The sequence below is a fragment of the Homo sapiens genome, chromosome 4 (genome assembly GCF_000001405.40).
Source record: "Homo sapiens chromosome 4, GRCh38.p14 Primary Assembly".
Lineage (NCBI taxonomy): Eukaryota > Metazoa > Chordata > Mammalia > Primates > Hominidae > Homo > Homo sapiens.
In genome coordinates, this window is record NC_000004.12 from 127,624,387 (window position 1) to 127,905,392 (window position 281,006).

The following is a 281,006-nucleotide window of genomic DNA, read 5'->3' on the forward strand; positions in this document are numbered from 1 at the left end:
GTACAAAACCATATGAGCTGTAGAAATCCTGTTCTATTGGAAGTGTGAGTAAAAAAGAAAGTGTGCAAGGGAGAAATTGGGTGTCTGCGATTTCAGAGCTGTCTTCTGAAACCTGCAATTTTCTGCAGTTGGTTTCCCCCAACCCCCAAAGAGCCCCTGCCATATAAAAGAAAATATTATTAAACGAGCTGTGAAAAGGATATTCTGCTAAATTCCCAAAGAAAATTCCCCCTGCATTTGATAAAATTATAGTCCAGGAATAAATCCCAAGAAGCATTAACTAAAAACTCATTCACAGCATGACTTTGTTGTAAAGCCGGGAGGGGTGCTAATTTTAAAAGCTTAAGACCTTGCTGCAACAGAATTTCTTTATATTTCTCATGTTTTAAATGTCAAGTGCCAAAAAATTTCAAACTGATGAACACTTTAGGGTTTCAGATCCAAGGCACAAACCTGTCCGAATAAACCAGGCAAAAGAATATGTTTAAGCTATAGTCATCAAGACTGAGATGATTATTTCGGAAGTAGTGGAATATTTTTAGAATAACCTGCTCAGTATTACAATGAAAAACTACTTTATCTGAATTACAAATAACTGCTCCCATATGCTGGAGGAACCAATGGAATCTGGAACTATAAATATGTTTGTCAGTATCATGGCTAACAGTGCTTTCTTTTTAACATTATACGAAAATCTTTTTGCTACTGCAATGCATTACTCTTATTAGTGGTTATTTATTATTTAATGTTTTCAAACACGCACTTAAAAAACTTAGACATCTGTAGAGGTTTCTCTTTCATTTAATGCATCTGTGTTTCACACAAGTTCACATCTAATCAAATGTCTTTTGCTTGTATATATACAGATTTGTTTAGGCATAATATTATAGAAATTAGGGAGATTTGATAACCCTTAAATCATACTTGTACTTATCATAGTTCTCATGAAGTATATCAATGCATGGCCTATTTTAAAAGTATTACTGTTACAAAACTTTTATGTTTTTCCTTTAAAACATCCATCGTAAATTATATACAAAATTTTGGCAATTGCATTAAAGAGACTAGTAGCCATGTTATTAAGAGAAAATAACAGACTGTTTTATTTTAACGTGTTACTTTAAAGGGTAAGTCTTGTGAGTGTGTCCTTTTTTAAATTACTTGTATATTTTCCATTGCAAATATGGTTTTTAAAATGTAAAGCATTAAATTGCTGTGCTTTTGAAAAAGATACTTCAGCCAAACCAAAATTAAAGCAAAGCTGCAAACTTTTCTCTGCATGAGGTGCTAACTTCAAAATGTCAATTGTAAAATAACAATAGCTCAGCAAAATAAATTTAACTATTCTGCTTTTTGAAAAAAGTTACACATAAGTTGTCTGAGTCAAGGAAAAGCATCAGTATTGTATTTCTCAGTTACTTAAGTTATTTTTCTGTCATCTTGATTATAAGAAATAACCAAACAATACTATTAATACTCAGTATTTTGCAAATTTTTTTAAAAAAACATATGCACAATACTATTGCAAATTAATCATTTCCTTGGAGTCCTAATTCCTCTGTTGCACAGTAGTTGTGTGACTTGGCAAGACTTTTAACTTATTTATATTTTCCCCTGTTCTTTCTGTAATATAAAGGGATAATACCCACCTCACAAGGTGTTGGTGTGAATTTCTGATGATATGGAAGTGCTTTATAAAACTAAAGTTCTGTCAAATATAAGGGATTATGGTAACAACTGTTCTATAGTAAAAAACTAAAACAAAACACAAAATGATAGTTCCTAAAGATTCTGAGAAGATTCAGCCTGGTGACTTTGCCCAAGGCCTAATAGCTAATGAATGGTGCTGGTCCAGGCTGGAGTGCTGGTTTTTTGACCCCTAAGCCAATGGAGAGAGTGAACTAGAGGTGATTCTCAAAATTTTTGACGACCCAAATTTCATACTCTTACCAAAGGTGAAAATATGCAAATTCAAAATACCGCAACTATCCAGAATTCTCAGGGGGTATGCCCAATTAAGTAATATTCCTGTTAGTAAAAGAGTATGTAATATCTTTTTAAGATCTAAAAATAAAAACTAAAATGAATAATTAAAAAAAACAGCTTTTGAAAATATAATATAAAGTACACACTGCTCTGTTTCTTAAGGTATAAGGCATTAGATTTCAAGGGTTATCTCATTTGATTTTCAGCAACCCTATAGAGTAGGCAGAGATTATTATTGCTGCCTTCAGATGAGGAAACTGACTTTGTCCACTTCCACTTGGTTATTGGTGCCAAAATCAGGATGAGAACTTGGATCCCCTGACTGGAGAATGCATGGCACTTACAGATTATCAAGTGTTTTTTACAGTCGATGTCAAATTATTGTAGGATTCAACAATGCTGTGAATTTTTTTGTTTTAGGTGCTACTTAGGTCATTTGGCAGTTATTTATAAACTATGGTTTTTTGTTAATTCTCATGTCTGCCTTTTGTTTTCTACTTTCCTCTTCATCAGCAGATTGTCAGCCATCAACAATTTCCAGGGTTGTTGTATTCCTGTTTTAAGGGAGCCTTCTTTCCTTCTGATTGGCAGCTATTGATCTATAGTGGTAGAACAGCTTGCCAAACTTGTTATAATTTGTAAATGAAGATCTAAAATGAAAAGAAATAGGAGTAAATGAATTGGGTTTTGGGCTTGAGCTTTGTGCCATCTATTTTAGTCTCACTTGTGCTTCTGGATTCTCATCTGTATTCCATTACTATTCAAATGTGGAATATATGGTCTTATTGCAGGTAAGTTGTATGCATTTTAACAAGTAATTCAACTTTTATAGAGGGAAATGAGAATTTTAGACCATAATGCAATTCTGTACCTTTAGGATTGCTGAAATGTTATTTTGATATATAAACTCTGAAATCTGAAATCTTCTACATAATAAAGTCTCACTTTCTAAAATGCTATTTTGTTGGTCTACCAAGTTATTTATTCATATTTTAAAAATAATTATGGCTGTCATTATTACCACATAGTTCATAAAGTATTATTATTTCTGTGTTCACAATTAAGGCAATATTAGTTTCTAACAAAACTCTTACATAATTTTTACCTTGTAGTTTAAATTTTTAATGAATATGACCTCATGTGGCCCTATTTTCATTTACTTCTCATTGCCAGCTTCTATTACTACTAGAGAAAGAGCTCCTGAACCTGCTAACGATACTAAATATTTAATTATGTCCTTTTCTGGTGTATTTTATGTCAGAATTGTAGTTCGCCTAATCAAGATGGTAATCTATGGAAATAAGGATGTCAAGTCTCATATGCATTAAATTAAACATATTTGGGCTTCAGAAGATGGCTGGTCATTTTGTAGTGGAAAAGAGAAAATGAAAATATACCCCAGTCTAAATCTCTTAAATCTTCTTGCAATTGCTAATTATGAAACACACAGAATATTCTTATAAAGGCCCTGAAAATGGCATCCTATTCCTTTCCTTTCTTCATCCTTTCAAAAATATCTAAGCTTATTAAATATTAGCAAGGTTAGTAGAAATATGATATGTAAATTTAGAAATATGACTAATTGATACTACAACCTGAAAATTAAAATAAGGATAAAAATGATTGCTATTATTTCTTCTTTGATGAAAGATAAAGCGAGGTGGTAAATTTTGTTGTTGCTCACTTTTATCCATTTAACTAACACATGGAAGTAAATTAGCCAAGGGAGTTAACGTAACTCAGGAATATAGCTAACGTCCTAGCAGGTATACTTTCATGTGGCATTTTTTGCTCCAGTTCAACCTTGTGACAAGTGAAAGACTGAAGAGAAAAAAAAAAAAAAGACCCAGTCAGGTTCTCCAGGAGATTGTCATTTGGTGGCAATGATAGATGTATTCCTATTTAATTTAGATATAAGACAGACTGATATTAGTTATAACCTAATTTTATGGGATAGATTATGAGGAAAGAGTAGAAAAAGGAATTCTTACTGAGGTAGGAGATGTGTCTAGGAGGGCTTTTGGGAAAAGGTGCTGTTTGAATTGGATCTTGAAGAAAGGTGTAGTATTTCAACAAATGAATTTTGGGTAAGTATCATTCCACAGTAAGAGAACTGTGTGAGTAAATGAGATAAAATAGCTGTTTTATTGATGCTTTATGTGCTAGGTACTTTACATGCATTAACTCATTAGATTCCAAACAGTCCTGTGAAGTAAGTACCATTTTCTGAATTTACAGATAAGGAAAGTGAAGCTTGTGGAGGTCATTTGCTCAAGGTTACGTGGATGATGGATTCTAGAACAGGGAGAGAGGTCTGTCTGCCAGGCTTAAATTCAGGAGGTGGAAGTGGGTTCCGGCCTATTCAGGGAATGACTAGTGGGCCCGTATGCATGAAGCACAGAACTGAGGGAAAGTTTAGGGCAGTTTCTCAAGTTTGCTGAATCACTGGGGGCACTTGTTTAAAATAGAGATTTCCAGGCCCCTCTCCTGGAGATTCTGATCCTGTTGATGTGGAGCAGGGCCTCAAAATCTGTATAACAAGCTCCAGTTGATTCTTTTGAATAGACAAGTTGATCAGCTTGATTAACTTACGATGTAACATGGAATAAACCATTTAATTCTGAATTGGTGTTCAATTGTTTGTAGAATTGGAGAAAAAAATTTAAAAGAAGCTACACAGTTTGGACTTTGTTCTCTATTTAAGGAGGTGCCATGCAAGGTTTATGAGGCAGGGTATGAAACTACTAGATGCTTACAAAAAAAAATTGATGAAAAATTTGTAGGAAGAAAATGTGATATTTTCCTAAAATTTGTAAATGTCCTTTTTTAATTTCTTATTTTATTTTTTACTTCCAATAAGTTGCTTTTAAAACAAGGAAAGGTTAACTTATTAAAGAGGTAACTAAAGCACTTTTTATTTTGAAATGGAATCTTAAATCATTTCTAATGTTTAAGATTGTGGTGAAAGTAAGCATATATATTTTACCATGAAACTCAAAATAATGAGTATAGGGACTCCAGCTTTTTAAAATAATATTGTTTCTCTGATTTTAAAAGTAATACATTTTTTGTTGGATCTCAATGCTAATGGAAATATTTGTTTCCCTTCCTTCCTGTCTCCACTTTCTTCAAACTTCCGACCCCATTACTTCCTCCATCACGTTCAGCTGGCAAGGTTGCAGCCTACTTACCAGACGATAAACACTGTCACATGGAGACTGCCTCAGCTTCCTGCCTGAAACTGGCAAGTCACCATCCACACCAGCACCCTTCTTTGGCTCTTTCTTCTAGTTTTAGGGAAGAGGTGTCCAGGGAGGTCATATCCCTCCTTCTGTGCCTTGGATGCTATCCCCTCCTACCACCTCAAGGACCTCCTGTTACCAGAAAGGGGTCCCAATCCAGACCCCAAGAGAGTTCTTGGACCTTACCCAAGAAAGAATTCGGGGCAAGTTCATAGAGTAAATTGAACGCAAGTTTATTAAGAAAGTAAAGGAAAAAAGAAGGGCTACTCCATAGGCAAAGCAGCGGCATGGGCTGCTTGACTGAGTATACTTATAGTTATTTCTTGATTATATGCTAAACAAGGGGTGGATTATTCATGAGTTTTCTGGGAAAGGGGGAGTAGTACCCAGAACTGAGGGGTCTTCCCTTTTTTAGAATATATTAGATAACTTCCTGACATTGCCATGGCGTTTGTAAACTGTCATGATGCTGATGGGAGTGTCTTTTAGCAACTAATGCTCATTATCCTCACTGCTCACTGTACTCTAATTATGATTCGCGTATAGTGAGCAGTGAGGATGACCAGAGGTCACTTTTGTAGCCATCTTGGTTTTGGTAAGTTTTGGCTGGCTTCTTTACCGCAGCCTGTTTTATCAGCAAGGTCTTTGTGACCTGTATCTTGTGCCGACCTCCTATCTTGTCCTGTGACTAAGAATGCCTAACCTCCTGAGTAGCAGCCCAGTAGGTCTCAGCCTTATTTTACCCAGCCCCTATTCAAGATGGAGTCGCTCTGGTTCAAATGCCTCTGACACTCCTTTTGCCCATTACCCCTTTACAAACTCCTCCTCCTGTTCTTCAACTTTAGTAACATATAGACCTCTTTTAAGGAAAAACTATTGTGGATTTCCATGGATGACTTAAGTTTTTTAATTATAATTTTAAATAAATGAGGTATAATCTGTGCTTTATAGCTCCTATATAAGATGAAAACAATTTTATGAATTAATACAAATAAATTACAAAATGTAATCGCTGTTATAACACTATAAAAACACATTTAGAAATTAAAACAAAACCATAAAACCTAGGAAATTCAAATGTATATAGTTTAATGTACATTTGTACATGTAATATACAAATTCAAATGTACATAGTTTAATGTATATTTGTACATGTAATGTACAGTTAATGTAAATACAACTAAACTTCAGCTTAAAAGTATAAGCTGCATACTGCAGCTTGTTTGGCTGTGAGGAAGGTAAAATATACTATCCTGGCCATTTAAGTTTAATACACTTGAAAAACAGCAAGTGCCTTTGTGCTGCTTCTTAAAAGCAACAGATGAAGCTCCCATGTGAAAGACACCCTCCCTATACTAGAAAAATGTAACATTCTTATTCTCAAGGGCATAGAAGTGAAACCAAGAGAATTCTGTACAGACCTTGTTAAAATAACTTATCTTTTAAGCTTCCCAATTTAGTTTAGTTGCTTCTTCACAACTAACTATTCTTTGTCCAATCCAGTATATAAGTTAACTGACTCTAACTGCTTCTTTGGGTCTTCATTTCTTTATGAGGGCTCCCCTGCCATGTAAAACTTGGATTCTAGAGCAAGGAGAGAGGTCTGTCTGCCAGGCTCAAATTTGCGAGGTGGGAGTGGGTTCCAGCCTATTCAGGGAATGGCCAGTTGGCCTGTATAGATGAAGCACAGAACTGAGAGAAAATTTAGGGCAGTTCCCCAAGTTTGCTGAATCACAGGGGGCACTTGTTTGAAATAGAGATTTCCAGGCCCCTCCACTGGAGATTCTGATCCTGTTGATGTGGAGCAGGGCCTCAACATCTGTATAACAAGTTCCAGTTGCTTTTCTTTTGTTAATCTATTTTAGGTAAGTTTAATTCTCAGGCCCAGCTGGGACCCTAAGAAGATGGAGGTAGAGTTTTTCTGCCCCTGCAACAGCTACAATTCAGGTTCCTTTGAGTTCTCCATGCATATACCCATACCGGCCATGTGATGACTCATCTCCCATTACTCTTTCTCTGTTGGAACCATGCCATAATAACAATATAAATTAATACTTCCTCTAAGAAATTTGTCATGGCCCCACGTATACTACTTTGGTTTTTTCTGGATATTCCATTAGAACCTTGTATTTATTGTAATACTTATCACTATGTTATAATTGCCCATTAGAGAATCCCCAGCACCCAGCCTTTTAGATCATAAAATAACATTATATCCTTTTTTTACACGCTGCAACATGAACATTTCCCCCATGCTTTACTCTTTGAACACATTCTAGTTAAAATCATAATCATCATATTTTATATATATTTAACTTTTCCCCCATTATTTGACATTTTAAGATTGCTTTCAGCTTTTCACTTTTACAAATTTTATAAATTTGCATCCTTTCTCAGAGTAGATATCTAATAGTTGAATTACTGGGTTCTGAGGGAGGAAATTTCATGTAATGGTTATTGACTTAGGTTCATTTCTTGGTTGACTTTGTTGACTGCTAGCCATGTAACCATTAGTAAGATGCATAACTTCTCTAAAGCTTAGTTTCCTTATTTAATATAGAGAAAATATTTACTTCATAGTATGTGAATGCTCAGCATTGTATATGAATAAAGTGAGCAGAGCCAAGGCTGACTCTCAATCAATGCTAGCTGTTATTTTTGTACTTAAAAAATACTTGATATAGGTATTCATAAATAACAGGTAGATTTTACCTGTTTACACTTCCAACTTTAATAATGAGAACACTTAATTAGATTATAAAATTTTGAGTTAGAAAATGAACATGAAGTTGATTCCACAGGATTGCCACTCATTTGTGGCACTCTACAATACCCACTTGGGATAACCGTGAAAATGTTTGCAATTGCGAAACAATATGAAACCCATAAAACAATGGAGCGTATTTACATTAACACCTAGATCGCGTTGCTTAAAAGCGTCCATTACTTGCACGGATGAGGTCCTAAGGAAAGGTAAAGTGCGGTTTCCTTCACCTCGAAGGAAATCCAGGCTGACCGACAGCTGTTAGGCATTAGAAACACAGGACAAAGAGCAAACTGGATATCCAGCACTGGAAGAAAAAGGTGAGAAGCCCAGTGCATCTCCGCCTGTTTTAACAGGTTATGCTGCTCTAAGGAATTGCGTTCCGGAGAGCGTAAGCGGTGAAGTTTTAGCTATTTCTATCCTTCCAACTGAGAAGCCCTCCTGGAAGTTTCAGCCCATTGGCTGCTTTCTGTTCTCCCTGTTTCTTCTGGGAAGCTTCTCCGTCTCCCTGGCAACGCGACCTGCCACCAATTGCAGCTAAGGATTGGTGGTCACATGGCCTCTGCCCCTTCCCAAGCAGAGGCAACATGGCGGCCTTAGCAAGCTATAGCTGCGAGATTTGAATTACTCCACTCGTAGCTATTGCATTCCTGACGATGGCCTCTGTGGCTTCGTGCGATTCGCGTCCGAGCTCAGACGAGCTCCCTGGAGACCCCTCTTCACAAGAAGAAGATGAGGACTATGATTTTGAAGATCGGGTCAGCGACTCGGGTTCATATTCCTCAGCGAGTAGCGATTATGAGTAAGGTTTTCAAAGAGGGACAATTAATCCCATCCCATCAATCCAGAGAATATACACGTGGGCTGGGGGAACTGCAAGGGTGTTGGCGTGGTTGGAATCGAGTATTTGGGGTTCTATAATAAGTGGGATTTAATTGCACCACGTTCCATTGTATGGTGGTGTGAGCAGAAATGACGATGCCATTCTTTGCTACTGTAGGTTGTTTTTTGTTTGTTTTGTTTTGTTTTTTCAATGATTCTTAGATGAGGAGAATCTCCTCTTTTTGGTCATGGGCTCTGTCTAGGCCATAGGAGGATATATCTGTAACAGCGTTCAAAAAACTCTGTTTCGATCGCAGTGTCTTGATTCTTTGGTGTGACCTTTGTGGCTTAATCTCTTTAGTATTTGGAGTGGAGAGACACCCTACGCGTTTTATAAGGCAGTTGTTAAATTTATGTAGATTTTTTCTGTTATGGAAATGAATAGCTATATAACAGAAGGAACGCCCACCCATAGTCTCACCATCAAGGACAACCTCTCAGCACTTCTGGATATTTCTGCTGTATTTTCCTATGCATCTCCATGATTTTCTTGTTTTCCATTTTACGTCATAATTTAATTTTTAAAAATACAGATACCTAAAGGTTTCACTTTCTTAATAATGCCATGAAAAGGTTATTTTGATTCACAGTATTCAGTGCTACTTCATTTTTAAGAAAAATCTACCCCTTACTGCTATGGATTAAGAACTTTAGAAAAGTCAACTAGCAGTAGCTTGAAGAGAATGACTAATCGTGAAAAAGTTTTGGTGCCAAAATGTCAACTAACCCAGTAATGGACAACCATACCTGGTCAGTTTTAGGATGACATTTTATGTGTATTTAGGAACAACAGTTACAAATCATTTATATGTATGTAGGAGCAACTGTTATTTGGCAATTGTTTTTACCTATCAGTATGTAAAAGATTTTTATCATTGCCTTTAAAAGTATGGTGGGGAAACCTGTTTAATACATTCTTGAAGACTTAAACAAATTTTAAAATATCGTATTTTTTTGTAATCTGCTGTAGGCATTAAAAAAATAATTTTAAAATTCATGATTATTACACAAGGCTGCTGGAAGGAAATATGAATTACATAGAACCTTATTTGGTCTTGGTATGTGAAGCCATAGACAGTGTAAGACTCAAACTCTTGGCTTCTCCACATTTTAGAGTCGCATACTTTTAGCCCAGAAAGAATCTATGATTCATGTATAGTTGCACAGCTGAGTGTTGTCAGTGTGAGAATTCAAGACGCCTGATACCTAATGGGCCACCATGACTTTGATGGGATTAAAATAGTGAACTTTGTTTCCTAGGAAATGACCAATCTGAGGACCTTGTGATAGGAGAACTTGTCACTTAAAAGAATAAAAGTATTTCATGATTCAAAATACATGTATGTATGTTATATTTTAGCTTTTAAAAAATGATCATTAAGCTTTTCACATGTCACTAATCACGCCACATGTTCTAGTGTCTTTATCCTCCTAATAATAAAAGTATAGAAAATCCCTATCATAAGATGTTTTGCTGGTCTGTATTTCAAGTCCTACCAAGTTTCAAATTTTAAGTCTGTCCCTTCTTGATTTGTAGGACATGAGGGTTAATTTGCTGAACTTACCAGGAAGGCTTATGTTCGGTTCTTCCCTTATGGTAGATGTTTACTTCCCTAAGCTGCAGTCATCATTACAAACAGTGGCCTTCCCAACTTGTACAGAACCACTCTTTAATCAAAGGCACAGGAATGCCAACCTTAGTCTTTCTCATTAAAGCAAAGACATGAATTTCCTATTGTATTTCATGGACTACGTGAAGCTTACTAAGGAAGTTGTACTGCATATTGACTCACATAAAGTATCCTGAATTTTCAAGGTTTTAGTTAACTGCGTGTTCTTTTTAGAAGTTACTGTTTCATACATGCTTTGTACCTGAGCTGTATGTGATTGTCAATATAGAATTTAAAAGTTTATCATCTTGGAGATAAAATTACATTATGGTAAATTCTGGTAGAGTTCTTTTAATAGGTTTGTTTTAGGTTTGTTAGAGAATAAGAGTTTATATTGCTGCAGTATGTCTTAAGTTGACACATGGGCACATACCCTGGGAGGCTTCCGAGATAATACTGGTGGGTTGGTTGGGTTGAGGGAGCCATTAGCTAGTTTTAGCATTAAGATAACAGAAATCACACATTCACCTGCAACAATGCCAAGTTACCAGCTAATATGCCTAGTTCATGTTACAGAGAGTTTGTCAATGTTGTGACTTGGATTTTTAATTTTTCAAAGTGAATTTTTTGTTGTTGTTACATCAGTTTTAAAACTGGCTGATGGAGAGAAACAGGAATCATTTTAAATGAGATATTAGCTGTTAAAGCTAAGGAACTTCCACCTAAAACACAAGGATTGGCTGGAGAAGGGAGGTATGTCCTTTAAATTTTTTTCTGGGACTTTAAAAATAGCTTCATTGAAGGATAATTTATATACAAAAAACTGCACATATTTTTAATGTACAATTTGATGTTTTAACATGTATACGTCTGTCAAGAAAATGAACATATCCATCTCGCCTAAGAGTCTCCCCATGTACCTACTTAAGTCCATTTATGCCTCTCCTGATAACCATTTATCTGCTTTTTGTCACTCTATAGGAGTTTGTAGTTTCTAAAGTTTCATAAAGATGGAATTGTGCAGTATGAATGTTCTTTTTTGTCTGCCTTCTTTTATTCAGCATAATTACTTTGAGATTCATCCATGTTGTTGCCCCCATTAATAGTTCATCTCTCGGCTAGGTATGGTGGCTCATACCTGTAATCCTGCTTTTGGGAGCCAACGCAGGAGCATTGCTTGACACCAGGAGTCAGAAACCAGCCTCGGAAACATAGTGAGACCCCCATCTCTAAAATAAAAAATAAAAAAATTAGCCAGGCATGATGGTATGTGCCTATAGTCCTGCAACTTGGGAGGCTGAGGCGGGAGGATCACTTAAGCTCAGGGTTTCAAGGTTGCAGTGAGCTGTGATCACACCATTGCACCCCAGTCTGGGTGACAGCAAAATTTTGTCTGAAGAAAAAAAAAGTTCTTTTTTTTGGTACAGTGAAGCCCTATCACCATTGTACACTAAAGACCTATTCTGAGCTGGGCTCACACCTGTAATCCCAGCACTTTGGAAGGCCGAGGCGGGCAGATCACCTGAGGTCACGAGTTCGAGACCAGCCTGGCCAATATGGTGAAACCCCATCTCTACTAAAGATACAAAAAATTAGCCGGGCATGGTGGTGTCCACCTGTAATTCCAGCTACTCGGGAGGCTGAGCCAAGAGAATCACTTGAACACAGAAGGCGGAGGTTGCAGTGAGCCGAGATCGCACCATTGCATTGCAGCCTGGGTGACAAAGTGAGACACACCATCTCAAAAAAAAAAAAAAAAAAATCTGTACAGCAAAGCCCTAACACAAAATATTTTGCTGGTCTGTGATTTTTGTTCTGCCAGAGTTACATCATATCCCCAACTCAATGATGTGTAGAAATGCTGACTTTCCTCTCTTTCTTGAATTTTTAACATGGGAACATACTAGTTGTGAAGAATCAAAATATTTCATTTAGACTCATGATGCCATACTGTTAACATCCAATTTAGGATAATATTTCCTACTTTTTCTTCTGCTCTGAACCCTGACTCCTTTTTACTTTTAATTTAATACAGATTAAAAAGGCACATGGTATATAACTAGGTTTATGATGAAAAATGGTATTACCCTGCTGTCATCTCTACTTCCAGCTCAGTGTGTGAAGATAATTCATTGTCTTCCATTTCTCCTCTAAGGCTACCCATCTCATTTACTGACATCATTATCTCCTTACTCTTGTCTTCAGATCTGATGTCTCCAGTACTATTGACTTCCTTCTCTGGTTTTCTCTTCTCCATTCTCACAGGCACTGCCTTACTTAAAAGGTTGCCTCTTGCCTCTTGCCTGTTTCCCATGCACCAGTGGAGTTGCCTCCTAACTAATCTGCATGCTTCTGATTTCTCCTGTCTGTGGTCTTTCTTCCATACCACTGCCAGTTTGCTTTCTAAAACACAGTTCTAAATCATTTTTCTACTCTACTCAAAAGTTTGGTGGCCTTCCAAATAAATTCTAGGTTCCTTAGGATGATTTTTAAATTTTAGATCTGTCCCAAGTCTTTCTTGTCTCATTTCTATTGATCTCCCTGTTCATTATTGAAAATGATTATCCACTTATTCTCAAATTGACCACTTGCTTTCACACCTACACCTTTATGTACTTTGTTGTCTCTGTTTGAAATACCCTTTCTTCCTATCTCTACTTGTCAAAATCATTCAAGGTCCCACTTAAGTTCTACCTTCTCCTAGAATCTTTTCTGGTCTCTCTTAGACTATCTCTCCATCCTGTACTCTAGTCCTATAGCAGTCTTTATTCCTGAGTGTTGGCACTTGCATTTCAGCCATTTGATTCTCTGTCCCATCTGACATCTTTAAAAGTACAGTAAAGTCCTATCAGAAAATGTTTTGTTGATGTATGACTTTTGTCCTGCCAGGGTTAGATTGTATCACTAATTTAGTGATGCATAGGAATGCCCTGTTTAGCTGAGGGGGCAGGTGGTAGGAAATGTGACCCGGGGAATGAAGTCACTATTAGATGTGTTCCTGATGTAGAAATGTATTACCTGCAGTGAATGAACAGTTATGCATTTATTGACTGATCCCTTTGCCTTCTTTGACATGCTTAACAGTTATTCTAATGTTGCTTAGCAAGAAGAGCTTCAGCTCATCTGAGACTCCCTACCCCTAAGCTGCTATATCATCCAGCATACATGTTAATGATTGAAATTCATGGTGTTCCTTTAGTAAATGATCAGAAGACCATCAAGAGTGAAAATCAGATATTGTTGGTAGACAGAACACAGAAAAGAAAACACAGAAAAGCATAGGCAGGCAAGTGCTTACTGAATAAGTGCCGGATAGAATCCATATTAATTTGTCACAGTGTTTTTATTGTGTGTGGTTTTTCTCTGTTCCTAGAATTGTCCTGTTATACCTATTAGCACCACATAACTATATGTGTTGACCACTTCGGTAAAGTGCATTGTGCTTTGCCCACTAAGAAAAAAAGAAAAAAGTATACTATAACAGATTTGGAATAGTAGCAAGTGTTTATTTTCCTTAACTAAGGAAATGTGCCAGTGGGGCTGGCTGTTTTATAACTCCTTTCTTGTGGTAGTTAAGGAAATTGCTGTACTATTGCAAATGATGAAAAATGCTGGCATTAATGCAAATAAAGACCTGAGAGATTCAAATAACTATTAGAGGGGTATTAAAAGATGTAGTGTTGACCTAGATATTTTTGAATACGTCAGGAATGAGACAATTATTAGCATTATCTGAAGTTCATTTTCTTTAATATATTTATGTTACAGCTTATGCAAGTGAACTTGCTTATTTGCAAATTAACAAGTCTTTCTTTGGGAAGAAGGGCTCTACTCCTGTTTACCACATCATTTAGGGCCTTGAATACCAATTAAAATGCCCTAAAACGTTGCTGGCAGGCTATAAACATACACTTATTCTGCTTAAAGCAAAGCAGAATAAACAAAATAAGACTCATTGAAAGAAAATTGAAAAACATTTACACAATAATTATGCAGCTTGTACTATAAGGTCTTAGAAAATTTTGAAGGCGTATTTATATTAGTGCTGAAATATGACCCATGTACTACAAAGATCTGAATTAAAACTGCTAGATTTAATTCCTTCCATTAATTTTCTTTTTATTTTTGAGTAAGTTTAGATTTACACAAGAGTTCCAAAGATAGTACAGACTTCCCATAAATCCTTCACCCACTTTCCCCTGATGTTAACATCTTACACAACTATTATGCATTTGTCAAAACAAGACATGAATATTGGTCATTTCTGTTAACTAAACTCCAAACTTTATTTGGCTTTCACCACTCTTCCATTAATGTTCTTTTTCTATTCCAGGATTCAATCCAGAATATTGTATTGTCTGCTTAGTCTCCTCTGGTCTGTAACAATATCTTAGTCCTTTCCTGTTTTTCATTACCTTGATCACTTGGTTATGTAAGGTAGTGTCTGCCAGGTCTCTTCCCTGGAAAGTTACTATCTTTCTCTTTCCATACTCTGTTCTCTGGAAGAGTATAGTCACTAAGTCTATACTCAAGGGGAGGAGGGATTAAACTTCATCTCCTGGAGTGGGGATTATCTATATGTATTGATTTCTTTAATTTAGGGAAGTTGTAGTGAAAGGTTAGGTTTTTGTGGGTTTTTTGTTGTTGTTGTTGTTAACACATCCCCTTTCTTCTAATAGGGCTAGAAGAACTAGTTTGGGACAACAGTCATTAGAATTCTATTAAAATTTCTTAATACACTAATCATTTATCCTCTTTTTAAAAAATTGACACATAATAATTACACATATTTGTGGAGTATAATGTGATGTTTCAATAGACATATACATTGTATAGTGATTAAATCAGGGCATTTGGCCTATTTATCACCTCATATGTTTATCATTTCTTTGTGATGAGAACATTCAAAAATCCTCTGTTCTAGTAATTTTGAAATATACACTATAATATTGTTAACTATAGTCTCCCTACTGTGTAATAGAACACCAGAATTTATTTCTCCTATCTAACTGTAACTTTGTACCCGTCGACCAATCTCTTGATGCTTACTTAACTCGGAACTATTCCTCTGGAGTAGAAATAAAGAACCTTCCAGGAATATTGACCTGTAGGGTCCTTAAAGGCAGTGCCTCGCTTTGCTTCTTGTGTCACTATCACCTACCCTGAAACCTGGCAAACTGAGATCATTAGAGACACCTTCATTTAATGCCAGTTAGAAAAATACAGAAACACAAGAGTTATATCTAGTAAAAGCAAGAGGAAGGGAACTGATATTTATTTGGAACTTAACCATGTCAGGAACAACATTATTGTATTTTCTATTGACAAGAGTCCTGTGAGGTAGCTATAATCTATTTTCAAGAAGAGGAAAACTAAAGCAATCAGTCAATCTTAGAAAGGTTAAAATCATAATAGAACAAAATTTGAACTCAGCTCTTCATGATTTCTCAGTTCATTTGCTTTTCAGTATAAGTTGCCCTTCTGTGTGGGGGTCTCTTATTTACACTTCCCTGTCTCTACCTCTTTATCTTCCTTTTAGTTTCTTCCTCTTTTTAAAAAGTGTCTTTCTCTTCTTAAAATGATGTATATTTAGAAATCTAGACATTAAGAGAGTGGATCCCACACATCGCTAGTGAAAATATAAATTGGTATAGTCTTTTGGGTAAAGATACATATATATATATATATATATATATATATATATATATATATATATATATACATATACATAAACACACATGTGTATATTGATGGTTCCTATAACTTTGTGGTGGAAAAACAAGAACTGAACACAAAGCTTATCAGTAGGTGAATGACCAAATGTCCTACATCCTTGATATTGAATATTATGCAGCCACTAGTGATTTCTAAGCTGTATTGTTAAGTGAGAAATTATATATGTACTTTATATAGGTACATATATAATGATTCCACTTTTTCAAAACAGTGACAGAATAACCCTATATGTGTTTTTATATGATTATAAAGCATGGATTTTTTAACAGTGTTCATGTGAGAGAGAGGTAGTAAGAGAAGTATTAAGATTGTGTTCCCATGTATTACAATGAGTCTGCACATGGGTACTCACAAAAGGATGCATGAAAGTATAGTCACCAGCTAGAAATCTAGTCAACATGAATCCCTCTCTCTCTCTCTCTCCCCACCTAATCAGTCTCAAAGTTCTGGTGATTTTCAAGAGTTTCTCACATATTTTTCCTACTTTCCATGTCTTCTACTATTGCTTTATTTGTCATTTTTGCTTCAGCTACTGAAACAGCCCCCTGACTAGCCCTCCTGCCTTGAGTCTTGTCCACCTCAAATCCACCAACGATTTACTTGCCAAAGTAGACCTATCCAGGGATATCTAACACGTAAACTCTCTACTTAAAACTCTTTGTTGATGCCTTCTTACCTGCACTACAAAAGCCAAACCCCTTAGGGTGATCTAAAAAGCCTGGCAAAACTAGGGCTTGACCACTTCTGTCATTCCCCACCTTCCGCATTTACTCTGACAACTGCAGACTGCCAGTGGTTGTCCGTCTAGGCCATGGGGACTATCCTCAGGTCTTTGCTTATGCTGTTACTCCTGTTTGAAATCCTCTTCACATCTTTCCCTTCAGCTCCCCACCTCTCTCCCTCCTTCATTTATCCTTTCAAACTGGTTTCTGGGGTCTCCCTGATCTCCCCTCAACCTCCAGCTAGGCTAAGCTGGGTGACTCTCCCGTATGGCTAAGCTGGGTGACTTTCCTGTATGGCTAAGCTGGGTGACTCTCCTGTATGCCTCTATCTTGTACTTACCCTGTGTACTGTCATGAATTCTTTCTCACTTTCTCTTCTTTACTAAGCAAGGGCGGGAACTGACATTCTCGTCATTATAATTCTGGTACTTACCATAGTTCCTGGCACTGTTTAGTTGCTCCACAATTGAATGCCAAGATGCTATCCCCTTGGCCACCACGTGCATGGATCTTTGAATCATAACCAAAAGTGATTTCACATTCAAACTTTAGAGATTGAAATGAATCATCTTCATATTTAGTAAGTGGAAAAGATGTTTCTTTTATATATCTCTAATACAAATAACTTACCAGGTTAAAAGGGTGAGATAATAAGGCTGATACACTTTATTCATTGTTTAAATTGATATATATATATATTTTTTAAATTGATACATATGTTTTTAAGTAATTAATGTGCAATCATGGTATTTACACTGTAGCAATTAAAATTAAGGTAGCTTTGTTACTAAATGATTATGGTGGGGATATAGTTATTTAGACTCTCAAGAGTAGAACTGCATAGTTATTTAAATATTGATTCTGTGGGTACAGATAGGTATTGTTGAAATAAGTGATATTTGGTTGATAATCTGCAATAAGTGAGGCTTAGTGCCTATGATGATGCCACACACTGGGAACCAACAAGTCCCAAAGAAATGTTAGTTTTGATATTTTCAGCTTGTTAGGCATTTTTAAAAATGACTCATATGTAGCTGAAAATTCTGTATTAATGACCAGCCACAGACCAGGGCAGTGGTTAGTTTGAGTTGAGTAATAGAATAGTATATTTTGGGGGCTAATTTTCAAAGTGTTTAGAAAGAGACATTTGACTTTTAAGTTAAGAGAACTGGAGTTGCTAATAAACACTGCAGAAAACAGAAATGTCTTCTATCTGATTTAATGATTACAACACAAATTATACTCTTTCAGGCCGGGATATTACAGCTCATGTTTCTGAAAAGACTCTCTACATGTTAATTTTTCCACTATTACTAGTTTCACTTTAAAGAATAGCAGTTTGAAAGGTAAACTGTTCATAACATTGAACAGGGTAGAGTTTAGGTTTGTTACCATGAGTATTTTTGCTCCTTAATGCTATTTCAATCATTTTAATAGCAGTAATTTTGTTTTTTTTTTCAGTGGCATACTTCCCAGTTAAAAATATTTTTTATAATCACGATGAATTATGTAATATGTGCTTTTTTTTTTCTACTACAATTTTTCATAAAAAGGAGTTTTATGGAAATTATAGACAGTAAAGTGATCATTACTATATTAACTGTGATTATAAATGGGTTGTTTTCAGGACAGATTTTAGTTCATGGTGAAGTGAATGTTTCTTTTTTGAAAACTTATGTAAAAGTCTGTTAAAGCTGGCTTTAGCTTTCATTTTAACCTGACAGCCATCCTAAATAATTTCTATGCAAATAATAGATTTTCATGTACAATTTCCAAATGGCATGCTTGTGTGGATATAATTGCATAATCAACTGCTAATGCAAATTATCATTCAGTGAAATTGTTTAAAGTGAGCAGTAACCACACAGTGGTTGATTTAATTTTTTTCAACTCATAGATTCTATAAGGGGACCATCTCTTTTTTCATTGGTTTTCCTTTCTATTGCTATGCCTTTTTGATTCCTTCTCCCCCAACTCCTATTCAAAGCTCTACAAAAAAAGCATCCTATATGAAATAATGTTGAGGATCACAATAAATTAGAAATAGTAAGGATAATTTGAAATAATAAAGAAGTTTCACCCTTTCCCATCTTCCTGCTCCCCAGCCCCAACCCTCACCCCCATGCCAGGATGACATACCTTTCTTTTATATATTGGGCTGCTATTAAGATTATCTTTTCTCTCTTTCATAGTGATCTTGAGCCTGAATGGCTGGACAGTGTGCAGAAAAATGGAGAGCTGTTTTATTTGGAATTGAGTGAGGATGAAGAAGAAAGCCTCCTTCCTGAGACACCAACTGTGAACCATGTCAGGTTCAGTGAAAATGAGATTATCATTGAAGATGACTACAAAGAAAGAAAAAAGTATGAACCCAAACTCAAGCAGTTTACCAAAATTTTAAGAAGGAAAAGACTTTTACCCAAGCGCTGCAATAAAAAAAATAGCAATGACAATGGACCAGTATCCATTCTAAAGCATCAGTCCAATCAGAAGACAGGAGTCATTGTCCAACAGCGATACAAAGATGTGAATGTTTATGTAAACCCCAAAAAGCTAACTGTTATCAAAGCCAAAGAGCAGCTCAAGCTTCTGGAAGTGCTGGTTGGAATTATTCATCAGACCAAGTGGAGCTGGAGAAGAACCGGAAAGCAGGGTGATGGAGAGAGGCTTGTGGTTCATGGCCTGCTGCCAGGGGGATCTGCTATGAAGAGCGGTCAGGTACTCATTGGTAAGTGTTGCTGGTACACATCCATCCCTGTTTACAGAGATCTTGATTAATGATGACACCTTGCGGGAAATGTGATAAAAACAATTATATACAGTCTCCACAGATAAAGAACTGATTAATGACATTTGGTACAGTAGAGAAATGGTTACACATGGTGCACTACAAGGCACAGTGTTCTTAAAATGACCAGTTCAGTGTGTTGAGTATGTGTGTGCCTTGTTCAGGCCAAGAAATAGCTTACCTAATTTTCAAGTTTTGAATTATATAATTTTATTTCATCTTGGTTATATTTGCTGACAAGAAAAAAAACGTTGATCATAGAGTGATAATTTAGGTTTGAATGGCTATATCCAGTAACAGGATACAAAAATATATAATTTATGAATAAAAATACTTTTAAATTGTATGTTTGCACTTGAGTACACTAAGTTCTTGGAGTGGTTTTCAACTGTTTCATTTGGCATATTTTGCAACAGTGGTGTTATATATAAATTTCCTTTTAAGGGCGTGTGTCATAAAATATATCTGTCATAAAATAGCCCACCAATTTTCAAGAAAAATAAACCCACAAATTATTCTGAATATATATTAAGATGAACATTTTGTGTTGCTGATAAATTTTAAGCTGTTAGATACAATGTTTGAGTTAGTAGCAATCTAATTACTTAAAGATAAATGAGTAAAATTTGAGGATATATTATTACTAAAATTTAAAAGTAATAACAGTTCTAAAAGCTGACAGTCTTTTAAGTTTATCTAGCATAAGAGGTTTAAATGAAGAACATTTACAGATAAATTTACAAATATTTCCAACTTTAAATCTGAATTTCATTTGTTTGTTCACTGATTTGACAGTTTGTTTTTTTAGCATCTGCTAAGTGCCAGGAATACAAAGATTACTTTACTGATCCAATTATTTCTTGAAAGGAGCTATGTTTTAGTGGAAGAGACGGGTTACAGATAGGCAGGCAGCTCCTCACTGTCTGATAAGTGTCATCATAGGGGTTTACAAGGAGGATCATATGGAATCTTGTAAGAAGGGCATCTGTGGCAAAGTATGTGTTCCAGAATGATCTCAACAGGATCTGCACACTTTCTTAAAATGTAGTGTTGATACTCCTCCCATGGAGAGTTGTGCTCTGTGTCATTGAATCTGGGTGGGCCGGTGACTACAGCTTAATTGGTGCCATGTGACTTAAGAGGTTGGATCATAAAAGGTGATGCAGCTTCTGCCTGGTTATTTTGGGGATACTTGCCCTTAGAACCCAGTCACCATTGTGTGAAGAGGTCAAGACACCAGTGATCCAGCTGATAGCCCCAACTGAAGCCCTCGCCACCAGATGTGAGTGAGAAGCCTTTAAGATGACTCCAGCCCCAACCACCATCTGCCTGTAACTGCATGAGGAATCCCAAGTGAGAACCACAGCTGACCCCAGTTAACCCCAGAACCAGGAGAGATGATAAATTATTGTTGTTGTTATTTTTTTATTTTTTATTTTATTTATTTATTTATTTATTTTTGAGATGGAGTTTTGCTGTTGTCACTCAGGCTAGAGTGCAATGGCACCATCTTGGCTCACTTCAACCTCTACCTCCCGGGTTCAAGCGATTCTTCTGCCTCAGCCTCCTGAGTAGTTGGGATTACTGGCACCCACCACCATGCCTGACTAATTTTTTTGTATTTTTTAGTAGAGATGGAGTTTCACCATGTTGGTCAGGCTGGTCTTGAACTCCTGACCTCAGGTGATCCACCCGCCTCAGCCTCACAAAGTGCTGGGATTACAGGCGTGAGCCACCGTGCCTGGCCAACTGTTGTTGTTTTAAGCCTCAGAATTATTTGGATAGGCCTGGCGTGGTGGCTAACACTTGTAATCCCAGCACTTTGGGAGGCCAAGGTGGGCAGATCACTTGAGGCCAGGAGTTTGAGACCAGCCTGGCCAACATGGCAAGACCCCGTGTCTACTAAAAAATACAAAACTTAGCTGGGCCTTGTGGTGCATGCCTGTAATCTCAGCTGCTGGGGAGGCTGGGGCACGAGAATCACTTGAACCTGGGAGGCAGAGGTTGCAATGAGCCAAGATTGTACCACCGCACTCCAGCCTGGGGGAACACAGTGAGACTCTGTCTCAAAAAAAAAAAAAAAAATTGTTTGGATGACTTATTATGCAACAATAGATGACTGGAACAGGGGCTAATACATACTTACATTCTCTTGGGTCCTCTACTTTCCTTCTTGTGAAATGATAGGATAGAACTAAATATCTCTATGGTTTGTTCTTTTAGTTCTGTAAAAGGAGCCAGAATTCATTTAACGTGCCCCCCTTTCAGTGGTGTTTCCTGTGAGTTGGTAGTTAGATCTTGAGGCCTATCAAACATATTTTATAGGTGGTCTGTGTGCTTCCATCAGGAACAACATATTATCTGCTGTTTTTCTTTTTGTGATATTAACAGTTATTGATGATCATTGCCTAAATCCATTAATTCATTAAGGGACTGCAAAATGGTGATATTCCAATTCTGTCAGTCTTTCTCAATATTTCAGTTAGACTACTTTCATAAAAAGAAGCTCCCCCTCACCTCTGGTAACCTTGACATATGGTTTAGACAGGAAAGGCAGGATAAATGTCTGATTTTTCTTCATTTAACAGTTTTCACAAAAGCAAGTTGGTACCATTATTCAAGGACTTCAGAATGGTAGGTTGGGAGGGGCCTTAATTCTCTCTAGTTTGGTGCCCACATATTATAGACGAGGGGTTGAGATTGAAACTCAAAAAAAAATAACAAAATTTATTGTTAGTAAATGCATTGGCAGAAAACATTGAGTTTTGAATGTATAAAATGGCAGTATAGTAACTGCTTTTCAAAAACCAGATTCCCTTTCCCTGAAGTCAAATTTGGCTTAATTAAAAGGATCAATTTCAATTCACAATTTGATCTCATTTTTCTGTCCCATACATATGTGCCACTCCTTCTATCCATAAATCCCCACCTCTAACAAGCAAGCCTGATTTATTTTTTTCCTAACTGACCTCCAGATACACCTTGTGTGTCCATCTTTGCTTTTTAGCATTCGTGATTCCTTTTTTGGTGCATCACAAAGATTGCTTTGTATTACTAGGCTAGTGCATTCATCTTCTATTGCTGCCGTGACAAATTACCACAAACTTAGTGGTTTAAAACAATACAGATTTATCATCTTGCAATAATGTAAGCCAGAAATCTAAAATGGGTCTTCTTGTATGAAAATCAAGGTGTCCACAGGGCTACATTCCTTTTGGAGGCTCCAGGGAAGAATCCCATTCCTTGGCCAGCTTTCAGAGGCTACCTGCATTCTTTGGCTTGTGGTCCTGTCCTCCATCATCAAAGCCAGCAGCATAGCATCTTCCAGTCTCTCTCATGCTGACCCTGACACTTTTGCCTTCCTCCTATAAAGACCTTTATCTTTACCTGACGATCATTCGGATAATCCAGGACAGTCTTCCAATCTTTTAAGTTAATTACAACTGCAAAGTCCTTCTTGCTGTGTAAGGTAGCATATTCAGAGATTTCAGGGATTGAAACATAGACATCTTTGGGGGGCAATTATGCTGCCTACCTCAGTGGGGGGTTTTTTGGTAAAATATGAGTTTTTTTTCTTTTTGTGATAGTAATAATATACGTTCATTGTAGACAATTTAGAAAATACAATTAAGCAAAAAAGAAAAATTCCATATACCCAAAGACAACATTTTGTTATATATCCTCCCTTTTCCTACATTTATATACAATAATCTTTTGTCAAAAATAATTTAAGTTGTATATTCATTTTATATATAGTATAAACACAGCAGTAAACAAACTTTTGCATATATATTTTCATAGCCCTTGGTGCCTTATGTAGTAGCCCTTTAGTACACATGTTGTTTGATGTTAAGTATATACTGAGAAATTGATGGCTTTTCTCACATAATTTAACTTTACATTGAGGAACTGTGATAAACTGATCTCTTTTTAAAATATTTTATTTGGTTCTTAAATATATCTCTTAATAAAAATTTTCTCATATTTCTACCCAGGCCATTTCTTATTTAACAATGCAAATCAATCATATAATTCATTCCCTTTTAGCCTTTGAAATGGGACAGATCATATTAATGACTCCCGTGTACTTATGGAGAAAGACCTTTCCTTGGGTTTAGGATGTCCACTGCAAAGGTGCGATGTCCGGGAAGCCAGCCATCTCTGAGTCACTTCACAGAAGTGTTCAGAAACACTAGAGGAAAACAAATGTCTGGGAGAATGAGAAGTGGATATAATATTTATTTCATAGAATGGGAAAATTTTCTACTAAACATTTAAAAATATTGGGTATACTACACTTGCTTTCAGAATTTATTTTCATATATTTTTATGATGAACCATCTCCTCTTTTTAGAGGTTTGTTAGACTTGATAATTTTAGATAATACTCCCTATAACACTCAGCTACAGGAATGTATTCATTAGGATTTGGAGAAAAAAGTCATTTGGCACATCATCCAATGGAGTTTTAGTTTAAAGTAACAAATTTAAAATGTTTTTACTATTTCTGTGCCCTGAGGATAACAAACTATAGACAACAGAACTAATCATTAGGATAGTCCAAAAGTGGTTTCATTTTACATTGACACAGCTATACTGTGTCCATCATTCCTTTATTTTCTTTTAATCACTACAGCTATAAGTAATTTGATATAGTACTTTTGTTTAATCTCTTATATAGGAGAAATTAAACAGGCATCTTGTTGTGTTTTTTTTTTTCCAAGTGGACTTCAAGTTGAAAGTTTATTTTGGTCTGCAAGTTCTTACTTTTAAGAAAAGTTTGTCCAAAGTGCTGTAATAGTTAACCATCATAATGACTTGGTGCCCATGCTTGCAAAACTCCCATCTGAGTTGTATCTCTTGAGCATCTAAACCTAGTTCAAGCCTTCACAGTTGGCCTAAGAAAGTACTCCTGCTTACTCTGCACTTAACCCCATTCTCATTCAATAGAGTATCAAGGAGAGGAAGGAAAAAAAGGAGGAATAGCAGTACCTACAGTGGCAACATTTTCATCTGTTTGCCAACCCTACAGATGGCCAAGTGATGCCTAATAATGGGTTGCCTTAAAGGAAAGGAACTCTGAACTTAGGGAACACCAATCTTTTATAAAGAACAGTTATTAATAATAAGATATTGAGCACAGCATTGACCTTATTATACCATTCAGTAAACAAGCTTGACCTTTGCTCAGGATGGAAACATATCTCTGTTGTCCAAGGCTGTTCATTACACGAACGTCTTTGAAAAGACAGTCTAGAACAAAGACTCTCAATGCCTCGGCTTGTAAGATGTACAGAAACATGAGACTCATGAAGAATTATCTACCAACACGATTCTACATATACAGGTTGAGTACTCCTTCTTCAAAATACCTGGGACCAGAAGTGCTTCCAATTTTTTTTTTTTTAATATTGCATTATACTTACCTGTTGAGCATCCCAAATCTGACAATCCTAAATCCAAAATGCTCCAATGAGCATTTCCTTTGAGGGTCACGTTGGTGCTCAAAAAGTTTTGGATTTTGGAGGATTTTGGATTTTCAATTTTTGGATTTGGGATACTTAGCCTGTATACATGTTTATTATCCATCTTCCCCAAAGAATATTAAGCTCCCTGAGAGTAGAGATTTTGTCTTTGTTCAATTCTTTGTCTCTAGTGCTTAGAAGAGTGCCTGGCACACATTAAGTGCTCAGTAAATATTTCTTAAATGAATGGATGAATATGAATTATTTCATCAATTTCCTAATAATATATTTAGGAATGATGAGAAAAATAACTTTGGTATGTCTATATTTCTATTAATATAGCTCACTGGTATTTTGATAGTATCTTTAATTATGTTCTGAAAGTGAATTTCCATTTTAACACTGATATTTATTTTATTATCAGATTTGGAAAACATACACATTTCTTTTAAAGTACACGGAAAAGGAAATTTTTACCAAACATGCAGTGTATTTTGATATGGTTGGGGCCTTTGAAGCAAAGAACTGTTTGTAGACATAGATCAATAACAGAAGTGAATACTATAGCATATTGTGTTATGATATGCCACATGGATTTAATTAGAATTTCAGGTGGGTTTTTGTTTTGTTTTGTTTTAATTTTTTAATTTTTTTTATTATACTTTAAGTTTTAGGGTACATGTGCACATTGTGCAGGTTAGTTACATATGTATACATGTGCCATGCTGGTGCGCTGCACCCACTAACTCATCATCTAGCATTAGGTATATCTCCCAATGCTATCCCTCCCCCCTCCCCCCACCCCACCACAGTCCCCAGAGTGTGATGTTCCCCTTCCTGTGTCCATGTGATCTCATTCTTCAATTCCCATCTATGAGTGAGAATATGCAGTGTTTGGTTTTTTGTTCTTGCGATAGTTTACTGAGAATGATTTCCAATTTCACCCATGTCCCTACAAAGCACATGAACTCATCATTTTTTATGGCTGCATAGTATTCCATGGTGTATATGTGCCACATTTTCTTAATCCAGTCTATCATTGTTGGACATTTGGGTTGGTTCCAAGTCTTTGCCATTGTGAATAATGCCGCAATAAACATACGTGTGCATGTGTCTTTATAGCAGCATGATTTATAGTCCTTTGGGTATATACCCAGTAATGGGATGGCTGGGTCAAATGGTATTTCTAGTTCTAGATCCCTGAGGAATCGCCACACTGACTTCCACAATGGTTGAACTAGTTTACAGTCCCACCAACAGTGTAAAAGTGTTCCTATTTCTCCACATCCTGTCCAGCACCTGTTGTTTCCCGGCTTTTTAATGATTGCCATTCTAACTGGTGTGAGATGGTATCTCATTGTGGTTTTGATTTGCATTTCTCTGATGGCCAGTGATGAGCATTTTTTCATGTGTTTTTTGGCTGCATAAATGTCATCTTTTGAGAAGTGTCTGTTCATGTCCTTCTCCCACTTTTTGATGGGGTTGTTTGTTTTTTTCTTGTAAATTTGTTTGAGTTCATTGTAGATTCTGGATATTAGCCCTTTGTCAGATGAGTAGGTTGCAAAAATTTTCTCCCATTTTGTAGGTTGCCTGTTCACTCTGATGGTAGTTTCTTTTGCTGTGCAGAAGCTCTTTAGTTTAATTAGATCCCATTTGTCAATTTTGTCTTTTGTTGCCATTGCTTTTGGTGTTTTAGTCATGAAGTCCTTACCCGTGCCTATGTCTTGAATGGTAATGCCTAGGTTTTCTTCTAGGGTTTTTATGGTTTTAGGTCTAAGGTTTAAGGCTTTAATCCATCTTGAATTGATTTTTGTATAAGGTGTAAGGAAGGGATCCAGTTTCAGCTTTCTACATATGGCTAGCCAGTTATCCCAGCACCATTTATTAAATAGGGAATCCTTTCCCCATTGCTTGTTTTTCTCAGGTTTGTCAAAGATCTGATAGTTGTAGATAAGCGGCGTTATTTCTGAGGGCTCTGTTCTGTTCCATTGATCTATATCTCTGTTTTGGTACCAGTACCATGCTGTTTTGGTTACTGTAGCCTTGTAGTATAGTTTGAAGTCAGGTAGGGTGATGCCTACAGCTTTGTTCTTTTGGCTTAGGATTGCCTTGGCGATGCGGGCTCTTTTTTGGTTCCATATGAACCTTAAAGTAGTTTTTTCCAATTCTGTGAAGAAAGTCATTGGTAGCTTTATGGGGATGGCATTGAATCTGTAAATTACCTTGGGCAGTATGGCCATTTTCACGATATTGATTCTTCCTACACATGAGCATGGAATGTTCTTCCATTTGTTTGTATCCTCTTTTATTTCCTTGAGCAGTGGTTTGTAGTTCTCCTTGAAGAGGTCCTTCACATCCCTTGTAAGTTGGATCCCTAGGTATTTTATTCTCTTTGAAGCAATTGTGAATGGGAGTTCACTCATGATTTGGCTCTCTGTTTGTCTGTTATTGGTGTATAAGAATGCTTGTGATTTTTGTACATTGATTTTGTATCCTGAGACTTTGCTGAAGTTGCTTATCAGCTTAAGGAGATTTTGGGCTGAGACAATGGGGTTTTCTAGATATACAATCATGTCGTCTGCAAACAGGGACAATTTGACTTCCTCTTTTCCTAATTGAATACCCTTTATTTCCTTCTCCTGCCTAATTGCCCTGGCCAGAACTTCCAACACTATGTTGAATAGGAGTGGTGAGAGACGGCATCCCTGTCTTGTGCCAGTTTTCAAAGGGAATGCTTCCAGTTTTTGCCCATTCAGTATGATATTGGCTGTGGGTTTTGTCATAGATAGCTCTTATTATTTTGAAATACGTCCCATCAATACCTAATTTATTGAGAGTTTTTAGCATGAAGGGTTGTTGAATTTTGTCAAAGGCTTTTTCTGCATCTATTGAGATAATCATGTGGTTTTTGTCTTTGGCTCTGTTTATATGCTGGATTACATTTATTGATTTGCATATATTGAACCAGCCTTGCATCCCAGGGATGAAGCCCACTTGATCATGGTGGATAAGCTTTTTGATGTGCTGCTGGATTCGTTTTGCCAGTATTTTATTGAGGATTTTTGCATCAATGTTCATCAAGGATATTGGTCTAAAATTCTCTTTTTTGGTTGTGTCTCTGCCCGGCTTTGGTATCAGAATGATGCTGGCCTCATAAAATGAGTTAGGAAGGATTCCCTCTTTTTCTATTGATTGGAATAGTTTCAGAAGGAATGGTACCAGTTCCTCCTTGTACCTCTGGTAGAATTCGGCTGTGAATCCATCTGGTCCTGGACTCTTTTTGGTTGGTAAACTATTGATTATTGCCACAATTTCAGCTCCTGTTATTGGTCTATTCAGAGATTCAACTTCTTCCTGGTTTAGTCTTGGGAGAGTGTATATGTCGAGGAATTTATCCATTTCTTCTAGATTTTCTAGTTTATTTGCGTAGAGGTGTTTGTAGTATTCTCTGATGGTAGTTTGTATTTCTGTGGAATCGGTGGTGATATCTCCTTTATCATTTTTTATTGTGTCTATTTGATTCTTCTCTCTTTTTTTCTTTATTAGTCTTGCTAGTGGTCTATCAATTTTGTTGATCCTTTCAAAAAACCAGCTCCTGGATTCATTAATTTTTTGAAGGGTTTTTTGTGTCTCTATTTCCTTCAGTTCTGCTCTGATTTTAGTTATTTCTTGACTTCTGCTAGCTTTTGAATGTGTTTGCTCTTGCTTTTCTAGTTCTTTTAATTGTGATGTTAGGGTGTCAATTTTGGATCTTTCCTGCTTTCTCTTGTGGGCATTTAGTGCTATAAATTTCCCTCTACACACTGCTTTGAATGCGTCCCAGAGATTCTGGTATGTTGTGTCTTTGTTCTCGTTGGTTTCAAAGAACATCTTTATTTCTGCCTTCATTTCGTTATGTATCCAGTAGTCATTCAGGAGCAGGTTGTTCAGTTTCCATGTAGTTGAGCAGTTTTGAGTGAGATTCTTAATCCTGAGTTGTAGTTTGATTGCACTGTGGTCTGAGAGATAGTTTGTTATAATTTCTGTCCTTTTACATTTGCTGAGGAGAGCTTTACTTCCAACTATGTGGTCAATTTTGGAATAGGTGTGGTGTGGTGCTGAAAAAAATGTATATTCTGTTGATTTGGGGTGGAGAGTTCTGTAGATGTCTATTAGGTCCACTTGGTGCAGAGCTGAGTTCAATTCCTGGGTATCCTTGTTGACGTTCTGTCTCGTTGATCTGTCTAATGTTGACAGTGGGGTGTTAAAGTCTCCCATTATTAATGTGTGGGAGTCTAAGTCTCTTTGTAGGTCACTCAGGACTTGCTTTATGAATCTGGGTGCTCCCGTGTTGGGTGCATATATATTTAGGATAGTTAGCTCTTCTTGTTGAATTGATCCCTTTACCATTATGTAATGGCCTTCTTTGTCTCTTTTGATCTTTGTTGGTTTAAAGTCTGTTTTATCAGAGACTAGGATTGAAACCCCTGCCTTTTTTTGTTTTCCATTTGCTTGGTAGATCTTCCTCCATCCTTTTATTTTGAGCCTATGTGTGTCTCTGCACGTGAGATGGGTTTCCTGAATACAGCACACTGATGGGTCTTGACTCTTTATCCAATTTGCCAGTCTGTGTCTTTTAACTGGAGCATTTAGTCCATTTACATTTAAAGTTAATATTGTTATGTGTGAATTTGATCCTGTCATTATGATGTTAGCTGGTGATTTTGCTCGTTAGTTGATGCAGTTTCTTCGTAGTCTCAATGGTCTTTACATTTTGGCATGATTTTGCAGCGGCCGGTACCGGTTGTTCCTTTCCATGTTTAGTGCTTCCTTCAGGAGCTCTTTTAGGGCAGGCCTGGTGGTGACAAAATCTCTCAGCATTTGCTTATCTGTAAAGTATTTTATTTCTCCTTTGCTTATGAAGCTTAGTTTGGCTGGATATGAAATTCTGGGTTGAAAATTCTTTTCTTTAAGAATGTTGAATATTGGCCCCCACTCTCTTCTGGCTCGTAGGGTTTCTGCCGAGAGACCCGCTGTTAGTCTGATGGGCTTCCCTTTGAGGGTAACCCGACCTTTCTCTCTGGCTGCCCTTAACATTTTTTCCTTCATTTCAACTTTGGTGAATCTGACAATTATGTGTCTTGGAGTTGCTCTTCTCGAGGAGTATCTTTGTGGCCTTCTCTGTATTTCCTGAATCTGAACGTTGGCCTGCCTTGCTAGATTGGGGAAGTTCTCCTGGATAATATCCTGCAGAGTGTTTTCCAACTTGGTTCCATTCTCCCCATCACTTTCAGGTACACCAATCAGACGTAGATTTGGTCTTTTCACATAGTCCCATATTTCTTGGAGGCTTTGCTCATTTCTTTTTATTCTTTTTTCTCTAAACTTCCCTTCTCGCTTCATTTCATTCATTTCATCTTCCATTGCTGATACCCTTTCTTCCAGTTGATTGCATCGGCTCCTGAGGCTTCTGCATTCTTCACGTAGTTCTCGAGCCTTGGTTTTTAGCTCCATCAACTCCTTTAAGCACTTCTCTATACTGGTTATTCTAGTTATACATTCATCTAAATTTTTTTCAAAGTTTTCAACTTCTTTGCCTTTGGTTTGAATGTCCTCTCGTAGCTCAGAGTAATTTCATCGTCTGAAGCCTTCTTCTCTCAGCTCGTCAAAGTCATTCTCCATCCAGCTTTGTTCCGTTGCTGGTGAGGAACTGCGTTCCGTTGGAGGAGGAGAGGTGCTCTGCGTTTTAGAGTTTCTAGTTTTTCTGTTCTGTTTTTTCCCCATCTTTGTGGTTTTATCTACTTTTGGTCTTTGATGATGGTGATGTACAGATGGGTTTTTGGTGTGGATGTCCTTTCTGTTTGTTAGTTTTCCTTCTAACAGACTGTACCCTCAGCTGCAGGTCTGTTGGAATACCCTGCCGTGTGAGGTGTCAGTGTTCCCCTGCTGGGGGGTGCCTCCCAGTTAGGCTGCTCGGGGGTCAGGGGTCAGGGACCCACTTGAGGAGGCAGTCTGCCCATTCTCAGATCTCCAGCTGCGTGCTGGGAGAACCACTGCTCTCTTCAAAGCTGTCAGACAGGGACATTTAAGTCTGCAGAGGTTACTGCTGTCTTTTTGTTTGTCTGTGCCCTGCCCCCAGAGGTGGAGCCTACAGAGGCAGGCAGGCCTCCTTGAGCTGTGGTGGGCTCCACCCAGTTGGAGCTTCCTGGCTGCTATGTTTACCTAAGCAAGCCTGGGCAATGGGGGGCGCCCCTCCCCCAGCCTCGCTGCCGCCTTGCAGTTTGATCTCAGACTGCTGTGCTAGCAATCAGCGAGACTCCGTGGGCGTAGGACCCTCCGAGCCAGGTGCGGGATATAATCTCGTGGTGCGCCGTTTTTTAAACCGGTCCGAAAAGCGCAATATTCGGGTGGGAGTGACCCGATTTTCCAGGTGCGTCCGTCACCCCTTTCTTTGACTCGGAAAGGGAACTCCCTGACCCCTTGCGCTTCCCAAGTGAGGCAATGCCTCGCCCTGCTTTGGCTTGCACACGGTGTGCGCACCCACTGACCTACGCCCACTGTCTGGTACTCCCTAGTGAGATGAACCCGGTACCTCAGATGGAAATGCAGAAATCACCTGTCTTCTGCGTCGCTCACACTGGGAGCTGTAGACGGGAGCTGTTCCTATTTGGCCATCTTGGCTCCTCTGTTTTGTTTTTACTGTGGGTCTAAGTGGTTAGATTCAGTTTTGTCAAGTACAGTATTTGGTTCATGCTAACAAATTTTCCATTTGTTCTTTGGGTTTACATAATTCTCCCAATTGTATCAAGAATAAAAATAGTTATTTTTTAAAATATTCATAGGTTGTATTATTTATGGTGCAATAATGGGCAGTATTATAGATTAAGAAGAGTAAAGTTAGGAGAGTAGCCCTGCCACCAATGAGCTGTATAAACCTGGACAAGTTCCTGCTTGTCTGCACCAGATTTCTCACTGTACTTTGAGGATGTCAGAGTAGCTGTTTAATGTTCCAATTCTAGACCTCTATGGTTTTTAGATATTCATAAAACTATCTTTTATTGTTATTCTGGTTTCAGGTGATGTCCTTGTTGCTGTGAATGATGTCGATGTTACTACTGAAAACATCGAGAGAGTTCTGTCTTGCATTCCTGGACCTATGCAGGTATGGACATTCTTTTTCTATATTTTATGATGTTACATAAAATAAATATATAAATATATCGTGCACTATTTTCCTTTTTAAGCGTCTGAAAAGTATCATGTATAATGGATGAGTTACACTGATACTTGCCTATTTAAGAAAATTTAGCTCTTGCTAATATTATTAGCTTCTGGAGATTATTCTAAAAAGAGAGAAAAATATCTACAAGTAAAATTCTACATAAAGCAGTAACAGCAACAGTAATGAAAACATACATAATTGCAAACTTGCCATTATAACTACCATATATGCTTGTGACAATCTGGTTCCTAGAAGAGTCATTTTAAATAGTCAGGGAGTTTTCTGTTCTCTGACTTACTAAGATCACTGTTGCTATAATGTTTTTTTTTCCAATGTGATTTTATTTTAAAAACAAATCATACAAGTTTCTTGATTTTTTTTGTTATTTAATTAAGCTTTTCTCCTGGACTTTTGTTTGGCTACTTAAGGAATTATTTTTCAATCCTTGTAGATAGAAATAAATTTATTTTATAAAAAGTAATTTTGATACCCTAAACATTGACATTGTGTATCGTAGATGATGTTTTTCAGTTATTAGGGGTATTTTGCAAGTGCTATACCTTTTGGTAACAGAGTATACCATGAATACTCTGTTCTAGATAGCATCAGGAATTAGCATTCTCTTTTTGGGGGGATAGGGAAGATTATATGCTTTATGTGGGTTAGAGCAGGGGTCCCCAAACCCTGGGCCACGGACTGGTAGTGGTTCGTGGCCTGTTAGGAACTGGACTCCACAGCAGGAAGTGAGCAGTGGGCAAGCGAGCAAAGCTTCATCTGTATTTACAGCTGCTCCCCATCGCTCACATTAGTGTCTGAGCTCCACCTCCTGTTAGATCAGGGGTGGCATTAGATTCTCCTAGGAGCACGAACCCTATTGTGATCTGTGCATGAAAGGAAGGGATCTAGGTTGTATGCTCCTTATGAGAATCTAATGCCTGATGATTTGTCACTGTCTCCCATCACCCCCAGATGGGACCATCTAGTTGCAGGAAAACAGATTCAGGGTTCCCACTGATTCTACATTATGGTGAGTTGTATAATTATTTCATTATATATTACAATGTATTATAATAATAATAGAAATAAAGTGCACAATAAATGTAATGTGCTTGAATCATCCTGAAACCGTCCCCCAACCCTGGTCTGTGGAAAAATCGTCTTGCATGAAACCAGGCCCTGGTGCCAAAAAGTCTGGAGACTGGTGGGACAGAGGACCCATCAGGCAGTGAGAGGATGAAGTCGTTTTTGGATTGGTCAGGTTGAAGAATAGAATCCCTGATAAATCAGAATCTCAGCTGCATCTGATTTGAGATTCTGAAATAATAAGGCACATGATGAAATTCCTTATTTTCTGGGAAACAAGGTTTCCCTAATGCCCATTTATTTGTTTTAAACATACTTTGTATGCACATGTATGTGTGCGCATGCACACACACACACAGATGCTCTGTAAATTTAGCTATCTTTGGAAATGTAAAATGAAAGTGCTGGAATAACTATGGTAGCTGAGACCAGCAATGCCTAGGAATGGATAGCGAGATGGAGATGGAGATGGGGTGGTGTTTGAAATAGTAACAATCAGGGGGACATCAGCCAGCCATGGTGCTAGAGTAGGTTGTACTGTTACCCACTTTAGTCACTAGATGTGGGGAGGTCCAACAGAGGGTACTAGGGTACTTCAGGGTGCTCAGACAGCAGCTACTTATTGATTAATAGTGAAGAATTGCAGTATTTTGACAAGTGAGTCAGCTTCCCCCAAGTGGAGTAGCTATGTATTATCCTGAGTGAGGGATCCCCTTTTCTTGCCTATGTTGGTTGCAGGTGTGCTTCCAGTATTGCCAGAGTTCAATCATGTCTATTCTTTCTTCAAAAATATGAAAAGTTATGTTTACAGCAGAATCACATTATACTTATATTTAATTAACCTTTGCAAATTCAACTGTGCACACTTAGCAGAAGAAAAAGGGAGAGAAAGAAATTAGGATTTAATATTTTGGACCAGTTCCATCCACAATTAATCCATCCTTGTTAAACATGCAAGAGGAGTCAAGTATACATTTATTGTATGCACGATTTCTATTAGTATGAAATAATTATACAACTCACCATAATGTAGAATCAGTGGGAGCCCTGAGCTTGTATTCCTGCAACTAGATGGTCCCATCTGGGGGTGACAGGAGACAGTGACAGATTATCATGCATTAGATTATCATAAGGAGTGCACAACCTAGATCCCCCACATGCACAGTTCACAACAGGTTTTGTGTTCCTGGGAGAATCTAATGTCACCACTGATCTGACAGGAGGTAGAGCTCAGGCAATAATGTGAGTGATGGGGAGTGGCTATAAATATGAATGAAGCTTCGCTCACTGGCCACTCACCTCCTGCTATGCCACCTGGTTCCTAATGGTTCTGGTACCTGTCCATGGCCTGTAAGAAGATGCCCTTATCCTTAGGAGATACCTGCTGAAGTACTTAGGGACAATGTGTTAAAATACCTGCAAATAATTTGCAGGTTCAGCCAAGAAACTTAAAAAATACATATAGAGAAGAGAGGAGTATGGAAGGAAAGGAAAGGAAGACCAGAGAGAAGAGACAAAATGAAGCAAATGTGACAAAATGTGAGCAATAGTGCCATTAGGTGTGGGATTATGGGCAATCATTGTTCTCTTCTTACAACTTTTCTGTAGTTTTAAAATTTCTAAAATAAAATGTTGATTTAAAGAAGAGGTTTTCGAAATTTTAAATAACAAGAACAAAGGTGCAAATACCCATCTAATTGTTGACTTTTGTGACCCTGATCCGTTTCTGCAGCTCTGTGCTCTCATTCATTTAACAGGTACATAATCATGCTTGTAGTACATCGTCTCTTCCCGTCTTTATCCGGGAGCTTGGGTCCAAATTTTGCAGATGACGAAGACTGATTTCATTTAGTACTGGGCCATAGCTGGCTTTTTTAGAGCTTTGGAGGAACCTAACTCCTTTTCTAGGAGAACAGCCTGAAGATTATTAGTCTTGGACTCTTCTTTCTCAGGTAGTTCTTAGGCCTAAAGGAGGGGGCAAAGGCTTCTTAAAGGAAATGATTCTTGAGTGGAGTGTTTTAACTTTTATTATTTCCTTGTTACACAGAAATGATACATATACTGTGGAAAAATTAGAAAACAAACTAGTAAAATTTTTTAAATATTTGTAAATCTATTCTCAGAACCCAGAAGTAACCATTTATATCAACATTTTAAAGTGCAGGACTTACATGCAAATCAAATTTGCATTTTAGGAATATATCACTCTGGATGGGGGAGGCATATGCAAGACAGGAGGTCAGGAAACCAGGTGGTTGGGTTTGCAGTAGTCCAGAAGAGAGATGATAAAGGCCTGAGCCTTTATTGACCGGGGATGGAGGAGGAGATTAGATTTAAGATAGAGAGGAAGGAAAGAGGACAATATTTTCTACAGGAGAGAGAGAAGTCCAAGAAGCCTTCCAAGTTTTGTCTTGAGTCACTCAGTGAGGTGGCCCAAGAAGAGAAGAGGATGGAGGAGAGATAATCTGCTGAGCCAGTCAGACTCGATTCCCTCAGAATTTTGACTAAGGAGTATTGAAATCATCTGCCAGCTGTTAGCCAACAGGGAAAGGACAACACATGCAGAGAGCAGTGTAGATGATGGGAGAGACGGTGCAGACTGAAGCAGAGGTGACAGACTGGTCAGCTTCCACAGCTGCTGCAGATTCTGACAGCCTCCCCAGGTCCCATCTGTGAAGAGGATGGTAGCTAAAGGGGAATCAGAGGATTTCTTTGTTTGGTAGATGATTTCTTTGTTTGGAAGAGACATTGCTTTTTAAATAGGATGGGCTAAAGACTGAAGTAGAAAGAAAAGACAAAGCAACAAGACTTTGGAAGTGATGAGTCATAGAGAGTGCGTCCTTGGGTCTGAGGAAAGGCTGGGCAAACCGCACAAAGAAGAGGGACATAGGACACGAAGGATCCTGAACCTTGTACCAGGTTAAAGTCTCACCGAGTAATAAGAGAAAACCCTTTATAAGAAGCTTCATGTAAACTAACTTATGTTAAGTATCATTTAATAAAAGTTTTTCCCTATAAAACATATAATATCCCTAATATTTATGTATATCAACCTATTTTTTAAAATAGCACTTAACTCTTAATTTGGTTATCTGTCTCACCCTTTACCATTTTATCAAGGCAACCAGATTTCCTGACATTTGTAGCTACTTAACATGTAAGCTTTTAAAAATGTCTTTTTAAAGTATAATTTTATTTGTATTATGGAGCCAACTTTACTTAAATCAGAAGAATAGTGGCTGAAATAGTTCCCTAAGGAATTTTAATGGATGGTTCGGTGGTGTGTGTTTTTGTTTGAGTTTTTGTTGTGGTGAGACAAAAAGGTCCTTGCACCACAGAAAATAAATGATGTTGTTTGCCAAGTATAACACTAGTTTTCAAGTATGTTGTTTTTCACCAAGCATAGCAAACCAATCTTAAATTTGAGGTTGTTGCTGCTGCCTGAAGAAAATTGGTGAATTTTTGAGTCTATTTTTGGTAGACTTAAAAATTTCCCTTTTTTTATTTTTGGTAGGTTGCACCCTACCTCTCCACCCATAAGAATCTCAGCTGGGAAAGATGCCTTCCTTGTTCTGAGATGCGTTTCTTTCTCTGAGGACCCGCTTTCTTGTCACCACTTCTTATGCACAACTCTCATAGACACTCCAGCTTCATCTCTGTGACACCTGCTTCCCTAGGATGTGACTCATCTCATGCTCCCTCTGATTTGATTTCTCCCCTTCTGTACCGCTCACACATCTCCACTCAGAGCTCCTTCCTAAAGCCCAATGCCAGGGGACAATCTTCAGAGCTCCCATCTATCTGTCACAAAGTCTATACTCAGGAATTCCCCAAAGAGTTCTCAAATTTCCAGGGAACACCACCAAAGTCTTCCATATACTTTCTTTTGGGTACTCCTAAATCCTCATTCTCAGATAAAGGAATTTGGGGTAGATACCCAGTAGAGGGGTTGCTGGATCTAATAATAGATCTGCTTTTAGTTCTTTTAGAAGTCTTCATACTGTTTTCCATAGAGGTTGTACTAATTTACATTTCCACCAGCAGGGCATAAGCGTTCCCTTTTCACCACGTCTGCTCCATCTATTGTTTTTTGACTTTTTAATAATGTCCATTCTGGTTGGAGTAAGGTGGTAGGTACCTCATTTTATTTTAACTTGCATTTCCCTGATGATTAGTCATGTTGAGCATTTTTTCATGTTTGTTGACCATTTGTATATCTTCTTTTGACAAATGTCTGTTCAAGTCATTTGCCCACTTTTTAATGGGATTACTTTTTTCTTGCTGATTTGAGTTCTTTAGAGATTCTGAATATTAGTTTTTTTGTCAGATGCGTAGTTTGCAACTATTTTCTCCCATCCTGTAGGTTGTTTACTCTGTTGATTATTTATTTTGCTGTGCAAAAGCTTTTTAGTTTAATTGGGTCCCATTTATTTATTTTCGTTTTTGTTGCATTTGCTTTTGGAGTCTTAGTCATAAATTCTTTGCCTATGCCAGTATCCAAAGAGTACATTTTCTTCTGGAATTGTTATGGTTTCAGGTCTTAGATTTAAGTCTTTAATCCATCTTAAGTTAATTTTTGTGTACGGTGAGAGACAGAGTTTCATTCTTCTATGTGTGGCTATCCAATTTTGGTACTTCTTTGAAATGAACGAGTTATCTTTGACCAATTGGTATCTAGACAAATATTTCCTTTTCCAAGGATAGGTAATTTTAATACTTCATCCCTAAGTACTTTGAAATGTATCTCCTAAGAATAAGGGCATCCTCTTACACCAGGGGTCCCCAACCCCCAGGCCACAGACCAGTACCAGAACCATTAGGTAATTGAGAAATGGAGGCTACCTTTCCATACCTGTGGAAAATGGCCACATTCTGGACTCTTACCAATCTTGACATCAGGCCATGAAATTAAAACTCTCTTGATAAAATTGATAATCTTCTTAGAGCCATGTTGGTCTAAGATCCAGCATGCTGATAGCGTTTACTTTCCTTGGCCTTTGTTTTAAAGAACCAGAAAGAATGTCTGAGAGAAGAATATTTGAAATACCACCTTATTTGAAAGGAGAGTTAACTTTGGTTGTGTGAAGTCACTCTTAATGCTGAATGTCTTCCTTCTATCTTCCCAGATAAGCCAGTGCTATCGGCATTGATATTGTGGTGTTATTCTTTTTGCACTATCAGATCATACTAATTTCTGGTTTTTGATGGCCTTTCTTATTTTTATAGTCAACAATTTAGACTGCAATGATTATGTTTAATTAAATGAATTTTATACAGAACATTATAATTCTTATTCAATAAATATTTGTGGTAATATGTATCAGACACTCTCCTAGGAGCCGAAGATACAAATATAAATAGAATACGTAGTCCCAGCCATCAGGAGCACTCACTCTAGGATGATTTATATATACTGTACATACCTGGGTGTATGTACATGCACAGATCCTTCATTGTGAAAACTGCAGCTGATTTTCCCTTGTCGAAAAGTCAACACATTGTTTTAATTTTTAAAGGTGAAACTGACATTTGAAAATGCATATGATGTGAAAAGGGAGACGTCCCATCCAAGACAGAAAAAGACACAGTCCAACACAAGTGATTTAGTCAAGCTTCTCTGGGGAGAAGAGGTTGAAGGTATCCAGCAGAGTGGCCTAAACACTCCTCATATCATTATGTATCTCACACTACAGCTCGACTCAGAAACCTCAAAGGAAGAGGTGAGTGTCCTCAAAAGTCCAAAGGAAATAAGTTTAGTCAAAAGCCCAAAGGAAAAAGTAAGGACCTTTTATCGTATTCCCAGTGAATAGTGAGTATATTTGATTTAAGCAAGAGACAAAAATGAATTAACTGTTTTTCTTTAAAATTGTGTATCTAATACTCTATTATAGATATGAATATTTCATACCACAAATGTTTTTAAAATGAAAACAAATTATTCAGTTATTTCTGTAGGAAAAGAAAAAAGAGGAAGGTATCGTTGCAATATCTTTTAACTTAGAAGCTAAGGTCTTTTTAGCTTTTTTTGATATGTTTCCTTGAATTATTACTTATACATAATAAAATTCAACAATTTTAAGTGTACAATCTGATGAGTTTTGACAAATATATTACACTTTTATAACCAGTATCACAATCATGATATGGGACATTTTTATCACCTCAAAAAATTTCCTCTGTGCTCTGTTACAATCAATCCCCTCCTGCTATTAATAGCTTTTAATGCAGGGGGATGTAGCATTAACTTTCTTCCATAGGTTGTAAATAGTTTTTATGTTTTACATATTATTTTTTAAATTCATTTTCAATGTTTACTGAATACGTACTTTTTGTCTAGCATAATATCAGATATTTGGTATTTTTATTTGCAGGTAAAGGACATAATCCTAGTAAAGATAAGTAAAATGTTTAAGTTCACATAGCTAGTAACTGACAATTTCTACTTAAGCTGAAGTGTTTCCAAATTCTATGCCCTTTCTTTGATACCAGGTTACCTTTCAACCTCAATGTTTTGAGGCTGTTAATTGTTTTGTTCAAGTTTTATCTTTTATTGGTTTCTTGTCTGCTTTGCCTATTCATAATTAAGAAAGATATAGAAATCTCCCCCTCTGATGAGGATTTGTCCATTTTTCCCTCCAGTTCTAAATATTTATGCTTTATATATTTTGAGACAATTTTGTTAGGTGCATTAATGTTTAGAATTATTAAATCTTCCTGGAGAAAACTAAACTTTTTGACATCATGATATGATCCTCTCCACCCTAGTTTGTTTCTGTCTTAAAGTCCTTTTTTAACATTAATGTTTTAAAAATAATATTTAATATCATAGAGCTTTATTTTATAAGTATTTGAATTTTTTTTCTTTCTTTTTCTCAGTCCGTGTCTTTATGTATTTGACATATCTTTTACACGCAGCCTGTTTCCAATCTGGCAGTCTCTGTCTTCTAACAGACAAACTCAGTGAGTCCATTTATAGAGATTACTGATATATTTGAATTCATGTCTGCTATCTTCTTTAAAAATTTCTACTGGAACTGCTTTTTCTGTGATATTTTTCTTACCTATTTTTCGTTGCTTGTATCATTATTCTTGCTATATACTCTTTCTTTTTTTTAAATGATTACACTTAAAATTTAACATGATATTTGTCTTAACAGATACTAAAGTGAAACACTATCTTAACCCCTTTTCAAATAATTCAAAGCCCTTAATACACCTTAGTTTCAGTTACCCTTCCTTTACTCATGTGCTATTGTCATCAATATTTTAGTGCTATCTCTTTTCTCCATCATCTATAATTATACTACTACTACTTATTATTATTACATTTTATACACCAAAAAATTTATAAATTAAGTATATATTATACAATATATAAATGATATAAATATAATTATATATTGCATATATTTATATGTTTGTTTTTAATATAAATATTATGTATTTCATACAGCTGTACCTAGTTTAAATTTACAATTGTGCCTCACTTTTTCTTTACTCATCATCCTCTTACATCGGAAACTGTCTTTATTGGATCATTCTTTTCTTCCTAAAACATATTTTAAATATTTCTTTTTAGTGAAAGTGTGTGGGTGATCAATTCTTTTTGTTGTTATTTATCTGATGATGTCTTCTTTTACCTCTTCCTGAAAGGTAGCTTGATAATTCTAGATTGTATTCATCTGGGTAGGCTACTTGCTATAACAAACAATCCTAATGTCTCAGTGGCTTAACATGATGAAAGTTTAGATCTCATTTCATTTAACTGTTCCTGGTCATGTGGCTCAGTGACTCCAGCCTTTCTTCTAGTGTTCCTATTATTCCCAAGGGCTTAGGAGTCCTCTGTTAGATCCTTTGCATCTAGCTGCCAATGAGAGAAGAGAGAAGGCAGGCAGTATCACATGGGACATTTTGGAGACCTGACTTGAAAGAAGTATCATCATTTCTGCTCATGTTCCACTGGGTAGAATTAGTCACATGGTCTATCCATATGCAAGGAAGTAAGAAATGTAGCCTTCCTGTGTGGCCAGGAAGAAGATCAAGTGAATACGTGGGATTGCTTGTGCCACCTAAGTAGATAGTTATTTTCTCTAATCTATTTGAAGATAGTATCCCTTTGTCTTTTGACCTCTATTATTGCTGTTAAGAAGTCTACTGTCAGTCTATCATTCCTTTGTAAGGAATATGCCTTTTCTAGTGTTTGTTCAGCTTTTAGTATTCTGTGCCCAAACTGTTGTTTAATCTCTCCATTGTGTTTTCTATTTAAACAATTATATATTTATTTTTAGAAGTTTCTGAATAGTGCTTAATCAACATTTCAAATCTGCCATGATATCCCCGATCGTCTCTTGTTGCTTGCTCATCTTTGTGACTCTATACTTGTAGACTCTATACTCTATTCTAGATCTACTAGATTCTACTAGCTCTAGTCCTAAGTGGATTCTCACTTGTAATGGTTTCCCTTCTTATGTCCTTGGGGATCTTTGACTAAACTTATTGCTTGATGTTATCTTTGGGAGTCTTGTCATTCTAATGAGGGGATGCTCTCCTCCAGAGATAATTTACTTCTTCTGCTTTTGCCACTGACCTAGGATATTTCAGCCTTACTTGAGGGTATGGGCTTAATACAGTGGTTCTAGGCTCAGCTCACCTACCTTGTTCCTAGCCCAGTACTCAGTGTCCTGATGGAAGCTGTCGTGGGAATCAGCCCTCAGGACAGCCCTGCTTCTGTCTTTCTGCCCACCACTCAACACTCCCAGCAGAGACCCTAACTTGCTCTGCAGTAATGGAGGAAGTTAGAAGGTTGTCCTTGGAAACCTCTCTGCTTCTTGCATGTCAGCAATTTGAAAAGTATGTTCTGGCCATGGATCTGGTTTTACAGCGCAAGGGTCTCTCAGAGCATCTAGTCAAACATAATGCTTTGAACAGAAGTGAGATTTAAAATGTTTTTAACTAATCTGTATCTCTTTCTTTTTGAAATCCTTCCAGTCTGTATTCTCAATGCTAAAGCTATTTTATCCAAAAGGATGCATTTCCTTGTGTTGCTTCATATATCAAAATTTAGTGAATAATCAAAATGGCAAAGAAGGAATTTACTTAGACACATTTTTTTTATTTTCTGTGTTCTGAAAAATACATACAGACCTAGAGTTAATAATTCTAATTTCTTGTGTGTAGTACTGATCCTTTATATTTTTAAAACAAATGAAATATTTAAGCATTTGTTATATAAAACATAAAACAAATTTCCGGGATGATAACATCCTGAATCTTTCTAAGTCGTTTTGGAGTAAGATACTGCTAAGACCTTTTGTCATCCTTGCCTTTCTTTCCATGGGAAAGTGTGTAGATGTTTCTCAAAAGAACAGGTTTCTGTCTGTTGCCAGCCCTGTATCAACATTGTAATTAAGAGAGGCTTTTATTCTTATTGAACAGAGTGGAAGCTGCTGCAAATGCATGCTACTAATAAGTGCTTAAAAATACAGCTAATTAAATTGGTTAGGAACCGTAGAGCTTGCCAGGTCTTTAATAGTGAGGCTTTTATGACTGGAATAGAGACCTTCTCAAAAGACCTTTTTTAACTGGTATGGCTTAATTTATAACAAAATGTCATAAGGTCATTTTGTTTTCTGTGAGTTACATATTTAATAAAAGCTTAGCTTCTTCAAGTCACAAGATTTCAAAATGTAAAGACCATAAGCTTGGAGATTTCGAAAAACTATTCAAAGAGTATATGGGTTTTTTTTGTTTAAAGTAGTGTATGGTATTTTGGCTAAATGCAATAAAATTATTTATTGGCCAAGATTTAAATCTATTAAGTAGACAACAGAAGATCTTAACTGATATTTAACTTAATTTCTAGATATAAAATAATGTTTTGTAACTTTTTTACACTAGAATTACTGCAATACAATTTTAGTTGTTAGGCAGAGTGTATTTGGCCAGCATATTCTATAGCAATTTGCATATATTGAATGTGCTTACTAAGTATAAAAAGCAGATGTCTCCACTTTATTTATATTTGTCATAATGTAAAAGTTGGCAAGACATGGAGACCATATCATGTAATTATTTATTGTATAGCGAGACCGCAGCAAGATATATAATACTCTTTAGAGAGCTGGAGAACCAGAGAAAATACATGATACTATTTAAGGAGTTTGGGTTTTCAATGGTGGCAATATTAATATTTATGGATACAGTCATTAAACAGGGCAACTGGAAGCTACTCTGAATTCTTCATGGTTCCTCTCTGAACATTTTCATTTTGCCTGCTTTTAATTTTCCTTGTGAGAGAAATAAATGTTGCTTTAAGTAACAACAAAAAATGAGGTACAGAATGGTTCATCTCTTTGTATGAAAGTATTAGCACAGCGCACATCCTGATTTTGAAGTTTGTCATTTTATTTTGTAAAAACTATCTGTTTCCCGGGACATGCTCTTCTTGAAAACAGAAAAATATAAAGCATTTTGTGAATTATCTTGTATGTCTAGTATTTTCCATGATTTAAAATAAAATATGCTCTTTTAAAGTTTGAATTCAGATTAGTTTGTGGTATACACAGTGTTTCTAATTTGACAAATAAGATTTTATAATATCGTGACACTTTTTTCTTATTATCTATATTATAATTTAGTTCTGTATTCTCACTTTGTAAGTTTAATTGCTGTCTTGGCTTGGATTTAATGATTTCACCAAAAATGTTGAATATTGTCTTTTAAAAAATAATGTAAAAGTAATTAAATTTAAAGACTCTTAATAGTTACTTGTGGTACCTGTGTAGCTATGTAACCACAGGGGACGAGAATAACTGTATAGTATTAACAAACTATAATAAAATATTAGTATTATAAATTATTATTAAAGAGATTAAAGTTTAAAACTGTTTTAAATGATTTGTAATGTAAATTAATCAGTATCCTACTTAGTATATTATTTGTTATTATGACTAATTTCGGCAGTCTCTAACTTATTTTCAAGTGTAGTCTTTTACATGCTAGTTAATGTGTTAAAATTCCAAGCATAGTTCTCCCCTTGTGTTTGAACAAAACTCCCACTGAAGCTGAAAGGATTCATTTTTTGTTCTTTTCTTAACACAAAGTTTGAACTTGCCCTGACAAAGATAATGGTTGGAAAATTGGGTGGTTTGATCATTTGTTTCATTTAACAGCAGGAAATTCTTTATCATTATCCAATGTCTGAAGCATCTCAGAAACTTAAAAGTGTGAGAGGGATTTTTCTCACACTCTGTGACATGCTGGAAAACGTAACTGGGACACAAGTTACTAGGTAATAATTTTTATTTAGCTTTAATTCTGTTTTTTTCAAGTTCTTTTATTTCACCCTGACAAAATGCTAAAACAAGTATCTGGTATACAAATATACTTGTATCTACAATGTATGTATTATATACATTATAGTCTATAATGTATGTATATACACGTATATATCTATACATTATAGATAACGAGCTCTGCAGAATGTCTGCAGATTTTTGCTTCATCTAAGTTATTTCTACCAGTCATCTATTTGAAGTGTAGATTCTCAACACAGCTGTAGATCTGGGTGTTTTGGCACATTTTAAAAAACACTCGGGCCTATATTTATTATTTCTTCATGAAGATGTATCTTTTAAGCATGGCATTATTATGAATCTCAGCTTTTTCATGTTTCTATCTTGATTGTTAACTTCCTAGGCAATACCTTTGTGGCAAACAGAATTGGCAAGAATGACTGAACACGAAAATTGGTCATATAGTTAGGACATATTCTGTTCTTACAACAATGATAGAAAAATACAAAATGTTCTTTAGGAGGGCTATTCATAATCTGTGAATTTTCCTGCCCTCCCACCCTTCAAAATCTCCAATGTCTGTTATTCCACATTCTATGTCCATGTGTACACATTATTTAGCTCCCATTTGTCCCTTTAATCTAACTTGATTTAGGTTAAAGGCTTAAAAGGAAGACTTGACACTATAGAAATGCTAGAGGAAAACCTAGGAAAAATGCTTCTGGACATTGGCCTAGGCAAATAATTCATGACTAAGACCTCAAAAGCAAATGCAGCAAAACCAAAAATAGACAAATAGGACAGATGCATTCGTCATCAGTGTAGTTAATGATGGATGAGCAACATTGATGTCAAATAATTTTATATTTAGAACTCTTAATATAGTCAATTATAGAGTCAAATACCCATTCCATTGATTTATTAAGCCCTGACATTGAAATGCCATAGTTAATTTATGGGAGGAAAAGGCTCAAAGCTTTTAGGTTTTGTGTTTTTTTTCATAAAATAAATCTAAGAATTATAAACAATTTTTCTTCCTTATTATTTCAACAATTTTAGACTTTACAAGGAAATTTTATCTCAAATTTCAACAGCCTCCGTAATACTGAAAAAATATCAAGTTGGATTTTCTAGGCTTTAACTTTTTTTCCCCCATATTCAGGTAGAAATGACATTTCTATGATTTTAAAAGAGGTAGAATCTACAAGGCAATAGACAGAAGAATTTTATGTTTTAACTAATTAAAAGTCATGTTTAACTATGTGACTTTAATATAGTGTATATACAAACTGTTAGTTTATTTTCAATACAGTAGTACTGGAGGCTCTATTTAGTTTATAAATTTGGGTTCATAAAAGCATATTGCAGGCCTCTTTTTATTTTTTAAAAATCTTTATTGAGATATAGTACATAAGTGATACAATTCACCCATTTGAAGTGCATGTGTAATCCTAAAATTGGTATGGAACCAAAAAAGAGCCTGAATAGCCAAAGCAGTCCTAAGCAAAAAGAACAAAACTTGGAGGCATCACATCACCTGACTTCAAATTATGCTACAAGGCTTTCTATAGTAACCCAAAACAGCATGGTACTGGTATAAAAATAGACATAGATCAATGGAACAGAACAGAGAACACAGAAATAAAGCCACATGCCTATAGCCAATTGACCTTTGACAAAGTTGACAAAAATATACACTGGGGAAAGCACACCCTATTCAATAAATGGTGCTGGGAAAGTTGGATAGCCATATGCAAAAGAATGAAACTGAACCCATCTCTCTCACCATATACAAAAATGAACTCAAGTTAGATTAAAGACTTAAGTGTAATGCCTGACACTATAAAAATGCTAGAAGAAAACCTAGGAAACACTCTTCTGGACTTTGACCTAGGCAAATAATTCATTAGTAAGACCTCAAAAGCAAATGCAACAAAACCAAAAAATAGATAAGTAGGTCTTAATTAAACTGAAAAGTTTCTACACAGCAAAAGAAATAGTCCAGAGTCAATAGATAGCCTGCGGAATGAGAGAAAATATTTGCAAATTGCACATCCACCAACTGACTAATATCCAGAATCTATATAAGGAACTCAGACAACTCAACAAGAAAACAACAAATAACCCCATTAAAAAGTGGGCAAAGGACATGAACAGACATTTTTTAAAAGAAGACATACAAATGGATAACGTGCATATGAAAAAATGCTCATCACTAATCATCAGAGAAATGCAAATTAAAAGCACAATGAGATAACATCTTACACCAGTCAGAATGGCTATTATTAAAAGGTCAAAAAATAACAGATGCTGGTGAGGATGCAGAGAAAAGGGAATGCTTATACAGTGCTGGTGGAATTGTAAATGAGTACAACCTCTACAGAAAACAGTATGGAGATTTCTCAAAAAACTAAAAATAGAACTACAATTTGATCCAGTAACCCCATGACTTGGTATATAACCAAAGGAAAAGAAATCATTATATCAAAAAGGTACCTGCACTCATATATTTATGAGTGCTATTCACAATAGCAAAGATAATGGAATCAATCTAAGCATCCATCAACAGATGACTGGATAAAGAAAATGTGGTGTATGTATATACTATGGAATAAAAAAGAACAAATAAATAAATGGAGTAAATTAAATAAATAAATGGAATAAATAACAGAGAATGAAATCATGTCATTTGCAGCAACGTAGATAGAACTGGAGGCCATTATCTTAAGTGAAACAACTCAAACAGAAAGTCAAATATCACATATTCTCACTTATAAATGGGGGCTAAATAATGTATACACATGGACATAGAGTGTAAAATAACAGACATTGGAGCTTTTGAAGGGCGGGAGGGGAGTCAGAAATGAAAAACTACTTAATGGATACAATGTACACTCCTTAGGTGATGGTTACACTAAAAGCCCAGACTTCACCACCATGCAACATCCATCTATTAAAACTGTACTTGTACTCCCTAAATATATACAAATAATAAATTTTAAAGTGTACAAGTAAATGCTTTTTGGTGTATTCACAGATATGCGCAACCCTCATCAAACTCAATTTTAAAACATTTTTCTCACCTCAGAAAGAAATCCTATACCCTTTAGCTCAGCCAGCCCAACCCCTGGGCAACTGCTAATCTACTTTCCATTCCTATAGATATCCCTGTTCTGGATATTACATATGAATGGAATCATATAATGTGTGGCTATTTGTGACTGGCTTCTTTCATTTAGCATAAGGAGGTGCATTCCTCCTTTTCAGTCTCATTAGAAAGAAAATTTAAGTTTCTCTGTGCGGTGTTGCTTTTTTTTTTTTTTTTGCCTTTATTTTTTCTACTGTAAAGAATAGATGTTATTTTACCTAATATTTAGATTTTGTTATTAACCATGAGATATGGGTTAATTGTGGAAAGCAGTAAATACAGCTAGAAAAACTTTTTTAAGAAGGTAATAAATATGAAAATTATTTTAGGGGTTCCTTAGCAATGTGTGTATCTTTTGTTGCATACACACTTTTTAAACTATAGTAATATTAGTATACTATAAGAGGCTAATATTTGTCTGAAAGTGTATGCATTTCTAAAAGTATTAAGACAAAAGCAATGTTCTGTGTGAAAAAATTTATTTTATAATTTATATTTTAAATTCCACACACTTAAGTTCTCTTTATTATCATAGTTCATTATTGTTTCTCTTTTTAGAACATAATTAAATTTTTAAAACTTCACTGAAGTATAATGAAGTAAACTGAACATATGTAAAATGTACAATTTGAATAGTTTCCACATAGGTGTATACCCTGAAACTATCGACACAGTGAATACATTCATCACCCCAAAAGTTTCCTTGAGAACACATTTAAATCTGACTTACATTTTGGTTACTTGTTTATATATTTGTGTCCCATACTGATTGTCATCTCAGCTGGGACTACATCTTCCTTTCTTTAGCAAATCATCTTCATAAATAGGCAGTCACAAAATATTTGTTAAATTAACCAACTGAGATGAAGCTTTTTTTTGTTTTGTTTTTGAGACAGGGCCTCGCTTTGTCACCCATGCTGGAGTGCATGGTGCAATCATGGCTAACCGCAGCCTTGACCTCCCAGCCTCAAGTGATCTTCCCATCTCACTCCCCACCCCAAGTAGCTAGGGACTACAGGACCACTCCACTACACCCAGCTAATTTTTTTTTTTTTTTTTTAAGAGATGCGGTCTTACTTTGTTCCCCAGGCTGGTCTCAAACTCCTGGGCTCAAGTGATCTTCCCACTTTAGCTTCCCTTAAGTGCTGGGATTATAGGTATGATCCACTGCACCCAGTTTTGAAGCTTTCTTTTGGAAAAAAAAATTATATTTAGTCACTTAATGTTAGCAAGAGAATTTCAACTTTTTTTTTTTTTCTATAATAGGTCTATTTTTGTTTGGCCTAGAGTTTTCTTTTTTCTTTTTTTGAGATAGAGTCTCACTGTGTCACCTAGGCTGGAGTGCAGTGGCACAATCTTGGCTCACTGCAACCTCCGCCTCCTGGGTTCAAGCACTTCTCATACCTCAGCCTCCCTAGTAGCCAGGATCACAGGCATGCACCACCCCACCAGGCTATCTTTTGTAATTTTAGTAGAGACAGAGTTTTGCCAAGTTGGCCAGGCTGTTCTCAAACTCCTGACCTCAAGAGATCCATCTGCCTTGGTCTCCCAAAGTGCTAGGATCATAGGTGTGAGCCACCACACCCAGCCTGGCCTAGAGTTTTCTGTTTTTTTGTTTTTTTTTTTTAATATGTTGGAGTATATTTTTGCTGTCATATAATTCCTTGCGTTTTTTATGTGACAGGAATATGAAAAGAAATCACTTATTAAGTATGTAGTTCTTAAATCATACCATATGCAATCTTTTATGAATTATACTTATAATTTTATGACATTTAAAGGTATTCTAACCTTATTTTGAATATATTGTTTCTTAGTTCATCCCTCCTTTTAAATGGAAAACAAATTCATGTGGCTTATTGGAAAGAATCTGACAAGTTGTTGCTAATTGGCCTGCCTGCTGAAGAGTAAGTTGAGGTTTTGCTTACCTTAAAATCATTTCCAAATAATGTTAACTTTTGTTTTGTTAAAATTATTACATTTTTGTCAAAAGACAAACTCCTTGAACAGTTTTACAGTTTAAAGATCTATTGCACTAGTAAAATAGTTACCTGTGTTCGTTTGGTATGAATAATGCAGAAAGGTGCCATGAAGCCTCAGCTGGGCCAGTTAGTAAGGGTGGGGCTGTCAATACACTTGCTTCTTTTGTGGTCAATAGAGAGGTGGCTGAGAGATGAGCTCTGCCTCTGCTTAAATTTTTGACAACATTGTGATTTGGATTTTGCACATTTACAGTTTTTTACTGTTGGAGGTTTTGGAGAATTAAGGGTCAGCAGAAGGGTATTTTGCCCTGATGTTGAGCATCTTTGACAAAATAAGGTATATGTAACTCTAAAGTGACTTCTCTAATGGTACATCTTATATTATCATGGTCTCCCTCTTAACTTTTTTGTGAGTATTTTGAAGTATACATTATTTTAATAGTTGGAGGTAAAAGCAGGATTGACATTATAATAAACTGACCTTGTGCTCCAGGGACTGCATTAGGTACTTTATATTTATTAAACTCATTTAATCTTCAAAATCACTTCCAGACGTACTTAGTGATTATTGGCTCCATTTTCCATGTGAGGAAAGTAAAATCAAAAGAGGGTTCAGTAACTTGCCAAAGCTCGCATAATCAGCAAGAGGCAGGATTGGAAATTGAATGTGGGTCTGTCTGAATTCTTTCTACAACATTGATTCCCTAACATCATAGGACATTGAAAACTAAGGGAGAAATAGACTACAAGTTTAGAGAATGGCCCTAAAGAGATAGACTTAACTACTATTATAATAGTGTTATGTTCCTGTTCAATGGTTTTTAAAACTTGTAATTTAGACTTTTGCCTACTTTAAAAAGGATTCAGACAACTTTTATTAAGTAATTAAACACACTTTAGTTTTCTCCTTTGGTCTGTAGAATCATAGCGTATGGTCTACAAAATAGGAATCAAATATCAAAATAAATACTATAATATGTGATGGATACAACTTCAGAGAATACCAGTTGAGATAAATTTTCTCTTGATGTTGCTTCAAGCTTCCCAAGAAAGAAAAAGATGTACCAGAAAGATGCATTATCTAGCCAATCTGAACGTGAATATGACTATTTTTTATTACTAATGAATTTGTTAACCAGATTTCCTTCATTATACAGCAGTGTATTCATTTTTTATTGCTGTGTAACAAATCATTCCCAAAAACATAGGGGTAATTTAAACTTAAATAGTAAACATTTATTAACACAAAGGTGTTTTCGTGGTTCAGGAATCCAGGAGTAATCTAGCAGGTAGTTCTGCCTCAAGGTCTTTTCTTGAGGTTACAGTCCAGTGTTGGCCAGGGATAGACTTATCTGAAGGCTTTAACTGGAGCTGGAGAATCTGCTTCCAAAGTGGCTTACACACATGGCCATTGTCAGGAGGCCTAGTTTCTTGCCACATGGACCTCTCCATGTAGCTGCTTGGGTATCCTCATAACATGTCAACTGGCTTCCTCCAAAGTGGCGAGCCAAAAGACAGAAAGAGGGGGATGCTACAAGACCTTTTATGGCTTAGTCTTAAAAGTGATACACTGCCATTTCCACAATATTTCTAATTTCCACCATTCTGTTTGTTAGAATTGAGTTACCAAGCTCAGCCCACACTCATGGGGAGAGGAATTAAGCCTCACTTCTTGAGGGGAAGAGTATCAAAGAATTTGTGGACCTATTTTACCATCACAAACAGGAATTCCAAAGATGGCTACAGTGAAAAATATCAAAATGATTATGTTTTGAAGGTAACTTTAATTTTGGACAGAAAGAAATATAATCCACCATAAATGTGGGGTTCAAATCTTTTTACATGGAGGGATAATGGCGCTGTGACATATACTAGATGAGGGCACTCTTTAACCAGCCACACAAGAGAAAAATATGTGTTTTTCTGTCTAAAATAGGATACTGAACCCTTCTCAGAGACTGTCCTTTGGGTTTGGATTATGAAGAACGAAGGAGTTGTTTAGAAAGTATGGCTCTACAGCCAGGCAGTGGCTCACACCTATAATCCTAGCACTTTGGGAGGCCAAGGCTGGCGGATTGCTTGAGCTCAGGAGTTCAAGACCAGCCTAGGTAACATGGTGAAACCCCGTCTCTTCAGCAAATACAAAAATTAGCCAGGCACAGTGGCATGCACCTGTAGTTCCAGCTACTTGGGAGGCTGAGGTGGGAGGATTGCTTGGGCCTTGGAGGCAGAGGTTGCAGTTAGCTGTGATGCTGCCACTGTACTCCAGCCTGGGTGACAGAGCAAGACAATGTCTCAAAAAAAAAAAAAAAGAGAGAGAGAGGTGGGAGCCAAGATGGCCGAATAGGAACAGGTCCAGTCTACAGCTCCCAGCGTGAGCGATGCAGAAGACGGGTGATTTCTGCATTTCCATCTGAGGTACCGGGTTCATCTCACTAGGGAGTGCCAGACAGTGGGCACAGGACAGTGGGTGCAGCGCACCATGCCTGAGCCGAAGCAGGGAGAGGCATTGCCTCACTCGGGAAGCGCAAGGGGTCAGGGAGTTCCCTTTCCTAGTCAAAGAAAGGGGTGACAGACAGCACCTGGAAAATCGGGTCACTCCCACCCCAATACTGCGCTTTCCCAACAGGCTTAAAAAAAGGCGCACCAGGAGATTATATCCCGCACATGGCTCGGAGGGTCCTACGCCCACGGAGTCTCGCTGATTGCTAGCACAGCAGTCTGAGATCAAACTGCAAGATGGCAGGGAGGCTGGGGGAGGGGAGCCCGCCATTGCCCAGGCTTGCTTAGGTAAAGAAAGCAGCCGGGAAGCTCGAACTGGGTGGAGCCCACCACAGCTCAAGGAGGCCTGCCTGCCTCTGTAGGCTCCACCTCTGGGGGCAGGGCACAGACGAAAAAAAAGACAGCAGTAACCTCTGCAGACTTAAATGTCCATGTCTGACAGCTTTGAAGAGAGCAGTGGTTCTCCCAGCATGCAGCTGGAGATCTGAGAATGGGCAGACTGCCTCCTCAAGTGGGTCCCTGACCCCTGACCCCCGAGCAGCCTAACTGGGAGGCACCCCCCAGTAGGGGCAGACTGACACCTCACACAGCAGGGTACTCCTCTGAGACAAAATTCCAGAGGAACGATCAGACAGCAGCATTCGCGGTTCACGAAAATCTGCTGTTCTGCAGCCACCGCTGCTGGTACCCAGGCAAACAGGGTCTGGAGTGGACCTCTAGCAAACTCCAACAGACCTGCAGCTGAGGGTCCTGTCTGTTAGAAGGAAAACTAACAAACAGAAAGGACATCCACACCAAAAACCCATCTGTACATCACCATCATCAAAGACCAAAAGTAGATAAAACCACAAAGACGGGGAAAAAACAGAGCAGAAAAACTGGAAACTCTAAAAAGCAGAGTGCCTCTCCTCCTCCAAAGGAACGCAGCTCCTCACCAGCAACGGAACACAGCTGGACGGAGAATGACTTTGACGAGATGAGAGAAGAAGGCTTCAGACGATCAAACTACTCCGAGCTACAGGAGGAAATTCAAACCAAAGGCAAAGAAGTTGAAAACTTTGAAAAAAATTTAGATGAATGTATAACTAGAATAACCAATACAGAGAAGTGCTTAAAGGAGCTGCTGGAGTGGAAAGCCAAGGCTCGAGAACTACGTGAAGAATGCAGAAGCTTCAGGAGCCGATGCAATCAACTGGAAGAAAGGGTATCAGTGATGGAAGATGAAATGAATGAAATGAAGCAAGAAGGGAAGTTTAGAGAAAAAAGAATAAAAAGAAACAAACAAAGCCTCCAAGAAATATGGGACTATGTGGAAAGACCAAATCTACGTCTGATTGGTGTACCTGAAAGTGATGGGGAGAATGGAACCAAGTTGGAAAACACTCTGCAGAATATTATCCAGGAGAACTTCCCCAATCTAGCAAGGCAGGCCAACATTCAGATTCAGGAAATACAGAGAACGCCACAAAGATACTCCTCGAGAAGAGCAACTCCAAGACACATAATTGTCAGATTCACCAAAGTTGAAATGAAGGAAAAAATGTTAAGGGCAGCCAGAGACAAAGTTCGGGTTACCCACAAAGGGAAGCCCATCAGACTAACAGTGGATCTCTCGGCAGAAACCCTACAAGCCAGAAGAGACTGGGGGCCAATATTCAACATTCTTAAAGAGAAGAATTTTCAACCCAGAATTTCATATCCAGCCAAACTAAGCTTCATAAGTGAAGGAGAAATAAAATACTTCACAGACAAGCAAATGCTGAGAGATTTTGTCACCACCAGGCCTGCCCTAAAAGAGCTCCTGAAGGAAGCACTAAACATGGAAAGGAACAACTGGTACCGGCCACTGCAAAATCATGCCAAATTGTAAAGACCATCGAGGCTAGGAAGAAACTGCATCAACTAACGAGCAAAATAACCAGCTAACATCATAATGACAGGATCAAATTCACACATAACAATATTGACTTTAAATGTAAATGCACTAAATGCTCCAGTTAAAAGACACAGACTGGCAAATTGGATAAAGAGTCAAGACCCATCAGTGTGCTGTATTCAGGAAACCCATCTCACGTGCAGAGACACACATAGGCTCAAAATAAAAGGATGGAGGAAGATCTACCAAGCAAATGGAAAACAAAAAAAAGGCAGGGGTTGCAATCCTAGTCTCTGATAAAACAGACTTTAAACCAACAAAGATCAAAAGAGACAAAGAAGGCCATTACATAATGGTAAAGGGATCAATTCAACAAGAAGAGCTAACTATCCTAAATATATATGCGCCCAATACAGGAGCACCCAGATTCATAAAGCAAGTCCTGAGTGACCTACAAAGAGACTTAGACTCCCACACAATAATAATGGGAGACTTTAACACCCCACTGTCAACATTAGACAGATCAATGAGACAGAAAGTTAACAAGGATACCCAGGAATTGAACTCAGCTCTGCACCAAGAGGACCTAACAGACATCTACAGAACTCTCGACCCCAAATCAACAGAATATACATTTTTTTCAGCACCACACCACACCTATTCCAAAATTGACCACATACTTGGAAGTAAAGCTCTCCTCAGCAAATGTAAAAGAACAGAAATTATAACAAACTGTCTCTCAGACCACAGTGCAATCAAACTACAACTCAGGATTAAGAAACTCACTCAAAACCGCTCAACTGCATGGAAACTGATCAACCTCCTCCTGAATGACTGCTGGGTACATAATGAAATGAAGGCAGAAATAAAGATGTTCTTTGAAACCAACGAGAACAAAGACACAACATACCAGAATCTCTGGGACACATTCAAAGCAGTGCATAGAGGGAAATTTATAGCACTAAATGCCCACAAGAGAAAGCAGGAAAGATCCAAAATTGACACCCTAACATCACAATTAAAAGAACTAGAAAAGCAAGAGCAAACACATTCAAAAGCTAGCAGAAGGCAAGAAATAACTAAAATCAGAGCAGAACTGAAGGAAATAGAGACACAAAAAACCCTTCAAAAAATTAATGAATCCAGGAGCTGGTTTTTTGAAAGGATCAACAAAATTGATAGACCACTAGCAAGACTAATAAAGAATAAAAGAGAGAAGAATCAAATAGACGCAATAAAAAATGATAAAGGAGATATCACCACCGATCCCACAGAATTACAAACTACCGTCAGAGAATACTACAAACACCTCTATGCAAATAAACTAGAAAATCTAGAAGAAATGGATAAATTCCTTGACACATACACCCTCCCAAGACTAAACCAGGAAGAAGTTGACTCTCTGAATAGAACAATAACAGAATCTGAAATGGTGGCAATAATCAATAGCTTACCAACCAAAAAGAGTCCAGGACCAGATGGATTCACAGCTGAATTCTACCAGAGGTACAAGGAGAAACTGGTACCATTCCTTCTGAAACTATTCCAATCAACAGAAAAAGAGGGAATCCTCCCTAACTCATTTTATGAGGCCAGCATCATCCTGATACCAAAACCTGGCAGAGACACAACCAAAAAAGAGAATTTTAGACCAATATCCTTGATGAACATTGATGCAAAAATCCTCAATAAAATACTGGCAAACCGAATCCAGCAGCACATCAAAAAGCTTATCCACCATGATCAAGTGGGCTTCATCCCTGGGATGCAAGGCTGGTTCAATATATGCAAATCAATAAATGTAATCCAGCATATAAACAGAGCCAAAGACAAAAACCACATGATTATCTCAATAGATGCAGAAAAAGCCTTTGACAAAATTCAACAACCCTTCATGCTAAAAACTCTCAATAAATTAGGTATTGATGGGACGTATCTCAAAATAAGAGCTATCTATGACAAACCCACAGCCAATATCATACTGAATGGGCAAAAACTGGAAGCATTCCCTTTGAAAACTGGCACAAGACAGGGATGCCGTCTCTCACCGCTCCTATTCAACATAGTGTTGGAAGTTCTGGCCAGGGCAATTAGGCAGGAGAAGGAAATAAAGGGTATTCAATTAGGAAAAGAGGAAGTCAAATTGTCCCTGTTTGCAGATGACATAATTGTATATCTAGAAAACCCCATTGTCTCAGCCTAAAATCTCCTTAAGCTGATAAGCAACTTCAGCAAAGTCTCAGGATACAAAATCAATGTACAAAAATCACAAGCATTCTTATATACCAATAACAGACAAACAGAGAGCCAAATCATGAGTGAACTCCCATTCACAATTGCTTCAAAGAGAATAAAATACCTAGGAATCCAACTTACAAGGGATGTGAAGGACCTCTTCAAGGAGAACTACAAACCACTGCTCAATGAAATAAAAGAGGATACAAACAAATGGAAGAACATTCCATGCTCATGGGTAGGAAAAATCAATATCATGAAAATGGCCATACTGCCCAAGGTAATTTATAGATTCAATGCCATCCCCATAAAGCTACCAATGACTTTCTTCACAGAATTGGAAAAAACTACTTTAAAGTTCAAATGGAACCAAAAAAGAGGCCGCATCGCCAAGTCAATCCTAAGCCAAAAGAACAAAGCTGGAGGCATCACCCTACCTGACTTCAAACTATACTACAAGGCTACAGTAACCACAACAGCATGGTACTGGTACCAAAACAGAGATATAGATCAATGGAACAGTACAGAGCCCTCAGAAATAATGCCTCATATCTACAACTATCTGATCTTTGACAAACCTGAGAAAAACAAGCAGTGGGGAAAGGATTCCCTATTTAATAAATGGTGCTGGGAAAACTGGCTAGCCATATGTAGAAAGCTGAAACTGGATCGCTTCCTTACACCTTATACAAAAATTAATTCAAGATGGATTAAAGACTTAAACGGTAGACCTAAAACCATAAAAACCCTAGAAGAAAACCTAGGCATTACCATTCAGGACATAGGCATGGGCAAGGACTTCATATCTAAAACACCAAAAGCAGTGGCAACAAAAGACAAAATTGACAAATGGGATCTAATTAAACTAAAGAGCTTCTACACAGCAAAAGAAACTACCATCAGAGTGAACAGGCAACCTACAAAATGGGAGAAAATTTTTGCAACCTACTCATCTGACAAAGGGCTAATATCCAGAATCTACAATGAACTCAAACAAATCTGCAAGAAAAAAACAAACAACCCCATCAAAAAGTGGGCGAAGGACATGAACAGATACTTCTCAAAAGAAGACATTTATGCAGCCAAAAAACACATGAAAAAATGCTCATCATCACTGGCCATCAGAGAAATGCAAATCAAAACCACAATGAGATACCGTCTCACACCAGTTAGAATGGCAATGATTAAAAAGTCAGGAAACAACAGGTGCTGGAGAGGATGTGAAGAAATAGAAACACTTTTACACTGTTGGTGGGACTGTAAACTAGTTCAGCCCTTGTGGAAGTCAGTGTGGCGATTGCTCAGGGATCTAGAACTAGAAATACGATTTGACCCAGCCATCCCATTACTGGGTATATGCCCAAAGGACTATAAATCATGCTGCTATAAAGACACATGCACACGTATGTTTATTGCAGCACTATTCACAATAGCAAAGACTTGGAACCAACCCAAATGTCCAACAATGATAGACTGGATTAAGAAAATGTGGCATATATATACCATGGAATACTATGCAGCCATAAAAAAGGATGAGTTCATGTCCTTTGTAGGAACATGGATGAAATTGGAAATCATCATTCTATCGCAAGAATAAAAAACCAAACACCGCATATTCTCACTCATAGGTGGGAATTGAACAATGAGAACACATGGACACAGGAAGGGGAACATCACACTCTGGGGACTTTTGTGGGGTGGGGGGAGGGGGGAGGGATAGCTTTAGGAGGTATACCTAATGCTAAATGACGAGTTAATGGGTGCAGCACACCAGCATGGCACATGTATACATATGTAACTAACCTGCACATTGTGCACATGTACCCTAAAACTTAAAAGTATAATAATAATAAAATAAAAAATAAAAATAAATAAAAGAAAAGAAATAAATTATGGGTTTACAAGGATTGGAGAACATCCAGAATGAGATGATTTAGGATGTAGCAGCAGAGTAAAACATGTCTCTTTAAGACTTTTGTAGCAGCCCAAAAGGCAAAAGAGAAGAAAGAGAATACAGTGGTGAGATAAAGGTAGCATAGGCAGTTAGAGAGAGGAAAGGCAGACCTGGATAAGGAACTGAGCAAAGGCTGTTCAACCACACTCTGATGACACCAGCCGAATCAGCTAGGCAGAGACAGTTTCCAGGTGAGTTTGTATCCTGAAGCCAACAAAGGACTGTCACTGCTGAGCTCTGGACCAAGGTTGTGCCACATGAGGGATGCTCTAGCTAATTTCTCAATCTTTATTAAACAGGGTGGGGGAAGGGAGGCCATCTTCCCTAAATATTTATGTCATTCCTCTCCTAAAGAACTTGGCTTGATAAGTTAGAATTAATTTGAAGATCCCCTTTATTCTCTTTCCTGAGCTTCCAGTGAAAAGTAAGCTTGAGCCATCTCTTTACCCTTCTCTTAAATGCTCACACCAACCCTTTGTTCCAGATTATTTTCCCTCTTCTATCTCATTTCACATAACTAAAAGATAGGTAGTAGTATTCTCATTTATTCAAACTTGGAAATAGAGTATGGAGAGATCATGCATAAGCACCTCTTCAGTGTCAACTTACACGTCTTCGTATCACCAACATTTTGCATGTGCTTTGTAATTGAACTCACAGCCCTGGGATTTTCTCCTCGTCCATCTCAGTGCCATAGACTGCGTGTTTCCCTCCTCACCTCTATGCCTTTTATAAGCAGGGTGAGAAAAGTGCTGTCCCACAGAATTTAGGGTGGGGCACATGATCGAGGGACATGTGTTTTCAGATGGGAAGATCACATTCCCGTGATGGCTGCAGTGAATAGCGGAAACCTAACCAGGAGGACAGTGTGGGGTAGTGGGAGAATAACTTTGGGTCTAAGAAGATAAGTGCTCACCGGCAGGCTCTACTCCCTTTCTACCCTTGCAGAAATTACGTAATTTCTTGGACTTCTGTTTACTTATTTGTATAATGGGAATAATAAGAGCTACCTTATAAAATTCTTAAAAGGCTTCAATGAGAAAATGTAAGTCCATTTCTTTATTTCCTTTCTCCTACTTTCTTCCCATCCTCCATTTCAATTAAGAGTGTGTTTTTGTCACAGGACTTGGAGGCCCAGTTGATATGTGGGTAATACTAAAAAGTGTCAAGAATTTAGAATTTCTTTTTATGGGCCCAGGTCTTGTAAAAACTAGTTTATTTGCATTAATTTCATTTAATTCTCAGAATCAATCTGAGAAGGGCTTGGTGACTACTGGCCTCATTTTACAGATGAAGAAACTGAACTTTAGAGACAGTTACATGATTTACAAATAAATGGTGTTATAAAATCCCTGTTAGATTCATGCTGGAACTAAATCTAGAATAAAGTGATCAATGGTCATTGAAAGCGACCATTTTGTACAGCTTTACTCAGAGTTGACACACATACTTTTCACATTCCGTATGTGTAAAATTCAAGGATGATCTACTTCTTTTAGATAAATGTCATTTGATTATGTTGTAAATTAATACGTGTAATTTTGCTTTTTTAGAGTTCCTCTTCCTCGTCTAAGGAACATGATAGAAAATGTCATCCAAACCTTAAAATTTATGTATGGTTCTTTAGATAGGTAAGTACTTCTTCAAATTGAATCTCAAGTTTTAATTATGTGATTCTAAGTCATCTTCTGCATTTAAGACCATTTCTTGCTTGACAGGTTAGTTATTTGTCTCTTTTCTCCTCCCTCCCCTCTTTCCTCCTCCTCTTCCTTCCTCTTCCTCCTCCTCCTTCTTCCTTCTCCTCCTCTTCCTTCCCCCTTTCTCTATCCTTATTCCTCCACCTCCTTCTTTTTCTCCTTCCTCTTCTTATTTTCTCATCTTTTATTACTGGCTTTTTTGTTATAACAGTAGACAGTTTTTCATTTGATTCATTTCCTTTTTTTTTTCCTTTTTGGTCTCATATATGACTTTAGTGAAATTTCTTAGTGAATTAGTGATATAACCACAACTGTGTTCTGATTTGATATATTTCTGTAGGGGCAAATGTAAGAGTATTTCTTCATAACAGATACAGAAAAGAGAAAGACTTAAAATACATTTTTGTGTTTTTCTTTGCTTATAAGACCATCAAATTCACTATCCTGAAATATGCTTCTTTCTCAAAAAAATTTCTTTAGTAAAAAATTTATGCACTATTATTTAAAAAGACATACAGTAGAGACGGTATTGACTGGTTTTGTTCGTGTCCTTCCATATATTTTCTATACAATAAAAATATACATACTCCCTTTTTAATAAAAGTATGCTGTTATGCATATTTTTCTGCTTCTTGCGTTTTTAACCTTCTTGATTGGAAGGCAGAAATTTGAGGTAACATTTAACATAAAATTGGGTATGGGAAATCGATTTTTCTCTTAGTGACTTTTGTTCTTGTATTTCTGAGGGCTAAAATGGTATCTTTATGTTTAAAGCCTTAGGAGTATATCAGTACAAAAATCCAAAGGCAGTTTATACATTTTTCCAAACCATAGTGATATCAGCTCTCTGTTTATCTATAGTGGATCTTTGTTCTCATTGTTCTTACAGTATCATGAAGGAATTTTCTGTGATTGTGTCATCTGGGAAAATTATCTAGTTTGCAGTGTTCTCTAGAGGAACTGCTGAGGAGGCACATCCCTGTCAAACCTGATTGCTTACCAACATTTTCCAGATAAGTGAGCTACAAAGAGCTGGGCATCCATAAATAGTGCTTTTACCTTTTACTAGTAAGGAAAGTTTTAACCAATGAAGAGTAAGAATGTGGTTATGAACTGCCTCTTTAAGTTTACTCAACAGAAGAAAACTTTGCCATATTTTGCCCTAATTGAAGCTTTCTGTTTTCATAAAACCAGAGATTATCAAAGATTAAATTTTTGCAATGATTTTCATACATATAAATAGTCCATTGGAGTTGTCCTACAAATTCCATTAGAGTAGACTGGGGACAGAGGGACTTAATTTCTCTTTCATCTTGAAATTTATCTTCCATTGATAGTGGAAGTATCTTTTTGATGGCAGCAAATTTAACTCTTTTCTACTTCAAGTGAGAATTTAAAGAGCAAACTACGATAATAAATGTGAAGATCCATTGAGTTCTTAAAACCAAGAAGCACAGTGAATCCAGGATGTTATTAATAGACATTTTGTAATAAATTTTTATAACAACTTTTTTTCTGATTATGAAAGATATTAAGGGCCAATTGTGAAAAATTACAAGAAGACCAAAAAGTGTAGAGACTTGATTATCTTTTTAAAGTTGTGAGCTGGTTAATTCTCTATGAGCCACAGAAAACTGACTATATACTAACAGTTTAACGTTGTGACCAAATTAAAGCTATAACAATTTCCTTCACCATTCCCCACTAATTCATCAGCAAGTCCTGATCAGTCTGTCTTCAAAATCTCCAATCTGTCCATTTCTCTTTATCTTTATTATTGCCCTGTCCAGCCACTGCTATCTCTCACACACTACAGTAGCCTCCTAACTGGTCTCCTTCCCTTCATTCTTGCCACTTGAACTAATTTTCATATAGCAGCGTGATCTTTCTACATTATTATCTGGTTCCTACCTACCCCTCTGACTTCAGATATCAAACCACACGTGCCTCCTTTGCACTGTATTGCAAACACCCTGGCAAAGCTTTTCCCCAGCCCAGGGCTTTTGTACTTTTTCTTCTTGCTGGATCTTTCTGACATTGGAATATCAGCTCAAATGCCCTTTCTCAGAGATTCTTCTCCAACCATTCAACCTAAAATAGCCAATCTGTCACACCACCCATTCATATTGTGCTATTTTCTGCATAGTCCTTTATATGAATTTGTGTTTTTTACTTTTTGTTCATTTGCTGTCTTTCTCCATTAGAACATAAGCTTCATGGGAGCTCATTGTCTTTTGTCTTGATATTTTTACTGCCATACCTCCAGCAATGAGAATAGTGCCTGGAATGTAGTAGTCACTCAAATATTTGTTAGATGAATCAGCAAATAATTATTTTGATATGCCGATAGCATATGTACCTGCTATTTTGTCATTCAGTGAGCTGTTCCAATAAATGCTTGCAGTCAATGCTGTGTTACTTTTATATGGCTAAAACCAAGTATTTCGGTTTTTTCTGTCATTTTGTTTTTTGAGTTCTTTAATGTTATACCTTCAGTAGTAAAGAGGGGAGGAAATAACTTATGCTTATTATGTACTTACTGTTTACCAGTAAATAATAAGCATAATAAGAACTTATGCTTGTTATGTTCTAGGCATTCTGCATGTGAGCTAGATTGTATTAACCCTGTTTTTACAGAGTTGGAAACCAAAGTTAGAGAAAGGTTAGGTGATTTGCCTGTGATAGCTACCTAGAAAGAGCTGTGATAAGCCAGATCTGTTCTATTACAAAGTTCAAAATCTCTTTATCATTCCACGTTGCCTGAAAGATTTCAGGAGTTGTAAATGGTTAAAAGACAGTCAGAGGTAAAAACAACCTACATTTTTTACAAAAAGGGTACTTCAGCCCTTTCTTTTATAAATATGTCACTTGTGTTAGCCCTGTGGTTCTTCCATAGAGCCATCTACTTGATACACTTGAGAGTAGGTTTTAGGGTAAAAAGTTTGGACAGGGTAAATTTCTTTACACAATCCGTCAGTAACATTCTAGCAGCAATTCTATTGAAGGAAGAGAGGAGTGAGGAAGATAGCCTATGTAGTTGGGAAAGATCCAGTTCCCTTAGGAGCACACAAAAAATGACCACCATTTCCATATGTCGTTCTAACTTACAGCTCTTATTTCTCCAGTGCCTTTTGCCAGATTGAGAATGTTCCTCGTTTGGATCATTTTTTTAACTTGTTCTTTCAAAGAGCACTTCAGCCTGCGAAACTGCATTCCAGCGCCAGTCCCAGTGCTCAGCAGTACGATGCTTCCAGTGCAGTACTTTTAGACAACCTCCCTGGAGTCCGGTGGCTCACACTTCCACTGGAAATCAAGGTAATCTTAGGTATTATAAAGCAGAAGCAGAACCAGGTGCCTTATTATAATCTTGTATCTTCTCTTTTTTTCGTAGACTTTTTGTTATTTTTGGAATTATGGTTAAAAATTAAAGAGGCAATTGGTTGACAAAGTAGGAGGTCCAGTGCAATAAACCCAGAAAGAGAAATTATCCTTTATAAGTAGAAATTAGCTCTCTCCTCTTACTTTTAAATTTAAGCTTTATCCAAGCTAGGACTACTTTTCAGAAATCGTAATTAAATGGTGTGTCTTACTTTGGAATTTTGTGACTTTGATTTTATAATGTAAGGTTATCAAGTTAGAATTATGTTTCTGTACAAAAAAAAAAAAAGTGGATGACATGGTTGACTAACAGTATTCTCAGTTAAAATACAAAGTCCACTAGTCTACCAAAATCTTTTTTTACATGAACATATGTGATTAGCTTTTGGCTTGTCCCATGGATCGCATACCAATAGTAAAACTGTATGACGGTTAAGAATTATCAATATGATTTTAGTTATATCTGTGAACCTAGAATAACTTTATTATTGAATGATTGACAAGATTATTTCAGACATTTTCATCAGTGTAGATCACCATATAATCTATTTAGTTACAGCATTTGTATTAGTATTAAATGAGGCATTATGCCATAGCCACTTCTCTGCTCTTGAAGAAACCTAGGCTATGTTACAGTAGAAACCTAATTCAAGTTCCTACTCTTCATAAGACTCTACAATGTATGATCAAATAAATGCCTTTTTGACAGCTTAATAGTTATTTAAATTGATGTATCAATCACTTTGCTCAGTTTCCTCATCTGTAAAATGGAGGAAATAATAGTCCCTACTTCATGGAAGATTTATGAGTTATTACACGTGAAGTATTTAGAATTGTGCCCGGCACATTGTAGTTGTAGTTATGGGAGCATTATTATACAATTACTATTTGAAAGGAGATGAGGTGTTAGAGCATGTTCAAAAGATGCTTTGCCTTCTGGTATTTTTTTTGTCCTTAGCTCTATCAACTGCCTGGTCTTTTGATATTTCAGGACAATAATTACCCTTTCCTTTCTTTCTTTCTTTTTCTTTTCTTTCTTTCTTTTTTTTTTTTTTTTTTTTTTTGAGACAGGGTCTTGCTTTGTCACCCCAGCTGGAGTGGGAGTGCAGTGGCATGATCATAGCTCACTGCAGCCTCCACATCCCAGGCTCGGGTGATCTTCTCACCTCAGCCTCTCAGGTAGCTGGGACTACACATGCACACCACCATGCCTGGCTAATTTTTGTATTTTTAAGTAGAGACCAGGTTTCTCCATGTTTCCCAGGCTGGTCTCGAACTCCTGAGCTCAAGCAATCTGCCCGCCTCAGTCTCCTAGAGTGCTGGATTACAGGCATGAGCCATGGCACCTGGCCTACCATTTTCTTAAATTGTATAAAAAACTAAGAAGTATGAGATATATAATTCTACCTAATATTTTCATAAGAATATATAAGCATTGGCTGGGCATGGTGGCTCATGCCTGTAATCCTCGTGCTTTGGGAGACTGAGGTGGGAGGATCACTTGAGGCCAAGAGTTCAAGACCAGCCTGGACAACATATGGAGACCCTATCTCCACAAAAACTTTAAACATTAGCAGAGCATGGTGGCACACACCTGTATTCCAGCTACTCAGTAGGCTGAGGTGGGAGGATTACTTGAACCCAGGAGTTGGGCTCCCCACTCAATCATAGTTGCAGTGAGCTATGATTGCACCACTGCACTACGGTGGGGCAACAGAATGAGACCCTATCTCAGGAAAGGAAAGGAAAAGGAAAAAGAAGAGGGAAAAGGGAAGAGAAAAGGAAAAAGGAAAGGAGAAAGAAAGGGGAAAGGAAAGGGGGAGGGAAGAGGCAAGGGAAGGGAAGGGAAGGATATAAGTGTTCGATATAGATAGAAACATAGAAAGTAACTAGATAACTTTACCTTTAAAAGAGAAAGACCCTGGTTCCAAAGACTGTCTCATGCCCATTCTGGGGTCTTTTATCCTCAGTCACAGGGCCCATGCCCACTTCATGAGTCAGAAGGTACCATCTCGTGAGGCTTGCCATTCTACCTGGCCATTACTTAGGTTCTTGCCCCTCTGTCAGAATTTCTTCATTAAAGAAACCTCTTCCCTCAAAATATATAGTCCCTTCTTTCTGTGATAGTAGAGGTACTTAATGTTTTAGGGGCAGTGTGTTTAGAATTTAGATACATTAAATATTATCTTCCCTCGAAGAAGTTTAAGATGTTCTAAAGTATTGTCTATTTGGGGCTTACAGATTCCATGTGAAGGCTACCTCTTTTTCATTGAGATTTTTGTTAATTTAGCATATATTTCTTTAAAAGATTTATATGCTTTTCTTTATTTCACCCTAAAAGAATATCAAATTAAGAAATCACTGTGTGAATTCTGGTATACATTTTTAATTCATTGCCTTAAACCATAGCTGTTGCTTATCTTGCCAGTGCTTTGGCTGCTTTTATCCTTGTTACGTCTAACACTGCTGTGTGGAGATCAGTGTTCATTGTGCCGGTTGCTCAAGTCTGTGCCATGCTTTGCAGAATCCAGAAAAACCTCTAGATGTTCACAGTCAGGTTGAGCAGGTGAAATTAATACACAGGAAACAGTGAGGATCTGGCTTAGATGTTTTCTACATTTTGTAGTCCAGTTAGGAGATTAAGAACAATACTTTTGGGAAGAGAGCTAGATACCTTTTGCTAAAGTAGTCTAAAGCTCTATTTGATTAATATAAAATTTGAACAACAATAACATTTGAAGTTTTTTTTATTCTATTTTTTACTGCAGTTTTAGGTTCACAGTAAAATTGAGAGAAAGGTACAGATTTCCCACGTACCCCCTTCCCCCATACATCATACATGCATAGCCTCTCCATTATCAACATTCCCCACCACAGGGGTACAGTTGTTATAATTGATGAACCTACATTGACACATCATAATAACCCAAAGTCCATCATTTACATTAGGGTTCATTCTTGGTGGTGTACATTCTATAGATTTAGACAGATTATAATGACATGGATCCATCCTTTTAGTATCATACAGAGTAGTTTCACAGCCCCAGAAATCCTCTGTGTTCTGCCTATCCCTCTCTTTCATCCCTCCCTTTCCATTAACCCCTGGAAACAAATGATCTTTTCACTGCCTCCATCATTTTGCATTTTCCAAAATGTTATATAGTTGTAATCATATGGTATGTAGTCTTTTCAGATTGGCTTCTTTCACTTAGTAATATACATTTTAAGTTCCTCTTTGTCTTTTTACAGCTTGATAGCTCATTTCTTTTTAATGCTGAATAGTATTTCATTGTTCAGGTATACCATAGTTTATTTATCCATTCGCTGAAAATCTCTGTTGCTCCCATGTTTGGGCAATTAATTCTTGGTCAAATAGCAAGAGAATGTTTAGTTTTGTAAGAAACTACCAAACTGTCTTCCAAAGTGGCTGTATTTTGTATTCCTACCAGCAATGAATGAGAGTTCCTGTTGTTCCATATCCTTGTCAGGACTTAGTTTTGTCAGTATTTTGGATTTGGGTCATTCTACTGTGTGTCTAGTTCTGTCTCATTGTTATTTTAATTTGCATTTCCCTGATGACCATATGATGTGGAATATCTTTTCATGTGCTTATTTGCCTTCTGAATATCTTGTTTGGTGAAGTGTTTGTTAAGGCCTTTGGCCCATTTTTTTTTAATTCGGTAGGTTTTTGGGGAACAGGTGGTGTTTGGTTACATGAATAAGTCCATTAGTGGCAATTTCTGCAATTTTGGTCCACCCATCACCCAAGGAGTATACACTGTACCTAATGTGTAGTCTTTTATCTCTTGCCACCCCCTGCTCTTTCCCCCAAGTTCCCAAAGTCCAATGTATCATTCTTATGCCTTTGCATCCTCATAGCTTAGCTCCCACCTATGAGTGAGAACATATGATGTTTGGTTTTCCATTTCTGAGTTACTTCACTTAGAATAATAGTCTCCAATTCCATCCAGGTTGCTGCAAATGCCATTATTTTGTTCCTTTTTATGGCGGAGTATAGTGTTCCATGGTATGTATATATATATATATATATGTCACATTTTCTTTATCCACTCGTTGATTAATGGGCATCTGGTTCCATATTTTTGTAATTGCGAATTGTGCTGCCATAAACATGTGTGCAAATATCTTATTTGTATAATGACTTCTTTTCCTCTGAGTAGATACCTACTAGTGGGATTGCTGTATCAATCAGTAGATCTACTTTTAGTTAAGGAATCTCCACAATGTTTTCCATAGTGGTTGTACTAGTTTACATTCCCACCAACAGTATAAAAGTGTTCCCTTTTTGCCCCATCCACACCAACATCTATTTTTTTTTATTATGGCCATTGTTGCAGGAGTGAGGTGGTATTGCATTGTGGTTTTGATTTGCATTTCTCTGATCATTAGTGATGTTGATCATTTTTGCATATGCTGGTTAGCCAGTTGTATATCTTCTTTTCAGAATTGTCCGTTCATCTCCTTAGCCCACTTTTTGATGGGATTGTTTGTTTTTTTCTTGCTGATTTGTTTGAGTTCCTTGTAGATTCTGGATATTAGTCCTTTGTCAGATGTATAGATTGTGAAGATTTTCTCCCACTCTGTGGGGTGTTAACTCTGATGATTATTTATTTTGCTATGCAGAAACTTTAGTTTAATTAAGTCCCATCTATTTATCTTTGTTTTTGTTGCATTTGCTTTTGGGTTCTTGGTCATGAAGTCTTTGCCTAAGCCAATGTCTAGAAGGGTTTTTCCAATGTTATCTTCTAGAATCTTTTTGGTTTCACATCTTAGATTTAAGTCTTTGATCCATCTTGAGTTGATTTTTGTATAAGGCTGAGAGATCAGGATCCAGTTTCATTCTTCCACCTGTGGCTTGCCAACCACCCCAGCACCATTTGTTGAATAGGATGTCCTTTCCCCACTTTATGTTTTTGTTTACTTTGTCAAAGATTAGTTGGCTCTAAGTATTTGGCTTTATTTCTGGGTTCTCTATTTTGTTCCATTGTTCTATGTGCCTAATTTTTATACCATGCCATTTTGGTGACTGTGGCTTTATATTAGAGTTTGAAGGTGGGTAATGAGATGCCTCCAGATTTTTTTTGCTTAGCAATGCTTTGGCTATGAGGGCTCTTTTTTGGTTCCAAATATTAATTTTAGGATTGGTTTTTCTAGTTATGTGAAGAATGATGGTGGTATTTTGATGGGAATTGCACTGAATTTGTAGATTGCTTTTGGCAGTATGGCCATTTTCACAATATTGATTCTACCCATCCATGGGCATGGGATGTGTTTCCATTTGTTGGTATTGTCTATGATTTCTTTCATCAGTGTTTTGTAGTTTTCTTTGTAGAGGTCTTTCACCTCCTTGCTTCAGTATATTCCTAAGTATTTTTTTGCAGCTATTGTGAAAGGGGTTGAGTTCTTGATTTGATTCTCAGTTGGTAACTTTTGGTGTACAGCAGAGCTACTGATTTGTGTACATTAATTTTGTATCCTGAAACTTTGCTGAATTCATTTAGCAGATCTAGATGCTTTTTGGATGAGTCTTTAGGGTTTTCTAGGTATATAGTCATATCATTAGCAAACAGTGACAGTTTGACTTCTTCTTTACTTATTTGGATGCCCTTTATTTTTTTATCTTGTCTGATTTCTCTGGCTAGGACTTTGAGTACTGTGTTGAATAGAAGTGGTGAAAGTGGGCATCCTTGTCTTGTTCCAGTTCTCAGGAGGAATGCTTTCAACTTTTCCCCATTCAGTATAATATTGGCTGTAGGTTTGTCATAGGTGGCTTTTATAACCTTAAGGTATGTCCCTTGTATGCTGATTTTGCTGAGGGTTTTAATCATATAAGGATGCCGGATTTTGTCAAATGCTTTTTCTGTGTCTATTGAGATGATCATGTGATTTTTGTTTTAAGTTCTGTTTATGTAGTGTATCATTTATTGACTTATGTATGTTAAACCATCCCTGCATTCCTGGTATGAAACCCACTTGATCATGGTGGATTATCTTTTTGATATGCTATTGGATTTGGTTCACTAGTATTTTGTTGAGGATTTTTGCCCCTATGTTCATCAGGGATATCAGTCTGTAGTTTTCTCTTTCTGTTATGTCCCTCCCTGGTTTGGGTGTTAGGGTGATACTGGCTTCATACAATGGTTTAGGAAGGATCCCTCTTTTTCTGTCTTTCAGAATAGTGTCAATAGGTTTGGTACCAATTCTTTTTTGAATGTCTGATAGAATTTATCTGTGAGTCTGTCTGGTCCTGGACTTTTTTTGTTGGCAGTTTTTCCATAACCATTTCAATCTCGCTACTTGTTATTTGTCTGTTCAGAGATCCTATATCTTCCTTGTTTCATCTAGGATGGTTGTATATTTCCAGGAATTTATCCATCTCTTTTAGGTTTTCTAGTTTATGCACATAAAGGTGTCTATAGTAGCCTTCAGTAATCTTTTGTATTGCTGTGTTATCAGTTGTAATATCTCCCATTTCATTTCTAATTGAACTTATTTGGATCTTCTCTCTTTTCTTGGTTAATCTTTCTAATGGTCTATCAATTTTATATATCTTTTCAAAGAACCGGATTAGTTTAATGAAGTCTAGCTTATCAGTTTCATGGATTGTGGTTTTGGTGTTGTCTCTAAAAAGTTAGTGTCATACCCAGTGTCATCTAAATTTTCTCCCATGTTCTAGGAATTTTATAGTTTAGCATTTTACATTTAGATATATGATCCACTTAGAGTTAATTTTTGTGAAGGGTGTATGGTGTGTGTCTAGATTGATATTTTTTATATGGGTGCCCAGTTGTTCTAGCACCATTTGTTGAAAAGACCATCTTTGCTCTTTACATTGTATTTGTTCCTTTGTCAAAGATCAGTTGACAGTATTTATGTGAGTATATTTGTGGACTCTCTGTTCCATTGACATATTTGTCTGTTCTTTCACCAATAATACAATGTCTTGATTACTGTAGGTTTATATTAAGTCTTAAAGTAGGATAGTATCAGTCCCCAGACTTTGTTCTCCTCATTCAACATTGTACTGGCTGTTCTTGGTCTTTTGCTTCTCCATATAAACTTTAGAATACCTTGTTGGAATTTTGATTGGGATTGCATTGAATATATAGATCAAGTTATGAAGAACTGACATCTTGACAATATTGAGTCTTCCTATCCATGAACATGGAATATCTCTCCATTTGTTTAGTTCTCCTTTGATTTCATTTATCAGAGTATGGTAGTTTTCCTCATACAGATATTGTATATACTTTGTTAAATTTATAACTAAGTATATTTTATTTTGGGGAGTGCTAAGGTACATGGTATTGTGTTTTTAATTTCAAATTCCACTTATTCATCGCTGGTATATAGGAAAGCAATTGACTTCTATGCTTGGGTGCAGTGGCTTATGCCTGTAATCCCAGCGCTTTGGGAGGCTGAGATGGGTGGATCACTTGAGGTCAGGAGTTCAAAACCAGCCTGGCCAACATTGTGAAACCCTACCTGTACCAAAAAATGCAAAATTAAGCCGGGTGTGGTGGCACATGTCTATAGTGTCAGCTACTCAGGAGGCTGAGGTGGGAGAATCACTTGAATCTGGGAGGCGGAGGCTCCTTATATACTGATGCAGCATACAGGGTTAATATAGAAAATTGTAATATATAAGATTGTGTCAATTCTTTCAGATTTTCTGTGTAAACAATCATGTCATCTATGAACAAAGACAGTTTATTTCTTCCTTCCCAATCACGTATTTCATGTTCTTGCCTTATTGCATTAGCTAGGCCTCCCACTGTGATGTTGAAAAGGAGTGGTGGTAGGGGACATCCTTGCCCCTTTCTGATCTTAGGAAATATCTCATTTCTCACCATTAAGTATGAAGTTAGCTGTAGGTTTTTTGTAGATATTCTTTATCAAGATAAAGAAGTTTCCCTCTATTCCTAGTATACTAAGAGTTTTTATCATGAAGGGGTATTGGATTTTATCAAATGCTTTTTCTGCATATATTGATAGAATCATGTGATTTTTTTAAAGCCCATTGATCTGATGGATTACATTAACTGGTTTTTGAATGTCAAACCTGCCTTGCATACCTGGGATAAATCTCCCTTGGCTGTGGTGTATATTTCTTTTTAGACATTGTTGGATTCCCTCTGCTAATATTTTATTGGAGGTTTTTGAATGTATGTTCTTGAAAGATACTGGCCTGTCATTTTTTTTGTTTTTTTCTTATAATGTCTTTGTCTGGTTTTAGTATTAGGGTAATGCTGACCTCATAGAATGAGTTAGGAAGTATTCCCTCTGTTTCTGTCTTCTGAAAGAAATTAGAGAGAATTGGTATAATTTCTTACTTAAATGTTTGGTAGAATTCACCAGTCTACCCATCTGGGCCTGGTGCATTCTGCTTTTGCAAGTTGATTAATTATTGATTCAATTTCTTTAATAAGTATAGACCAATTTATAGTATCTGTTTCTTCTTGTATCTTTCAAGGAATTTGTCCATTCCATCTAGGTTATCAAATTTGTGAGCATGGGGTTGTTTACAGTATTCTTCTCCTATCCTTTTAATGTCCATGGACCCTGTACTAATGCCCCCCCCCTTTCATTTCTGGTATTAGTAATTTGTGTCCTCTCTATTTTTATCTTAGTTAGGCTAGAAGCTTATACGTTTTATTGATTTTTTTCAAGGAAACAGCTTTTGGTTTCATCGATTTTTCTCTACGGCTTTCCTATTTTCAGTGTCGTTGATTTCTCCTCTAATTTTTATTATTTCTTTTCTTCTGCTTATTTTAGATTTAATTTGCTTTTTGTTCTAGTTTCTTAAAATAGAAACTTGGATTATTGATTTTAGATATTTCTTCTTTTTTAATATATGCATTTAATGCTATAAATTTCCCCCAAGCACCACTTTTGCTGCACCATATAAGTTTTGATAAGTTGTGATTTCATTTTTTTAGTTCAAAATATTTTAAGACCTTCACTTTATACTGAAACATTCTGAGACATGAGAATAAATTATTAAACCTCACTGTTTTAGACCAATAAAGCCCTATCCGTTTAAATTGCCAATTACTTCGTTTAAGGCAGTATAGCACAGCAGTTTAATAGTCAAGATTCTCTACTCAGTGTATTTTAAAATTTCAGCTTGAACAGTAGTTACGTGAACTTAATCAAGGTCTTTTCCTTAATGGCTTCATTGAGATATTTCACATATCATAGAATTTTCCCATTTAAAATGTGCAATCCAACATTTTTTAGTCTGTTCACAGAGCTGCCTAACCATCGCCGCAATCAATTTTAGAACATTTCACCATCTAATAAAGAAATTCCGTGACCATTCGTAGTTATTATTTACTTCTCTCTTTCCTCTCCCAATTTCTTCTTCTCCCTACCCCTCCATCCCCAGGCAATCATTTGCATAGTTTTCATTTCTGTAAGCTTACCTGTTCTAAATATTTTTTTAAATTTGACTCCTCTTATCTGTGATTGTATATCCTTTGACCAACATTTCCTCATTTACCCTCTCCCCTAACTACCCAAGCCTTTGGTAATCACCATTCCCATTCTACTCTCTCCTTCTGTGATATCAGCTTTTTTAGGTTCCACATATGAGTGAGATCATGTGGTAGTTGTCTTTCTGTGCCTGGCTTATTTCATTTAACATAATGCCCTCTAGGTTCATCTGTGTTGTCATAAATAACAGGATTTTGTTCTTTTTATGGCTAAATAGTATTCCATTATGTATATATGGCACATTTTCTTTATCCATTCATCTGTTGATGAACACTTAGGTTGATTCCATTTCTCTTGAGATTTCTCATTGTATTAAAAAGTAGGATTTATTGAGTATGTATCTTCTAATGGAAAATATTAAGGAATTTAATGCCTTAAGAAATCTAGTTAAAGGCCAGGCATGGTGGCTTATGCCTGTAATCCAAGCACTTTGGTAGGCTGAGGTGGACAGATCATCTGAGGTCGGGAGTTCAAGACCAGCCTGACCAACATGGAGAAACCCCGTCTCTACTAAAAATACAAAATAAGCTGGGTGTGATGGTGCATGCCTGTAATCCCAGCTATTTGGGAAGCTGAGGCAGGAGAATCACTTGAACCTGGGAGGCGGAGGTTGCGGTGAGCTGAGTTCATGCCATTTCACTCCAGCCTAGGCAACCAGAGTGAAACTATGTCCACAAAAGAAATCTAGTTAAAAACGTGTGTGAGGCCGGCCGCAGTGGCTCACACCTGTAATCCCAGCACTTTGGGAGTACACACCTGTAATCCCAGCACTTTGGGAGGCCGAGGTGGGAGGATCACAAGGTCAGGAGTTCGAGACCATCCTGGCTAACACGGTGAAACCCCATCTCTACTAAAAATACAAAAAATTAGGCAGGCGTGGTGGCGGGCGCCTGTAGTCCCAGCTACTCGGGAGGCAGAGGCAGGAGAATGGCATGAACCTAGGAGGCAGAGCTTGCCATGAGCCAAGATTGTGCCACTGGCACTCCAGCCTGAGCAACAGAGGGACACTCTGTCTCAAAAAAAAAAAAAAAGTCGTGTGTGAGGTAACATGCCTGGCAATTTTAGGTGGAAATAGTTATTTTTGCTTGTTTATTTTTAAAAACAAACTAAATAGTTATTTTTAACTTGGAAAAAACCTATTTGTTCCAGGTTTAGTATATAATGAGGTCTTACTTTAGTTTTTCTTCCCAGATATTTGAGAATTTTCCTCATTTTGATATTCTTTTTTCAATCATATTTTCCTAGGGTACAGTGAAATAATTAAGAGAAAAGATATTTGTATGTTTTCGTTTAAGGAATATAAACAAACATATATATTAATCTTGTATACTAATTAGCCTGTAGAGTTTAGTAGCAGGAATAGCAACTCATTGAACAGTTTCTGAGATCAAATACCACAAATTGGTAATTTTTTGTCCTGTGGTTTTTCACAAGACAGACTAATAGCCACAAAAAAAGGGAACCTGAAGTATTTGCTAGATGCAGAAAAATGTAGGTCACAAATGAGTAATAACTCATACTGTGTGAAAAGCATTGAAAGGCATGACTAATATTTCAAAAGCTTTTGTCATCTCAGTAAGACACAGTTAGTGTGTGAAACAGTCCTGCAGAGAGTGCCTTGGCCTTTAAAGAAAAAAAAAAGATTCTCTGGGAGGCGGATTGCAGTGAGCTGAGATTGCGCCACTGCACTCCAGCCTGGGCGACAAAGCGAGATTCCATCTCAAAAAAAAGGGATTCTTATTCACAAATAGCATGTATGCCACACAATTCAATTGCCGATAGTTTTCATTTGTATATATATTTGTATTACAGATTAAACTTCAGATTAAATTTATTCTGTTTTTAAATTTGGAATGCTTCAAAGAAGAACAAAGGTGATACATGAAAGAGTTCAGGCAATTTCCATAGAAACAAAACCCAAATCCTAAGTAAGAGATTTTTTTTTCTAATAACTCTGTGGGGTAGTTGAACTGTGCCAGATTCCAGAGGAACACTTGCCTTCGTGTTTTAATCTAGGAATAAAGATTGACAACCCTTGAATGCAAAACGTTGTGTCCAGGAGAAAGACAGGGAAGAATGTTGATATTTTTCAAGAATCCAACTATTGAGTAATATACAAGAAATGGAGAATCGAGAACAACTCAAAATAAGTTGGCTACTTTAAGACTGATTTTCATTTTCTTCTATGAAATCAAAAGGGTTAAATTAATTTCTAACTTAAAACTGGAAAGCAACTTTTGAAGCTCATAAATTTACTATGCATTGAATACATGTGAAGACCATTTTGCAGTTATTGAGATTTAGTTGAAATATGGTATGTTAAATGAGTAAGTTGTTTTATATTTGCAAAGCTTAAAAACAATATGTTAAATAAGTAAACTGTTTTACAGTGGCAAAGCTTAAAAACAATATGTTCCATTTTGAGACATTTCCTAAGTAACACAAAAGAGAAAGATACTCAATTTTTCAAGTAGTAATTAAGCACTTTTTATATGGCCATTACTAAAAAAGTAACTAATATGAGTCAAATGTTTATGTTACTCTTTTTTTTTTTTTAACATAGATGGAATTAGACATGGCATTAAGTGACTTGGAGGCTGCAGATTTTGCAGAACTGGTAAGGGAAGGAGTGGATTTTATAAAAGGCTCAATGTTGAATTATTTTGTATAACAGTCATTATTCTAAATATTTACCAAGTGGATATATAATAATCTTGAAATACACATTAGGCCTCTGTTTTGACAGTGACAAAATCTATTTTGCTTGCCTTAGGATTTTCTACTGAGTTTAAACAGTTGTTACATAATGTATATTATGGGATTAAAAATGATTAATTACACTGGTGTCACTGAGAACTAAGCTTTTGAGGAAAATAAATATAGATGTAATACTGATTAAGTTAAATAAGAACCCTGTAGAGCTGTACTTAAATTGGAAGTGTCAATATCGTTTTTAATCTTTTAATTATTGTATTTCCTAGCTATGGCCAATGAAAAGGCCTAGCAATAGTGACCATCGCAGTAGCGATAAGTACCACTAATACCCAGACCATGGTGTATAAATAACATTTCTCACCAAAAGGAACCAGGACTCCTCAAGAATTGGCTCATTCAAAATTGGGGCTGAAAATGCACAAGATAAGTCTGAGAACATCTTGTCATATCAGAAATTCAGAAAGCTTTCCAAAAATTAATAGGGTTATAGTAGAGCTCAAACTGTCATGAGACAACTTGAAGAGGCTCCCTGTTGAACATCTATAAGGAAATAACTACAACAGATTGAAACACATCAGATATGTATAAGCTCATGAGTGCATAATGATACTAAAAAAAAAAAAAAGGAAACTTACTAGTCAACTTTGGAGAATATGAGGGCACTAACTTGTTTTTGTGAAAACTGTTAAATGAAGAAAAATCAGACATTTATCCTGCCTTTCTTGTCTAAACCATATGTCAAGGTTACCAAACAGAGGTGAAGGAGAGCTTCTTTTTATGAAAGTAGTCTAACTGAAATGTCAAGAAAGACTGACAGAATTGGAATATCACCATTTTGCAGTCCCTCAATGAATTAATGGATCTAGGCAATGGTCATCAATAGCTATTAATATCACAAACAGAAAAACAGCAGATAATATGTTGTTCCTGATGGAAGCACACAGAACACCTATAAAATATGCTTGATGAAGCCTCAAGATTGAACTACCAACTTATAGGAAATACCACTGAAAAGGAGGCATGTTAAGTTACTCCATTTTTGGAAGAGGGGTTGCAGTCAGCAAAATCCAGACTGGCAAATACTGCAGGACACTTTCTTCTCCAAATAAATTAGAAAAGGCTGGCGTGAGGTGGGGGAGAAGGGAGAGAAGTTGAGAGAGATCTCAGTTACAAGAGACTGAATATTATCAACCAAGTGTATGTATGTCCTTTCTTAGATCCTAATTCAAACAAACTTTTAAAAACCTCTATGAGACAACGAATCTCATAGATGAGGCTGAATCTATTCATGAGTCTCATACATTCAAGGAAAGTAAACACTAATGACTGGGTATTAGATGAAAATAATTCTTTATATTGTGATAATGGTATGATTATATGTATTTTAAGATTCCTTCTGTTTTATACATACATTCTGAAGTGTTTACAGATGAAATTATATAATATCTGGGATTGGTTTTGAAATAATTCAGCAGGAGGAAGGGAAGATGATGATACAGATGAAACAAGATAAGCCATGGACTGGTCATAGTTAAACCTGGGTGATGATGGCTATACAGGAACTAATTATACAATTCCCTTTTTGTATATGCTAAAATTCTCAGTAATAAAAGTTCTTTTACAAAGTAAATGGGAAGTAAGGAGGTAAAAGCCATGAGGTGTGGATTATTCTCAAGAAGATCGCCAGTGAAAGTGGGAGGAGAATGTTAGCTTGAAAGGGTAACTGAGTCTTAACAAACACCCTAAACAAATGGAAGGGTGTTTTGTCTGTAAAAATAATAGAAATTTAGGGATGGTAAACTCTTATGGCTCATAATTTTTTGAGTAATGGAAAATGTTTAGATGGATATTAACTATTAGGAGCAGTTCAGATCTAAAGTATTAAAATATCTGGTTTTTGGAACTTACATCCAAAATGTTTAATTTAAAAATCTAATTCCTGCCTTTATAGAACACTATTTTAATGAGCAGTGGAGTTAACAATATTTTCTATGGTTAAAAAATAATCTATTTTGATTCCTTAGATACAGTAAAAAAAAAAGAAAGAAAACCATAATTCATAAAAGAAAAAATGGATAAATTGAGAATGTAAAATGGTACAACTACTTTGGAAGACAGTTTGGCAATTTCTTAATAACCTAAACATATACCTACCATGTAATTCAACCAGTCTGTTCCTATCTTTTTAAACCAAGAGAACTGAAAGCATATGTAATACAAAGACCTGTATACAAAGCAACTTTATTTGTAATAGCCAAAAAGTGGAAACAACTCAAATAACTTAACTGTCCATCAGCAGGTGTGAATACCAAAACAAATTCTGGTATATCCAGGAATGGACTACTACTCAGAAAAAAAGTTGGTGTAGGGAGGTGTTGAGGGAACTGTTCTACATCTCAATTTTGGTGGCACTTACATAGCTATATGCATTTGTCAAAACTCACAGAACACTTCACATTGAATTTTGCCTTTAAAAAAATATGAAAATAAGGATCTATTCTACACTTTTTGGTGAAATTAGATTAAAGATTTAATCTTATATCCTAATGCTGTGTTTTCCTTAGTTTTTAAAAAATATTATTAAGGTATAATTTATGTTCAGTAAATTCTTCTGTCCCCTTTGGAGTCGACCCCTCTCCATACCCCCAACCTCTGGCAATCACTGATCTGTGTTCTGTCCCCATGATTTTGCCTTTTCCAGGATGTAATATAAAGTGAATCATCCTGCTCAGCCTGGCCCTAATGCTGCTCTGGTTGCTCAGCATACCTCCTTTTACCTTCTCATACCTGGGCATCCCTGCCCTGTTCAGCCCCACAGTTCCCAACTATTTGGTTCCTGCTCCATGGTCAGGCCTCTGACAACCCCTTTGAATAAACCAGACACTCCACATGTGTCTTGAGAATTTAAATAAATAAATAATCATACAGTAGGTAATTTTTGTGTCTGGCTTTAACTTAGCATAAATGGATTTAAGATTCATTCCTGCTATTGTACAGGCAGTTCAGTCCTTAATATTGCTGAATAGTAGTATTCCATCATATGCATGTATCACAATTTGTTTATCCATTCCCCAATTGAGGAATGGCTGGGTTATTTCCAGTTTTTAGTTTTCTTTAGGTTTCATTGGGTTTTTTAAAAAGAAAAAAAACTTATAAAAGTAATAGCTGTGTACGGGGTGAAGCTCCAAGCATGGTTATTAAAAGCAAATACCTTCGCTTATCCCTTTCTCTCACTTCCATCCCCAGGTGTAACTGCTCTTATGGATTGGAATGTATCCTTCCAGACCTTTTTCCATATACATACATTCCCACACACAAACCAACACACATGTATATAGTTGGTGGGGATGCTATTTTTAACAAAAATCAGATGATAACATATATTTTGTTCTGCAGCTTGCCTTCTTTGCTGAGCAGTGTATCCTAAAACCTTTTATGCCTGCTCATATAGATCAATCATATTTTTTTAACATATGTGTGATATTCTGTGGTATATCTAGTTTTGCTGGCCATTCCTCCATTGTTGAATTTCATGTTATCTCTAATTTTTCCATATTACAAATAATCCAACTGTTAACTTTTTATATAAAAATCATGATTCCACTGCTTGAGTATTCCTGTAGATTTCTAGAAGTAGAATTACTCAGAGGGTATATATACTTAATTTTTTTTACATACCACTCAGTTGCTTGCAAATAGGTTGCATCAATTAGTGCTTTCAAAAATAGCTTATGGTAATATTGGATACTGTAGATGATGTAGAGTAAAAGTTTTTTGTCCTAAAAAGATGTGTTGTAAGAAATCCCTCATAGAGTGACAGATTTTATGTTCTTAATGTCTCTAATCAAACATCTTAAAAGAATGAAACATAAGGTTGTTCTCAGTGAAGTAAACGTATGCATATTGTATTTCATCCTAATATTCTGGTATATTGATTTCTAAAGATGGCACTATGAAAAGTTTAGTTACTAAAGAATATAATTTTCATTTTAACTATTATAGCTTAATTGGAATTTTTATCACAAAAAAATAAAAATATAAAATCCACTATGAATTTTTCCCCCAGTCCGAGGATTACTATGACATGAGGCGGCTGTATACAATTTTGGGGTCTTCTCTATTTTACAAGGTAAGTTGAAGCTTGAAGTCTAAATGTCCAGCTGCTGTATAAAGAGAACTAAATTTTCAAAACTTTTACAAACATGAAAAATACATTTATCTCTTTTCTTTCAAATGTAGGTACCATAAGATTAAGAGCTTTCTCATTTTAGAGACAGGGTCTTGCTCTGCCACCTAGGCTGGAGTACGGGGTACAATCATAGCTCACTGCAACCTCCAATTTCTGGGCTTAAGCAATTCCCAAGCTCAAACAATCCTCCTGCTTTGGCCTCCCAAAGTACTGGGATTACAGGCGTGAGCCACCATGCCTGACCAGATTAAGACCTTAAAACAAGATTTGCATCTACATACTTGTAAATATAATAAATATTTATGGTTTCATTGCATTCTAAAGCATGTATAAAGTATTTACAAATGTGCACAGGAGAAGCAATACTCAAAGAACCAAGTTTGTAAGAGAGAAGACTAATATTTTTCTGGATTTCCTTTTGAAAGAGTGTATTTTTTATCCTGTGTTGAAAAGTCAGCTGGGCATGGTGGCTCACACCTGTAATCCCATCACTTTGGGGGGCCGAGGCAGGCAGAACACCAGAGGTCAGGAGTTCGAGATCAGCCTGTCTAACATGGTGAAACCCCATCTCTACTAAAAATACAAAAAAAAATTATCTGGGTATGGTGGTGTGTGCCTGTAATCCCAGCTACTCAGGAGGCTGAGGCAGGAGAATGGTGTGAACCCGGGAAGCAGAAGCTGCAGTGAGCTGAGTTCGTGCCACTGCACTCCAGCCTGGGTGACAGAGACTCTGTCTCAAAAAAAAAAAAATAGTAACCTACATCTTTTAAATAAATCTTATATAACATTTAGTTCATGTCCATGTAAAGCAAAGCATCAAATGAATTTAAGTACTTTTATTTTTAAAAAAGGATTTTTAAACACAATATAAAACACATCTAACAAAGAAGCAATAGGGAAGGGTGCACAGTGAAAAGTCTCTGTCATGACCCCTGCTTCTTGACTTTCCATTCTCAGAATTCAGTTATTTTCTAATTTTGTCAAATACTGAAGCTATGCTGTGCAGAAGGGATCTTGCTTTGTGCTGAAGTCTACCTGTCGGTACACCTTAAGTTATCATTTGAGCTCTACTTTGACCTCAAGAAAAGAAACATTTACTTTTACTATATCTTCATTTACCCCATTTGAAACTAGAATATTCTAAACCAACGGAAGAAGTGTCTATGAAACTCTTAGAAATATTATGGGACTATTGCTTTATATCACTGGTAGACTTTTGCTCTTTGTGGTTAAATTCAAGGGTTATTTGATATGCAGTCATTTGCCCAAGGATGATCTTATTGATATTGCCGTATACTGTCGCCACTATTGCCTGCTGCCTTTAGCAGCAAAACAAAGAATTGGTCAGTTGATCATATGGAGAGAAGTGTTTCCTCAGCATCACCTCCGACCTTTGGCAGACTCAAGCACTGAAGTCTTTCCGGAACCTGAAGGAAGATATTTTTTGCTAGTTGTTGGCTTGGTAAGTTTACCTCAGCTTCTTTCTTAGGATTTTTCTTCTTTTCTTTTATTTTTTTCTTTTCGGCAGGGGTTGAGGGATGCAGCGGTAGGTAGGTATCTATTGACTGTCTAAATAAATACACAAACATGCTCATGTAAAATTATTAGTATGTCTAATATCAGTATTCAAGGAAATGTTACATGTCCCCTTATTCCTTTTCTTTTGCATCCATTTAATACTCATGGACAAATATTAATAAAGTCTAAGAAAATATTTTAGCAGGTTTTTAAAGTCTTTTGTTCCCCTTTCTATAGTGGTTTTATCCATTGGCTTGTTTTGGGAGATAGAGGGAGACATGAAAATAATATAGAATCAGAAACAGAATAAATATGCAATTGTAGATGAAAGGACTTCCAGTAACTGAGGCTCTTGACAGCTATCTTAGGGAATTCTGTGTCTCAAAAGAAGTGGTTTGATGGTATATCAAGATAAGGCAATGTAAGATTGTTTTCAACTGGGATCAAGAAGCATTAATAATAACCAAAAAGGAAAGATGACGGAGGAATTTTTAATAATCATCACATGATTATGCCATAGGCCTCTATGTCTTCGATATTTATAAGTTTATACATGCACATTTTATGTAAATATTTTCATGGTAGCTAAACCTACATTTGTAATTTTTTTCCCTATAGAAACATTATATGCTATGTGTACTATTAGAAGCTGGAGGTTGCGCATCCAAAGCTATTGGGAGTCCTGGACCAGACTGTGTATATGTGGATCAAGTCAAAACAACTCTTCACCAGCTGGATGGAGTAGATTCTCGCATAGATGAACGGCTAGCATCTTCTCCAGTCCCCTGTTTGTCTTGTGCTGACTGGTTCCTTACTGGATCACGTGAAAAAACAGATAGCTTGACCACTTCGCCTATTCTCAGTAGGCTACAAGGTACTTCCAAAGTAGCAACTTCTCCAACATGCAGAAGAACGCTTTTTGGTGACTATTCCTTAAAGACACGCAAGCCTAGTCCTTCCTGTAGTAGTGGAGGATCTGACAATGGTTGTGAAGGTGGAGAAGATGATGGCTTTAGCCCCCATACTACACCGGATGCAGTACGGAAGCAAAGAGAATCTCAGGGCTCTGATGGTTTAGAAGAAAGTGGGACCTTGCTTAAGGTGTGTGCTTATTCAAGTGTGTATGTTCTGGGAGCTAAGTTGTCTCTCCAGTCCTTGTTTTATAATTGCAAGACATTTTTTTAGTGGCATACCATTCTTCATTTGACATGGTGGTTATTTCAGTCACTGCTGGCAAACCAATGATTTTGAACCAAAAAGAAAAAGAAATATCAGGCCAGGTGTGGCAGATTGCTAGAGGCCAGGAGTTCAAGACCAGCCTGGCCAATGTGGCAAAACCCAGTCTCTAATAAAATTACAAAAAAATTGCCAGGCACGTTGGTGCACACCTGTGATCCCAGATGCATCGGGAGGCTGAGGCACAAGAATTGCTTAAACTCAGGAGGCAGAGGTTGCAATGAGCCGAGATTGTGCCACTGCATGATTTGTCACTCCAGCCTGGGTGACAGAGTGAGACTCTGTCTCAAAAAAAAAAAAAAAAAAAAAAAAAGAAATATCAAATAATAAGATAAGAACCCCTTGACATTCATATCTGTTTAACAGTACTTAGAAATAGGAAAACTTTAATCTCAATTTCCGTGTTCATCTCTTCCCTATTTGCAATGACAACAGAGAGCATCCAAGCTGTGGGGCCTGTTGGGGGCTGATCTGACTAAATAGCCAATGAAATATTCAGCAAAGAGAATCAGAACCCTAAATGTGTGTATTTGTGTGTCTGTGTGTGTGTGTGTGTATGTCTCTGTGTGTATTATCCTATTTTTATAGATTTTAAAATCTGAACCTTTGTAACACTTAAAGATTTAAAAGTTGACTCTAAAGAGGATGTTCATTTTTCAGATCATTTTTCCTAATTTTTTCCCATGAAAATACCATAAAATATCCAAATGATTATCAAAACATTCACCCTGGGAGGCTTTGTACTTATTCTAGTGATGCTGTCGTCTTTCAAAACATTTTTGAAACTTGTCATTTGGGTGGATGGAGGTGACACCAGATGAGGAGTCTGAGAAGGAGCACAAATAAACTATGAAATGCTAGTAGCATGGCATAAATAACCAGATGCAATCTCCTCATACCAAACAATAGAATACTTTTGGACCCCTAAGTGGGGTGTATTTGGAAGTACTTACATCAGTACCATACCTATTATCACAGTCGATGGAATTGGTAGGAAATAGTCTAAAAAGATTTGGACAGATTAAAGAATTACCAAGCCATGAATAGCTCCTAAGAGAAATTGAGTTAACCTTTAAGATTCAGCCATTCAACAAAGGTTGATTGAATACCTACTAAGTGCCAAGGGCCATACTACACAAAGGAGATACAGAGATGAATAAGACACAGCCCCTGACTTTGAGGAGTGCAGAGTCTAGGGAGGGGAGACAAGTATGCATACATACAAATTTGGTAATGGCTCTGGTAGGAGGTTTTCAGGGAACACCATCATGCCCTCCCAGGACATGACCCTGGGATCCCTGTCAGCCATGGATAAGCCAAGAGGTACAAGTTAGCATCAAAAATATTTAAAGGAAGCATTGCAAATGGTAAGTAGTTCCCTCAGAAGGATGTTTAATTTTTAAATTGTTTCTGCTATATGATTCCATTCTTAGATATAAACTGATCTACTTAACTATATTTTTCAGGTCACTAAAAAGAAGTCTACTCTTCCAAATCCATTTCATTTGGGAAACTTGAAAAAGGACCTTCCAGAAAAAGAATTAGAAATATATAACACAGTGAAGTAAGAAACTTTCTTATTCTTGTTCACTTAAACTCAGGAAGTTTTACAGTGAGAAAGTACAATTTTATAACATGTATTTTACTCAACAAATGTAATTCTGATATATCTTACATATTAAAGGTAATATCTGTGGTATTTCTTTAATATTTCATTACACATTTAGGAAAATGACCATATTAGTATTATGAAAGAGAAAAACACACAAAGTAATATTTCAAAATGTGAAAGTCTCCCTTTATCTCTCCACAGGTAACCTCCCTTTTGTATATTTAATATAATTTTTAAATTAGAGTTTACTATTTTTTAGAGTGTTTGGTGGATGCAGTGGTGTGCTGTCCAGTTACACCTTAGCTCAGGGTATTCCTTTCCAACACTTGAGAATGGTGGCTGCTAATGCCTCACAGCTCCCCTAGCCTTGTCACTCCCCTAGCCGTGTCCTACACGGAAACTTGTTGACTCAGCTAAGGTTACATTCCTCCCTGGGAGGAGCCCATTTCTAATGACTAATAAATAAGTGAGTACAAAGGCTTGGCCCCTTGCCTAAATTGAAGACAACTCTGAAAGGCCAGCCAAGCTTCAGAGTACACAGTGGTATCGGCTGAGACTTGTTGCCGCTGCAGCACAGTTCATCTTCTCCCTCTGCTCAATCCTGCTCAGTCACTACACCCCTACAGCTGTTTTTCCCAAGAGTACTTCCTAATAAGTTTCCTCCCGGCATATCTCACTCTCAGAGTTTGGGTCCCAAGGAACTTGTCCCATAACACTCTCTTTAGAAAATAGGTATAATTTCAAACGTTCATTGAGTAGGGAATTCTGAGGTAAAAGAAACTGAGTGAGGAGAGAATGTTTAGCAACTTAAACTGTCTGTAATTATTATAATATGAAATGTTATATATTCACTTCTTGTGCACTTATGTGGTGACACGCAGGTCTGCCTGTGCCTTGGCAGGTATTTAATTATGACATCATGTGTGGGATCAACTGGTGTAATAAACTCAATTGCCTACTTTTATTTGAACAACTAGACACGTACTAATAGAATTCACACACACACACACACACACACACACACACACAGTACAGAGCTACCACATTCTTAATCACTGAAACACTTTACAGTAAGTTCAAATATATGTGTTACAAAGTTGTTAGAAAATTCTTTTTTTCTCAAGTCAAGACAAAAACAAAGTAACTTGTCTGCATAAAATAATACATTAGAAATCTGATGTGTTAAATTTTAGTATTTAATGCCTCCAAATATGAATGTTTAATTTTTTGATAGTTAAACATGATTTTAAGACAAATAAATTGGAACCAAACCTTTTATGGAACCCAAAAGTACCTTCACAAAACTCTAGTCTTCCATTTAACAAAAACTATTGCTCTGAAATTTTATTAACTCCATATCAGAATTTTAAAAATATGTATGTTGTGTTGGCATTGTCTCTAGTAAAAGGAGACTCTTTTTTCAAGTTCAATGGTTTAAACATAAATTCACATGTGGTGTAAATCATAGGCTCTCCTATTTTAAAAGGTGCCAAAGATGTGTGTTTATTCTCATTATTGACATGCAAAGATGTTTTTATATGATGTAGTTCATTTTAAAAGCATGATATAAAACAGGATGTAATATATTATCCTAACCTTTTATGCACCTATCTTTGTAAAATACAATATATATAATATATTGAAAATAATATATAAAACATTTCATTCAGTAACTAAGTCCTACCCATTCTGCATTCCAGTAGTTCTTGAGGAACATCAGTTTGACTATCATGGTAAAATACTTTAATGCTACTAACTTAAATGTATTTAATTTGTTGGAAGGTATTTTTATATGTGGTCTACCCTAGACTGATATCTTGTTTATGGCTTATAGCTATCTGGGCCAGACACGAGCTGAATTATTTAATACCAACCATGGAAAAAGAGACAGTTAGCCAATTTGGGTTGTTTAGCAAAGGAATGATTAAGTTACTTGCAAATGAATTGAGGTTTACTTATCCTTGCATAACATGTAGTATTTGCCTCCATTAAGGGAATTAATAACCCTAGCTTGTACTTCAGTTACGGATGAAGAGGGAATTAAATGTTTAGCCCAGTTTCCCTTCCCTAATTATACTACTAATATTATATTGTAGATAAAAGCTTATAAGAAGTCTACTAAATTCAAAATGAACCAATATTTTAAAATTTACTAAAATTTCTTTTTTCTTCTCTTTGATTTTTTTTCTTTTTAAGACTGACATCTGGTCCTGAGAACACACTTTTCCACTACGTTGCCTTAGAAACAGTGCAAGGAATCTTTATTACTCCTACCCTTGAAGAGGTGGCACAGCTAAGTGGCTCTATCCACCCTCAGCTAATAAAGAATTTCCATCAGTGTTGTCTTTCCATTCGTGCAGTTTTCCAACAGACATTGGTGGAAGAGGTAGGGCACTGCTATAAATACAGTTTTCTGCCAGTTTAATTTCCAGATCTCTAAGCATTCTGTTATCTAATCAATATGCCCAGCATTGTTTTCATTTCATTAAGTTTTTTTAAATAGTCACTTAATCTAACGTGGGTGCCAAAACAATTATACTCACAGTACTTCAAGGTTTTATTTTATACTGAATCTGATGTCTTGGGTTACTTTTCAGGATATGGTAGACCTGTGTTTTCTACAGCAAAGCAAAATACAGTCGTTTGTAATGTAAATTAACCTTCCATATTTGATATCTGTGACTCAACCATTACTTGAGTAATAATATCTACCAATTGGTTCCTAAAATAACTCTGATAATTCTTTGAGTATTTAGCCAATAGTATAGGGATTTTGGAATATAATGGATTAAGGCAGGGGTCCCCAACCCCCCTGGGCCACATACCAGTAGCTCTCTGTGGCCTATTAGGAACCAGGCTGCACAGCAGGAGGTGAGTGGCGGGCCAGGGAGCCTTACTGCCTGAGCTCTGCTTCCTATCAAATCAGCAGCACATACGAGTGCAAACCCTATTATTGTGAACTGTGCATGTGAGGGATCTAGGCTGTGCACTTCTTATGAGAATCTAATGCCTGATGATCTGAGGTAGAACAGTTTCATCTTGAAACCATCCCTCCCCCAGAAATTGGTCTCCAATGCCAGAAAGGTTGGGGACTGCTGGGTTAAGGTACAGCTATAGACACAAGACTAATGCAAATTTTTTGGCATTTGGTTGGTTGATTGCTTGCTTGCTTTTCTATCCAGGATGAAGTTTCATTGAATGTTGTTATCTGTTGAATAAATAATAATGCTGTGTACAATTACAATATCAGATTATTTAAATGGCAGGAAAAGATAGGTGTTGATTTCTTGAAAAGGATAAAACTTACAGAGGTTTACTTGTGACGTTATACAGCCAAAAAACCTCTCTGAAAATGGTTGTAATGTATATAGCAATACATGTGTTAGGGATGCCAAATTTGTGAAGAACTTGGGTTTAAAAGTGGAAGAACATTGGACAAGGAATAAGGAATCCTGGACTGAGCCTCACCTCCTATTTCCTTAGCTATGAAGCAAGTGGGCTGAATTACATCATCTCTCCAGGTTCATTCAGCAGTAAAATTCTGTGTCTTGTAGGATTTTTTTTTGAGTCCTCAGAAATTGTTATTCTGTAAAAATACTGTGTTTGACCCTATATTCCTGTATGCTTTGGGTTCTTATGCTCCTATTTCCCTTTTTAACATTAACTGATAAATGTTATAAAGGAATATTTCATTTACTTATTTGATAATATTTAGTAATATAAATTAGTTTTCCCCATCTTATTTAAACATTGAGGTACCTACTCTGCACCAGACACTATTCTAGGAACGTGGGATACAACAGTGGACAAAACAAAGTCCCTTCCTTCACGAAGCCTATTTTCTAATTAGAAATTAGTATGCTGAGAAGAATTAGAAAATAGTATGCTGAGAAGAATCAGTGTCAAGCAAAATAATAAAACATGGTAAGGATTAGAGGTGGGAGTGACTATTTTGAAAGGTCTCTCTGATCATGTCAAGTGATACTTGAACAGAGACCTGAATGAAGTGAGGGAGCAAGCCATGTGGCTCTCTGGGGACAGAGCTTCCAGCAAGGGGAACAGCAAATGCAAAGCTGCAGAGCATTACCGCCTGAGGTCTGCCTCCTGTCAGGTCAGCTGCGGCATTAGGTTCTCATAGGAGTGCAAACCCTACTGTGAACTGTCCATGCAAGGGATCTAGGTTGCCCACTTCTTATGAGACTCTAATGCCTGATGATCTGAGGTGGAACAGTTTCATCCTGAAACCATCCCCTAGGGGCTGGGAGAGTACTGGAGCAAACTGAGTGAGAAGAAAGTGGAAGAAGAGATCACAAAGGTAGCAGGGCCAGCTTATGCATGGCCGGATAGACTATGATAAGGACTTTGGGCTTTGTTCTGAAAGAGATGATACATTCTTGAACAGTTCTGCCCAAATAAGGGACATGATCCGTAATTTTTTTAAAGGATCACTCAGGCTACTGTGGGTAGAACAGGAAACAGAATAGCAAGGGTGGAGGCAGGGACCAGTTAGGAGGCTTTCAAAATTCTCAAAGCAAGAAATGATTATGGCTTCTGGACTGTGGATATATTTTGGAGGGCAAACCAAAAAGATCTGTTGATGGATTAGATAAAAGCTATGAAGGAAAGAAAAGGATCAAGGATCACTCCACTGTTTGCCCTGAAACTTATAAGAAGCCTTTATAGTCCAAATGAGTCATTGTTTTGCTAATGCTTTAATCAGTATGAAATTTAGAGATTATGGGTCAAAGGAAGACAAAATACTGTTTTAAATATATATTTTTTCAATTTATTACAGAATTATCTGTTCATTTAGAACACATTTATTAAGCACCTACTATGAACCAGGCACTGCTGGTTTTAAAACACACAAAGAAGATTGCATATTGTCTCTTCCCTGGGGAAAAAAGCTTATAATTTTCTATCTTCCACTGTGGAAGACAGATCTATAAACTGCTAATATAATATAATATACATACTAATAATATAGGCCTGTGAACAAAGTGTTCCCTAGAAAAGTCAAGGGACACTTTATCCATGAAGTCTCCTTTAGGATATGGTATTTAAGTTTTGAGGAAGAGTAGAAATTTTCCTGCAGATAAGAAGAATGTCATTGCAGGCACTGAAGTATTTGGATCAGCCAATTCAGATTACTCTGTGAAAACATTTTAAAGTAACACTGGTAATACCAGTTAATACTAACAATACCTATTAATTTACAGAAAAAGAAAGGACTAAATAGTGGAGACCATTCAGATTCTGCAAAGTCAGTGTCTTCTCTTAACCCTGTTAAAGAACATGGTGTGTTGTTTGAATGTTCACCTGGAAACTGGACTGATCAGAAAAAAGCACCACCAGTTATGGCTTACTGGGTAGTAGGGTAAGTGAGAAAAAAAAGTATTTGAAAGTAAAGTGTTAGAAAAGTGAAAGAAAAGTGGTAAAGGAGATTAACATTTTAAAATGTAAGCATGGAATTTTTTATCTAGCTATACTATTTTAATATATTTCATTTTATTTGCTAAGTATCTCCTTTAAATCCCTCCCAAGTATTTTTCTATTGAAAATTATCTTACAAAATTAAATTTCAGTAATACACTGAAAGAATAATTCCAGTTTTTCTCTTCTTCCCTTTTTCCCCTGCTTCCTTCATTTTTCCCCCTCTCTCCTTTCTTTCCCTCTTACCATCCTCTCCCTTTTCTTCCCTTCCCCTCTCTCTGGCCCCTGCCACAGGACCATGCCCAGTCAGGACCCTGCCCACCTTTGTTTCCATCTCCTGTCTCCTTCCTCTTCCATCCACTGTGCACCAGCTGCACGAGCACCAATCAAATCTTGTTTCTGTTGTTCCTTCTGCATGGGATATTCTATCCCTTGACCTTTGCACTTCTGGATCCTTGATATTCAGACCAGTGCTAACAGGTCATCTTGTCAGAGACGATCCATTATCTCTTTCCCTCATCAAAGTGGCTACTCAGTTATTCTCTATATGACTCTTTTATTGTTTATTTTCTTGTCCTTCTCCACCCCCCACCCTCATTACAATATCAGCTTCATGAGGTCAGGAATTGTATCTGTCTTGTCCACCACTGGCACCTGCAACAGTACCTGGCACATAATATAGTCACTTGATAAACATGTGATGGCTGAGTAGGTGAGACTGTGCCTGGCAAAATGTGAAACTGGTGGTGGGTTGGGTGGGCAGTGGGCGGTATGGCAAACACAGAGACATAGTCATTGCCTCTAAGGGCCTTATATCTAGCAGAAGAATTATGAAATATGCTGAAATATCTATATATTTATATATCTATATTTATAGGTATAGAGAGAAATCTTATATATATGTGTGTGTATACATATATGTAAAATGAATCTGATGATACAACCAAATACTATAGGAATTCTGAGGAGGGGGCAAAATCTAATGAACAAAGATGCGAACAGTGGAAATTATACAGCACAGCAGTGAACAGACTGGTTTGCCAGGATGGTAGAGGAATGGCATATACAAAGATTAAGTGAAAGATCAAGTTGGGAACCTAAGTTAGGACCACTGCAGAAGGTTATTTGAGTTGGAGTAGAGGTTGGTGGAGGAAAGGGCACAGAATTAGTTGGGAGTAGGGGTAGTGGACACATACCATGTAGTATTAAGCTGTATGACAGACACTTTACAGACATTATCCAAAGCAGAAATTCCCATGTGCTAGTCCATGGGATTTAGAATCACCTAAGTCACTTGTTAAAATCTGAGATGCCTGGGCCCCAGACCTACTAAATCAAAATCTGTGAGAGTGGGAATCTGTATTTTTAGTAAGCTCCTTTGTGATTATCCTGTGAACCAGGCTTGGGAACATCAGTGTAAGCTTAATTCCATGTAGTGTAATCAGAGTTGTACTGCTGGAAGATTAAACAGGGAGCGCCAATGGAATGATGTGCACATGAGAGATACTAGAAATGAGAAGACCAGTTAGGCACACATGTAGCTGTTCAGTCGAGTGTTAACTACGTTCATGACAATTGGAATAGAAAGAATCAAAAGATGTTGAATTTTGATAATGCAGATTTATGCAGAAGAGAAATTTAAGAAAATCAGGCAGAACTATCTCCAGTTTAAATAGATCAATTTGTATACATTAGTATTGATTAAATGGATTTCAATTTTAACTCTTTAAGAAAACCAAACAAAATTTCAATGTTAATTCCAATTCAGTTCTATTTGCCAAAAAAAGCTACCATATATTTAATGTTTTAATAAAAATTAAACATTAGAAAGTAAAGAGCAATAAAATACTTAATAACTATTGTGCCTATAATGCTAGTGCTATTGCCTTTATTATAATAACTAGATTTGCTATTTAAAAACTGAGTGGTATCATAATACATATTGATAAAATAGGATTATTACACTCTAGAGCAATAAAAACTAATTGACCTAAGGCATATATTATTTATTTAGAAATAAATCTAGCTGCTTTCTCCCTAGTATAGATTTAGATTCATGGATTTTAAATTTACTACTGATGCTTTCAGAAACAAAAATTAAATTAATTGGATGGTTAGAGTTTTTGTTGTTTGTTGTTTTAATTTCTGAAATGAGTGTGTTCTTTTCTTCTGCAGGAGACTTTTTCTTCATCCAAAACCTCAAGAACTTTATGTCTGTTTTCATGACTCAGTCACAGAAATTGCCATTGAAATAGCTTTTAAATTGTTCTTTGGGTTAACCTTGTAGCTGTGCTTTCTTGATGCGTAGAAACACGTGCATGGAGGATCAAACACTGTCAGAATTGCTGAAATCAATACACAAAGAGATAAAGTTTAGCTTCTTTTTACTATTCAATATTGAACATAATATTGTTAAATATTGAGATGAAATGCTGTTGGATTTGATACATTAAATCTTAATGTAATATTGTAAGACTTTTGAGAATATACTTGATTAAAATGTGAAAGAAGGGATTGTTAACTTATTGCTATTTTGGTATATAATGTTAATTTATTGACTAGTTTGAAATAATGTGAAGTGTTTTTTATATCAGATTAATATAGGAAATGTTTATTCTTGAAAAATACTCAATTTGTTGTTGTTTATTTTTCTCAAAATTCATACTGATATCTGATGAAATGATTATGAAATTGGGAGCAGGTGACCAGGTGCTGTAACTAAGTAGTGCTATGACCATGAGCAAGTTTTTGTACCTCTCTAAGCTCAGAGTTTTCATGTAAAATGAGATGATTGCATTGAGGTTTCAAAAATACCTCTTAAGTAAAATGTGCTTTTATTTTATTTTAGTTTTAGTTTTAGTTCTGGGGTACATGTGCAGGATGTGCAGGTTCGTTACATAGGTAAACATGTGCCATGGCGGTTTGCTCCACCTATCAACCCATCACCTAGGTATTAAGCCTAGCATGCATTAGCTATTTTTCCTAATACTCTCCCTACCCCCACAACAGGCCCTGGTGTGCATTGTTCCCCTCCCTTTGTCCATGTGTTCTCATGGTCAGCTCCCACTTATAAGTGAGAACCTACAGTGTTTGGTTTTCTGTTCCTGCATTAGTTTGCTGAGGATAATGGCTTCCAGCTTCATCCATGTCCCTGCAGAGGACATGATCTCATACCTTTTTGTGGCTGCATAGTATTCCATGGTGTATGTGTACCACATTTTCTTTATCCAGTCTATTGCTGATGGGCATTTGGGTTGATTCCATGTCTTTGCTATTGTAAATAGTGCTTCAATGAACATATGTGTGCATATATATTTGTAATTGAATGATTTATATTACTTTGAGTATAAACCCAGTAATGGGATTGCTGGGTCAAATGGCATTTCTGGTTCTAGATCTTTGAAGAATCACCACACTGTCTTCCACAATGGTTGAACTAATTCACATTCCCACCAACAGTGTAAAAGCGTTCCTATTTCCTCACAGCCTCGCCAGCATCTGTTATTTCTTGACTTTTTAATAATAGCCACTCTGACTGGTGTGAGATGATATCTCATTGTGGTTTTGATTTGCATTTCTCTAACAATCAGTGATATTGAGCTTTTTTTTCATATGTTTGTTGGCTGCATGAATGTCTTCTTTTGAGAAGTGTCTGTTCATGTCCTTTGCCCAGTTTTTAATGCGGTTCTATTTTTTCTTGTAACTTGGTTTGAGTTCCTTGTAGATCCTGGATATCAGATCATTGTTGGATGAATAGATTGCCAAAATTTTCTCCCACTCTGTAGGTTGCCTGTTCACTCTGATGATAGTTTCTTTTGCTGTGCAGAAGGTCTTTAATTTAACTAGATCCCATTTGTCAAGTTTTGCTTTTGTTGCAGTTGCTTTTGTGATTTCATCATGAAATCTTTGCCCATGCTCATGTCTTAAATGGTATTGCCTAGATTTTCTTCTAGGGATTTTATAGTTTTGGGCTTTACATTTAAGCCTTTATTCTATCTTAATTTTTTGTATAAGGTATGAGGAATGGGTCCAGTTTCTATTTTCTGCATATGGATAGCTAGTTCTCCCAGCACCATTTATTAAATAAGGAATCCTTTCCCCATTGCTTGTTTTTCTCAGGTTTGTTGAAGATCAGATGGTTGTAGATGTGCAATCTTATTTCTGAGTTCTCTATTCTATTCCATTGGTCTATGTGTCAGTTTTTGTACCAGTACCATGATGTTTTGGTTATTGTACCCTTACAGTACAGTTTGAAGTTTGGTAGTGTGATGCCTCCAGCTTTGATCTTTTGGCTTAGGATTGCCTTGGCTATACAGGCTCTTTTTTTGGTTCCATATAAATTTTAAAATAGTTTTTTCTAATTCTATGAAGAATATCAATGGTAGTTTAATGGGAATAACATTGACTCTATAAATTACTTTGGGCAGTATGGCTATTTTCATGATATTGATTCTTACTGTCTGTGAGCATGGAATATTTTTCCATTTGTTTGTGTCCTCTCTGGTTTCCTTGAGCCGTGGTTTGTAGTTCTCCTTGAAGAGGTCCTTCACTTCCCTTGTTAGCTGTATTCCTAGGTATTTTATTCTCTTTGAAGCAATTGTGAGTAGGAGTTCATTCATGATTTGGATCTCTGCTTGCCTGTTGTTGGTGTATAGGAATGCTGGTGACTTCTGCACAATGATTTTGTATCTTGAGACTTTGCTGAAGTTGCTTATCAGCTTAAGAAGCTTTTGGGCTGAGACAATGGGGTTTTCTAGATATAGGATAATGTCCTCTGCAAACAAAGACATTTTGACTTCCTCTCTTCTTCTTTGAATACCCTTTATTTCTTTCTCTTGCCTGATTGCCCTGGCCAGGACTTCCAATACTATGTTGAATAGTGGTGAGAGAGGTCATCCTTGTCTTGTGCTGGTTTTCAAGGGGAGTGCTTCCAGCTTTTGCCCATTCGGTATGATATTGGCTGTGAGTCTGTCATAAATGGCTCTTATTATTTTGAAGTATGTTCCTTCAATACCTAGTTTATTGAGAGTTTTTAACATGAAAGGATGTTGAATTTTATTGAAGGTGTTTTCTGCATCTATTGAGTTAATCATGTGGTCTTTGTCTTTAGTTCTGTTTGTGTGATGAATTAAGTTTATTGATTTGCATATGTTGAACCAGCCTCACATCCCGGGAATGAAGCCAACTTGATCGTGGTGGATAAGCTTTTTGATGTGCTGCTGGATTCAGTTTGCCAGTGTTTTATTGAGAATTTTTACATTGATGTTCATCAGGGATATTGGTCTGAAGTTTTCTTTTTTTGTTGTATCTCTGCCAGGTTTTGATATCAGGATGATGCTGGCCTTATAGAATGAGTTAGGGAGGAGTCTCTCCTTTTCATTTGTTTGGAATAGTTTCAGAAGAAGTGGTATCAGCTTCTTTTTGTATTTCTGGCAGAATTCAGCTGTAGATCCATCTGGTCCTGGGCTTTTTTTGGTTGGTAGCCTATTAATTACTGCCTCAATTTCAGAACTTGTTATTGGTCTATTCAGTGATTCAACTTCTTCCTGGTTCAGTCTTGGGAGGGTGTATGTGTCCAGGAATTTATCCATTTCTTCTAGATTTTCGAGTTTATTTGCACCGAGCTGTTATAGTATTGTCTGATGGTTGTTTATATTTCCATGGGATCAGTGGTAATATCCCCTTTATCATTTTTTATTGTGTCTATTTGGTTCTTCTCTCTTTTCTTCTTTATTAGTCTAGCTAATAGTCTATTTTGTTAATATTTTCAAAAAAAAGCAGCCCCTGGATTCATTTATTTTTTGAAGGGTTTTTCATGTCTCTAGCTCCTTCATTTCCACTCTGATTTTGGTTACTTTTTGTCTTCTGCTGGCTTTTGGGTTTGTTTGCTCTTGGTTCACTAGTTCTTTTAGTTGTGATACTAGGGTGTCGATTTGAGATCTTTCTAGCTTTTTGATGTGGGCATTTAGTGCTATAAATTTCCCTCTTAACACTGCTTTAGCTATGCCCCAGAGATTCTGGTACATTGTCTCTTTGTTTTCATTGGTTTCAAAGAACTTCTTGATTTCTCTCTTAATTTCATTATTTACCCAGGAGTCATTCAGGAGCAGGTTGTTCAATTTCCACGTAGTTTTGTGGTTTTGAGTGACTTTCTTACTCTTGAGTTCCAATTTGATTGCGCTGTGATCTGAGAGACTGTTTGTTATTACTTCAGTTCTTTAGCATTTGCTGAGGAGTGCTTTACTTCTAATTGTGTGATCAATTTTAGAGTAAGTACCATGTGGCACTGAGAAGAATATATATTCTGTTGTTTGGGGGTGGAAAGATGTCTAGATATTTATCAGGTCCCACTTGATCCAGAGCTGAGGTCAAGTCCTGAATAACTTTGTTAATTTTCTGTCTCGATGATCTAATATTGACAGTGGGGTGTTAAAGTCTCCCACTATTATTGTGTGGAAATCTAAGTCTCTTTTTGGGTCTCTAAGAACTTGTTTTATGAATCTGAGTGCTCCTATATTAGGTGCATATATATTTAGGATAGTTAGCTCTTCTTGTTGAATTGACCCCTTTACCAGTATGTAATGCCTTTGTCTTTTTTTTAATCTTTATTCGTTTAAAGTCTTTGTCAGAAACTAGGATTGCAGCCTCTCCTTTTTCTGTTTTCCTTTTGCTTGGTAGATTTTCCTTCATCCTTTTATTTTGAGTCTATGTGTGTCCTTGCATGTGAGATGGGTCTCTTGAATACAGCACACTGATAGAGTTTGACTCTATCCAGCTTGCCACTCTGCGTCTTTTATTTGGGGCATTTAGTGCATTTACATTTAAGGTTAATATTGTTATGTGTGAATTTTATCCTGACATCATGATGCTAGTTGATTATTTTGCAGACTTGTTTATGTTTTTGCTTCATAGTGTTACTGATCTGTGTATTTCAATGTGTTTTTTGTAGCGGCTGGTAACAGTTTTTCCTTTCCATATTGAGTGCTTCCTTCAGGAGCACTTGCAAGGCAGGCCTGGTGGTGACGAATTCCCTCAGCATTTGCTTGTCTGAAAAAGATTTTATTTCTCCTTCACTTATGAAGCTTAGTTCAGCCAGATATGAAATTCTAGGTTGGAAATTCTTTCCTTTAAGAATGTTGAAAATTGGCCCCCAACCTCTTCCAGCTTATAAGGTTTCTGCTGAGAGGTCTGCTGTTAGTCTGATGGGCTTCCCTTTATAAGTGACCTGGCCTATCTCTCTGACTGCCCTTAACATTTTTTCCTTCATTTCAGTCTTGGAGAATCTGATGATTATGTGTCTTGGGGTTGATCTCATGGAGTATTGTATTGGGGTTCTCTGGATTTCCTGAATTTGAATGTTGGCCTGTCTTGCTAGGTTGGGGAAGTTTTCCTGGATGATATCCAGAAGTGTGTTTTCCAACTTGGTTCCATTCTTCTGTCTCTTTCAGGTATATCTACCAGTCGTAGGTTCAGTCTTTTAACATAATCCCATAGTTCTCAGAGGTTTCATTCATTCCTTTTCATTCTTTTTTCTCTAATCTTGTCTGCCTGCCTTATTTCAGCAAGATAGTCTTCAAACTCTGATATCCTTTCTTCCACTTAGTCTATTTGGCTATGGATACTTGTGTTTCCATTATAAAGTTCTCATGTTTTTCAGCTCCATCAGATCATTTACGTTCCTCTCCAAACTGGTTATTCTGTTTAACAGCTCCTATAATGTTTTATTATGGTTCTTAGCTTCTTTGCAGTGAGTTAGAACATATTCCCTTAGCTTGGTGAAGTTCGTTATTTCCCATCTTGGATGGATGATTGACATTCATCCATCTCAGCCTCAGCCCAGTTCTGTGCCCTTGCTAGAGACATGTTGCAATCTTTTGGAGGAGAAGAGGCACTCTGGCTTTCTGAGTTTTCCGTATCCTTGCATTCTTTCTCATCTTCATGGGTTTATCTACCTTTGATCTTTGAGTCTGCTGACTTTTGGATGAGGTTTTTGTGGTGTCTTTTTTGTTGATGTTGTTGCATTCTGTTTTTCTTTAGTAGTCAGGCCCCTCTTCTGCAGAGCTGCTGCAGTTTGCCTGGGGTCCACTCTAGACCCTATTCGCCTGGGTCTCTCGTCTTCCAGGAGATATCACCAGTGGAGGCTGCAGACCAGCAAAGATGGCAGCCTGCTCCTTCCTCTGGGAGCTCTGTCCCAGAGGGGCACTGGCCTGATGCTAGCCGGAATGCTCCTGTATGAAGTGTCTGGAGACTCCTGTTGGGAGGTCTCAGTCAGAAGGAGCGGGGTCAGAGAACCACTTAAATAAGCAGTCTGTCTGCCCCTTGACAGGGTGGGTGTGCTACACTGGGGGGAATCCCCCTCATCTGGACTGCCTTGACTCTCCAGAGCCAGCAGGCAGAGAAGACTAAGATCACTGATCCATGATACTTCAGCCATCCTTCCTCCTAGGGGCTCCTCTTGGGGTTATCAGCGTTTTGTCCATAAACCCCTGGCTGGGGATGCTGAGATTCCCACAGGGAGGCCCTGTCCAGTGAAGAGGAGTGAATCTGGGTTCCACCCCATCTCGCCGGCGCTAGCAGCAAGGGAAAGTGGCCAATTGAAGCCGCAGTGATGGCGGCCTCCCCTCCCTTCTCCCCCCTCTCCTTCCCCACTTCCAGAACTCAGTCGTCTTAGGCAGTTTCTAGCTGGTGGGGGAGGATTCCAAGCCAGTGGGTTTTAGCTTATAGAGTTCTGTGAGAGCAAGGCTGCTTGGCTCCCTGGCTTCAGCCCCCTCCCCATGAGAGTGGACAGATCTCCTGCCTCACGGGAGTTCCCAGAGCCGGAGTATGCAAATACTCCAGTGTCTCAGTGCCTGCTCAAAGCGGCTGCCCACCCAAGCAGAGATTTGTGCTTGGGACCCAAAGCTCTGGTAGCATTGGCTCAGGAGGGAACCTCCTGATCTACAAGTTGCAAGGATCTGTGGGAAAAGCCTGGTTTTCAGGGAGGGGAAGCAAAATCCTTCACCATCTCCCTTGGCTGGACGAGGGAGTTCACTTTGCTGCGTGCAGTTCCTGGATGGGATCTTGCTCCACCCTGTTTGCTTGCTCTCCGTGGGTCATGCCAGCCACCTAGCAGTCCCAATAAGAGAACTTCAGTATCTCAACTGAAGATGCAGAGTTGACTCACAGTTTTCTTCCTTCTTGGTGGGAGCTGCAGAGCAGAGCTGCCTCTCTTTGACCATCTGGGCTCTCTGTTCTACTTTTTTTTTTTTTTTTTTTGCCTCTTGCATGTTGGTCACCTCCTAAATTAGTAATGTCCAAGTACTTATTCCTTATCAGATACTTTTCGTTAATTTAACTATCCTAGTACATACCTCACTGTGGGGAAAGGGGGAAAGATGAAAATTAAACTTACTTTTTATTTATTTGATTCTCTTTAAGTTTCAGGTAAGCTCAATTTTGACTAGGATATATATATGTGTGTGTGTGTATATATATGTATTTTTTAAACTATTTGTCAACTTTATTTTTTTTTGTTTGTTTTTGTTAAAATACATTCAGCGGCTGGGCTTAGTGGCTCACGCCTGTAATCTCAACACTTTGGGAGGCTGAGGCAGGTGGATCACTTGAGTCCAGGAGTTCAAGACCAGCCTGAGCAACATAGCAAAAACTCCATCTCTACAAAAACACCAAAATTAGCCGGGTGTGGTAGCACTCTCTTTTAACAGTCCCAGATACCTGGGAGGCTGAGGTGGGAAGATCACCTGAGCTCAGTCGGTTGAGGCTGCAGTGAGCTATGATCATGCCACTGCACTCTAGCCTGGGCAACACAGTGAGACCCTGTCTCAAAAAAAAAAATCACATTCAAGTATATTTCACATGCATTTTATATAATTCATGAATTTCAGGAAAGCTGCATGTAAATCTTTTTTTAAAGCTAAATCATGTTAAAGACACTGAAAAAGTTAACTAAAATTCTATGGTGACTTCTTTTATAAAATACTAATTTTTGGCCGGGCACGGTGGTGGCTCACGCCTGTAATCCCAGCACTTTGGGAGGCCGAGGCAGGTGGATCATGAGGTCAGGAATTCGAGACCAGCCTGACCAACATGGTGAAACCCCATCTCTACTAAAAATACAAAAATTAGCTGGGCGTGGTGGTGTGCACCTGTAATCCTAGCTACCTAGGAGGCTGAGGCAGGAGAATCGCTTGAACCCAGGAAGCAGAGGTTGCAGTGAGCCAAGATCACACCACCGCACTTCTGCCTGTGGAACAGAATGAGACTCCGTCTCAAAAAAAAAAAAAAAAATACTAACTTTTATCTTAGAAATATAGATCATTATGCATTGGGTTTTTTCAAAGGGGGAACACTTTAGTGAACAATAGTTTACTTGACCTTTAGTTGGAAAAGAAAACTAATGGTGGAGAATTTTCTTTGGCTGGGAGAATTTGGTAGATTGAGAGAAAGGAAGAACATCAATACTGCATTTTTACTTGACATTTACCCTGTAGATCCTCCTAGAGGTTCGATGCCCCCAAGACATTCCAACACTGAGCTGTTTCTTCTCCAGGTCTTAAGCTTTGAATACAAGCTATACCAGCACATCTAAAATCGGTCTCTACATTTTTCCATCTTAAATATGAGCTGTCCAGCTTAGTCAAAACTAACTGCAAAACACTGGGTGTACCATTTGAGTCATTTGGTCTTAAAAGAAACACTATTATCACTGTGTCACAGTTTGAGAGATTTTCACTTAAGCATTTAAGTTGCAAACCACTACATATTTGTCCCATTAGTGACTAGTGGGCCTTAATTTTGGCATTCAAATTAGGGTAAAAAACCTTGGTTCTTGAAATGCTACAGAAAATAGCTTGAGGCCAGGCACAGTTGCTCACACCTGTAACTCCAGCACTTTGGAAGGCTGAGGCAGGCAGATCACTTGAGGTCAGGCGTTTGAGACCAGGCTGGTCAACATGGTGAAACCCTGTCTCTACTAAAAATACTAAAAAAAAAAAAAAAAAAAAAAAAATTAGCCGGGCATGGTGGCAGGTGCCTGAAGTCCCAGCTACTTGGGAGGCTGAGGCAGGAGAATCACTTGAACCCAGGAAGCAGAGGCTGCAGTGAGCCTAGCTCGTGCCACTGCCACTCCAGCCTGGGCAACAGAACGAGGCTCTGTTTAAAAAACAAAAAAGCTTGAAATACCTTCCCCTTAAGATCACAATATTGTCATATGCTACCATTTGACTCACAACTGCTGTCTTAGGACTGCTTATTTACATATATATGTATTAAGACACTTTGGTTAAAACAATTTATTAAATGTCTTAAATTTCTGGATATGTCCCTGAAAATACCATGAACTACTTCTAATACTGATAATTATGAATAAACGTAGCTGTTGATCACCTCAGGTTTTCATACAAACTGAACTAAGGTAGGGTTTTATCATAGGGGACTTTTTGTTTCATTTAATGAAATTTTGATGTGTTGAACTGCTTTCCTGGTGTCAGAGAAACATGAGACCATCGCTCAATAATGGAAATAAAAAGGCAGAGCAGACTACTGATCTTAATAAAAGGAAAATTATTTGCTGTATCGTAGATGTGCACTGTAATTTCCATGTTAAAGAGGCACTGCATTTTTAAGAAATAAAATCACACATCTTATTTTTTCATTTCTAAATGGATATTGAACTAAGCTCTGAAGGCAAACTTAGCTGCCTATTTTTCCAAATATGTTCAGAATCACATCTGAAACATCAAACTGATTATCAGACAATAAAGTGCCTGTTACTTTATTAAATAAAGGGGGACAGGATGACAGTGCAGATATCCTAGAAATATGCTTTAGAAGACATAGAAACGTTGTTAAATTGGATTTTATTAGTATGCAAATGTTCCCTTCCACCAACAACTATTAATGTGAAAAACTATATATAGCTAGCATTTTTTAAAATATCAAATACTGTCTCATTATCATATGTTTAGCCCCCCCAAAATTACATTTTAGACTCTTACTTTCTCTCCCTCTCCCCTTTCTTTAGCTCTTGTTTGTGTCTTGCCAAAGAAGTGTACCTAGTAAGGGAATGTTTCTTATTTGTGCCAAGGGACTATTGATGATGCTGTATAATGGCAAGATAGCATTTTGTAATACCTGCTTTTTTATATTTCTAATACAAATGGGCAAAGCTGTGAAACCAATTTACTAGGTTTTTCTGCTTTGGACATAATTGTATGTGTTAATTCTCTCTAAACAGTGCCTGGCACATATTACATGCTATAAAAGTGTTAGCTACTACTGCTACCATTTATTATTATCATTATTAAATATCCATTGGTTGAAAAACCAAGTAGTCAGCTAAATCATACCTGCTACTGTACAAAATGTAGGGGAAAAGCTGAGAAAAATCATTTATCAATAAACAGTTTTCAGAACAAGAATTTATACTTTGGATATTTTTAAATTGTTAAATGTTATTGAAACTTTATGCACCAAAACTGTATGAAATAATTTAATTTTGCAGTTGTGTTTCTATATTCTATGTAATTAAAGCTACTTTTATACTATATTGATAGTTTTAAATAAAACTGGTTTGGAGGTTTGTTTGCAGTTGTATTGCCTTTTTCATGCATTCATCCAACATGTATTTATTGCATTTCTACCCTGTGCCAAGCGCTGATGTGGAGGCAGAGGCTATAGCAATGAATAAAACAGCTAAAAATTCCTGCCCTCATGGAGTTTATGTTCCAATGGGAGAGGCATACCACAGACAAGATAAATAAGTAAAATATGTAAATGCTGAGAGAAAAAATCGTAAAGCAAGAGAAGGGGATGTAAGATGTGGCAGACAGGGTGACCAAGGAAAGGGATGCTGAGCTGACTGCAGACCTGAAGTGAGGAAACTAATCATGCTGATTTCTCCGGAGAGCAAAGTGAACAGAACAAAGATCCAGAAACTCTACTTTTAATGTTAACATAAATCACTAGAATTTTTTTCCTTCCCTAATCAGTAAGTAAAATCAATGCAGTAAATTACTCAGTTTCAGCTCCGACCTATTGAAGAGTTGATTTAGTGCTTTTAATAAGGTTAAAAAGCTACTGGGCGCGGTGACTCACTACTGTAATCCCAGCACTTTGAAAGGCTGAGGCGGAAGAACTGCTTGAGTCCATGAGTTCAAGACAAGCTTGGGCTTGTCTTGATATGGAGACCCCATCTCCACAAAAAATTTTTAAAATTAGCTGGATATGGTGGTCTTTGCCTGTAGTCCTAGCTACTTGGGAGGCTGAGGTGGGAGAATTACATGAGCCCAGGAGTTCAAGGCTTCAGTGTGCCATGATCTTGCCACTGCATTCCAGTCTGGGTGCAGAGTGAGACCCTGTCTCAACAAAAAGTTTTTTAAAAGGTTAACAAAGCTACATTTTTAAGTTGACACTTTCACTTTTGTCTGTCTTCTATCAATGAATACATGTCAGAAATAAGCTTGATATCATAAAGGAATATGATGTAAACATTGTCAGCTATCAAATCAAATGTTAGAGGAGGGTAGAAAGAGAAAGTTGCCCTGGGGAGCAGCAGAACACTTCCTTTCTGTCCTCAGAGATGGTTCCCTTACCTTTCTTGGATCTTAAAAAGACACTCTTACCTGTAGTGATTCAAGTAATTTCCCCCTTAAATTTCTCCGTATGTGCCTGCTAATGCTTCAAATTCCCTTGAAGGAGAACGAAACCTTTCATTTTTCAGATGTTTGCTAATAAAAAGCCAATTGTTTATTGAATTTACAATGAATTTGACAAAGGATTTTGAAGTCAATGCAATGGAAAGACTTTCAATTTTGTTTAAGCTTAAGAATTAATTAATTAATGCTTTAGACACATTAATCTGGCTGCTGCATGTGAAAGAGAGAAACAGAGATTCGAGTTGGAAAACCCAGTTAAGAGTTGAATAAGCCGGTCGGGCGTGGTGGCTCATGCCTGTAATCCCAGCACTTTGGGAGGCCAAGGCGGGTGGATCACTTGAGGTCAGGAGTTTGAGACCAGCCTGGCCAACATGGTGAAACCCTGTCTCCACTAAAAATACAAAACTTAGCTGGGTGTTGTGGTGGATGCCTGTAATCCCAGCCATTTGGGAGGCGGAGGCAGGAGAATTGCTTGAAACCCGGGTTTCAGTGAGCCAATATTGCACCACTGCATTCCAGCCTGGGCAACAGAGCGAGACTCTGTCTCAAAAAAAAAGGTTGAATAAGCCACCATGGAAAGGAAGTAGCACCAAACATATGATATCAGTAGGACTTGCCAACTGATTTTATGTGAGGTAATCAAAATATTGACAACATTCCTGGTCTGGAATCCTTCTGACCTAAATGGTTTTTTACTAGTGACAAGTACTAGTAGAAGGGTTATAACACATAAGACAAAGGAAAAATTAGAACCTAACATTCAAAAAAAGCTAAAAACTCATTTCACATTTTATAGATGTGTTGTAAGGCTCTGCAGGTCCTACAGAGTAAGAGGTGATAAGATGGGATCTCCATTTATTTCAAAACACCAAACGAGCTGTAAAAAGGGATATATTAAATGCTACTATAGAAGGATCTCCACGATATATTAAGTGAAAAAAGTGAGGTGAAAGAAAAAGACAAATGTTATGTACAGGCTAGACGTACCTCTACTGAGTATTTTTGCCGAAAGAAGTCAAACCTGAATCTGCCAACCTCCTCTAAATGAGTTCTCAAAGTGCAGTTTAGAAAACCCCTCTGTGTCACGGAGACAGGAACACCATGAAGTCAAAGGTATTTTCTTAAATGATACTATTATTTGCCTTTTTCACTTTCATTCTGTCCTGAATAAACAGTGGAGTTTTCCAGTGGCTACATGTATGATATCACAACAGACTGAATGCAAAAGCAGTAATGTGAATCTAGCTGTCTTTTATTAAATCAGACATTAGAGATTCAAAAATATAAAACAATACTATTTTTCTACTACATTTTTTATTTAAAAGTCGTACTTATGCTATCCTGTAATGGATTATTTTTATTTTAAATGAATTAAATATTTTTAAATCGTGTTTTAATTTCTGAGTGGTAAATGCCAATATACATAATAAAAACGGAAGCTTCATTGTGTCTTCAATAATTTTTTTTAAGAGACAGGGTCCTGCTCTGTTGCCCAGGCTGGAGCACAGTGGTGAGATAATAACTCACTGCAGCCTACAACTCCAGGGCTCAAGCATTTCTCCTGTCTTAGCCTCCTAAGTAGCTATACTTAGGACTACAGGCTTGTGCAGCCACGCCCAGCTATTTTTTTTTTTGTAAAGGAGGGGTCTCACTATGTTGCCCAGGCTGGACTTGGCCCAAAGTTTTGGGATTACTGGTACCTGGCCTTCAATAATTTTTCAGAGTGAAAAAGAGGGGTCCTGCAATCGAAAAGTTTGTGAACTACTCTTCTAGATAGGTCATTGGCCCTCAACCCTAGAATTAGAATTACTTCAAACACTAGAATTACCTGGAGAATTTAAATACTGATGCCAGGCCTCACTTCTAGACGTTCTGATTTAATGTGCAGGGCCTAATCCCAAGCATCAATTTGAAAAACAAAACAAAACACCCCTCATCCCCTTGAATGTGCAGTCTGGATTGAGAACCACTGCTCTGGATATTATCAATTTAAATACAATATGAAAAAGAGGAACATGTATTATGCTATGGGGGCACAATCATCAAAACGACACAGAAAGTGACTAGACAAAGGATCCCTGCTTAATTAAAGGAACAGATTAAAGCAATTTCCAAGGGAATTTGAAGCATTAACAGGCACATAGGGTGAAATTTAAGGGGAACATCACTTGAATCACACAACAGGTAAGACTGTCTTTTTTAAGATGCCAAGAAAGGTCAAAGGAACCATCTCTGGTCAAAAAAAACGTAACGGATTAAAGCGATTAAGAAAGTGAAGGGGGTAACACTAGGAACTAAAACTAAATTCTGTTAATCTCACACCGCTGGTTTACTGCTCTGGCCTAGTCTCAGCTACTAAATTTCTTCACACAGAACTGGCTCTCCTCGGCCCCTCCCCTCGCCTTTCCTGCTCAATGCTCACCGCCTCCGGACCCCTCCCTCATCAGAAAGCCCAGGCTCCGCTCGTAGAAGTGCGCAGGCGTCACCGCGCATCCAGGAGCCACGTGTCAGGAGTCACGTGTCAGGTGTCACGTGTCAGGCGTCACGTGGCTGGAGGCCGTTGGAGCGCCTGCGCAGCTTTTCCGCACGCGCCTCGCCGGCGCGCGGCTCTCTCAGCGTCCCAAGAGCCACTTTCTCGCCAGTACGATGCTGCAGCGGTTTTCCGGTTTTCCGCTTCCCTTCATCGTAGCTCCCGTACTCATTTTTAGCCACTGCTGCCGGTTTTTATATCCTTCTCCATCATGCATCGTGAGCCTGCGAAAAAGAAGGCAGAAAAGCGGCTGTTTGACGCCTCATCCTTCGGGAAGGACCTTCTGGCCGGCGGAGTCGCGGCAGCTGTGTCCAAGACAGCGGTGGCGCCCATCGAGCGGGTGAAGCTGCTGCTGCAGGTGCAGGCGTCGTCGAAGCAGATCAGCCCCGAGGCGCGGTACAAAGGCATGGTGGACTGCCTGGTGCGGATTCCTCGCGAGCAGGGTGCGTCAAGGCAGGCCGCCCCGACAGCCTCTCCCGGCGCCCTCGTCAGCTTCCCAGAGAAGAGGGTGGCTGGGAGGGGCATGATTGTGGGCCCCACAACCACAGCTACAGCTGTCGGTGATGAATTTGCTTCTTACCCTTCCAGAATTTAGTTTCTGAACCTAACAGGCTCTGCTTTTCCAGGGCCGCGTTGGTCCTGACCAAGTCCTGGTACCGGGGAGACCACTGCCTTCTCTTTCTCTAAATCTGCAGTGCGATTTACACCTTGGTGCACCTGTGCCAGGTCCAGAAGGAGAGTGGTTGACCTCCCAGGATTGAGGGAGATGCCATTAGGCACTCTGCTATAACTAGTGCTCTAAGTTGCTTAAATATTTGTTGGTATAATCACCCCACTATGCTCCAGCATGGGCGACAGAGGAGACCTTGAGTCAAAATCTATATGTATATTTGTTGAAATAGTATGTCTAAGAGAAGTACAAATATGGGAGCACTAGGGCTTACCAGTACTCTGAAACCTATTAGTGAAAAGAGGTTCTGCTTATTCTACTGAAGACCAAGGGGGTACTTCGTTCTGCCCAAAATTCAAGGGGGCCCTAAAAAAAAAAAACCCAACCCTCAGTCATCAAGATAAAAAGTATTTTAAGGCCAGGCGCGGTGGCTCACGCCTATAATCCTAGCACTTTGGAAGGCCGAGGCGGGCGGATCACTTGAGCTCGAGCTCAGGAGTTCTAGACAAGCCTGACTAACATGGCGAAACCCAGTCTATGCTAAATATACAAAAATTAGCCGGGCGTGGTGGCGCACGCCTGCAGTCCCAGCTACTTGCGGGACCCTGATGCGGGGATTTCAGGGAGCCCAGATCGCGCCACCGCACTCCAGCCTGGATGAAGGAGTGAGACCCTGTCTCAAAAAAACAAACAAAACTTTAGGGTCCTTCCGTTTCCGAAGCCCCTCTCTTTCAACTAGAGAGAGAGCTGTTCTCCTTTCTCTTTATTTTTTCTATTAAACCTCCACTCCTAAAAACAGGAAAAAAAAAAAACTTTAAACTATTTTAATGCAATCTTTTAAAAATCAAGTCATGCAAAAGAATTCATAACAAACACAATATATACAAGTTTAAAATAAAGATGGGATCAGTATTACCAGTTTTTCTTTTTGCATCAAGCACTGTCCTTATTTAAAATTTCATTTTTGTTCATCATTGATTTTTTCTATTAATATTGGAATGATTTAAAGAAATAACGAAAGTGCTTTGTGAACCATTGCTGCAAAATGGCTCCCAAGTTAGCTAAAGGGATAAGTCTATCAGATATTTTATATAATCCACCCATATAGTTGGATTCAATAGAAAAATCTGTATGATCTTTTAAAAAGAAATAGACATTTATTGTGTATTCTCAAGAAATGAAGTGGCTTCAACTCCAGTGCAGACCTTTCTTTTAGTCCTGTTCTAGGGCCAGATACTGTCCCATTTAAAAAAGCACCTTGTACCCTAGGAATGCTAGGGATGTGGTTACAACTCTTCCAGACCTGTGGCGTGGAGTATATGGGGTCAGGGGTAGAAACTTAATGCATCATCTGGGAGCTAAGCTCAGGTCTTTCATAGTTTGCCTCTCTCCACTCATTCATTTAATTAAAGCAAGCTTCTCATTTCCCCCAAGATTTTTTCAGGAAAAGCAAGGAACCTGTCTCTTCTTCGTTTATATTCTAAGACTTCTGAAGAGAAGTAGGGGCCTCTCTATTATTAGCTTTTCTGCTTCAAATATTTTGTCAGGTAAAATGAAGTATTCTGGTCAGATAGGGCTGACTAGTGCTAATTTATTTCATATTTTAAATGTTTTTCACAATATTTAAACCTAAACGTATTCAATATGGCCCTTGTAAGTTGATATCATTCTCAGATGTATCCTGGTCCTTGCTTTAAGTTCCAAGATGAGAGGATCATAAGTAGAACTTGAAGATGTTTTCTATTATATATAAAGCTTTATGAAGGTACCATGGTGTATCCTATGCTAAGAGATCAGTAATTTACAAGGATACTATTGCCATCTAGAGGCAATTTCGGAAACTTGTGGGGCAATTTTTTTTTATTTAGCACAAAGATAGAGGGGTATAATCCTACTTTACAATGGTATGAAAGGCAAGGGCCAGGAATGTTAAACGTCCTGCTGCTATATGCAGGCCAGTCATACATGATGAAGATTTATCCCGCAACCTGAATGACTTTTAGATCTCCCCTTCGATTTTCGTGTAGCAGTGAAACCTGTTTATGTTTCTCTAAGCCTAGAAATAACTTAACTCTGATTTACTTATAAACACATTGTCTGGGGCATGATTTTAGTATACACTGATTCCAGTAATGCAGCTACCATATAAGGAAGTAGAAAAAAGATCGTACTTTCTTCTGTTCAGAAGTTTACTAAGAGTTCATCATTGCAGAAACTCATGTCAGCAACTCTGCTTATAGTATTTGGTCATCATTTATACAGGTTGAGTATCCGAAAAGCTTGGGACCAAAAGTTGTGGAATTTTTAATTTTTTCAGATTTTAGAATATTCTCATTATATTTACACATGAGCATCCCTAATCTAAAATCCAAAATGCTCTAATAAGCATTTCCTTTGCCCATGATGTCAGTGCTCAAAAAGTTTCAGATTTGGAGAATTTTGGATTTTTGGATTAGTGATGCTCAACCTGTGTCATCTGTATTTGTAGCTATTGAATCTATGATGATTGTATGTATACTTGTACACATATTTATTTGACGTATTTCAAAATGTCAATATGCAGTTAATTACAACTGAATCGTTATAAGTAGAGGCAAGCTTGACTATTATATTTTTGGTATGGTCATGACCTACCAACTTCCTTATTTTAAAACATAAATTTCTTGCAATTTGCCTTCTCTTTCTTTTTTGAAAGTCAAGACACATGCACATCTCAGGTGTCCTGAAGATTGTTTTTATGTTTTCTCTAATTTTATTCACAACTTTTCCTTTCTTTAGGCCATGTGAAATGAGCTGGAGAAAGAGATATGAACACAGAATGCACAACTAGATGCTCTCTAGTTTCTTACCTTATCTCTACTTTCTTTCCATTACAAGAATAGATCTCTGCATTCTTGCCTTGAATATAGCTTTAAATATCACTTTGAGTGTTTCTGACACTTTTTATAAGCTTTTCTTGGCTTATGAAAGCTTCTGGATTTATCCTTATGTTGTTCTTAAAGATTTATTATATTCTTTAGTTGGTTTTATCACCTGCCAACTTTGTATGTGTACTTTTATTTAACACTGTTTAAACCTTTATTATGCAAATAATGCATAATTATTGTAGAAAATTAGAAAATATAAAGAAGCAAAAAGTAACATCACTGCTAAAGTCACCACAATTAACATTTTGGTTTTTCACTGAGCAAAATATACATATGTAAATATGTGTTTAATCAAAGGAACTGTCTTATTAGTATATTGTAAATGTAGCCTTTTAAAGAACTGATTTTCTGGGTGTGGTGGCTCATGCCTGTAATGCCAGCACTTTGGGAGGCAGAGGTGGGCAGATCACTTGAGGCCAGGAGTTCAAGACCAGCCTGGCCAACATGGTGAAACCCCGTCTCTACTAAAAATACAAAAATTAGCTGGGCATGGTGGCGCACGCCTATAGTCCCAGCTACCTGGGAAGCTGAAACACAAGAATCACTTGAACCTGGGAAGCACAGGCTTCAGTGAGCCAAGATCGTGCCACTACACTCCATCCTGGGTACAGAGGAAGACTGTCTCAAAAAAAAAAAAAAAAAAAAAAAAAAGATCCGTACAGTCTCATTTTTACAAGCCTATCCAAACTCTTCTCTTTTAGGAGTTCCGTGTCACGAGTTTATCAGCTTTCATCTAAGCTTTTCCCAAACCCATTTTTCTGAAGACTTAGAACAGTGAGGTTTTTTAATATCCTAGGGTCCATCTTGAAGATGCTATTTTGGGGTATGGGAAGAAAATATTAGGTATTTTATTTATATGTACTTTAAGTAAAATACAAAAATAAATTTTACTGATATTTAATATATAAATTGGCATTGTCCCCTATGCTTGGGCCCAATGTCAGTTACATATCACGGGACATTAAGGGATCCTGAAAAAAAGAGTGGGAGTTACACAAGGTAGAGGGAATGACAAGCACCCTTCCTCAATAATATATTATTGTTTATGTTTGCCCAATTAACTGGATTTATAGATTCTATTATCAGGTTTTAACTAAATCCTCAAAACATGGACAAAACTTTGAAAAAGATTCTGCCGTGAAAACCAAATCAAGGGTAACACCAATATCAAATGATGAACCACAAGAAAAAGCTGATGCCATTTACTCCAAGAAATGGCGTATTATTTCATCATTCACATGACATTCAGTGTAGAAACAATGACAGTCTAATTGGACCTGAGACAAGAAGACTATTTGAAATATAGATTCCTATATACTATTCTTAAAAATGAACTTCACCCTAACAGTGCCTTGAGATAATAGTAAATGGTGGTGTGAAAGCATCATAATTAGCAAGATGTTTGAAAATATTGTTTTTCATCTTTTAAATAAATGTTTAACTTTGCTCTAATATCATCTAACATTCAAGTTTCCCTAACAACCCTATCTAAATAGCCTTTTATTATTCCCAATCTTCATATATTGTTTTTTTGTTTACAGTTTTTTATTGCTAACAGACATAGTTATTTGCTACCTGTCTCCCTGGTCCCTCCCTCTTAAGATGTAAGCTCCATAAGATCAGGAACATTGTTCCTAGTGCTGTCCCCAGTAGGCACAAAATGTCTGCTGTGGAGGAGGTACCAAATAAAAGTTTTTAAATGAAAAATCTTTATCTCATTCTTTAATTTATATTTTGAGTATGTTTTACAGATGTACATAATATGGTAGTATAGTTGCAAAGGTATATAATTTATTAATGTATACTATTTGGAAGTCATGCAGACTTTTTTTTTAATTGATAGGCATATCATCAAAACATGTTGAACCTCCCCTGCAAAAAAAAAAAAAAAATGTTGGTTTAGACTGTATATCCAAACATGCCTAACATTCTTTTATTTTATTTATTTATTTATTTATTTATTTATTTTTTTTTTTGAGACGGAGTCTCGCTCTGTCGCCCAGGCTGGAGTGCAGTGGCGCGATCTCGGCTCACTGCAAGCTCCGTCTCCCGGGTTCACGCCATTCTCCTGCCTCAGCCTCCCGAGTAGCTGGGACTACAGGCGCCCGCTACCACGCCCGGCTAATTTTTTGTATTTTTAGTAGAGACGGGGTTTCACCTTGTTAGCCAGGATGGTCTCGATCTCCTGACCTCGTGATCCGCCCGCCTCGGCCTCCCAAAGTGCTGGGATTACAGGCGTGAATGCCTAACATTCTTGTTCTTGGCAAGGCCAGCCAATAAATGGCCCAGTAACTTTTTCCTGTCACTTTTATTTCAATTCTTATTTATTTGTTCAAAATTAGGTTCAGAGCAGGTTTTTCTCATCCTTCTTAAATTTTGAAGAAATTTTTTTCTTAGGAATTAGAAACTTAAACTTTTATTTATTTATTTTACTTTTAATGGAGAAAGAGGTCACCATCACTATATTTTTCTCTACCAATTTTGTGATATATATTAAGAAACCATCCATTTATTCTGTATGACTAGAGAGTCAAAACGTTCCTGCCATTGTATCACTTCTGCTTTAACCTTGTTTTATTCTAACCAAAAAATACTGTTTTATCCAGAATGGATTTTTATATAGAGGCAATAGAAGTGCAGTAACTCTAGACCTCGAGTCGAATGGACCTAGAACCAAGTCTCAGCCTTTCCTATATCTTGTAACTTTGAACAGTTTTTATTTAACCTTTCTCAGCCCCAGTTCCCTCAGTGGTATACTGGTATAATAACTATACCTATCTGATACGGTAGTTGTGAGGATTAAAGAAGATAATGCATGTAAAATATTCAACATGTGTCTACACCATAGTTAGTGCTCAAGTAATTGTTACTAATGTGTATGTGTGTGTTCCTGAATTTATAAACATGTACTCCAGATGTTCATTTGTAAATGAAATAATTTGGGATAAACTTGCATTATGCATAGAGTAGATTTTTGTAATCTATCCAAGGGAACTGGAACCTATGTAGTGCATAGCATATCTAAGTAGAGTTGAATTAAAACGCTGAAACCTGACTCCCAAAAATAGTTAGAAAATGCATTCAGAATTTTACTTAGGGGCTCCTCCTGTGTTATACTCTTAGCAGGGGCATTGGAGTTTCTAACAGCAAGGTACAGCAGAGGCAAAGAAGGAAATAAGAATAAGATGTTTTAGTGTGATCTATGGGAAAAGAGGTTAAAACAAGAGTTCTTAACCTGACACCTGGAGCTTCAGGGAATTCAAGAATTCTGTGACATCTATGTAAAACTATTTTATGTATGTGAGATTTTATATTTTTTCTGACCTAACCCATTAAGAATTGCCTGCTATACTACTTTAACAGTTTTCCTGTTATACTTCTAGGGATTTGTTTGTAAATTTTCATTGAGATATTGACATTTCTTTTGATGCAAATGGTTTTATTCGTGCAAATACAATTTTTCTCAAAGGAACACATTCTTCAGCCAACACTAGCAAACCTCTTTAGTCATAAATCTGACACTCTGTCATCATGGTCTCATGTTAGTTTCCAGATGTCTTTATCATTAAAACCTTCTGTTTATGTTCAGTACGCTAATCAAAGTTACAAACCTTTGTACTACTCTTTTTTTTTTTTTCTTTTAGATAGGGTCCTGCTCCATCGCCCAGGCTGGACTGCAGGGCACAATCGTGACTTAACTGCAGCCTGGAGTTTTGGTGTTCAAGAACTCCCACCTCAGCCTCCTCAGTAGCAGGGAGCACAGGCACATGCCACCATGGCAGCTAAGTTTGTTTGGGGTTTGTTTTTTTTAGAGATAGGGTCTCACTGTGTTACCCAGGCTGGTCTCAAACTTCTGGCCTCAAGCAGTCATCCATTTTCAGCCTTCCAAGCCATTGGGATTACAGGCATGAGCCACCATGCCTGGCTTGTGCTATTATGTATTATACTCATTTTTTATATACTCAGCAATATAATCATAATTACAGAATTATAACTAATAACTCCTAGTCTGAAACCCATAATATCTCATACCAGTCAGCTGTATTAGCCATTTCCAAAGTGGCCATTAATAGTTAAAAAGCCATGTGTAAAATAGCCTTCAAAAACCAGCTTATTAGTTTTTTCCTTTAAACAGCTGATTTCAATTTTCTTTTTAGGAGAGGGTCTCACTCTGTTCCCCAGGCTGGAGTGTGGTGGCACCATCACAGCTCACTGCAGCCTTGGCCTCCCAGAGTCAAGCGATTCCCACTCCGGATTCAAGCAATTCTCATTCCTCAGCCTCCTGAGTAGCTGAGACTACAGACGTGCACCACCACACCCAGCTAATTTTTTGTATTTCAGTAGAGATGGGCTTCCACCATGTTGCCCAGGCTGGTCTCAAATTAAGCTCAGGCAATCTACCTGGCTCAGCCTCCCAAAGTGCTAGGATTATAGATGTGAGCCACCACGCCTGGCCCAAATTGTTTAATTTCCATATAATTTGTGCTTTTGAGAGATCTTTTTGATATTGACTTCTGTTTTTATTCTGTTGTGGTCAGAGTATGGTTGATATAATTTCTATTTTTTTGTATTTATGGAGACTTGCTTTATGGCTTAGCATGTGGTCAATCTTGGAGTATGTTCCATGTGTAGAAGAGAAGAATGTAATTCTCTGGTTGTTGGGTGGAGTATTCTATAGATGTCTATTAGGTTCGAATGGTCAAGTGTGGAATTTAAGTCTAGAATTTCTATGTTCATTTTCTGCCTTGATGGTCTAAAGCTGTTGGTGGGGTGTTGAAGTCCCCCACTCTTATTGTGTGACTGGCTAAGTCTTTTTGTAAGTGTAGAAGTACTTGTTTTATAAATCTGGGTGGTCCAAATGTTGGGTATGTATATATTTAGGATAGTTAAATCTTCTTGTTGAATTGAACCCTTTTTCATTATGTGATGCACATCTTTGTCCTTTTTATTTTTGCTGGTTTAAACTCTGTTATATCTCATATAAGAATAATGACCCCTGCTCTTTTTTGTTTTTTATTTGCATGATCCTTTTCCAACCCTTTACTTTGAGCCTGTGGGTGTCATTACATATGAGATTGGTCTCTTAAAGACAGCAGACAGATGCATCTTGTTTTTTATCCAACTTGTCACTCTGTCTTTTAAACGGGGTGGTTAGAGGTTTACACTGAAGGTTAATATTTGATATATGAGGTTTTGATCATATTGTGAATTTGTTAGCTGGTTTCTTCATATTTTATATTGTGTGGTTGCTTTGTAGGATCTCTTGGCTATGTTAACAGTGTTTTTGTGGTAGCAGGTATTTTTCTTTCATTTCCATGTGTAGAGCTCCCTTAAGGATTGCTTGTCACCTGGTCTGGTGGTAACTAAATTCTCTTAGCACTTGCTTGCCTGGAAAAGATTTTATCTCTTCTTCATGTATAAAATTTAGTTTGGTGTGATATGAAATTCTTGGTTTGAATTTTTCTTTAAGAATGCTGAAAATAGGCCCCCAATCTCTCCTGGCTTGTAGTGTTTCTGCTGAGAAGGCTACTGTTAGCTTGATGGGTTTCTCTTTGTACATGATCTGACCTTTTCCTTTAGCTCTCTTTAAGATTTTTTCTTTAGTGTTGACCTTGGACATTCTGGTGACTATATGCCTTGGTGATTGATGTTCATTTTGTACAGTATCTCACAGGTGTTCTCTGGATTTCTTGTATCTGGACAAAGATTAGGGAAATTTTCTTGAATTATTTCCTCAAATATGTTTTTTGGGTTGTTTACTTTTTCTGTTTCAGGAATGCCAGTAACTTGTAGGTTTGGCTGCTTTACATAATCTTATATTTCTCAAAGACTTTGTTCATTTATTAAAATTCTTTTTTCTGTATTTTTGTCTAACTGGGTTAAAGGACCAGTCTTCAAGCTCTGCATTTCTTTCTTCTGCTTGGTCCAGTCAATTGATAATTTTTTTAATTGTATTTTGAAATTTCTTAAGTAAGCTTTTCAATTCCATAAGATCTCATTGATTTCTTTTGAAGATGTTTATCTCTTCTTTCATTTCCCAGATTACTCTAGAAGTTTGTGTCTATTTTCAACCTTCTTTTAGATCTTATTGAGCTTCCTTGCAATTCATGCTTTGAATTCTTAGTCATTTCTGAGTTTCCATTTTGGCTAGGAACCATTGCTTGACCGCTAGTGTGATCCTTTGGTGTTGTTATTACATTCACATTTTTTGTGGTGCCTGATTTCTTGCCCTATTCCTTCTCAACTGGAGACACTAGTGCTTCCAATTTTTGTAGTCATTTTAATGCAGGTAGGATTTTTTTTCTTTTTCTATGTAACATTATTGGGGTTTTTTCTTTTCTCTTTCCCCCTCCTCCCTTGGGGGTGTAACTGTAGACAGTGTTGGGTAGGGGCTTTTGACTTTGCTCTATAACCCTTGGGGGTGTAACTGTAGACAATGTTGGACAGGGGCTTTTGACTTTGCTTCTATAGCCCTATGCATGTATGTCAGCAGGTTTTATATTGGGCTATGGGATCCAACCTACAGGCCAGTAGATAGCATGTACAGCTGAGTCAACTGAGGCAAACACAGCTACATATGTACTTGACCCCTATTTACTGGGAGAAAGGATGCGCCAGGCTGATGATTCAGGAGAGCAGATGGTCAGAATGCCTGGAAATCTGCCTGGTTGTGGAGCAGAGACAGCCCCACTTCACCACAATGTCTGCACAGGAAGGATGGGGCAGCTCAGGCTGCTGATCATGGCAAGTAGGTACTCTGCCTGCCTGAGTGTGAAGCTGAGAAGGCCTCCTCCACACAGATCTCTGCAAAGGAAGGGTGGGGTGACTCAGGCTGCCAATGCAGGTGAGCAGGTTCTTTGAATGCCTGGAGATCTGCCTGTGTATAAAGCAGAGAGGGCCCCACTGCACCACAATCTCTGCACAGAAAGGGTAGGGTGGCTCAGGCTGCTCATCTAGGTGAGTGGGTGCTCCAAATGCCTGGATATCTCTTCAGTTTCTTTCATCAGTTTTTTAAACTTTTTGGCGTACAGATCTTTCACCTCTTTGGTTAAATTTATTCCTAATGTTTCGTGTATGCTATTGTGAATGATACTGTTTTATTACTTTTTCAGGTAGTTCATTGTTAGTATATAGAAATGTGATTGATTTTTCTGTGTTGATTTTATATCCTAAAACTTTACTGAATTATTAGTCTAATAGTTTGTTGGCATATTTAGGGTTTTCTGTATGTAAGATCATGTCATCTGCAAACAGAGACAGTTTAACTTCTTTTTAATTTGGATACTTTTCTTTTTCCTAATCACTCTGGCTAGAACTTAAGGTACTATATTGAATAAAAGTGCAAGAGTGGATCCCTTTGTCTTATTCCTGATCTCAGAGGAAAGTTTTCAACTTTTCTCCACTGAGTATGTTATCTGTGAGCTTGTCACATATGGCCTTTATTATGTTGTAGTACATTGCTTCTATACCTAATTTGTTGAGAGTTTTTATTACATAAAGATAAATTCTGTCAAATGCTTCTTCAGCATTTTTTGAGATGCTCATATGATTTTTGTCCTTCATTCTGTTAATGCGGTATATGACATTTACCCATTTGTGCATGTTGAGCCATCCTTGCATCCCAGGCATAAATCCCACTTGATTGTGGTGAATGATCCTTTTATCATTATATTGAATTCAATTTGGTAGTATTTTGCTGAGGATTTTTGCATGTTTGTTCATTGGAATATTGGCCTGCAATTTTCTTTTCTTGTAGTATTTTGGTTGGCTTTGGTACCGGGGTAATGTTGGCCTTGTAAAATGAATTTAGTAGAATTCAGCTGTGAAATCATCAGATCCTGGGCTTTTCTTTATTGTTAAGTTTCTGATTACTGATTCAATCATTGTTGGTCTGTTCAGAAATTTATTCATGATTCAGACTTGGTAGATTATATGTTTCTAGAAATTTATCAATTTCATATATGTTATTTAATTTCTTGGTATATAATTGTTCATAGTAATCTCTTACAACTCTTTGTATTACTGTATGTTAGTGGTAATGTCTTTTCTTTCACTTATAATTTTACTTACTTGACTCTCCTCTCTTTTTTTCTTAAGTCTAGCTAGAGGTTTGTCAATTTTGTTTATCTTCTTCTAATAAAATACCAACCAGCACTGGATCTCAAAAAAATAAACTCTTAGTTTGACTGATATTTTTCTATTATTTTTGTAGTCTCTATTTCATTTATTTCTGCCATTGAAACCAGCTCAATTGGCCCATGGAACTGATGTTTATTGTTTCTCATCAATAAACCAAGAAATTGACCTCTCAGTCTTAAAACTTGAGAAACTCGTATTTGTCATATCTGAGTTCCTTTCTCAGGAAACCAACCTTTGGGCCTCCCAGATAGTATCGAGGAACTGAAACTTACCAGATCACCACATCTGGACATTGAGACACTAACCCTTCGCCTGTCATGACTGCCTGATTGATTACCTGTTGACCAAGTCCTTCTTCTTATTCCTCCCTAATTCTTGCTTTCCCACACATAGTTACATTTCTTTTCTGCTATATAAACTCCTAATTTTAGTGCATGAAAGAGATGGATTTGAGATTGATCTGTTCTCCTCAGACACAGCACCCAAAACAGCCTTCTTCCCTGGCAGTACTCATCGTCTCTGTGATTGGTTTTCTGTGCAATAAGCAGCAGAACCTAGACTAAACCCTTGGCATTTTGGTAACACTAATTTTTATTATCTCTCTCCTTCTTCTAACTTTGGACTTAGTTTGTTCTTTCTCTAGCTCCTTGTGGTATCAAATTAGGTTATTTGAGATCTTTCTTCTTTATACATATGCATTTATTGCTATAAACTTCTCTCTTAACTGCTTTTGATGCATCTGTGAGTGTTGGTATGTTGTGTTTCCATTTTATCCCAAGATTTAATTTTCCTCTTCATTTCTTCTTTGACCCATTGGTTGTTAAGAGCATGTTGTTTAATTTCCATGTATTTGTGAACTTTTTCATTATCTTCCTGTTCAAAAATTGTTACAGCAGTTTCTTTTTTTAATAAAGCTTCATCTATTATAATTTTAGAACTTTTCTGTGATTTGTTTCTCCAGAAATCCAAGCCTAGAGTAGAGTTTTGGAGTCAGACAGAAAGCCTGATTTTAAGTCTTGGTTGGCTAGTAATCCTCAGAGAGTTTTTCTTTTTTCTTTTCTTTTTTTTTTTTTTTTTGAAGACAGGTTCTTATTCTGTCACGCATGCTGGAATGAGGTTGTGTGATCATAGCTCACTGCAGCCTCTACGTCCTCAGCTCAAGAAATCCTCCTACTTCAGCCTCCTGAGTAGTTGGAACTACAGGCACATGCCACGGCACACGGCTAATTTATTTTTTTAATTTTTTGTAGAGATGCGGTCTCACAATGTTGCCCAGGCTGGTCTTGAGTTCTTGAGCTCAAGCAGTCCTCCCAATTTGGCTTCCCAAAGTGCTGGAATTACAGGCGTGAGCCACTGCACCTAGCCTAGTTTTTAAACTTTTTAAAGTTTCACTTTGTACATACTTAAAATGGGTGCTGTTGGAGAACCTACATAATAAGCATAATTGATTACATGATATACATGTAAATCCTTTGCCAGTGACTGGTTCATATAGTGAATGCTCAGTAAGTAGTAGTTGTTACCATCACATGTTGAATACTCTAGTAAAGATGGAGTCAGCTATGAGTACTGAGAAGATTATTTCTTTGCCATTAAATATGCTTCTGAATTGTCTTTGTGTAATCACTTTATATTCAGCCTTGGGTTCACCAAGATTATTTTTTCCCACAGGGTTAATGTTACTTATTTAACAAATAATTATCTTTCCCTCTATGTACTTATCTAACTTTGTTCAATTCTGAGCACTAGCGCAGTTAACTGAGATTATTTTCTTTTGAATCTTTATTTTTAAAAGACTGATTCTGGGTATTCTCCGAACTGGTGCTAGAGGTATCCTGTTCAGAACAGCAAGGCCAAAGCATTTTACAATTTGTAATCGAGTGAAAACAACCAAGGCTATTGCAGAGCTAGCCTGCCATGCTCTAGGGCAGCTCTATATCATAAGGATAGTTCTGAATTTTAAGGGGTACACAATGAATTATATGGGTTGGTCAATCCCTGGAGAATTCAGGTAGGGAGATTACTGGCGTCAAAGATTTCTTCCCATCTCTCCCTCAGTTCTCTAGAAACTGCCTGGAATTGAAATGGATCCCTTTTCTGGATAAATTTTAACACCCATTCAAAATGGTTCCAGATCATAAAGATAAGGGCACTTTAGATTCTTTTATCCTGTTCTCATTCTCATAAGTATGTGTACAAATCAGTAAGTGGATTTATTCTATCATACTCATTTGTAACAGCCTTACCACCATAGGTGTTATACATCAGGATTTGGGAATAAGCCTTAGGGTTACTAGCCTCTGAGAAATACAACTGAGTTCTGTTTATCTACTAGTAAAGAGCCCTGTATTCAACTGATAACACTTTCCGTTTTAGGTATTCAAAGCTCTTTATTTGAAATTTTTTAAAAAATGGAATGGGGTTCAATAGAGTTAACACTGCCTTTTTATTTTTCAATGGAGACACACATTTTAGAAAACTTTATTTTTCTCATAAGAAAGAGTATGTTTTAGATAGTTCATATAGCTAAATTTGCTAAAACTATGGCAATTGTTTAATAATACAATGTAGGTTTATGTATTTATATGTTTCCCTCTGTAGGTTTCTTCAGTTTTTGGCGTGGCAATTTGGCAAATGTTATTCGGTATTTTCCAACACAAGCTCTAAACTTTGCTTTTAAGGACAAATACAAGCAGCTATTCATGTCTGGAGTTAATAAAGAAAAACAGGTAATTATATTTTTTTTTTACTTTTTTCTTCCAATATAGAAATTTTCCATCCAATATAAATTTCCCATCCAATGTAAATATATTTCACTATCTCTAAAATTTTCTTTAAAATGGTTAGATTTGTCTTAACTGTGATGTTTTATTTGGGGAGGATGTGCTCAAGTAGTGGGAAAAAATAGTAAGTGTTTATTGTTACAAAAATCATAAAGGATCTTTTGTCTCAAGGCAGTATTTTTTGAATAAATATTACACTTAATGTAATTTCATCTTATCACTGTTTTGCGCTGGGGAAACATGGCATTTTGTCTGCTTATTTTAAGCGCAGAAAGAAATCAACAAGTACGTAGTTCCTATTACTGAGGTAATTTATATCCTGAAGAAGTAAATTCTTTCTTCTTTGAGAATAAAGATATATTTAGCTGAGATTAAAGTGTATAGGAAGTCCAAATGGAGCAAAACTGGAAAATGATAAATTTAAACTAGAGAATTCTTTTTATTGCAAGGATACTTTTTTTTTTTTCGAAGTAATTACTCCCTTGGTTACAAAATCTCAATTTCAAAATTTCCTACTCATATAAACTACATGTTATTTATTCTGATTTCTATTTGTTTTGTTGTATGCAATACACTATACTACCTACATTACTCCCAAGATCTTCCCCTCACTCTTAAAAAATCTCTCTTCCCCCTCATCTTTTCTCTTTTTCTCCCTATTACTCCTCATCTCCCACTCCTGCCTCAGCCAACCAAGCTGTCTTAGGAGGTTTCTTAAAAGCAAGTCTTTGTGGAACATTTCATTGTTGCTGCCTCCTTAAATTTCCTTTTATGCTCTGTATTCCCTTTTTTCACAGTTTTATTAACAGTTGTTCATTGAATGTTTTGCCCTGTACTTTGGCCAGGGTGGTGGGGCAGGGTGAGGGGGCACAGGTAGAAAGGTAACCAAGAAAATTCCCTAGACTTAGAATTGGAAGGTTTAGATTTGGATCTTATTTAGCTACATGAGGTTTTTTTACTTTTATTTTAGGTTTGGGGGTACATGTGAAGGTTTGCTTTATAGGTAATCTCGTGTCACAGGGGTTTTTTGTACAGATAATTTCATCACTCAAGTATTAAGCCTAGCACCCAATAGTTATTTTTCCTGCAGCTCTCCATCCTCCCACCACCCACCCTCAAGTAGATCCCAATGTCTGTTTTTTCCTTCTTTGTATTCATAAGTTCTCATCATTTAGCTCCCACTTACAAGTGAGAACATGCAGTATTTGGTTTTCTGTTCCTGCATTAGTTTGCTAAGGATAATAGCCTCAAACTCTGTTCATGTTCCCACAAAATACATGATTTTGTACTTTTTTATGGCTGCATAGTATCGCATGTTATATATGTACCACATTTTCTTTATCCAATCTGCCATTTATGGGCACTTAGGTTAATTCCAGGTTTTTGCTATTGTGAGTAGTGCTACAATGAACATTCACATACATGTGTCTTTATAGTAGAATGATTTATGTTACTCTGGGTATATACCCAGTAATGATACCTCTGTTTTTAGCTCTTTGAGGAATCACTATACTGCTTTCCACAATGGTCCAGCTAATTTACACTCCCACCAACAGTATAAGTGTTCCCTTTTCTCCACAACCTCGCCAGCATCTGTTATTTTTTGACTTTTGAATAGTAGCCATTTTGACCATGAGACAGTATCACATTGTGGTTTTGATTTGCATTTTTCTAATGATCAGTGATACTGAGCCTTTTCCATATGGTTGTTGGCCACGTGTATGTCTTTTTTTCAAGAGTGTCTGTTTATGTCCTTTGCCCACTTTTTAATGGGGTTGTTTTTCTGTTGCAAATTTAAGTTCCTTGTAGATGCTAGATAGTAGCTACACCTTTGTCACTTTGCAAATATTTTCTCCCATTCTGTAGGTTGTCTGTTTACTCTGTTGATAGTTTCTTTTGCTGTGCAGAAGCTCTTAAGTTTAAGTAGATCCTATTTGTCGATTTTTGCTTTTGTTGCAATTGCTTTTGGTGTCTTTTTCATGAAATCTTTGCCCATTCCTATGTCAAGGATGATATTGCCTGGGTTGTCTTCCAGGGTTTTTATAGTTTTGGGTTTTTCATTTAAGTCTTTAATCCATCTTGGGTTGATTTTTATATATGGTGTAAGGAAGGAGTCCAGCTTTAATCTTCTGTATATGGCTAGCCAGTTATCCCACCACTATTTATTGAATAAGGAGTCCTTTCCTCATTGCTTGTTTTTGTCAGCTTTGTCAAAGATTAGATGACTGTAGATGTGCAGTTTTATTTCTGGGCTCTCTATTCTGTTCCATTGGCCTATGTGCCTGTTCTTGTCTTAGTACCATGCTGTTTTGGTTACTTTAGCCCAGTTCTATAGTTTGAAGTTGGGTAACATGATACCTCTAAGCTTTGATATTTTTGTTTGGCTATTCGGGCTCTTTTTTGGTTACATATGAATTTTTAAACAGTTTTTTCTAGTTCTCTGAAGAATGTCATTGGTAGTTTGATAGGAATAGCATTGAATCTGTAAATTGCTTTGGGAAATATGACCATTTTAATGATATTAATTATTCCTGTCCATGAGCATTGGATATTTTTCCATTTGTTTGTGTCACCTCCGGAGGTGAAAGATGAGAATTACAAAACACTGCTCATAGAAATCAGAGAAGATATCAGATAGAGATCTTTCACTTCCCTGATTAGCTGTATTCCTAGGTATTTTATTCTCTTTGTGACTGTATGAGGTTTTAAAAGTCAGTTTACTTCTCTGATCCCTAGTTTCCTCTTCTAAAATTTGGGCATAATAATACCTATCTCGTAGTTTTATTATGAGGTTTAGATGAGATTACTTGTGAAATGCATAGCATAGTACCTTGCTTTTATGACAGGCATTCAGTAAAATGTTTCTGGCCTCTTAAGCTGACAGCTCTAATAATTGGAATTTCCCTTGACTCAGATTGTTAGTTCCACAGCGTCAGGGTCTCCAAAACTATCCTCAGGGTCAGTGACTAGAAGGACATATAGAACTTAGAAAATCTGTTATACTGTGGTTTATTAAAGCAAAGGTACTCCAATTAAAATCAAAGGAAAAAGGCACACAGGGAAGAGACCTAGAGAAACCAGGTGCAAGTTTATAGTTGTCCCATCCTAGTGAATCATGTAGACAGAATACTTACTTCCCAAGAACATACGACAACACGTGATGTGTTGCCACAGTGAGCTTACCTAAGCCTTGGTGTCCAGGGTTTTTCTTTGGGATCAGTATCATAGGCGTGGAATGTGACTGACCTTAGCTACACAGTTTCTGGTCCCCTTCCAGAGATCAAACTCATACAGCTTAGTCCAAAACCTCAGGCATAGACAAACAGGTGTTTACCATAAATCACAATGTTAGCACAAACTCTCCCAGCTGAGTCACTCACCTCAGTCCCTTATAGATCTTGAAACAGTCCTATAAATCGGCTCCTGCCCTTCTCATTTGCAGCCTGAGAGCATGCCTGCTCACCCAGCAACCCACCAGGAGGCTCATCTGTACGTGACCCCAGAGACAAGCTTAAAGAGCTCGGTCTCAACAGTCCTAAAACAACCCTGTGACTTGGTTCCAGCCCCTGTCACCCATGGACCAAGTCAGTACTCCCTTCCCAGGGACCCACCCAGTCATCTAATGGAAGTGGTTCCAGAGTTGGGAGGAAACCACACCCATCAGCACACCTAGTAACAGGCCTACCATCAATGAAACGTGCAGGCCCTCATCCTGGCACCAACTCACAGACCAAGGTCCTTGAGACAGTCCAGTTCACCCAGAATCTAGATAGGATATGTGCTCACTACAGTTTTTGGTTAGAGACCCACCAACTCCATTCTCCACTGTGGACCCAGCAGCAGCCATGTGACTTGGATCCAACCCCACTGAACTGCTATCTATATAGCAGTCCTATCAGTCCAACGACCTAACAGGAGAAGATTTTAACTTGCCAAAACCAGTTTTCTAAGACTGCAAGAAAAGTTTGGTCTTTCAGATATCCAGACACCAATACAAGGCTACATGGATAACAAAGACTCAGGCAACCAGGGCATCACCAAAGGAAACTAATAATGCTCCAATAACAGACCCCAAACAAATGGAGATATACAAATTGCCTATGAAATAATTCAAAATAATTATCTTAAAGAATCTTAATGCAAGATAGACAACTGAATGAAAATAGGAAAACAAAACCATACATGAACAAAATGGGAACTTTAATAATGAAATTGAAACCATTAAAAAAAAAAAACAGAACAAAACGGAAATCCTGGAGCTGAAGAATACAGTGACAGAACTGAAAAAGCTCAGTAGAGAGCTTTAACAGCTGACGCAATCATGCAGATGAAAGTATCAGCAAACTCAAAGATAGGTCATTTAAAATTAGCCAATTAGAGAAAAAAATATAAAGACTGAAGAAAGCATAAGGAACCTATGAGACACCATCAAATGTACAAATGTGTGAATTATGGCAGTACACAATGAAGAAAAAGGGGAAGAAAGCTTATTTTTAAAAATATTGTCTGAAAATTTCCCAAATCTTTGGAAATGTATGGACGTCCAGATTCAGGAAGCTCAGAGGACTCCAAGCAAGATTAATTTTAAAAAGATCCAGGTGTGGATGGGCACTGGTGTGTAGTGGCTCAGGCCTGTAATCCCAGCACTTTTGGAAGCCGAGCCAGGCGGATCACGAGGTCAGCAGATCGAGACCATCCTGGCCAACGTGGTGAAACTTTATCTCTACTAAAAATACAAAAATTAGCTGGGTATGGTGAGGCAGGAGAATCGCTTGAACCCAGGAGGTGGAGATTGCAGTGAGCTGAGATTGCACCACTGCATTCCAGCCTGGGTGACAGAGTGAGACTCCATCTCAAAAAAAAAAAAAAAAAAGCCAGGTACAGTGACTCACTCCTGTTATCCCAGATCCTGAGGAGGCTGGGATAACTCTGGTTATCCTGAATACTTGAGGTGGGATGATTGCTTGAAGCCAGGAGTTTGAGACAAGCCTGAGCAATATAGCAAGACCCCATGTCTAAAAATAAATTAACAAAGAATACTAGGAGATACATTTTAACCAACTTGCCAAAAGTCAAAAACAAAGAATTTTAAAAGTAGCAGAAAGAATTAATCACGTGAGGTTATAAGTGAACTTCTTAAAGGAAACCTTGCAAGCCAGGAGTATTGGCATGACATTTTCAGAGTGCTAAAAGAAAAAAAAAATGTCAGCCAAGAATATTACACCTGGCTAAATTGTCTGTCAGAAATGAAAGAGAGTTAAAGACACATTTCAAGGCAAAAGCTAAAGGAGTTCATCACCACCAGACTGAGCTTGCAAGAAATGCTAATGGGAATTCTTTAAGTTGAAAAGACAATAAATAACATGAAAACATATGAAAGTATAAACTTAAGTGGTAAAGGTATACAGGTGCTCGTCAACTTACAGTAGGGTTACATCATGATAAACTCATAAGTGGAAAATATTAAGTCAAAAATGCATTTAATGCCCTGATAAATTGATTATATAGTCAAAAATCATAAGTTGAACCATTGGAAGTCCAAATACTCCTTGACTCATGATGGGATTATTTCCTTATAAACTCATGGTAAAGTCAAAAATTGTAATTTGAACCATTTGTATTGTCAAATTTGAAATACTCTAATACTGTAAAGGTGATGTGTTTATCACTTTTAATCCTTAACGTCAGAAGACATTATTAAAAACAACTATAATATTTAACAGATATGCAGTATACATAAATGTAAAATGTGATATCAGTAGCATAAAATGGAGAAGTAAACGTGTAGAGTTTTTATGTGCAGTTGAACTTAAGTTGATAATCACCTTAAATTAGAATATTGTAATTATAAAGTGTTTTATGTGAGCCCCATGATAACCATAAAGTTAAAAACCTCTAGTAAATACAAAAAAAAAGAGAAAGGAATTAAAGCCTACCTTTACAGAAATACAACAAATTATGAAGGAAGACACCAAGATTGGAGGAAAAGAAGAAATGAACTACAAAAAAGTAAACAGTTAACAAAATGGCAATAGTAAGTCCATATTTATCAATAACTTAAATTGTAAATGAATGATTTTTAATTAAAAAACATAGTGGTAAAGGGATTAAAAAGACTCAACAGTCAGTTGCCTATAAGAGGCTTACTTTAGCCTTAAGTATACACATATACCCCATCAAGCTACCAATGACTTTCTTCACAGAATTGGAAAAAACTACTTTAAAGTTCATATGGAACCAAAAAAGAGCCCACCTTGCCAAGTCAATCCTAAGCCAGAAGAACAAAGCTGGAGACATCACGCTACCTGACTTCAAACTATACTACAAGGCTACAGTAACCAAAACAGCATGGTACTGGTATCAAAACAGAGATATAGACCAGTGGAACAGAACACAGCCCTCAGAAATAATACCAGGCATCTACAACCATCTGATCTTTAACAAACCTGACAAAAACAAGAAATGGGGAAAGGATTCCCTATTTAATAAATGGTGCTGGGCAACTGGCTAGCCATATGTAGAAAGCTGAAACTGGATCCCTTCCTTACACCTTATACAAAAATTAATTCAAGATGGATTAAAGACTTAAATGTTAGACCTAAAACCATAAAAACCCTAGAAGAAAACCTAGGCAATACCATTCTGGACATAGGCATGGGCAAGGACTTCATGTCTAAAACACCAAAAGCAATGGCAACACAAGCCAAAATTGACAAATGGGATCTAATTAAACTAAAGAGCTTCTGCACAGCAAAAGAAACTACCGTCAGAGTGAACAGGCAACCTACAGAATGGGAGAAAAGTTTTGCAATCTACTCATCTGACAAAGGGCTAATATCCAGAATCTACAAAGAACTCAAACAAATTTACAAGAAAAAAACAACCCCATCAAAAAGTGGGCAAAAGATATGAACAGACACTTCTCAAAAGAAGACATTTATGCAGCCAACAGACACATGAAAAAATGCTCATCATCACTGGCCATCAGAGAAATGCAAATCAAAACCACAATGAGATACCATCTCACACCAGTTAGAATGGCAATCATTAAAAAGTCAGGAAACAACAGGTGCTGGAGAGGATGTGGAGAAATAGGAACACTTTGACACTGTTGGTGGGACTGTAAACTAGTTCAACCATTGTGGAAGACAGTGTGGCGATTCCTCAAGGATCTAGAACTAGAAATAACATTTGACCCAGCCATCCCATTACTGAGTATATACCCAAAGGATTATAAATCATGCTGCTATAAAGACACATGCATACGTATGTTTATTGCGGCACTATTCACAATAGCAAAGACTTGGAACCAACCCAAATGTCCATCAGTGATAGACTGGATTAAGAAAACGTGGCACATATACACCATGGAATACTATGCAGCCATAAAAAATGATGAGTTCATGTCCTTTGTAGGGACATGGATGAAGCTGGAAACCATCATTCTCAGCAAACTATTGCAAGGACAAAAAACCAAACACCGCATGTTCTCACTCATAGGTGGGAATTGAACAATGAGAACACATGGACACAGGAAGGGGAACATCACACACCGGGGCCTGTTGTGGGGTAGGGGGAGGGGGGAGGATAGCATTAGGAGATATATCTAATGTAAATGATGAGTTAATGGGTGCAGGACACCAACATGGCACATGTATACATATGTAACAAACCTGCACATTGTGCACATGTACCCTAGAACTTAAAGTATAATAAAAAAAAAAAAGATATTGCAGGCAAATGGAAATTTAAAAAGAGCAGAGGTGGCTATACTTACATCATACAAAATAGACTTTAAGTCAAAAACTGAAAACAAAGAATGTCATTACATAATGATAAAGGGGTCAGTTCATCAAGAGGATATAACAATTGTAAATATAAATGCACTCTACATCGGAGCACCTAAATCTATAAAACAAATATTAATAGATTTGAAGGGAGAGACAGACTGCAATGCATACTGCACTTTCAACAATGGGCAGATCATCCAGACAGAAAATAAGAAAACATTGAGCTTGAACTGCACTTTAGATCAAATAGATCTAACAGATATATTTAGAACATTCTATCCAAAACCTGCAGAATACACATTTTCACAAGCATATATGCAAGTCTTAACAAATTTAAGGAGGTTGAAATCATGTCAAGTTATCTTTTCTGACCATAGTGGAGTAAAACTATAAATCAAGAACAGGAGAAATTTAGGGAAAATCACAAATATGTGGAAATTAAACAACATGCTTCTGAACAACCAGTGGATCAAAGAAGAAACCAAAAGGAAAAATTTTAAATATCTTGAGAGAAATTTAAATGGAAGCACAACATAGCAAAACTTATAGGGTATAGCAAAAGCAGTTCTAAGAGGAAGTTTATAGCAACAGAAGAAAGACCTCAAATAACCTAATGTTAAACCTTATAGAACTAGAAAAAGAAGGATAAACTAAGCCCAAACTCAGTTGAAGGAAGGAAAAAAAAATCACAATAGAAATAAATGAAATAGAGACTAGAGATAAAAGATTTTTAAAAACTAAGAGTGGGTTCTTTGAACAGATAAACAAAATAGAAAAACCCTTGGCTAGGACTAAAAATAAGTCTCATATAAATCAGAAGTGAAAGAGGAGACATTGTAGCTGAAACCTAGAAATGCAAAAGATCATAAGAGTATTGAAGGATTTTTATGCCATATAAGTTATGAAAATTTATATGCCAAGTAATTATGTAGCCTGGAAGAAATGGATAAATTCATAGAAACATACAACTTATCAACACTGAATCATGAAGAACTAGAAAATCTGAACAGACCAACAATGAGTAAGGAAATTAAGTCCATAATCAGAAACTTCCAAAGAAAAACCCAGGATCAGATGGCTTTATGGCAAATATTTAAGAACTAATACCAGTCCTCCTCACAGTCTTCAAAAAAATGGAAGAGAAGGCAACACCTTCAGACTCATTTTATGAGGTCAGCATTACTCTGATACCAAAGCACCAGAGAAGGACACTAGAAGAAAAGAAAATTACAGGTCAGCGTCCCTAGTGAACAAACATGCAGAAATCCTCAAGAAAATACTAGCAAACTGAATTCACCTGCACATTAAAAGGATTATTTATTATGATCAAGTGGGATTTATTCCTGAGAAATAAGGATAGTTCAATATACACAAATCAATACATGTGATAAACTGTATTAACAAAAACCATAGCAGCATCTGAGTAGATGTCAGAAAAAGCATTTTACAAAGTTCATTCTTTCATATTAAAAACTCAGCAAGTTAGGCATAGAAGGAATGTATCTCAACACAAAAAAAGATCACATATGATAAGCCCACAGCTAACATTATATACAACAGTGAAAAGTTGAAAGCTTTTTCTCTAAGATCACAAACCAGACACACTCACCACTTCTATTCAACAAAGTACTAGAAGTCCTAGCCAGAGCAATTAGACAAGCAAAAGAAATAAAAGGCATGCACATGGACAGAAAGAAGTAATATTGTCTCTGTTGTCAGGTAGCATGATCTTATATATAGAAAACCCCAAAGACCACCAGAAAACTGTTAGTACTGGTAAATGAATTCAGTAAAGTCACAGGATACAAAATTAACATGCAAAAATTAGTCACATTTTACATACTAACAATGAATTCTTTTAACAAGAAATAAGAATAACATTTACAATAGCTTTAAAAAAAAAAAAACACAAAATGCTTAGTAAATTTAACCAAGGAGGTGAAAGATCCATATACTGAAAAGTTTAAAACACTGATTAAAGAAACTGAAACTGAAATATAAGACCTGAAACATAAAACTAGTAGAGGAACGCACAAGTAACTGGAAGCTCATCGTGTGTTCATAGTTTGGAAAAATTAATACTATTAAAATGCCCCTACTATCCAAAATAATCTACAGATGCAGTGCTGTTTCTATCAAAATTCCAATGGCATTTTTTCACAGAAATAAAAAAAGAATCCTTCAATTTATGTGGGATCACAAAATACCCACAAAAAGAACAGAGCTGGAGCTATCATACCACCTGGTTTTAAAATCTGCTACAAAGCTATAGTAATCAAAACAGCGTGAAAATGGCATAAAAACAACCAACCAGTATGACAGGACAGAAAGCCCAGAAGTAAACTCACATATCTATGGTCAGTTGATTCTTGACAAAGAAGCCAAGAACACACAATGGGGAAAGGACAGTCTCTTCAATAAGTGGTATTGACAAAAGGGATGTCCATATGCAGAAGAATGAAATTGGACTCTTATCTCACACCATATACAAAAAAATTAAAACATATTAAAGATTTAAATATGAGACCTGAAACATAAAACATTGGGGAAAAACTCCATGACATTGGTCTGAGCCATGATTTTTTGGATATGACCCTAAGAGCACAAGTAATAAAAGCAAAACTTATAGACAGATGGGATAGTATTAAACTAAAATGCTTCTGAACAGGAAAGGAAACAACAGAGTGATGAGACAACCCGTGACTTGGGAGAATATGTTTGCAAACAAAATATTTGCCAAAAAAAATCTGACAAAGGGGCTAATATAAAAACTGTATAGAGAATTCAAATACTTTCATAATATAAAAACAAATGACCTGATTAGAAAATGTACCAAAAACCTAAAGAGACACTTCTCAAACGAAGACATACAGATAGACAACAGGTACATGAAAAAATGCTGAACATTACTAGCCAGGGAAATGCAAATTAAAACCGCTTTGAAATATCACCTCATACCTGTTAGAATGACTATTATCAAAAATATGAAAGATATGCGTGAGCAAGACTAGAGAGAAAAGAAAACCCTTGTATACTGTTGGTGGAAATGTAAATTACTATAGACGCTTTAGAAAATAATATAGAAGTACCTTAAAAAACTAAAAATAGGGCCAGGTGCTGTGGTTCACGCCTATAATCCCAGCACTTTGATAGGCCAAGGCGGGCGGATCACCTGAGGTCAGGAGTTCGAGACCAGCTGGCCAACATGGTGAAACTCCATCTCTACTAAAAATACAAAAATTAGCTGAGCGTGGTGGTGTGTTCCTGTAATCCTAGCTACTAGAGAGGCTGAGGCAGGAGAATCGCTTGAACCCAGGAGGTGGAGGTTGCAGTGAGCCGAGATCGCGCCATTGCGCTCCAGCCTGGGCGGCAAAGCAAGACCCCACCTCAAAAAAAAAAAAAAATAGAACTGCCACAGTATTCAGCAATCCCACTACTGGGTTATATATCCAAAGGAATTGAAATCAGCATGATGAAGAGATATCTGCACAATCTGCAGTCTTGTTTATTGCAGCATTATTCACAATAGCTAAGGTACGGAAGCAACCTAAGTGTCCATGAGCAGATGAATGGATAAAGAAAATGTGTGTATTCAGTGGAATATTACTCAGCCTTATAGAAGACAGAAATTCTGTCATTTGTGACATGGAATAACCAGCTAAGTGAAGTAAGCCAGGTGCAGAAAGACAAATACTGCTACTGACTTTGTACATCCCACTTATATATGGAATTTTAAAATTTTGATCTCATAGAAGCAAAGTAGACTGGTGCTTTCTGAGGTCGATGGAGCGTGGGGGGATGAGGAATGGGTAGATGTTGCTCAAAGGGTACAAAGTTTCATTTAGACAGGAGGAATAAGTTTTAGGGCTCTGTTGTACACCATGAGACTGTAGTTAATAATAATGTATATTTCAAAATTGCTAAAAGAGTATGTTTTAAATGTTCTCACCACAAAAATTTAAGTATGTGATATATATGTTAATTAGCTTGGCCACTCAACAATATAAATATAAATCGCAATACCACATTGTACCCCATAAATATATACAATTATTTGTCAACTAAAAAAATTTTTAAGTCATTGATACTTTTAGCCATTGTACCGAAAAATTTTTTTAAGTCATTGATACAACAAAATAAGATATCACTAAATACCTACAATAATGATAACACCAAATTGGACAGTGCAGAGAAACCAAATCACTCTCATATTGCTGGTGGAATGTGAAATGGCACTGCCACTGTGGAAAAAAGTATGGCGATTTCTTAGAAACTAACATGCACCCACCGTATGATGCATGTTTACACTTTTGGGTGGGCATTTATCCTGGAGAAATGAAAATTTATGTTCATACAAAAACCAGTGTACACAATGTTCAGTAGCAGCTTTTCTTAGAATAGGCAAAATCTGGAAACAACTCAGATGTCCTTCAGTAGGCAAATGATTAAACTGGTAAATCACATCACAGGATATTACTCAGCAGTAGAAAGGAAGAAAATTTTAAAATAATAGATTCAGGGGATACATACACGTCTGTTACATGGGTATATTGTGTAATGCTGGGGTTTGGGCATCTGTTGAACCCATCAACCAAATAGTCAACATGGTACCCAACAGGTAGCTTTTTAACCCTTCCCCCACTTTCCTCCCTGCTTTTGGAGTTGCCAGTGTCTATTGTTTCCACCTTTATGTCCACACGTACCCTCTGTTTAGTTCCCACTTATAAGTGAGAACATGAAGTATTTAATTTTCTGTTTCTGCATTAATTCACTTAGGATAATGGCCTCCAGCTGCATCCATGTTGCTGCCAAGGACATTATTTCATTCTTTTTTTAAAGCTGTATGGTATTCCGTGGTGTATATGTACCACATTTTCTTTATCCATTCATCCATTGTTGGGCACTTAGGTTGATTCTACGACTTTGTTATTGTGATTCGTGCTAAGATAAACATACAAGTTCAGATGTCTTTTTCATACAATAATTTCTCTTCCTTTGGATAGATAGCCAGTAATAGGATGGCATAGTAGTTCTATTTTTAGTTCTTTGAGATATCTCCATACTGTTTTCCATGGGGGTTGAACTAATTTACATTCCCACCAACAATGTATAAGCATTCCCTTTTTTTACACATGACTGACATATATCATTTTATGACCTTTTAATAGCCATTTTGACTAGTGTGAGATGGTATCTCATTGTGCTTTTAATATGCATTTCTCTGATGATTAGTGTATTAGTCCATTTTCATGCTGCTGATAAAGACATACCTGAGACTGGGAAGAAAAACAGGTTTAATTGGACTTACAGTTCCACATGGCTGGGGAGGCCTCAGAATCGTGGTGGGTGGTGAAGGGCACTTCTTACATGGTAGTGGCAAGAGAAAAATGAGGAGGAAGCAAAAGTGGAAACCCCTGATAAACCCATCAGATCTCATGAGACTTATTTACTATCATAAGAGTAGCATAGGAAAGACTGACCCCCATGATTCAGTTACCCCACCACCCCCGGGTCCTTCCCACAGCATGTGGGAATTCTGGGAGATAAAATTCAAGTTGAGATTTCGGTGAGGACACAGCCAAACCATATCAGTGATGTTGAACATTTTTTCATATGTTTGTTGGCCAGTTGTCTGTCATCTTTTGAGAAATGTCTGTTCACGTCCTTTGCCCATTTTTTAATGGGGTTATTTGGTTTTTTTCTGGTCAATTTATTTAAGTTCGTTATAGATTCTGGATATTAATCCTTTGTCAGATGCATAGTTTGCACATATTTTCTCCCATTCTGCATATTGTCTGTTTCCTCCACTGAATGTTGTGCAGAAGCTTTTTCAGTCCCATTTGTCAATTTTTGTTTTTGTTGCATTTGGCTTTGAGGTCTAAGTCATCAATTCTTTGCCAAGGCCAATGTTTAGAATTTTTCCTAGGTTTTTGTCTAGGATTTTTTTAGTTTGAGGTCTTATATTTAATTTTAGTCTTTAATTCATCTGGAATTAATGTTTGTATATGGTGAAGGGTAGGGACCCAGTTTCATTCTTCTGCATATGGCTAGCCATTTTCCCCAGCACTATTTGTTGAATAGGGTGTCCTTTTCTTATTGTTTATTATTGTCAACTTTGTTAAAGATCAGTTGAGTGTAGGTGTGTGGCCTTGTTTCTGGGTTCTTTATTTGCTTCCATTGGTCTATGTGTCTGTTTTTGCACCAGCACCATGCTGTTTGGGGTATTATAGCCTTGTAGTATAGTTTGAAGTCAGGTAATGTGATGCCTATGGATTTGTTCTTTTTGCGTGGGATTCCTTTGGCAATTCAGTCTCTCTTTTTGGTTCCATATGAATTTTAGAATGCTTTTTTCTAATTCTTTGACAACTGATGTTGGTAATTTGATAGGAATTCTGTTGAATCTGTAATTGCTTTGGGCAGTATGGTCATTTTAATGATACTGATTCTTCCAGTACATGAGCATGGAATGTTTCTCCATTTGTTTGTGTCATGTATGATTTCTTCCATCAATGTTTTGTAGTTCTCCTTGTAGGGATCTTTCACCTTCTTGGTGAAATGTATTCCTATGGTTTTTTTTTTTTTTGTGGCTACTATAAATGGGATAGAGTCCTTGATTTGAGTCTCAACTTGAATGCTATTGGTGTGTAGAAATGCTACTGACTTTTGTACATTGATTTTGTATCCGGAAACTTTATTGAAGTCATTTATCAGGTCTAGAGGTATATTTAGGGTTTGGGAGGCATATCTTGGGTTTTCTAGGTTAAATTACTCATGTAATTTGACTTCCCCTTTTCCTATTTCGATGCCTTTTATTTCTTTCTCTTGCCTAATTGCTCTGGCTATGACTTTCACCACTATGTTGAATAGAAGTGGTGAGAGTGGACATTCTTGTCTAGGAACAAACTTTTGATAGGGCAAATATTGTATGATTCTACTTAAGTACTTAGTATAGACAAATTCATAGTGACAGAAGGGAGATTATAGATTAATAGGTGGTTAACCTCTGTTAAACTACTGAGAGGGGAGATGGGGAGTTAGTGTTTAATGAGTTACAGAGTTCTGTTTAGGATGATGAAAAAGTTCTGGAAATAGTGACAAAGTTTAAACAATGTTGCAAACATACTTAATGCCATTGAATTGTACACTTAAAATAGTTAAAATGGTAAATCTTGTGTATATTTTATCAGTATACAAAAAAGGAACAAACTTTTGATATGTGCACCAACTTTGGATTTTAAGGTAGAAAAAGCCAATCTCAAAGGTTATATGCTTTCTGATTGCTTTTATATAACGTTCTTGAGATGATGAAATTATAGTGATGGAAAAAAGAATACTGTTTGCCAGGAGGGAGAGAAGTGGCTGTGATTTTAAGAGTGGCATGAGGGATCCTTCTCATGGAACTGTTGACCAATTTGAACATGTGACAAAACTGCGTGTCACTGAATAAACACACAACTGAGTCATGTTAAACTGACAAAATCTGAATAGGGTAGGCCTTATCATGTCCATTTCTTGTACTACACATATGCTTAGTACACTGAGGATAATTCGTTGAAGGATTTATAGTCTCTCTGTATATTACTCCTTATAATAAATGTGAATCCAAAATTATCTCAAAATAAAAAGTTTTTTAAAAAATGGTAAGGGAAGCATGTGCCTACTATATATGTTGTTTCACTGAATCTTCACTTCACTCTTTGAGGTAATTATTTTTACCCAGAAGGTACAGATAAGGAGAGTGGGACTCAGAGCTTAAAGCTTTTGCTCCACTAGTTTGTTCCAATCTAACTCCCAAACTCACCTGAGGTGACTAGACTGGATGAGCCTCAGCTGGGCCTGGGCATAAACTGCTCCTCAGCCACCCCTTAGCAGCTTTCAGCACAGCCCTCAATGAGGAAGACTAGAGCTGCTCCCAGCTCTCTTCCTTGTCCAGACAAGTTGTTATAAACAACTTTGGTCTCAGGGCATTTGTTGTTTGATGCATCATTGAGTCTTTTCACACAGTATCTGTCAACAATTAAAAATAAATAGGATTATTTTTCCTCAGAACTCTCAGACTTTCATCTTCTCCCTTCCTGATTCTTCTCCGTGCCTCTTCTTTTAACAATATAGTAGGCCAGGCATGGTGGCTCACGCCTGTAATCCCAGCACTTTGGGAGGCCGAGGCGGGCAGATCACAAGGTCAGGAGATCAAGACCATCCTGGCTAACATGGTGAAACCCCGTCTCTACTAAAAATACAAAAAATTAGCCGAGTGTGGTGGCGGGCGCCTGTAGTCCCAGCACTCCAGCCTGGGCGGGGGGAAAACACCAATATAGTAATACTTTAAATTACTAACTTACAACAACCAAAACTCACTTATACTTATATACATACTACCTTTTCTGGGTCTGTTTTATTTTCAGTCTTACTTGTGGAGGGACAGGCTTTGTTACATAAATGCAGGATCGTCACTCAGCATGGGCAGATTCTTACTGCCTTTCTCCCTCTATTTCTGTCCTTCCTACCGTCACTACATAGATCGGCCATACCGTTTATATATGTTGTGCCTGCCCCTGTCGTTTTTTCATAGCTCCCACTTTCTGTATCAGAAGTGTCCTGGTTTGAATGATAAATTACATGATTATCCACGCCAAAAATCATTGATCTGCCTTCTTTCTCATCAAGAAAGAAAAAAAGATTAAGTAGAACTTAAGATCTACTTTATAAATCTTTATGCCACATATTTTGTTTGGTTGATGTGCTTGGTTTTCATAAGCAGAGATTAACTCAGATTACCTCAGGAAAAAGATGATTTATTGTAATGATACAGTGGCACTTGAATTTCAGCCACAGGCACCTCTACGGACCAAACTATACTCTCATCTTTCTCTCCCAAGTCACCTGTTCTTTCTCTCTAATTACCTGCTTTTAGTGTGTGTGTTTGCTCTGTTTTCTCATTATTGCCTACTTTTTTTACTTACTGATATTTTCTTATTCCTTTAAATTCAATATTTGTACCATAGTAATCCTTTTTGGCCTTTCTAAAGGTCAGAGGTTCTTAACCTGGGATCCGTGAATGCTTCCAGAATACCCCACACTCTAAAAATATATGTTCATACATGTGTAATTTTTCTTAGGAGAGGATCTATAGCTTTAAACAGTCTCCAAAAAGTCTAAGACATTAACTTTTCCTTTTCTGTCCTTATTGATAACTAGTATTGAATATTTAAAGTTCAGTTCCCAAGAAAGAGGCTCTGGCCCAGCTCATCTTTTTCTACCAGGTTACCAATCATCTACTACACTGTGGATTAACTACCCTTATGTCAGATGCAATCTCCTGATCTAATTATTTCTGTATGATGAGACATGCTGCTTATACAATAAAACTGATGAGTGTTACTTAAAAAGATCCATGGGAGTCTGGGAACAGTAAGTGGCATTACCAGTACACTTTATTAAACAAATACTTATTTAATACATATCTCTGGGCAAGACCTCCTGACTTGCTCTGTGAAATAAACAGAGGAATTAAGAATCTTGGCCTCAAACAAATGGAAACAACCCAAATGTTCATCAGCTGATGAGTAGATAATGTTCATAAAATAGAATATTATTTGGCAATAAAAAGGAATGAAGTATTAATATGTACTGCAACATGGATGAACCTTGAAAACATGCTAAATGAAGGAAACCAGTCAAAAAAGAGTGTGTCTTATGTGATTCCATTTATATGAAATGTCCAGGATAAGCAAATATATAGAGACAGAAAGTAGTTTAATGGTTGCCTAGGACTTAAGGAGGTAGGGAGGATGTGGAGTGACTTATAACAGGCCTGGGGTTTCTTTTTGGTGTGATGAAAATATTCTAAGCTGTGGTGATGGTTGCACAACTCTGTGAATATATTAACAATTGAATTGTACGCTTTACATAGGTGAATTTTATGATATGTGAATTATACTTAGTAAAGCTGTTAAGGAAAAATAATGCTGGCCTCAAGAAATTTATAGTCTGGGCCGGGCGCAGTGGCTCACACCTGTAATCCCAGCACTTTGGGAGGCCTAGGCAGGCGGATCACGAGGTCAGGAGATGGAAACCATCCTGGCTAACACAGTGAAACCCCATCTCTACTAAAAAAAAAATACAAGAAAATTATCTGGGCGTGGTGGCGGGCGCCTGTAGTCCCAGCTACTCAGGAGGCTGAGGCAGGAGAATGGCGTGAACCCAGGAGGCAGAGCTTGCAGTGAGCCAAGATCTCGCCACTGCACTCCAGCCTGGGCGACAGAGCGAGACTCTGTCTCAAAAAAAAAAAAAAGAAATTTATAGTCTGTAGGAGTATAAATGTACACAAATAATTATAAATTGAAAGTAGAAAATGGTTGTAAGTGATATTTAAAAAATAAGAGTCTGTGCAGTGAGTCGAGATCGCGCCACTGCACTCCAGCTTGGGTGACAGAGCTAGACTCCATCTCAGAAAAAAAAAGAGTCTATAACATGTTAATACATTTTATGTATTGGTCATGGGATTCAACTTTAATTCTCTGACAGAGATGAAGTATTTATGGGAAGAGGGTATGATCATATACAGTTTCAATAGATGGGTTGGAGATCAGATATTTCATGAAAGAAGTAGAACTTGAATTAGAGCATGAAGCAATAACTATTTTTTTGTTTAAAAAAGGAAGAGCATTCCAGGGCTAGAGAACATTGAGAATTGCAAAGCTGTCTGACACTTTATTGTTAGAAATAAAAACCAGAAAATAAAGCAAGAAATTGAGCTTGACTAGCATATTATTCACTTTAATGTATTAAGTGCTTGCAGTGGCCTCGTATCCTGGATTTTTCATAACAGCTCCAATTCAGATACTCCTTTCTTCTCGCATAAGCACTAGATGTTGAAAAGCATCTTGCTGAACCTGGGGAGGGCACATTTTAAATGTTGATCAAAAGTAATTATACTTCTTCAATAGCTCATGTGAACTAGTAGACCAGTGAGGCCTAACTTAAATGCCATACAACTACATTATGATTGATGTCTGCCAATCTCCATGTTGTCATTTGAACATAATTAAATACGTATTTTTGAGCTATTCAAATTTAATTCTATTTAAATTACAAAGTGAAGCTGGGGCATTGTGAAGTATTTTAGGTTGGTGCAAAAAGTAATTGCAGTTTTTTGCCATAATACTACTTACTTCACCCTTCACAGAAAAAGGGCACAACTAAAGCCTCCATATGTGCCTGACATTGTAATCATAGCAAGCACTATTATTAAGAATTATGTAGCTATTAAGGAAAAAAAAAAGTATACAGCGTAAAGAGATGATTATGCGACCTCTTTTGCTAATTTGGGCTGCTTTGCTGGAGAACATTAAAATATCCTGGAATTTCAGTATGTCAGCATCTAAACTGTGTCTTCCAGACTGCATGAAACAAAAGCTATATGGCTATAAAAATAAAATATTTTGGATAGCATGGTATGCATTATTATAGATGTTTACTTTATAAAAGTGGCTTATAAATCTGGTGTTTTAACATTTATAAAAATAAGAATTTACCAGGTATTTTAAACAGTTAGATTCTGTGGTTTAATAACCACTTTTAAATTAATATGTTTCAGTTCTGGAGGTGGTTTTTGGCAAACCTGGCTTCTGGTGGAGCTGCTGGGGCAACATCCTTATGTGTAGTATATCCTCTAGATTTTGCCCGAACCCGATTAGGTGTCGATATTGGAAAAGGTATGAGATTTTTAGAAATACTAACTTTTCCTTCTTTGCATTTTGAACCATCTGTTATTTATTGGCATTAATTGTGCTATAATAGTGTTACCAGATAAAGTCTACGAACTTTGTTCTCAACCAAATGGTGGAGTCATAGGGCCTAAAGTATATTACTTGCTTCTTTTCCCTTAAAAAAGGGAAGGAGGGAAAGCCTGTTGTAACAAAAAAAGTGAACATAAAAATTGCTTATAACTTAGTCCCATTTTTTTTTCCTAGAAAGCCCTTCCTAGATTTTTTTCCATGCACTTAGTCCTGTCTCAGCTGTGGCTCCCTTCTAGGTTAGATGCACAAATCTCATCCTAGGGAGTCCCTTTGCCTCTATCCTTACTTAAATATCACATCTTCCCTTTTTTGTTATTACACCCTTGTTTTTTGGTAGAGTATATTCTTTGGTAACTTTTTGAGAAAGAGTGAAAAAAAATAAATTGAGCTCTTACATATCTTAAAAAAAGTGTTTGTCTTACCCTCTCAAAAAGGGTAAGACATATATGAAAGTCTGAGTTTAAAATTATTTTCCTTCACAATTACGAAAATATTACCCTGACTTCTAGTTTCTAATGTTGCTCTTAAGATACCAATTTGCTTACTCCGGATCCTTTAGTATATGTTTTTTCTTTTTAGTTTCTTTCTATCCCTGATGATCTTATATTTCACAATAAAATATCTTTATGTGAGTCTTTTTTCAGTGTTTGAGTGATTGCAGCGGTCACACAACTGGCCCCGTTAAATCTGGAGCCTTGTGTTCAGTTCTGTGGGTGGCAGCACAGTAAGTCATTTGGCTGCTCAGGGTGAGGTTGTGGATATTGAGCATCTCCCTGCTCCTTTGCTTTCATCCTGGAAGTAGTAGTTAGTTCCTCTAATTTCTAAGTCTTTCTGAGGTTATTGTGATCAAATGGCTTGCTTCCCAGCAGTATCTTCCTCTGTAAGAAAATAGGTTCAGCTTTTTCTGCTCTATTTGGTGAATTACCACTCCTCCCTATTCTCTCCATCTGGCAAAATTTTGTAGATTTCATTCTGTCATGTTCTCTTATTGGCCTATCTGGCTTTAAACCTGTTTTATTTCATTATTATTAATGTAACAGAGTTTCTTTAGGGTACAGAGATTCATTCAACAAATATTGAGTGCCTTCTGGAATACAGGGTGCCTGCAGATACAGGGCGTGTGTGAGTGTGTATATGCGTATATATATGCACACATATTCACACCCCACCCCCCATGTAAGACATAGAGCTCATGCCTCATGTACCTAAGAGTCTAGTGGAGGACACAAGTAATAATAAATGAATAAATGACTAAAATATATTGTCACTTAATGATAAATGCTAGGGAAAAAAGTTAGAAGAGAGTGATAGCAGTTTTAAATAAGTGATCAGAAAATGTCTCAGAAGGGGTGGCAGTTTGAGCAAAAATAAAAATGTGAGTTTCATCTATTTAACTGGAAGTTGAAAGTTTATTTTTATTAATAAGAGGGTAAAAATAACTCAATATTATCTTGCTTTAAGTTCCATAGTTTTGTTTTCTCTTTCAAATCAGGAAGATTTAGTTTATTTTTGGAAGATTACATTGTACATATATAATAGTTTTAAAATATTGTCAAGGAATTCTTGGTCAAGGGAAAAGAAAAATAAAACCAGAAAATACTGGAAAAATATGACCCCTTCATATGAAATGTTAACTATCTTAAACTATCCTTACTAGTTTTTAGCTTTATCTTTTTGCTTTTCAACAGTCCTGGAGTTTTTTTATTTGTTTTTTTTTTTGTTTTTTGTTTTTGTTTTTGTTTTGAGACAGTCTTTCTCTGTCACCCAGGCTGGAGTACAGTGGCATGATCTCAGCTCACTGCAGCCTCCACCTCCCAGGTTCAAGCAGTTCTCCTGCCTCAGCCTCCTGGGTAGCTGGGATTACAGGCGACCACCACGACGCCTGGCTAATTTTTGTATTTTTAATCGAGACAGGGTTTCACTATCTTGCCCAGGCTGGTCTTGAACTCCTGACCTCGTGATCCACCCACCTCAGCCTCCCAAAGTGCTGGGATTACAGGCATGAGGCACTGTGCCCTGCCAATTTTTCCTTTCTAAGTGTTTCTTTGTTTTGTTTTGTTTTGTTTTAATAGAGACAGGGTCTTACTCTGTTGCCTAGGCTGGAGTACGGTGGCACAATCATAGCTCAGTGAAACCTCCAACTCCTAGTCTCAAGTGATCTACCTGCCTCAGCCTCCTGGCTAATTTTTTTTATTTTTTGTAGTGGCAGGGTCTCACTGTGTTGCCCAGGCTGGTCTCGAACTCCTGGCCTCAAGCAGTCCTTCTGCCTTGGCCTCGCAAAGCACTGGAATTACAGGCATGAACCATCTCACCTGGCCTGTTTCAAATTATTTTCTGAACCTCAATTAGTAACTTCTGGTAACTTTAATAAAATACTTTAAGGCAGGTTGTTTGAAGTAAATTGTTTTCATGAGAGATTAATATTTTCCATTTATTTCTTTTGAGATAGTACTTGAAATCTTGATTATCTGTAAAAGAATGGGAGGATTTTGATTTGTGCCTTCTTTGTTAGATTTGTAAGTGGGAATTTCAGATCATTTAGATCTGTAAAGGTTTATTTTGATTAAAGTGTTTATTGGATATATAATGTTGCTAATAGATTTTAAATGGCTTTATTTTAGGTCCTGAGGAGCGACAATTCAAGGGTTTAGGTGACTGTATTATGAAAATAGCAAAATCAGATGGAATTGCTGGTTTATACCAAGGGTTTGGTGTTTCAGTACAGGGCATCATTGTGTACCGAGCCTCTTATTTTGGAGCTTATGACACAGTTAAGGTAATCTGGGGGCTTTAACTTGGACATATTAAATATATGGTTTCCATTTATTTAATTAGTAATGTTTTCAGCAGATATGTTACTTTTAATTATAAAAATAAAAATCAGTGATGAAAAAAGAGAGACATGAAATTCTGCTTAATCATGATTTTGCCATAACCTAATTAAATTATAACTGCAGTATGGATCTGACTTTAGTTATAAAGCATGTATCTAAGTTTTTGAGGTGTTTTCACTGTACATCACATTGCAAATGAAAAACACGCTAATTAAGCTTACATCATAATCAAATCATTGGTATATGGAAAGGCATCTTCTAACAGTTTTTCTGATTTTATGTTAACCCTATTATCACTTTTTTATATTCAAATAATAAAATGTCATTTTGAGAAGGAGACAAAGCAAAATTAATTAAATAAATGCTACTGTAGCTTGGTTATCTACCGGATACTGTTAGATTCTGTGTTGTATTCTCCAGGTTGTTCTGCAATTTACCTTTTCATTTCAGATTTTAAGAACACTTCCATGTGGTAGGAAAAAGAAAAATTGTAACAATGGCTACCAATTTTTAGCTATTACCTAGTTCTAGGAAACTTTTTAAAGTACTTTACATCTTGAATCTCAGAAATCACTGGTAAAGAACTTACCCATGTAACCAAAACACTACCTGTTCCCCAAAAAACCTATTGAAATAAAAAGTAATAAGAAAATAAAGATAATTGTAGTTGTTTAAAATAAATAATAAAAAAATAAAATCCCCCCTTTGTTTAAAGATAAATAGCCTAGGAATTGTTAAGTAAATAGCCTAGGAATGGTTAAGTAATTTACTTGTTAAAGGCAAGCAAAAAAAAATCCATGTTCTTAATGACTACATTATAATGCTTCCAAAAGGAAGCAATGAAATTAATATCAGTATTATTTATTAGTATAATAAATAATTATACTATACTCCTTCATTAGTATAAATGTAGTTGCATGGCATTTTTATTGTTGTCTGGACAGATCAGTTTTTAGTGTATTTTTTAGACTGCTATGTTAATGAAAATTACAGGATCTTGTACATTTATTTAATCACAAAAAAAGTTATGTGTGTACTCTGTCTCTAGTTTGTTATCACCTGCAGTAGTTATGAAATTTAGGAACATTTCTCCACTAGTTTTAAAGCTGCCCATCAAATATGTGTTGATGATAAAAGCAAGCATTTGTTTCACTTTTTTTCAACCCCACAAGGAAGAGCCATGGAAGAACTTCTTTTTTGTCAATGTCTGCTATCTTCCCTAGTTTTATGTGCATTAATAACAAATTCTTATAATGGCAAATATGCTTTATATTTTTGAAATATACCTTTGAAATATAGTCATGTGTGGCATTCCACTTTTTATTGATCTGCTACTATTAAATCCAACATTTTTATTGCATTTTAAGTATAATTGGGCCCTCTTTCATATATTTATAAAAATTATCCTTTAACTTAAGAATTTAAGATATTTTAGAAATTTGGATAGTTACTTGGCACATTTTTCTTTTCTAGGGTTTATTACCAAAGCCAAAGAAAACTCCATTTCTTGTCTCCTTTTTCATTGCTCAAGTTGTGACTACATGCTCTGGAATACTTTCTTATCCCTTTGACACAGTTAGAAGACGTATGATGATGCAGGTATTTTATGTTATTGTTTCTAAGCTTAGTTGAGTTTTTAATATCTCTGATATTTAGGTATAATCAAATTTAAGAGAAATGTTGGCTGAAAGGCATAAGTCATTTGTTTTACTTAGCTAAAATAAATACATGATGTATTCTGTCTTATATTCTTTCCTATCCTAAAATAACCATCAGCCAGCAAAGCTGCTTCCTCACCTACCATCAAAACAGAAATGCCTACTATTCCTGTAGCATATATTGCTTGGAAGGTAGAGGGTTATGGCAGAAATTGGATGAATATGTCTATCTTAACTGAAATATTAGATTAAGTAGAATAAGCCCAGTCACAAGCCATTGAGATATTTCATTATTTATTGTAATATATTTTTAAGAAAGCAAATAATTTTGAACTCCAAGGACAAAAACTTGTTTGTCATGATGTTCTAAATATAAATCCCTAAACCAAATTTTTGATACATTTGATCTCTATTGTTATTACCAGTTGACCATCCCAAATCTGAAAATCCTAAATCCAGAACACCCCAAAATTCAAAATGTTTTGAGCACCAACGTGATGCTCAAGGGAAATGCCCATTGGAGCTTTTCAGATTTCAGGTGCTCAGCTGGTAAGTATACAAAGCAAATATTTCAAAATCTGAAAAAATTGAAAACACTTCTAATTCCAAGCATTTCAGATAAGGGATACCAACCTGTACTTATTACATTCATCCATTCAGCAAATATTTGCATGCTTCATCTATGCTAAGCTCTGGTGACAGAAAAAGACAAAATCTGCACCCAAATTCATAGTCTAATATTGAAGACAGCAGTTAATGGTTTAAATACAAATGTGTGTAGGTTCCAGGAATACATAGAGGAGGGTTGCCCAAATGCTTAAAATGATCAGACGTGGTCTCCTAGAGAGCTAAATCTCAGTGAGTAGGTTTACTTCAGTCAGTGAGAGAACATTCTAAGCATAGGGGGAAAATCGTACACAGAAATATGGCTTGAGAAGTAGTTCAGGATAGCCAGGTCATAAGTTTTATGAGGGCAAGTGAAAATAATGAGGTCAGAAAACTAGAATAGTAATATAGTGCTTATTATATGCTTTATACTGTCCTAAGAGTTCTGTACTTTTACTCATTAAATTCTCAAAACACTGAGGTGTAGTTCCTATCATTATCCTCATTTTTATTGACTACAAAATGGTCCTGGAAGGACCAGTAGGCAATCTGGCAGATTAAAACTAACCCGTTACTTCACTTAGGGATAATACTTAGAGTTATTCCATTTATGTCTGTGTTTCTTTTCTTTCTATAGCTAGCTCTAGTTTAGCACATTGAGAAACTTTTTAAAATGGAAAATTAATTTGCACGTAGACTATGGATTGGGTCAGTGGTATTATATTAAATTTCCTGAATTTGATAACTGTACTTTGGATATGTAAGAAAATATCCCAATATTTAGAAAATAAATATGCACTTGAGCCAGGCACTGTGGCTCACGCCTGTAATCCCAACACTTTGGGAGGCTGAGGCGGGTGGATCACGAAGTCAAGAGATCAAGACCATCCTGGCTAACACGGTGAAACTCCATCTCTACTAAAAATACAAAAAATTAGCCAGGCGTGGTGGCGGGCGCCTGTAGTCCCAGCTACTCGGGAGGCTGAGGCAGGAGAATGGCATGAACCACGAGGCAGAGCTTGCAGTGAACCAAGATGGCGCCACTGCACTCCAGGCTGGGCAACAGAGCAAGACTCTGTCTCAAAAAAAAAAAGAAAAAGAAAATATGCACTCGAGTGTTTAAGGATAAACGGCATGATGTCTGCAACCTAATCTCACAACAGTACAGAAAAAAAAATGGGAATATGAGTCTTATATGTGTGTGTGTATTAGTTTGCTAGGGCTGGTGTCACCCACAAAAGTGGTTTGCTTAAACAACAAATTTATTTTCTCACAGTTCTGAAGGCTACAAGTCTGAGATCAAGATGTCAGCAGACTTGGTTTCCTCTGAAGACCTCTCTCCTTGTCTTATAAATGGCTGTCTTCTTCCTGTGTTTTCACAGGGTTCCTCCTCTGTTCTTCTTCTTCTTTTTTTTTTTTTTTTTTTTTTTTGGAGATGGAGTCTCACTGTGTCGCCGAGGCTGGAGTGCAGTGGTGCAATCTCGGCTCACTGCAACCTCTGCCTCCCAGGTTCTAGCAATTCTCCTGCCTCAGCCTCCCGAGTAGCTGAGATTACAGGCACACGCTGCCACACCCAGCTAATTTTTTGTATTTTAGTAGAGACAGGGTTTCACCATTTTGCCCAGGCTGGTCTCGAACTCCTGAGCTCAGGCAATCCACCCACCACAGCCTCCCGAAGTGGTAGGATTACAGGCCTGAACCACCACGTCTGGCCTGTTCCCCTTTTTATAAGGACAGTCATATTGGCTTAGGGTTCACTCTTGTGATCTCATTTAATTCTAATTACCTTTAAAGACCCTATCTCCAAATACAGTCACATTCTGAGGTACTGGGAGTTATTAGGATTTCAATATATGATTTTAACAATTCAGCCCATAACAGTACTACTTAATTTTTGTGTATTTCATTTTACATCCCACAACTTTGTTAACCCTATTACAAACACGAATGTGTATGTACATACCTTCCAAATTTTTATTTACATGAACAGGCATATAATCTGCAACTAATATCAGTGTTTTCTTCCTTCCTTATCAATTCTTACACCTTTTATTTCTCTTTCTTGCCTTTCTGTACTCACTGAGACCCCGGATTCAGTGTTATATTTACAAAGTAGTAACTGGCAACCTTATCTTGTTCCTAATCATACAGAAAATGACGTCAGTGTTACATAATTTAATATTAACTGTGGGGGTTTTTTGTCATTATCATTTATCATGTAATGACAGTTCCTTTCTGTTCCTGGATTACAACAATTTTTAATTATGAATGGCAGTCATGTTCTTTCTGTATCTGCTGAGATGATTAAACCTTTTTTTCTTTTAATATGTTTACATATTGTGTTAAATTAATCTGTTTTCTAGAGCTAACTCTTGTATGCCTGGGATAAACCCAGTTTGCAAGTATTGTATTCTGTAGCACTTGCTAGATTTGATTGCTGGGTTTTGTTCAGGATTTTTGCATCCATGTTTAATGACACTGGCTTGTATTTTTCCTTCTTGTATTGCTCTAGTATGACTTCAGTAGCAAGTCTGTGCAAGCCTCATAAAATACGTTGAGGAGTCATCCCACTTTTTCTCTCCTCTAGAATAATTTCTGAAAGATTGGAATTAAACGTTCATTGAATGTTTAGCAGAACTCACATGTAAAGCCTTTTGGACATGTGGTTTTCTTTATGAGAAGATATTCAACAACTGATTGAATTTTTAACAACTATAGTATTATTCCAGTTCTTTTCTACTCTGTTGGTAAATTATACTTTTCTAGGAATTTATCCATTTCTTATGACTTAAAAATAATTGTCATGAAGTTTTTTATGACATCATCTTGCTCTTAAATTTCTGGATCATCTGCATTTTTGTTACCGTTGCCATTTCTGATAATCTTGGGGCCTTTTCTCTTTTTTCCTCAAACAATATTTCCAAACTCTGTCAGCAAAGTATTTCAAAGACCTAACTGGACTTTTTTTGTGCTGTTGTGTGTGTTTTCTATTTCCTTTATTTCTGCCAGTTATTTTCTTGTTTTTACTTTCTTTAGGTTTATACTTTGTCTAAAAATGTTTAGGTTGCTCATTAACTTTTAGCCTTTTCTAATATTTCAAGGTCATTAATTTCCTTATAAATTACAACTCGAAGCTGCATCTTAAAAATTTAGGTAAGAGGTTTTGTAATTATCATTTGGTTTTCAGTATTTTCTGAGAAGAAGTGTTCTTAACATCCCAACATATGATTTCTTTTTTTTTTTCTTTTTTTTTTTTTGAGACAGGGTCTTACCCTGTCACTTAGGCTAGAGTGCAATGGTGTGATCATGGCTCACTGCAACTTTGACCTCCCAGGCTCAGGTGATCCTCCCACTTCAGCCTCCCGGGTAGCTGGGACCACAGGCATGTGCCAGCACACCCAGCTAATTTTTTGTATTTTTTGTTGAGATGGCATTTTTCCATATTGCCCAGGGTGGTCTCAAACTCTTGGGCTCAAGCGATCTTCCTGTCTCGGCCTCCCAAAGTGCTGAGATTACAGGCATGAGCCACCATGCCTAGCCCATATGGTATTTTTCTATTTTGCTATTGATTTCTCAGTTAATTGCAGTGCTGTGAGAGGATAAATCATGGTCTATGTGATGACATCCTTTGACATTTGTTAACGCCTAATGTATGGTCAGTTTTCAAGTGTGCCTGAAAAGTATGAATGTTCTCTAACCACCAGGGACAGTAGCCATATATGCCTATTAACACAGTGCTACTCAACACAGTGTTTATCTTATCTATCCTTAGTGCTAATAGAAGACTGTCTTAAGATAAAAGATATTCAGATAATGGAAAACCCTTTGTTTTTCTTTGTATAGAGTGGTGAGGCTAAACGGCAATATAAAGGAACCTTAGACTGCTTTGTGAAGATATACCAACATGAAGGAATCAGTTCCTTTTTTCGTGGCGCCTTCTCCAATGTTCTTCGCGGTACAGGGGGTGCTTTGGTGTTGGTATTATATGATAAAATTAAAGAATTCTTTCATATTGATATTGGTGGTAGGTAATCGGGAGAGTAAATTAAGAAATACATGGATTTAACTTGTTAAACATACAAATTACATAGCTGCCATTTGCATACATTTTGATAGTGTTATTGTCTGTATTTTGTTAAAGTGCTAGTTCTGCAATAAAGCATACATTTTTTCAAGAATTTAAATACTAAAAATCAGATAAATGTGGATTTTCCTCCCACTTAGACTCAAACACATTTTAGTGTGATATTTCATTTATTATAGGTAGTATATTTTAATTTGTTAGTTTAAAATTCTTTTTATGATTAAAAATTAATCATATAATCCTAGATTAATGCTGAAATCTAGGAAATGAAAGTAGCGTCTTTTAAATTGCTATTCATTTAATATACCTGTTTTCCCATCTTTTGAAGTCATATGGTATGACATATTTCTTAAAAGCTTATCAATAGATGTCATCATATGTGTAGGCAGAAATAAGCTTTGTTCTATATCTCTTCTAAGACAGTTGTTATTACTGTGTATAATATTTACAGTATCAGCCTTTGATTATAGATGTGATCATTTAAAATTTGATAATGACTTTAGTGACATTATAAAACTGAAACTGGAAAATAAAATGGCTTATCTGCTGATGTTTATCTTTAAAATAAATAAAATCTTGCTAGTGTGAATATATCTTAGAACAAAAGGTATCCTCTTGAAAATTAGTTTGTATATTTTGTTGACAATAAAGGAAGCTTAACTGTTATAAAGGAGTCTTTTTTTCCCTGACTCTGACTTTATTAGTAAGCAGAGTATAGCAAAATTTTTGTCAGAACTGGCTTAACTAAAGAGAGAGGTATTTCTCAATGGACAGATATAAACAGCATTCCAAGGTTTTGTACGGGAGTTTGTCTTGTTTTTCAGAGCTGTTGTAGAATACAGTATATTTGAAATCCCCAAGTTTTTAACGTTCTAATGAGTAAAGGGATGTTAAGCTAGTGGGGATAAACTATAGACGGATTTTCTGAGGCTGTGAATGGGCAAAATGGGGTGGAGGAACTTCCTTATGCACAGGGACAAAGCGTATTTCAAGGACAATAATACAGACCATACTTTTAAATATATTGGTGTTATCCCTCAAGAGGAAAAAAAGTCAAACTCTAAACATCATTTCTTGCAGTGGTCAACATAATGGAGTTACAGGAACAAAATAGAAAATATTTTCCTTTCCTGCTGCACTATCAAATGGTTCAAAGAAAGATGGTTAAAATAACCAAATATGAGGAATAGTTTCCCATATAAAGAGTAAGATAATATAAAAGTTTTCAATTCGTACAGAGGCATGCATAGAGGAAAAAAGACTCTAAATTCTGAATGGCATGGATAGAGGGCAAACAGGAATTTAATCGCTAAATTGCTAGACAATTCTATTCTTTGAAGCCTAAAAGATGTATAGTTAGAACAAAAAGTAAAAATATTACTTAGTATCCTGGACAGAGCTAAAACTGTATAAACTACATTAAACTGTTATTAATGAGAGTTTATAGTGAGCAAAATCATAACGTGATTTTATAAGGAAATTATTTTTTAAAATCTTAACATTGGAAAATGAATAGTTAAAATATATTTAAAATATATACAATTTTTATCTTAAATGACTAGTGCTGCATCTTTTTTTTTCTGTAGAAGAGAGCTGGAGTACTGCATCTTTTACAGTGTCTTATTAGATAGGATTTTTAATTTCCTGCCCTAAAACTATCTCCCCAAATAATACCTAAAATTCCATTCTCAGAGCTTCATTCTCTTGATTCATTAAAATACACCCTGCATAAAACAAGATGACCTTTTAAGTTGGTAGTCATTTATACTTACTGAAACTACATTTATTTTGATGAATTTTACATTGTTTTCTCACAGCACGTTATGCTAGAGAAAGAGGAGGGGGGAATGAAAATGACAGACATTGTCTGGGTAGTAAGAGGCCAAAAGCCCCTAGAGAGATTTTTGCTATTTTATATTCCTACTCTAGATTGATGCTTTCTAGTAAAAATTAGAACTTTGGTACCCTCACATTAAATTTTCTGAAACAGTTCCTTTGTTCATATATAAACATTATGCTACACAAGTAAGAAATTGATACCTTCATTCCTCATTAGCTGATAGATCGAAATGTAGATTCAGAAGGGCTCATTTTCTTCCACCACTTCTTAAATGTTAGTATTCTCCAGGGGCCAGTCCTTTGCTCTTTTCTCACTTTATATATGGTAGATTGTGCTGACACAGATGCCCCTCCCCCACAAGTACATGCTGGATAAAATATATCCAAAAAGATTTGGTTTTGTTTTGTATTGTTTTAAATAGGGAAATAGCATATCAAGAGATGTCAGAAATAAGATGCTCAAGGCCAGGAGAGTAACTGGGAGCTAACATTGTAGCAGCCCACAGATTTCAGAAACAAAAAGACACTAAGGGTGATTTTGACACCCACATGTGTAGATAGGAGTTAAGGAATTGGGGCCCTGGTAGAGTAGGCGGTTGAAACTGAAACATACCATGCCTACCAACCACACAAACTGTCCAATGAAGCTACAAACTTGGGTCCAGGCACAGGATGCGAGGCATGCGGCTGGTTTGAGGCCAGGAATTCAAGACCAGCCTGGGCAACATACCGAGACCCCTGTCTCTTAAAAAAAAAAAAAAAAAAAAAAAATTAGCCAAGTGTGCTGGCACATGCCTGTAGTCCCAGCTACTCAGGAGACTGAGGTGGGAGGATCACTTGAGCCTAGGGGACGGATGCTTCAGTGAGCCAAGATCATGCCACTGACCTACAGCTTTGGCCACAGAGCAAGACCCTATTTCTGTTTAAAGAAAAAAAAGCTACAATCTTAAAAAAGAGTGTTTTATTTAAGAAGAGATGCTAGAAAAATAGGCAACAAATCATAGTGGAAAAGAATTGCCAACTACCCCAACAGTGAATAGGGAAAGAAAAACGCACCTGTGATGTATCTGGTTTGGGGGTTAACAATTTTAAAAATTAAAAAGCCACCTGTGAGAAATCAAAACCCCACAAGCTTGTGCCACAACAAAGTATAGAACACACATATATATATTTAAACTATCCGTATAATACAGGAACTCCAAGCCAAACCATTATAACTGTTATAGGACCAGTGAAGCCCTCAGGGCATTGGCAAAAACAAATACAAAACCTCTCTGAAACACTTCTACAACCTAGGCCACAAAAAATCCTACAGAAAAGGTAGCCTTCAATGAAGATGAACTGATGAGTCACCGAGAAAACAAAGCACTGTGTGGCAAAGGTGGTAGACATCACAAACAGAATTAGCACCCCAAGACTAAAAATGTGATGAAACACTAAAAGAAACTATAAAATTGGAATGTTTAAAATGATAGACTTTTTAAGTAATTAGATTTTTTATTTTTTAATAGTACAGTATGAAAGGACAGGCAAGTTTGAAAAAACATCTAGAAATAGTACAGTGTTTGAAATTAAAAACATGACAAAGGAGAGTCTAAAGGTCATAGTGGTTTGAATACATTTTACATATTCTAATAAGAGATCCAGAAGAAACTGAAAAAGGGTGTGAGAGACAACAAAAGAATAATGTTTGATACTTTTCCAGAATCTCAAGAATCCATTTGTCTTCAGGTTAACAAAAAACTCTTGAGTGAATAAGTAAAAGCAAATCTACAATTAAAGACATAATAAAATTGCAAAATATCAAAGAAAAGACAAACTGATTATTTAAAAAGGAACATTATTTACACTCAATAATGGATGACAAAAGATTGGAAAATACTGTCAAAATTTCTACAGTCAGCCAAGTTATTATTAAACAGTTCCATGACAGTAATATTTTCAAACAAACAAAGTAGTTCACTATTCAGAGACCTTTGCTTAGCAGTCCCCAACCTTTTTGGTATGAGGGACCAATTTCATGGAAGACAGTTTTTTGCACAAATTGGGGGAGGATGTTTGGAATGAAACTGTTCCACCTCAGATCATCAGGCATTAGAGTCTCATAAGGAGCATGAAATTTAGGTCCCTTGCATGCGCAGTTCACAATAGGGTTCACATTCCTATGAGAATCTAATGCCACCTGATGGGAGGCACAGCTGAGGTGGTAATGCTTGCCTGCCCTCTGCTTACCTGCCACGTGCCCAGTTCATAACAGGCCACTGACCAGTTGGCTGCTTGGGGATTGGGGACCCCTGCCTTTGCTGAAAGGAACCGAACTCAAGAAGAAGTCAAGTTGAATGCAAGCAGCAACAAAGTAAAGAAATTGTTAAACATGTTAGTAGACCTAGATAAACACTGCCTGTGAAAGGAAAAATACATACTTTTTGGTGAGAGGAGTGACTTACCTTGATGAATTTCAGAATAATTTAGCCTCTTTCTCACTTTTCTTGGGAGCCTACACACATTCTTTTCTCTTGCTCTTTGATATGAGTTTATAGGAGAAGACCCTAATGTAACATTAGTGTGTATTACTGTGACTAGATAGATAAGTCTACTTAATTCTGGGGTGCAATAATTAACAAACCCATAGGCACCTAAGACATTTCTCTAATGTTAATGTTAGGTACACAGCTAAGGCTAATCCTCAGAGAAGCAGCCTGCCTACAAAATCACACCTATAGGCAAAAATAGAGCAGCCTGGGGAAAACTCAGGCTGCACCTGCACAGATAAGCAGGCAGGGTCCAGCACAGAAGCCTTTTGTTCTTTATGTGATTGGCAGGCTCCCAGGAAAAAGTGTCCTCCCCTTTTCAGACATGTACACGGTGGGCTCCATGGGAACTTCTGTAGGGAGAAGGAGGGATTACCTAAATTAAGCCCGCAGTTACAGAAACAAGAGAAGTGGCACTTTGTGCTTGCCTAGAGACATACCCACAACTACATAAGATAAGGGGAGTTGCACAGACAGCTACTAATAAGAGAAACTACTCAAACAGCTACAGAGATGAGGGGAGTTTCTTATAAAAGCTTTTGAATTCAACTCTAAAAACAGCAACCCACTAGGGCTCCCCTCTACACTGTGCAGAGGTTTCTTCTTCTGCTTATTAAACTTTCGCTCCTATCTCACCCTTTGCATCCACGCTCCTTCGGTCGTGAGACAACGAACTCGGATAACACCTTAGACAACAAGACCAGTGACCATTGGCCTGTTTCATTTTATCCTCATTGCCTACTCTCCAACTTCAATTCTTTGAAAATTCAGGTAGGAATATAGCTAAAATGGTACGTAGAAGGAAATTTACAGCTTCAAGTGTATGTATTAGAAAACAAGAAACTGAAAATCAATGAACTAGAAAAGGAATAAACAAAAATAGTGAAACAAAGAGCAGATGGAACAGAAAACAAAGACAATTAAGTCAGGCAAGAAAACCAAAAGCTGGTTCTTTTAACAAACCATACTGACAGGAACCAAGAAAAGGAAGAGATTAAAATAAAGAATATTAAGAATGAAAAAGATGTACATATAACTACTGAAGAGATTTTTTTAAGTGAATAATCAACTTTGTGCCAACAAACTTGAAAACCTAGATGAAATGGTAAATTTTTAATAATACAAATAACCAATAATGATTCAAGAATAATAGAAAACATAGACCATAACCACTAAAGAAATTTAATCATTCATCATAAACCTCATAAACTCTAGGCTAAGATGGTTTACAGCCCTTTTTTTTTTTTTTTTTTTTTTTGAGACGGAGTTTCTCTCTTGTTGCCCAGGTTGGAGTGCAATGACGCAATCTCGGCTCACCACAACCTCCGCCTCCGAGGTTCAAGCAATTCTCCTGCCTCAGCCTCCTGTGTAGCTGGAATTACAGGCATGTGCCACCACGCCCGGCTAATTTTGTATTTTTAGCAGAGATGGGTTTTCGCCATGTTGGTCAGGCTGGTCTCAAACTCCTGACCTCAGGTGATCCGCCCGCCTCGGCCCCCAAAGTGCTGGGATTACAAGCGTGAGCCACCCCGCCCAGCCGGTTTACAGGCTTTTCTTACCAAAACTATCAGAAGGGAACAAAAAAGAGGAAACCCCTTTGGCTTCCTCTATGAGGCGATAATCTTGACGCCAATAAAAAGAGTAAAGAAAGAAAAAGGCCAGTTTCATTTATGAATATAGATGTAAAGATCCTTCATAAAATAATCACAAGCCAAAACAATCAGAACCATCATGGCCTTTCTGGTTTATCCCAGGGATACAAGGATGTTAGAAAACTCTAGTAACGTTATTCATTGTATTAACAAATTAAAGGGCAACAAACAGGTCATTAGATGATGGTTAACATTTGTTAAGTTTCAGTATCCACTTACAGGCGTGTGAGTGGATTTTATGAGAAAAATCTCTTAGCAAAGTAGGAATAGAAGATAATTTTGTTAACTTTCTTACATCATAAACACAAAGGTATTTAATGTTAGGGACAAGACAAGGATGCTTACCACTACTGTTTATTTTCAAAATTTTACTGGAGCACTTAAGCAACATAATCCAGGCAAAACAATAAGAAACAGAAGAAATAGAAATGAAGAAATTCATTATTTCCCAGGCCATATTGTTCTATACACAGAAAATCCAAGAAATTCTGCAAATACTTGAATTTAGAATACAGCAAGGTTGCTGGATACATGACCAATGTACATGAATCAGGATCATTCAGCAGCTAAGCATAGCTAGCATTTATTGACCGTTTGGTGCCAGGGACTGATGCAGTGCTTACATTATTTAATCATAAAAACAGCCCAGTAGGCATATTTGTCCTCATTTTAACAGACTGAACCTGTGGCTTGGAGCATTAAGTAACTTGCCAAACGTTATACAGGTAGTAAGTTAGGCAAGCCTGGTACTACAACCCAAATCTGTGTGACCCCAAAGCCCGTCATGGTTTTAACCACTGGGTACTCTCACGTCCTGCCAGTAATTGTAAGGAACGTGATGATAACACCACTTTGCTCCTGGCCTCAACTTCCTTTTTACTTTGATATTTTAAGTGGTATTTTTAATAGGAAAAAAAAAAAACATTCTTACACCCTCAAGTTGTATAGACAACATGGATAAACTAATGGAATTAAGATAAATTAATTGTACTAGGAGAATTTCAGGATATTCTGGAATAAATCTAGATAGTGATGGCCGATGTCAGAAGAGGTGTGTGAGGAGAACTGGTGGAAGTCACAGGCGCCCAGCAGGACCAGGGCCCAGGGTTCAGTCGCAGGGCAACGCCCAATCCCTGTTCTGCTCACGAGCTGCCCGCTGGGACGCCGAGTTCTGCGGTGTCTCAGAGCGCAGCTTCACCCAGGGGCTCCACGTCTCCTGAGTGCTCATGAAGGGAAGAGAGGCCTGATTGATTTCTTCAATGTAGAGACCAGAGCCCAAGCAATACTGTACAATCCAGTTGCCTCAGTATTGCCCTTGAAAATGGATTTCACGTTCATTCTAACAGCAGCAGGAACTATAGCCACCCTTGCTGCTGCTGCTGCTGTAGCAACATTATTAATAGTAAAAAATCTAAGTTATTTAAAGAAGTGGACAACTAGGGATAATCAGAATACTAAAGAATCTAGTAAACAAAACAAACAAACAAAAAAACACGCCTGTTTTCAAGATGGATACCAAAATGGAACAGGAAAACACACAAAGAATTGGATGAGAAGGAACAGAGACTAGATGAAGAGGACGGGGAGGAACAGGGAACAGACCAAGGACTGGCAGAGAAGGAACAGGGCACACACGTAAAAGTGAACGAAAAGCAACAAGACAGCCAAATTTCTTAAGTGTAACATAAAACTTGGTTAATTACAGACAGGCAACACATGCCGATCAAACCAAGAGGGAGGGCGCTGGACCACACTGGGCTCTTTTTTGAGGACCACAGGGCAGCGGCTGGAGGCTAAAGCACAGACTTGGCTGGTGTGAGTGGCACACTTAATTAAGGTCACTTTCCTGTAAAACTGGTTTCCAGAGACAAGGGTCAGCGGCGGGGCCAGCATCTTTTAGAAAGGTGTGAGGAAAGGTACGTGGAGGGAAAGTTGTCAGTGTGATCTTATTTCTTGACAGAAGTTTGACTTTTGATATTTCAAATCCTGCTGATGAAAAAAGAAAAAAACCTAACATGTGCTCATCCCGCTTTCGCACAAGAGTCTGTCCCGGGCTCGGCAGCTCCCCCGGGGCTGGACAGGGCGGAGCGGCGGACGTCGGACAATGCGCGCCACCTCACAGAGCCGGGCGCGGCGGGCCTCCAGCCACAAGGGGAGGGCGCCGGGCTGCACATGGGCCCCTCGGGGAGGCGAGGCCTGCGGGCGAGCCCTTCTGAGGGCAGGGGGTGAGGGGGCGGCGCCCGCCAGCCAGGACAGCATCCTGCCGCCGTGACAAGCACGCCTCCGGTTGCCAAAACAACCCAAAAATGTGCCTCAAAACACGTTCGCAAAGCCCCGGGCCGGCCGGTCGCCTGCCTCTCACCTAGCCCGACCGCCCGACGTCCTACTGCCGAGCGAGGGCGAGCAAGCCAATGTGCCTAGCCTCCTTTCCCCGATCCTCCCCGCCCCGCCTTCCCGCTTCTCCCGCCCCCGGATAGCTCAGCAGCCTCCATTTTCCAGATCTTTCTCGAACCCGCAGCTTCTTGGGCAGCCGTTGCCCGAGTGCTGACGGAAGCGGCCGAAGTCCGGGCCCGGAGCTGGCTCGGGCGCGGAGCGGAGGCTCGCGCGCCTCCCGGGCAGCCGAGCGCGCAGGCGCAGGTCCCAGTAACCGCCGGTTGGAGGCGGCCGAACCGCAGTAGGGAAAGACCCAGGCTGCGGGACGCGGTGCAGGCTGCGGCGCTGACGGCCTCTGCTCCTTCCGCGGGTTTCCGACTCCCTGCCCTAGATTTTCTGCTTAGCGACTTGGGGTCCCCTCTCGTTTGCTTCTGGTAGGAGTCGCAATCCCAGCAGCAATAGCCCAGAAGAGGACACGGTTCCCGTACCGAAGGGTTCAGTACCAGCAGCCCGACCATCACGCGGCGGGATGTCTGTGGTTGGCATTGACCTCGGCTTTCTCAACTGCTACATTGCTGTCGCGAGAAGTGGCGGCATCGAGACCATCGCCAATGAGTACAGCGACAGGTGTACCCCGTAAGTGCCTCTGCTGAGCATCACCTCGACCCTAAGAAACGTTTTTCTCTCCCGTCCTTAACGTTTGTCCTGTCTGCTCGCTTCCTCGGATTTTCCCCTAACGTGCGCCGAACCCCGAGATGACAGGTGCAACCCGTCAACCGCAGTCCCTAGAGACCGCCGGGTGGCAGTCGGACTTCCTCGCCCCGCAAAGCTTCTTTTCCTTCAAGGACGAGGGACCGCACTAGTTTGCGCAGCTCTCTTTTCTGTACCTACGCACGTCCCCTGCCTCGTGCCGCTGTCCCCCAACGCCTCTTTTGCTTGCGAGGAAGAGGTTGCTGTGGGACAGCCCCTGGCGTCCGGAATATTGAGAAAGATCTCCGGTTGCCTCTAACGAGGTTTACGTGGGATTATCGGCCCCGCGCCAGCTGCCCTCCTTCCTTTCCCCGTCCCTCTGGGTGACAGCTTTTTCTCAGAAAAGTAAAAAGTCAGCTTCGGCTGCACACGTCAGAGATGAATTGCAGGTTCATCTGGCCCCGAAAGCCTTTTTTTTTTTTTTAAGGGCGGGGAGTGAGGCATGTGGGGTTTTACAAAACCCAGTGCCCTTGAGAACTGCAGGTAATGGAGCCGGTTTACAGGGCCAGGTCAATGGTGCATTGATAGGGAGAGCCTCGGGATGGGAGTCACTGGCCTTGTGCATTGGTAACTACGTCAGTTGCTGGAATGCGGCGGGGTTGGGTCGGACCAAAAGCGTGTTTCTGCAGAGTGAATTGCCGGAGTCGGGGGCAGCTGTCCCGTATAAACATGACTGTGGAGTGATTCTATTATGAACGCTTAATGAAAGGCTTAGGAGGAGCGGCGTTATGTCATGGAAACATGTTTCCACATGTTCCGTTGTTTCTCTGGCCTGGGAAGTTTGTTGGCAAGGAATATAATGAAGTAATTCTGAAATATGAAAAACTAGTTGCTGCTTATAGGCTGCTGTTACTGGTAATTTTATGAGGAAACCAACTGTATGAAACCTATATTACTTTTTATGGAAAGGTAATTTGGCATCTTAATTTGACCGTTCTGAATGGTCCAAAATATAATACCTTAACTATACTAAAACAAGGTCAGTGTCCAATGGTCTTTAAATGCCTCATTTACTATTCTATGGAAAGCTTTAAAATATGGCAAAAAGATGTTGAAGAGTAGCTCACTTGAAGCAGTCTGTGCTTTGATTTCTTTCCAAGAAGATTCTAGAAGGTTTTATACCTTTTTTCGTAGATGTACACGTTTCTTCTATTGAAATTTTAAACGTTTTGGACGTTTATATTTTCAATACATGGGCATAGATAAGGTAATCCTCAATAATGTTTGAACTCTTCTACTTTTTACATCTTTTTCTGGCTTTTATGCACAGTGAGAGGCCGAAACAGTAACTGTGAAGTCGATGAATTCGTCTCTACAAGGTTTTATATTAAGCCACAACAAATACTGGCTTTCGCCAGAAACAGACCGGAAATTCCACTCTCCACCTTCAGCAGAGTAGGGGTTAAAAATGGGAGCAATCTTTGGCTTCATTGACTCTCAACCTATAGAGAAAAAACTGAGAGGTAGGGTGGACATTCTTTTAGTCCTTAAAGCCATATCCTAAAAGATCAGAAACCAGAACAGTAAGAAAGATCGATCTGCATTTCCAGGCTGAGAAATCTCTTTAGCAGTGAGTGAACCTGTGATTCTTTAAAGATCCTGGCCGGCCAGACTTAGTTCTTTAAAAAGTGGGCTTCTAGAGTCTTCTAAAAGTCTCTTTGTTATTGTACTTAGGCATATTCGCTGGTTCTGTGTGGTTGAGAAGTAATGTGATATTTCTGATTTGTGTGCTAGAAAGCCAATAGTAATATCTAGATTTAATGAGCCTAATCTAAACTAGAAAGTTCTTAAAAAGTGAAAGGATATTCTCACTTAGCTTGCATCAGCAACTCTTCTCTCCATGGCTGGGCACTGTCACTTACCTCAGAAGTGTATCTTTTGTTGTTTCTGAACAAAAGTACTTCATGGTAGTGTAGTGCTCTTACACTATGTATTACTTTGTGGGTCCAATTGTTGAGGAAAAACATAGCCCTTCCGGGCCTCAGGACATTTATCCATCAATTCAACACCGATCATGCAAAAAGCATTGTAACTATTAGATAACCTTTAACTTCTCTAATACACCACAGTATTTAATAACACACATAAATAAAATGTTAGCTTTGCAAATAAAATGTTTTTCATATTCCAATTGCTTACATCAAGGTAATGTGACATATTTTCTAAGATGTGAATACATTATAAAATGATCCTATGAAAAGAGGAAAGAAATGTTCAATTTAGTTGTTTTCAGCATTCATACATTTTACGTTTCTTTCATTAACATATTTGATTGCTTATGGTTGAGAGGATTCCATATAAACCAAGAAGGACAGTTTAATGAAAAAGAACCAAGTTTTGGCCTATAATTAAGGGACAAAAGACAAGTTAATTTAACCTATTTAATTCAGATTCACCTTCTGTAAAGTTAGAGTGTTTATACTAGCCTCTCATCTCCTGCATAAGTTGAAGAGGGAGAGAGAAATTAACCTGCATAAATTGAAGAGACAAAATAATTTTCCTGAACATCTTATTGAAAAATTATTACATAATAATATGTGCTCATTATAAAAAATACTGGCACATTAAAAGGTGAAATTAAAAATTTAATTCCTCCAGATGGTTTTCTGTGTGTGTTTTCAAAGGGAAGGGGAAGTATTTACTTTATGTTTAGTAACCTTTTTCTTTTTTTCTTTTTTTTTTTAAGACGTAGTCTTGCTCTTGTTGCCCAGGCTAGAGTGCAGTGGCGCGTTTTCAGCTCACTGCAACCTCCGCCTCCTGGGTTCAAGCGATTCTCCTGCCTCAGCCTCCCGAGTAGCTGGAATTACAGGCAACGACCACCACGCCTAGCTATTTTTGTATTTTTAGTAGAGACGGGGTTTCACCATGTTGTCCAGGCTGGTCTCGAACTCCTGACCTCAGGTGATCCACCCGCCTCGGCCTCCCAAAGTGCTGGGATTACAGGTGTGAGCCACTGCACCCAGCCTATGTTTAGTAACCTTTTTCTATGTAAAACATACATATTTCTATACTATCAGTTGTAGTGTCTGTATAATCATGATAATTTAATCCATAGCCTAATAATTCAGGTTGTTTATGATACTTTGTAAACAGTGTTGCAATAACTATCTTTGTAACTAAATTTTTGATCCTTCAAGTAAATTCCTAGAAGTAGAATTACTGAGTGTCCACATTTTTAAAGGCCTGGTACATGTCTGCATTGTTACTTAAAACAATTAGAATTTCCATCCCAGGCTTAAGTATACCAAGGTGATTAGTTTCACACATGGGGAAAAAAATGATAGCCAAGAATCGTCATTAAGTATCAAATTAAAGCGTGTGGTAAATTGGAATAGTGATTGCTATGTGCTAAGCAAGCATTGTCATATGTATCACAATTCTGTGAGTTTGATCATACTAACTATCTTTTTTTTCCGTAAGAAGCCTAAAGCAAAGTTAAATCACTTGGCCAAAAATTAGTAAAACAATGAATTGGATTCTGTTTCAGGCCTCTCTGACCCTAGAACCCAAATGTCTTTCCAGTATCCATTGTTGTAAGGATGGCATATACGTAACTAGGTTAATGATGAAAGGAACAAATTACCTGGTTGAGCAGTTATTGTACAGGAAAGCATCTTTGCTCTACCATCAATAAATGTCTAATTTTAGCTAGTTTTTAAGAAATACTATCTTTTTTAAAAACATTATTTTAATAATTCCTAAAAATTTTTTTGACACAGGGTCTTGGTCTGTTGCCCAGGCTGGAGTACAGTGGTACAGTCATAGCTCACTGCAGCCTTGAGTTCCTGGGCTCAAAGGATCCTCCCACCTCAGCTTCCTGAATAGCTAGGACTACAGGTGCATGCCACCATGCCACACTAATTTTATTTTTTTCCAACAGAGACAAGGTCTTGCCATATTGCCTAGGCTAGTCTCGAACTCCTGGCCTCAAGCCATCTTCCCATCTTGGCCTCCCAAAGTGCTGGGATTATAGGCGTGAACCAACGTGCCTGGCCAGTAATTCTTTTAAGTTATGTTAAGGACATGTAAAAATCTTACTTTGTTTTTAAAATTCATAAAAAATACATACAAAACATATTAGTGTAAACATTTGGAGAAAAAGTAGTGTGGAAGACAATAAACTACTATTAATAATGGATAGATACTTCTCAGAGGTAGAATTATGGAGGAGGTGCTTTTAATTTATAGTCTGTAATTAATACTTTGTAATAGGGAATATGGATTTTCTTTAAATGAAACTGTGTCAAGATTTTTGTTAGGAATATTTTATCATCAAAATTCTTTATGATTCTTCAATATTCAGTTCTCTGGTTTTCTATCTTATTTTTTCCTATTTCTTTACTAGCATATGAATAATCTGGAAATATGGGAAAATGCTGTTTAAACACTGTTTCAGATGAGTGAGACCCCTCTTAAATGCATGAAAATAGAAATCACTTTGGTGCACTGAAAACAACAGCACATAGAAAATGCCAAATCGGGGGGTTAACTGTGGCTATAATAGATGGGCATTTTCTGGTGATGGCAGTTTGGGATGAAGAAGAGGCTTTTACCTTTTTTTGTTAAATATTCTTTTTACTACATGAGTTGGTTTTATATGTTTTACTATTTGAGCTTATATTTTATTTAAAATATTTTAAATGCTGAAGAATTACACAAAGTAAGTCTCCCCCTTCATCCCTTCCCAACCACATCCTAAAGTTTGATTTATGTTTCTAGCTATACAAGTATGTGATTATATGTACATAACTGGGATTTTTTAACAAAAGCAGAATTACATTACATTCTGCTTTCATTAAAAAATAGTTTTTAAGTATTTTGCAAATTGCTTTCTTTTCACCTCAAAATATTGTGGACATCTCAAACTTATGGCTCTAATTTACTTCATTCTTTTTGCTAGCTGTATAGTATCCCATTGATACAGTGACTGTTTTGGACATTTCAAGTTAATATTTTGCTAGCGACATATAAAAATTCAGTGAATACCTTTGCTTTTTTTAAATCAAATTTGCTGAGATGAGTGAAAAGCCAGGTTATTTCTAAATGTTTAACATTGAACTGACTTCCTTAAGCACTGAAAAAAAAAAGGTTTAATATAGCACTGATAGTCTTTTAATATGTGGTCATTATAAATTAATGAGTATAGTTGTGTTGTGATGAAACTTTATTTACAAAAATAGGTTGCAGGTAGTGGTAGTTTGCAAACTCCTGGTCTAAACAATTATAACCAAAAGAATTTTAACATTGTTACGCATTGATATTTGTGTTTGAACCAAGTGAATTATAGGTAATATGAGTTTTTCAAATAATATATCTAATATAATAATTTAATAGTTAAATAATGTATCAAATTTAATGTAGCTAGTATACCTAATCAGCTTTTAAAATATTGTCTACCTATGTAAATATTTGTGTGGTTTCTACTAATGGCTTCAAGCTAATTTATTTATGATTACCTTTACTAAGCATTTGAAAACTCTTAAATTATTATTGTTTATATATTGTTAAATGTTTAATTATTTGTCCATAATGAAAAGCTGAAAGCTTTGTTATTACTAAATCATATGTGCCCAGAAGTCTTATTTTTAAGTAGCAAGCTAGAAAGCAAATTGCAGCAGTGAGTTTTTTTTAGAGCATTCTTCCCCCTCCCCCTTCTAGGGCAACATTTTTTCCAAATAATTTGAGAAACAATATCCAGATGTTTTCTTTGCTGTAGAATTTTGTAGATCCCTTAATTTGTTCATAAGCATTGAAATTCTCCAAGAAAGGGATGTTTTTCCCAAGCTTATTTGAACGTCTGAGGAATTATGTTTCATAGAACACTATTTGGGAAATGTTGTTCTAGGGCAGAGGTTCTCAACTGGAGGTGATTTTGCCTCTGAAGGGATAACTGACAGAATCTGAGATATTTTGGGGTATGTCACAACTGAGGTCTAAAGAGGAGGTACTACTGGCATCTAGTGGTTGGAGGCTAGGAATACTCCTAATATCCGACAGTGCATTACAGTACAGCCCCAGTGACCCAACAAAGAATTATCTGGGCCAAGATGTCAGTAGTGCCAAGGTAGAGAAATCCTGCTCTGTACACATCTTGGCAAGCATAGTTGAAACTATTTGTTCAGCCTTTGATTTAAACCTATGGATTACAATGATAGCAGAGGGTAAAGAGTAATTGTGATTTTATGGAACTGGCAAGGAAAAGAAAAGGGCTGTTTTTAAAGATTAGAGAGTGAGGATTGAATCTTAATGGAGAATAATAGGGAGCAAACAAACTTAGTACTGAGCTTTTAGGCAACAAATCTCTTCTGGTAGTATGTATTTTCTCCAACCTAATTACGCTTGGCCTTATAAAAATTAGCTTTTTGAGAGAAGAAGAAAATCCTAATTTTAAAGAGAAAATACAGATACAGCTTTCTTAAAGTAGCATCTTGTCATCTGATTTTTATGCCCCTCTCCTACTAAAAGGAACATAGGACATTTAGAAATCTTCATTGTTTAGAATTTTGTGGTATTTTCTGATAGTCTGAGATTACCACACAATAGCAAGAGCAGATTGGATATTATAGATTTAAACTGCATTGAAAACCGTCCCTGGCCGGGCACGGTGGCTCACGCCTGTAATCCCAGCACTTTGGGAGGCTGAGGCGGGCAGATCACAAGGTCAGGAGATCAAGACCATCCTGGCTAACATGGTGAAACCCTGTCTCTACTAAAAATACAAAAAAAATTAGCCGGGCATGGTGGCGGGTGCCTGTAGTCCCAGCTACTCGGGAGGCTGAGGCAGGAGAATGGCGTGAACCCGGGAGGTGGAGGTTGCAGTGAGCTGAGACTGCGCTACTGCACTCCAGCCTGGGCGACAGAGCGAGATTCTGTCTCAAAAAAAAAAAGAAAACCCTCCCTTTATTTTAGCCATAAAATGACATTTCTAAATAGTAGTTGAAATAATCAATACAAAGTATAATATAGATTATGCTGTATACACTTGGATAAACTGTATCTTTTTCTGTGAAAACTCTTACATCAGCCTAATATGTGTTATAATGTGTCTGTTTCCCTTGCTATTACTAATATAAAAGTTTTGAGAGCAAATATGTGTTTAATTTATTTGGGTTTTTCTGAAAATACTTGGCAGGTATTTTTTATTTCATGATTGTAACATCCTGGAATGTATTTGAAAGAAAATCGAAGGAGTTTGAAGGGTGCCTTTATAAAATGGGTTTTCTATGTATTTTAAACTGGGCATTTCCAAGCCTGGTTAAATGACAGATTTTTTAACTTTAAAAGTTGTCTGCTTTCAACTTCAGAGAATATCTCATACTGGTAACTGTTTAGCTTTCTTTGTGAAGCGATACATGTATGAAACACATTTCAAGGAACCAGCGCTTAATGATAGTTGAATCTGAATCTTCTTTGGCTCTACTGTTCTAACAAAAATTAAACTCTTGAGAATCAACCTACAAATAAGATTTTCAGTGTAGTCAAGTGATGGTAGCCTAGTATTGAAAAATTAGAAGTATTTGAAAGTGTGTCCAAATAATGGAGTTGGGAGCAAGATGAGTTATAAGGTAGGCTGAGAAATGGCAAACGCATATTTTCTCTAATAGATGAGTTTTAGGATGGAATGCCAACATCCACACATTACCAAATTGGATATGTAAATTTTTACTCTGGCAGAGAATATGTTGAATCAAGGAGTTATTTATAAGAGATGTGAAGATGTCATCTAAGCCACTGATTCCTGCTATACCCTTATTTTCCTGTTTTTCACCAAATCACAACTAAAGACTAGTAACTTCCATTTCCTCTTTAATTTGACCATCACTTTTAACATTTCAGTTCTAAATATATATTTGCTTGGATGCCTCAAACTTACCTCAAGCCTAATGTGTTCACAATAGAGTTTGTGACTGTCCTGTCCCCAAACCTATCTTTCTTAGAAAATTTTCTGTCTCATTGAGTGCAACTAGAAACCTAGATATTATTACTGTCACTTGCCTCTTCTTACTATCTAGTCCAGCACTGTCCAATAAAAGCATATGAGCTACATAGGTAATTTTAAATGTTTTAATAGAGCCAGGTACAGTGGCTGACACCTGTAATCCCAGCACTTTGGGAGGCCAAGGCAGGTGGATCACTTGAGCCTAGGAGACTAGCCTGGGCAACATGGTGAAACCCTATCTCTACAAAAAATTTTAAAAATCAGCCAGTAGTCCTAGTTGCTCAGGAGGCTGAGATAGGAGGATCGCTTGAGCCCTGCAGGTCAAGGCCTCAGTGAGCCAAGATTACGCCACTGCACTCCAGCCTGGGTGACAGAGCAAGACCCTGTCTCCAAAAAAAAAAAGTTCCAATAATTAAAAAGGCAAAATGAAGCAAGTGAGATTAATTTTAATATATTTTATTTAATTCAGTATATCCAAAATTTTATCTCAATATGTAATCAATATTTTTAAATTGAGATATTTTACTTAGTATTAAATTTTTAGAATCTGGAGCACAGATGTCCAACCATTTGGCTTCCCTGGGCCCCATTGGAAGAAGAAGAATTGTCTTGGGCCACACATAAAATACACTAACACTAAAGATAGCTGATGAGCTAGAAAAAAGGTCCATCCATAATTTTTGTGATATCTGCCACCACAGACAAAAGAGTCCCTGCATTCAAACGGTTGGACACCCATGGTCTAAAGTTTATTTTGCACTTTATATAAGCACATCTCAATTCAGACTAGCCACATTTCATGTGCATAATAACCACATATGGCTGGTGGCTAGTGGCTGCCATATGGGATGGTGAAGATCTAGTCTGTCACCAAGTCCTTTAAGTTTCCTCCTGAATATCTCTTCTTTCTTCTTGTGTCCCAGCTGTCACCATCCTGATATAGACTACTGGTAACTTTTTGCTCTCCTCTCATCAGTTAACACTACAGTCAATATGATCTCCAACAAACTCTCTACCACTTTTATCCCATCATCATTTACTCTTCCTTAAAATCTTATTTCCTTGGGTAAGCCTTTCCTGACTCTCCTCCTCTAGGTTAATTCTTGCTGTTACAAACTTTTATAGCACCATGTTCACCTTCTGTTATAGCACCTAGTTTACTTTCTTTTGTGTGAGTCTATAGCATTGTGAGATCCAAGAGAGCCAAAACCATGTTTTCTTTCATTATTATATCCCTAGCAACTAACAGTGTGCCAGGCATATAGTAATTATTAACAAACATCTGTTAAATTGACTAAATTAACTTTTTAACTGTTTGCTTTCTCTGAAAATCCAGTAGTCCCCAGCAGAACAGTGTTTTGTTCAGCCCTTGGAAAGCACTGCTCTGGAATATTGCCTCTCCAGTTTGTATTATGTATCAGTATGTAGGGTCCTCTCCATTATTCAGAAACATTTAATGAATCCTCATTGAAATTTAATCCTCATTAACTGAATAAATTTTAAGATTATAATCTGGCACCTGAGACCCTATATAATCTGGCCTTGATACTATCTTATCAAATTGTCCTATGAAACTAGCCAAGTTGTATTCTTTTTGTTTTCTCCCTGGCTGAGTCCAAATTATATTCTTCTAGTCCTCAAATGAGCATTACCTTAGGAACCATTATTCCATTCATTATGTAGCTTTATTATGTCCTTGAAAAAGATCTAGGCTAGAAGATCTAGGCTAGTGCTATCCAGTAGAACTTTCTGTGGTATATTTGTTCTTGTATATTCAGTTCTCTGTATATCTGCTAGCCACATGTGGCTGTTGAGCACCTGAGATGTGACTAGTCCTGAGAAACTGAATATTCTAGTTAATTGAAATTGTACTAGCACCACATGGCTTGTGGCTACCATATTAGATAGTGCAGATCAAGGCAGTGGATACCTGTTACCTTGCCTTCATAGAGTTCACGTTCTGGCTTCTGGTACTGAGATACAGTCACTAAATGAATTGTATCAGATGGTAATACATACTATGGAGAAAAATAAAATTGGGTTAACAGTGTGAGGTATGTGTTGGGGAGGAGCAGGAATGTTTTTTATATAGGATGGTGAGGATAGGTGTTTCTGATAAGCTGACATTTGAGCAGAGACCTGAAAGGAGTGAGAGCACCAGCCACATGGATGTATTTTCTGAACACTTCAGAAAGAGAGAACAGCATTTACAAAGGCCCTGAGGCAAAAGGGTGCTTGGCATATTCTAGAAATAGCAAGGAGACCAGTGTGCCTAGATTGAATTTGCAGGGTAGAGCAGCCAAGGACTGGACCATGAAAGGCCTTATTGGCTGTTAGGGGGACCCAAGCTTTTACTTTGTGAGATAGGGCACCATTGGAGGATTATTTCATCATCAGAGAACAGCAGAGTTTCATGATCTTAGTTTTTAAGTGGATCACTTTGGCTACTATATGGAGAACAGACTTACATACCTATATATCAGGAATGTCTATTTCTGCAAGACAAATAGATATTAAATGTTTTCCCTCAAGTCCTAATTCAAGAAGTCACCTCTCTTATCTAGAAGTAATTATTCTCTTCTTTGCTAGTATTATTCATAATTCTATATATTCTATTGATTTTTTTTCAATAGACTATACATTCTCCCAGACAGGTATTGTGACTTGTATACATGGAGTGCCTATAAATGTTTGTTGATTGAATGTAGTTTTCTGTAGTTATAACTGAAATCACAGAAACATTTTCTTGAATCATAACATTAAATGGTATTTTGATGAAGATGTTATTCTGTGCTTGCTCTGTGTTATTATTCCATGCTATTACATTTAAATGTGGTAATTAAAATACAAGAATTTACATAATGTTTACTATGTGCCAATTATTGTTCAAAGCATTTACCTATATCCATTCTCTTAATTCTCACATAACCATATGAGCAGATATTATCACAATCTTCCAGACAAGAAGCTGAAGCACCCAGTGGTTATGTAATTTCCACAAGGTTAAGTGGCAAAGCCAGGATTTAGCCTTTTTAACTGTTTACCTTCCCTGAAAATCCATTGGTCAACACGGTTGAGTTTTCTTTTAATGGGTCATAGATCAGTGTAATTTGAAAAACAATTTTGGAGATCAACATTGTATTGCCAGCTATTAGGACTTTTTTAAAAAATTGTAACATTTATTCTGACCACCATTTTATTATATAGGGAAACTTTAAAATAAATTTTTGATTTGCATAACCTATTTTTAAAATAATATATGGTTATATTTCTCCTTTTAAATTCATTTTCTTATAAGGAGAAGCAAAATAATAGCACAATAATATAAAAGTACCATGGAACAAACTTTTTGTTTTTCTGGTTTAGGGCCTGTATATCATTGGGATCAAGAACTCGAGCCATTGGAAATGCAGCAAAGAGCCAGGTAAATTGTTAATGTGGATGTTTTGACTTACAGGAAGAATTAACTGAATATTGGTAACTAAGTTCCTTAAGTTATATTGTTAAGAGTGAATAAGAGAGTGAGGAAAATAGGACAGGTACTACATCTTTGTTTTGTTTTGTTTTGTTTTTTTAAGATATAATTTGCTTTGGGTTGTAAAATATTTCTTGAATTTTATTTTTTAAAAATATTTTTTAGTTGTGAAGTTAGGGTGTGCTACTATGTGACATCAATTTTTCCCCAAATGGTCCCTCAGGTGACCATCCAGAGAATAATGAGGGATATTCTGTCTAGAACATACATTTCAATGATAGTTAAGTAACATCTTTGTAAAATAAGGTAGGAAAAATGAAAGAACTAATTTCCAGAGTAACTCAACGTGGCTACCACTAATTTACATAGAATTTGTTGAAGTATTTATATTTTTAGGCTTTTGAAATCTTTATGATTAGAACGTTGACTTTTAACATTCCATGTTATAAACTGATTTTCCTTGGACTTTCATTACCTCCCTGAACTAAAAGCCCTTAACAATTATTTCTTGCATTTTATATATATCTGGGTCTTATATCTCATATTCTGGCTGACCTTCTAAGTGTGTCACAGATAATCAGAGTCTCTAAAAGCAGCCTTTAAAGTCATTTCTCCTAAGGAGTTAAAGAGAGCAACATAGTAATTCAGCATCCCTATAGTTTTCATGTCATAATTGAAGATCAAGGTCTGTTTGGCTTTAAAGGTCACTAGGATTATAGCAACTGGATCTCAGTAATATTCTGTAATTTGAACTGCATATTCTAGTTAAAGAAAAAATTGCTTTGCAAAAATGCAAGCCATTTACAAATTAAGATACTTTCATTTAGCACTATGCTACATGGAAGGGATTTTAATTTACTAGCCTAGGAGCAATCTGCAGCAATGGAAGCAACATGGTAGTACATGAAGATTTTCACAAAGAATTAGATATGGAGAGGAAAAAAAAACCTAGACAATAATAAACCAGTTTAAATTAAAACACAGAAATGGAAGTGGAAATAAATAATCAAAGATACAGGCTGCATATCCCTTATAAGAAATGCTTGGGACCAGAAGTATTCAGATTCTGTATTTTTTCAGATTTTGGAATATTTGCATGATACAGGTTGACCATCCCAAATCCTGAAATCCAAAATGCTCCAAAATCTGAAACTTTTTAAGTGACAACATGATGCACAATGGAAATGCTCATTGAAGTATTTAGATTTCAGATTTTTGGATTTGGGATGTTCAGCTCGTACTAATTCACTAGAGCAAAAGCTCGAGGAAAACCAAAAAGATGAGTTGTAGATATTTGTAATTTGAAACGTTTTAAAGGTTTATTCGTTCTCTTCTGAAGACATTAATTTTGAATCTAACATTCCCAGGATAGGTGGATAATTTGGGAGGCAAGTGTTAAAATGTGTACATTCTCATTGTATGACTTTACCATCAGTTGGAAACCAGAAAAAATGAATGATTATTTGTAATCCTAAACTTGGATGTGTAGGATAAAGGAACTTGGTGGTTGTCAAGTACTAGGATAGAATTTTATTTTGCATTTATTAGGTAACTGATAAATACAAGTGTTTACTGCCAACAGATAGTCACGAACGTAAGAAATACAATTCATGGCTTCAAAAAGCTTCATGGGCGATCATTTGATGATCCCATTGTGCAAACTGAAAGGATCAGGCTTCCCTATGAACTGCAGAAAATGCCTAATGGAAGTGCAGGAGTTAAGGTAAGCTTTATATTCCCAGGGTTACAAACATATCTTCAAATTAAGTAAACCCAATGTGATAATATTGCTATTTGTAGTTTGACCTTTTTCCTCTAGATACAGTACATACACACCGAAGAGATAGTAGTTTTTGTAATAATTTTAGTGAATGCCAGGAGATCTAATTTAGATAATTTTTTCATTCAAATCACACTATTATTGTCAAGGAAAAAAGTGGTTATTGAGACTCAAGAGAATAGTTTTTAGGGGATAAAAATGAAGGTATATAGGATTCAGAAGAATAGACCCAAAAAGTATGTTAATTCAGAAGAATGGACCCAAAAAGTATGTTAATAGCTGTAATGAGTTTAATGAGTTCTAATTTAGAAGAATCTTATACTATAAATGTTAAAGCATACTTTTCTTCCAAGTAAGAGATGGATTCTGAATTTTTAATTTTATATTCTGAGATAGTTGTAGATTAGTTAACCAAAACATGTTTGTGCTGATTTTTTTCAAAAACTAGCCTCATAACACATGGAACTACTTACTATATGGCCCCGAAATTCCACTCCTGGGCTTATACTCAAGGGAATTGAAACATACGTACACATAAAAACTTGTACATGAATGTTCATAAAAGCATTGTTCATAATAGCCAAAAAGTGGAAACGATACAAGTTTCTATCAACTGATGAGTAGATATACAAAATGTGGTATATCTTAACACATGGAATATTATTTGCCCATAAAAAGGAATGGAGTACTGGTATGTGCTACAACATGTATGAACTTTGAAAACATGCCAAGTGAAAGAAGCCAGATACAAAAGGCCACATACTGTATGATTCCTTTTATATAGAATGTTCAGAGTAGAACAAATTCATAGAAACAAAGTCAGATTAGTGGTTGCTAAGGGTTAAGGGGAAGGAAAAATAGAGAGTGACTGCTAATGGGTTTCTTTTTGGGTGATGAAAATGTTCTACAATTAGATAATGGTGATCAGTGCACAGCTTTGTGAATATACTGAATTGTACACTTCAGAAGGATAAACTTAATGCTGTGCAAATTATCTCTTAAGAAAGTTATTTTTAGTAACTAATTTTAGACTTGATATATGTGTTATGGATATGTACACAGTTCCATTTTTAGAAGAGGGTTCTGACTAAAAGGTGGATGATGAATCGTAGTAAGGAGACAGGAGGCTGTTAAAATAGTTGAGGAAGACACCATGAGAAGTTGAAGACAGGGAACAAATTGTAAATCCATATTTTAGGTGAAATTTTCAGGTTACTAAAGTGAGTAGCTGGATGGGTTATGATAGTAACAACTGAGATAAAAAATAATATTCAGATATCTTTTAGATATGATAAGCTCTAGTTAATGGTTACCTAGAGCAGTTTTATTCTACTCCAGTTTAAAATTTGAACTACTTAATTTTGTAAGTAGTTTAACTTCTTAAAGTGAAAATTAATAGATCAGGCTTTGAGAATAGGCTGAGAAAAACAGAATAATGTTTTTAAAGAAAGGCAGAACCAAAGTTTTGAGTGATATAATTTTATACATTCATAGTAAGTGCCTGTAAGCTAGTAGAAAAAGCTTTGAAACATCATCTTTTGAAGACTTAAGAAAATCAATGTTCAACTCCTCAAGCATGTTATACATTTGTTTTTTATACATTTATTTAAATTTATTTCATCTAACTTTAAAAAAAATTTTTTTTTTTTTTTTTGAGACGGAGTCTTGCTCTGTCTCCCAGGCTGGAGTGCAGTGGCGCAATCTCGGCTCACTGCAAGCTCTGCCTCCCGGGTTCCCACCATTCTCCAGCCTCAACCTCCCAAGTAGCTGGGATTACAGGCACCTGCCACCACGCCCAGCTAAGTTTTTGTATTTTTAGTAGAGACAGGGTTTCACCGTGTTAGCCAGGATGGTCTTGATCTCCTGACCTCATGATCTGCTCGCCTCGGCCTCCCAAGGTCCTGGGATTACATAGAATATTCTTATACAAAAGAATACTGTATGATCATGCCTCCAAAAGTCAGATTAAGACTATGATTCATTTTCTCTTATTTCTGTTTGCTTGATTTCTTTATGCACCCCTGGTTTAAAGGCAGTAATTTGGCATAATACTTGTTTTTGAATTTACTTGTAAATAGGTTTGGAAACAAATGCTTATCAATTTTAGGTCTGATTCAGAGTAAATCTTATGTCATTAGATATATATATTTATACATACTCATATACATAAACACATTGTGCTGCTTGAAAGAATGATGTTCTCATTTCCTTTTCCAAAACTGTATGACTGAAGCTTTTATTTTAAACCCAGGGAGAGTTCTGACTTTCAAAAGAAAGATTATTTGATCTTTTCCTTTTTCATTGTTTGCTGTGTCACATTTGGAAAATGAATTATAAAAATTGTTTTTGTGGGAAGTGGGGATCTGAGAGGGTAGAAACTACACTTTTGAAAATACTTTGGTTATAATACTGTCTGTAAGGTACTACAGCCTCAGAAATGACATAGTCACTGTTTTTAATGGGATCATGATTCTAAAATGACAATCTTTCTGGAATAAAACTTCCTTGAGCAAGGGTGTCTTTTTCCCATTGTATGTCTATCACATATACAGTAGGTGCTCACTGAATATTTGTTGGATAAACAAATGACTCTTAATAAATATCCCAACTTTTGGTGTTAGGTGCGGTACTTAGAGGAAGAGAGACCTTTTGCAATTGAGCAAGTTACTGGAATGCTGTTAGCCAAGCTTAAAGAGACTTCAGAAAATGCTTTGAAGAAACCAGTGGCTGACTGTGTGATTTCAGTAAGTTTTACTTCAGTAATGAATACCCTTGAATTATATTTTACAGTGTATTAATGTAATATTGAAAGATTTTTCTTCCCTTACACTTTCTGCCCTTATCCAGTAAATAACCTAAATCCATCTGACTTTCTTTTTAAAAAAACTGCCTTATTTGCTAAAGTTTAGGATTGAATTTCCCATAAAATCAATTATGATGAGCAGTGACTCTTAAAAAACTGTTATGTAACTAGTGACTGCTGCTATCTGGGATTTATCCCTAAGAATCTTCTCAGATAGCAATTAACTTCCCACCTGTGAGGACCTTAACATTTTATAGCAAAGGTTGAAAATTTCTAGTTGGGAATTTGAGGTTGTGTATCAGGGGAAAAAAAAGATCTTTAAGGATTCTTAACATTTAAATTATTTACCGTCTTATCTCTTGAGGTCCCATTAAACATTGTTAACTGGTTCTTTACCTACATGTTAACTAAATTGATATATTCCTACTATTCAACTTGACTACAAAAGTTCAAGAGTCTTATGTCATCAGAAAAACAGAATCAGATGATGAACTTTTCAGTGAGTTTAGTAATCAATTTTTTTTCATAGGCATTTGGAATTTTTTTAATGGGAGAAAAATATTAGAGCTTAATATTTTATTTTCTAGCCATTTAGTAATAGCAAATAATAGAGTTTACCATTGACCAGGTACTATTTATAGGCATTTTAACCCATTTAATCTCAGAAGCAATCTATAAGGTAGGGATATTATTAACCCTAGTTTTACAGATTCAAAAAGTAGGATACTGAGATGTCAAATAACTTGCCCAAAATCAGCACAGCTAATATAGTGTTAGAGCCAGATAGTTAATTCCCAAGCCCATGCTCATAATTGTTATACTGCCACTTGAAAGGATATGTTAGAATCATACAAATTTTAAAGATTCGTCTTAAATTCAAATCCATTTCTATTTAATTATATTTTTCCTTGTGTGTCAGAAATTCATGTCAGAACAGAGTAATACAAACTTTTGACCATTATTAACTTTGTGGTTGGTGCAGTAGACCCATTGTAAGCTCTACAGGGACAAGTATTTTGTCTGGTTTGTGCACTGTTTTCCTGGTAGCTAGAAAAGTACCTGGTTTGTAAGTGCTCAATGAATATTAAATGAACCATGCATGATAACTTAGATTTTTGTCAGGAGGATAATACCAAATCAGCAAAATTTATATTCTTTTCCTGTTGCTAATCTGTTCAATGAAATTTCTAAATTCATAAAACAATAAAATTAAAGGAAGCTACTTATTTGAAACTTAAAACTGGAAGAGCCCAAGTTGTTTTATATGTAAATACACTTAATAGCTTTTTAGAAATGGGTCTATATGTCAAAATACTTCTCAGTTTGATAAAACTAGGGTGTATACATACGTACATCTTTATACATTTTAAGACTGAGTTTAATTTTTAAATAGAGATGTAGTTAATGGGCTGGGCATGGCGGCTTATGTCTGTAACCCTAGTACTTTGGGAGACCAAAGCAGGAGGATTGCTTGAGGCCAGTAGTTAACAGACCAGCCTGGGCAACCATAGTGAGACCCGTCTCTACAGTTTTGTTTTGTTTTTTTTTAACTAGCCAGGCATGGTGGCACACACCTGTAGTCTCAGCTACTCAGGGGGCTGAAGCAAAAGGATTGCTTGAGCCCAGGAGTTTAAAGCTGCAGTGAGCTATGATTGTACCACTGCACTTCAGCCTGTGAGGCAGAGCTAGACACAGTCTCTTTCAGAAAAAAAAATTTTGTATACATATATATGTATGTGTGTATGTATGTATGTATATTTTTTCAATGTTATTTGGTGATTGTTAAAGGAAATTCCTATTTATCACAAGTTCCCTACAATATAGTTCCCCTCCTTTGAAATATAATTGTTTTAAACAGTTGGGACTGTATTCTTCTGGTTGGGTGTATATACGCACGATAATGAAGTAATGTTATATGTGCCCTTTTTTAACATAATAAAGATAGAATTCCATAACAATTCAGATCTACCTGATTCTTTGTAACAGCTACATAGGATTCCATTATATGGATATACCATAATATATTTCTCTAATCTCATTTTCAGACTCTTGAGTTTTCAGTTTTTTATTATGAAAGATGAGCAAATATATTTTTAATAGATCAGAATAACACAGGAAGTATTTAGACGAATAAAACTTAGGCAACTCTGCCATATTACCTTACTTTAAATTAGTATTCATACTTTAGGTCAGATTTTTATGGTATAGAAATTGTCAAACTTAAAAAATAAAACACTAGTATTTTTCCTCTTTAGTTAGAACATCTTTATTTGCCTTAAACTGTACATAAGTTTTAGGGTAATTATATTTTTCAGTTGACAAAATGTTTACATAAAACATTATACTTAACTGTTGTTTTTAAATACTAGATTCCTAGCTTTTTTACTGATGCCGAGAGAAGATCTGTGATGGCTGCAGCCCAGGTTGCAGGCTTAAATTGTTTAAGGTTGATGAATGAAACTACTGCAGGTGAGCACTTTGCAATTTGAAAATCACTATAAGCAAAATACTGTTCTAGTTTTTTTCTAATTATTAACAAAGCATTATTTTTTTTTAACTCCAAGGCAAGAGGATTGCTTGAGCCTGGGAGTTGAAAGCTGCAGTGAGCTATGATCATACCACTGCACTTCAGCCTGTGAGGCAGAGCTAGACACAGTCTCTTTAAAAAAATTTGATATATATAAAAATACGTGTGTGTGTGTGTGTGTGTGTGTGTGTGTGTGTGTGTGTGTGTATGTACTGATTCTTATAAGCTTGTTACTTTGTAGTACAACTTTTTGGCAGAGGTTAAATATGTCTTAATGGCTTTACAAATCTTTACTATTACAGAGTTATAGATGAGTAAGGAAAAAATAAAGTTAAAGCATTATTAACCGAATTGTGAAAAGTTCATTTACTTTGAAGATAATAATATGTATTACTATACTGCATATTAAAGTACAGTATCAAAGTGACATTTCTTGTTTTCCAAGTAATTACTGTGCTAGAATTAACATAATTCTTTGTTCTTATACAGTTGCACTGGCGTATGGAATTTATAAACAGGATCTTCCCCCATTAGATGAGAAACCAAGAAATGTAGTATTTATTGATATGGGACATTCTGCCTATCAGGTCTTGGTTTGTGCTTTTAACAAAGGAAAACTTAAAGTAAGTAAACACATGGTTTGTTATATTTACATATGTTAAGAACACAGACTAAAGAACCGTAATAGCTGGGTTCGAATCCTGGCTCTGCCCCTTAAACTATGACCTCAAGCAAGTTACTTAATCTCCCTAAATCTTCAGTTTGTTTATCTGAGAACAACAGTAGTAACTACCTCATATAATTTTTCAGGACAAAATGAGTTAATGTGTACAAAATTCTTGGAAAGCCTGGCATAGGGTAGCTGCTATAATATATATTAGCTATTTTTATTGTTGTTTCTATTGTTAGGTTGTTAAGTCATCTATCAGGAAGCATAAATTATTTATCCATAAATGTAATTACAGGAAGCATTTTCTAAAATGATTCCCATTGATTTTAGAAACCTTTCTATCCAAGCGTTCTAATCGTAATTTTACTTCTGTGTGCTTCTTACAAATTAGGTTTATAATCATTTTTACATTGATTCTTTTGTCCAGACTTATGATCTCTCTCCAGTATGCACAGAGTAGAGTTTACTTAGGAGATAAACTGCAACACTGCAAGAGTATTCTGTCTTAATTTATATTACTATAATAGCATCTTTGTAATCAAAAAATTAAAGGGAAATGACTCAGACTGAATATAGGGTAATTTTCAGTATAGATTGACTTAATCCTTGGCCTTTAGTCTTACATATTAACTTACTTTAAAAAGAACGTTTTTTTCCTTCCTTTTTAGTAGGTAACTTTGTAGTGAAATACGATTTTTAGATCACAGACCCGTTTGAAAATCTGATCAAGGCTATAGCCCTTCTTCCAAAATACACACCTGTACTAGTTATATACCAAGATAATTTTGCATTTGATTTTGGGTAATACTAGACTTCATGAGAGGTCTATACATGGATTCTCCATGCTAGTCTGTGGGGCGACATTCCACGCAGATTGTACTCATATCCTCCTGTGATATTTACCACCATACTACCACCCCACCACCCACCTTATAATGAAAGAGCTGCAAAACCACCCCAACAGTAGGATTCTTTATTAGTGACTGTTGTAAGTAGTCATTTAACCCTAGGGAGAGAGCCTAGATGTTTGGTCCTATGTTTTCAAGAACTGTAGTGTTGAATTTCTATGACTCTCTTCTGCTGGGAAGCCTGTTGCTCAACCAGCTTGTTACATTGTTACCTGGTTTTTTTGTTGGTTGGTTTTTTGGTTGTGTTTTTTGTTTTTTTGTGTGTTTTGTTTTTGTTTCTGTTTTTTTGTAATAGTCAAAAGGCCTAATTTCTGATCCGTAAATTGACCAATTATGGTATTTTATATTTAATCTTTGAATCTGCTTTTCTTGGATGTTTTGCTCATGTTTATATGCTTAGGACTGTTTCTTTGCTCTCTTAAACTTGGTTTTGGTCTATCTGTTCAGTGCTGTTGTAGAACCAAGTGACTGAGATAATGAGGCTTTAGTTGTAATTCAGTTATTTCTGAATTAGAATTCTTTTAATTATGATATATGGATCTGTAACTATAAAGTAGAAAATTCAGAATAAGGAAATATGTTGACTAAATATAAGTGATAATTTAACTCTGATTCCAAATTCAGCACCCCTGTGATTGGACAAGTTTTTTTAGCGTCATTTTTATTTTTACATTTTTTTATTTTAGAGGTTTTTCTTTTTTTTTTGGAAGAATCTATATTTCTGAAAATACAGTTCTGCTTTTTCAATTAAACAGGTCTTGGCTACTACCTTTGATCCATATTTGGGTGGCAGGAACTTTGATGAGGCTTTAGTAGACTACTTCTGTGATGAGTTCAAGACCAAATATAAGATAAATGTGAAAGAAAACTCTCGGGCCTTGTTGCGTTTATATCAGGAATGTGAAAAACTAAAGAAGCTAATGAGTGCAAATGCATCAGATCTTCCATTGAACATTGAGTGTTTCATGAATGACCTTGATGTTTCTAGTAAAATGAACAGGTACCACGTATGTTTTTAGTTTGAAAAGTGTTTACTTATTTTATAATGTTTAGATCACGTCTGATTTGTTTGTTGTTTTAGAAGATACGCTCAACTTTTAATCCCAGAATAATGAATTTTATTCTATTTTCTCACAGGGCTCAATTTGAACAACTGTGTGCTTCCCTTTTGGCCAGGGTTGAACCACCTTTAAAAGCAGTAATGGAACAAGCTAGTAAGTGGAAATTACTGGACTATCAAAACTGTACCATAATGTTGCCTACTTAGCGGGGGTAGATAATGATAAAATAAATTTTTAAAACTTTGTTTTTTAAAAAGATTTATATTTCTCATTTTAGGGAAGGAGATTATAACTCATTATTCATAAGAGTAAGGCAGTATAATTCTGGGTTTATGAGAATTCTTCCTGGATCTTCTTATTGTTTATATCATAAATCTCATGCTAGTTCTGGCCAAGCACGGTGGATCATGCCTGTAATCCCAGCACTTTGGGAGGCCGAGGTGGGTGGATCACCTGAGGTCAGGAGTTCAAGACCAGCCTGGACAACATGGTGAAACCCCATCTCTATTAAAATTCCAAAAATTAGCCAGGCATGATGGTGCGCACCTGTAACCCCAGCTATTCAGGAGGCTGAGGCCGGAGAATCACTTGAACCTGGGAGGCGGATGTTGCAGTGAGCTGAGATTACGCCATTGCACTCCAGCCTGGGCAACAGAGTGAGACTCTGTCTCAAAACACACACACACACACACACACACACACACACACACACACTCATGCTAGTTCTATTTGGAAGTGTTTATAAACTATAGATGATTCTAAAATGAAATTAATGTAGAAATGGGGACATAATTGCTTTTTCGTAAGGATTTTGGTAATCAATTAAAAATATCTTCTATAGGGATTTAGGAGGTAGAAATAAGAAAATTGAAGGACTCTGAAGAGCTCCTTTAAAACCCATGAAGTGCTTTTCTCTTTCTATTGCCACTCCATCATCTGGACCAAGTTGGACCAAGTGCATTGCCTGTCACATAAATAATATTTATTAAATGTTATATCTTTCTAAAAATTGTATTTTTCTTCCCTTTTATTTTCTGACAAGTAAAAAGTCAATCCACTTTTTAAAAAAGTACTCGACAAAGCCTTCTGTTGAGATTTTTAAAGACTATCATTTTTCTCAATTAAAAAAATTTTCCAGACTTACAACGTGAAGACATTAGTAGTATAGAAATTGTAGGAGGAGCAACACGAATTCCTGCAGTGAAAGAACAAATCACTAAATTCTTTCTTAAAGACATAAGTACCACATTAAATGCTGATGAAGCTGTTGCAAGAGGATGTGCGTTACAGGTATAATTGTTATTTTATTTTTTAGAATATGTATTTTGCCAGAAATGAGTGATAGATCCAAAGGGGCCTTTTAATGTTATCTGTTCCATCCACTTATCAATAAGCTAAAGTAAATTGAAGTTATTTCTGATAAATAAGTCTTATGTCTTTCCCATTTATGTTTTTAAGCTATAATAGGACAGTGTGTCTGTAAGGACACTGAAAGAATATTAATTTTACAAATTATTGCAGTCTGCCCATTTAAAATCCCTTTTGGAGATGTAAAGATATTCTGTTAATTTTTATAAGGTCACATAAAGAGTACTCAGGCCCTTTTAAATTTTCACTTCTCATTGCCAAAAACCAGTAACTTTTAAAATGTAACAGTTGTAATAGGAGGACTCTATTAAGCAGTTCAATCAGAGTAACCTAGGGTATGTTTTGTATTTGTTGATTTAAATATGGTATACATCTTATTTTCAGTGTGCGATTCTCTCACCAGCATTTAAAGTGCGTGAATTTTCCATAACAGACCTTGTTCCCTATTCAATCACATTAAGGTGGAAGACCTCTTTTGAAGATGGAAGTGGGTAAGTTATTTTTAAAACCTTGATTAGAGCTTGTCATAAATCTTTACCCAGTTAAACCTACTTTTCTAAATTAGAGAAATTTACGCTTCTTAAAATTCTGCCAAATACTTTAAAATAATGTATTAAAGAGATATAAAAATGATATATCACCTATAAATCATAATTGGGCATATTTTTAAATTTATGTTTTTTATAAAAGTAAAACAAGGCTCATTTTCAAATAAATCACAGTATAGAAGTATAAAAAAGACCTGCATTTGTCATATTCTCTCTTAGCCCATTTTACAGACATAAACATTTTTAAAAGCTAGTTTATCTGTCCAGTCATTTTCTTTGACTATCCATAAATAAATAAAATCATACATTTCTTAGGTACATATAGAATTATCTATAAATCTCTAGTGCAACTTAGCTTTTTTAATTATATTGTATTTTATTTTTCCATGTCAACAGACAGTAACTGTTTTTTCAATAGTTATATGTGCCATAATAAATTTAACCAATACAGTATTAAGTCATATTTTTGCTATTTTAAACAGTGCTAGTAAGAACATCCTTGTGCACAAACCCTTGTTCAGTTGTGCTTGGTATATCTGTAAGACAGCAGTGTAGGAATGGAATTGTTTAGCCAAAGAATATGCACATTATTTTGAGTAATATTTGCAAATTATTCACTAAAAGGATACTGGTTTATATTCCTATTAACTTTCATGAGATTGCCTCTTTTAGCTCATTTTCTCCTGTACTTTTAATTGAACATGCCAATATTTTAAAAAAAGCACTGTTATTAAATTAATGTTTCCCTCTGTCATAAGCTACAATATTTTCATGCTTGCATTAACATTTACATTTTTTTCCATGAACTGCCCAGGATTTAGGTAGCCTGCTTCCCTACCAGAATCAAAATTTATATTTCAAATATTTTACTTGACTGCTTTTCAGAAGTATAGCTTGTACAATGAATAATGGTGTGTTTACATTTTGAAGTTATTTTTTAAATTTTGTTCTGTGTTCTGTACATAAGTACCCCCAAGAAAATGAGATTTTTGTATACATTTCAAAAATATGGATTTTCAGCCTTATCTGAATGTCTTGCAAAAGATTTTAATGGCATGTGTTAATGTCAGTTTTTTTCTTTTTAAATAATTTTTCACCTGTCTGCCCCAGATAATGTCAATTTTGAGGCAAGAATCATTATTCTATAAAATTTAATTTCAGTTTCAAGGTATAAGTGATCCAGAAAAAAATTGTAAGAAAACGTATGGGGAGCTAAATTGAAAAGTAAATATAGCCTAATGACTACAAAAAGAAAGTAGAAGGTATTGGTAGTTTCTTGAAAACTAGGATAGAGTAAGAAGTTTGTGGATTCAAGATTTTAAAATCTTCCATACTTATAGTAATAGGATGATATATAGTATTAAAGATTGGTTTCTGGGCCACTATAACAAATAGTCATAAACTGTTTCTGTTAAACAATTTAAGGAATAGGAATTGCTATGTAGGTTTTAAAAACTCCCTGTATTGGAGGGGTAAAATGCTGCAAAGGACATTGTTGTATCAACTGAAAAAAAGATGGAAATATGAATAGGTAAAGCATCAGAGAATATCCCTATTAGGATGCACACTGACGTTTTTAGGGGTAAAGCACCATAATGTATGTATAACCCTCGGTTGGTTCAGGAAAAATATATACAGAAAGTGTGTGCACTCAGATGATGAAACAAATGGAGTAAAGTAGCAAATCTAGGTAAAAGATATACAAGTGTTCCTTGTCCTATTTTTAATTTTGCACCTTTTCATAGGTTTAAAATTATTTGCAAACAAAAGTTTCTATTAAAGGTAGCCAGAATTAAAAGGGTAATAGGTGGCAAGTATTTTAGAAGTTAATGGGTAGGACTTGGCCCTCATATGTGAGGGAAAAAAACCATACACATTGGCCTTAAAATATACGTATTCTCAGGTAATTTTTCTCTTTTTAATAGTATACAGTTGTCTGTTATTATGATAGACATTATGAAAACTTTGAGCCATAAATCTGTTGCAATGCATGTTTAGAGCAAAATCAGTAATTGTTTTTTCTTTTTATTTGTGCAGAGATTTTTGCAGTTGCTGCTAATGAATTAAGAATGAAATGGATTCAGTAAATAGGTTCATAGGCAACTTTCTATTTGTTTCTAAGTGAGTTCTTTCCCTCCATTTTAGGGAATGTGAAGTTTTCTGTAAGAACCATCCTGCCCCATTCTCAAAAGTCATTACTTTCCACAAGAAGGAACCATTTGAACTAGAAGCATTTTATACTAATTTACATGAAGTGCCTTATCCTGATGCAAGAATTGGTAAGATAAAAAAAAGTTCTCCATAACATTTTGGCCTTTTATAAATAATGTGTTATTTTAGAATCAAGGAAACAAATAGACATTTCAGCTAAGCCAGTATGGGACTTTTAAAGAAAGATATTTATACTCTTTCTAGAAATGTGCATTTGTAGTGCTCAGTTTATTTCTATAATGACAGCAGGGTTTACTGCAGTCGGCCCTCAGTATTCATGAGTTTGGCATCTGTACATTCAGCCAATATTAGGAAAAACAAGTGTCTGTACTGAACATGCCTAGACTTTTTTTTTCTTGTCATTAATACATGTAACAACTACTGACATACCATTTATTTTGTAGTAGGTATCATAATTAACCTAGAGATGATATAGACTTAAGAGTATTTGGGAGGTTGTATGTAGGTTATACACAAAATACTATGTCATTTTTTTTAATAAGGGACTTGACTACCAGAGGATTGCTTGAGCCCAGGAGTTGAAGACTAGCCTGGGCAGTATAGTGAGACCCCATTTCACTCACATGCAAAATGATGTATAAAAGGTTCTTCCATCCTCAGAGAGACCTGGGACCAATACTCAATGGATACTGAGGGGACAGCTATATTTCTAATTCATTTTTACTTCTATATTTAAAATGCTGTGCAAAAATTAGCTGGGTGTGGTGGCACACACTTGTAATCTCAGCTACTCAGGAGGCTGAGGCAGGAGAATTGCTCGAACCCAGGAGGCAGAGGCTGCAGTGAACTGAGATTATGCCACTGCACTCCAGCCTAGGCGACACAGTGAGACTCCCTCTATCAAAATAAAATGCTCTGTAACTGTCCTGAAAGGTTTGTGTGATAATTATTTTTTACTGAAAAACTTTAATTGGTATATTCTAATTTTAAACTTAATGTTTACTGGCAACAACTAGAATGACTATTACTGGATTAATATGAAGGTGAGGGCGATTGGAAGGTGAGGCGGTCCCGGAGTTCTTGCATCCCAGGTGATTGTGAAGTGCTCACCATTTGCCACTGCACATAATTGAAACAAAATAGGAAAATTGCATCAAACTCTTCAGGACAAGGTTTTCAAAACAAGTTGCAATCTTGGCAGAACTGGACAAAGAGAAAAGAAGACTACTTATGCAGAACCAGTCTTCAACAAATCATCCTGGAGCTAGCATTGCACTCTCGAGACCCTGTCTTAATAAGGACTTCTGGGATCACGCTGAGCCGCAGTATATTGCAGCCCAGCAGAAGGCAGCTTTGCAGCATGCTCATGCACATTCATTTGGATACTTCATAACTCAAGACTCTGCATTTGGGAACCTGATTCTTCCTGTTTTACCTCGCCTTGACCCAGAATGAAGAAAATATTTGTGATGGAAAAGAGACTTTGTAATATCAAATGCCAAAGCTACTGTCATTCAGTGCTAGATGAACTGTGACTTTCAAAATTTTGGTGAACTTTGATATTTTTTGTTTGTTAAAGGAATGTGTAAGTGAAAGCAGAAAGAAGGGTAATCAGGATGATGAGAGCTGTGGAGGCTGTATCGTCCAAGGAATTGATTATGTACCGTAACTGTAACTTTTTTGTAATGCTGTTTAACAGTAATCAGACTCTGAACTGGATGGTCACAAAAACATTCCCCAACCCCTAGCAAGTTTGACTGAATATATCATGTCCACAGTAGATTTCCAAGAATCATTTATAGTACTTAACTTTAAAGAAACAAGAGTACTTTTAAAAAATGAACCAATAAGCTTAAATCTGTTACATCCATATTTGCTGTTTATAGGATTGGTGTCAGTGTACCTTTTGAGTTTACAGTCAACATGTATCATCCTAAAATATTATTTCTGAACTCATAACTACTTCCCCCTTTCTCACTTTAAAACAAACCCCAAGAATAAATTACTAACCAGTCTTAACCATCTTCTATAAACATATTCTTCTATAAACATCTTCTATAAACCATCTTCTATAAACATCATTATAAATGATGTGACTAAATGCAATTAAAAATAATAGAAAAAAAAGGAAAGTGAGAATAGGAGATTGTAATATCCATTTTAACTGAGTGAACTTTTCAGAAGATATAAAATGAAATTACAACATTTAAAAGGATTTTCAAATTTTAAATTTTTTTCTATGTACTGCTTTATAGACTAAGAAGGGGACAGCACAAATATTATAAATATTTCAAGGATATTATATAAAGCAGTAAAATTATTGAACATTATATTAGTTTGCTAGGGCTGCTATAACAAAGTACCACAAGCTAGGTGGCTTAAACGTTAGAAATTTGTTGTCTCATTTCTGGAGGTTAGAAGTCTGAAGTCAAGGTATCTCCAAATACAGTCACGTCTGAGCATGGTGGCTCATGCCTGTAATCCTAGCACTTTGGAAGGCTGAGGCAGGAGGATTGCTTGAGCCCAGGAGTTCAAGACCAGCCTGGGCAACATAGTGAGACCTAATCTGTACTAAAAATCAGAAAAATTAGCTAGACATGGTACCATGCACCTGTAGTCCCCGCTACTTGAACGCTGAGGTGGGAGGATTGCTTGAGCCTGGGAGTTTGAGGCTGCAGTGACCTATGATCCTGCCACTGCACTACAGCCTGGATAACAGAGTGAAACTGTGTCTCAAAACAAAACACACATAGTCATGTTCTGAGGTACTACGCACAGTGTGGGAGCAGGTGGGGGGCAAAATTTAACCCATAAAAAAGTCATCCAAGTTTTTTACTACCTGATTTTACTGCCTAATGTTCTCTCTTCTATAGATAATATATATATGAGATTTCTTTAGAGAAATAAAACATCAGTAGATTTCTTAAAGCATTGATAATGATCTCTGCAGGTATTTTGCTATAGGAAAAATAAAAATTGGAATTGCTTTATTTATGAATTACCAAGATGGTTATGATTTGTAAAGCTTATATCAAAAAAAATCTATTTTGTTTTCAAATTCAGAAAGTGAATCTTGTTATTTTGGTTTTAGAATAGCAGTATTATGAGATAACTTACTGCCTTTGAATCAAATTGTCCATGGTTAAATTCCCAGTGCTTTTTTTTTTTTTTCCTAGCATTGATGATTTTGAGCAGGTTACTTAAGCTTCCTGAGACTTAATAACAGGTTTGTTATGGTTTATAAAAGATAATCTGGGGGAAGTACCTGCCCCATAGTGATCAATCAGGATATGATCATAATTATTGCCAAGATGATTATTTGCCAACATCTTAAAGATGATAGCCAAATTATTCAATGAATTGAATAAGTTAATCTGAGGCTCACATACTGATTGGAGTTCTTTTTTCCTTAAGGGAGCTTCACTATTCAGAATGTTTTTCCACAGTCTGATGGTGATAGTTCCAAAGTGAAGGTTAAAGTTCGTGTTAACATCCATGGAATCTTCAGTGTGGCTAGCGCATCAGTAATTGAGAAGCAAAATTTGGAAGGCGATCACAGTGATGCTCCAATGGAGACAGAAACTTCATTTAAAAATGAAAACAAAGATAATATGGTATGTAGAAATTCTTTCTCAATGTTCTTGTAATAGATAGTGTATACAGTATATCTTAATCATAACTGGGACTTTAATAGTTGAATACATTACTCTCTGAGGTTTTGCTTTGATTTTCTGCTGTGGGAATCTGTATAAAGTCTTTTGATAAAAGCATTAAGGAATAATACTATTTTCAATGCTTTACATCTTTCACGTTGTCACATACTTTTTAAGAGTTTGGTGCATCTTTCATAGTATTACATGGAGCAGGTGAACCTGGAATTCTTTCCTAAGTTCTTAACTTCCATTAAAACATGTATTTTATTATGGCTAGATTTTTAGCTTACAGATAAAACCACTTCAGAATGATAAATTTTGAACTATACATTCTTTTTAGATTGAAAATACATGCTTAATAAATAATTTTTCAGGGTTTATTTGGGGGACATCTGAGACAGTTAAGCAGAGGAATGTGCTGTACATTCAGTAATGTTAAAGTACAGATTTTTGGCCGGGCGCAGTAGCTCACGCCTGTAATCGCAGCACTTTGGGAGGCCGAGGCGGGTGGATCACGAGGTCAGGAGATCGAGACCATCCTGGCTAACACAATGAAACCCCGTCTCCACTAAAAATACAAAAAATTAGCCGGGCGTGGTGGCAGGTACCTGTAGTCCCAGCTACTCAGGAGGCTGAGGCAGGAGAATGGCGTGAACCCGGGAGGCGGAGTTTGCAGTGAGCCGAGATCGCACCACTGCACTCCAGCCTGGGTGATAGAGCGAGACTCCATCTCAAAAAAAAAAAACAAAAAAAAAAACAGATTTTTTAACTTTATTAAAGAGTTATGTGACCTGAATTTACTGTGGGGATACTATAGATGAAGGAATCTTAGGAGAACTTTATCGTATTTAATTACACAACGTTTTCATCTTTTTATGTGTGCTCCTCATGAATTATTTGTGTGCATTATTTTTAATGGCATTAGATTTTTTGTCTAATTACAATTGGAAGTCTGCCCTAGATTTTTTGTTTGTTTGTTTTTGTTTTGTTTTGTTTTGTTTTTGTAGCCCAGAGGTCCTTTATTTTTTTTTTTTTTTAACACCTATGCCATGAATTCATAGGGAATAGGTTCCAGCAGCTCAGGCTCCTTCCCATTGGTTCTCACAAAGTGTGCTGCTCTGGGTGGAGCAGGCTGGCGCTTTAGTTGAACCCAGGTACCTTTCTCTTTGGCTTCTTTCTTTTTCTGATCATTTTCCTTCACACGTTTCAGGAAGCTATCTCGGCTCTTAGAGTGCTTAATGTGCTCAATACGCACATTAATTCTCTTGGCAAGAATCTTGCCCTTAACTTGTTTGTTTACAACAATGCCAACAGCATGCTGGGTAACATTGTAGACTCTTCCAGTTTTGCCATGGTAACACTTGTGGGGCATTCCTTTTTGAACAGTACCCGTTCCCTTGATGTCTACAATATCACCTTTCTTATAGATTCGCATATACGTGGCCAAAGGAATAACTCCATGTTTTCTAAAAGGCCTAGAGAACATATATCGGGTGCCTCTCCTCTTTCCCTTTGTGTTCGTCATTTTGGCGAATTACTGGAAGATGGCGGTTCCAGCCGAAAGGCGATTTTCTTTTATTCTATTTTAAGACAGTTTCTCCCTTTTTTTAAGGTTGCTTTTTGTTTTTATTAATAATTACTATGCATCTTTCTTCCAAATTGATCAGAATTCAACCACTAGACTTTAAACTACTTCATTTAAGGACTGTGGCTTTTTCTTTCAATCTTTCCATGTATCATTTTGTAATCGCTTTCTTATTTGAATTGAGGAAGAGGAAATGTCTTTATTTGTTAGTGAAGGTACAGTTTTTCATAAATTAACATAATAATTGGTGAAAAGTTAATATTTTAAATTATAATCCACAATAACTAAGATATGTAAATTTAATCCATTAAGATTTATTTTTACTGAAATTGAAAGTGCTTTGTATGCCTTCTAAGACCAGGTGTTTATAATCATTTATCTATTTTTTTGTTGTTGTTGTTTGAGACAGTCTCGCTCTGTTGCCCAGGCTGGAGTGCAGTGGCACAATCTCGGCCCACTACAACCTCTGCCTCCTGGGTTCAAGTGATTCTCCTGCCTCAGACTCCCAAGTAGCTGGGACTACAGGCATGTGCCACCACGCCCAGCTAATTTTTTTTGTATTTTTAGTGGAGACGGGGTTTCACTGTGTTAGCCGGGATGGTCTTGATCTCCTGACCTCCTGATCCATCCAACTCGGCCTCCCAAAGTGCTGGGATTACAGGTGTGAGCCACTGCGCCTGGCTCATTTATCTTTTTTTAAGTATTTCTGCTGAGACCTTTAATTTTCTTTATATAATATTAGTGAATCCTGGGAACTGAAAATACAACAAGAATATTATGGTACCCATCTTGTACTTCCCCTGGCAGTTCTTATTTGCTGCTTCTGTTTGTCTGTGAGCTGGAAATTCAGTTAACCAAGCTTTAAAGGATGATTTCTGTATGTGAACTAAGTGGGTTCACCTGTGAATAAAGTGCATGGATTTATGGCATCTGCTTTGGTTACTCAGAGACTTACCTGCTTATGATAGTTTTTGGCTTGCTAGAACATTTGCAGGCAGTTGAGGTTCCCATACAAGGAATTTCTAGATAGGTGATGTGTTCCTTAATATTTCTTTTACAATGTATGTAATCAAAAGAAAAAAGGTAGCTAACATTATGGATCATATACTTGGCATTGTTGGTGAGCACATTCATATATGTATTATCTTTTTTTTTAATTTTTTTTTGAGCCACCATGCCCAGCCTAAATCTTTTAAATCCCTACTACAGCTAATATAATAAATATTGAATAAATTGTAGTTTATTTCCTTTTCCTTGCTAATAAAAGCGATGATGCTGAATACACTGTGTTGAAAATATTCTGTGCACTTTTTACTTTTTTTTTTGAGACGGAGTCTCGCTCTGTCGCCCAGGCTGGAGTGCAGTGGCACAATCTCGGCTCGTTGCAACCTCCACCTCCCAGGTTCAAGCAGTTCTCCTGCCTCAGCCTTCTAGTAGCTGAGATTACAGGCATACGCCACCACGCCTGGCAGATTTTTGTATTTTTAGAAGAGATGGGATTTCACCATATTGGTCAGGCTGGTCTCAAACTCCTGACCTTGTGATCCACCAGCCTCTACCTCCCAAAGTGCTGGGATTACAGGCGTGAGCCACCGTGCCCGGCCTGTGCACTTTTTAATGGTTCTCTCTAGGATTTTTCTCTTTAATTCTGTATTTGGAAGTTTAAAGACTTAAATACCATTATAAAGTAGTCTCCCCTTCCCCTCAAAAAAGTGAACCAATTCAAAGACTCTGGAAGCTAATTGTTTAAATTTCAAGGGGTGGAATAATAAGATAATAAGTTCTTCTTTTTACTCTATCCTAGCTGATGGTATTGCTGGCTCTGAGGTAGATAAAGAGGCCCAGACATAAACCAGTGAACATCAGCAGGAGCCTTTTTTTTTTCTATGAGGGTCAGTTTATGAAAGACTATTTTGTATGTGTTATTTTCTAATTCAAAATTAAAATAGCATTGATTTTCCCGAAAAATCACAATAGAGCTTGCTGACTTCAATATAATGATATGTGAGAAAATTGACACCTCTCTTGTAGGTATAATTTAATACAGGGGCATATTAAGAAATTACCACATCAAGCCCTGAATACTTATTAAGAAATTACCACATCAGGCTCCGGGTACTTACTAAGAAATTACCATATCAAGCCCCGGGTACTTTGGTTTGTGCCTATAGTTACAGCTACTCAGGACGCTGGGGCTGGAGTTTGAGTCCAGCCTGGATAACATAGTCTGCAAAAAAAAAAAAAAATTATCACATCTTAAACTATATCACAAAACCCAGGGATCAAAGAAACTATATGCTATTCATCTTACTAATGTACCACAGTTTATTTCCCAATTGTTGACCATTTGGGTTCTTTATCTTTTTATTTACTTCTATTTATTTTTTTAATTCCACATATTTGCTTATGTGTAGCCAGGACTCTTCTATGCACTAGGGATACAGTGATTAAACAAGATTGAAAAGGTTGCCACCCATCTATAACTTACAGTCTAGTGGGAGAGGACAGGCATGAAGCAAAAAGATAGCATATAAATATAAAGGAAGTTAATGGGGATGCATAGTGGGAATTATGTGATAGTGATGAGGAAACCACTTAGGAAGGAACAGGTAAGCTAGTCTGAAAGATGCAAAAGGCAGCTTAAGGGTAAGGAGTAGATAGGTAGTTGTCCAGGCAGAGTGAATAACAAATAGAAAGGCACTGAGACAGGAAGGCCTTCTTTTTCGTTGTTGTAACAAATAGAAGAGTGGTTGGTGTATAGGATATAGGTGTGGAGAATGGGGGAATAGCAGGAAAAAAAATGAAATTGAGAGGGTAAATCAAGCGACAAATCGGGTAAAACCTTAAAGTTCATGGTAGTATCTAGATTTGTTTCTTAAGTGCTTTATGTTTATTTAGCAAATAGCTATGAGTACCTAAAATGTGTGCTTGGTCATAGCAGCAAACAGAAAGATGGTTTCAACTCCCATGGAGTTTAAAATCTATCAGTGAAGTCAGAGTCTAGAGGCACTTCCATTAATTATCCCACTATTGATAATATTTCTATAAACATCTTAAAATCATTTTAAAGAATTAACAGTTTATTACCATTTCATATCCATTTTAAGATGTGTAATTTTCTGCTTTTAAATGTATCTTAGTCTTGCAAATGATAACATCTTATATTTGCTGTTGATCATGGCAATAGTCATGAGATACTTCTCATCACCTGTGCATCTGTGAACTCGGTTGTAATTCCTAGTGGCATGACTAGATAGTTGGCAACCTCTTGACATTTTAGTGAACAAACCATTTAAGGAGCATTCAAGGAAGGAATACGAGTCCTGGTTGGTTGAAAACAGGTTGTGATAAAGATACAGTCATAAGTCTTGTAGAATAGGTGTTAGTGGCTTGTAAGAAAACACTAGAGGCTATATTAGAGCAACTTTTAAACAAATGCTGGGTCATTTATACTCCTGATGACACACAGAGTGATATTGTATAGAAATATACATTAACAACTGGATTAAGTGATTCAGAAGAGTTGGATTCTGAATGTGAAGAAATTTTAGAAATAACTACTTAATCTGGTTTATTTTCCTTTTCTCTGTGAAAGATATAAATATATAAACAATAGAAGAGCTCTTTCAATAAATATAAAAATTCTAAGTGATAAGGCATTGTGACCATTTAGCATTTTTTTCTGAGTAATACAAAAATTAGAGTTAATAACTCAACACTTTATCACTTTTTTCACCTATCTTACCTATCAACAGGGTTGGGGAGGTTGTAAGGTAGGGCAGGGGAGTTGAAATATCAAAAATAATTGATTTTTTTTTAATTTGAGACAGAGTCTTGCTCTGTCATCCAGTTTGGAGTGCAGTGGCACGATCTCAGCTCACTGCAACCTCCGCCTCCCGGGTTCAAGCAGTTCTCCGGCCTCAGCCTCCTGAGTAGCTAGGATTACAGGCGTGCACCACCATGCCTGGCTAATTTTTGTATTTTTAGTAGAGACAGGGTTTCACCGTGTTGGTCAGGCTGGTCTTGAACTCCTGACCTAGTGATCTGCCTGCCTTGGCCTCCCGAAGAATAATTGATCTTTTAACTACAAAAAAAAAAAATTAGCTCCTCTTTGGCAGAAATAAGCTTTTATTCAAGATAGCTTTCTGGGTATTACAGATTTGCTTAATTCTAGATGTAGTTGAAGACCTAACTTATGCTGATTCCTACATTTCAAGCTTTCTTCAGGAGGATGGTGACAGGATTAAGAAGGTGACCAAAAAAATCTATTATATATATGGGATTATTTGCCAAGTGGAGAGTTCATTTTGGAGATTTTATTGGTAGAAAGTTTGGTTTTTAGACATAAAAAAATCTTAAAAGTGTACCTTTTAATAATTTAGAAACACCCACTTTGAGTTTTGATTAATTTGATTAATTTTGATTAATTTATATCAAAACTCAAAGTGCATATTTCTAATTATTTTACATTTTACAATTTAAAGATATAGTATTGTATTTGTGTAATTCATAGATTTTGTATCTTTTTCATTTTATTTTCTTGTGTTATTTATAAACATCTTTCATATCAAGTTGAATGTTCTCTATTTTATTTATTTTTATTATACTTTAAGTTCTGGGATATATGTGCAGAACATGCAAGTTTGTTACATAGGTATACATGTGCCATGGTGGTTTGCTGCACCCATCAACCCGTCATCTACATTAGGTATTTCTCGTAATGCTATCCCTCCCCTAGCCCCCCACCCTTGAATGTTCTCTTTTTTTGTAAGCTTTTGTGAATCTTGATTTGTAAATTTGGCTTGAGAACAATTTTCCACGTATTTTGCAATTACTTAGCCATAGATAAACAAGATTTATCCCATAGCATCAAATAGATCTTTTCACTTTACTTCCCTGTTAATCTGTTTATTTGTAGCAATTCTCATTTGAAAAATGAGCTTCTACTTAACTGTTTCTACATTTTACATTTCAAAACAGGCTTGAACTCTTAAGATGCAGTTTACATTTTTAAAACAAAAAAAAGACACTGCGTATATTATCAATTATGTATTTTCTTTCTAGGATAAAATGCAGGTTGATCAAGAAGAAGGGCATCAAAAATGTCATGCTGAACACACTCCAGAAGAGGAAATTGATCATACAGGAGCCAAAACAAAGGTTTGGTTTACTTTTTCTGTAGTTATGTCTTTTTGAAATTGATATTTTGAATTATTGTATTTAATGCTTTCTTTTAACGCACTTGATATTTTTGATCTTAGAATTGTGAGAGAATATAGAAAGCTGATAGCCAGAATAAATATACTTTAATGATTTATTAAGAGTTGTGTTTTTTAAAAAGGAACCCTAACAACATGAGCAAAATTACCTTTTTTGGTAGGAAAAAAGATACATTTTTCATTAACTTTTTTTTTCATCTCATGAGAACACACGGACACATAGAGGGGAACAACAAACATTGACGCTTACTGGAAGGTGGAGGGTGGAGGAGGGAGGGAGATGATCCCTCCCCTTAATGGGTACTAGGCTTAATACCTGGGTGATGAAATAATCTGTACAACAGACCCCTGTGACATGAGTGTACCTATATAACCTGCACATGTGCCCTTGAACTTAAAAGTTTAAAAAAAAAAAAAGGAAATTTTATCAAAGAACCCAACAATAAAATTGCCTGAATTCTTTACCTTATTTCCTTAATTCATTATTTCTCATGTTTCACCAATAACTGCATTGTATTTCTAAAGTATGAATACATAAGTTAAAATCTTAACTTTAAGTGAAAAAAATCATTTCAGAAAAATATGAGATGGAACAAGCTATATGAGGAAAACATGTTAGCTGTACTCTATATCTCAGAATTAACCACTCTAATTATTTTGTTGCATATCATAAAATATTTTTCTATGTGTAAAAATTAATACTTTCAAAAATAAAATGTTAAAGGATAAATGATTTATTGAGAGTAATTATTTTTCTAAGATAGTGATTGCCAATAAGACAGAAGGGAGAGGCCCTGCCCCAGTCACCCAGATGAATGTGGTTATAACTCTTAAAGCTATCATCTTCAACAGATTTTTCTAACCTGCATAGATTAAATTCTATGCAGGTTAGCCAAATAGATTCATTTCTCAGAGATTGTAAAGATTTAGTTTTAAATTGTAGATTCTAAAGTTATTTAAAACCTGGAAACTTTTTTTCTGACTTTTTCAAAATTTTAATTGTTGAACAGCTTTATTGAGATATAGTTTACATGTCATTCAAATCATCCAATTAGTTGTACAGTTTTTAGTATATTCAGTTGTGCAACCATCATCACAATTTTAGAATATTTTCATCATCCCAAAGAGAAGCCTTGTTATCTATTAGCGGTGACTTCCCATTTCCCTTCAGCCCTCTCCCTGCCAGCCACAGGGAACAGGCAATAGATTTGCCTATTGTGAACATTTCATATACGTACAGTTATACAGTATGTACTTATTTGTGACTGGCTTTCACCAAACATAATGTTTTCAAGGTTCATCCAGGTTGTAGAATATATCAGTATTCCTTTTTATGGCCGAATAATACGGCATTGTATGAATACATACCACATTTTATTTATCCATCTATCAGTTGATAGACATTTGGGTTATTTTCACTTTTTTACTCTTATGATTGTTATGAACAATCATGTATAAGTTTTGCGGGGGTGTGTATTTTCATTTTTCTTGGGCATATACCTAGGAATGGAATTGCTGGGTCATAATTGTTTAACATTTTTGTTAACATTGTTTTGTTAAGATTGTCATCTTGAACATTTTGAGGAACTTCCCAACTGTTTTCCAGAATGGCTGCAACATTTTACAATCCTGCAAACAATGTATGAGGGGTTGCAGTTTCCCCACATCCTCAACTAACACTTATTATTTTATATTTTTTAATTGTAGCCACTGTAATGGGTGAGAAGTAGCTACTCGTCTTACTTTTGCTTTTCATTTCCAACCCAATATTTTTAATATAGAAACTAGGATTTAACATACACAGACTACAAAATAACATCAGTCTTAAGGTAGTACTTTAAAATAAATATAACAGATCATAATCGTTTTGATTTTACTTTCTGTTTTACCTCTTAAATCTATTTTTAAGCTAATTTTAGAAATTTATACTTCTCTTTCGGATTTGCAGTCAGCTGTCTCAGACAAACAAGACCGATTAAATCAGACACTTAAAAAAGGAAAAGTCAAAAGTATTGATCTACCGATCCAGAGTAGCCTATGTAGACAACTAGGCCAAGATCTTCTCAACAGCTACATTGAAAATGAGGTATGTAAATCTGAGTTGATGCTGAAATAGGTGGTAGTTTATTCTGAAATTTTGTAGAAGTCAATGATTATCTCCAAAATTTAGGGCACTAGTTTATAACTCCTAAGGAATTATATTAAGTAGATTACTAAACTATTTTTTACAAAATACTGAGCTGTTTTAATGCCATATGTACTGTGTAGCTATCATCTTAGTTGTGTGAAAAACATGTATTGCCTCCTCTATAGAGAAAGACTTTTCTGAAATTGATTCTTCCTTTTATTCTGTCTTTAACAATGACACCCAGCAGACCACATATGGGGAAATATTAGCTGCTCCCCTCTTCTCCTGTGTTGTCCTTAAAGATTATATCTCTGTTCAAAATGTTTTCTGACATCCATTAAATATTTTTTTAAAAAATCTTTGTCATTCTTGACATTTTCTTACATGTTCTTTTCTATTTACATGTTTAAGTTACAGTCTCTAGAGGAAACGAGTTTTGTTTCTTTACCAGTATCTGTTTAAGAAGTAATTTATATTTTATAAGTTTACATTTAAGTGGTAGTTCCTAATTTTTACAAGCTCAGCTGGCATTAAAAGGTCAGTCTTCTGACTTTACAATGCTTGCTTTTGTAGTACCTACCTATATCATCTATTCATTAATAATTGTTAAAGGCTGCATTTTATGTGAAGCAAGCATTCCTGGAGATCCTGAATAATTTGGAATTTGTGTGTCTTGAGAAAAATTTTCCCAAAGGAATGAATTGTAGGGAAGCACAGTTTTGGGAAATTTTGTATATAAAATGAGATTTTCTTAACTTTTGAATGTCTCATTATTTTCACTTCACAAATGTGAATGCATTGTAATTTATAAAGGGATTCTTAACGTTTACATGTGTTTTTATTAAAGTGAAAATTTTGCTCAAGTATTATAATCTTCAGGTTATTTCTTTGCTTTTGTTCATCATAAACTAACATCTATAAATACTTTTTATTTTTACCCTCAAACCTATGAAGTGTAGGTTCTGTTAGAGAACTACATTTCACAGGTGAGGAAACTGAGACACAAGTAGACTAAATTACCCAGGATCAGAGAATACCCTTTGGATTTGGATCCAGGTGATTGTTCTCCAAAGCTCAGTATCACAACCACTATACCATATCCACCCCCGCAAGGCTTTTATTCATTACCAGTTATGTGTCAAACATGGAACTAAATATTTTACATGAATTATCTCAACCTTATTAGCAGCCCTATGAGTTAGATGGAATTATGCTCTCTGTTTAGGATAAGAAAACTTATGTTTAGATGATTTTCCTGCTATCTCAAGATAGTAAATAGGGAACCTAGGATTTTAATCTGAGTATGTAGAATGACATAGGCTATGTTTTCTTTTGTTTTTTAACAGCTTTATTGAGATAAATTTACATATCATAATTAACCCATTTAAAGTATCCAGTGGTTTTCGGTATACTACGTTAATTTTTTTACATGAAATTTGCTATTATAACCATTTTTAAGTGTATAATTCAATGGCTTTAATTACATTCACCATACTGTGCATCCATCACCACTGTCTATTTTCAAAACAATTCCATCACCCCAAACGTTAACTCTATAATAACTTATTTTCCTCCCTTCTCCCAGTTCCCTACTTTCTGTCTTTGCGAACTGCCTAGTTATCAATAGATAAGAATCATGTTAAGTGGGATTATACAATGCTTGTCCTTTTGTGTCTGGCTTATTTTACTTGGCATAATGACTTCAAGATTCCTTGTTTCAGCACGTATCATAACTTCATTTCTTCTTAAAATGAAGTAAAATACTACATTGTGTTTATATACTTTTTTTATTTGTTCATCTTTTAGTGCACATTTGGGTTGTTTCTACTTTTTGGCTATTGTGAATAATGCTGCAGTGAACACTGACATACAAATATCTGTTCAAGTCTCTGCTTTCAATTTTTTGTGGGTGTATCTAGGAGTGAAATTGAAATTCTGTGCTTAGCATTTTGAGGGACAGCCAAAACGTTTTCCATGGTGGCTGCAGCATTTTACATTCCTCTCAGCAATGTACAAGGGTTTCACTTTCTCCACATCCTCATGAATACTTATTTTTTGTATTGTAATCATCCTAGTGAGTGTGAAGTGGTATCTTGTGGTTTTGATTTCTATTTCCCTAATGCATATTCTTATGGCAACTAATCTGAAGCTTTTTGAATAGGGGAAGATGATCATGCAAGATAAGTTAGAGAAAGAAAGAAATGATGCTAAGAATGCCGTTGAAGAATATGTATATGATTTTAGAGACAGGCTGGGCACTGTCTATGAAAAATTCATCACTCCAGAAGTAAGTCTAAATTCTGTTAATTTTTTGTGAGGACTATTTAAAGGTTTACTCGAGAATGCTAGTACAAATTACATAAATAAATGTACCAAATGTTGTTATTGTTGCCAATCTTGGGCCCATATGGGGAAGGTTCTTATTTTTACAAGTTGCAGAAGTATGGTGAAAAACATATTTTTGAATAAGAAGTTAGAAAATTTTGAAATTTAATATTTTATACTTGAAAAACATTCTGTCCTTCCATGATTTTTAATTTTTTTTTTATTTATTTATTTGAGACAGCATCTAGCTCTGTCGCCCAGGCTGGAGTGCAGTGGCACGATTTCAGCTCACTGCAACTTCTACTTCCCGGGCTCAAGCAGTCCTCTCACCTCACCCTCATAAGTAGATGGGAATACAGGCACATGCCATCATGCCTGGCTAATTTTTTAATTTGTTGTAGAAATATGATTTTGCCATATTGCCCAGGCTGGTCTCTTAGTTCTGGGCTCAAGCGATCCTCCCACCTTGGCCTTTCAAAGTGTTGGGATTACAGGCATGAGGCACTGCACTGCACTGAGCCCAATGATGACTTTTATTTCTAAGGAAAGTATTTTTAATTAGTGTCTCTCAAATATATTACTAGGACTTGAGTAAACTGTCTGCAGTATTGGAAGACACAGAAAATTGGCTTTATGAAGACGGAGAGGACCAACCTAAACAAGTTTATGTGGATAAGCTTCAAGAACTAAAGGTACATTTTTTTAAAGTCCATGTTAGTATAAACCAGTAACTTTTTCTAAAAATTAGGGTGTAAGAGCACAGTTTATGTTCTATTAATTTTTAATTTTTTAATTGAGAGGAAAATTGTATATATTTGTGGTGTACGACATGTTTTGATTATGCACACATTGTGGAATGGCTAAGTCAAACTATTTAACAAATGCATTACCTCACATACATTTCTTTCTTTGGGGGGGAGAACACTTAAAATCTACTCTCTCAACCAATTTTCAAATATACAGTATATTGTTAAGTATATATGGTAACTGTGGTTACCATGATGTACAATAGATCTCTTGGACTTACTCCTCTTGTCTAATTCAAATGTTGTGTCCTTTGACCAGTAGCTCTCCATCATACCATCCCCTGATAACCACCAATTCTACTATCTGATTCTAAGAGCTTACCTTTTTTAGATTCAACCTTTGAGATCATGCAGTATTTGTCTTTTTGTGCCTGGCTTATTTCACTTAGCATAATGTCCTCCAGGTTCATCTAAGTTGTCTCAAATGACAGGATTTACTTCTTTTTAAGGCTGAATAGTATTCCGTTGTATATGCATACCACGTTTTCTTTATCCATCATTTCACTGATGGACACTTAGATTGAGTCTCTATTTTGGCTATTGTGAATAATGCTGCAGTGAACATGGAGTTTAGATATCTCTTTGGCATAGTGATTTTATTTTCTTTGGATAGATACACAGTAGTGAGATTGCTGGATCTGTATGTTTTTAGTAAGTATGTGAAAAATTACTAAATCAGAAATGTATAAGAGGAAATGTTCTAATTTTAAAAGCATTTTGAGAAGCCAGCAATGCTATATAATTGAAATCAGATATTGTATAGTCATAATGTTGAAATATAAATGTTTATAGATGATCAGAGTGTTACTTTTGCACAAGCTATATATTACTGGCATGTCTTTAAGAAGTGATAAGTATATCATCTTGACCATTAAAGGAGTCACCCTCTTCTCCTGCTCCTCTGACTGTTAACTGTCTGATGTTAGGGAGTAATACCACACTGGTCTGTTGTATTTTCAGTGTCACTGCTCTTGAATTTTAACGTCCTTTCACAAATCAAGAGACTTGGCCACAAAATCTCCTTTTTTAGGTCAGTGGTGTTATTTTAGGGAAAGACCTTCCATACTTGCTACCAAATCTGGAAAAAGTACCTTAAAAGATTAAAAGTTTATATTGGGCTGGGCGCAGTGGCTCACGCCTCTAATCCCGGCACTTTGGGAGGCCGAGGCGGGCGGATCACAAAGTCAGGAGATTGAGACCATCCTGGCTAACATGGTGAAACCCTGTCTCTACTAAAAAAAAATACAAAAAATTAGCTGAGCGTGGTGGCGGGCACCTGTAGTCCCAGCTACTCTGGAGGCTGAGGCAGGAGAATGGCGTGAACCCAGGAGGTGGAACTTGCAGTGAGCTGAGATTGCGCCACTGCACTCCAGCCTGGGCGACAGAATGAGACTCCATCTCAAAAAAAAAAAAACACGTTTATATTGGAAGGATGAAGGAAATTTTCAGTCATTCCTTCTTAGTATGGATCATAGCAGTTCTTTAATGTGCATATGAATTACCTGGGTGCTTATTGAAATGGAAATTTTGATTCAGTAGATACAAGGTGGGCCCACTTTTAACAAACTTCCAAGTGATGCTGATGATGCTGGTCCCTGAACTATTCTTTGAGTAGCAAGGGATTATATAGATGCTAAATGATGACATTAACAAGGATTTTTAGAATATGGGGAAAGATGGCCCTTTACAACTTGGGACAGGCATGAGGTGGGGGAAGGTGTGCAAAAGAAGTTACTCAACTTAAAAGTAAAAGAAGTTAATACTGTGCAAAAAATTACCTTCATGCCAACAAATACTTCCAAAGGAAATAATTAGAAAACCTAAGTTTATGATAGCAAAACTAGGCTTTACCATGTCTTCTTGGTAGTTTTTAATCCCTGTCTCCCTAAAAGAAACACAAGCCAGCCAGGTGCAGTAGCTCATACCTGTAATCCCAGTGGCCCAAAGTGGCAGAGGCAGGTGTATCACCTGAGGTCAGGAGTTCCAGACCAGCCTGGCTAACATGGTGAAATCCCATTTCTACTAAAATTACAAAAAATTAGCCGGGCATGGTGGCACGCACCTGTAATCCCAGCTACTCAGGAGACTGAGGCAGGAGAATCGCTTGAACCCAGGAGGTGGAGGTTGCAGTGAGTTGAGATTGCGTCATTGCACTCCAGCTTGGGCAACAAGAGCAAAACTCCATCTCAAAAAAAAAAAAAAAAAAGAAAAAAGAAACATAAGCCAAGCAGCTGAGGCCAGTAGAAATAACTGGAAATCCCAGCAGTTCCTATTATGGATTCTTCTGCTTCAAATATGTAAGTAGCCATAGAAATGAATGTTAGAGAAGTTTTCACAAGTTTTACTTTTTCTGTTTTTGAGATGGCATTTAAAAATTTAAAATGGTGGCTAGGAGCAGTGAATCACACCTGTAATGTTGGCACTTTGAGTGGCCAAGGCAGGAGAATCACTTGAAGCCAGGAGTTCAAGACCAGCCTTGAGCAACAAAGCAAGACCCCATCTCTACAAAAAAATAAATTAGCCAGGCACAGTGGTATGTGCCTGTAGTTCCAGGTTGGGAGGCTGAGGCAGAAGGATCACTTGAGCCCAGGAATTTGAGGCTGCAGTAAGCTGTCGCCATTGCACTCCAGCCTAGGTGACAGAGCAAGACCCTGTCCCAATGGAAAAAAAAAATGCAGTACTTGCTTCCCTTTCAAAAACATTTAAACTATAAAAAGTATGACGTGAATAGACCAAATGTAGTAATGGTATCCTGGAACAGATGATAATGAACTCTGAATAAAGACTGTAGTCCAGTTAATAGTAATGCTCCAGTGGTAGTTTCTTAGTTTTGACAAATGTACCCTAAGATGCTAACATTAGAGAAAAGCATAGAGAAGCGTCTGGTGCTTGCTCTCTGTATAATTTCCTTTTAACTTTTCTGTAAATCTAAAACTGTTCTAAAATAAGCCGATTTTTATTTAAGTATATAAAGAATTTAAAAGAAAATATTTTATCCTTCTAATGTGCTCCCCTTCCCAAAACTACAGAGTCTGTTTTAACATTTAGAAACTCCTTAATCCAAGACATGTAGGGGAAAAACCTACATATACTACAGTACACATTTTACTGATTAAATGTATAAATAATATTTAGTTGATAATAATTATCAGTCCCAGTAATTATGTTGTACATAGAGGGTTATATTATGATTTTGAGTATTTGATACCAAGTTTCAAATCTACAAATTCTGCATGCAGTATAGTTTTTACAGTTTTCTTATTTTAATAGTTCTATAAAGTTTTAACACCCAGCTTTTAAGGAATTAAAGTTTTGATTGAGACATTGGATTTGAGAAGCTAAGAAGTAATCTTAATGAGTGAGAAAAAGATAAGGTGTGTGGAAGGCATCCTTGTGTAGGATTGAGGAAGTAGCTACTGTAACTTGCTTCCATACAGGAAAATAAGAGGGGATATATTTTTATCTGTCCATCTTTTCTTCCTATTTATCATCCTATAAGGGCCCTATAAAAGTTTTCTGTTAAAACTCAAAAATTTTTCTTCTTTAAAAATTTCTTATGTTAACAGAAATACGGCCAGCCTATTCAAATGAAGTACATGGAGCATGAAGAGAGACCAAAAGCCTTAAATGACTTGGGAAAAAAGATCCAACTTGTCATGAAAGTGATAGAAGCTTATAGAAACAAGGTATTGAATTCATAAAGCCAATTGGTGACGATGGCATGTGCATGGTACATAGAATGGGGCAAATCTAAAAGTTCTCAGCTACAAAGCTATAGCAGTTGTATCTATCAAATTCCAGAGACTTTGTGTACCAAACTTAAAACTTTTTTTTTTATTGGAGAATTTCACTTAAGGATTCTGATACATTTGAAATACAGTAAAGGTATGTAGCTTTCATCTTTTAGAATTTCCTGAAACTACATTATAAAATAACCCAGTGACCAAATCCATTGTTTTCTTCCTAGAGATTTCATTTTTATGTTTTTCATATAGTGAAAAAGAGGACCTCTTTGACTTTTTTTAAATTATGGGCCTCTTTGAGACTGGACTCTGCTAGCCTTTATTTTGTTTCTTGGCTTATTTTTCTTTTAGTTGCTTTTTGTCCTCCAGTCCATTAGTCATCCATAATCTCCTGTACGCTTTATTCTTTTATGTACATATTCAAATCTATATAACCTTAATCTTTCCACTGTCAAATATGTAGTTATACAGATGATACTTCCATTTAGATATAACCGTAAAATTTGAGAAAATTAAGCTTATTGTTTTGTTTCCTCTAAATCAGTAGTTATCAGACTTTTTTTAAGACAAACAATATTTTAGGCTTTGTAGTTTTTACTGTGTCTGTACAGCTATTCTTATCTGCCACTGTAGCACAAAAGTACCATAGACAATACACAAACTAATGGACATGGCTGTGTTCCCAAAAACTTTATTTAAAAAATCATAAGCAGTGGCTGGATTTAGCCGATGGGACAAGTTTTTTAATCCCTACTCTAAGTAAATATTCTCTGTAATCCCTAGTTTTTGTCATTGATGTTAAACATGCATTAGTAGGAAGAAGAGACCAGCACCAGAAATATTCAAGCATGTCAAAATAGCTTACATTTATTGTGCACATCATGAATTTTAAGTACTTTATGTGGATTATCTCACCAGGATATATCCTATACAAAGTTAATGCTATTATCTTTATTTTACAATTAAGAAAACGGAAATACTTAAGCAACTTATTGAGGTTTACCCAAGTAGTTAATGATGGAATCAACATTCAAACCTAACCAGTCTGACATCAATATACAAATTCCCAGCAACTATACTGCTTTCCACTACACAAAATTGAGAAGAATTACTTATTTTAGAAATAAGAGATTTTTTAGTTTTGTGAAACAAAAACTGCAGTTCAGAAAACCTAAAGGAAAAATTCAGATATTGATTGTAAATATGCCTGCTAATATCAGTGTTCAAATTGTTCTTATAGGCACAGATAGAATGTTGTAAGGATAATGAAAAAGTAAGAAGGAAGAAACAACCCAATGAAAACACCAAGAATATTTTAAATCTGGTATAATTACTAGTGTCACAGTGCTCCCCAGGCTTTAGCTATCTTCTTCAATATGCACATTTAAGATATTATCCCACACAAGGCAAGACTTCACTTTTGCTCAAACATTTGAGTTTTTATTATGTGCTAGGCTATTTTCTAGATGACTGAACTATATTGTCAAACAAAACATTGAACTTGTTTTTAATATGCTTCAATAGTGAAAGGTGGACAATAAATTACTGTAAGTTATGTCAGATAGTAATAAAAAGCTGCAGAAAAAGTAAAGGACTGCCAGGGTTGGAAGAGGTTTGTCAGAAAGGTGTACTAATAAGGTGATACACATGTTAGGAGAGAAATGAAGAAGTGAAAACTCAAAGATGTGTGATAACTGGAAGAGAAATGCTCTAGACAAAGAATAGCAGTTGCAAAACACCAAGGGGAGAACATGTTAGAGGAACAGCAAGGTCACTGTGGTTGAAAATAGGGGTAAGTGTAGCAGTTGAGAGATCATAAATGGGTCTAGTTGGCCCTTGTAAAAGTTTGGGTTTTACTCTGAGATAGGAAGCTGTTGGAGGTTTTTGAGCACAGGAGTAATAACATTTGGCTTTTTTTTTTAAGGATCTGGAGGCAGAGAGATGGAATAAGACATTATTAGAATAATACAGCAAGAAATGATGGAGGCTTGAACCCAGATGGTAGGGTTGGGGAGCCAAGAATTGGTTAGATTTTTGCATTTATTTTGAAGGTAGACGCTTTTAAGATTTCCTGATAGATTTGATGTAAATCTATCACAAAGAAGCTGAAAATTACTCCAAGGATTTTGACCCGAAAGAATGAAGTTTCCATTTGCTGAGATGAGGAAAACTGGGAAGAGTAGGTGGGGACATAATCAGGTGTTTGAAACATAAGCATTTCAAACTTTACAAATAGAAACTCAAAGTTGGATATAGAGTTGAGAGTTAAGGGAAGAGGTTCAGGCTAGAGATTTTTTTTTTTTTAAAGCATATGGGTAGAGAGATGAATGAGGATGAACTGGCAAAAGAAACTTAAAAAGTGATCCATGACATAGGAAGAAATTCAAGAAAATGTGGCGACCTAGAAACTGAGTCAGATGATTGATGCATAATTTGTAATAAAAGCAGAAGGAGGATTTGGGTATCCGAGGAAGCTTTATGGGTTTTCCATTTGTTTGTTTGGGGTTTTTTTTCTTCATATATATAGCTTTATGGTTTTAAAAATGGCATCACCATCCTCCCACTTCTTTGACTTTGGAGTGTTCTTACATTCTCTTTCCCTTTATCTTCTGTGTCCAAACTAATCCATCAGGAGATTCTCTTTCTATATGTTCATTGCCATTTCTTTGTGATTCTGTCACTACTAATCTAAACCATGACTACTTGGTTGTGTATTACATGTGACAGCTGCAGTTTCTCTTCTTCAGAAAGAATTTTGTCATTTTTCTAATCAAGAATTTAATATGCTTTTCTGTTATATATTCATAATTTTGTGTCTAGTTTGCTATATGCCTTGTTCACCTTATTTCTCCTTTACAAATTCCATTTCCTTGCAACTTCTTCCTTGGCTAAGTGCTTTCTCCATGAGTATTCCTTAGTAGTCATTCTTTCCCAAACCTGATTTCTTCAGAGAGCCTTTCCTTTTTAAACTCACACTGATCTTATCTTTTATCCCATTCTCTTCAGTTCTGTGTTATTCGTATGGGGTTTCTTCAGATGAGTACATTTGAGATATACAGTCAATAAGAGTCTAAATTTTTAAAGTAGAAATTACTAATAAACTGGTGCTAGCTGAAAAATCATTAACATGCAGTCAAGCTTTTTTTTTTTAAATAGGATGAAAGATATGATCATCTGGATCCTACTGAAATGGAAAAGGTTGAAAAATGTATCAGTGATGCCATGAGTTGGCTGAATAGTAAGATGAATGCACAGAACAAACTAAGTCTCACTCAAGATCCTGTGGTAAAAGTTTCAGAAATAGTAGCAAAGTCAAAGGTAAGAAGTTTATGAAATTGCCTTTTTAATGGTTTCAAGTATTAAAATTTTTAATGAGAGTCATACTTTGGCAAATAATCAACTTGCAGAAGAACTTAGAACAGAAATTTAAGACTAATTTTTTATTTAGTTAAAAAATTTTAAGATTTTAGGTATGGGGTATCCCTTGATTTAATTTTTCATATACCAGGCTGGTTTTTAAACTTCAAGAGTAATACAGAATGAAATAAAAGCAATGTGACAACTTTCTGATTAAGTATTTCAGACTTATAGGTTGGATGAAACCTCTAAGTCTTCATTACAAAATTTTTCAGTATAAGTCTGTCTTTGACCTAGTTTGAAGCGTATAAACTTCCATGGTAAAATCTTATTCCGAGATAAACTTTTCAATTTAAAAAACACTGCTAATGAAAATGTTGGCCAGGCGTGGTGGCTCACGTCTGTAATCCCAGCACTTTGGGGGGGTTGAGACAGGCGGACTGCTTGAACCCAGGAGTTCGAGACCAGCATAAACAACATGGTGAAACCCCATCTCTACAAAAAATACAAAAATTAGCTGGGCGTGGTAGTGCATATCTGTAGTCCCAGCTACTCAGGAGGCTGAGGCAGGAGGCTCCCTTGAGCCCAGGAATTTGAGGCAGTAGTGAGCTACAGTCATGCCACTGCACGCCAGCTGGGTGACAGAGCAAGACCTTGTCTATTAAAAAAAAAAAAAAAAAAAAAAGGAAGCAATCTAAATATCTGTCAATAGGAAACTAGATCAATAAGTTGATGCATCCATACAACACTATGCAGCCATTAAATATAGCATTTTACATATAGAGATATCTGTTTAAAGATGTATACAGTGTATTGGTAAGTTAAATTACAGAACCTAAATGTATTCATTTGTACAAATACGTGTGCTCATAGATTTGTTTATATGTATGTGTATGCCTGAACATACATCTAGAAGGATATCCACCAAAAGGTTAATATTATTAATTTGTAGGAGATGGAATTTCAGGGGATTTTTAAAATAACATTCAGTATGTTTTGGGATATGTGATTTTTTTTCTTTTTTTTTAACAAAAGCTGGTATTTTTTATAATGAAGTAAGTAATAACAATATTTTTATTCTAACAAAGTTTTGCCAATAAGCTATAATATATATTTTACTCCTAATGAGATGAGATGAGATGTGGAGTGTGACAAGAGCAGTTTGCAACTAAAACATTCCCCTTAAGATGTTAATCCCTATATTTCCGTGGCTACCCCGATCTTTGTGACATTGATCTTCAAAGGTTTTTAAATTTGAGTAGTGTTTGTATAGTGGTCTTCTATTTGTTTGTAAAAAGCAAGGAAATTGAAGAGCATTGTTTCATTTAAATTATTAAGTTCCAATTTACTTTCACGGCACTTTTTCCTTCAGGAGAGGCTACTCAGCTATTTTCAAACAAAAAAAAATGTCGTTTGTGTATGTATTTGTATGATTCCATTTATTAGAATTGTTTTCATATAAATGTTGAAAATTTTCAGTTTATGAAATAGGTGTTATTTGATGTAATTCTCATAGCAAAGCATTACACGTAATTTAAAGGAAGAATTAAAAATTATTCCTGCCAAAGTAAACTGTATTTGATTATAAAGAAACAAGTTTTAGAAAGGTTAAGTACAAAAAATAATTGTTTAAGATTCAATAATTTTTGACTGCCACAGACATATACTAACAAACAAGGTAAATCTCTCATGAGGCATTTGAAGAAAACAGTTGGCTATCTAGCTGAGCAAATTCAGAAAGGGGGAATTATGTGAAAATTTAGAAAGTTAATGTGGAATTTAGAAAGTTAATGGTAACTTGTTCTGTAATCGTTTTAATATAATCAATTTCTTCATGTCTTTAGGAACTGGATAATTTCTGTAACCCCATCATTTACAAGCCCAAACCAAAAGCAGAAGTTCCTGAAGACAAACCAAAAGCTAATAGTGAACACAATGGCCCAATGGATGGACAGAGTGGAACTGAAACTAAATCAGATTCAACAAAAGACAGCTCACAGCATACTAAATCCTCTGGAGAGATGGAAGTGGACTAAGTCTTAATTTTACCTTCACATTAATTCAAACCGTGCAAGTAACCACGGGGTCCATCTTTTACATCTGGTACACACAACAGACGCTCAGTTGTTCTTAACCACTTTTGTCATTTGTTTTTTGGAGTAGTTTTGAAAAGTGTTTTATATTGAGTGCACTTCTGTTCATTTCCATTGCTGCTTATATGCAGTGTTAGCCGAATTAGATTTACAAGACAATCTAAGCTTTCCGGATAATTTTATATATCAAACATACAGGATGGATACATAGTTGGCAACAGTCTACCTTATTTAAAGCTTCTACTGGGATAAACCTCAATTCCTTTATTCAGGAAAGGATACTTTATTGCATTATTGTTGCAGAAGCATAGATTTAATTGCATCTTTATTTTGAAAAACAAATGAAAATTGATGGGGTTTAAAGCTACAGAGGCACTGACCTTTTTCTAGTTATTGTATTGCTACAATTTAAATATTAAAACAAATAAGAGCTTTCTCAACAAATTAGTCCATCTCATTGATGTACCACAGAAATCCAAAGCTTTGCTGTCATCACATAAATGAATTAAATCACATGTGAAAGGGAACACACCCAATTTTATGTTAAGGTGAAACCAGCAGTTTGCTTCTTTTATTAGTAATGTGGATTGATGTTTTCTCAGAGTAACTCGTTGTCTTTTCGCTTGAAATTTTTGATCTTGTCCTGAAGACTAGCTGCTGCTAAAACAATGCTAGCCTAAAGATACAGGAGTCTCTGACAAAATGACTTTCATGTTAAGGGGAAATGCTGTTTATCTACTCAGACATGCATCTGTGATGTTCATAGCCTTGTTTCAGTTATAATAGTTGTCTTGTTTTTTTCTTAATTGATTTTGTTAATAATACCTTAACACAGGGTAGGAAGAAGTGGCACAGTGTATTGCATTATATACATTTATCATTGATTTACCTAATGTTACCTTGTAGATTAAACACTATTAAGTGGTAATACTTGAAAAGGAGCACTTATACCATAAGTCTTAGGAAATAATGTTTGTAATAAACTTAACTATGTTACATATCAACAGGCAAAAATATAGAATGTTACATAGTGTTGTGTGATTAAATTATAGTTCCTGCTGTTAACATTACCTTTTGAAACCTTGGCTCCAGTTTTGGTGCTTCTTATACAAATTAAATGCGAAAAGGGACTGTAAACTTAAGATGTATTTTAAGGACTTTATCTGTGCTTCATCACCCAACTTGTTCACATTGTTAATTTCTGTCCAGAGACCTGAAACTGCTTAAGTATGGGAACAGACTGAAATGGTGTTTCAACCTGCAAGAGACAGAAGCATAGACAAGTATATGAGCCCTTATGTCCTTAATGCCAATCAACTAGATTGACCTAGGTTAAAATTTCAAAAGGCTCATTTTCTCCCAAAGCTAAATCTTTATATTAGGAACAATTAAATATTGACTTAAGTTGTAAAAATTGAGAGTACAATATCTTTAGGGATAGTCATTATTTCTCACAACTAGTTCTCTACGAGAGATTTTGTTTCTACAATGTAGTCAGCACTTAATGGAGAGTATGGAGTAGTGCATTTTGCAGGGATTTTTATTCCGTCTTTTGAGGGGAAGAATCTCTTTTTTGCATTAAAAAATCATATAAACTTAATATATTTTTAAACTCTCCTAGTCTTTAAACTTTCTCTTAATTCTCTTAAAATGAAATAGGTATATCCAATAGGTGATGAAATACATTTTTTACAAACATAGATGCTTTTTATTTGTATGTTGAATGTACAGATTCATTTCAAGAAAAGCATGAAGATAATGAAAGCAAATATGTAACAATACAAGTAGGGACTTTAGAGCTTCTATTTGGGTTAAAACATCCACTCACTTGGTTAGGAGCTATGCCTCAGAAACTTCCTGGGAGTAAATATGGGAACAACTTTTCTATTAATACATCTAAATTTTCTAGTATATCCTGACATTTTCCATTCCTGCTCTGAAGTCACTTTTAGTTTTGTGTTTTAGTCAGATAGTACCACTAATTTTTGTAATTATATAACACTTCATTTAATAACTTATATACATCCAAATATATATACTTTTTCTACCCAATTATTCAACTTAAAAGATTTCAAAAACGATTTAGCCTTATAATGTATTTATTTATTTAATTCATTAATGAAAGAGAGTGCTCTCTTTAATGCAGCTTTGGGTAGACAGTCTAATTCAGTCCAATTTTAATCTGCATTAAAATATGCAATGCTAGACAAAGATTTTCAAAATAAAAAGCTATTATTTCAGAAATTATTTTAAAAGATGCATAGTAAAACAGTGTTTTCCTATGGTAAGCAAATAAGAATGAAGTTTGTAGGGAATATTTGGAATGATTAATATAAATTAGTATACTTTGGCTCTGTGGAAAAGTGTAAATTGTGGTTTTAGAAACCAACTCTTGATAGTTGTACTGTGATTATAAAAAACAATTGTTAAATAATATAATGGAAGTTTGTGATAATTCCTTAGCAGTAATGTAAAATTATTAAGTTTTGGCCAGGCGCTGTGGCTCACGCCTGTAATCCTAGCACTTTGGGAGGCCAAGGCAGGCAGATCACCTGAGGTCAGGAGTTCAAGACCAGCCTGGCCAACATGGTGAAACCCTGTCTCTACTAAAAATACAAAAAAGTAGCCGGGCGTGGTGGCATGTCCCTGTAATCTCAGCTACCCGGGAGGCTCAGGCAGGAGAATCGCTGGAACCCAGGAGGCAGAGGCTGCCGTTAGCTGAGATCGTGCTCCTGCACTCCAGCCTGGGCAACAGAACAAGACTCCGTCTCAAAAAAAAAACAAAAATTCTTCCAAAAAACTAGAAAGAGCACAGCAAAGAATTTGGCTATTGAAATAACAGATAAACTTGATTTTGAAAAGGATAACAAGGCTGGGCACAGTGACTCACACCTGTAATCCTAGCACTTTGAGAGGCTAAGAAGGGAGGATCACTTGAACCCAGGAGTTCAAGACCAGCCTGAGAAACATAGTGAGACCCTGTCTCTAAAAAAATAAAAACTTAGCAAGGCATGGTGGTGCACACCTGTAGTCCTAGCTACTCAGGAGGCTGAGGTGGAGGATCACTTAAGCCTGAGAGGTCAAGGTTGCAATGAGCCATAATCATACCACTGCACTCCAGCCTGGGCAACAGAGTGAGGCCCTGTCTCAAACACATAAAAGGCAGTGGCCCACGCCTGTAATCCCAGCACTTTGGGAGGCCAAGGCGGGCAGATCACGAGGTCAGGAGATCAAGACCATCCTGGCTAACACGGTGAAACCCCGTCTCTACTAAAAATACAAAAAATTAGCTGGGCATGGTGGCGGGCGCCGGTAGTCCCAGCTACTCAGGAGGCTGAGGCAGGAGAATGGTGTGAACCCAGGAGGCGGAGGTTGCAGTGAGCCGAGATCGCGCCACTGCACTCCAGCCTGGGCAACAGAGCAAGACTCCATCTCAAAAACAAAACAAAACAAAAACATAAAAGGAAAACAAGACATTTACTAAGAAGAGCTAAAGGAAAGAATTAAAGGTTTCTTATGCTTTTTTGGGGGGGGGTGTCAATTTTTAGTATATTAAGAGCTAAAAGAAGTAAAGGTTTCTTAGACTTTTTTTGGGAGGGAGGCGTCAATTTTTAGTATATTTGTGATTAATTCCATGATAGAAGTCTTTAAAGAGAATTTTGGGGCTCAATAATTTAACATAATGTCAGTGTTAAAGCACTTAATCCAAATTAGCCCATCTTTAACTGTTTTGAAAAATCTATATTTATTAAAGGTAGTAGACATTTGAATATAGTAATCAAATTAACTGATTTTGTTTTCACCCTAAATACATACAACCATTCCTCCACTTTCATAAATTTGACAAATAATAAGCCTCTCCCATTAGGATTTTCTGTTTTATAGTAAATAGTTGGTATTTGGTAGTCCACAATTAAAGTCATTGCATTAATTTTACAAATTATAGATTTAGAAATGATTCTTAAGTTATTGGTAAAATATAACTTTCTCAGTTTTTAAAAGTTTACAAAATTTTTTTTTTTGTTTTGAGACAGAGTATGGCTTTGTTACCCAGGCTGGATTGCAATGGGGTGATCTAGGCTCACTGCAGCCTCCACCACCTGAGTTCAAGCGATTTTTCTGCCTCAACCTCTCCTGAGTAGCTGGGACTACAGGTGCATGACACCACACCCAGCTAATTTTTGTATTTTTATAGAGATGGAGTTTTGCCATGTTGGCCAGCCTGGTCTTGAACTCTTGAACTCCTGACCTCAGGTAATCCACCCACCTCAGACTCCCAAAGTGCTGGGATTACAGGCGTGAGCCACCATACCCGGCCAAAAATTTTTGCTTTTAAAGTTAATGTTATTTTGTGGTTAAACTTCTAAAGTTTTGAACTGTAAGCAGAATTTTGTTTTGTGATATTTTATTGTATAAACTGTTAATGAGAGGCACAGCTAATTGTACATATCAATATACATTTAAAATCTGGTAACACTGGTTAAATAGCCCTTGATGACTTTTCATGTGGCATGAGAGGGATATGCTTATAAAGCTTAATTCTGATATTATCCTCTTACTACCTACAGTATGTTTTGCAAAAATCAGTCCACTTAGCAAACTAATCTTTGTAAAGCAGTCAGTTTCAGAAGATACTTTTTATCAAAAAAGATGGCAGGTTTAACATTATACCTTTTGGTTTTTGCCCAACATTTGATTTAATCTAAAGCAAGAATATAAAATAATTTTAAGAAGCATATAATTTCTTTTGATAAAAAGTAACAAAAATTTAATGCAGATCAAAGACCAAGGCTTGTAACCAAAACAAGCAAAAAGAAACTTTAGCTGTTTAACTATCACCTCTCTAATTTAAAATGCATGAAAATTAATACTTTGTTTTTGTTTTTTTTTTGGAAACAGTCTCACTCTGTCACCCAGGCTGGAGGGCACAATCTCTGCTCACTGCAACCTCCACCTCCTGGGCTCAAGCCTCAAGCAATTCTCCTGCCTCAGCCTCCCAAGTAGCTGGGATTACAGGAACCCACCACCACGCCCAGCTAATTTTTGTATTTTTAGTAGATGGGGTTTCATCATGTTGGCCAGGCTGGTTTTGAACTCCTGACTTCAAATGATCCACCCACATCCACCTGCCAGAGTGCTGAGATTACAGGCGTGAGCCACCGCACCTGGCCAATGTTCTTTTATATACTCATGTTTTCTAACAAAACAGCTTTGGATTTATAATGCTGCCAGATGTCATTACAATTTTTTTTCTAAATTCAAAGGTAATTATTCTAAACAATAAAAGGGCACCTGGAATTTTCAGAACATTAAAAAACTGAAACCACTTAGAAGAAAAGAAGAAACCTAAATGTCTGTGGAAGTGATCAGTATTAAGTGGGTGATGGCTCTTTCATCTTCCTTATCCCTAAAGATACTTCCAACATATTGTTAGAGTAAGTATTAAAAGAAAAAGTAGGTTTGCTGAAAAACATTACTAAATGACTTGGAGCTCTCCAGTCAAAGAAACAAAGCTAATTGAAATAATGTACATTTGGTTCAGTCTGTCAGGCAAGTACAAATCCATAACAAAAAAAATTAATAGTATGCTCTTTGCTTTGGAATCTCTAATTTACGGTCATGCCCTAAGTCACAGGATGATTATTAGGGAAATGTCATTGACACCTGAAAATTACCTATCCTGTAAAAAGACTGGTGAAATTCAACATGTTTTAAATAATTTAATTGCATTATAGCATATAAACTATAAATGAAAATGATCTTTGTCTTTCCTTTATCTTGCTTTATCCTCTTATCCAATTCTAGACTCTTAAATAATCACTGTATTTTTCTCAAGTATTTGTTATTTTTTATTATCCTTTAGATCTTTTTGTTCATGGCTCTTTAAAAATAGTTTTACTGATAATCCAATCACTTGGATAGTTAATTTTATTACTTTTTGTTTCCTTTTTAATATTTATTCTTCCCGTTAAGGGTTTTTTGGCTATAAATTCGTACTTGATAAGCTATGTTATTTCTTTGTGTAATTTAATAGTAGCATTCTGGAGTAGATTCTTTTTTTGTATTCTGGCCTTGGAATACTTTAATTCCGGACCAAAAGAGGTCAATTTTGTGAGTATTGCCTATTAAGTAAACAACATCCCTCATTTTTAATCCAAATATCAATTTGACAGAATAACAAGGGTCAGAAATTCAAAATAGCTGTTAGACACCTTTGATTCTTTGCTGCTCTCTGGTTATGTATGTGTGTTGTGCATCTTCCTTGTTGTTTTAGAGTTTCCTAAATTTTTTGCTTCTGGGGACTTGAGTATTTTTAAATGTTCTTAAAATTATATGAATCTACCCAGAATGTAGATGTCAAAATGTAATTAGAGGCCCCGTGCAGTGGCTCACGCCTGTAATCCCAGCACTTTGGGAGGCCGAGGCAGGTGGATCGCCTGAGCTCAGGAGTTCAAGACCAGCCTGGGCAACATGGCAAAACCCCGTCTCTACTAAAAATACAAAAAATTAGCTGGGTGTGGTGGTGTGTGCCTGTAGTCCCAGCTACTCGGGAGGCTGAGGCAGGAGAATCGCTTGAACCCTGGCGAAACCCCATTTCTAAAATAGAAAAATTTAGCCGGGTGTGGTGGTGTGTGCCTATAGTCCCAGCTATTCGGGAGGCTGAGGCAAGAGAATTGCTTGAACCCGGGAGGTGGAGGTCGCAGTGAGCTGAGATCCTGCCACTGCACTCCAACCTGGGGGTAACAGAGCGAGACTCTGTCTCAAAAAAAAAAAAAAGTGTAATTAGAAATGGAAATCTAGGTAAAGGAAGCTTTAAAATGTTGTATTTTTTCCCTGAAATAAACTTTTATGATTTAATGTCTTGGAAAAAGACTCACATGAAAAGTGGCTTTTATATTTGGTAGGATAAAGCCATTGTCCTTTAATACCATAGCAAATAGAAGCAATTTTTAATGAGGTTACTGAATTGTTTAGTATTCCTAATATGGCATCCAGGTCATCTTTTCTTTTCTCCAACCATTATTAAAATAACTTGACACTTTGGGAGGCCAAGCTGGGCAGATCACCTGAGGTCAGGAGTTTGAGACCAGCCTGGCCAACATGGTGAAACCCCATCTCTACTAAAAAAAATACAAAAATTAGCGGGGCCATGGTGACGTGCACCTGTAATCCCAGCTACTCGGGAGGCTGAGGTGGGAGAATAGCTTGAACCTGGGAGGCAGAGGTTGTGGTGAGCCAAGATCACGCCACTGCACTCCAGCCTGGGTGACAGAGCAAGACTCCATCTCAAGAAAAAAATAAATAAATAATAATTTGTGTATGTGATGACTGACTCTAGTCATTATGGAAAATAACTTTTGGCAGTTTAGTTCCTAATGTTAACAATTCCTCTTTTTAAGAGAGGTACTACATTTGATTTCTCAATTTCTCAGTTTGTTTTCAATACAAACAGCAACCACTGAAATGCAGAAAATGGTAATCAAGTGTGATGTTTCTATAAAAATAATTGAGATTCACATGTAATAGACCCTTTAGCTTTAATGAGCAGACATGAGAATGGTTTATGATCTTAAGTTGGTAACATAGGAATATGTATTTGTCAATTTTAGTTCACAAACATATCCATAAGAATGTTTACACATGGCAGTATCAAAGCATATAAAATATTTTCTATGTAAGTAAATTGCATCTTTATGCTAGTGAACAAAGTAGCAATAAATGTTCATTTTTGGATGGCAGTACACATTGTTAACAATCGTGTAATTATAATAAATATGTCTACCTACTCCTTGAACCATGAATTTTGCACACCTGAGGTTTAATTTTCACCTATTGAACTTTATTGATTTGATGATGGTCTGTGGACAGATCATCAAGTTCATTTATAAAAATTTACTTGGCAATGAGGGTTTTTAAGTAACCTGGGAAATTTTTCAAACCTTCAGATACTATTGATTCTGAAAACTAAAATAGTACTTTGCTAATGTTGGAAGTATTGTTGTTAGAGAACAACCCAGGAATAAATGAATTTTAAGACTTTAGAAATTCTCAACAGGCAAATGGACGCTTCCTGCCCCAGTGATTCTGATAATAGCTCCTCAGTTTTGAGAATTGCTGTTCCTAATAAAAATGTGTCAAATAGCTTAGCATGTTGGGAAAAGAAAATGGTTGAGGTCCCCGGTCTAGACTGGAGCATTTGGTGCTTAATAATTTTTTTGTGGTTGGACAACTTGGGAAATTTGAAGGATTTGGATCCTCAATCCAGAAAAGTGTTTATACGCCTATGCACTTTAAACAAATGCGAATAAAGTCTAGAAGGCTGAATAACTGGCAGTTCATTCCCATTTTGCTAACTCCTGAGTTTGGAAGAATGAGATAGAGTTTTGCTTTAAATCAAAACCCTGTTCCTACTGATTAATGAGGTAAGAGTTGTAACCTTTCAGAGGTGATTGTCTGATTGTACCCAATATTTTATCCACAAAATTTTACCATTTTAAAAGGTAAGGAAATAGGTTCAAGGGAGTTCAGACATCCTGCAATTGCTAGAAGGCAGTATGAAACCAGTTGTGTCCAGCTGTGGTGATAAAGCAGTATAAACCTGAAAGTATTTGTGTATTAGGCAAAAATCAGGTTAAATTTAGATAAATAAGGAAGAAACAACATGTAATAAAATGAACCCTGTTAAAGGCAACAGAGAAGCGAAGAAAAAAATCACAAAATAACAAATCCAAATATCTAAGTAGTTACAATAAGTACCATAAACTTGCAAGTTTAAAGACCACATGTGGGCCAGGCATGGGGTGCCGTGGCTTATGCCTGTAATCCCAGCACTTTGGTGGGGAGCGGGTGGCTCACGCCTGTAATCCCAGCACTTTGGGAGGCCAAGGCGGACGGATAACAAGGTCAGGAGTTCAAGACCAGCCTGGCCAATATGGTAAAACCCCGTCTCTACTAAAAAATACAAAAAAAAAAATTAGCCAGGCGTGGTGGCGTGTACCTGTAGTCCCAGCTACTCGGGAAGCTGAGGCAGGAGAATCACAAAAAAAAAAAAAAAAAAAAGGTTACAGAGACTTCTTAAACATAATGATGTAATAGTTACAAATAGATTGGAAAAGATATACTAAAAATCTATCAAAAGAGAAGTGACAATCAGATAAAATTGATTTTGCTTTGGAATTACCTTAAAATTGATTTTAAGGTAAAATAATAAAGGGAGTGTGGGAATAAAGAGTAAGCTTTTAACAATGATAAATGGAGCAATTCAGGATTATAACAGCTCTGAAACAGCCTCAAAATATATGAAGCAATTCACAATGAGAAGCTGAAACCCATAAGAATAGTAATAGGCCATGTGCGGTGTCTCATGTCTGTAATCCCAGCACTTTGGGAGGCTGAAGCAGGCACATCATTTGAGCCCAGCAGTTTGAGACCAGCCTGGGCAACATGGTGAAACCCTGTCACAAAAAAATCTAAAAATTAGCCGGGCATGGTGAATACATATATAAAAGAATGGAGCAAAATTTAAAAGCTGGATCTAATGAAATTATATAATAAATTGTCACTGGACTATTAGGTAAAACTTTTCCAAATACACATGGAATAACATATTCACAAAAATTCATTATAGTAGACCACAAAGCAAAACTTAATACTGAAGACCGTAATAGTTTTTCAGACAAGAGAAATCACCTTATAAGACAAGATTAGAAATCACCTATGAAATAGAGATGGTGACTGTAGTTAACAGTGTATACATTTGCTTTACAATGTATTTCAAAGTAACTAGAAGAGAGAACTGGTCATGTACCCAACACAAATGATAAATACTCGAGGTGATGGATACCGTAAGTATCCTGACTTTATCATTACACGTTCTACGCATGTAACAAAATACCACATCTACCCCACTAATATGTACAAATATCAGTTTTTAGATGTTTTTAATTTTAAAAAATTATGTAGATAATCCAAGACATGCCAAATGTCCATATGCTTGGATTGAAAGTATTAACTTCTAGAAATGTCAAATCATGTTGAAAATTAGAAAATACTTCAAATGACAGTGAATATTGTTACTTTAGCAACTGTACCCCTTAAACTCCAACTGCTTTTTAATATACTTTTTCCCATTGCATCTATCCCTATATATGTATGTGTGCATGTATGTACACATGTTAACTGTAAAATGTATCTTCCCACTCCATAAGGGCAGCAATTTTTATCTTTCCCATACAACTACAAGGATGCCTGGCACAGTAAGAGATCAACAATTTTTAAATAAATGGAAGCTGCATGTAAGACTTGGTAGGATGCAACTAAAGTGTTAGTTTATATGCTTTAATCATATACTGAAAATGATGATTTAATGACAAACTCATCCAAGTAGAGATAGACGACAAAATACACCAAAAGAACTTGGAAGGAATTAATGGCATAAATTGATAATGGAATTTTCCCAACATGGTGTGCCTCAGCCACTTGGAAATAGCAAAATAATGCATAAAGATCCACTCCGTGAGAAAAAAAATAAAAAATCACGGAAATTCACGGGAATAGCAAAAGACACCCCAGATCCCGAGGAGGAGGAGGTGGACAGGTGGCCCCCATGATAGTCTCTGGCTGATAAAACTGACACTCCAGTACGTGAGGGGGCAGAGAGCCAGTTTCCGTGACTCACCTTTCCACTAGGGATCCGTGCAATCCAGGCCGAGGGAGAATAACTTGTTTCTCTCAAACCCTGGAGATAACTTGGAGAGAGGCGAAGAGACAGAGAGACACCAGGAAAAGCTGCAGCCATTTTCCCGGACTTGGGACTGAGATGAGGACGCAATCTTTAACCCTGGCTTATACAAAGTCAGTCACTGGCCACCTGGCAGCAGGGGCCACTGCAGGCATTTTAGTCGCTGGCTGGAGATTGGAGCACATGCTCTGAGCAGGAAATGGCCCACAAAGCCAGAATTGAGCAGTGAGTGTGGCGAGTGCCCCAGCACTAGGCGTTGGAATTGGGTTCCCTACCACCGCAAGACTGGAGGACTGCAGCGGCAGGAGAGTTACTGAAGCTGAGGTTTATCCTGGGTGGTGAAACGAAACCAGAGACAGCCTTGCAAGCTAGAATCAGTCTGCATGTGTCTGGGTACCCTATCCTGCTCCCTTGGTCAGTCGGAAGAGTGCCCCACCAGTTACAAGGAGTGGGAGGTGGACCCCACTCTGTCTTGCCTGGATTGGGAGCAATGGGTCAAATTCCTCTTTCCTTGCAAAGACATCAGTGTCAGGGGTGCATTCTCTGTGGTACACTCATAGTCCAACTCATTCAGAGTAACTTTAGCAGCCCAAGCCACATTTCCCTTCCTGTGCAGAGATTTTGGTGCAGTGGCACTCTCTCCACTCCAAACCCAGGCATATTCCCAGGCATTTGGAGCACCCACATTCCTTGATTAGCAGCCTGAGCTGCTCCTCCCTTTTCCTGGAAAGACCTTATTGCACCAGCAGTACCTCCACTCCTTGCCAGGGTACACGTTTTCAGCCATTCAGAGAACACATTAGCCTGGATTAGGAGACAGAGCTGCCCCTCCCTTACTGTGTAGAGAACTTGGTGCAGCGGGGCCCTCTTTGCCCCCACACCGAGGCATATCTTCAGGAATTTGGAGCACTGGCTCATCTGGATTAGCAGCCTGAGCTGCCCATCCCTTTCCCTGCAAAGACTTTGTTGTAGCAGCAGTTGTTCACTCTTCACCAGTGGACACATTTCCAGGCCATCGGGCATGTGCTCACCTAGATTAGGAGCCTGAGGTGCCCCTCCCTTCCTGTGCACAGATCTTGATACAGTGGTGCACTCTCTGCTCCATACCCAGATGTAACTCCAGACTTTCAGTGCACCTGCCCCCTGGAATAAGAGTTTAAGCCACCTTCCCATTCCGCACACAAAGAACTTGGTGCAACAGCACTCCCTCTGCTCTACTCCCAGATGTAACTCCAAGCATTTGGCACACCTACTCCCACGGATTAGGAGTTTGAGTCACCCCTGCTTTCCCTCTTGTGGTAGCAGTTTCTCTGCTCCTGCCCTGGGCTTATCTATATCTGGTTTTGTTACCAGTGGGAGGTATCTGAGTTACCGGCAACAAATCCATACAGGTCTGCAGCAACTTCAATTCTTGCATCCTCAGAAGAAAGAATTTGACTGACGGACATAAAGCAGAAAAAGAGACCAAGGCAAGTTCCAGAGCAGGAGTGGAAGTTTATTTAGAAAGGCTTTAGAACAGGAAGGAAAGGAAAGTTCACTTGGAAGAGACCCAAGTTGGCACCTGAAGGTCAAGTGTGACATTTAACTGTGATCCTACTTTATAGGCTCACCTCTTTCCCATGACTCTTCCCTTAGAATGGGCTGCTTGCATGCACAGCACCCTCCTTTTGCTTGGGAGGTGAACACATGCAGTGTGTTTAGGAAGTTGTATGTATGCCCATCTGAGGCTTTCTTCCTTTTTCCAGTGGAGTGCCCCTGGAACATCCTACTCTGCCATTTTATCTCTTAATATGCATGCCCTTCTGCTTCTCCCTGGCATCTGCATTCAGTTAACACTTCAGGGCAACAGGTGTGGACCATCAGGAAATGGCCTCTCACTGGCACCAGCTGCCAACATATCACTTTTAGATAGGCAATGCAATAATTGCCAAACCATCACCCAGCATTCCTAGTGGGTTTGCAGGAGATCCCTTTCCTGCCCCACTCATGCCTGTTTAACTACCTGTAACTGCTTGAGGCACACCTGCTTCCCCGAATTAGGAGGTTGAGCTACCCCTCCCATCCCCTGCAATGTCTTTGTTGCAGCAGCAGTTTCTCAGCTCCTTGCTGGGACATATTTCTAGGCATTTGGCTCACCCACTCACCTGGATTAGGAGCCTGAGCCATCCCACCCCTTCAGGTGCACAGATCTTGGTTGCAGTCATGCTCTAACCACTCACTGCTTGGTCATATCTTCAGGCATTTGGAGCACCCACTCCTAGATTAGGAGGTTAGATTGCCCCTCTTTCCCATGCAGAGACCTTGGGTCAGTGGAGATCCACCCACTGGAAACCCCCCACCCACTTGGAGCTGGTGCCTGTTGCTGCCATTGGAGAACCTGTAGGCAGGCCTGCCCAGTCTAGTCCCACCCATCTTTCCCCTTCTCCAGGTCTTATCAGGGAACTCAGACCACTGTACATTCCATAGCCCATGCCTGAGGCAACAGAGGGTTTCTCCCAGTAAAGAAGGATCAAGTATATACCCAACTGCATCAGCCACAACTGACTCTTACCATAAGCATCACCTACTGGCCTGGAGGTTAAATGGAATAACACAATAGGAAATCTGCTGACACAAGCATGCAACCCTGTGGAGAATAAGATAAGCTTCCTAACACCTCCTCCACCCCAGCCACACAGGAGCCAATGAGCCTGCTCATATGCCCAGTACCTTGCTGCTACAGTGTTTGGAAAAGCCACCATACAAAAACTATCTATAACCAGGCAACTTAGACTCTGCCACCAAAAGCACCCAGAACCAAAACCAAAGCACCCTACACAAAATACATTATAGACATCCCTTCAAGGGAGAAACAAATCCTGTCCAAATGAAAGCAAGTTAAAAAAATATAAGGAGAGATAGCTTATCCAGTGAGAAAGAACCAGAGAAACAACACTGAAAGTAATTTAAACAAAACAAAACAAAACAAAAAGACCAACACCCTCAAAGGATTATGCTAACTCTCCAACAACAGATCCCAACCAAAATGAACTCTTTGAAATACTAGATAAAGAACTCAAAGTACTCCAGCCTAGTGTGACACAGCAAGACCCTGTCTCAAAAAAAAAAAAAAAAAAAAAAATCAAAGTAGATTTTTACAGAAGTTCAATGAGATTCAAGAGAAAGCTGAAAACCAACACAAAGAAATCAGAAAAACAATTCAGGATATGAAAGCTGAGACATCATTTTAAAAACCCAAACAGAACTTTAGGAAATGAGAAATTAATTGAAGGAATTACAAAATACAGTTGAAATCTTTAACAACAGTCTAGACCAAGTGGAAGAAAGAATTTGACAGCTGAAAGACAGGCCCTTCTAATTAGACTAAACAGACAAAAATTTAAAAGAATTTTTAAAAATAAGGCCTTCAAGAAATATGAGTCGTAGATATTCCAGAAAAAAAAAAGAAAAAGTAAAAAGTATGGAAAACCTATTTGAGAAAATAATTCAAGAAAACTTCCCTAGCCATGGGAGACATTTAGACATCCAGATATAAGACACTCAGAGAACTCCTGGAAGATACATTGCCAGAAGAACTTCACCAAGGCATACAGTCATCAGACTATCCAAAGTTAACAAGAAGGAAAAAATTCTAAGACTGGCAAGAGAGAAAAGTCTAATCACCTATAAAGAAAATTCCATCATACTGATAGCAGATTTATCAGCAGAAACCCTACAAGCCAGAAGAGACTGGGGGCCTATTTTTAGCCTCCTTAAAGAAAAAAAAAAAATGCTAGCCAAGTATTTTATATCCTACCAAACCAAGTTTTATAAGTGAAGGAGAAATAGTCTTTCCCAGACAAACAAATGCAAAGGAAATTTGTCATCAGTAGACCAGTCCTGCAAAAAATGCTCAAAGAAGTTCTAAACATGGAAACAAAAGGGCAATATGCACCACCACAAAAGAACACGTAAGTACAAAACTCACAGATCCTATAAAGCAGTGACATAATTGAAACTCCATGGCAACTAGCTAACAACACTATGACAGAAAAAAACCTCACATATCAATATTAACTTGGAATGTAAATGGACTAAATATTCCACTGAAAAGATGCAAAAGCAAGCAGAAATAGCCATTCTCATATTAGAAAAAACAGACTTTAATCCAACAAAAGCAAAAAAAAAAAAAAAAGACAAAGAGGGGCACTATATAATGCTGAAGTGTTCAAAACAACAAGAAGATTTAACCTAATTAAATATATATGCATACAATACAGGAGCACCCAGCCTCATCAAGCAAATACTACTTGAACTAAGAAAACAATTTGATAGAAATACAATAATAATGGGGGACTTCATCCCACTGACATCACTAGACAAATCATCAAGGCAGAAAATCAGCAAAGAATCTCTGGACTTAAACTGGACTGCAGACCTAATGGACCTAATAGACATTTACAGAACATTCTATCCAACAACTGCAGAATATATATATACTTATCTGCATATGGAACATTTTCCAAAACTGACCATGTGCTGGGCCTTAAAGCAAGTCTCAGAAAAACAAAACAAAACAAAACAAACAGAGATCAAGTATCTTCTTGAACCACAGTGGAATAAAATTAGAAATCAATACCAGCCCAGGCATGGTGGCTCATGCCTGTAATCCCAGCACTTTGGGAGGCCAAGGAAGGGGATAACCTGAGGTCAGGAGTTCAAGACCAGCCTGGCCAACATGGTGAAACTCCGTCTCTACTAAAAATACACAAAAAAAATTAGCCCAGTGTGGTGGGAGGTGCCTATAATCCCAGCTACTCGGGAGGCTAAGGCAGAAGAATTGCTTGAACCTGGGAGGTGGAGGTTGCAGTGAACTGAGATCGTGCCATTGCACTCCAGCCTGGGTGATAAGAGTGAGACTCCATTGAAAAAAAGAAAAGAAGGAGAGAGGGAGAGGGAGAGAGGGAGAGGGAGAGAAGGAGAGGGAGAGAGAGAAAGAAAATGGGAAAGAAAAGAGAGAGAGAGAAAGAAAGAAAGAGAGAAGAAAGTCAATACCAAAAGGAACTCTAAAAAGCCACACAAGTACATGGGAACCAAACAACTTGTTCCTGAATGATCTTTGGACAAACAATGAAATTAAAGCAGAAATCAAAAAAATTTTCAAAACGAATGCAAATAGAGACACAACATACCAACTCTCTGGAATACAGCAAAAGCAGTACTAAGACACAGTTTATAGTGTGAAATGCCTACATCTTGACAGAAAGATCTCAAATAAAATTTAATGTTGAACCTCAAGGAACCTGAAAAACAAGAACAAACAAAACCCAAAGCTAGCAGAAGAAAATAAATGGCAAATATCAGAGCAGAACTAAATGAGACTGAGACCAAAAAAATGATACAAAGGATCAACAAAACAAAAGCTGGTTCTTTGAAAGGATATGCAAAACTGACAGATGGTTAGCTAGACTAAGAAAAAAAGAGAGAAGATTCAAATTAGTATAGTCAGAAACGATAAAGGTGACATTACAACTGACACCACAGAAACAGAAAAGATCACCAGAGGGCTGGATGTGGTGGCTCATGCCTGTAATCCTAGCACTATGGGAGGCCAAGGCACATGGATTGCCTGAGCTTAGGAGTTCGAGACCAGCCTGGGCAACATGGCAAAACCCTGTCTCTAAAAAAAAATACAAAAAAAAAAAAAAAAATAGCCAGGCATGGTGATGCATGCCTTTAGTCCCAGCTACTTGGGGGTCTGGGGCAGGAGGATTACTTGAGCCCAGGAGGCAGAGGTTGCAGTGAGGCAAGATCTCACCACTGCACTCTAGCCTGGGTGACAAAGTGAGACCCTGACTCAAAAAAAAAAAAAAAAAATCATCAGAGACTATGAACACCTCTCTGCACACAAAGCAGAAAACCCACAGGAAATGAATAAATTCCTGGCAACATACAACCTTCCAAGATTGAAGCAGGAAGAAAGAGACATCCTGAACCAGACCAGTAATGAATAATGAAATTGAATCAGTAATAACAAATCTCCCAACAATAACAACAACAATGAAAAGCCCAAGACTAGAGAGATTCACCGCCAAGTTTTACTGACTGTACAAAGAAGAGCTGATACTGATCTTGCTGAAACTATTTTGAAAAATCAAGGAAGAAGAATTTCTCCCTAACTTATTCTATGAAACCACTATCACCCTGATAGTAAAATCAGGCAAAGACAAAACAGAAAAAGGAAACAATAGGCCAATAGCCCTGAAGAACACAGATGTGAAAATCCTCAATGAAAGAGTAGCAAACAGAATCCAGCTGCATATCAAAAAAATAATTCATCATGATCAAGTAGGTTTTATTCCAGGAATGCAAGGATGGTTCAATATTTGCAAATCAATAAATGAGATTCACCATATAAACAGAACTAAAAACAAAAACCATATGCTCATATCAATAGATGCAGAAAAGGCACTCAATAAAATCCAACATCCCCTTATGATAAAACCCCTCAACACACTAGGCATCAGGGGAACACACCTCAAAATAATAAGAGCCATGTTTTACAAACCCACAGCCAATATCATACTTAACAGGGAAAATTTGCAAACATTCCCTTTAAGAACTGAACCAGACAATGATATCCACTATCACCACTGCTATTTAATATAGTACAGGAAATCCTGGACACAGCAATCAAGCAAGAGAAAGAAATAAAAAGACATCAAAATAGGAAAAGAGGAAATCAAATTATCTCTATTCACTGGCCATGATTACATATCTAGAAAACCCTAAAGATTCCTCCAAAAGACTCCTAGTCTTGATAAACAACTTAAGTAAAGTTTCAGGATACAAAATCAACATGTCAAAATCAGTAACATTTCTACACACTAACAATTTTGAAGCTGAGTGCCAAATCAAGAACACAATCCCATTTACAATAGACACACGCACACACAAATACCTCAGAGTACATCTAACCAAGGAGGTGAAGATCTCTACAAGGAGAACTACAAAACACTAATGAATGAATGAAATACATGACACAAATGGAAAAAATCCCATGCTCATGGATTGGAAGAATCAGTATCATTAAAATGACCATAGTGTCCAAAGCAATCTGCAGATTTAATGTAATCTCTATCAAATTACTAACATCATTTTTTCACAAAATTGTAAAAAAAAAAAAAAAAAAAAATCCTAAGTTCATATGGAACCAAAAAGAGGGCAAATAGCCAAAGAAATCCTAAGCCAAAAGAAAAAAGCCAGAGGAATCACATTGCCTGACTTCAAATTATACTATAAGGCTATAGTAACTAAAATAGCATGGTACTGGTACAAAAATAGACACATAGATCAATGGAACAGAATAAAGGACCCAGAAACAAAGCCACATACCTATAATCAATTGATCTTTGACACAGTCAACACAAATTAATAATGGAGAAAGGACACCCTATTCAATAAATGGTGCTGGGAAAAATGGCTTGCCATGTGCAGAAGAATGAAACTGGACCCCTATTTCTCACCATATATAAAAATTAAGATGGACTGAAGACTTAAATACAACACCTGAAACAAAAAAAAACTTTTTTGGGGGGGGGTTTTTTCCTGTTTTTTTTTTTGAAAACGGAGTTTTTGCTCTTCTTGCCCAAGCTTGAGTGCAATGGTGCGATCTCGACTAACTTCAACCTCCCCCTCCTGAGTTCAAGCGATTCTCCTGCCTCAGCCTCCCAAGTAGCTGGGATTACAGGCATGCGCCACTATGCCTGGCTAATTTGTTGTATTTTTAGTAGGAATGGGGTTTCACCATGTTAGCCAGGCTGGTCTCGAACTCCTGACCTCAGGTCATCCACCTGCCTTGGCCTCCCCAAGTGCTGGGATTACAGGCATGAGCCACCACACCCAACTAAAAAAATCTTAGAAGAAAACCTAGGAGAAAAACATTGGCCTAAACATTCTGGACATTAGCCTAGGCAAAGAATTTATGATGAAGACCTGAAAGCAAATGGAACAAAATTTTTACAAATAGACAAATGAGATTTAATTAAACAAAAGAGCTTCTACACAGGAAAAAATCAACAGAGCAGACAGACAACCTACAAAATGGGAGAAAACATTTGTATTATGCCTCCAGCAAAGGACTAATATTCAGAATGTGTAAGGAACTTAAATCAACAAGAAAAAAAATACCATTAAAAAGTGGGCAAAGGACATGAGCAGACACTTCTCAAAAAAGACATACAAGTAACCAACAAACATAAAAAATGCTCAACATCACTAGTCATCAGGAAATACAAATTAAAACCACAATGAGATACCATCTCATATCAGTCAGAATGGCTATTACTAAAAAGTCAAAATATAACAGATGTTGGAGAGGATGCAGAGAAAAGGAAAGGCTTATACACTATTGATGGGCATAAAATAGTTTAACCTCTATGGAAAACAGCATGGAGATTTCTCAAAGAACTAAAAATAGAACTACCCTTCAATCTAGCAATCCCACTACTGGGTATCTACCCAAAGGAAAGGAAATCATTGTATAAAAAAAAAAAAGACACCTGTACTCACATGTTCATCTGGCACTATTCACAATAGCAAAGTCATAGAACTGCCCTAAGTGTCAATCAATGATTGACTGGATAAGTAAAATGTGGTATATATACACCATGGAATACTAATGCAGCCATAACAAAGAATGAAATCAAGTCCTTTGAAGCAACATAGATGAAGCTGGAAGCCATTATCTTAAGTGAACTAACTCAAAAACAGAAAACCAAATAACACATTTTCTCACTTATAAGTGGGAGCTAAATATATGGACATAAGGATGTAAATAATAGACACTGGGGACTCCAGAAGGGGAGAGGGTGGGAGATGGGGAGGACTGAAAAATAACCTATTGATATAGGAGCTAAAAGGGAGTTATTTAGGCAGTTAGTAAGGGTAGAAGAGATCTCAGTGGAATTTTCTTTTAATAAAAAAGCAGCCCCCAAATCATTTCTTTTCTAACAAAAAGCAGCCTTTTTAAAAAGTCAAGCTGCAAGCATAGATAAGCAAGGTGGAAGCTTGCATAGGTGAATGCCTGCAGCTGTGCCAACAGAAAAGGGATACCTGAAAGCCAGGTATATTCAACATGGAGGTTTTCTCCTCCTTTTTCTTTGTCACCACGTGTGCAAGTGTCATGGCACCAGCCAGGCAGAGACCCTATCTGCATAGTAAAAGATTAGGGTGGGAAGGCCAGCTGCCTCACATTCTATGTAAATAGCACACCTGGTCCAACCAATCCTCTGGACCCTATATAAATCAAATACTGCCTCCTGAAGCTCATCTATAAAACCAACCACATTTTGCCCCAAACTCAGAAACCCACTTGGGCCCCCTTCCTCTGCATGAGGAAGCTGTCTCTTCTTTCTTTCATGTATTAAACTTTCCACTGTTAAAGCCACTTTGTGTGTGTCTGCATCTTCAATTTCCTTAGCGTGAAACAACGAACTTCAGGTATTTCCCCCAGATAAACAATGCCACTTCATTATCAGGTACAATGTTCACTATTCAAGTAATGGGTATAACTAGAAGCCCAATCCCCACCAGTAAGCAACAAACATCTACATGTAACCCCTAAATCTAAAAAAAAAAAAAAAAAAAAAATTCAGACAGGGCTTAAATCCACTGCTCAGACTGGAGTGTTGCGGTGCGATCTTGACTCACTGCAGCCTTGACCTCCTGAGCTCAAGTGATCCTCCATCCTTAGCCTCCCAAGTAGCTGGGACTACAGGCATGTGCCACCTTGCCTGGCTAATTCTTTTGTATTTTTAGTAGAGACAAAGTTTCACCATATTGCCCACACTGGTCTCAAATGCCTGGGCTCAAGCGATCTGCCTGCCTCGGCCTCCCAAAGTGCTGAGATTACAGGTGTGAGCCACTGCATCTGGCCATAAAATAAAATTTAAAAAAAAAAAATAATAATAATATATATGTATTTTAAAAAACAGACAAGCCTCTAGCAAATTTGATGAAGGTAAGTACACATATAAGCATTAAAGAAATTGATTTTGAGTTTAAAATCTACCTATTAAAAATATACCATTCCCTTATAGTTTTAACAAACAAATATTCTAGGAATAAATAAGTCCTTTTGAACTTAAAATGCTATAGAAACTTGGAAAAGAATACTTCCCAACTCCTCATATAAAGCCAGTTTCATTGTATACTCTTGATATCAAACCAGAAAAGTTTGGTATAAATAACAAAAGTATTTTTCTAAACTTGCTCATGAACATAGACATAATAAATTATAAATTTCTAAATTCTAGCAAACCGAATTCACTAATATATAAAAAGTATACTATCAAATTGGTGGTATCCCCAGAATGCAAGGATGGTTTATTGTTAAAAAATCTACATCATTCCCCATATCAACAGACTAACGAAGGAAAACATATATTATTATAATAACAAATACTGAAAAACTATTTGATTACTCTTTTATGATTTTAAAATAGTTTTATACCACTCCTTAGTCTAAACCACCACCATCTCTCACCTACATGATTATTACAATGCACTAACTGGCCTTCCTAACATCTATTCCCAATATGGAATTCAAATTTGATGTTTTCAAAACTTTCATCAGATACATGCTGCTTTTCTGGTTAGAACACTCCATGGCTTCCCATAGCACTCAAAATAAAATCCAAAGTCTTTACCATAACCTGTAAGGTCTACATGATTTGTACCATTAACTCTTTGACCTCACCTTTTACTTCTTTCCTCCTTGATCACAAAGCCCCAATACGATGGCCATCTTTTGTTTTAAGAGAGTTGTAGGGCCAGGTGTGGTGGCTCACGCCTGTAATCCCAGCAATTTGGGAGGCCGAGGCGGGCAGATCAAAAGGTCAAGAGATCGAGACTATCCTGGCTAACCCCGTCTCTACTAAAAATACAAAAAATTAGCCAGGCATGGTGGCGGGCACCTGTAATCCCAGCTACTCAGGATGCTGAGGCAGGAGAATCGCTTGAACCTGGGAGGTGGAGGTTGCAGTGAGCCGAGATCATGCCACTGCACTCCAGCCTGGCCAACAGAGCGAGACTCCATCTCAACAACAACAACAAAAAGAAAGAGAGTTGTAAAACTGTTGAAAAGGAGAAAAAGACCATTTCTCCTCTACAGAGCAATAAGACTAGTTAATGGCTGATTTTCAATGTAAATGATGAACTCCAAGAGACAAAAGAATGAAATGTCCACTACTTCAAGTAGTGAAGAAAAAGGGAAAATATCTATTAACCTAGAATTCTATACCCAGTGAAAATACCCTTCAGAAATGAACACAAAATACTCTCTCATATAAAAACTCTTTGGTTCTTACCAAATATGCACCAAAAATAATACTAATAGGGAATTCTTCAAACAGAAGGAAAATGCAAGAAAAAGACTACACCAGAAAACACAAATAAATATGAGAGTAAATCTAAATGAATATTAAACATATTAGTTATTGATCACAATATGAGAACTATAATTCATGACAACAAATAATGTTCTAAAAAGTACCTAACCAAAACCAGTTCCTATACTCTGGTTTCTCTTCAGATCACATAAATCTTTCGCCTTTTACCAAAACCAGATCCTGAGTTGAAAAGCACATTTTATCTCAGATGGTTGTCTTCCTTGGCAGCAACAAAAATAAAATGCTACTAAACTAGTTTGAGACAGTTGCCATATATGTTTACATACTTACAGACATATATCCACACATAGACATATATCCACACAGGTGTGTGTATACTTGTATATATACACAAGCCTGTTAAAATTTAATTCCATATGTATCACAGTTATAATGCTATCTCCCACTATAGATGCTTTTTTAAAAAATCATGTTCTTGAATTTCTAATACTTTTGTGTATTTAACCACTATAGTTTTTGGTTCAAAGTATTACCGAATCAAACCTGGGCCTGCCTATGCAGCACTGCAAAGCCAAACTCTGACATCAGGGCTGCAGTGAGAGAAAGTGAGGCATTTGGCCAGGCACAGTAGCTCACGCCTGTAATCCCAGCACTTTGGGAGGCTGAGGCAGGCAGATCACCTGAAGTCACGAGTTTGAGACAAGTGTGTCCAACATGGCGAAACCCCATCTCTACTAAAACTACAAAAATTAGCCAGGCATGGTGGTGCACACCTATGATCCCAGTTACTTGGGAGGCTGAGGCAGAAGAATTGCTTGAACCCTGGAGGCAAAGTTTGCATTGAGCCGAGATCGCGCCACAGCACTCCAGCCTGGGCGACAGAGAGAGACTCCGTCTCAAAAAAAAAAGAAAGAAAGAAAGTGAGGCATTTATTTGCAGGGCACCAAGCAAAGAGAATTAGGTAGCTCATGCTAAGACCTGAATTCCCCAACGGCTTACAAGTAAGGGTTTTTAAAGGTAGAGAGACAGAGGTGATGGGCAAAGTCATAAATCCATATGTGGAGGTTATACATTGGTTTGACCTAAAGAGGCTGAATATCTTAAAATGGGGTCTTACAGATCTTAGGTAAATTCAAAGATTTTCTGATTTGTAAATGGTTAAGAAAGAGAAGCTTTGTTTAAAAATTTCAGGTCAGCAGAAAAGAATTAGCACTGCCTCATGGGTGTGACTTCCTCCAAGCCCCTCAAGAAGAATTTTAGAACAAGGAAGGGTAGTCAGAGTTCAGTCCTCTGTTTCCCCCTTATCTGAGGTCTATGTATGTGCCAGTGCATCCATTTGGCAGGGGTACAGGTTTCTGAAAAGTAATTCAGGGACACATGTTAAGATTTTATCTTTAGTTTCTATATGGAACAAAATATCTTATGACTCTAACTACCTTGATATCATTTTTAAGCTACTATAACCTTGCTTTTGAAGTTGCTCATTTACTGCTCAGAGTTCACTAGGTATCTGGAATTTCCCTTGAAGGAACTCAAGATTTTCCTTTATTTTCATGCTTTCAAGGTAGGGGAGTTATAAGCCACTAAGAGGGGTCCCTGCTCTGTCTCAAAGGGATTTATAAGATCTTTTTAATCAGTTGTGACTTCTATCATTATGTAACATCCTTTTTTATGCTTGTTATTCCTTTTAACTTTAAATTCCTCCTTACTTGGTAATGAGGAGTCTGGTTCCAGGCCAAATTCCTGTGTGTGACACTTCAAGTCCAACCACAAGTTTTGCTTAGGAGGCCTCATGGGGGAAAACTGCCCTACCCACATCAGATTTGATGCACAGTCAATGCACTGTAGTCTCTGGACAGCTGCAGACAAGTACTCAGCTCCCAACCCCTGCCTAGGGCCATCATTGCTTATACATTCAGCAGGCTTAATCCAGGTGCCTCCACTCAGAGACCTCCTTAAAAGGTGGGTGCCTCCACGGAGATGTCCTTGTAAGGGGCCCCTGACTAAGACACTTTTCCCCTTTGACCCAGTACTTTTCCACTGCTAGCCCTTCCCTTTTCCTCCCTGTAGACCTAGCGTAGGTCCATAAATGGCAGAAGCCTTTTGTTCAGTGCTTTTCAGCAGTGAGGCATTCTCTACCCACCCACCTGCCTTGCCTGTCATCGGACTGGCCCTCACCCAATGCCATTGCATGGAGTGAAATGAAACACTGAGGAGCTGGCACTTTTTCTTTGTCTGTTGCCTGAACTATCGTAGCAAGTGAATAAAGTTTTGAAGGCTACTTTCAGTTTGGATCACTGTCCTCATTAACCACCTTGACATCAGACAGCTTGACAGATAATCATTCTTCCACTTCCTCTTTATTAATTTTCACTGGCCTAGTATTTTAAGTAATTTCTTTTATAAAGCATTAATATCCACATTCCAGGAAAAAAATCCTCATAAAGGGGGAAGAACAAAAGAGGCCTATTCACCATGCAAATGAAAACAAACAAACAACAACAAGAAAACATTCCTAGAACCTTCACACAGTAACTGTGACACATGTGCTTTGCCCAGAACTTAGTGTCAAGGCTACCTGTATCTGCAAAGTAAGCTCAAAAATTTAGTTTCTCACCTTGTATGTTACTTTTCCTCAAAAAATTGGGATTCTGTTAAAAAGGAAGGAATGATGTATATGGAATGGAATCAAACTGACAATAATTAGGACATACAGGAAAACCACTATTCAAAGAACACCCAGAAAATGCATTGCAAAAAGATCATTATCTAGGCACATAGTCATCAAGTTGTCTAAAGTCAAGATGAAGGAAAGAATCTTAAGATCCGTGGGAAAATAGCATCAGGTAACTTATAAAGGAAAACTTATCAGATTAACAGCAGATTAATCAGCAGAAACCCAAAAGCTAGAAGGGACTGGGGTTCCTATCTTTTAGCCTCCTTATACAAAACAATTAGCAGCCAATAATTTTGTATCCAGCAAAACTAGGCTTCATAAGTGAAGGAAAAATAAAGTATTTTCCAGACAAATAAATGCTGAGAGAATTTGCCACTACCAAACCAGCCCTACAAGAACTGCTAAAAAGAGCTCTAAATTTTGACACAAATCCCCAAAATATACCAAAATAGAATCTCTTTAAAGCATAAATCTCACAGAACCTACAAAACAACAACACAATGAAAAAAAAAAAGATATATAGGCAACAACTAGCACAATGAATACAATAGTACCTCACATCTCAACACTAACATTGAATGTAAATGGCCTAAATGCTCTACTTAATAGATACAAAATTGCAGAATGGGTAAGAATTCACCAACCAAGTATCTGCTCCCTTCAAGAGATTCACCTAATACATAAGGACTCACATAAACTTTAGTTAAAGGAGTGGAAAAAGATATTCTATGCAAATGGACATCACAAGTGAGCAGGAATAGCTACTCTTATATTAGACAAAACAAACTTTAAAGCAACAGCAGTTAAAAAAGACAAAGAGGGACATTATATAATGATAAAAGGACTAGTCCAACAGGAAAATATCACAATCCTAAATATATATGCACCTAACACTGGAACTACCAAATTTATAAAACAATTACTACTAGACCCAAGAAATGAGATAGATGGCAACACAGTAATAGTGGGGGACTCTAATACTCCACTGACTGGACTAGACAGGTCATCAAGACAGAAAGTAAACAAAGAAACAATGAACTTAAACTATACCCTCAAACAAATGTACTTAACGATATTTACAAAACATTCTACCTAACAACTGCAGAATATGCATTCTATTCAACAGTACGTGGAACATTCTCCAAGATAGGCCATATGATAGGCCACAAAACAAGTCTCAACAAATTTAATTTAAATTATAGCAAGTACTCTGTCAGATCACAGTAGAATAAAATTGGAAATCATCTCCAAAAGGAACCCGCAAAACCATTCAAATACATGGAAATTAAATAACCTCTTATGAATGACTGTTGGGTCAACAATAAAATTAAGACAGAAATTGAAAAATTATTTGAATTGAACAATAACAGTGACATAACCTATCAAAACCACTGGGATACAGTAAAGGTGGTGCTAAGAGGAAAGTTCATAGCATTGCATGCCTACATCAGAAAGTCTGAAAGAGCACAAATAGACACTCTAAGGTCACACTTCAGGAGCCAGAGAAACAAGAACAAACCAAACCCAAACCCAGCAGAAGAAAAGAAACAACCAAGATCAGACCAAAACTAAATGAACTTGAAACCCCTCCCCCGCAAAATACAAAAGATACATGAAACAAAAAGCTGGTTCTTTAAAAGATAAATAAAATCGATAGGCCATTAGCAAGATTAACCAAGAAAAGAGAGAAGATGCAAATAAGATCAATTAGAAACAAAATGGGAGATACTACAACCAATATCACAAAAATACAAAAGATCATTCAAGGCTACTATGAACATCTTTATGCACATAAACTAGAAAACCTCGAGGAGATGGATAAATTCCTGGAAATGTACAACCCTCCTAGATTAAACCAGGAAGAAACAGAAACTCTGAACAGACCAATAATCTCACTGTTATTGAAGTGAGATTGAAATGCTAATTAAAAACTTGCCAACAAAAAAAGTCCATGACCAGATGGATTCACAGCTGAATTCTATCAGATATTCCAAGGAGAACTGGTATCAATCCTAATGACACTATTCCAAAAGACAGAGGAAGAGGGAATTCTCCCTAAACCATTCTATGAACCCAGTATCACCCTAATACCAAGACCAGGAAAAGACATGACAAAAAAAAAAAACTACAGACCAATATCCCTGATGAACACAGATGCAAAAATCCTCAACAAAATAAACGCTAACAGAGTCCAATGGCATATCAAACAGATAATCCACTACGATCAAGTGGGTTTCATACCAGGAATGCAGGGATGATTTAATATCCACAATTCAATAAATGTGATACACCACATAAACAGAATTAAAAACGAAAGTCAGGAGGAGCCAAGACGGCCAAATAGGAACAGCTCCAGTCTACAGCTCCCAGCGTGAGCGACGCAGAAGACGGGTGATTTCTGCATTTCCAACTGAGCTTTGAAGAGAGTAGTGGTTCTCCCAGCACGCAGCTTGAGATCTGAGAACACGCAGACTGCCTCCTCAAGTGGGTCCCTGACCCCTGACCCCCGAGTAGCCTAACTGGGAGGCACTCCCCAGTAGGGGCAGACGGACACCTCACACGGCCGGGTACTTCTCTGAGACAAAACTTCCAGAGGAACGATCAGACAGCAGCATTCGCGGTTCATGAAAATCCGCTGTTCTGCAGACACTGCTGCTGATAACCAGGCAAACAGGGTCTGGAGTGGACCTCCAGCAAACTCTAACAGACCTGCAGCTGAGGGTCCTGTCTGTTAGAAGGAAAACTAACAAACAGAAAGGACATCCACACCAAAAACCCATCTGTACATCACCATCATCAAAGACCAAAAGTAGATAAAGCCACAATGATGGAGAAAAAACAGAGCAGAAAAACTGGAAACTCTAAAAAGCAGAGCGCCTCTCCTCCTCCAAAGGAACACAGTTCCTCTCCAGCAACGGAACAAAGCTGGACAGAGAATGACTTTGACGAGTTGAGAGAAGAAGGCTTCAGACGATCAAACTACTCCGAGCTACAGGAGGAAATTCAAACCAAAGGCAAAGAAATTGAAAACTTTGAAAAAAATTTAGATGAATGTATAACTAGAATAACCAATACAGAGAAGTGCTTAAAGGAGCTGTTGGAGCTCAAAGCCAAGGCTCGAGAACTACGTGAAGAATGCAGAAGCCTCAGGAGCCAATGCGATCAACTGGAAGAAAGGGTATCAGTGATGGAAGATGAAATGAATGAAATGAAGCAAGAAGGGAAGTTTAGAGAAAAAAGAATAAAAGGAAACGAACAAAGCCTCCAAGAAATATGGGACTATGTGAACAGACCAAATCTACGTCTGATTGGTGTACCTGAAAGTGATGGAGAGAATGGAACCAAGCTGGAAAACACTCTGCAGGATATTATCCAGGAGAACTTCCCCAATCTAGCAAGGCAGGTCAACATTCAGGTAATACAGAGAATGCCACAAAGATACTCCTCGAGAAGAGCAACTCCAAGACACATAATTGTCAGATTCACCAAAGTGGAAATGAAGGAAAAAATGTTAAGGGCAGCCAGAGAGAAAGGTCGGGTTACTCACAAAGGGAAGCCCATCAGACTAACGGTGGATCTCTCGGCAGAAACTCTACAAGCCAGGAGAGGGTGGGGGCCAATATTCAACATTCTTAAAGAAAAGAATTTTCAACCCAGAATTTCATATCCAGCCAAACTAAGCTTCACAAGTGAAGGAGGAATAAAATACTTTACAGACAAGCAAATGCTGAGAGATTTTGTCACCACCAGGCCTGCCCTAAAAGAGCTCCCGAAGGAAGCACTAAACATGGAAAGGAACAACCGGTACCAGCCGCTGCAAAATCATGCCAAAATGTAAAGACCATCGAGACTAGGAAGAAACTGCATCAACTAATGAGCAAAATAACTACCTAACATCATAATGACAGGATCAAATTCACACATAACAATATTAACTTTAAATGTAAATGGACTAAATGCTCCAATTAAAAGACACAGACTGGCAAATTGGATAAAGAGTCAAGACACATCAGTGTGCTGTATTCAGGAAACCCATCTCACGTGCAGAGACACACATAGGCTCAAAATAAAAGGATGGAGGAAGATCTACCAAGCAAATGGAAAACAAAAAAAAGGCAGGGGTTGCAATCCTAGTCTCTGATAAAACAGACTTTAAACCAACAAAGATCAAAAGAGACAAAGAAGGCCATTACATAATGGTAAAGCGATTAATTCAACAAGAAGAGCTAACTATCCTAAATATATATGCACCCAATACAGGAGCACCCAGATTCATAAAACAAGTCCTTAGTGACCTACAAAGAGACTTAGACTCCAACACAATAATAATGGGAGACTTTAACACCCCACTGTCAACATTAGACACATCAACAAGACAGAAAGTTAACAAGGATACCCAGGAATTGAACTCAGCTCTGCACCAAGCGGACCTAACAGACATCTACAGAACTCTCCACCCCAGATCAACAGAATATACATTTTTTTTAGCACCACACCACACCTATTCCAAAATTGACCACATACTTGGAAGTAAAGCTCTCCTCAGCAAATGTAAAAGGACAGAAATTATAACAAACTGTCTCTCAGACCACAGTGCAATCAAACTACAACTCAGGATTAAGAAACTCACTCAAAACTGCTCAACTACATGGAAACTGAACAACCTGCTACTGAATGACTACTGGGTACAGAACAAAATGAAGGCAGAAATAAAGATGTTCTTTGAAACCAACGAGAACAAAGACACAACATACCAGAATCTCTGGGACACATTCAAAGCAGTGTGTAGAGAGAAATTTATAGCACTAAATGCCCACAAGAGAAAGCAGGAAAGATCCAAAATTGACACCCTAACATCACAACTAAAAGAACTAGAAAAGCAAGAGCAAACACATTCAAAAGCTAGCAGAAGGCAAGAAATAACTAAAATCAGAGCAGAACTGAAGGAAATAGAGACACAAAAAAAACCCTTCAAAAAATTAATGAATCCAGGAGCTGATTTTTTGAAAGGATCAACAAAATTGATAGACCGCTAGCAAGACTATTAAAGAAGAAAAGAGAGAAGAATCAAATAGACACAATAAAAAATGATAAAGGGGATATCACCACCGATCCCACAGAAATACAAACTACCATCAGAGAATACTACAAACACCTCTATGCAAATAAACTAGAAAATCTAGAAGAAATGGATAAATTCCTCGACACATACATCCTCCCAAGACTAAACCAGGAAGAAGTTGAATCTCTGAATAGACCAATAACAGGCTCTGAAATTGTGGCAATAATCAATAGCTTACCAACCAAAAAGAGTCCAGGACCAGATGGATTCACAGCTGAATTCTACCAGAGGTACAAGGAGGAACTGGTACCATTCCTTCTGAAACTATTCCAATCAATAGAAAAAGAGGGAATCCTCCCTAACTCATTTTATGAGGCCAGCATCATCCTGATACCAAAGCCAGGCAGAGACACAACCAAAAAAGAGAATTTTAGACCAATATCCTTGATGAACATTGATGCAAAAATCCTCAATAAAATACTGGCAAACCGAATCCAGCAGCACATCAAAAAGCTTATCCACCATGATCAAGTGGGCTTCATCCCTGGGATGCAAGGCTGGTTCAACATATGCAAATCAATAAATGTAATCCAGCATATAAACAGAACCAAAGACAAAAACCACATGATTATCTCCATAGATGCAGAAAAGGCCCTTAATAAAATTCAGCAGCCCTTCATGCTAAAAACTCTCAATAAATTAGGTATCGATGGGATGTATCTCAAAATAATAAGAGTTATCTATGACAAACCCACAGCCAATATCATACTGAATGGACAAAAACTGGAAGCATTCCCTTTGAAAACTGGCACAAGACAGGGATGCCCTCTCTCACCACTCCTATTCAACATAGTGTTGGAAGATCTGGCCAGGGCAATTAGGCAGGAGAAGGAAATAAAGGGTATTCAATTAGGAAAAGAGGAAGTCAAATTGTCCCTGTTTGCAGATGACATGATTGTATATCTAGAAAACTCCATTGTCTCAGCCCAAAATCTCCTTAAGCTGATCAGCAACTTCAGCAAAGTCTCAGGATACAAAATCAATGTACAAAAATCACAAGCATTCTTATACACCAATAACAGACAAACAGAGAGCCAAATCATGAGTGAACTCCCATTCACAATTGCTTCAAAGAGAATAAAATACCTAGGAATCCAACTTGCAAGGGATGTGAAGGACCTCTTCAAGGAGAACTACAATCCACTGCTCAATGAAATAAAAGAGGATACAAACAAATGGAAGAACATTCCATGCTCATGGGTAGAAAGAATCAATATCGTGAAAATGGCCATACTGCCCAAGGTAATTTATAGATTCAATGCCATCTCCATCAAGCTACCAATGACTTTCTTCACAGAATTGGAAAAAACTACTTTAAAGTTCATATGGAACCAAAAAAGAGCCCGCATTGCCAAGGCAATCCTAAGCCAAAAGAACAAAGCTGGAGGCATCACGCTACCTGACTTCAAACTATACTACAAGGCTACAGTAACCAAAACAGCATGGTACTGGTACCAAAACAGAGATATAGATCAATGGAACAGAACAGAGCCCTCAGAAATGACGCCGCATATCTACAACTATCTGATCTTTGACAAACCTGACAAAAACAAGAAATGGGGAAAGGATTCCCTATTTAATAAATGGTGCTGGGAAAACTGGCTAGCCATATGTAGAAAGCTGAAACTGGATCCCTTCCTTACACCTTACACAAAAATTAATTCAAGATGGATTAAAGACTTAAACGTTACACCTAAAACCATAAAAACCCTAGAAGAAAACCTAGGCATTACCATCCAGGACATAGGCATGGGCAAGGACTTCATGTCTAAAACACCAAAAGCAATGGCAACAAAAGACAAAATTGACAAATGGGATCTAATTAAACTAAAGAGCTTCTGCACAGCAAAAGAAACTACTATCAGAGTGAACAGGCAACCTACAAAATGGGAGAAAATTTTCGCAACCTACTCATCTGACAAAGGGCTAATATCCAGAATCTACAATGAACTCAAACAAATTTACAAGAAAAAAACAAACAACCCCATCAAAAAGTGGGCAAAGGACATGAACAGATACTTCTCAAAAGAAGACATTTATGCAGCCAAAAAAAACATGAAAAAATGCTCACCATCACTGGCCATCAGAGAAATGCAAATCAAAACCACAATGAGATACCATCTCAGCAGTTAGAATGGCAATCATTAAAAAGTCAGGAAACAACAGGTGCTGGAGAAGATGTGGAGAAATAGGAACACTTTTACACTGTTGGTGGGACTGTAAACTAGTTCCACCATTGTGGAAGTCAGTGTGGCGATTCCTCAGGGATCTAGAACTAGAAATACCATTTGACCCAGCCGTCCCATTACTGGGTATATACCCAAAGGACTATAAATCATGCTGCTATAAAGACACATGCACACGTATGTTTATTGCGGCACTATTCACGATAGCAAAGACTTGGAACCAATCCAAATGTCCAACAATGATAGACTGGATTAAGAAAATGTGGCACATATACACCATGGAATACTATGCAGCCATAAAAAATGATGAGTTCATGTTCTTTGTAGGGACATGGATGAAATTGGAAATCATCATTCTCAGCAAACTATCGCAAGGACAAAAAACCAAACACCGCATGTTCTCACTCATAGGTGGGAATTGAACAATGAGAACACATGGACAGAGGAAGGGGAACATCACACTCTGGGGACTGTTGTGGGGTGGGGGGAGGGGGGAGGGGGGAGGGATAGCATTAGGAGATATACCTAACGCTAAATGATGAGTTAATGGGTGCAGCACACCAGCATGGCACACATATACATATGTAACTAACCTGCACATTGTGCACATGTAGCCTAAAACTTAAAGTATAATAATAATTTTAAAATAAATAAATAAATAATAATAATAATAAATGATGAGTTCATGTCCTTTGTAGGGACATGGATGAAACTGGAAACCATCGTTCTCAGCAAACTATCGCAAGGACAAAAAACCAAACACCACATGTTCTCACTCATAGGTGGGAATTGAACAATGAGAACACATGGACACAGGAAGGGGAACATCACACACAGGGAACTGTTGTGGGGTGGGGGAAGAGGGAGGGATAGCATTAGGAGATATACCTAATGCTAAATGACGAGTTAATGGGTGCAGCACACCAACATGGCACATGTATACATATGTAAAAAACCTGCACATTGTGCACATGTACCCTAAAACTTAAAGTATAATAATAATAAAATTTTAAAAAGAGTCATATGATCATCTCAATAGATGCAGAAAAAGCATCTGATAAAATCCAGCATTGCTTTATGATTAAAACCCTCAGCAAAATCAGCATAAAAGGGACATACTGAAAGGTAATAAAAGCCATCTATGACAAACCATAGCCAACAATGTACTGAACGGGGAAAAGTTAAAGCATTCCCCCTGAAAACTGGAACAAGACAAGGATGCCCACTTTCACTACCTCTATTCAACATAGTACTGGAAGTCCTAGTCAGAGCAATCAAGAGAAAGAAACAAAGGGCATCCAAATCAGTAAAGAAGAAGTCAAACAGTCACTGTTCACCAATGATATGATCATATACCTAGAAAACCCTAAAGACTCATCCAAAAAGCTCCTGGAACTGGTAAATAAATTCAGCAAAAGTTCAAGATACAAAGTTAATGTACACAAATCAATAGTCCTTCTATACACTAACAATGACCAAGCTGAGAATCAAATCAAGAACTCCACCCCTTTTACAATAGCTGCAAAAATAAAATAGAATACTTAGGAATATACTGAACCAAGGACGTGAAAGACCTCTACAAGGAAAACTACAAAACACTGCTGAAAGAAATCACAGATGACACAAACAAATGGAAACATATCCCATGCTCATGATGGGTAGAATCAATATTATGAAAATGACCATACTGCCAAAAGCAATCTACAAATTCAGTGCAATTCCCATCAAAATACCATAACCATTCTTCACAGAACTGAAAAAAGAAATCCTAAAATTCATATATGGAACCAAAAAAGAGCCTGCATATCCTAAGCACGACTAAGCAAAAAGAACAAATCTAGAGGCACCACATTACATTACCTGAGTTCAAACAATACCATAAGGCCATGGTCACCACAACAGCATGGTACTGGTATAAAAAACAGGCATATAGGCCAGGCGCAGTGGCTCATGCCTGTAATACCAGCACTTTGGGAAACTGAGGCAGGCGGCGTTCGAGACCAGCCTGGGCAACGTGGTGAAACCCCATCTGTACTAAAAATACAAAAAATTAGCCAGGGGCAGTGGCAGGTGCCTGTAATCCCAGCTATTCAGGAGGCTGAGGCAGGAGAATTGCTTGAACCTGGAAGGCAGAGGTTGCAGTGAGCCAAGATCATGCCACTGCACTCCAGCCTGGGCAACAGAAGTGAAACTCTGTCTCAAAAAAACAAAACAAAACAAAAAAACAGGCATATAGACCAAGGGAACAAAATAGAGAACCCAGAAATAAACCCAAAGACTTACAGCCAACTGATCTTCAACAAAGCAAAGAAAACCATTCAACAAATGGTGCTGGGATAATTGGCAAGCCACATGTAGAAGAATGAAACTGGATCCTCATCTCTCCCCTTATACAAAAATCAACTCAAGATGGATCAAAGATTTAAATCTAAGACCTAAAACCATAAAAATTCTAGAAGATAACACTGGAAAAACCCTTCTAGACACTGGCTTAGGCAAAGACTTCATGACCAAGAACCCAAAAGCAAATGCCACAAAAACAAAGATAAATAGATGGGACTTACTTAAACTAAAAAGCTTCTGCACAGCAAAAGAAATAGTCAGTAAATAGACAACTCACAGAGTGGGTGAAAATCTTTGCGATCTATACATCTGAGAATGGACTATTATAATATCCAGAATCTATAAGGAATTCAAACAAATCAGCAAGAAAAAAACAATTCCATCAAAAAGTGGGCTAAGGACATGAATAGACAATTGTCAAAAGATATACAAATGACCAAGAAACATAAGAAAAAATGCTCAACATCACTCATTATCAGAGAAATGCAAATCATAACCATGATGGGATACTACCTTACTCCTGCAAGCATGGCCATAATAAAAAAAAAATTTTTTTTAAAAGATGTTGGCATGGATGTGGTGAAAAGAAAACACTTTTACACTGCTGGTGGGAATGTAAACTAGTACAACCATTATGGAAAACAGTGTGAAGATTCCTTAAAGAACTAAAAGTAGAACTACCATTTGATCCAGCAATCCCACCCCTGGGTATCTACCCAGAGAAAAAGAAGTCATTATACGAAAAAGATACTTGCACATGCATGTTTATAGCAGCACAAATCAACTACAAAAATATGGAACCAGCCCAAATGCCCATCAATCAACAAGCAGATAAAGAAAATGTGAGATATACATATATATATGTTCTATCAACAAAATCTATTTTATCTGTAAACCATAATAAAGCTGTTGTCTCTGTGTGTGTGCGTGTGTGCGTGTGTCTCTGTGTGTGTCTTCTATCAACAAAATCTACTTTATCTGTAAACCATAATAAAACTGTTGCAAGTATAGCACTTTCTTGAGGGCTGTGAGTCAATCTAGGAAATTACATACATACCATGGAATGAATACTACTCAGCCATAAAAAGTAACAAAATAATGGCATTTGCAACAACCTGGATGGAATTGGAGACCATTATTCTAAGTGAAGTAACTCAGGAAAGGAAAACTAAACATCATATGTTCTCACTCTTAAGTGGGAGCTAAGCTATGAGGATTCAAAGGCATTAAAATGATAGAATGGACTTATGGACTTTGGGGACTCAGGGGAAAGGGTGGGGAGTGGCGAGGGATAAAAACATAAATTTATTTCAGGTTGTGGGCTCGCCGTGATGGAAAGACACATCATGTGATTAAAGAGTTGGGCTTTTTGAAAGGTGAAATCAGCCCAACCTTCAGGGAGGAGTAGGGGGCTAGAAATTGAGTTCAATCGTGTGACCAGTGATTTAATCAATTTTGTCCGTGTAATGAAACCCCAGTAAAAACAACACTAAAGCTCAGTCTTCTCATTGGTGACAAAAATTAATGTGCCAGGAGGGTGATGCATCTTGATGACACAGAAGCTTCATGTTTGGGACCCTGCCAGGCCTCACCCTATGCATATCAAAATAAATAAATAAATTACTAATTTATGATCACCAAGCAGTGTTATTCAAGAAATGGAGGAATAATCAGGAAATCAACAAAATCTATTTTATCTGTAAACTTGTCACAAACTTTGAAGAGTCTTGGATTTTGCCCTACTTGCAAGGTAACTCAGCCTGACACAGTCTCACTGATGCTGGTAAAGTTGGCAAATACCCAACTTTTGGTAGTATACATAAAACTCCAGGACCAAGGGTGAAGAACAATTTATTTTTTAAAAAATAGCAGTAGCCTGGCTATCAGCAATTTTGTGCCTATTCCCTGAGGCCTAATTCTTACCAGGCAGCACAAATAGAATGATGACACCTGCACATACAGTGGGTTGCATTTTAGGAGAAGAGTCTGGCTTACGAGACCGATTTTTTTTCCTTTGCAGAAAAACAAACAAAAAAACACCACAGAGGCCAGTGCAGTGGTGTGTGCTGGGGATGGTTGAGGTGAGAAGATTGCTGGACAAAATAGAGAGACCCCCTCTCTAAAAGATACATAAATATATATTTTTAAAAACACATAAATCTACCCTCTTAACAATTTCTAAGTGTACATACAGTACAGTATTACTAATTAAATGCACACTGCAATTCAATACATCTGTAGAACTTTTTCATCTTTCATGATTCAAAGTTGAGCTAAAAGTTGAACAACAGCTACCTGTTTCCCCTCCCCCTTCCATGGTAGAAGGGGCCAAATACCATTCTACTCACTGTTTCTATGAGTTGGATTTCTTTGAATCCTTCATATAAGCAGAATCATGCAGCATTTGTCTTTTTGTGATTGCTAATTTCACTTAGTATAATGTCTTCAAGGTTAATCCAAGTTATCCAAATGAAAAGATTTCCTTCTTTTTTAAGGCCAAATAATATTTTATTGCGTATATAAACCACATTTTTATTTATTTTTATTTTTTCGATGAGAAAAAAAGTGAAGTATTTATTTTCATTAATATCTGACTGAAGATTAGGATTCCATAAATATAAACAACAAATCACTGTAGTAGCTATATAAGTCACTATAGTAATTTTGCAACTACCAAAAATTGCAAACATTTTCACATTGCATTACAGATGTAGGTATAATAAAATATTACTTGCAGTCATTGCTACTTTAAAACTATAGGAGTTATTAAATCAGCTGCTAGATTTTTATAAATATACACATTGCATTACATCACAAAGTATAAAATATTTTGATAATTTTATTTCATAATAATTTCCTGCAATCCTATGTATTTTATGCATTTAAAAACATTGCTCTGAGAAAGGTCCATAGGCTTCATCAGACTGTCAAATCACTATCTTGTGCAAAATCAAGAACCCTTGTACTACAGGAAGATACACACAGGTCAAATAAGGATCCCTGGAGTTAGAAGAACAAGTAATAGCCCAAGGCAGCCTCCTCCTCTTTATTCCATGTCCTAGCATTAATCCTGCCTACCCTCTCTGTTCCAGGCCTCTGAGGTATTCCTCCTTGTAAGACTTGTACCCACCCATTCTTGTTCTGCCTCTCAACCTCTGCTCCAACTTCCATATATTTAGATTAATTCATTCATTCATCAAATATTTTTCTGGGGACTTATTATACACTAAGTACTATTCTAGATAGTGAAGGTACAGCAGCAAAAGAACAAATAATAAAACTTGTCTTCACAGAGGACATTCTAGTGGGGGAACAGACCATGAGCAGAATAAAGAAGTATGATGTTAAAGCGTGTAAGGGAAAATAAAGCAGAGAGGCCAGGCTGCCTGAGATTCTTCTTCTGAAAATAAAGCAGGGAAGGGAAATAGGGTTTTCCAGGAAAAGGGAGGGACTTGAAGTTTTTAAATAGAATGAGCAGGGAAGGCTGTGCTGAAAAGTTAACATCAGATACAGACTTGAAAGAGGAGAGGGTGAGTCACTTAGCCCTCCAGGCTGAGAGAAGAGCAAGTGCCAAAGCTGGAGTATGCTTGGTGTATTGGGAGAAGTCAGAAGGCCAGTGTGGCTGGAGTGAAGTGGATGTAGGGAAAACAGCAGGAGTGAGGTCAAGCAGATACGTGATGGGAAAGAAGACCACGTGGAGGAGCATGGTAAGCTACTGAAAGGACTTCAGCTTTTACTCTGAGTGAGATGGGGACCACTGCAGAGATTGAGCAGAGGGCCAACATGATCTAAAATGTTTTAACAGAATTTCACTGGCTTCCATGCAGTGAATAGACAAAGTGGGGCAGGAGCAAAAGCAGGAAGAATGAATAATGGATGCCAGCACTTGACGTGTGGTGCTTTGGAGTGGGCTTTGGAGCCAGGCTGCCTCAGATTCTTAATCTGTAAAATAGTATCTGTTCTTCACCAATAAAATGGAAAAAGAATAAACCTAATGTGAGGATTAGATCAGCTAATGTGGGCAAACTTCTTAGAATAGTGCCTGGCACATTGTAAATATTCATTAAATGTTGACTTTCCTTACTTTTCTCAGAGCCTAGGATACATGCTATGAGGGTACCACACCGCTATTTGACACATAGTGGGCAAGACGGTAGGACTTGAATAAGTTTTGGGGGGGATCTTGTTCCTATGTCTTGATTTTAGGAGAGTAGTTAAGCAAAGCAAGTATCAGATGCTGCCTTGAAATCTAGAACCTTATTCTTTTCATGTGATGATAGTGACAAAGCAACTGACACCAACTCTGATTACAGAAAGTAGGGAATTGGTGAATTGAATGTGTACTGCTACTTAAAAAAATAGAGACATGGCTGGGCGTGGTGGCTCACACCTGTAATCCCAGCACTTTGGGAGGCTGAGGCGGGCAGATCATGAGGTCAGGAGATCAAACCATCCTGGTGAACATGGTGAAACCCCGTCTCTACTAAAAATACAAAAATGAGCTGAGTGTGGTGGTGCACGCCTGTAATCCCAGCTACTCCGGAGGCTGAGGCAGGAGAATCGCTTGAACCCGGGAGGTGGGGGTTGCAGTGAGATTGCACCACTGCACTCCAACCTGGGTGACAGAGCGAGACTCCATCTCAAAAAAAAAAAAAGAAAGAAAAGAAGAAAAAGAAATAGAGATGTAGCTATGATTATGATTAAATAGATGAAGAACCAAAGCATCCTATAAGGAAGTATCTTTAAAATTGCACAGATGTCAGCCGGGTGCAGTGGCTCACGCCTGTAATCCCAGCACTCTGGGAGGCCAAGGTGGGTGGATCACCTGAGATAAGGAGTTCAAGACCGCCTGGCCAACATGGTGAAACCCTGTCTCTACTAAAAAAACAAAAATTAGCCGGGCATGGTGGTTGGCACCTGTAATCCCAGCTACTCAGGAGGCTGAGGCAGGAGAATCACTTGAATGTGGGAGGCAGAGGTTGCGGTGAGCTCAGATCGTGCCACTGCACTCCAGCCTGGGCAACAGACAAGACTTTTTCTAAATAATAATAATAATAATAAATAAAATTGTATAGATGTCAGCTGGTGCAGCGGCTCACGCCTGTAATCCCAGCACTTTGGGAGGATGAGATAGGCAGGTCACCTGAGGTCAGGAGTTCGAGACCAGCCTGGCCAACATGGCAAAACCCCGTCTCTACTAAAAACACAAAAATTGGCCAGTGGTGGTGGTATGCGCCTGTAATCCCAACTGCTTGGGAGGCTGAGGCAGGAGAAGCCCTTGAACCCAGGAGGCAGAGGTGGCAGTGAGCCGTGATCAGGCCATTGCACTCCAGCCTGGGCGACAGAGCGAGACTCTGTCTCAAAATAAATAAACAAATAAATAATCTTATAATTATTAAATGAATTGGAGAGGACAGTGATGTTAGCAAGATGGCAGAGTATTGTTATGGATAATAATAGTTATCCATAAATGATAATAACTTTGGGAGGGATCAAGGGCCCATTTAAGAACTTGTGGTAACACAGTGGAGGAGAAAAATGGAGAATAACCAATGTGGAACAGTCAAAGGACAGCAGTATACCTGAGACATCTAGAGACAGGAACAAAAGACAAGGGTAGGAGCTATTAGTATCAGCCGCACAGCATGGGCTACTGTGGTCCCCACTCACCTGCTCTATAGAGGACACCAGCAACTGAGGTAACCAACAGCCATCCCCACTGCAGACCCCTCCACTACCACCAGAGAGGGAAACATGGCTATGCCCCCTCCAAAGGCGCCACTGTTGGGCTTTTCAGGACTGGAGCCATCATCCCTCACAATCCCGTGCTAATCCCTGACATCTGAACTATGGTCATTTCTCTGTCATGCTTCCTGTTACGCCTGAAGAACTGTGGGTCAATTAAACTTCTTTTCTGCATAAATTACCCAGTCTCAGGTAGTTCTTTATAGCAGTGTGAAAACAGACTAATACACCATACTACACAAAGCAATCCACAGATTCAGGGAAGTCCCTATCAAAATTGTAATGGCATTTTTCACAGAAATAGAAAAAGCAATCCTAAAATTTACCTGGAATTACAAAAGACCTTGAGTAGCCAAAGCAATCTTGAGCAAAAAGAAGAAAGCTGGAGGCATTATACTACCTGATTTCAAAATAATTTATAAAGCTATAGTAATTAAAACAACATGGTACTGACATAAAAACAGACATATAGACAAATGGAACAGAATAGAGAGCCCCAAAATAAATCCATACATTTAGGCAATTGATCTTCAACAAAAGTGCCAAGAACACACAATATGGAAAGGACAGCCTCTTCAATAAAGGGTGTTGTCAAAACTAGACCTCCACATGCAGCAGAATGAGAGTGAACCCTTATGTCAGCTGATATACAAAAATCAACACAGAATGGATCAAAGATTTAAACACAAGACCTGAAACTGTAAGACTATTAGAAGAAAATATAAAGGATAAGCTCCATGATATTTGTCTAGGCGATGATTTTTTTAAAATATGACCCCAAAAGCACAGGCAACAAAAGCAAAAATTGGCAACTGAGATTGTGTCAAACCAAAATGCTTCTGCACAGGCAAGGAAACAATCAACTGAGTGAAGAGACTACCCATGACTTGGGAGAAAATATTTGCAAACCATACATCTGATAAAGGGTTAATATCAAAATAAAGAACTCAACTTGATAGCAAGAAAGAAGTAATTTTATTAAAAAATGGGCCAATGACCTGAAAAATCACTTCTCAAAATAAGATACACAGCCAAGCGCACCTCTAGTCCCAGCTACTTCGGAGGCTGAGGCAGGAGGTTCACTTGAGCCTAGGAGTTTGAAATGAAACTGGGCAACATAGTAAGACCCTGTCTCATATTTTTTTAAAAGGGAAGAAGATATACAACTGGCCAAATAAAATATTTTAATTTTCACATTATTTACTGATGTGTATTTTAAAGAAATAAAGAAACAAAATAATAGTTCTTTATATTTATCTACATAGTTCCCATTTCTTTCTTTCTTTTTTTTTCTTTTTTGAGACAGGGTTTCACTCTGTCACCCAGGCTGGAGTGTGGTGGTGCGATCTCAGCTCACTGCAACCTCCACCTCCTGGGTTCAAGCGATTCTCGTGTCTCAGCCTCCCAAGTAACTGGGATTACAGGCACACTCCACCACACCCAGCTAATTTTTTATTTCTGGTAGAGACAGGATTTCACCATGGTGGCCAGGCTGGTCTCGAACTCCTGGCCCAAGTGATCCGCCTGCCTCGGCCTCCCAAAGTGATTGGATTACAGACATGAGCCACCATGCCCAGCCCATAATTCCCATTTCTGATGTTCTTGATTACTTTCTGACAATATGAGTTTCTATTTCTTATCAAATCCACACAGTGTGAAAAAATTCCTTTGGCATTTCTTGTAGTGCAGGTCAGTGGATGATGAATTATCTTGTTTTCATTTATCTAAATTACTGTTTTTGTTAGATAATAGAATTCTGAATTGACAGGGGCTTTCTTCATCAGCACTTAAAGATGTCAATTCACTGTCTTTTTCCTTCCATTATTTCTTGTGAGAAGTCAACATCATTTATGTTACTTTTTTGTGTGTGTAATATATTGATTTTTGTCTGGTTGTTTTCAAGATTTTTCTCATTATCTTTGATAATCATTTGACTTTGATGGTCAAATTATGACTGTCACTTGATTATTATGTACCTTGGTGTGGTTTTCATTGAATTTATCTTGCTTAGGATTGACTGAGCCTCTTGAATATGTATATTTATGTTTTTCATTGGCTATTCTTTCTTAAATATTTTTTGCCCCCATCTTTTTCTCTTTTTTCTTGTGGGGGTCCAATAACGTATATTGGTCTTTTAAAAATATCGTTCTACAGATCACTGAAGCTGTATTCATTATTTTTTTTGAGGCGGTGGCTCATAAGATTTTTTAAGTACTATTTATCTATCATCAAGTTGCCTGATTCCTTCATCTGTCATCCCCACTCTACTATTAAGCCCATTCAGCAAAGTCTTCATTTGCCCTTTTTTCAGGTCTATGATTTCCATTTGGTTCTTTTTCTAGTTCCTATTTCTGTGTTGAAATTCCTACTTGCTCATTCATTACTAGCATAAATTCCTTTGCATTCTGGAGCATAATAGTTATAATAGCTACTTTTAAATCCTTAAGTACTAATTCTTTCATCTTGGTCAACTTTGTGGTTGGTCTCTATTGATTCTGTTTTGTCTCTTTTAATTTCATGTCACATTTTCTTATTTTGTTAATATCTACTAATTTTAGATTTTAGCCTGGGCATTTTGAAAACTTCATGTTAGATACAATAGATTTTATTATATTTGTCTTAAAAAGTACCATTATGTTGTTTTTATAGACATCTAAATGAGCTAAACTCAAATTCCAAACTATCTTCCTTGGAGTGGGCAGCAGCTAAAAAAAATCTGTGCAATTAACATTAAAATCTGCACAGCACATGTGTAATTCAGGGCACAGCCAAATATTTGGGCAGAGCTTTTGCATAGAATTTATGGTTTCCCTCTCTCACCCTGTATGCTTTTCTACTCACTTTTAGCTGCTGTGGTCAGCCCAAATTCTGGTCTGATTCCTCAGTTGGTTAAGACTGCACAGACATGGCACCACCTGGAACTTCTCACTCAAAGAGTCATAAAAAAGTTAAACTCACCCTATGACACATTTCTAAAAATTATTGAACTTTGAAATTCATTATTGCACTGTTCTCTCTACCTATCATTTTGCCTGAAAATTTTTTATAATAAAAAATTCCATGCTCAATATAAATATTTTAAAAATTAAGGCTATGGGAGGTAGAAAATGAAAGTTCCCTGCAATCCCTTCATCTATACATAGCCCCTATATATAGCCAATAGACTATCTTAGTAAAGAATAATCTCTTGACTCAGACTATCTCAGAGGAAAACATTATTTCAAGTAAAGATATGAGATGAGATAGTCTTAACACAGCTTCCTCAGAATTACACATCACTATTCCTTAAAGTGCTGTTGAGAGCACTAGCTTTGTTCTGCATTTTCTTAAACCGTAGAAGTAACTAAAAGTTATACAAAGAGGGGAAAGGATTTTGTGTATCTCAGCTGTAATATTTACTTAATTGTAATAACATTGTAAACTCTGAATATTGAGAAACAAAAGTTACGAGGTAGCCAGGCATGGTGACTCATGCCTGCAATCCCAGCACTTTGGGAGGCTGAGGCAGGTGGATCACTTGAAGTCTGGAGTTTAAGACCAGCCTGGCCAACATGGCAAAACCCTGTCTCTATGAAAAATACAAAAATTAGCAGAGCATGGTGGCACATATCTATAATACCAGCTACTTGGGAGGCTGGGGCACAAGAATTGCTTGAACCCAGGAGGCAGAGGTTGCAGTAAGCCAAGATTGTGCCACTGCACTCCAGCCTAGGCGACAGAGGGGGACTCTGTCTCAAAAAAAAAAAAAGTTAGGCCGGACGCGGTGGCTCATATCTGTAATCCCAGCACTTTGGGAGGCGGAGGCAGGCAGATCACCTGAGGTCAGGAGTTCGAGACCAGCCTGACCAACATGGAGAAACCCCGTCTCTATTAAAAATACACAAAAATTAGCCAGGCTTGGTGGTACATGCCTGTAATCCCAGCTACTCAGGAGGCTGAGGCAGGAGAATCGCTTGAACCTGGAAGGCAGAGGTTGCAGTGAGCTGAGATCGCACCATTGCACCCCAGCCTGGGCAAAGGGCGAAACTCAGTCTCAAAGAAAAAACAAAAACTTATGAGGTAATTACATTTAGAGAATGAGGTCACAAGAACTGAGGACACAAAGGGATGAAAGTGGCCGGGCATGGTGCCTCGCACCTGTAATCCCAGCACTTTGGGAGGCTGAGGCAGATGGATCACCTGAGGTCAGGAGTTCGAGACCAGCCTGGCCAACATGGTGAAATCCCGTCTCTACTAAAAATACAAAAATTAGCTAGGTGTGGTGGCGTGTGCCTGTAATCCCAGCTACTCAGGAGGCTGAGGCAGGAGAATCACTTGAACCTGGGAGACAGAGGTTGCAGTGAGCTGAGATCGTGCCATTGCACTCCAGCCTGGGTGACAGAGCAAGTCGCTGTGTCAAAAAAAGAAAAAGAAAAGGGGTGAAAGTAAAAGCAACTAAAGAAATAGTTCCTCATCTTCCACAATAGAAAGTTAATAGAGCTAAATCTATAACTGAAAAAAATCAAAAAAGAAAATAAGCATGTTATTTAGAAATACGGTAGAATATATAAAAATGAACAGTTAAATGAATTGAAGAGGGTTGCATCTGGGAAGCAGAAATGCAGAGTTTGTATGCTTGTTATTAATATTTGTTATAAAACAATTTGATTTTTAAAATTATGTATATATGGTAACAGTGATTAAATAGAAATTTAAGGTAGTAGGAACAACTATGTGAAATTAGATTAGAATTGGTGATATCAGCTTGAACTCATGATTACTAATATTTTTTTCTTTAGTTTCATCTGCTGAAAAGGCATAGATGCAATGACACCTAAGTCGCAATAAGCTTGCTAAGCTCCCAGATATTGTTTTTTAAGCACCATTTTCTACTGTAAGGTGTCAGGACACTTTGCAGAAATGGCTCCTTTCAGTGCTGGGTGAGAGAAAGCCCAAAATAAAATTAGAACATCTTGTTGTACCAGAAAGTAAAGAACTGCTTTTATATATATATGTCCTATCAAAACAGCTAGGTTGAAAGGAGCTCTCACTAAACAAATCTCAGACACTTTGAACACCAAAATAAGATGGTAATGGATTATAATCCTTTGAGGAAATGGATTATAACTGATTCAATAATCTGGGAATCCCTAAATTCATACTGAAAACACAGATGTTCCTTGAATTATGAGGGGGCTACATCCCAATAAATTCATCATGAGTCAAAAATATCCTAAGTCAAAAAATGCATTTAATAGCCTTATAAATACATTGTAAAGACAAAATATCATAAATTGTACCATCATAATAATAAGTTGGGGACCATCTGTATATCATTAAACAGGGCAAAATGTAGGGCTCTTCTGGTTGTTTTTTGTTTGTTTGTTTGTTTGGAGACAGGGTATCGCTCTGTCGCCCAGGCTGTGGTGCAGTGGCATGAACCTGGCACACTGCAGCCTTTGCCACCCAGGCTCAAGTGATCTTTCCACCTCAGCTTCCTGAGTGGCTGGGACCACAGGTGCAAGTCACCTCCCCTGGCTAATTTTTGTATTTTTTGTAGAGACTGTGTTTCCACTATTTTGCCCAGGCTGATCTGGAACTCCTGGGCTCAAGCGATCTGCTTGCCTCAACTTCCCAAAGTGCTGGGATCACAGACTTGAGCCACCACACCAGGCGGGGCTCATCTTTTTGGCAAAATTGTTTCTAATACATATGGAAAGAGAACAATTATCATTTTGTAACTATCATAGTAAAGACTAGTTTAGGAAAAATCAATAATACTGCTAAATTGTGAGAGAGGGGTTTGCTGAGGAGCAGAATATTTGCAGGAAATTCAAGTGTCTCCCCCATAGATTGCTTATTAGTTGCAAGTAGAAAACCAGCAATTTATACAGTGGAGAAACTGGGATCAAATTAACATCACTAATGAGAGACAAACAATATCACGTGCCTCCAAATGTGGTCTCTTGGAAAGAATATAACCTCATGTATGTAATATTACAATCAGGAATACATAACCTGAATCTAATCATGAGGAAACACGAGACAAACCCAAAGTAGGGAAGATTCTGTAAAATAACTGGCCCTTAACACACACACACACACACACACACACTCCTAAGAGTGGTGACAATGTGTTAATTTGATTGTTGTAATCATTTCACAATGTATATGAAATCATCATGCTGTACAACTTGAATAAATACAATTTTTGTCAACTATACCTCAGTAATACTGGAATGAACAAATGAACGAATGATAAATAATTGGCCTGCACTCTTCAAAAATCTCAATGTCACAAAAATACAAATGCTGAGGAACTCTTCCATATTAAAGGAAATTAAAAAGATATGGTAACTAAATACGGTATGTGATCCTGTACTAGATCTATACTGGAAGGAAAAAATGTTAAATAAAGACATTACTGGAACAATTGACAAATCGGAATATGAACTGTAGATTAGATTAAATATAAATATTGTATCAATGCTAAATATCCTTAATTTGATAAACATACAAGAGGATACCCTGGTTCTTAAGAAATTCACACTTTAGAAATAAGGGGTATAAGAGCATAGTGTATGTAACCTATTTTAGAATGATTCATAAAATACAAATAATAGGCTTATTTATATATTTATACATGTATATTACACATGAAGAATAGTAAAAACAAGTGTGGCAAAATGTTAAGAATTGGTTAATCTGAGTAAAGGACAACAGGAGTTCTCTATTATTTTTACAACTTTTCTGTAAGCTTAAAATTATTTGAAACTAAAAAGTTTAAAAAAAAAAATGGGCCGGGCATGGAGGCTCACGCCTGTATTCCTAGCACTTTGGGAAGCCGACGCAGGCGGATCACCTGAGGTCAGGAGTTCGAGACCAGCCTGGCCAACATGGTGAAACCCCGTCTCTACTAAAAATACAAAAATTAGCCAGTCGTGGTGGCGCGTACCTGTAAATCCCAGCTACCCGGGAGACTGAGGAAGGAGAATCGCTGGAACCCAGGAGATGGAGGCTGCAGTGAGCCGAGATCGAGTCACTGCACTCCAGCCTGGGCGACAGAGCGAGACTCCATCTCAAAAGAAAAAAGAAAAAGAAAAAGAAATACACACTAACATCAAGGAAAAGAGCTTTCACTTAATAACAGAAGATCTAAGTTTGTGCGCTACTTCTGTTTGTTAAATATCCTTCCTTAAGCATCACACTTTTCTCACCTGCAAAACACCATCCCAAACTTACAGAGGTCTCTTTTGATCCATACAAATTATGTGTATGAGAGATCTAACTGTAAATTATTATACAAATGACATTATAATATTAAATACTTAGGAGTTTGCCAAAATAAAGAATGGAGTTCGTTTTCTTAAGGTACCGTACACATTAACTACAGTTATAACAAACTACGGAATAAGCGGTAGTGGTGTAAACGGTGTTCCTTAAAGGAAGGTAATGTTTTTTGCCCTGTTCCGTCAAGTCTTAAACGCTTGACATTTTAAAATAGTTTTAAACCCTTTCCGGAATTAGAAGTGGTATTTCGGACCGTGAAGTAACCGATCAGCCATAAGTGTCCCATCTTTAAGGCCTGCTCTTTTACCCGTCTTGCAGAAGTTCTTCCGAGAGTGGGCCCGAGACAGCCTCCCGCCCGAACTAAACTCTCCGCAGCGCTTCCGGCCCTTGGCCCCGAAGTCTAGAACCCTGGGCCGGCCGCAAAGGAAGGTCTGCCGCGCATGCGCGCCCCGGCGCAGCCTATCCGGAGCGATCCATCTCGTTACGTCACCACCAGCCTAGCTCGGACGGCAAGCGGCGGGAGATTTTCAAAATGGGAGCCCAGAGGCACCGCCCAGGCCTCGGAAGGTGTCAGGGAGAACTTTCCGTGGTTTCAGCGTCGTCGCCTGGAGCGGCGGTTTAGAGAGCCGAGCCTGATGGGCGCCAAGGCCGGCTGGCTGCTTGGAGCGCTGCCTCGAAGGGACTGCGTGAAGGAAGCTAATCCGGAGAACCCAGGCCAGAGCCTGGAAATATGGCGACCTGCATCGGGGAGAAGATCGAGGTGAAAAGACTCGGCAGTCTGCAGCGGGGCGGGTGGGAGTAATTGTGGGAGGACACGAGACCGCTGTGGGAAGGGGAGCGAACGAAGCTAACGGCTGCGGGGCGGGCACCGAGGTGCTTAGGGAGGGTCCCAACGGCCCAGACCCCTGCTGTTTAGGGGCGGAGCGGCCCGCCCCTCAAGAGACAAGAGTAGGGAAGGCGGGACAGGTGAGTCCCTCCCCGCCCGGCAGTGTCCCGAGGCACTGCGGCTTTCTTTCAGCAATCCCGCCCGAGCTACCGCGTTAGAGCAGGGCAGGGCTACCTCCCACTTCTCCAAGGGGATGGCGGTTATCTCCGGCGGGAGCTGCGGCGGGATTCTGACCGAGCCCTCCGCTCCCGGGGATTGGCTGGAGATGGGAGGAGGGCGCTTAGGCTGCACTGAGGTTGAGGAACCAGATCACTAGGGTGCACCATCACCCTGAGCTTCCAGTCCAGCCTGGAAGCGCAGGTATCCCCGCACGGAGTCAACATGCCTTCCACCCTAGACACCTGCTGCATCGAGGTGTAATACCCGCTTGAATTTTGTCAAATTCCCCACTCGATCCATTTTATCTTCTTTTTCCAGCCCCTTCCCATCTTCCTTTCTACTGTGAGTCATCACACATAATCTTTAATTTTAACTTTTAAGGATTTTAAAGTTGGAAATCTGCTTGGTAAAGGATCATTTGCTGGTGTCTACAGAGCTGAGTCCATTCACACTGGTTTGGAAGTTGCAATCAAAATGGTAAGAATAAACTAATCAACTTCTCTCCTGTACTTTGCAAGTAACTAGAGAGGTATCAGAGATGTCAGAAACTCCTTGTCTACTAGCCTTTCCTTTGATTATAGTGTAAGGAACACTTTACATAGGCAGAAGACAATAGTGCCAAGTCCAGCCGTTGAACTTAAAAATATTTTAGGAAAGCCTTGACCTTGCTTAAGTAAGTTTTATCTTCATTAATGTTCAGTAGACCTCGTATGTGGTGTAATTATCCATACTTGGAGTAATGAGTAGAAATCAACTAACAAATAATTTGTTTATAGTTCACTGTGTATAATTTTGTATTTCCCTGTAACATACAAAATATTATTCTTGATTGTTAGAAGTCAGCCTAATAGGAGTAACATAAACATAAGCAAATTAAGAATTATTTGTCAGCCGGGTGGGTGGCTCACACCTGTAATCTCAACGCTTTGGGAGGCTGAGGCAGGTGGATCACCTGAGCTCAGGAGTTTGAAAACAACTGTGCAACATGGTGAAACCTCCTCTCTACCAAAAATACAAAAATTAGCTGCTGCTGGGCACGGTGGCTCACGCCTGTAATCCCAGCACTTTGGGAGGCCGAGGCGGGTGGATCACCTGAGGTCGGTAGTTCAAGACCAGCCTGACCAACATGGAGAAACCCCATCTCTACTAAAAATACCAAATTAGCCGGGTGTGGTGCTGCACACCTGTAATCCCAGCTACTCTGAAGGCTGAGCAGGAGAATCGCTTGAACCCGGGAGGCAGAGGTTGTGGTGAGCTGAGATCGCGCCATTGCACTCCAGCCCAGGCAACAAGAGCTAAATTCCCATCTCAAAAAAAAAAATTAGCCAAGCGTGGTGGCATGTGCCTGTGGTCCCAGCTACTCAGGAGGCTGAGGTGGGAGGATAGATTGTGCCTGGGAGGTTGAGGCTGCAGTGAACTGTGATCATGCCACTGCACTCCAGCCTAGGTGACAGTGAGACCCTGCCTTTAAAAAAAAAAAATCATTTATCTAAACCACTTAGAAAAAGAACTGGAGGTTTTGCTCTAAAATTTGCCTGAATTGGGATTTTTTTTTCTTAATAGTTAGGCTAGTTGTGCTATTAGATTATTTAAATTGAGATAGGATATTAGAATTAATTGGTCAAACTTTTACCAAGCACCCTCTCTGCCGAGCACTCTGCTAGGTGCATGGGGAAAACAGATAACAGTAGGTTGACCACAAAGACGTATAAAAGGACTTCAGTCTATTTTAAAGTATACTTTATTTTCAAAGTTCACTTTTAAGCAGTTTATATTTGAAAGTCTGTCAACATTTAAACCTGTTATTTTTAGATAGATAAGAAAGCCATGTACAAAGCAGGAATGGTACAGAGAGTCCAAAATGAGGTGAAAATACATTGCCAATTGAAACATCCTTCTATCTTGGAGGTAAGATATAAATTTTGTAGAAGTGACCAAGGACACTGAATTTTTGTATATTTTAATTTATTATGCCCTTTCACATTTCAGCTTTATAACTATTTTGAAGATAGCAATTATGTGTATCTGGTATTAGAAATGTGCCATAATGGAGAAATGAACAGGTATCTAAAGAATAGAGTGAAACCCTTCTCAGAAAATGAAGGTAGGTGTGTGGTTTTTTTTGTTTGTTTTGTTTGGGTGGATAAAAGTTTTGCATTTTAAAGTGTAGTTTTGAGGAATATGCTATTTTATAATATATAGTAAAACTGTTTGAATTATTACTTTAAGCTAGAAAAGGAGATTTCCTACATCCCAAGCTGCTAATTCTTAAAACAATTCAATTATTACGGTAGTAAAGTAAGAAATTTGTTATCCTTCTGTCCTTAAAACCACATTTTAAATTAAATTATTGGTAGCAGTTTACTGTGTATCTTTTCAAATGTAGTAACCTTTTTAGGATGTCATTGGTGACTATAAAGTAGTTCTAAATCAAGCATAAATAGCCATTGAAACTGTTTATTATAGAAAACATGAAACATACAGGTAGTGTGCTATAATGAGTCCCCTGAACTTAACACTCAGCTTCCAAAACTAGTGACTCATGGTCATATTATTTCATCTTTACTGTTTTTACTACCTTGATTTTCCAAAGTATTTTGAAGCAAATTATAGACATATTTTTAACTAGAAATATTTCAAAGTATAGACTTCTTTAAAAACGTAGCCACAAAGTCATTATCACACCTAATAATTATTTACTATCAAATATATAGCTTCAGACTTCCTCAATTTCTCATAATTTTTTGCAGTTCAAAGCAGAACCAAATAAGGTCTATACATTGACACAAATGATTGTTTTCAAGTTATCTTGCTCTGCTAACTGAGATTACAGACAAGCTAACAGAAGTAGTTGCTGATAGGCTTCTTGTACATCTGAATCTATATAAGCCATTTGGAAAACAATTCGGACATATGTATTTAGAGTTACGGAAATATTTATATTCTTTGACTCAGATTCCATTGTTGGAAGTTTATTCCAAAGAAATAATACAAATTGAAAAAAAATTGATACTCATCTTGATAATGACTACTGCAGTTTTTTATAATACTTCATTAAAAAAGGCCTTATTAGGCTGGGCTCAGTGGCTCACGCCTGTAATCCCAGCACCTTGGGGGGCTGAGGCACGTAGATCACCTGAGGTCAGGAGTTCGAGACCAGCCTGGCCAATATGGTAAAACCCCATCTCTACTAAAAATGCAAAAATTAGCCGGGCACGGTGGCTCATGCCTGTCATCCTAGCTACTTGGGAGGCTGAGGTGGATGGATCACAAGGTCAGGAGATCAAGACCATCCTGGCTGACATGGTGAAACCCCGTCTCTACTAAAAATACAAAAAAAATTAGCTCGGTGTGGTGGTGCTCTCCTGTAATCCCAGCTACTCAGGAAGCTGAGGCAGGAGAATTGCTTGAACCCGGGAGGCAGAGATTGCAGTGAACTGAGATTGTGCCACTGCACTCCAGCCTGGTGACAGATCAAGACTCCATCTAAAAAAAAAAGCTTACAAATTGATTACTTGGGAAAGTTTGGGAGACATCGTTGGAACTTTAGCTTTTTCTTTTTTTTAACAATTAGAAAATATGTATGAATCGTTTGTGCAATTGTTTTTCTTAATTGCTATGGTTACCCTAATGACTCTCAGTTGCTAAAAAAAAAGTAGGCTTCTCTTAACTGCATGTAAAACGCTCATCAGTTGGAAATAACGAAGATTAAAAGGAATGCCTAGTTTTCTTAAAGGTTAATATGATAGGCCAGGCGCGGTGGCTCAAGCCTGAAATCCCAGCCCTTTAGGAGGCCGAGGTGGGTGGATCACGAGGTCAGGAGATTGAGACCATCCTGGCTAACACAGTGAAACCCTGTCTCTACTAAAAACACAAAAAATTAGCCAGGCACGGTGGCGGGCGCCTGTAGTCCCAGCTACTCGGGAGGCTGAGGCAGGAGAATGGCATGAACCCGGGAGGCGGAGCTTGCTGTGAGCCGAGATCGCGCCACTGCACTCCAGCCTGAGGGACACAGCAAGACTCCGTCTCAAAAAAAAAAAAAAAAAAAAAGGTTAATATGATCTCTTTAGAGGGGTGTGTTGGTACCACTCTGATAATTGCTGGTAATTGAAGTGGCTGGTAAATCTAAGCTCCAAGCCACTGTTCTACTACAGTGCTCTAGAATATTTACCTGGGTTTCATAATGTATACTAAATACTAGATACTGAATCTTCCAGAGTTTCTAAATTGTAAATTCTCTTTTTTAAAATCCTAACAGCTCGACACTTCATGCACCAGATCATCACAGGGATGTTGTATCTTCATTCTCATGGTATACTACACCGGGACCTCACACTTTCTAACCTCCTACTGACTCGTAATATGAACATCAAGATTGCTGATTTTGGGCTGGCAACTCAACTGAAAATGCCACATGAAAAGCACTATACATTATGTGGAACTCCTAACTACATTTCACCAGAAATTGCCACTCGAAGTGCACATGGCCTTGAATCTGATGTTTGGTCCCTGGGCTGTATGTTTTATACATTACTTATCGGGAGACCACCCTTCGACACTGACACAGTCAAGAACACATTAAATAAAGTAGTATTGGCAGATTATGAAATGCCATCTTTTTTGTCAATAGAGGCCAAGGACCTTATTCACCAGTTACTTCGTAGAAATCCAGCAGATCGTTTAAGTCTGTCTTCAGTATTGGACCATCCTTTTATGTCCCGAAATTCTTCAACAAAAAGTAAAGATTTAGGAACTGTGGAAGACTCAATTGATAGTGGGCATGCCACAATTTCTACTGCAATTACAGCTTCTTCCAGTACCAGTATAAGTGGTAGTTTATTTGACAAAAGAAGACTTTTGATTGGTCAGCCACTCCCAAATAAAATGACTGTATTTCCAAAGAATAAAAGTTCAACTGATTTTTCTTCTTCAGGAGATGGAAACAGTTTTTATACTCAGTGGGGAAATCAAGAAACCAGTAATAGTGGAAGGGGAAGAGTAATTCAAGATGCAGAAGAAAGGCCACATTCTCGATACCTTCGTAGAGCTTATTCCTCTGATAGATCTGGCACTTCTAATAGTCAGTCTCAAGCAAAAACATATACAATGGAACGATGTCACTCAGCAGAAATGCTTTCAGTGTCCAAAAGATCAGGAGGAGGTGAAAATGAAGAGAGGTACTCACCCACAGACAACAATGCCAACATTTTTAACTTCTTTAAAGAAAAGACATCCAGTAGTTCTGGATCTTTTGAAAGACCTGATAACAATCAAGCACTGTAAGAATAATTCTATCAGAGGCATTTTGTTTTTTGGTAACATTATACTAGTATAAATATGAAGCTGCATGTAAGCGGGGGGATACCAGGGAAATGAATGTCTAAAAAAAAAAACCACTGTCATGATTTTGACCTGTGGTTAACAGTCTTAACAGGAGTGTGTGTGTTCATGAATGTGTTTATAAAATTGTTTAATATTTGGAAATTTTTAGCCTCATTTTTTAATTTTATATGGAGTGAGTCTCCAGTGCAAAGTATCATATATATTAGTCATGCCTTACCCCCTAAAGTACTTAATAATAACTGTATACATAGATAGAAAAGCTGAGATTGAGTGGTCATAATTCTGACTGCTTCCAATATGAAAACTAATTTTCAGTGACTGTATTGTGTGTTTTTTTTCTTTTTCTGTTCATTTTGTGATTTTTATGCTTAAATTATAAGAGGGCAGTAGCCATACAGAAATGCTGTCAAAGTGCCCTGGGCATTTTGGCATGGGAGTTTAGCTTTTTAAAGATAGCATAGTTATGCCAATATTGTTTTCTATAGTTATTCTAAAATGTTCAGGTATTCAAATCAGAAGAAATCCTTCTCTAATATTTTTACCTTAAAAAGTTACCTGATAATTTTTTATTAGTTTATGGGATTTTTTTGTTTGTTTGTTTAGCTCCAATCATCTTTGTCCAGGAAAAACTCCTTTTCCATTTGCAGACCCGACACCTCAGACTGAAACCGTACAACAGTGGTTTGGGAATCTGCAAATAAATGGTGAGTTTTTAATGGAGTATTTAATCAAGAATTAATTACTTGGAAACTTACCAAGCATTGCAGTGTTCTATTTGAGATTTTTAAAGAAAATCATTTTCTTGCTTGGTGCAGTAGCTCATGCCTGTAATCCCAACACTTGTGAGGCCAGGACTGGTGGATTGCTTGAGGGCAGGAGTTCAAGACCAGTTTGGGCACATAGCAAGACCCTGTATCTACAAAAAATAAAAAATTAGTTGAGTGTGGTGGCATGTACCTGTAGTCCCAGCTACTTGAGAAGCTGAGGCAGGAGGATTGCCTGAGCTCAGGAGTTCAAGGCCGCAGTGAGCTATGATCACACTGCACTCCAGCCTGTGTGACAGAGAGAGAGACCCTGTCAAAAAAAAAAAAAAAAAAAAAGCATTGGCCAGGCGTGGTGGCTCATGCCTGTAATCCTAGTACTTTGGGAGGCCAAGCCAGGCAGGTAACTTGAGGTCAGGCATTCGAGACCACCCTGGCCAACATGGTGAAACCCCGTCTCTACTAAAAATACAAAAATTAGCTGGGTTTGCTGGCACACACCTGTAATCCCACCTACTCGGATGGCTGAGGCACAAGAATCGCTTGAACCAGGGAGACAGAGGTTGCAGTGAGCTGAGATCACGCCACTGCACTCCAGTCTAGGTGATAGAGCTAGACTGTCTCAAAAAAAAAAAAAAAAAAAAAAAAAAAAAAAAAAAGCATTTTCAGTACGTCTCAATAAAGCTCTGTTACAATATTTGAATATTTGCTGTAAGTCAGCCACTGTCCTTAATGTTTAACATATATTAAGTTCTCACAAAAAAACATGAGGAAGATACTGTTATTATCTCCGTCTTACAGATGAGGAAACTGGGTACACAGAGCTTAATTTGCCCAAGCTATGTGACCATTCAGCAGAGGAGCCAGGGTTCGAACATAAGTAGTCTGGCTCAGAGACTTTATTCTTAACCCCTGCTCTTGCAGCCTCTCTATAATCAGCACCTTCTATCAGTGCCCATAAAATAATGAAAAGATGATTGACCTTATTTTTAAGTGGAAGCTGATAAGGACAGTATAGGGTACCAATGGGACCTCACACTAAAGTACAGAGCTACTAAAACCTAAATATTTTTAAACAGCTATCATCCAAGTCATGTTGTTTATAATACAGAGTTTGAAGGTTAAACATTCCTCATTAATGAACATGACAGATTCACAGAAGGTGAATTGGGAAATAATGATGGAAAAAAGAATAAAAGAGACATATGGAGAGGAGGAGATCATTTTTTACTAAGTATCGTATTACCTCATAGACAAAAAGCAAATAACACAGCTGTAATTTAATCAGAGAGTTGTATGTTATCTTGAGTCTATTCTCTTTTTTTAATGTATATTATTCTCAGAAGCCCAAAAGGAAATTAATCTTTTTATTTATAGTAATTAGAGATGATAATTCAGGTTTGTTTTTTAAACTATAAAACTGCCACATACTTAATTTTGCACATCTGTTGTGTTTACAGATACTTATATTTAGTAACACAGACTTGTCTGAGATGGAGAAATAACCTTGTTTATAATAATCCAGTAGTGTTCCTGCAATTTTTCAGTATATTATTTGATACAAAATACTTTCTGTCATAAGGAGAGTGGGGGGAAAGCACTAAAAAGTCATTTAAGAAAAAAAATATAATTCAAATTTTTAGTTTAGCATTGAAAAATTGCCTTACCAAGTTTTATATAATCTGATCATTTAAAGCCTGTAAAAGATACTGTTCTGTATGTGAACTTTAAAACCATACAAAATAAAAATTGGTAAACTTAATTACTTTTTTAAAAAATGCTGGTGCAAGTACATGTGTAATATTAAATATTAATGTTAAAGCTGTTCATATAGTGTTTTTGCTTTTAGTTGCATATTTTCATTAATTGCAGGTATTTCTAAGTAAAGATGGGCTAGACAGTTCTTAGCTTAAAGAGAGTAAGTTTATATATTTTTCTCATGTAGAATGATTACTTGGGAACTCAAATCTGCTTTTGTTGGCACATTGGCAGTTGCATGCTTTAGGATTAATAGGTGACCATATAGTGACTAGTTTTTGCCTTAATTGAAAAATTAATTTTATGTTAATATCTTTTGTGTCTTAGTCTTAGGAATACTAAAGGTATTTCTTCACGATCTGGTTTAAAATGTTCTTTCAAAGTCATGTCTTAAACTGCTTATTTGTTAGAAAATTATGAGCTCTTATTGTTTTGTTTTTTGTAACTAGAATTCTTTTGTTCAAAAAATGCTATTACAATCAGAGTGACGTTATTTTGTGTCGACTTGTGTTTTTAGTTATTTACTAAATTGCTTCATTCTATGTATATTGTAGCTCATTTAAGAAAAACTACTGAATATGACAGCATCAGCCCAAACCGGGACTTCCAGGGCCATCCAGATTTGCAGAAGGACACATCAAAAAATGCCTGGACTGATACAAAAGTCAAAAAGAACTCTGATGCTTCTGATAATGCACATTCTGTAAAACAGCAAAATACCATGAAATATATGACTGCACTTCACAGTAAACCTGAGATAATCCAACAAGAATGTGTTTTTGGCTCAGATCCTCTTTCTGAACAGAGCAAGACTAGGGGTATGGAGCCACCATGGGGTTATCAGAATCGTACATTAAGAAGCATTACATCTCCGTTGGTTGCTCACAGGTTAAAACCAATCAGACAGAAAACCAAAAAGGCTGTGGTATGTCTGTTATCTTCTTAAGTTACTAAATAACATTTTACTTGAGAATACAATTCTTGAGAACATATTTTTTAGTCCTCTGTAATGTCCTTTTACTTTGGGGTGTATACATGATCAACTTTATTAAAGAGAAAAGAGACTGGGTGTTTATGGAAAAACAGCTCTTATTTCCCTCTATCTTCTTAATTATAGTGACATGATACTGGTAAGTTTTGAATTTTAAATTATTAATTTAAAGTAGATTTGAATGAAAAACATTTTAAAATAATACTGGCTATATGCTGGTTAAAGATTATTTTGTTCACAATTCCAATCAGTGAGCTAATATTATCCTTTGCTTCTATTTTTATTGTTTGTAAATTTAATCCCATCTCAAATTTTAAAAAACTGGAAAATATAACTTTTATTTTTTTAGCTTCTGGAACTAAAGAAAAGGCATATACACATTTAAGTTTAGAGTTTAAAAATTATTGTATGTGAATTGAGAATGGTGTGTGTTTTTTTAATTCTATCTTTATCCTGTTGTTTGTTCCCATTTTACTTCCCATTTCATCCTTGCCTTTGTTTGGCTTGCTATTATCTTTTCAAAGTCCTTATTCTCCACTCTACCTTCTGTTTGCTTTCTGCTCATTGATTATCACTTCACACTTCATTATACATTCTTAACTTTGCACCATATGGTTCACAGTTGTGCTCAAATATACCTCTGATCTGGACTGTTGTAGTGAAGCAGCTTTGATTTTGACTTCAATATTTGTTTCTGCCATGGTTAAGTACTCCTAAGTATTATGTATGTCAGAGCTGTTCTAGTAAACAAAAGAATTATTACTGATTTTGGGTTTTTTTTTTTTTTAGGTGAGCATACTTGATTCAGAGGAGGTGTGTGTGGAGCTTGTAAAGGAGTATGCATCTCAAGAATATGTGAAAGAAGTTCTTCAGATATCTAGTGATGGAAATACGGTAATGTGTAGTTACTTTATTACCTTGCAACTTCAAATTATCGTTTAAGCACGTTTAGCATTCTAATTCATTTTACAATGATGTAAGTTTTTTTAAAATCAGTTTGCCAGTATGATAGTGTCTCTGGAATTCAAAAATTGAAATAGCATATTAAACATATTTAAATAAATTGGTGCAGTGTTAAAAATAATTATATCTAGTAAGAAAATCTAAACTTTTGGTTTAAGTTAAAAAGCAAAAAAATTACTTTTACAGAATATTTAACATTTTTCTATAAAATAATATTTAATGTTACATTTAAACACTTTGTATACGTTTTAGCAAGATATAGTACTGGAACTTAATGGCATGTAATTAGAATTTTAAAAAAATCTTTTGGCAGATCACTATTTATTATCCAAATGGTGGTAGAGGTTTTCCTCTTGCTGATAGACCACCCTCACCTACTGACAACATCAGTAGGTACAGCTTTGACAATTTACCAGGTATGTGAATTTACCAGGGAATAAATTTTGATAGTAGATTTATATGTATATACGTATAAACTCTATATATAGATATAATAAATTATAAATAGCTTCAGTCAAACTTTAGGTCATATCATATTCTTGTACTTTGTTTCTGGTGAGAGTTGTATGCCTTTAATGCAATGTTTATTATTAATATTCTGTGTTATAATGGTACTATATTCTATTTAAAAACTAACTCTAGAACATTAGTCATATGTCTCACAAATGTAATTTGTATACTTGTTTAGAATGTGGCTATAGTTATGTTAAAAAAAATTCAACATTGTGCTTGCTTCAGAGCACATATACTAAAGTTGGAATGTTACAGAGAACATGGCCCCTGTGACTCACAAATTTGTGAAGCATTCTGCATTTAAAAAATAATTCACCATGTATGTGGCTTTTGAGCTTTGAAATCAGTGCTGCTACATAAATGATTATTTATAATTATAGTTAACCAAATTTGACTCCCAGTTTGGTTTCTGGATATTATGGACTATGGACATAAGTACTGAATAGTAAGCCTTCATTGAGGTAACTCTTAGAAAAGAATAAGAAAACCTGTCTAATGTAACCCTATTAGAAATCACAATAAATAGATAAAACTGTATGTCAGGTCAACACTTTCTTCCCTAATGTTAAGTATTTTTTTTCCTTAGAAAAATACTGGCGAAAATATCAATATGCTTCCAGGTTTGTACAGCTTGTAAGATCTAAATCTCCCAAAATCACTTATTTTACAAGATATGCTAAATGCATTTTGATGGAGAATTCTCCTGGTGCTGATTTTGAGGTTTGGTTTTATGATGGTAAGTACCATTTGGAAATGGTAATTTGTTCCTTTAGTTTGTAATTTAGTAGTTACGTATATGTGGGTTTTTAAAATTCAACACAGTCAGTTTTAAAGATGTGTATGTATATAACTATACATATAAATTGCACAGCGGAGTATACATGTCAAATCATATTAATCAAAATTTATCTAGCCTTCCTTTAAACAATTTATCCTATAATATGTATATTAGTCCTCTTTTTCTACTTAGCTCCAGTTTAACTACGTCTAGGCTGATGGTATAAAAATCACATGAAATGCGCAATGTCCTATTTCTTATTAGAAACCTTAAATGGACATATACCAAATTATGAGAATTATAAATGTAGCAAAAAGGATAGGGTTGAGTCTAAATCTATTCTGTAAAGATGAATGTTCTTATTTTCTAAATCTATTCTATAAAGATGAACTATTTTTTAATCTATAAACCTCCTTTAAGGGACGCAAAGCATTCATATCACACAGTACACATATAATTATAGCTATCCTTCAATTATGTTTTTGTATGAATATAGTGATTTTTTAAAATGTAAAAGTATCAGGCTTAAACCAGATATATGTTGGGAAAAAAATGGATGATCCATATTTATTGAATGCTTTGATAGTCTCATTTTATTAATAGTCAATAAATGAATAAAAATGATACCTTGATCCAGGAGCCATTATATACTGGTATGATAATAAATATAAATCTAGGAATATTTTTAAAAAGGATAAGAGAACAGTTTTCTGATTTTTTTTTTTTAGGGGTAAAAATACACAAAACAGAAGATTTCATTCAGGTGATTGAAAAGACAGGGAAGTCTTACACTTTAAAAAGTGAAAGTGAAGTTAATAGCTTGAAAGAGGAGATAAAAATGTATATGGACCATGCTAATGAGGTACATACCTAATTGTAGGTTTTTCATACCAATTAATAATGATTGCAAATGACATAGGTGAAACAATGACAGAAGCACTCTTCTTTTGAAATAGGGTCATCGTATTTGTTTAGCACTGGAATCCATAATTTCAGAAGAGGAAAGGAAAACTAGGAGTGCTCCCTTTTTCCCAATAATCATAGGAAGGTAAATGTCTGAAAATTTTAAACATATGGCTAAAATGTTTTAAAAGTTTGATGTTTATATTATAAACATTCTTTAGTTTTCTGTAAATTGAAAGCTTCAAGGGAATATATTTGGACTTTTCCCCTTCAGAAAACCTGGTAGTACTAGTTCACCTAAGGCCTTATCACCTCCTCCTTCTGTGGATTCAAATTACCCAACGAGAGAGAGAGCATCTTTCAACAGAATGGTCATGCATAGTGCTGCTTCTCCAACACAGGCACCAATCCTTAATCCCTCTGTAAGTAAATATATGTCACTTCTGTACTTTAAACCTTTCAATGATTGCCTGATGCCCTTCTTGTAAAATAGTTTATTGTGGCTTTACTATCATCTACGTACTTTTCCAGCCTCATCCTGAGCCACTTTATCCCATACTATTTATGTTTGAGCGTCAAAGGCCTTCTTTCAGTTCTTTAAACAAGTCAAAGGGCCTTTTCACATGCTGTTCACTTGACCTGGAACTCTTTTCCCCAACCACTTAACTTTATATGTGTAAGTCTTATTTTTCAAGTCTCTGTTTAAATGTTACCTCAATGAGCCCTAATCTCAGCCCTCTGGGGAAAGCTAAGTGTATTAACATATACATATGTAGTTTTTTTTTTTGTTTTTTTGAGACGGAGTCACCCAGGCTGGAGTGCAGTGGCACGATCTCGGCTCACTGCAAGCTCCACCTCCTGGGTTCACGCCATTCTTCTGCCTCAGCCTCCCGAGTAGCTGGGACTACAGGCGACCGCCACCATGCCTGGCTAATTTTTTTTGTATTTTCAGTAGAGACGGGGTTTCACCATGTTAGCCAGGATGGTCTCAATCTCCTGAACTTGTGATCCACCTGCCTCGGCCTCCCAAAGTGCTGGGATTACAGGCGTGAGCCACCACGCCTGGCTAGTTGTTTTATTTTTACTAGTAAAATATCATTAACTGCCTAAATGCTCATGATAGACTCATGATTAAATTTATTATATATTTAATGAACATGGCGATGAAGATTATATAGCAGTGTAGAAAAATGCAACATTAAAGAAATAGGTGTGTATATTTGTGTGTACTCACCCACATACACAAAAAGAACATGCCATGGGATAAAAAGATGAAAGAAATCCACCAAAATGAAAACAGCAATTGTGCAGGAGGGTGGGGGGTTCTTTTCTGTATTTTTCTAATTTCCAATAATGTGGTTATATTTTCGTTAAAAAATGTTTGTTTTTAAAAAAATTAAGCTAATGAAAAATCTCATAATTGTCTGCTTTTGCTGAATGTGGCTTATAAAAATGCTGAGGAATAATATCTTCCTGTCCTTTATTCTTTGTAGATGGTTACAAATGAAGGACTTGGTCTTACAACTACAGCTTCTGGAACAGACATCTCTTCTAATAGTCTAAAAGATTGTCTTCCTAAATCAGCACAACTTTTGAAATCTGTTTTTGTGAAAAATGTTGGTTGGGCTACACAGGTGAGAAGTTTCTAGTACAGTGCATTTTCTCAGTATGAATTTCTTTTCATTTTCACACTGATAAGACAATTACCAAAAAATACAAATTATTGTAATGATATCTTTTTACAAGGAAGTTTTTGTACCTTTTAACATTGGTTATATCATTAAAAATTTTAACTTCTTAAATTTGTATTCAGTTGGAAGACTCCAGACATTGCTGATAAGAGGTTGCCTGCTAGGCTTGGGTGACCTACTTTTGCCATTTGTTTTTAAAGTAGAGGTCATGATAATTACTAATTGTGAAGAGTAGAGTGTGATATCTGGGACGTTTTAAATTTTGGAAATTATTTGTAATCAATATTAGTAGAGTAACTTTCTTTTTTTTTTTTTTTTTTTTTTTTTTTTGAGACAAAGTCTCACACTGCAAGCTCCGCCTCCTGGGTTGACACCATTCTCCTGCCTCAGCCTCCCGAGTAGCTGGGACTACAGGCGCCCACTGCCAAGCCGGGCTAATTTTTTCTATTTTTAGTAGAGACGGGGTTTCACCATGTTAGCCAGGATGGTCTCAATCCCCTGACCTTGTGATCTGCCTGCCTCAGCCTCCCAAAGTGCTGAGATTACAGGCGTGAGCCACTGCCCCCGGCCAGTAGAGTAACTTTCATCTGGCAAAAGAAGAAAAGGATTTTTCCATTAAAAGTCATGTGAAAGCCAGGTGTGATGTCACGTGCCTATAGTCCCAGTTACTCAAGAATCTGAGGTGGGAGGGTCATTTGAGTCCAGGAGTTTGAGGCCAGCCTGGGCAACAAAGCAAGACCCCATCTTTTTTAAAAAGTGAAGTCAATATTGAGTTTCAAACTTATAGAATTTTATGTAGTTGTGAACCTATATGTGTATATTATCTAAAATCTTGAAACTTGGAGAGACTTCTGAGCCTGACACATGTACTTTTACTTAACAGTGAAGTAAATGCAACCTAGTACTTTATGGGGGTAGGTAACATTTGTTGAGCACCTGCTTTGTGGTACCTACCATGTTTTTCACATACTTTGTCTAGTTTATCCCCCAAAATAACCTAGTAAAGTTGTATCTCCTTTTATAGATAGTAAAATTATGCTTCATAATGGTAGATTAACTTGCACAATCCTACACTGTACTCTTAAGTTGGCAGAGTCTAGATGTAAGCCTAGGTGTGTTTGATTTGGCGTCCATGTACTATGCACTTCTCCATTTTGAGTGACACATTGTGACTATTAATGACTAAAGGAAGAAGTTTCAGAGGCTAAAATGTAATATTCTCAGGCCAGGAAAGAAATTCTTGTGGCTTAAGGACAAAGAAAATGTTGCTTTTATTCCCTAAATCTCTTCTTGTTAAGAAATACTAAATATTTCTTGTGGGGGAAAAAAACCAACAACCAAAAAACTTAGAAATCCTAATGGAAATTAATGGGAAACAGGATTCACTTTCTAATAATTTTAATATTGTAATACCTTAGCTATTAAAGGAATAATCTGAAAAAGACATGAATATTCTCAGTGCTCTGCCATCGTAGCCCCAAATTTGTAGTCACTTAGAGAGTTTTTTTTTTAACTGTGGAAAACCTGTTAAATATGTTAAATATTAATACAGAACCACAAACCCTCTACTGTATAGTAATTTTGTGTGCTACTACTGCTGTTTTTTTTTTTTTCTGTGCCTGTTCTTACCCATGCTTATTATTTTTCTAGTTAACTAGTGGAGCTGTGTGGGTTCAGTTTAATGATGGGTCCCAGTTGGTTGTGCAGGCAGGAGTGTCTTCTATCAGTTATACCTCACCAAATGGTCAAACAACTAGGTAAGTTCTTAAAATACTGGTCGAGATTCAGCCCTTTGCTATAATTTCTCTTTCTCTATATGTTGAAATGGATGATTTAATAAAGATACTTCTTTCATTTTGACAATGATCGTGTGATTCTTTAAACTGTTAATTATTCTTAGCAATTCATGTAGTCATTAATGCATATTTTATGATTATCTGTATTAACTCAGGGCAATTGGTATAAATAATCCACTCTAAGAGGTTGGGTTCCTTGTAGCCTTACTGTTCCATAGTGTAACTCGATGGCCTTTTTCAGAAGTAAGGGACTCCTAATTCTAGGTTCAAATAATATACCAAACCTATTTACTTAAAAGAACAGAAAAAAGAAATCTTTAAGATATAACCTGCTTATTTTTCCCAAATGAAAGGCTATATCCCCAATCTAATGTAACGTGATTAATGTTTGAAAGACTTTTTTGAATGTGTATATTCATTCTATATGAAAATATGTGTCAGGCACCAAGCCAAAAATAAAGAATCTGGCAATATGAAAAACAAGGAGTTATTTGCTTTCCTCATTTAAATCAGAACTTACTAAAAGTAGGGTACTGACGATGCCAATGCAGGCGTTCTCTTTTATGAGAAGTGCTTATTGTAATGGAAGTACTTGGGACAAATATAATCTGTAGATACCTACCAACTGCATTTTTGTGTTAAATTTAGATAATGCAGTGCCATCACTTAAATAACTATGTTTCAAGTGAGAGGCTTTGTTAAAAGCTCTTTGAGGTGCTCCAGAAAGTGGAAGGATGCAGATGCAAAGTGGGTAAAACCCTTGTTCCCAGGATACATGTTGACATTTTATTTGCTATGGTCATTTGGAAAATGTTAACATTTAAATAGAAATATATTCATAATGTGTTTAGCTTGGTATTTTTCTGTAGAATTAGGGCTTTTTTTTTTTTTTTTTTTTTTTTTTTTTTTTTTGAGACAGAGTCTCGCTCTGTTGCCCAGGCTCGAGTTAGTGGTGCGACTTGGCTCACTGCAACTTCTGCCTCCTGGGTTCAAGCAGTTCTCCTGCCTCAGCCTCCTGAGTAGCTGAGATTACAGGCATACGCCACCACACCTGGCTAATTTTGTATTTTTAGTAGAGACAGGGTTTCAACATATTGGCCAGGCTGGTCTCAAACACCTGACCTCGTAATCCACCCCCCTTGGCCTCCCAAAGTGCTGGGATTACAGGCATTAACCACCGCGCCTGTCCGGGGCCTTTTAAATTTAATGAGGAATCCAGATTTTTGGCTTGCTTTTGAAATTACGAAGCCAGTTCAAGTTTATCTAATTTTCCTTCTGTTACTTAAATGTGTTTAGAAAATGGTCTGTTTTAAAAGAAAAGAAACTGTATGCTTCACTTGATTTAGGTATCTAATAAATAATTGTTATAATTTTTCTGAGGTGCCTCTTGTTATTGAAGAATTACTGAAAAATATAATGTGCTTTTTGGGACTCTCATGAGAACCAAGTAATTCAGTTACGATTTTGTCTTTTTTTCTTTTGCTTCACTTAGGTATGGAGAAAATGAAAAATTACCAGACTACATCAAACAGAAATTACAGTGTCTGTCTTCCATCCTTTTGATGTTTTCTAATCCGACTCCTAATTTTCATTGATTAAAACTCCTTTCAGACATATAAGTTTAATAAATAACTTTTTTGTTGACTTTCAAGTAAAGTGATTTTTTTTAATTTAACATAAAGTCTTCAGAAAGCCTTTCTATGAAAGAATTTTAACCTATAATGTAAAGGATGTATTCTGAGAGAACAAAGCAGAATGAAACTTGAGTCACTTACTAAATATAGTGGATATAAAATAGAACACCTGACTTTGCTCTTAGACCATAACCCCCGAACTTACTATGTTCATATATTTGTATTGAACAATCTTTTAAAAGCAAAAATGTAAATGATGTGTAGTTTATTTGTGCTTTTATTGTTTTCCCTGCGTCTCAGACATGTTGAGAATCATGGACAAAACCTGCTGGAATTTTGGAATTTTTGAAGATGTAAATAATGTGTATTTATGTTATAAGTAACATATGTAAACATGTATATTTGTTTTATATTTATTTTTGTAACACCAGTGTCTGATGAAACATTTTTGCAAATGCATTTTATAAAAAAATAAATATAGTGATAAGTTACATTATCTTTTGATTCATTTAATTAAATACTTATTTTTAAATAACTTACCAGTAAACTCACTTTTTAAATTTTGTTGCCTGTTGAGGAGCCAATTAAATTTTAAATATTAATTTTGCAAATGTTAAATACATTGTTTCTCTATTATCTGAAAATCTTGGTATATTTTAATGAATTTTTTTAAATTATACATTAAGTTCTGGGTTACATGTGCAGAACATGCAGTTTTGTTACATAGGTATACATGTGCCATGGTAGTTTGCTGCACCCATCAACCGGTCACCTACATTAGGTATTTCTCGTAATGTTATCCCTCCCCTAACCTCCCATCCCCCACAGGCCCCAGTGTGTGATGTTCCCCTCCCTAGGTCCATGTGTTTTTGTGGGTTTGTTTTTTTTTTTTTGAGACAGAGTCTCACTCTGTCGCCCAGGCTGGAGTGCAATGGCACGATCTCGGGTCACTGCAACCTCTGCCTCCCAGGTTCAAGCGATTCTCCTGCCTCAGCCTCCCAAGTAGCTGGGATTACAGGTGCATGCCACCATACCCAGCTAATTTTTGTATTTTTAGTAGAGATGGGGTTTCGCCATGTTGGCCAGGCTGGTCTTGAACCCCTGACCTCAGGTGATCTGCCCGCCTTGGCCTCCCAAAGTACTTGGATTACAGGCATGAGGCACCACACCCAGCCCCATGTGTTCTTATTGTTCAGCTTCCACTTATGAATGAGAACATGCAGTGTTTGGTTTTCTGATCTTGTGATAGTTTGCTGAGAATGATGGTTTCCAGCTTCAAGTCCCTGCAAAGGACATGAACTCATCCTTTTTCATGGCTGCATAGTATTCCATGGTGTATAAGTGCCACATTTTCTTAATCCAGTCTATCATTAAGGGGCATTTGGGTTGGTTCCAAGTCTTTGCTATTAGGAATAGTGCTGCCGCAATAAACATAACGTGTGCATGTGTCTTTATCGTAGAAAGATTTATAATGCTTTGGGTATATGCCCAGTAATGGGATTGCTGGGTCAAATGGTATTTCTAGTTCTAGATCCTCGAGGAATCTCCACACTGTCTTCCACAATGGTTGAACTAATTTACACTCCCACCAACAGTGTAAAAGCATTCCTATTTTTCCACAACCTCTCCAGCATCTGTTGTTTCTTGACTTTTTAATGATTGCCATTCTAACTGGCATGAGATGGTATCTCATTGTGGTTTTGATTTGTATTTCTCTAATGACCAGTGATGATGAGAATTTTTTCATATGTCTGTTGGCTGCATAAATGTCTTCTTTTGAGAAGTGTCTGTTCATATCCTTTACCCAGTTTTTGATGAGGTTGTTTGCTTTTTTCTTGTACATTTGTTTAAGTTCTTTGTAAATTCTGGATATTACCCTTTCTCAGATGGATAGATTGCAAAAATTTTCTCCCATTCTGTAGGTTGCCTGTTCACTCTGATGATAGTTTCTTTTGCTGTGCAGAAACTCTTTAGTTGAATTAGATCCCGTCAATTTTGGCTTTTGTTGCCATTGCTTTTGGTTTTTTAGACATGAAGTCTTTGCCCATGCCTATGTCCTGAATGGTATTGCCCAGGTTTTCTTCTAGGGTTTTTATGGTCCTAGGTCATACATTTAAGTCTTTAATCCATCTTGAGTTGATTTTTATATAAGGTGTAAGGAAGGGGTCCAGTTTCAGTTTTCTGCATATGGCTACCCAGTTTTCCCAACACCATTTATTAAATAGGCAATCTTTCCCCATTGCTTGTGTCAGGTTTGTCAAAGATCAGGTGGTTGTAGATGTGTGGTGTTATTTCTGAGGCTTCTGTTCTGTTCCATTGGTCTATATATCTGTTTTGGTACCAGTACCATGCTGTTTTGGTTACTGTAGCCTTGTAGTAAAATTTGAACTCAGGTAGCGTGATGCCTCCAGTTTTGTCCTTCTTGTCCAGGATTGTCTTGGCTATACGGGCTCCTTTTTGGTTCCATATGAAGTTTAAAGTAGTTTTTTCCAATTCTGTGAAGAAAGTCAGTGGTAGCTTGATGGGGATAGCATTGAATCCATAAGTTACTTTGGACAGTATGGCCATTTTTACAATATTGATTCTTCTTATCCATGAGCATGGAATGTTTTTCCATTTGTTTGTGCCTTCTCTTACTTCTTTGAGCAGTGGCTTATAGTTCTCCTTGAAGAGGTCCTTCACATCCCTTGTAAGTTGTATTCCTAGATATTTTATTCTCTTTATAGTAATTGTGAATGGCAGTTCACTCATGATTTGGCTCTCTCTTTTTCTGTTATTGGTGTATAGGAATGCTTGTGATTTTTGCACATTGATTTTGTATCCTGAGACTTTGCTGAAGTTGCTTATCAGCTTAAGGAGATTTGGGACTGAGACGATGGGGTTTTCTAAGTAGACAATCATGTCATCTGCAAACAGAGACAATTTGACTTCCTCTCTTCCTGTTTGAATACGCTTTATTGCTTTCTCTTGCCTGATTGCCCTGGCCAGAACTTCCAATACTGTGTTGAATAGGAGATGTGAAAGAGGGCATCCTTGTCTCGTGCTGGTTTTCAAAGGGAATGCTTCCAGTTTTTGCCCATTCAATATGATATTGGCTGTGGGTTTGTCATAAATAGCTCTTATTATTTTGAGATACGTTCTATCAATGCCTAGTTTATTAAGAGTTTTTAGCATGAAAGGCTGTTGAATTTTGTCGAAGGTCTTTTCTGCATCTATTGAGATAATCGTGGTTTTTGTCGTTGGTTCTGTTTCTGTGATGGATTATGTTGATTGATTTGTGTATGTTGAACCAGCCTTGCATCCCAGGGATGAAGCCAACTTGATCGTGGTGGATAAGCTTTTTGATGTGCTGCTGGATTCGGTTTGCCATTATTTTATTGAGGATTTTCACATCAATGTTCATCAAGGATATTGGCCTAAAATTCTCTTTTTTTTGGCCTCATAAAATGAGTTAGGGAGGATTCCCTCTTTTTCCATTGATCGGAATAGTTTCAGAAGGAATGGTACCAGCTCCTCTTTGTACCTCTGGTAGAATTTGGCTGTGAATCTGTCTGGTACTGGACTTTTTTTGGTTGGTAGGCTATTATTGCCTCAATTTCAGAACCTGTTACTGGTCTATTCAGAGATTCAACTTCTTCCTGGTTTAGTCTTGGGAGGGTGTATGTGTCCAGGAATTTATCCATTTCTTCTAGATTTTCTAGTTTATTTGTGTAGAGGTGTTTATAGTATTCTCTAATGGTAGTTTGTATTTTTGTGGGATCGGTGGTGATATCCCCTTTATCATTTTTATTGCATCTGTTTGATTCTTCTCTCTTTATTATTAGTCTTGCTAGCGGCCTATCTATCTTGTTGATCTTTTCAAAAAACCAGCTCCTGGATTCATTGATTTTTTTGAAGGGTTTTTTGCATCTCTATCTCCTTCAGTTCTGCTCTGATCTTAGTTATTTCTTGTCTTCTGTTAGCTTTTGAATTTGTTTGCTCTTGTTTCTCTAGTTCTTTTAACTGTGATGTTAGGGTGTGAATTTTAGATCTCTCCCGCTTTCTCTTGTGGGCATTTAGTGCTATAAATTCCCCTCTACACACTGCTTTAAATGTGTCCCAGAGATTCTGGTACATTGTATCTTTGTTCTCATTGGTTTCAAAGAACATCTTTATTTCTGCCTTCATTTTGTTATTTACCCAGTAGTAACTCAGGAGCAGGTTGTTCAGTTTCCATGTAGTTGTGCAGTTTTGAGTGAGATTCTTAATCCTAAATTCTAATTTGATTGCACTGTGGTCCGAGAGACAGCTTGTGATTTCTGTTTGTTTACACTTGATGAGGAGTGTTTTAGTTCCAATTATGTGGTCAATTTTAAAATAAGTGCGATGTGGTGCTGACAAGAACGTATATTCTGTTGATTTGGGATGGAGAGTTCTGTAGATGTCTATTAGGTCTGCTTGGTCCAGAGCTGAGTTCAAGTCCTGGATATCCTTATTCATTTTCTGTCTCATTGATCTGTCTAATATTGACAATGGGGTGTTAAAGTCTCCCATTATTATGTGGGAGTCTAAGTCTCTGCACATCTCTAAGAACTTGCTTTATGAATCTGGGTGCTCCTGTATTGGGTGCATATATATTTAGGATCATTAGTTCTTATTGATACCTTTACCATTATGTAATGGCCTTCTTTGTCTCTTTTGATCTTTGTTGGTTTAAAGTCTGTTTTATCAGAGACCAGATTGCAACCCCTGCTTTTTTTTGCTTTCCATTTGCTTGGTAGATCTTCCTCCATCCCTTTATTTTGAGCCTATGTGTGTCTTTGCACGTGACATGAGTCTCCTGAATACAACACACCGATGGGTCTTGACTGTTTATCCAATTTGCCAGTCTGTGTCTTTTCATTGGGGCATTTAGCCCATTTACATTTAAGGTTAATATTGTTATGTGTGAATTTGATCCTGTAATTATGATGCTAGCTGCATATTTCGCCCATTAATTGATGCAGTTTTTTCATAGCATCGATGGTCTTTATAATTTGGCATGTTTTTGCAGTGGCTGGTACCAGTTGTTCCTTTCCATGTTTAGTGCTTCCTTCAGTAGCTCTTGTAAGGCAGGCCTGGTGGTGACAAAATCCCTCAGCATTTGCTTGTCTGTAAAGGATTTTATTTCTCTTTCACTTATGAAGCTTAGTTTGGCTGGATATAAAATTCTGGATTGAAAATTCTTTTAAGAATGTTGAATATTGGCCCCCACTCTCTTCTGGTTTGTAGGGTTTCTGCCAAGAGATCCGCTGTTAGTCTGATGGGCTTCCCTTTGTGGGTAACCCGACCTTTCTCTCTGGCTGCCCTTAACATTTTTTCCTTCATTTCAACCTTGATGAATGTGATGATTATGTGTCTTGGAGTTGCTCTTCTCAAGGAGTATCTTTGTGGCGTTCTCTGTGTTTCCTGAATTTGAATGTTGGCCTGCCTTGCTAGGTTGGGGAAGTTCTCCTGGATAATATCCTGAAAAGTGTTTTCTAACTTGGTTCCATTCTCCCCGTCACTTTCAGGTACACCAGTCAAACACAGATTTGGTCTTTTCACAGAGTCCCATATTTCTTGGAGGCTTTGTTTGTTTCTTTTCACTCTTTTTTCTCTAATCTTGTCTTCTTGCTTTATTTCATTAATTTGATCTTCAATCACTGATATCCTTTCTTCCACTTGATCAAATCGGCTATTGAAGCTTGTGTATGCTTTACAAAGTTCTCGTACTGTGGTTTTCAGGTCCATCAGGTCATTTAAGCTCTTCTCTACACTGGTTATTCTAGTTAGCCATTCGTTTTATGAATGAAAAAGCCATTCAAGGTTTTTAGCTTCTTTGCAATGGGTTAGAACATGCTCCTTTAGCTCGGAGAAGTTTGTTATTACCAACCTTCTGAAGCCTACTTCTGTCAACTCATCAAACTCATTCTCCATCCAGTTCCGTTCCCTTGCTGGCAAAGAGTTGTGTTCCTTTGGAGGAGAAGAGGCATTCTGGTTTTGGGGATTTTCTGCCTTTCTGCCCTGGTTTCTCCCCATCTTTGTGGTTTTATCTACCTTTGGTCTTTGATGATGGTGACCTGCAGATAGGGTTTTGGTGTGGGTGTCCTTTTCGTTGATGTTGATGCTATTCCTTTCAGTTTGTTAGTTTTCCTTCTAACAGTCAGGCCCTTCAGCTGCAGGTCTGTTGGAGTTTGCTGGAGGTCCACTCCAGACCCTGTTTGCCTGAGTATCACCAGCAGAGGCTGCAGAACAGCAAATATTGCTGCCTGATGCTTCCTCTGGAAGCTTTGCCCAGAGGGGCACCCGCCTGTATGAGGTGTCTGTCAGCCCCTACTGGGAGGTGTCTCCCAGTCAGGCTACACAGTGGTCAGGGACCAACTTGAGAAGGCAGTCTGTCTGTTATCAGAGCTCATACACTGTACTGGGAGAACCACTGCTCTCTTCAGAGCTGTCAGGCAGGGACGTTTAAGTCTGGAGAAGCTGTCTGCTGCCTTTGGTCAGATATGCCCTGCCCCCAAAGGTGGAATCTAGAGAGGCAGCAGGCCTTGCTGAGCTGCAGTTTGAGCTTCCCTGCCACTTAGTTTACACTGTGAGCATAGAACCGCCTACTCAAGCCTCAGCAGTGGCGGACATTCCTCCCCCCGCCATGCTCCCATGTCCCAGGTCGATCTCAGACTGCTGCACTAGGAGCAAGCAAGGCTCCGTTGGCGTGGGACCTGCCAAGCCAGGCATGGGAGTGGATTCTTGTTCTGCTGCTTGCAAAGACCATGGGAAAAACGCAGTATTTGGGCAGGAGTGTACTGCTCCTC

At 37.1% G+C, this 281,006-nt stretch overlaps 5 protein-coding genes, 1 long non-coding RNA gene and 2 pseudogenes across 25 annotated transcripts, besides 22 other annotated features; 6 read left to right on the forward strand and 2 right to left on the reverse strand.

The window, feature by feature from the left end:
- Nucleotides 8,219-8,758: an enhancer, noted in NCBI's record as "H3K27ac hESC enhancer chr4:128553760-128554299 (GRCh37/hg19 assembly coordinates)". NCBI's record gives its function as "activates a minimal SCP1, AML or CMV promoter by ChIP-STARR-seq in primed H9 embryonic stem cells {active_cell/tissue: H9 hESC(primed)}" and the evidence as "EXISTENCE:reporter gene assay evidence [ECO:0000049][PMID:30033119]".
- Nucleotides 8,421-8,600: an enhancer, noted in NCBI's record as "active region_21883". NCBI's record gives its function as "activates an Ori minimal core promoter by ATAC-STARR-seq in GM12878 lymphoblastoid cells {active_cell/tissue: GM12878}" and the evidence as "EXISTENCE:reporter gene assay evidence [ECO:0000049][PMID:35858748]".
- Nucleotides 8,571-102,351, forward strand: INTU (inturned planar cell polarity protein). Its single transcript, NM_015693.4, has 16 exons — nucleotides 8,571-8,794; nucleotides 19,135-19,670; nucleotides 32,250-32,335; nucleotides 38,995-39,198; nucleotides 44,650-44,768; nucleotides 49,738-49,827; nucleotides 60,023-60,100; nucleotides 63,292-63,481; nucleotides 75,624-75,677; nucleotides 79,842-79,904; nucleotides 81,205-81,426; nucleotides 82,101-82,583; nucleotides 84,185-84,282; nucleotides 86,527-86,716; nucleotides 89,550-89,707; nucleotides 91,939-102,351. The coding sequence occupies exons 1-16, from the start codon at nucleotides 8,649-8,651 to the stop codon at nucleotides 92,048-92,050; spliced, it is 2,829 nt and encodes a 942-aa protein (NP_056508.2). The 5' UTR covers nucleotides 8,571-8,648; the 3' UTR covers nucleotides 92,051-102,351.
- Nucleotides 30,961-31,561: an enhancer, noted in NCBI's record as "OCT4-H3K27ac-H3K4me1 hESC enhancer chr4:128576502-128577102 (GRCh37/hg19 assembly coordinates)". NCBI's record gives its function as "activates a minimal SCP1, AML or CMV promoter by ChIP-STARR-seq in naive H9 embryonic stem cells {active_cell/tissue: H9 hESC(naive)}" and the evidence as "EXISTENCE:reporter gene assay evidence [ECO:0000049][PMID:30033119]".
- Nucleotides 31,562-32,160: an enhancer, noted in NCBI's record as "OCT4-H3K27ac-H3K4me1 hESC enhancer chr4:128577103-128577701 (GRCh37/hg19 assembly coordinates)". NCBI's record gives its function as "activates a minimal SCP1, AML or CMV promoter by ChIP-STARR-seq in naive H9 embryonic stem cells {active_cell/tissue: H9 hESC(naive)}" and the evidence as "EXISTENCE:reporter gene assay evidence [ECO:0000049][PMID:30033119]".
- Nucleotides 62,301-63,500: an enhancer, noted in NCBI's record as "CDK7 strongly-dependent group 2 enhancer chr4:128607842-128609041 (GRCh37/hg19 assembly coordinates)". NCBI's record gives its function as "activates an origin of replication core promoter dependent on BRD2, BRD4, P300/CBP, MED14 and CDK7 cofactors, with strong dependence on CDK7, by STARR-seq in HCT116 cells {active_cell/tissue: HCT116}" and the evidence as "EXISTENCE:reporter gene assay evidence [ECO:0000049][PMID:35650434]".
- Nucleotides 83,921-85,120: an enhancer, noted in NCBI's record as "P300/CBP strongly-dependent group 1 enhancer chr4:128629462-128630661 (GRCh37/hg19 assembly coordinates)". NCBI's record gives its function as "activates an origin of replication core promoter dependent on BRD2, BRD4, P300/CBP, MED14 and CDK7 cofactors, with strong dependence on P300/CBP, by STARR-seq in HCT116 cells {active_cell/tissue: HCT116}" and the evidence as "EXISTENCE:reporter gene assay evidence [ECO:0000049][PMID:35650434]".
- Nucleotides 84,568-84,862: a silencer, noted in NCBI's record as "tiled region #1790; K562 Repressive non-DNase unmatched - State 23:Low". NCBI's record gives its function as "represses a minimal TATA promoter and a strong SV40 promoter by Sharpr-MPRA in K562 cells {active_cell/tissue: K562}" and the evidence as "EXISTENCE:reporter gene assay evidence [ECO:0000049][PMID:27701403]".
- Nucleotides 105,734-105,891: a silencer, noted in NCBI's record as "fragment chr4:128651275-128651432 (GRCh37/hg19 assembly coordinates)". NCBI's record gives its function as "represses an EF-1alpha promoter that drives an FKBP-Casp9 reporter gene in an ReSE screen in K562 erythroleukemia cells {active_cell/tissue: K562}" and the evidence as "EXISTENCE:reporter gene assay evidence [ECO:0000049][PMID:32094911]".
- On the forward strand, nucleotides 106,014-149,906 carry SLC25A31 (solute carrier family 25 member 31). Of its 3 annotated transcripts, NM_001318467.2 has the most exons (7): nucleotides 106,014-106,391; nucleotides 120,286-120,413; nucleotides 139,857-139,974; nucleotides 142,680-142,834; nucleotides 144,366-144,491; nucleotides 148,258-148,309; nucleotides 149,000-149,906. In NM_001318467.2, the coding sequence occupies exons 1-7, from the start codon at nucleotides 106,160-106,162 to the stop codon at nucleotides 149,005-149,007; spliced, it is 819 nt and encodes a 272-aa protein (NP_001305396.1). In that variant the 5' UTR covers nucleotides 106,014-106,159; the 3' UTR covers nucleotides 149,008-149,906. The 3 variants fall into 3 exon arrangements, with proteins under 3 accessions (NP_001305396.1, NP_112581.1, XP_011530600.1); NM_031291.4 differs by lacking the exon at nucleotides 148,258-148,309; XM_011532298.3 differs by lacking the exons at nucleotides 139,857-139,974; nucleotides 142,680-142,834; nucleotides 148,258-148,309.
- LOC105377414 (uncharacterized) lies at nucleotides 138,944-152,532 on the reverse strand. The gene is made up of 3 exons (XR_939188.3): nucleotides 152,136-152,532; nucleotides 151,281-151,447; nucleotides 138,944-139,152 (listed from the first exon to the last, which is right to left on the reverse strand). It is a non-coding gene; the product is annotated as an uncharacterized LOC105377414 (long non-coding RNA).
- Nucleotides 151,628-151,697: a silencer, noted in NCBI's record as "silent region_15671". NCBI's record gives its function as "represses an Ori minimal core promoter by ATAC-STARR-seq in GM12878 lymphoblastoid cells {active_cell/tissue: GM12878}" and the evidence as "EXISTENCE:reporter gene assay evidence [ECO:0000049][PMID:35858748]".
- Nucleotides 153,781-153,920: a silencer, noted in NCBI's record as "silent region_15672". NCBI's record gives its function as "represses an Ori minimal core promoter by ATAC-STARR-seq in GM12878 lymphoblastoid cells {active_cell/tissue: GM12878}" and the evidence as "EXISTENCE:reporter gene assay evidence [ECO:0000049][PMID:35858748]".
- Nucleotides 157,297-157,466: a silencer, noted in NCBI's record as "silent region_15673". NCBI's record gives its function as "represses an Ori minimal core promoter by ATAC-STARR-seq in GM12878 lymphoblastoid cells {active_cell/tissue: GM12878}" and the evidence as "EXISTENCE:reporter gene assay evidence [ECO:0000049][PMID:35858748]".
- Nucleotides 157,410-216,347, forward strand: HSPA4L (heat shock protein family A (Hsp70) member 4 like). Of its 5 annotated transcripts, NM_001317381.2 has the most exons (20): nucleotides 157,410-157,675; nucleotides 158,074-158,271; nucleotides 169,691-169,748; nucleotides 171,382-171,522; nucleotides 174,201-174,323; nucleotides 176,752-176,851; nucleotides 177,399-177,532; nucleotides 179,243-179,487; nucleotides 179,625-179,701; nucleotides 180,687-180,838; nucleotides 181,301-181,407; nucleotides 183,610-183,743; nucleotides 187,051-187,250; nucleotides 193,939-194,034; nucleotides 196,042-196,179; nucleotides 198,383-198,508; nucleotides 199,131-199,238; nucleotides 202,919-203,038; nucleotides 206,252-206,413; nucleotides 208,297-216,347. In NM_001317381.2, coding segments are annotated over exons 1-20 (2,613 nt in total). In that variant the 5' UTR covers nucleotides 157,410-157,673; the 3' UTR covers nucleotides 208,489-216,347. The 5 variants fall into 5 exon arrangements, with proteins under 5 accessions (NP_001304310.1, NP_055093.2, NP_001304312.1 ...); NM_014278.4 differs by lacking the exon at nucleotides 157,410-157,675 and having other exon boundaries at nucleotides 157,936-158,271; NM_001317382.2 differs by lacking the exons at nucleotides 157,410-157,675; nucleotides 158,074-158,271 and adding an exon at nucleotides 159,137-159,294.
- Nucleotides 157,747-157,816: a silencer, noted in NCBI's record as "silent region_15674". NCBI's record gives its function as "represses an Ori minimal core promoter by ATAC-STARR-seq in GM12878 lymphoblastoid cells {active_cell/tissue: GM12878}" and the evidence as "EXISTENCE:reporter gene assay evidence [ECO:0000049][PMID:35858748]".
- Nucleotides 157,957-158,106: an enhancer, noted in NCBI's record as "active region_21884". NCBI's record gives its function as "activates an Ori minimal core promoter by ATAC-STARR-seq in GM12878 lymphoblastoid cells {active_cell/tissue: GM12878}" and the evidence as "EXISTENCE:reporter gene assay evidence [ECO:0000049][PMID:35858748]".
- Nucleotides 157,957-158,998: a biological region, named in NCBI's record as "H3K27ac-H3K4me1 hESC enhancer GRCh37_chr4:128703547-128704539".
- Nucleotides 158,006-158,998: an enhancer, noted in NCBI's record as "H3K27ac-H3K4me1 hESC enhancer chr4:128703547-128704539 (GRCh37/hg19 assembly coordinates)". NCBI's record gives its function as "activates a minimal SCP1, AML or CMV promoter by ChIP-STARR-seq in naive H9 embryonic stem cells {active_cell/tissue: H9 hESC(naive)}" and the evidence as "EXISTENCE:reporter gene assay evidence [ECO:0000049][PMID:30033119]".
- Nucleotides 158,607-158,686: an enhancer, noted in NCBI's record as "active region_21885". NCBI's record gives its function as "activates an Ori minimal core promoter by ATAC-STARR-seq in GM12878 lymphoblastoid cells {active_cell/tissue: GM12878}" and the evidence as "EXISTENCE:reporter gene assay evidence [ECO:0000049][PMID:35858748]".
- Nucleotides 160,098-160,337: an enhancer, noted in NCBI's record as "active region_21886". NCBI's record gives its function as "activates an Ori minimal core promoter by ATAC-STARR-seq in GM12878 lymphoblastoid cells {active_cell/tissue: GM12878}" and the evidence as "EXISTENCE:reporter gene assay evidence [ECO:0000049][PMID:35858748]".
- LOC112268470 (SOSS complex subunit C-like) lies at nucleotides 184,867-186,637 on the forward strand. Its single transcript, XM_047416529.1, has one exon. The coding sequence runs from the start codon at nucleotides 184,867-184,869 to the stop codon at nucleotides 185,089-185,091; it is 225 nt and encodes a 74-aa protein (XP_047272485.1). The 3' UTR covers nucleotides 185,092-186,637.
- On the reverse strand, nucleotides 188,288-188,854 carry RPL21P53 (ribosomal protein L21 pseudogene 53; annotated as a pseudogene).
- Nucleotides 221,658-222,199: an enhancer, noted in NCBI's record as "NANOG-H3K27ac hESC enhancer chr4:128767199-128767740 (GRCh37/hg19 assembly coordinates)". NCBI's record gives its function as "activates a minimal SCP1, AML or CMV promoter by ChIP-STARR-seq in naive H9 embryonic stem cells {active_cell/tissue: H9 hESC(naive)}" and the evidence as "EXISTENCE:reporter gene assay evidence [ECO:0000049][PMID:30033119]".
- Nucleotides 224,437-224,606: an enhancer, noted in NCBI's record as "experimental_73803 CRE fragment used in MPRA reporter constructs". NCBI's record gives its function as "activates a minimal promoter by MPRAs in K562 erythroleukemia cells, with activity observed for the introgressed 4:128770063 or rs72616958 variant allele {active_cell/tissue: K562}" and the evidence as "EXISTENCE:reporter gene assay evidence [ECO:0000049][PMID:34662402]".
- Nucleotide 224,522: a transcriptional cis regulatory region, noted in NCBI's record as "Neanderthal adaptively introgressed variant 4:128770063 (GRCh37/hg19 assembly coordinates) or rs72616958 in the experimental_73803 CRE". NCBI's record gives its function as "modulates activity of the experimental_73803 enhancer by MPRAs in K562 erythroleukemia cells {active_cell/tissue: K562}" and the evidence as "EXISTENCE:reporter gene assay evidence [ECO:0000049][PMID:34662402]".
- PLK4 (polo like kinase 4) lies at nucleotides 256,507-274,838 on the forward strand. 14 transcript variants are annotated; one of them, NM_001441371.1, is made up of 17 exons: nucleotides 256,507-256,778; nucleotides 257,445-257,540; nucleotides 258,876-258,971; nucleotides 259,053-259,167; nucleotides 261,322-261,375; nucleotides 261,997-262,342; nucleotides 263,010-263,110; nucleotides 265,480-265,850; nucleotides 266,706-266,810; nucleotides 267,193-267,295; nucleotides 267,979-268,128; nucleotides 268,899-269,032; nucleotides 269,127-269,218; nucleotides 269,348-269,495; nucleotides 270,567-270,707; nucleotides 272,415-272,521; nucleotides 274,053-274,838. In NM_001441371.1, the coding sequence occupies exons 1-17, from the start codon at nucleotides 256,749-256,751 to the stop codon at nucleotides 274,153-274,155; spliced, it is 2,292 nt and encodes a 763-aa protein (NP_001428300.1). In that variant the 5' UTR covers nucleotides 256,507-256,748; the 3' UTR covers nucleotides 274,156-274,838. The 14 variants fall into 14 exon arrangements, with proteins under 14 accessions (NP_001428300.1, NP_001428295.1, NP_055079.3 ...); NM_001441366.1 differs by having other exon boundaries at nucleotides 257,382-257,540; nucleotides 261,322-262,240; NM_014264.5 differs by having other exon boundaries at nucleotides 261,322-262,342.
- Nucleotides 256,591-256,830: an enhancer, noted in NCBI's record as "active region_21887". NCBI's record gives its function as "activates an Ori minimal core promoter by ATAC-STARR-seq in GM12878 lymphoblastoid cells {active_cell/tissue: GM12878}" and the evidence as "EXISTENCE:reporter gene assay evidence [ECO:0000049][PMID:35858748]".
- Nucleotides 260,516-260,685: an enhancer, noted in NCBI's record as "experimental_73815 CRE fragment used in MPRA reporter constructs". NCBI's record gives its function as "activates a minimal promoter by MPRAs in K562 erythroleukemia cells, with activity observed for both the introgressed and non-introgressed 4:128806142 variant alleles {active_cell/tissue: K562}" and the evidence as "EXISTENCE:reporter gene assay evidence [ECO:0000049][PMID:34662402]".
- Nucleotides 267,605-267,696, forward strand: RNU6-583P (RNA, U6 small nuclear 583, pseudogene; annotated as a pseudogene).

Excerpts from the sequence above, each read along its gene's own strand:
- SLC25A31 (NM_031291.4), top strand. The coding sequence starts at position 106,160 with ATGCATCGTGAGCCTGCGAAAAAGAAGGCAGAAAAGCGGCTGTTTGAC. Across the intron at positions 106,392-120,285 it reads GCGGATTCCTCGCGAGCAGG|GTTTCTTCAGTTTTTGGCGT; the intron begins GTGCGTCAAGGC and ends TTCCCTCTGTAG. Across the intron at positions 142,835-144,365 it reads GAGCTTATGACACAGTTAAG|GGTTTATTACCAAAGCCAAA; the intron begins GTAATCTGGGGG and ends TTTCTTTTCTAG.
- HSPA4L (NM_001317381.2), top strand. Across the intron at positions 171,523-174,200 it reads ATGGAAGTGCAGGAGTTAAG|GTGCGGTACTTAGAGGAAGA; the intron begins GTAAGCTTTATA and ends TTTTGGTGTTAG. Across the intron at positions 203,039-206,251 it reads TAGAAGCTTATAGAAACAAG|GATGAAAGATATGATCATCT; the intron begins GTATTGAATTCA and ends TTTTTTAAATAG.
- LOC112268470 (XM_047416529.1), top strand. The coding sequence starts at position 184,867 with ATGCAGAACCAGTCTTCAACAAATCATCCTGGAGCTAGCATTGCACTC.
- INTU (NM_015693.4), top strand. The coding sequence starts at position 8,649 with ATGGCCTCTGTGGCTTCGTGCGATTCGCGTCCGAGCTCAGACGAGCTC. Across the intron at positions 60,101-63,291 it reads ATGTATGGTTCTTTAGATAG|TGCCTTTTGCCAGATTGAGA; the intron begins GTAAGTACTTCT and ends TTATTTCTCCAG. Across the intron at positions 89,708-91,938 it reads ATGGCTTACTGGGTAGTAGG|GAGACTTTTTCTTCATCCAA; the intron begins GTAAGTGAGAAA and ends TTTCTTCTGCAG.
- PLK4 (NM_001441357.1), top strand. The coding sequence starts at position 257,286 with ATGCCTTCCACCCTAGACACCTGCTGCATCGAG. Across the intron at positions 263,111-265,479 it reads TGGGAATCTGCAAATAAATG|CTCATTTAAGAAAAACTACT; the intron begins GTGAGTTTTTAA and ends TGTATATTGTAG. Across the intron at positions 268,129-268,898 it reads TGAGGTTTGGTTTTATGATG|GGGTAAAAATACACAAAACA; the intron begins GTAAGTACCATT and ends TTTTTTTTTTAG.